Here is a 242728-nt window from a genome sequence, read left to right as displayed (position 1 = left end):
ACTTAACAATTTACCAAATATATCTTTTTAGCAATAAACACACAGTGATCAGCTCTCTGCTGTAGTTACCAAATATATCTTTTTAGCAATAAACACACAGTGATCAGCTCTCTGCTGTAGTTACCTGTTGGTGAAGATAGATAGATAGATAGATAGATAGATAGATAGATAGATAGATAGATAGATAGATAGATAGATAGATAGGAGAGAGATAAATAGATAGATAGATAGATAGATAGATAGATAGATAGATAGATAGATAGATAGGAGAGAGATAAATAGATAGATAGACAGACAGACAGACAGACAGATATGAGATAGGTAGATAGATAGATAGATAGATAGATAGATAGATAGATAGATAGATAGATAGATAGATAGAAGGAAAGGACTTGTGGAATTACATATAGTAGAAAATAGCTCTTTGCTAAATTCTGAATATATTTTTTATTTTGTATTATTTGGGGATAGATTTAACAAAATTGTCCTTCAGACCCCCCCAATGCTTACTAGCCCTAGCCCTGTGTTCCTTTATGTGCACTGTCTGCATCATTCGTTTAGTTACCGCGATGTCCACCGCGCAGGATAACGCTGCGTTACGCTGGTGTACAGTGCTGTTGTCCTCCGCTGTAACTTCATCGATATCCAGTTTTTTTAATGTGTCATTTTATTGTTGTATTTTTGTGGTGGCGTGATCCTGTGCGTGATCCTGTGCGTGATCCTGTGCGTGATCCTGTGCATCCCAGTAACCGTCACTGTCTCTCTGTTTTACCTAAATTCAGCTTCTAATGATTTATTAGATTTCTTAAGTTTTGTTGCGGAATTTGGCTTCAGTGTTCCTATTGCTGCCTTAGTCACGCTATATACAAATGACTTGTTTACCCGTATTCTGTTTAGAGATGTGCAGTTTTTGGCAAAACCACCCTCAGGTGTTTTGGTTTGGATTCGTTTCGGTTAAAAATCAATAAAAAAATTGATAATCATTGATAAAAATCAAAGTAAAAGTGATAAAAACAGCTAAAATCATTATTTTTGCAATCCCAAACCCGAAATTCAGATTAAAATCCAAATTCTGAACAGCGGGTAGATCCGGACTGAGTCCTGGGAGGATCCGGATTTCTGGAGAACCGACCCGCTCATCTCTGCTTCTGTTCCCCCTATTCTGGTAGAATACTAAATATTACTCTTGTTGCCAGCAGATGGAGTATAGATACTGGATATTACTCTGCTCTAAAGTACTAAATATACAGCACATCCGTGTACAGTTCTCTATAAAAATATATGTATGTGTTGGTATAAGAAGACATTGGGGGTCATTCCGAGTTGCTCGCTAGCTGCATTTGTTCGCAGCGCAGCGATGAGGCAAAAAAAGGCAGTTCTGCGCATGCGTATGCGGCGCACGCGCGATGTACTATTACAACAGTAGTTTCACACAGGGTCTAGCGAAGCTTTTCAGTCGCGCTGGTTGCCGCAGAGTGATTGACATGAAGTGGGCGTTTCTGGGTGTCAACTGACCGTTTTCAGGGAGTGTTTGGAAAAATGCAGGCGTGCCAGGAAAAACGCAGGCGTGCCAGGAAAAACCTAGGTGTGGCTGGGTGAACGCAGGGCGTATTTGTGACGTCAAAACAGGAACTGAACAGTCTGAAGTGATCGCAAGCGCTGAGTAGGTTTTGAGCTACTCTAAAACTGCACAAAAAAAATTTGCAGCCGCTCTGCGATCCTTGCGTTTGCCCTTAGCGGCGGCTTAGCGTTTGCACGGCTGTTAAAAACTGCTAGCGAGCGATCAACTCGGAATGACCACCATTGTCTGTTCCTCAACGGGATTTGTCTCCCTGAAATACTTACTAAGGGCCTAATTCAGACCTGATCACTAGCAAGCGATTTTCTTAAGCCCTGTGATCAGATAGTCGCCGCCTACAGGGGGAGTGCATTTTAGCTGTGTAAGTGTGTGATCGCATGTGTAGCAGAGCGGTACAAACAGATATTGTGCAGTCTCTGCGCAGCCCAGAACTTACTCAGCCGCTGCGATCACATCAGCCTGTCCGGGACCGGAACTGACGTCAGGATCCCTCCCTGCAAACGCTTGGACACGCCTGCATTTTTCCAGACACTCCCTGAAAACGGTCTGTTGTCACCCACAAACGCCTTCTTCCTGTTACACTCCTTGCAATCCTTCGCACAAACCCATCGCTGAGCGGCGACCCGCTTTGTACCCATGTGATGCGCCTGTGCAGTGCGTGCATACGCATGCGCAGTTTAGACCTGATCGCCCGCTGTGTGAAAACGCAGTCTAGTGATCAGGTCTGAATTACCCACTAAATACATCGCTTTATCTATTTTGGGTGACTTTTATGTTTTTTTTTTTTTTTAAACTGATGTAAAGTTGTGGCGGAGGCATCGCGTTCATACCTGAAATGATGTAAATCAACATCTTGACTTTTTACTTTTAAAAACATCCCTTATTCTGTATGTATTAACCTGTGGTTCCACAGTTCGCAGGAAACCCTGGGGCGGCAGACATCTGTTTCCCTGGTGCATCTCTGGATCTGCGGACAGGATAATGGAGTCCAACCTAAGGCTCCTGGTGGTGAAGCCGCAGAGGTTTCGCATATCCGGCGCTTTCCAAGGATATTTTCTGGCCTCATAGATTGTAACTCAAACTATATAAAGAAAGAAAGAAAAAATGGGTAACCTGTTTTTTTTTTTTTATAAAAAAAGATGGAGGCGACACACTTACAGTATGTGTGGATCGCTCACCTTGATAATGTTTCATCTGCGCGCTGGACAGTATTGCTCCGCTGTCCTCCGGTGGTTGCGCTGGAAACTGATGGTCTGATGGTCGTGGTGCGCTCCTCAGAGATTCTTCACAAAGTTCTGTATGTGCAGCTAATGTGAGGAGAGGCAGGTATCCCACAGAACGGCTGGCCATGTATATGTCAGGACCCTGCCCTGGAGATCTCCCTGCGTTACAGTCCTGAGCCAGTTCCTGTGTATCAGATGGTCCTTGTGCTGTAATCTGACCTGGGAGCCATAGACCAGACATAATGTATTTCCCTGCCCCTATGTGAGGTCCAGTGCCGTAACTAGGCATTTTAGCGCTGTGTGCAAGAAACGGCATTGGCACCCCTCCCCCTATGAAAGATAGGGGTAGTGCGCGCCGCAGGCGAGTGAAAAATATATAGGGGCGTGGCTTCATGGGGAAGGGGAGTGGCCACAAAATAACACCAATTCATACTACGGTGCACAGTAGTCTCCATTATTCAAATGATGCCGCACAGTAGCGCCACTACACCAGGTAGAGCTCCTTTTACACATTACGGCAGACAGCGCCCCCTTTTTACACATTACGGCAGACAGTGACCCCTTTTTTTTACACATGACGGCAAAGAGAGAGAGAGAGAGAGATACTCACCATCTCTCCCCGCTGGCAGTCAGGCTCCTCGTGCAGGCAGATCCATTCCCGGGCAGCGGAGAAGGAGGAGGAGGAGGAGGGAGGGGGACTGGAGCCGCAGCAGCGCTATGTAATTGGTAGAGGCTCCGCTGCAGCAGTTCCCTCTCCTTCCGCATTGGCTGCCCGCCGCTGTGAATGGTGGGATCAGGGAAGCGCATCCCAGCATTCACAGCAGCGCCGGGCAGCCAATACGGAAGGAGAGGGGACTGCTGCAGCGGCGCTACTACCAATGACATAGCGCTGCTGCGGCTCCTGTCCCCATCCCTCCTCCTCCTTCCCCTGCCTCCAGCGCGGCGCACAGAACAGGTGGCTTGTAATGAGTCAATTTGACTCATTACAAGCCGCTGGCCGTGCACCCTCATGGCAAATGCGCTGTGTGCCAGGCACACCTGGCACACAGGTAGTTACGGCGCTGGTGAGGTCACACATATATGCACAGAGTGAGCCGCTGGAGGCAGCACATGTTGCATCCTCTAGGCTGCTCCACTTCCTGCTCCACTGGCTGCCACTGGCTGGTGACAAGGGCCCCACATACCCCAGTGACTCTGAAGAATATGAGTGACCCACTACAAAGTTCTCTGATGGCCCGTCGCATTCAGACGCACACAGAGTAGCAGGATAACAATTGCAGTTGCTGATGGGGAAAGTGTTCAGGGGCACTGAGGGGCGAGCCGGTACTAATTACCCAGGCCAAGGCCTCCTGGAGGGGCCTAGTGGGAACCTGGGCCCCTCTTTACAGCGCACGGCACCACTTTCCTGCGCCGCGCAGAATATTTGCTATCTGTATTTCCAGAAGGGGCATCGGAAACCTCTTGGTTTGGCCATGCCCTTCCTGTGACCGGGCCCCCGCGGCTGTCTCAATGGCCCTGTGTTAGCAGTAATTCTTAGGCCGCTGATGCAAAGCAGTCATGGGGCCTTTCTGTGCAGCTTCCGCCGGTGCGATGGGAATGAGGAGAGACAACAGAGGCGGAGTCACAAAACATGGACTAATCATAATACAGCCAGCTGCTGCCAACCATGAGGAAACCACAGTCAAAGTTATTGTGCAGTGACTGGATAATTGCACTGCAGACCCATTACTCTATAGTGCTAAACTGCTAATGGTATTAGATTACTCTGGTTCGTGAGTTCTGATTGGCTCACAGCAGGCTCCAAATTTAAAAAGCCGCTGGCACTGTCACCTCAAGGTTGCCTGCTCCGAACTCCTTCTCTGTGCTTCTGCAGCTGTGGTCCAGTCACACCACGGCCGTGCCTAGGGGTGCCACATGTTGTACCGTGGCATTCTCCCAGGACCCTCAAGTGATGCCTAGAACGGTAAGTTGTGGGGACTGCAGGGAGAGCAGATGGTGGGGGGCCCTGCCTATTCTTGCAGCTCCGGGCCCCACAATTTCTGATGACAGCCCTGAGTATCTCTACACACGTTTATCTGGAGCACTTGACACTATTACATGTTCTGCTGTAATACAGACTCATCTGTTGACTTTTTTGGGGGTTGAATACTTTGCACGCCACTGTATGTCAAATCCACCTGATACATCATATGTGCACCGGTGCGTCATGCAGACACGTTTATAACGGCACAATAAGGTACAGTCACACCTACACACATCCTCCGCCACAACTAAATTGCTGCTGTCACCTGTTTTATCTCCCTACAAAACCACACAGCTTCTAGATTGTATCACCTAGTCGTTGTAAGACAGTTACCTGGAAAAGCTTTGTGGTGAGCGTATGTGATAATACAGCTGTAATATGTCACAGTTAACCCATAAGTGGCATTGAAAACAAAGGGGGTAATTCATAGCTGATCGCAGCAGCAAATTTGTTAGCAGTTGGGCAAAACCATGTGCAGTGCAGGTGGGGAGATGTAACATGTGCAGAGAGAGTTAGATTTGGGTGGGTTATATTGTTTCTGTGCAGGGTAAATACTGGCTGCTTTATTCTTACACTGCAATTTAGACTTCAGTTTGAACACTCCCCACCCAAATCTAACTCTCTCTGCACGTGTTATATCTGCCCCTCCTGCACTGCACATGGGGGGTCATTCAGACCTGATAGCACGCTAGGTTTTGTCGCTGCGCTACGATCAGGTCAGAACTGCGCATGCATATGCACCGCAATGCGCAGGGGTGTCGCACGGGTACAAAGCGGATTGTTGCTGACCGATGGATTTAACGAAGAATCCATTCGCACAGCCAATCGCAGGGAGATTGACAGGAAGAAGGCGTTTGTGGGTGGCAACTGTGGAAAAATGCAGGTGTGTCCAAGCATTTGCAGGGCGGTTGTCTGATGTCAATTCCGGGCCCGGACAGGCTGAAGTGATCGCAGCGGCTGAGTAAGTTCTGGGCAACTCAGAAACTGCCCAAAACTTTTTTGTACCGCTCGGCTGCACATGCGATCGCACACTTACAAAGTGAAAATACACTCCCCTACAGGCGGCGACTATCTGATCGCAGCGCTGCAAAAAATAGCTAGCGTGCGATCAGGTTGGAATGACCCCCATGGTTTTGCCCAACTGCTAACAAATTTGCTGCTGCAATCAACTCTTAATTAGTCCCAAAATGTAATAGCAAATCAATATAGACAAATAGCAACACAGAAATATGAATACACAGCGACATATTTTTAAAGACTTTCAATGAGATGAGTTTAGCATTTATCATGTATGTTTTCGTCAATAACCTGAGGTTCGTAACTTCATGTACTGTAAGGCTCTGTAACATCATGTAGGTATCTGTAACATCGTGTAAGGGTCCATAACATCATGTAGGGGTCCGTAACAAAGTATAAGGCTTTGTAACATCATATAGGGGTCTGTAACATCATGTAGCGGTACATAACACAGCGTATGGATCCGTAACAATGTGCAGGGGTCCGTTACATTGTGTAGGGGTCAGTAACGGCATGTACAGGTCCATAACACAGAGTAGGGGTCCATGACATTGTGTATGAGTCTGCAATAGCATGTTGGGATTTGTAGCGTCATGTAGGGGTTCATATCTTCATGTAGCATCTGTATAATCATGTAGGGATCTATAACCTAATGTAGGGGTAACCTGCACTCATGTTACATGAACACTGCTCCCCGGGATTTGTATGTATACAGAGTAGAATAGCTGCATTCCCAGTGGATCATGTGATTCCACGTTAAGCCTTCACTGAAGCCTGGTGTGGCACAACCAAAGAAAATGACCTAAATACAGTGTGTGGCAGACATCCACTGTGATCCAGGGTGGATCGGCCGTAGAATTAACCGGGAAATGTCCTCGTGGGGGCTTCTGGTACAGCAGTTTTGCAATTTGCAAATCTTCTACAGCTTAAAACTGTGCTGTATCTATTACTACCACTGTGCCGCGTGCAGCTGTAGTAAGCATAGCCGCTGATTCCTTGGAAGTAATGCAGCAGGAGACATCTGGTGAAGTTGCAGCTCCATCGCTGAGGCCAGGAAATTTCTTACAGAAGATGGAGACCTTGGCCTCTGGTACTCCCACATAGCGGAGGCGACATGCCTCCGTTCTGTGCAATAGCTGCCGTCGCCACCCCCACCCCCAAATGGCTGCAGACTGTTAGTCACCTGACATTTGCAGCCGCTTAGCGAGGGACGACACAGGAGCCATACTGCACAATGGTTACTACGGAGCCGGCACATTCGCAGTGTACTGAACAGCTGTACATTGTGACATTTAGTGAGCGCCCATGAACCAGGCCCAGCGTCCCTTACATTACTAGTATAGAAACCCCTGATTTACTAAGCAGCGCTTTCAGAAACCACCGTAAAACTGCAGCCAAATCTGCACCAACAGGCGACCTGCCGCAGGCGGATTGTGTTTTAAAGCAATAAAATAGAAGCAGCTAAAGAACCTGAAGAAAGAGATTGCAATTAAAGATTGCAACTCAATCAATAAATATAATATAAATTACTTATTAACAAAGTTTATGTTACATTCCACTTATATTTAGTTATACAGGGGCAGATGTATTAAGCCTGGAGAAGTAATAAAGCAGTGATAAGTGCAGGGTGATAACGCACCAGCCAATCAATACAGGTTTGAAAAATGACAGTTAAGAGTATGATTGGCTGGTCCACTATCACCTTCCACTTATCACTTCTTTATCACTTCTTCAGGCTTAATACATCTCATCTAATACACAGTTCCCAAACTCCACGAAAAATGCGATTAATTCCTCTGCAACCTCCTATATGTTTATTAGGGAGGTATAGCGGGATATTCAATAACTGCAGAGTTTTCTGACCTTTCGGAAAATCGGCACTAATTTGACTGTTTGGTATTCAATAGCGGGCGTTTTTGACAGTTTTTTGCTCCCTTTTCGCCATGCCTTTTCGATTTTTTTTGGGGGGTGTCGAATCGGCATGGGCGAAAAATGGACCAAAAAAATGTCAAAAACACCCACAAATTCGACAAAACACGTGGATCGGCGGCAGAAAATTCGGAAAGGGCTTTGAATAGGTCGAATGTGAATTCGACCTACAAACGTCCGAAAAGTGCAATTTTTTCGACCAGTTGAAAAAACTGCACTTTCCGCCCGTTTGTTTGTTGAATTCACGACATACAAAGCCACCATTTTTTGACTTGACGACAAATCCGGCTGGGCGAAAACCACGTGGATTGGCGAATTGAATACCCCCCATAGAGCGATACATTACTGCTGCTGAAGAGGAACTGCTATATAACAGGAGGTGGCGGCCCATCTGTGCTGTACCCACTGAAATTAGTATGGGGGGGAGGGATTCATAGACGCAAGGAAAGCTCAGCTCGTGCATCCGCAATCCAATAACACCCTGAATTTAATACTTAGAATCCCGGGTATTTACAGGACCACAAATTATCCTGGGATGCCAATACTGCAGTCAATATATGTAACTGATGAGGGTTTGAGCATGTCAGACATAAGGTGCAATATATATTAGCCTGTCAGATGCAGGCTGTTCGGGAATTACTGTCAGCCTGTCCGGATATTAAAGCGGCAATCATATTGCTGTTTTAAAAATGTGAAGCATTCTGGAGATTGGACCTCACCGCTACTGCCTTTTGAAGATATCGGTAGGCCGTTGTAGCTTATGGGTTACACATCACAGATGTGATGGAGTTCTAGAGCAGGCCTGGCCAACCTGTGGCTCTCCAGCTGTTGTGAAACTACACATCCCAACATGTTCTGCCACAGCTTTAGCATTTCCTAATAGCAAAAGTGTAGAAGGGCATGCTGGGACTTGTAGTTTCACAACAGCTGGAGAGCCACAGGTTGGCAAGGCCTGTTCTAGAGGATTCCCCGGTAATCCTCCACCAGCGGTCAGCAAGAATGCGCAAGTCCGCCTGCACAGAATCTCTTATAGCACATCGCAGGCACCGGCTCCTGTCGGAGCACCTGTCCTTGCGGGTGCATGTCAGTATATTTACCGGAAGTAATTGCATAGTGTAATGGTCAGAAAGTAGGAGGATAGTAGCTGCTTTGTAATGGATTCCATTGTTAGGATTACAGCGCTGAGGGTGAGAGCCGGTGCTGGGGGCGTGTTTATGCAGCAATGGTGTAAGTACAAATTACAGTGAAAATAAATAAATAAAAAAATAAAAAAATATGAAAATAATAATAAATAAAAATAAAATAAACCTTAAAATATATTGTGAGGAACTGAGGTCTGTGACAATTAATATAGCTATGCCTCATTTCCCATGTCACATGTACTTTTTATATCCATATTCATCCTATTCGTCTGTTTGTTCATTCTCCATAACATGTCCATTGCTGCTCACCCAATACTGTGTTTACATCAACCTAAATATTGTTAATATATGCAATTGTGTTGTGTTATCTGTTACCCTTTAGATAATGTATTTATGTTAGACCTAGTTTCCTATTGTTTTCATACACCACAGTGCACACTCAGAGGGTGTCATATGAGGTACCATTGTCCATGTTTGTTTACTCCCTATTGTCCAAAAGTGAGCTGACCAGACAGGGTGGCTCTCTGGCTGATGTAATCACTTTGATTAGAATATGTATTGTATTCCAATGCTGTAAGATCCTAAGACACAGAGGTCACACACACCCCAGCAATATGAAGCTTCTGGAGGTATAAGTAGAGCTACCCAGAGAGCTGAAGGGAGATTCTTTGATCCCAGGCTAAGAAGTAATGTTCTGCTAGGGATCTGCTTGGGGACCCATTATATTGGATTTATCTGGGTCTCTGTATTGCTAGAAGAGACTCTCTGCTCCCAGACTAAAAAGTAATGTTCTGTCAGGAGATTGTGGTGGGAATTGTCGTGTGGAATTGGATTACAGCGGTGTGCTGAGCTGTTTATAACCCATTCTGTTCAATAAACCACTGTTGGTTTTTCATCTACCACCATGACTGAGTGATTTGGAACCCGGTATCTTCAGATATATAAACATTAAAAAATGAGGATAAAATAAAATGACATAAAAATAAATGTTAAGGAAGGGTATTGAGAAAGGTACAGTAATAGGAAGCCAGTGAGAAATACAATAAAAACAATGAATGGTGTAAACGTTTAAAGCCTCTTTGGACAATTTGGGAGCCGGTGATGCCATAGAGATAAAACAGGGTGCTGTCCCTGACTTACCCTAAAAAATGCAGGAGGGTCAACTTGACATGCCTCCCGCTGGTGGGGGTTACAACCGCGGCACGTACTCAACCGTAAGTCTGCGCACCCGCTTCCTGTGACGCCAGACGCCGGCACTCTTCGGCTTATTCCCATATTGTAATGTGATCCTGGGTGCTAATATCGCGCACAGATCACATCGAATATGAGATTAATGATAAATGGGCCCCCCTGCCTTTATATGTGGCGGTCACTAATAATAATTAGTCTTCTCTGTGGGGGGTATCCAATTAGCCGCGACAACGCAATCCACAATCGCGGCTAATGTTATCGCACCTGAATCCCGAAAAATTGGCTTATTGCAGCCTGCATGCTCCCGTTTATCGCACCTATCCTATTCCAAAACGGCGATAATAGGAATCGCGCTATAATTCTATCCGGGAAAAGCTGAGATAAGTATAGGAGAAAGTGGGGAAATCTGATTCTATCCCCAGAAAAGCCAAAGTAATATAGGAAAACATTATAGAAGTTTGGCCATAATAAAACTATTTGGTGTTATATGCATTTTTTTTTAAAATATGGAAAAATGATAGTTTTTTTTTCCAGCAAAATAAGTGCTCTCATTAAATTCGAGGTATATAAAAATGAATATAAGTATATATTTGGGTCATTTTAGGGGACTAAGGTGGAAACGGACTGATTACTCCCACCTGCAAGTCTAAAACCACTTGTCCCACTCATAACGCACCCCAATATACCTATCCCATACCTTGTTGCCCAATTTCCATCACTTTGCATTTTTTTACCCCACTGACAATTTATTATTGGCTAATTAAAAAATTATTAAAAACTCTAAGTGTCTAATTAGTCATTCAGGGGGTGTCCCATGGGGTTCAGAACCAAATCCCCACAGTTTTACCTTAAAATAGGGATTTTGCACGACTTATCCCCAGCACAAAGATGGTAATTTATCGCCGATTACTTATTGCTGCTAATAGGATACCGAATTATCACATTTGTGGAATAATTTATTGCGAAACCGTGATATTGCGGCTGATACCCCCCTGTGTGTGTCAGTCAGTACTAACGTCGTGGTACACTGAGGATTACATCGCAGAGTGACTGGCAGTAACTGGCCGTTTGTAGGTGTCAACGGGGAGTTTGCTGGAGGCGGTTGGCACAATGCAGGCGTGTCATGGCCATTATTGGGGAGGAAGGGGGGATCTGCCGGCAGCTGTGAGCTCGTACATACAAACACATGGCTCCTGCATGGTTACTGCCGTGTCCGGCCTGCATAACCGTAGGGCTGCGCTTAGCTTGTGATGGTGGGCGTCACCTGCTGACATGAGCAGCTCCGTAGCAGAGAGAATCGCAGGTGCTTTGCGTACAGCCATGAATTAGGCCCAATATCAGATTTCAATAGAAATGTTATTGATACAAACCAAGCACGAGGAGATTGGTGCGGATGTAACATGCCACGTACCACCGCCCGGTAACCGAGCACTGGGAGGAGGGAGGGGGAGGCAGGGTACAATAGAGTCTGCCCTTACCCTGGCACACCCCGAAATCACAGAGCATAATGGTATCTCCCCGTAATCTGATATTTCTAATCCTCTCACACCAGAATGTAGATTCAGATTACAGACAATTACCCTGCAGGTTACAGCCTGTATTCTAGGGTGGGGGCGGGAGCGGTTCTTGGTGCGGGCAAGCAGTGCCTGCGCCCGTGGCGCTGAGGCCTGGGGGCGCGGCTACAGTGACCCCGCAGGCACCGCCGCCTACCCGCACCCCGCTCCACGACTGCAGCGGATGCCGTGGGCTGTGTGGGCGTCCGCTGCAGCCGGCGCACCTGTCAGACGCTAGAGGTCATTATTGACCTCTAGTGTCTGTGCGGCACTGCTATGGGAGAGACGTCATGACGCCTCTCCCATAGAGAGGAGCCGCCGGAGGCCAGACGGAGCAGCAGCAGCGGCGGTCGGGAAGCAGGAGCGGGCAGTGGTAAGTATTGTGTTTTTATTTGTGTGTGTGTTTGTAAGCGGCTACTAAGGGGCACAGCGACAGGGGGCACAACTACTGGCGGCACAGCGACAGGGGACTAAACTACTGGGGGCACAACTACTGGGGGCAAAGCAAAAAGGGGCACAACTACTGGGGCAAATCTACTGGGGGTATAGCTATAGGGGGCACAACTACTGGGGCAAATCTACTGGGGGGCACAACTACTTGGGGCAAATCTGGTGGCACAGCTACTGGAGGCATAACTGTGGCCACGCCCCTCCCATATGAGGCCACACCCCTATGTTTTGCCGTGCGTCTCCGGCGCGCACTAACTGTTTTGCCGCAGGGTGGGGGGGGGGGTTCGGGGCGCGCAAGGGAAAACTTTCACACTGGGCGCCACAAGGTGTAGAACTGGCCCTGGGTGGGGGCCATCAGCCCTGTTACCCCACACCTGTATACCCTCTTCCCTGAGGTGGTCCGCTCTGTGTAGCTCCTGCATTTACACACAGTCCCAGCATGAATAGTAGGACAGGGGATGTAGTGTAGCACAGACAGGATCTGGACAAGACAGGGTGCAGCACACATGGGGTTAATGGTGCAGGATATGCGTTCCAGCTAAAGTACAAGGAGGAGGGGGGGGGGGGAGTTACCGCCAATGGCTGCAAGCTGTGGGGTGGTTACTGTCTGGAATGGCCCTGGCCCCTAGGATAATGGGGCTCTTGGGAAAATGGCCATTAAGCCCGTATAAGAGACAGCCCTGGGGTGGTGCGGCTGTGTCCCATAGGGGAACTCCCAGTTGAAGGTGTGTGTCGCTGATGGGGCGTGGCTGTGTCATGTGTGAGGCGTTACACCTCTCCTGCGCTCTCCGGGCCCCCACAGCGACACGGGACATGTACTTTGTAACCCCCCCAAGCAATAAATGAGTGTATCTGCACCTCCTGCAATGCAACATGGTGTTTATAAATCACACGCGGTTCATGTCCCTGTATTTATCTCGTTTTCTCTACTGAGTACAGATGCAGCGGATTCACTTTATCTTGTTTATTACAACAATTTACATTTCAGCAATACAATTATCAATAAAAACACGAAACATCTAAATGCTACAATGTCTTTTATTTATATATATATATATATATATATATATCAGTATGAAAAAAAATACACAGGAAATAATCTCTAAATCTAATACATTTTCTAAAGCATGATAAATAACCAAAATAATCCAAAGATCAAGTTCTATCCTCCCAGCGGCTAAACTGCTGCTCTGCTGTAGTAACAGTCTCTACCCTGCATGAAGATGGCGTAGGTGGGCTCCGCAGGTAGCAGTCAGTGAGTACGGGAGTGGACGGGAGTCTGTACGCTGCATGCAGATGGTGTAGGTGGGCTCCGCAGGTAGCAGTCAGTGAGTACGGGAGTGGACAGGAGTCTGTACCCTGCATGCAGACGGCGTAGGTGGGCTCCGCAGGTAGCAGTCAGCGAGTACTGGAGTGGACGGGAGTCTGTACGCTGCATGCAGATGGTGTAGGTGGGCTCCGCAGGTAGCAGTCAGTGAGTACTGGAGTGGACGGGAGTCTGTACCCTGCATGCAGATGGTGTAGGTGGGCTCCGCAGGTAGCAGTCAGTGAGTACGGGAGTGGACGGGAGTCTGTACCCTGCATGCAGAAGGCGTAGGTGGGCTCCGCAGGTAGCAGTCAGCGAGTACTGGAGTGGACGGGAGTCTGTACGCTGCATGCAGATGGTGTAGGTGGGCTCCGCAGGTAGCAGTCAGTGAGTACTGGAGTGGACGGGAGTCTGTACCCTGCATGCAGAAGGCGTAGGTGGGCTCCGCAGGTAGCAGTCAGCGAGTACTGGAGTGGACGGGAGTCTGTACGCTGCATGCAGATGGTGTAGGTGGGCTCCGCAGGTAGCAGTCAGTGAGTACTGGAGTGGACGGGAGTCTGTACCCTGCATGCAGATGGTGTAGGTGGGCTCCGCAGGTAGCAGTCAGTGAGTACGGGAGTGGACGGGAGTCTGTACCCTGCATGCAGACGGCGTAGGTGGGCTCCGCAGGTAGCAGTCAGTGAGTACGGGAGTGGACGGGAGTCTGTACGCTGCATGCAGATGGTGTAGGTGGGCTCCGCAGGTAGCAGCCAGTGAGTACGGGAGTGGACGGGAGTCTGTACCCTGCATGCAGACAGCGTAGGTGGGCTCCGCAGGTAGCAGTCAGTGAGTACGGGAGTGGACGGGAGTCTGTACGCTGCATGCAGATGGTGTAGGTGGGCTCCGCAGGTAGCAGTCAGCTAGTACGGGAGTGGACGGGAGTCTGTACGCTGCATGCAGATGGTGTAGGTGGGCTCCGCAGGTAGCAGTCAGTGAGTACGGGAGTGGACGGGAGTCTGTACCCTGCATGCAGACGGCGTAGGTGGGCTCCGCAGGTAGCAGTCAGCTAGTACGGGAGTGGACGGGAGTCTGTACGCTGCATGCAGATGGTGTAGGTGGGCTCCGCAGGTAGCAGTCAGTGAGTACGGGAGTGGACGGGAGTCTGTACCCTGCATGCAGACGGCGTAGGTGGGCTCCGCAGGTAGCAGTCAGTGAGTACGGGAGTGGACGGGAGTCTGTACCCTGCATGCAGATGGTGTAGGTGGGCTCCGCAGGTAGCAGTCAGTATGGGAGTGGACGGGAGTCTGTACCCTGCATGCAGACGGCGTAGGTGGGCTCCGCAGGTAGCAGTCAGCTAGTATGGGAGTGGACGGGAGTCTGTACGCTGCATGTAGATGGCGTAGGTGGGCTCCGCAGGTAGCAGTCAGTGAGTACGGGAGTGGACGGGAGTCTGTACGCTGCATGCAGATGGTGTAGGTGGGCTCCGCAGGTAGCAGTCAGTGAGTACGGGAGTGGACGGGAGTCTGTACCCTGCATGTAGATGGCGTAGGTTGGCTCCGCAGGTAGCAGTCAGTGAGTACGGGAGTGGACGGGAGTCTGTACGCTGCATGCAGACGGCGTAGGTGGGCTCCGCAGGTAGCAGTCAGCGAGTACGGGAGTGGACGGGAGTCTGTACCCTGCATGCAGATGGTGTAGGTGGGCTCCGCAGGTAGCAGTCAGTGAGTACTGGAGTGGACGGGAGTCTGTACCCTGCATGCAGACGGCGTAGGTGGGCTCCGCAGGTAGCAGTCAGTAAGTACGGGAGTGGACGGGAGTCTGTACCCTGCATGAAGATGGCGTAGGTGGGCTCCGCAGGTAGCAGTCAGTGAGTACGGGAGTGGACGGGAGTCTGTACCCTGCATGAAGATGGCGTAGGTAGGCTCCGCAGGTAGCAGTCAGCGAGTACGGGAGTGGACGGGAGTCTGTACGCTGCATGCAGATGGTGTAGGTGGGCTCCGCAGGTAGCAGTCAGTATGGGAGTGGACGGGAGTCTGTACCCTGCATGCAGATGGCGTAGGTGGGCTCCGCAGGTAGCAGTCAGTGAATACGGGAGTGGACTGGAGTCTGTACGCTGCATGCAGATGGTGTAGGTGGGCTCCGCAGGTAGCAGTCAGTATGGGAGTGGACTGGAGTCTGTACCCTGCATGCAGAAGGCGTAGGTGGGCTCCGCAGGTAGCAGTCAGCTAGTACGGGAGTGGACGGGAGTCTGTACGCTGCATGTAGATGGCGTAGGTGGGCTCCGCAGGTAGCAGTCAGTGAGTACGGGAGTGGACGGGAGTCTGTACGCTGCATGCAGATGGTGTAGGTGGGCTCCGCAGGTAGCAGTCAGCGAGTACTGGAGTGGACGGGAGTCTGTACGCTGCATGCAGATGGTGTAGGTGGGCTCCGCAGGTAGCAGTCAGTGAGTACTGGAGTGGACGGGAGTCTGTACGCTGCATGCAGATGGTGCAGGTGGGCTCCGCAGGTAGCAGTCAGTGAATACAGGAGTGGACGGGAGTCTGTACCCTGCATGCAGATGGCGTAGGTGGGCTCCGCAGGTAGCAGTCAGTGAATACGGGAGTGGACTGGAGTCTGTACCCTGCATGCAGAAGGCGTAGGTAGGCTCCGCAGGTAGCAGTCAGTCAGTACGGGAGTGGACGGGAGTCTGTACCCTGCATGCAGATGGCGTAGGTGGGCTCCGCAGGTAGCAGTCAGTGAATACTGGAGTGGACTGGAGTCTGTACCCTGCATGCAGAAGGCGTAGGTGGGCTCCGCAGGTAGCAGTCAGCTAGTACGGGAGTGGACGGGAGTCTGTACCCTGCATGCAGAAGGCGTAGGTGGGCTCCGCAGGTAGCAGTCAGCGAGTACGGGAGTGGACGGGAGTCTGTACGCTGCATGCAGATGGTGTAGGTGGGCTCCGCAGGTAGCAGTCAGTATGGGAGTGGACGGGAGTCTGTACCCTGCATGCAGACGGCGTAGGTGGGCTCCGCAGGTAGCAGTCAGTGAGTACGGGAGTGGACGGGAGTCTGTACCCTGCATGTAGATGGCGTAGGTGGGCTCCGCAGGTAGCAGTCAGTGAATACGGGAGTGGACTGGAGTCTGTACCCTGCATGCAGAAGGCGTAGGTAGGCTCCGCAGGTAGCAGTCAGTCAGTACGGGAGTGGACGGGAGTCTGTACCCTGCATGCAGATGGCGTAGGTGGGCTCCGCAGGTAGCAGTCAGTGAATACGGGAGTGGACTGGAGTCTGTACCCTGCATGCAGAAGGCGTAGGTGGGCTCCGCAGGTAGCAGTCAGCTAGTACTGGAGTGGACGGGAGTCTGTACCCTGCATGCAGATGGCGTAGGTGGGCTCCGCAGGTAGCAGTCAGTGAGTACTGGAGTGGACGGGAGTCTGTACCCTGCATGCAGATGGTGTAGGTGGACTCCGCAGGCAGCAGTCAGTGAGTACGGGAGTGGACGGGAGTCTGTACCCTGCATGCAGACGGCGTAGGTGGGCTCCGCAGGTAGCAGTCAGTGAGTACTGGAGTGGACGGGAGTCTGTACGCTGCATGCAGATGGTGTAGGTGGGCTCCGCCGGTAGCAGTCAGCGAGTACTGGAGTGGACGGGAGTCTGTACGCTGCATGCAGATGGTGTAGGTGGGCTCCGCAGGTAGCAGTCAGTGAGTACGGGAGTGGACGGGAGTCTGTACCCTGCATGCAGATGGCGTAGGTGGGCTCCGCAGGCAGCAGTCAGTGAGTACGGGAGTGGACGGGAGTCTGTACCCTGCATGCAGACGGCGTAGGTGGGCTCCGCAGGTAGCAGTCAGCTAGTACGGGAGTGGACGGGAGTCTGTACCCTGCATGCAGACGGCGTAGGTGGGCTCCGCAGGCAGCAGTCAGTGAGTACGGGAGTGGACGGGAGTCTGTACCCTGCATGAAGATGGCGTAGGTAGGCTCCGCAGGTAGCAGTCAGTGAATACAGGAGTGGACTGGAGTCTGTACCCTGCATGCAGAAGGCGTAGGTAGGCTCCGCAGGTAGCAGTCAGTGAGTACGGGAGTGGACGGGAGTCTGTACCCTGCATGAAGATGGCGTAGGTAGGCTCCGCAGGTAGCAGTCAGCGAGTACGGGAGTGGACGGGAGTCTGTACGCTGCATGCAGATGGTGTAGGTGGGCTCCGCAGGTAGCAGTCAGTATGGGAGTGGACGGGAGTCTGTACCCTGCATGCAGATGGCGTAGGTGGGCTCCGCAGGTAGCAGTCAGTGAATACGGGAGTGGACTGGAGTCTGTACGCTGCATGCAGATGGTGTAGGTGGGCTCCGCAGGTAGCAGTCAGTATGGGAGTGGACTGGAGTCTGTACCCTGCATGCAGAAGGCGTAGGTGGGCTCCGCAGGTAGCAGTCAGCTAGTACGGGAGTGGACGGGAGTCTGTACGCTGCATGTAGATGGCGTAGGTGGGCTCCGCAGGTAGCAGTCAGTGAGTACGGGAGTGGACGGGAGTCTGTACGCTGCATGCAGATGGTGTAGGTGGGCTCCGCAGGTAGCAGTCAGCGAGTACTGGAGTGGACGGGAGTCTGTACGCTGCATGCAGATGGTGTAGGTGGGCTCCGCAGGTAGCAGTCAGTGAGTACTGGAGTGGACGGGAGTCTGTACGCTGCATGCAGATGGTGTAGGTGGGCTCCGCAGGTAGCAGTCAGTATGGGAGTGGACGGGAGTCTGTACCCTGCATGCAGATGGCGTAGGTGGGCTCCGCAGGTAGCAGTCAGTGAATACGGGAGTGGACTGGAGTCTGTACCCTGCATGCAGAAGGCGTAGGTAGGCTCCGCAGGTAGCAGTCAGTGAGTACGGGAGTGGACGGGAGTCTGTACCCTGCATGCAGACGGCGTAGGTGGGCTCCGCAGGTAGCAGTCAGCGAGTATGGGAGTGGACTGGAGTCTGTACCCTGCATGCAGACGGTGTAGGTGGGCTCCGCAGGTAGCAGTCAGTGAGTACGGGAGTGGACGGGAGTCTGTACCCTGCATGAAGATGGCGTAGGTAGGCTCCGCAGGTAGCAGTCAGTGAATACGGGAGTGGACTGGAGTCTGTACCCTGCATGCAGAAGGCGTAGGTAGGCTCCGCAGGTAGCAGTCAGTCAGTACGGGAGTGGACGGGAGTCTGTACCCTGCATGCAGATGGCGTAGGTGGGCTCCGCAGGTAGCAGTCAGTGAATACGGGAGTGGACTGGAGTCTGTACCCTGCATGCAGAAGGCGTAGGTGGGCTCCGCAGGTAGCAGTCAGCTAGTACGGGAGTGGACGGGAGTCTGTACCCTGCATGCAGAAGGCGTAGGTGGGCTCCGCAGGTAGCAGTCAGCGAGTACGGGAGTGGACGGGAGTCTGTACGCTGCATGCAGATGGTGTAGGTGGGCTCCGCAGGTAGCAGTCAGTATGGGAGTGGACGGGAGTCTGTACGCTGCATGCAGATGGTGTAGGCGGCCTCCGCAGGTAGCAGTCAGTGAGTACGGGAGTGGACGGGAGTCTGTACGCTGCATGCAGATGGCGTGGGTGGGCTCCGCAGGTAGCAGTCAGCGAGTACGGGAATGGACAGGAGTCATAGCATAGGGTACATAAGGCTTATGGTTCTTTGGCCGTCGGGGAACAACATTGATATATTCACTCTGTTGGATTCTCATTCTTCTTCCTTTTCTCTGTGAAATCAATGCAGTATTATTATTATTATTATTATTATTATTACTACAGTATTATTATTATTATTATTATTATTATTATTATTATTACTATTATTACTACAGTATTATTATTACTCAGCATGGAAACATGGTAACAATAGTATTTTGTATGTTTAAAAAGTTGTAACAGATGGTTTTTGGCTGTTTGGCTCCTATGGTCATTCCGAGTTGTTCGCTCGTTGCCGATTTTCGCTATGTGCGATTTGCTGCTAAATGCGGATGCGCTAAGTTATTTAACACAAAACTTAGTAGATTTGCTGTGGATCCTGCGGCGCTTTTCAGTCGCACTGCTGATCGGTGAGTGATTGACAGGAAAGGGGCGTTTCTGGGTGATAACTGAGCGTTTTCCGGGAGTGTGCTAAAAAATGCAGGCGTGTCAGGGAAAAACGCAGGAGTGTCTGGAGAAACAGGGGAGTGGTTGGCCGAACGCAGGGCGTGTTTGTGACGTCAAACCAGGAACTAAACGGACTGAGCTGATCGCAGTCTAGGAGTAGGTCTGGAGCTACTCAGAAACTACAAAGAATTATTTAGTAGCAGCTCTGCTAATCTTTCGTTCGCAATTCTGCTAAGCTAAGATACACTCCCAGAGGGCGGCGGCCTAGCGTGTGCAATGCTGCAAAAATCAGCTAGCAAGCGAACAACTCGGAATGACCACCCATGTGTGCATACCTCCCAACTGTCCCGATTTTCGCGGGACAGTCCCGTTTTTTGGGGACTGTCCCGCTGTCCCACCCGCGGGCCACAGTGTTCTGCAGTGGGGGGGGGGGCAGTTGGGAGGCTCTGTCACCCGCTGCCCTGCTTAGCAGAGCAGCGGTGAATAGATGAATAGAAGTCAGAGGGAGAGGGGGCATGCCAGCGGCTCACAGAGCGCTGGTCATGCCCCCTCAGTGACGAAAACGGGGGCGTGACTCGCGATCGCCGGTCCTCCCGCAAAGCCACGCCCCTTTTCTTAGGACACACCCCTTTTCTGGACCGCACGCGGCTTAGCCGCGCGTGTGTCCCGCTTTGTAAAGAAGAAATGTTGGGAGGTTCTCATCTCCAGTCCTCAGGTACCACCAACAGGTCATGTTTTCTGTATGTCTTTGATCATGCACAGGTGAGATGCTGGGTCAGTAATTGCCCCACCTGCTTCCACAGGCAGAATCCTCTGCGCTCCACTTGCTGTGATTACTGGGGGGCTGACGCTGGGAACCCCTGTACTACAGCATAAAGTATCTTCATCCAGCTGACAATTGCATCACACCTAAGGCTGCCGTGACTCCTGAATTTCCAAATGTTTCCATCACATTGTCTATGTAGCCCAATTAACATGATAACTAGGGATAGCTAGGAATAAATTTACATTTATGTTTTCAGAAATATCTAATAAATACCTGTATATAATAATATCATATTAATAATAATCTCCTATATAATAGCCCAGATCTGTGACTTTGTGATTCATTTGCTAACGCTGGGCGGAGTCACAACAGTGGGCGGAGTTAGTCAAATGAGTCACAGATCTGGGCAAATCTATAGGAGACCAGGAACAGCAGAAGCAGATGGTATGGGAATTGCACAGGCAGGGGTGCATACCTCCCAGCTTTCTTCAGGCAGAGGGCACACACACACACACACACACACACACACACACACACACACACGCGGCGAAAAGGGGGCGTGGTCACCTAAAAGGGGGCGTGGATTCACGGGAGGGCCCCCGTTTTCGTCAGTGAGGGGTCATGCCCAGCGCTCTGTGAGCTGCTGGCATGCCCCCAGGGGCTGATTATGAGTCCGGGGGGACCAGGGCACTTGATACAGGGTAGCCATTGCTCATGGCTGTGTCTGCTGTGGGGCTGGGGGCGTGGCCTAATCGCGGGACGCGTGGCCACGCCCCTTGTTCAAATTCCGGGATTTTTTTTTTTTTGGATGGAATTTTGGCCCCTCAGCTAAGGCTAAATCCAGAGGCGGTGGTTGCTCCCCCCTACACACCCGCACAGGCAGAAGAAAGCAGGGAGACTGCTGCCTCCCTGCACCACCACAGACCTGCCAATATGCAGCAGCGTGTGCTGACTGTAGCACAATGCTGCCGCTGTTACTGGCAGGACGGGGGAGCTTCAGAGGTGGGACAAAGCTACTCCAGCCAGGGGCCCACTAAAACTGTGGGGCCCGTGGTACGTACCCCCTGCCCCCCCCCCCCCCCCCCATATCCGGCTCTGCTGTCGAAACCCCGGGACAGTTGGGAGGTATGGGGGTGTGTGAGGGGGTATGCCGGACAGACAGACAGGCACCGGCTCACTGTGTGCTTGACCCCCCACATCGGCATACTCAGCAGGGTCTCTCTGGCGCGGAGGAGCATCACTTTCTAGCACACTCCACACTTCTTAGCTGCAGTTTTGTGGGGCACCTGCTGCTGTGCAGGTTCCGTACTTTAGCCAGCGGGTAGCGCTGCAGAAGTCCGAGCTCCTTGCAGGCTCCGACCCCCTCCTCCCTCCAGCCGCAGCGTCTCCTGGGGGCTAACCAGTCTCCCCTTACCACAGTGCCCGGCAGCTGCGCGAGGTCCGCGGTGTGTGACTGAGGAGTGGGGGGAGGGATGCGGACGGGCAGAGGAAGCAGGACTCCAGCCTGAGAGAGTCAGCCATGCCAAGTCTCCACCAGCAGCAGATCCCAACAGGTTGGAGTGGAACAGCAGCAGCCAGCAGCAGTGACTCCGGTAAGACACATCTGTCTGTCACCACTGTTCTGTCCCTAATACCAATCTCTCCCGTGCCCTGTGTTCTGTCATGTCCCTGTCACCCCTGGCCTTGCCCCGTCACCCTTATCCTGGCCCTTTCACCCTTATGCTGACCCTGTCACTCCTGTCCTGGCCCTGTTACTGCATGCCCTCCAACTACCTTTTTGGCAGGTACAGTACCCGCAGCGCCTCCAGACGCCTCCTCAATGCACCACACCTCCGCACCTTCCCCTCCACCACATGCGGCACTCCACCCCTCCCCCACATGCTGTGCCTCCAGAACCCCTACACCACCCGTGGCTCCCACTCCCCCACAGCACCTCCAGAACCCCTCCACCCCCCATATATGTCTTCCCCCACACCTGCCCCCCTCCACCCGCAGCATCTGCAGACACCCTCCTCCATCTGCGGTCCCCCCCCCTCACCCACCCCTCCCCCACCCATGGCACCCCCACACCTACCCCTCCACCACCTGCAGCGCCTCCAGACCCCCTTCCCCATCCGCCGCACCACCCGTACCTGCCCCTCCCCTACCCACGGCTCCTTTAGACCCCCTACTGTTCAAGGGGCTGTGCCTCCTTCACCATCGCACGCCCTTTCATTGTGCAATATTTAACCACTAACAAAGGAATGCAGGTAATACTCCATATAATACAAATATTGAACCCCAGAAAGGCATGCAAGGGTTAAGGGGGCGTAGCCCCTTGCGACGGTGTGAAGAGCGCCCGTAGGGCGCGATGAAGCACCTAGTAATAATAATAACAATACAATTTTATTTTTATGAATCCAGTTCTACTATGAATTCTGTATATCTGTATATAAACATTTTGTGATTCCATCTGGTCTTTTTTTTATATTATTCTGATACATTATTTACAGATTTATATAGTTATAAACCGATTTGTAAACTGTATCACTTTTTACTGTATGTTAGCGCATCACTCACCCTCCCAAATGCTCCCGTTGTATATTTTAGTTGCACATGGGGGGGATAATACAGACCTTATTGTAGCAGTACATTTGTTAGCAGTTGGGCAAAACCATGGGGGTCATTCCGACCTGATCGCACGCTAGCTTTTTTTTGCAGCGCTGCGATCAGGTCAAAATCAAAACTCGGCAAAACTGCGCAATGCAGGCGCATCGTACATGCACAAAGCGGATCGTTGCCGGGCGATGGATTTAATGAAGAATCCATTTGCACAGCCGATCGAAAGGAGATTGACAGGAAAGAGGCATTTGTGGGTGTCAACTGACCGTTTTCAGGGAGTGTTTGGAAAAATGCAGGCGTGTCCAAACGTTTGCAGGGCGGGTGTTTGACGTCAATTCCGGCCCCGGACAGGCTGAAGTATTCGCAGCAGCTGCGTAAGTTCTGACCTACTCAGAAACTGCACAAAATGTTTTTGTACCGCTTGGCTGCACATGCGATCGCACACTTGAAAAACGAAAATACACTCCCCCATAGGCGGCGACTATCTGATCACAGCGCTGCAAAAAATAGCTAGCGAGCAATCAACTCGGAATGACCACCCATGTGCAGTGCGGGTGGGGCAGATGTAACATGTGCAGAGAGAGTAAGATTTGGCTGAGGTGTGTTCAAACAGAAATATAGATTGCAGTGTAAAAATAAAGCAAATATTGGGGGGCTCACATTACACGGTGTGACCGGACGGTCTTGTACGAAAGCACTCACCGCTTTCGTGTCCCGTCCCCCAGTACACAGATTGGATGTTCAGATCACACGGGACCTGGCCACATAGGGGATTCCCGCTTACCGTCAGTAACCGCCTGTTACTGACTCCACCCACTGCGCTGTGGGCGGGTTTATGCTGCCACCACCAAACTCCTAACCTGCCGTGGCGTTTGGAACCACGGTTCTGCTCTGTATGTTCACAATTCAATATTTTTATATATATATTACATTAAAACCAATGTTTTTGTTTTTAAATACTGTGCCAAGTGCTCAGCGCTGGGCTCCCCTAGCCCTGCAGCCTGGCTGCTAGGGCTCTCTCAGTGCTGGAGGTATGGGGCTGGCTTCCCCCATCCTCCAGCCTGCCTGTCTGCCACTGGGGTCCAGGGAGCTGGCTCTCCCTGTCCCCCCAGTGTGGCACTCATTTTGTGGCCTCGCCGTACGGTGCGGCGCAACCCCCCTGATCTAAAGCCCAGCGGCTCAGGACGCTTGTCCCAGCCACCGCAGCTCTTCGTCTCTGGAGCGCTGAGGCGCCGGGAGCATAGCTCCCGGTCCCCAGTGTACAGTGCCCTACACACACCCCCGCCGCTAGTGAGCCGGCTACCCGGACCCCCCTGAGCGGCGCACTGTGGTGCCCTCGCCGCGCAGGGAGTCGGCTAGCCCAGTCCCCTGTGTGCGGCGCTGAACATTGTGGCCTCGCCGCAGCGTCCGGCAGGGATCCGGGCTGCGGCGCACCCCCACCCTGCCGCTTAGCAGCCCGGGACGTTCGTCCCGGCTGCCGCGGCTGGCCACCTCCGCTGGTGATGAGGTGCCGGGAGCAGAGCTCCCGGCCCCCATCGGCGGCACGCACAGAGAGCACTGCGGCGGGAGCGGCTCTCCCGCCTGCAGCGGCTCTCCCTCCATAGCGCTGAGGTGCCGGGAGCGTAGCTCCCGGACCTCAGCACACACACAGCGGCTCTCCTCTCCCCCGGCGCGCACACACACAGGTCAGCGCGCCGGGGGGCTCCCTCACTGCCGCGGTCGCCGGAGAGGTCCGGGACCGCGGCACAGATTTAAAATACATTAATAAATCACACGGCGCCTAGTGCCCAATACATTTTAAAAGTGGCGCCAAGTGCCCAGGGTCCTTTAATATGGCGCCGGGCACTGAGGGTTAACACCTTCAGTGCTGCGGCCGCCATTGTCCACGTGGGGGGGTCTCTCCGGCCACACAAGGATAGGCTACAAACATTCCTGCACTGTTCCGATAGCACATCGCCTAAATCGCAAATAACAGAATTGCCCCATAGAGAAACAGAGTAGAGATGAGCGGGTCCGGTTCCTCGGAATCCGAACCCCCCCGAACTTCAGCCTTTTTACACGGGTCCGAGGCAGACTCGGATCTTCCCGCCTTGCTCGGCTAACCCGAGCGCGCCCGAACGTCATCATCCCGCTGTCGGATTCTCGCGAGGCTCGTATTCTATCGCGAGACTCGGATTCTATATAAGGAGCCGCGCGTCGCCGGCATTTTCACACGTGCATTGAGATTGATAGGGAGAGGACGTGGCTGGCGTCCTCTCCGTTTAGATAGAGAGTGAGACACTTGATTTACTAGTAATTTAATTTTAGTAATTTTGGGGAGCATTAGGAGTACTCAGAGAGTGCAGAGTTTTGCTGATAGTTATACTAGTGACCACCAGTTTTATTTATTATTTAAAATCCGTTCTCTGCCTGAAAAAAAACGATACACAGTCACATACCATATCTGTGCTCAGCCTCAGTGTGCTGCATGATAATATCATCTATGTATATCTGACTGTGCTGAGTGCTCACTGCTCACACAGCTTAATTGTGGGGGAGACTGGGGAGCAGTTATAGCAGGAGTACATAACAGTGCACACTTTTGCTGCCAGTGTGACTGACCAGTGACCACCAGTATATTGTCTGCCTGAAAAAGTTAAACACTCGTGTGGTGTTTTTTTTTTTAATTCTATAAACGCATTCTGCTGACAGACAGTGTCCAGCAGGTCCGTCATTCATTATATTATAATATATACCTGCAGTAGTGATATATATATATTTTTTATATCATTATCATCCAGTCTATACTAGCAGACGCAGTACGGTAGTCCACGGCTGTAGCTACCTCTGTGTCGGAACAAGGGGGGGCTTACAGAGAAGACAAAAGATGACCCTGGTAGGGAGCACTCTTATCTGAGGTAACACAAGGATTTATTTTTTCATAGAACAATCATAAAATAACAATTTTTATTGGTATGCCTTAAAAATACTAATTCATTAATAAATATGTGATCATGAGCGAAAATATTTTCGGAGAGTGTGTGTATTCTTTAATAAATGGCCTCAGCCAAAATCATAGAATATATTAAGGTCCGTCTGTATAGTAGTTCCCTTAACACAATGTGTTGGGAATCGAAGTATTTAAAAATTGAATAGTGTGACCATCATCTAATCAGTTATATAGCCCATACATAAGTTTCACAGGGCAATTGGTTTGAATCATGGGTCACTGGTTGGTTACTTCGATTGGGTCACCTGTACAACAGTACAGGTCCTGAAAGTCAGCAAGAAGTATCTGTGGAGCTGTAAGTGGTGGACATAAACATGTTATCCACCCACCTGGTGATACTGCTGTATCATGTGCAATTGTAGCAGGATTAACATTATCAGCTAACTGCTATTTGGTCGCTGATAGGTGTATCTGCACAAGATCACATTGTATCATGTACAATTGATGTATCTGCACAAGAGGGAACAGCTGTTTATGATTATCAGTGAGCCCCAACAGGGGTTGTGTTCTAATTATCACATCATGATTTCAGCAATTGTAAATGTCTGCTCAATGTTAAATTTGTGAGTTTTACACCTTTGCTGGAGCACGACCCCCTTTAATCCTAAATTGAGGTTGTGAATTAAGCACCTACAAGTGTTTGACAATTATTGAGAAAATTGATGTATTTTGTGTGCCATATACCACTGTGACAAAGAAAAGTAACTATATAGAAGTGTACTGCTAGAGAGATTAAGTGCAAGTTCAAAGAGTTACATGTGCTCTATTTTGCTGGCACAAATACAACAAGAAAAGCAGTCTGTCATGAGCATATCAATTTTTTTTAAAATAGACACAGTTCTTTGAGAAATTGAAAGATACATATGCTCCATACAAGTATCTGACAGTACAATAAGGAACTTTCAGGAGTGTACCGCACTAGAGACCGAAATGCAGGTTAAACATTCTCTGCACAGCTTGTTAAAAGGGCATCAGGGAGCACCTGCCGCAGGTCACTCTGCTTGATACCTCCTCTTTCTTTCTTCTGGCCAAGTTGGGTGCACTTACCCTCTCTCATTCCTCGTCCTATACCATTTGGCAAGACGGGAGAACAGCAGAAGGGTAGTCATACCTGTATCTTGGCCACTGTATATATCTCTATCTAGTGCTTAAAGATTTGGTATTAAAACTGTCTGACAACCTGTGAATAATTGAGGTATATGTGCCTCATATCTCACAATTGATTATATCAAATCTTCTAAAGCCCAGTACTCACGGGCCGATCAAGGAGAGATGCGTGCTGAGCGAACCGCTCAGCACACATCTCTCCTGCCGCTCAGCACAGCGCGATCTGTGCTGAGCGTGCGGGGGGAGACGGGGGGCCGCTCACTTCACCCAGCGGGTGAAGTGAGCGACCCGCTAGATTGGCCTGCATGCAGGCCAATCTAGCAGCGGCGATAGCGATGTGCGGGGCCGCGCATCGCTATCGCCGAGGGGGCTACACACGGAGCGATCCTGCCGATATTCTAAGCAATCTAGTCAGATTGCTTAGAATATCGCTCCGTGAGTACCCCCCTTAACAATCATGTCAATTTGTATTCCTGTGGTATATGTGTTTATATTTTAGCCATAAGCACGACTAGGAAATTATCCTCCATGAGGTGTGCCTCACATTACTGTTAAAGCACAATAATCACAGTATTTGTACAGGAATATGCTGCATTGGAGATTGTGTACAGTCTAAAGAGATATATTGAGAGATTATTGTACATTGCAGATTCACAGGCTCCGCCCCTGTCCTTTGTGAATAATCTACATTGAGCAAATGTGCTGCTTTTGAGTCTCTGTACAAGCATTAGGGTTGCAAACCCCTGCTTTCAGTACACATGTGAATAACAACTATATATATATTTTTTCACAGAGGTGGCAGTATCACCAGGTGGGTGGATAACATGTTTATGTCCACCACTTACAGCTCCACAGATACTTCTTGCTGACTTTCAGGACCTGTACTGTTGTACAGGTGACCCAATCGAAGTAACCAACCAGTGACCCATGATTCAAACCAATTGCCCTGTGAAACTTATGTATGGGCTATATAACTGATTAGATGATGGTCACACTATTCAATTTTTAAATACTTCGATTCCCAACACATTGTGTTAAGGGAACTACTATACAGACGGACCTTAATACATTCTATGATTTTGGCTGAGGCCATTTATTAAAGAATACACACACTCTCCGAAAATATTTTCGCTCATGATCACATATTTATTAATGAATTAGTATTTTTAAGGCATACCAATAAAAATTGTTATTTTATGATTGTTCTATGAAAAAATAAATCCTTGTGTTACCTCAGATAAGAGTGCTCCCTACCAGGGTCATCTTTTGTCTTCTCTGTAAGCCCCCCCTTGTTCCGATACATGTTTCTATACCCTTGGGAGCACCACTGACCGTCAAAATCCTTGTTACCAACATACCAATTCGGTGTAGGTATACCATTGACCAATTAAGGGAAAGAATATCCCGAGAGTGTCAGTTTTTTCTGAGGTAACTATATAATGTACAGTTTTTTCCTGTGCGGCCGTCCTCAAACTTCTTCTTTTTTTACCGCTACCTCTGTGTCGGCAGTGCTCGTCCATAATTGTATACCTACCTGTGGTGGGTTTTTTTTTTCTATCTTCTTCATACTAGTAGTTTAGGAGTCTGCTGCTGACAGTGTCCAGCAGGTCCATCATTATATAATATATACCTGTCCTGCAGTAGTAATATATATATATTTTTTATATCATTATCATCCAGTCTATACTAGCAGACGCAGTACGGTAGTCCACGGCTGTAGCTACCTCTGTGTCGGCAGTGCTCGTCCATAATTGTATACCTACCTGTGGTGGGTTTTTTTTTTTCTATCTTCTTCATACTAGTAGTTTAGGAGTCTGCTGCTGACAGTGTCCAGCAGGTCCGTCATTATATAATATATACCTGTCCTGCAGTAGTGATATATATATATTTTTTTTATATCATTATCATCCAGTCTATACTAGCAGACGCAGTACGGTAGTCCACGGCTGTAGCTACCTCTGTGTCGGCAGTGCTCGTCCATAATTGTATACCTACCTGTGGTGGGTTTTTTTTTTTCTATCTTCTTCATACTAGTAGTTTAGGAGTCTGCTGCTGACAGTGTCCATCAGGTCCGTCATTATATAATATATACCTGTCCTGCAGTAGTGATATATATATATTTTTTATATCATTATCATCCAGTCTATACTAGCAGACGCAGTACGGTAGTCCACGGCTGTAGCTACCTCTGTGTCGGCAGTGCTCGTCCATAATTGTATACCTACCTGTGGTGGGTTTTTTTTTCTATCTTCTTCATACTAGTAGTTTAGGAGTCTGCTGCTGACAGTGTCCAGCAGGTCCGTCATTATATAATATATACCTGTCCTGCAGTAGTGATATATATATATTTTTTATATCATTATCATCCAGTCTATACTAGCAGACGCAGTACGGTAGTCCACGGCTGTAGCTACCTCTGTGTCGGCAGTGCTCGTCCATAATTGTATACCTACCTGTGGTGGGTTTTTTTTTCTATCTTCTTCATACTAGTAGTTTAGGAGTCTGCTGCTGACAGTGTCCAGCAGGTCCGTCATTATATAATATATACCTGTCCTGCAATAGTGATATATATATATTTTTTATATCATTATCATCCAGTCTATACTAGCAGACGCAGTACGGTAGTCCACGGCTGTAGCTACCTCTGTGTCGGCAGTCACTCGTCATCCATAAGTATACTAGTATCCATCCATCTCCATTGTTTACCTGAGGTGCCTTTTAGTTGTGCCTATTAAAATATGGAGAACAAAAATGTTGAGGTTCCAAAAATAGGGAAAGATCAAGATCGACTTCCACCTCGTGCTGAAGCTGCTGCCACTAGTCATGGCCGAGACGATGAAATGCCATCAACGTCGTCTGCCAAGGCCGATGCCCAATGTCATAGTACAGAGCATGTAAAATCCAAAACACCAAAAACAGTAAAAAAAGGACTCAAAAATCTAAAATAAAATCGTCGGAGGAGAAGCGTAAACTTGCCAATATGCCATTTACCACACGGAGTGGCAAGGAACGGCTGAGGCCCTGGCCTATGTTCATGGCTAGTGGTTCAGCTTCACATGAGGATGGAAGCACTCAGCCTCTCGCTAGAAAAATGAAAAGACTTAAGCTGGCAAAAGCACAGCAAAGAACTGTGCGTTCTTCGAAATCACAAATCCACAAGGAGAGTCCAATTTTGTCGGTTGCGATGCCTGACCTTCCCAACACTGGACGTGAAGAGCATGCGCCTTCCACCATTTGCACGCCCCCTGCAAGTGCTGGAAGGAGCACCCGCAGTCCAGTTCCTGATAGTCAGATTGAAGATGTCAGTGTTGAAGTACACCAGGATGAGGAGGATATGGGTGTTGCTGGCGCTGGGGAGGAAATTGACCAGGAGGATTCTGATGGTGAGGTGGTTTGTTTAAGTCAGGCACCCGGGGAGACACCTGTTGTCCGTGGGAGGAATATGGCCATTGACATGCCTGGTGAAAATACCAAAAAAATCAGCTCTTCGGTGTGGAAGTATTTCAACAGAAATGCGGACGACATTTGTCAAGCCGTGTGTTGCCTTTGTCAAGCTGTAATAAGTAGGGGTAAGGACGTTAACCACCTCGGAACATCCTCCCTTATACGTCACCTGCAGCGCATTCATCATAAGTCAGTGACAAGTTCAAAAACTTTGGGCGACAGCGGAAGCAGTCCACTGACCAGTAAATCCCTTCCTCTTGTAACCAAGCTCACGCAAACCACCCCACCAACTCCCTCAGTGTCAATTTCCTCCTTCCCCAGGAATGCCAATAGTCCTGCAGGCCATGTCACTGGCAATTCTGACGAGTCCTCTCCTGCCTGGGATTCATCCGATGCATCCTTGCGTGTAACGCCTACTGCTGCTGGCGCTGCTGTTGTTGCTGCTGGGAGTCGATGGTCATCCCAGAGGGGAAGTCGTAAGACCACTTTTACTACTTCCACCAAGCAATTGACTGTCCAACAGTCCTTTGCGAGGAAGATGAAATATCACAGCAGTCATCCTGCTGCAAAGCGGATAACTGAGGCCTTGGCATCCTGGGCGGTGAGAAACGTTGTTCCGGTATCCATCATTACTGCAGAGCCAACTATAGACTTGTTTGAGGTACTGTGTCCCCGGTACCAAATACCATCTAGGTTCCATTTCTCTAGGCAGGCGATACCGAAAATGTACACAGACCTCAGAAAAAGACTCACCAGTGTCCTAAAAAATGCAGTTGTACCCAATGTCCACTTAACCACGGACATGTGGACAAGTGGAGCAGGGCAGACTCAGGACTATATGACTGTGACAGTCCACTGGGTAGATGTATGGACTCCCGCCGCAAGAACAGCAGCGGCGGCACCAGTAGCAGCATCTCGCAAACGCCAACTCTTTCCTAGGCAGGCTACGCTTTGTATCACCGCTTTCCAGAATACGCACACAGCTAAAAACCTCTTACGGCAACTGAGGAAGATCATCGCAGAATGGCTGACCCCAATTGGACTCTCCTGTGGATTTGTGGCATCGGACAACGCCAGCAATACTGTGTGTGCATTAAATATGGGCAAATTCCAGCACGTCCCATGTTTTGCACATACCTTGAATTTGGTGGTGCAGAATTATTTAAAAAACGAGAGGGGCGTGCAAGAGATGCTGTCGGTGGCCAGAAGAATTGCGGGACACTTTCGGCGTACAGGCACCACGTACAGAAGACTGGAGCACCACCAAAAACGCCTGAACCTGCCCTGCCATCATCTGAAGCAAGAAGTAGTAAGTAACGAGGTGGAATTCAACCCTCTATATGCTTCAGAGGTTGGAGGAGCAGCAAAGGCCATTCAAGCCTATACAACTGAGCACGATATAGGAGGTGGAATGCACCTGTCTCAAGCGCAGTGGAGAATGATTTCAACGTTGTGCAAGGTTCTGCAACCTTTTGAACTTGCCACACGTGAAGTCAGTTCAGACACTGCCAGCCTGAGTCAGGTCATTCCCCTCATCAGGCTTTTGCAGAAGAAGCTGGAGACATTGAAGGAGGAGCTAACACAGAGCGATTCCGCTAGGCATGTGGGACTTGTGGATGGAGCCCTTAATTCGCTTAACAAGGATTCACGGGTGGTCAATCTGTTGAAATCAGAGCACTATATTTTGGCCACCGTGCTCGATCCTAGATTTAAAACCTACCTTGGATCTCTCTTTCCGGCAGACACAAGTCTGCAGGGGTTCAAAGAACTGCTGGTGAGAAAATTGTCAAGTCAAGCGGAACGCGACCTGTCAACATCTCCTCCTTCACATTCTCCCGCAACTGGGGGTGCGAGGAAAAGGCTCAGAATTCCGAGCCCACCCGCTGGCGGTGATGCAGGGCAGTCTGGAGCGACTGCTGATGCTGACATCTGGTCCGGACTGAAGGACCTGCCAACGATTACGGACATGTCGTCTACTGTCACTGCATATGATTCTCTCCCCATTGAAAGAATGGTGGAGGATTATATGAGTGACCGCATCCAAGTAGGCACGTCAGACAGTCCGTACGTATACTGGCAGGAAAAAGAGGCAATTTGGAGGCCCTTGCACAAACTGGCTTTATTCTACCTAAGTTGCCCTCCCACAAGTGTGTACTCCGAAAGAGTGTTTAGTGCCGCCGCTCACCTTGTCAGCAATCGGCGTACGAGGTTACTTCCAGAAAATGTGGAGAAGATGATGTTCATTAAAATGAATTATAATCAATTCCTCCATGGAGACATTCACCAGCAGCAATTGCCTCCACAAAGTACACAGGGAGCTGTGATGGTGGATTCCAGTGGGGACGAATTGATAATCTGTGAGGAGGGGGATGTACACGGTGATGAATCGGAGGATGATGATGAGGTGGACATCTTGCCTCTGTAGAGCCAGTTTGTGCAAGGAGAGATTAATTGCTTCTTTTTTGGTGGGGGTCCAAACCAACCCGTCATTTCAGTCACAGTCGTGTGGCAGACCCTGTCACTGAAATGATGGGTTGGTTAAAGTGTGCATGTCCTGTTTATACAACATAAGGGTGGGTGGGAGGGCCCAAGGACAAGTCCATCTTGCACCTCTTTTTTCTTTCATTTTTCTTTGCGTCATGTGCTGTTTGGGGAGTGTTTTTTGGAAGGGCCAGCCTGCGTGACACTGCAGTGCCACTCCTAGATGGGCCCGGTGTTTGTGTCGGCCACTAGGGTCGCTTAGCTTACTCACACAGCTACCTCATTGCGCCTCTTTTTTTCTTTGCGTCATGTGCTGTTTGGGGAGTGTTTTTTTGAAGGGCCATCCTACGTGACACTGCAGTGCCACTCCTAGATGGGCCTGGTGTTTGTGTCGGCCACTAGGGTCGCTGAGCTTACTCACACAGCTACCTCATTGCGCCTCTTTTTTTCTTTGCGTCATGTGCTGTTTGGGGAGTGTTTTTTGGAAGGGCCATCCTGCCTGACACTGCAGTGCCACTCCTAGATGGGCCAGGTGTTTGTGTCGGCCACTTGGGTCGCTGAGCTTAGTCACACAGCTACCTCATTGCGCCTCTTTTTTTCTTTGCGTCATGTGCTGTTTGGGGAGTATTTTTTTGAAGGGCCATCCTGCGTGACACTGCAGTGCCACTCCTAGATGGGCCAGGTGTTTGTGTCGGCCACTAGGGTCGCTTAGCTTACTCACACAGCTACCTCATTGCGCCTCTTTTTTTCTTTGCGTCATGTGCTGTTTGGGGAGTGTTTTTTTGAAGGGCCATCCTGCGTGACACTGCAGTGCCACTCCTAGATGGGCCAGGTGTTTGTGTCGGCCACTAGGGTCGCTGAGCTTACTCACACAGCTACCTCATTGCGCCTGTTTTTTTCTTTGCGTCATGTGCTGTTTGGGGAGTGTTTTTTGGAAGGGCCATCCTGCCTGACACTGCAGTGCCACTCCTAGATGGGCCAGGTGTTTGTGTCGGCCACTTGGGTCGCTGAGCTTAGTCACACAGCTACCTCATTGCGCCTGTTTTTTTCTTTGCGTCATGTGCTGTTTGGGGAGTATTTTTTTGAAGGGCCATCCTGCGTGACACTGCAGTGCCACTCCTAGATGGGCCAGGTGTTTGTGTCGGCCACTAGGGTCGCTTAGCTTACTCACACAGCTACCTCATTGCGCCTCTTTTTTTCTTTGCGTCATGTGCTGTTTGGGGAGTGTTTTTTTGAAGGGCCATCCTGCGTGACACTGCAGTGCCACTCCTAGATGGGCCAGGTGTTTGTGTCGGCCACTAGGGTCGCTGAGCTTAGTCACACAGCTACCTCATTGCGCCTCTTTTTTTTCTTCTTTGCGTCATGTGCTGTTTGGGGAGTATTTTTTGGAAGGGCCATCCTGCCTGACACTGCAGTGCCACTCCTAGATGGGCCAGGTGTTTGTGTCGGCCACTTGGGTCGCTGAGCTTAGTCACACAGCTACCTCATTGCGCCTCTTTTTTTCTTTGCGTCATGTGCTGTTTGGGGAGTGTTTTTTGGAAGGGCCATCCTGCGTGACACTGCAGTGCCACTCCTAGATGGGCCAGGTGTTTGTGTCGGCCACTTGGGTCGCTGAGCTTAGTCATCCAGCGACCTCGGTGCAAATTTTAGGACTAAAAATAATATTGTGAGGTGTGAGGTGTTCAGAATAGACTGAAAACGAGTGGAAATTATGGTTATTGAGGTTAATAATACTTTGGGATCAAAATGACCCCAAAATTCTATGATTTAAGCTGTTTTTTAGGGTTTTTTGAAAAAAACACCCGAATCCAAAACACACCCGAATCCGACAAAAAAAATTCGGTGAGGTTTTGCCAAAACGCGTTCGAACCCAAAACACGGCCGCGGAACCGAACCCAAAACCAAAACACAAAAGCCGAAAAATTTCCGGTGCACATCTCTAAAACAGAGTAACTTTCTTACCAATATATATAGAAACGCTGTAGTGATAATGATGATGTACAGTCCGCAGACTCCCAGCGCCACCCACAGGCTCAGCGGAAAAGTCTTCGGAATCTCTTCTCTCTCTGCTGTTTTGCATACAGGATATTCTGTCAAGCGAAACGTAAAACAGATTATAATGAGGAATAAGATTACTAATTATAGTGATTAGAACACTGCCCACTGTTATAGGAAATGTCACTAAAACAGACCTAATGGTAAAATGTAGACGGCTGTGATGAGAAATAATCCCACAATGCAGCTGGTGAAGCCGAGGGTATCAGACTGCCGCACTAATTGCCTGGACATTCATTTACACTGCATGTGGAGCTATTTATCAATACATGACAACGGGGCTAGCTTCATACCGCCCCTTATTGCAGCAATGCAAATCTACCTAGCCTATCAGTATTCAGCTGTCTCAATAATAATATTGTTCCCGAGCGGATCAGGCGCAGGGGATGCAGATGCGCAGAGGAATAGTAATCGCAGGCGTTGGCTTTCAGTTCCACTTTAAAAAAAAAAAAAAACATTACAATTGTTACAAATATATATTTTTTAAAAACATTTTTTTTTTTTTTAAACCACAGCCATTGAAATAATGCTTATAAGGCTGAGACGGCAACAGCAGAAGGATTGAGGAGGCACAGTACTGCCAAGATCACTAGCAAATGGGTGTATGGCAGCTTTCACTGGCGAGACCCTTCGGATATTACCAATAGCGGGATCTAACACTAGGATTAGCCCATTGTCTTACATTCAAATATTTATTAAAAAGCAGCTTGGTAATGTGTTATCACTGGCATTTATGATTGCAGGAGCACAGCTGGCATAGTGGTTAGCATCACTGCCTCATAATAACAAGTTCATGAAGTTAATTCCCAAACATGGCACCTATTGGTGTGGAGTTTGTAATGTTCTTCTCATGCTTTGTGGGTTTGCAGTGGGTGCTCCACTGAAATGGCCTACACAAGTGCATCTGAAGGTTTGTGCATTGAGCCTGAGGGTAATTAAACCCCGAGGCCTCATCAGGGGACATGAACATGTTTTTTGCTGTTTCAGTCAGGGGTGGTTAGGTTGGGGTTCAATCTAGAGATGAGCGGGTTCCCTGAGAAACGAAACCCCCGAACTTCACGCTCCGAGCTGGTATCCAAGCCCGGCTCGGGACTTCCCGCCAGACTTGGAATCCAGAACGAGGGAAAACGTCATCATCCTGCTGTCTGGCTTGCCAGGCTGAGGCATGCTGTGGGCACAGAGGTTAGCATTGCTTCCTCCCACAGTCCTACTTATAGTATGAAATGAGTTTAGACTGCAGAGTCGTAAGCTCCACTAGGGCAGGGCTCAATAACAGAAACATTTACTGCACAGTCGTGCTTAGTCCTTTACCGAACCCACCCGAACTCAACTTGCCCCATCCGGGGCTGCTGTGGGGGCTCAGGAGGGGCTGCTTTATTTAAAAATAAAATATGAATAAAATAAACAAGTCACACAGGTATGCTCACATGCGTATAACTGGGACACACAGGTATGCTCACATGCGTATAACTGGGACACACAGGTATGCTCACATGCGTGTACCTGGGAACTGTGAAAAACAAAAACAAGGCATCTGCCACAAAATATGTAAATAAAAATGCAATTAAAAAATGGGGGGGGGGAAGAAACCCATGAGATTTTCACAAAATAAATCTCCAGACTCCGTAGAGGAAAAAATATCCAATCTTGATCCTGTGGTATACACCATCTTATTTGCATCCCAGCATTAAATTTGAGATTATCTTAATCCCTGAAAATGGAGAAGGGGGTACAAATTTGGAGGCTTTGTCCCCTAGTTTTTCAGTTTGTCCAGTAATGTGGTAATTAATAATTATATATTTGCTTGGTTGAAGTCCTTTACGTTCAACACCAATATAGGAGTGGAGGTGAAAGCCTGTGTGTTGTTCCTGATTGCGTGTGCCTCTCTAATTTTTAATCACCTTCTTGACACTGTCCTCTTCTCTCTTCTCATAATGTGAAAAGTCATCAAATATGGAGGTGGTATGTTTGTAGCTAACTATGATTCAGAGAACTTGGTGTGCTTTTTCCAGGGGGACCACCTGTCGCTGAAATGATGGGTTTATTAAACTGTGCATGTCCTGTTTAAACAACATAAGGGTGGGTGGGAGGGTCTCAGGACAATTCCATCTTGGACCTCTTTTTTTCTTTGCGTTATGTGCTCTTTGGGACCTAGTTTTTAAAACGGTCATCCTGTCTGCCACTGCAGTGCCACTCCTAGATGGGCCAGGTGTTTGTGCCGAACACTTGTGTCGCTTAGCTTGGTCATACAGCTACCTCATTGCACCTCTTTTTCTTCTTTGCATCATGTGCTGTTTGGGGCCTATTTTTTAAATCTGCCATCCTGTCTGCCACTGCAGTGCCACTCCTAGATAGGCCAGGTGTTTGTGCCGCACACTTGTGTCGCTAGCTTGGTAATACAGCTACCTCATTGCACCTCTTTTTCTTCTTTGCATCATGTGCTGTTTGGGGCCTATTTTTTAAATCTGCCATCCTGTCTGCCACTGCAGTGCCACTCCTAGATGGGCCAGGTGTTTGTGTTGTCCACTTGTGTCGCTTAGCTTAGCTATCCAGCAACCTTGGTGCACCTCTTTTTCTTCTTTGCATCATGTGCTCTTTGGGGCCTAGTTTTTAAAACTGTCATCCTGTCTGCCACTGCAGTGCCACTCCTAGATGGGCCAGGTGTTTTTGCCGCACACTTGTGTCGCTTAGTTTAGTCATCCAGCTATGATGGAGCCATCTTCATCTTTGCCTTTAATAGGATTATCTGAGCCAGGGCAGTCGGACTTAATCCCTTGCTGTGATGACTTAATCCCCTGCTGTATTGTTCTCTCTGTATTGTATTGCAGCTGAGAACAATAGATTAAAGGTTTATGCTAATAAACCATGGTGCACCTAGGCGCAGCAGAGAAGCCAAGATGAGCGTGGCGTGCAACCTTTCAGTTTCAGTTAGGGATAGCTTTTCTCTTACATTCCCTGGCTAGTTATGGGTGGCTTTTCTCTTACATTCCCGGGTTGAGTTATGAGTGACTTTTCTCTTACATTCCTGGGTTCAGTTATAGGTGGCTTTTCTCCTACATTCCCGAGCTAGTTATGGGTGGCTTTTCATCTACATTCCCGGATTAATTATGGATGGTTTCTCTCTTACATTCCCTGGCTAGTTATGGGTGGCTTTTCTCTTACATTCCTTGGCTAGTTATTGGTGGCTTTTCTCTTACATTCCTTGGCTAGTTATGGGTGGCTCTTGTCCTTCATTCCCAGGTTCAGTTAGGGATAGCTTTTCTCTTACATTCCCTGGCTAGTTATGGGTGGCTTTTCTCTTATATTCCCGGGTTGAGTTATCTGTGACTTTTCTCTTACATTCCCTGGCTAGTTATGAGTGGCTTTTCTCCTACATTCCCGGGTTAGTAATGGGTGGCTTTTCTCTTACATTCCTGGGTTGAGTTATAGGTGAATTTTCTCCTACATTCTTGGATTAGTAATGGGTGGCTTTTCTCCTACATTCCCTGGCTAGTTATGGGTGGCTTTTCTATAACATTACTGGGTTGAGTTACACTATGGGTGGCTTTTCCCTTACATTCCCGGGTTGAGATATGGGTGGCTTTTTCCTACATTCCCGGGTTAGTAATGGGTGGCTTTTCTCTTACATTCCTGGGTTCAGTTATGGGTGGCTTTTCTCCTACATTCCCAAGCTAGTTATGAGTGGCTTTTCGTCTACATTCCCGGATTAATTATGGATGGTTTCTCTCTTACATTCCCTGGCTAGTTATGGGTGGCTTTTCTCTTACATTCCCATGTTCAGTTATCGGTGACTTTCTCTTACATTCCCTGGCTAGTTATGGGTGGCTTTTCGCTTACATTCCCTGGCTAGTTATGGGTGGCTTTTCTCTTACATTCCCTGGCTAGTTATGGGTGGCTTTTCTCTAACATTCCCTGGCTAGTTATGGGTGGCTTTTCTCTTACATTCCCGGCTTGAGTTGTGGGCGGCTTTTCTCTTACATTCCCTGGCTAGTTATGGGTGGCTTTTCTCTTACATTCCCGGGTTGAGTTATCTGTGACTTTTCTCTTACATTCCCTGGCTAGTTATGAGTGGCTTTTCTCCTACATTCCCGGGTTAGTAATGGGTGGCTTTTCTCTTACATTCCTGGGTTGAGTTATAGGTGGATTTTCTCCTACATTTCCGGATTAGTAATGGGTGGCTTTTCTCCTACATTCCCTGACTAGTTATGGGTGGCTTTTCTTTAACATTACTGGGTTGAGTTACACTATGGGTTGCTTTTTCCTTACATTCCCGGGTTGAGATATGGGTGGCTTTTTTCCTACATTCCCGGGTTAGTAATGGGTGGCTTTTCTCTTACATTCCTGGGTTGAGTTATAGGTGGATTTTCTCCTACATTTCCGGATTAGTAATGGGTGGCTTTTCTCCTACATTCCCTGACTAGTTATGGGTGGCTTTTCTTTAACATTACTGGGTTGAGTTACACTATGGGTGGCTTTTTCCTTACATTCCCGGGTTGAGATATGGGTGGCTTTTTTCCTACATTCCTGGGTTAGTAATGGGTGGCTTTTCTCTTACATTCCTGGGTTCAGTTATGGGTGGCTTTTCTCCTACATTCCCAAGCTAGTTATGAGTGGCTTTTCGTCTACATTCCCGGATTAATTATGGATGGTTTTTCTCTTACATTCCCTGGCTAGTTATGGGTGGCTTTTCTCTTACATTCCCATGTTCAGTTATCGGTGACTTTCTCTTACATTCCCTGGCTAGTTATGGGTGGCTTTTCTCTTACATTCCCTGGCTAGTTATGGGTGGCTTTTCTCTTACATTCCCTGGCTAGTTATGGGTGGCTTTTCTCTTACATTCCCGGCTTGAGTTGTGGGCGGCTTTTCTCTTACATTCCCTGGCTAGTTATGGGTGGCTTTTCTCTTACATTCCCGGGTTGAGTTATCTGTGACTGTTCTCTTACATTCCCTGGCTAGTTATGAGTGGCTTTTCTCCTACATTCCCGGGTTAGTAATGGGTGGCTTTTCTCTTACATTCCTGGGTTGAGTTATAGGTGGATTTTCTCCTACATTCCCGGATTAGTAATGGGTGGCTTTTCTCCTACATTCCCTGACTAGTTATGGGTGGCTTTTCTATAACATTACTGGGTTGAGTTACACTGTGGGTGGCTTTTTCCTTACATTCCCGGGTTGAGATACGGGTGGCTTTTTTCCTACATTCCCGGGTTAGTAATGGGTGGCTTTTCTCTTACATTCCTGGGTTCAGTTATGGGTGGCTTTTCTCCTACATTCCCAAGCTAGTTATGAGTGGCTTTTCGTCTACATTCCCGGATTAATTATGGATGGTTTCTCTCTTACATTCCCTGGCTAGTTATGGGTGGCTTTTCTCTTACATTCCCATGTTCAGTTATCGGTGACTTTCTCTTACATTCCCTGGCTAGTTATGGGTGGCTTTTCTCTTACATTCCCTGGCTAGTTATGGGTGGCTTTTCTCTTACATTCCCTGGCTAGTTATGGGTGGCTTTTCTCTTACATTCCCGGCTTGAGTTGTGGGCGGCTTTTCTCTTACATTCCCTGGCTAGTTATGGGTGGCTTTTCTCTTACATTCCCGGGTTGAGTTATCTGTGACTTTTCTCTTACATTCCCTGGCTAGTTATGAGTGGCTTTTCTCCTACATTCCCGGGTTAGTAATGGGTGGCTTTTCTCTTACATTCCTGGGTTGAGTTATAGGTGAATTTTCTCCTACATTCTTGGATTAGTAATGGGTGGCTTTTCTCCTACATTCCCTGGCTAGTTATGGGTGGCTTTTCTATAACATTACTGGGTTGAGTTACACTATGGGTGGCTTTTCCCTTACATTCCCGGGTTGAGATATGGGTGGCTTTTTTCCTACATTCCCGGGTTAGTAATGGGTGGCTTTTCTCTTACATTCCTGGGTTCAGTTATGGGTGGCTTTTCTCCTACATTCCCAAGCTAGTTATGAGTGGCTTTTCGTCTACATTCCCGGATTAATTATGGATGGTTTCTCTCTTACATTCCCTGGCTAGTTATGGGTGGCTTTTCTCTTACATTCCCATGTTCAGTTATCGGTGACTTTCTCTTACATTCCCTGGCTAGTTATGGGTGGCTTTTCGCTTACATTCCCTGGCTAGTTATGGGTGGCTTTTCTCTTACATTCCCTGGCTAGTTATGGGTGGCTTTTCTCTAACATTCCCTGGCTAGTTATGGGTGGCTTTTCTCTTACATTCCCGGCTTGAGTTGTGGGCGGCTTTTCTCTTACATTCCCTGGCTAGTTATGGGTGGCTTTTCTCTTACATTCCCGGGTTGAGTTATCTGTGACTTTTCTCTTACATTCCCTGGCTAGTTATGAGTGGCTTTTCTCCTACATTCCCGGGTTAGTAATGGGTGGCTTTTCTCTTACATTCCTGGGTTGAGTTATAGGTGGATTTTCTCCTACATTTCCGGATTAGTAATGGGTGGCTTTTCTCCTACATTCCCTGACTAGTTATGGGTGGCTTTTCTTTAACATTACTGGGTTGAGTTACACTATGGGTTGCTTTTTCCTTACATTCCCGGGTTGAGATATGGGTGGCTTTTTTCCTACATTCCCGGGTTAGTAATGGGTGGCTTTTCTCTTACATTCCTGGGTTGAGTTATAGGTGGATTTTCTCCTACATTTCCGGATTAGTAATGGGTGGCTTTTCTCCTACATTCCCTGACTAGTTATGGGTGGCTTTTCTTTAACATTACTGGGTTGAGTTACACTATGGGTGGCTTTTTCCTTACATTCCCGGGTTGAGATATGGGTGGCTTTTTTCCTACATTCCTGGGTTAGTAATGGGTGGCTTTTCTCTTACATTCCTGGGTTCAGTTATGGGTGGCTTTTCTCCTACATTCCCAAGCTAGTTATGAGTGGCTTTTCGTCTACATTCCCGGATTAATTATGGATGGTTTTTCTCTTACATTCCCTGGCTAGTTATGGGTGGCTTTTCTCTTACATTCCCATGTTCAGTTATCGGTGACTTTCTCTTACATTCCCTGGCTAGTTATGGGTGGCTTTTCTCTTACATTCCCTGGCTAGTTATGGGTGGCTTTTCTCTTACATTCCCTGGCTAGTTATGGGTGGCTTTTCTCTTACATTCCCGGCTTGAGTTGTGGGCGGCTTTTCTCTTACATTCCCTGGCTAGTTATGGGTGGCTTTTCTCTTACATTCCCGGGTTGAGTTATCTGTGACTGTTCTCTTACATTCCCTGGCTAGTTATGAGTGGCTTTTCTCCTACATTCCCGGGTTAGTAATGGGTGGCTTTTCTCTTACATTCCTGGGTTGAGTTATAGGTGGATTTTCTCCTACATTCCCGGATTAGTAATGGGTGGCTTTTCTCCTACATTCCCTGACTAGTTATGGGTGGCTTTTCTATAACATTACTGGGTTGAGTTACACTGTGGGTGGCTTTTTCCTTACATTCCCGGGTTGAGATACGGGTGGCTTTTTTCCTACATTCCCGGGTTAGTAATGGGTGGCTTTTCTCTTACATTCCTGGGTTCAGTTATGGGTGGCTTTTCTCCTACATTCCCAAGCTAGTTATGAGTGGCTTTTCGTCTACATTCCCGGATTAATTATGGATGGTTTCTCTCTTACATTCCCTGGCTAGTTATGGGTGGCTTTTCTCTTACATTCCCATGTTCAGTTATCGGTGACTTTCTCTTACATTCCCTGGCTAGTTATGGGTGGCTTTTCTCTTACATTCCCTGGCTAGTTATGGGTGGCTTTTCTCTTACATTCCCTGGCTAGTTATGGGTGGCTTTTCTCTTACATTCCCGGCTTGAGTTGTGGGCGGCTTTTCTCTTACATTCCCTGGCTAGTTATGGGTGGCTTTTCTCTTACATTCCCGGGTTGAGTTATCTGTGACTTTTCTCTTACATTCCCTGGCTAGTTATGAGTGGCTTTTCTCCTACATTCCCGGGTTAGTAATGGGTGGCTTTTCTCTTACATTCCTGGGTTGAGTTATAGGTGGATTTTCTCCTACATTCCCGGATTAGTAATGGGTGGCTTTTCTCCTACATTCCCTGGCTAGTTATGGGTGGCTTTTCTATAACATTACTGGGTTGAGTTACACTACGGGTGGCTTTTCCCTTACATTCCCGGGTTGAGATATGGGTGGCTTTTTTCCTACATTCCCGGGTTAGTAATGGGTGGCTTTTCTCTTACATTCCTGGGTTCAGTTATGGGTGGCTTTTCTCCTACATTCCCAAGCTAGTTATGAGTGGCTGTTCGTCTACATTCCCGGATTAATTATGGATGGTTTCTCTCTTACATTCCCTGGCTAGTTATGGGTGGCTTTTCTCTTACATTCCCATGTTCAGTTATCGGTGACTTTCTCTTACATTCCCTGGCTAGTTATGGGTGGCTTTTCTCTTACATTCCCTGGCTAGTTATGGGTGGCTTTTCTCTTACATTCCCATGCTAGTATTGGGTGGCTTTTCTCTTACATTCCCGGCTTGAGTTGTGGGCGGCTTTTCCTTTACATTCCCTGGCTAGTTATGGGTGGCTTTTCTCTTACATTCCCGGGTTGAGTTATCTGTGACTTTTCTCTTACATTCCCTGGCTAGTTATGAGTGGCTTTTCTCCTACATTCCCGGGTTAGTAATGGGTGGCTTTTCTCTTACATTCATGGGTTGAGTTATAGGTGGATTTTCTCCTACATTCCCGGATTAGTAATGGGTGGCTTTTCTCCTACATTCCCTGGCTAGTTATGGGTGGCTTTTCTATAACATTACTGGGTTGAGTTACACTATGGGTGGCTTTTCCCTTACATTCCCGGGTTTAGATATGGGTGGCTTTTTTTCCTACATTCCCGGGTTAGTAATGGGTGGCTTTTCTCTTACATTCCTGGGTTCAGTTATGGGTGGCTTTTCTCCTACATTCCCAAGCTAGTTATGAGTGGCTTTTCGTCTACATTCCCGGATTAATTATGGATGGTTTCTCTCTTACATTCCCTAGCTAGTTATGGGTGGCTTTTCTCTTACATTCCCATGTTCAGTTATCGGTGACTTTCTCTTACATTCCCTGGCTAGTTATGGGTGGCTTTTCTATTACATTCCCTGGCTAGTTATGGGTGGCTTTTCTCTTACATTCCCTGGCTAGTTATGGGTGGCTTTTCTCTTACATTCCCGGCTTGAGTTGTGGGCGGCTTTTCTCTTACATTCCCTGGCTAGTTATGGGTGGCTTTTCTCTTACATTCCCGGGTTGAGTTATCTGTGACTGTTCTCTTACATTCCCTGGCTAGTTATGAGTGGCTTTTCTCCTACATTCCCGGGTTAGTAATGGGTGGCTTTTCTCTTACATTCCTGGGTTGAGTTATAGGTGGATTTTCTCCTACATTCCCGGATTAGTAATGGGTGGCTTTTCTCCTACATTCCCTGACTAGTTATGGGTGGCTTTTCTATAACATTACTGGGTTGAGTTACACTATGGGTGGCTTTTTCCTTACATTCCCGGGTTGAGATACGGGTGGCTTTTTTCCTACATTCCCGGGTTAGTAATGGGTGGCTTTTCTCTTACATTCCTGGGTTCAGTTATGGGTGGCTTTTCTCCTACATTCCCAAGCTAGTTATGAGTGGCTTTTCGTCTACATTCCCGGATTAATTATGGATGGTTTCTCTCTTACATTCCCTGGCTAGTTATGGGTGGCTTTTCTCTTACATTCCCATGTTCAGTTATCGGTGACTTTCTCTTACATTCCCTGGCTAGTTATGGGTGGCTTTTCTCTTACATTCCCTGGCTAGTTATGGGTGGCTTTTCTCTTACATTCCCTGGCTAGTTATGGGTGGCTTTTCTCTTACATTCCCGGCTTGAGTTGTGGGCGGCTTTTCTCTTACATTCCCTGGCTAGTTATGGGTGGCTTTTCTCTTACATTCCCGGGTTGAGTTATCTGTGACTTTTCTCTTACATTCCCTGGCTAGTTATGAGTGGCTTTTCTCCTACATTCCCGGGTTAGTAATGGGTGGCTTTTCTCTTACATTCCTGGGTTGAGTTATAGGTGGATTTTCTCCTACATTCCCGGATTAGTAATGGGTGGCTTTTCTCCTACATTCCCTGACTAGTTATGGGTGGCTTTTCTATAACATTACTGGGTTGAGTTACACTATGGGTGGCTTTTTCCTTACATTCCCGGGTTGAGATACGGGTGGCTTTTTTCCTACATTCCCGGGTTAGTAATGGGTGGCTTTTCTCTTACATTCCTGGGTTCAGTTATGGGTGGCTTTTCTCCTACATTCCCAAGCTAGTTATGAGTGGCTTTTCGTCTACATTCCCGGATTAATTATGGATGGTTTCTCTCTTACATTCCCTGGCTAGTTATGGGTGGCTTTTCTCTTACATTCCCATGTTCAGTTATCGGTGACTTTCTCTTACATTCCCTGGCTAGTTATGGGTGGCTTTTCTCTTACATTCCCTGGCTAGTTATGGGTGGCTTTTCTCTTACATTCCCTGGCTAGTTATGGGTGGCTTTTCTCTTACATTCCCGGCTTGAGTTGTGGGCGGCTTTTCTCTTACATTCCCTGGCTAGTTATGGGTGGCTTTTCTCTTACATTCCCGGGTTGAGTTATCTGTGACTTTTCTCTTACATTCCCTGGCTAGTTATGAGTGGCTTTTCTCCTACATTCCCGGGTTAGTAATGGGTGGCTTTTCTCTTACATTCCTGGGTTGAGTTATAGGTGGATTTTCTCCTACATTCCCGGATTAGTAATGGGTGGCTTTTCTCCTACATTCCCTGGCTAGTTATGGGTGGCTTTTCTATAACATTACTGGGTTGAGTTACACTATGGGTGGCTTTTCCCTTACATTCCCGGGTTGAGATATGGGTGGCTTTTTTCCTACATTCACGGGTTAGTAATGGGTGGCTTTTCTCATACATTCCTGGGTTCAGTTATGGGTGGCTTTTCTCCTACTTTCCCAAGCTAGTTATGAGTGGCTTTTCGTCTACATTCCCGGATTAATTATGGATGGTTTTTCTCTTACATTCCCTGGCTAGTTATGGGTGGCTTTTCTCTTACATTCCCATGTTCAGTTATCGGTGACTTTCTCTTACATTCCCTGGCTAGTTATGGGTGGCTTTTCTCTTACATTCCCTGGCTAGTTATGGGTGGCTTTTCTCTTACATTCCCATGCTAGTATTGGGTGGCTTTTCTCTTACATTCCCGGCTTGAGTTGTGGGCAGCTTTTCTCTTACATTCCCTGGCTAGTTATGGGTGGCTTTTCTCTTACATTCCCGGGTTGAGTTATCTGTGACTTTTCTCTTACATTCCCTGGCTAGTTATGAGTGGATTTTCTCCTACATTCCCGGGTTAGTAATGGGTGGCTTTTCTCTTACATTCCTGGGTTGAGTTATAGGTGGATTTTCTCCTACATTCCCGGATTAGTAATGGGTGGCTTTTCTCCTACATTCCCTGGCTAGTTATGGGTGGCTTTTCTATAACATTACTGGGTTGAGTTACACTATGGGTGGCTTTTCCCTTACATTCCCGGGTTGAGATATGGGTGGCTTTTTTCCTACATTCCCGGGTTAGTAATGGGTGGCTTTTCTCTTACATTCCTGGGTTCAGTTATGGGTGGCTTTTCTCCTACATTCCCAAGCTAGTTATGAGTGGCTTTTCGTCTACATTCCCGGATTAATTATGGATGGTTTCTCTCTTACATTCCCTGGCTAGTTATGGGTGGCTTTTCTCTTACATTCCCATGTTCAGTTATCGGTGACTTTCTCTTACATTCCCTGGCTAGTTATGGGTGGCTTTTCTCTTACATTCCCTGGCTAGTTATGGGTGGCTTTTCTCTTACATTCCCTGGCTAGTTATGGGTGGCTTTTCTCTTACATTCCCGGCTTGAGTTGTGGGCGGCTTTTCTCTTACATTCCCTGGCTAGTTATGGGTGGCTTTTCTCTTACATTCCCGGGTTGAGTTATCTGTGACTTTTCTCTTACATTCCCTGGCTAGTTATGAGTGGCTTTTCTCCTACATTCCCGGGTTAGTAATGAGTGGCTTTTCTCTTACATTCCTGGGTTGAGTTATAGGTGGATTTTCTCCTACATTCCCGGATTAGTAATGTGTGGCTTTTCTCCTACATTCCCTGGCTAGTTATGGGTGGCTTTTCTATAACATTACTGGGTTGAGTTACACTATGGGTGGCTTTTCCCTTACATTCCCGGGTTTAGATATGGGTGGCTTTTTTTCCTACATTCCCGGGTTAGTAATGGGTGGCTTTTCTCTTACATTCCTGGGTTCAGTTATGGGTGGCTTTTCTCCTACATTCCCAAGCTAGTTATGAGTGGCTTTTCGTCTACATTCCCGGATTAATTATGGATGGTTTCTCTCTTACATTCCCTAGCTAGTTATGGGTGGCTTTTCTCTTACATTCCCATGTTCAGTTATCGGTGACTTTCTCTTACATTCCCTGGCTAGTTATGGGTGGCTTTTCTATTACATTCCCTGGCTAGTTATGGGTGGCTTTTCTCTTACATTCCCTGGCTAGTTATGGGTGGCTTTTCTCTTACATTCCCGGCTTGAGTTGTGGGCGGCTTTTCTCTTACATTCCCTGGCTAGTTATGGGTGGCTTTTCTCTTACATTCCCGGGTTGAGTTATCTGTGACTGTTCTCTTACATTCCCTGGCTAGTTATGAGTGGCTTTTCTCCTACATTCCCGGGTTAGTAATGGGTGGCTTTTCTCTTACATTCCTGGGTTGAGTTATAGGTGGATTTTCTCCTACATTCCCGGATTAGTAATGGGTGGCTTTTCTCCTACATTCCCTGACTAGTTATGGGTGGCTTTTCTATAACATTACTGGGTTGAGTTACACTATGGGTGGCTTTTTCCTTACATTCCCGGGTTGAGATACGGGTGGCTTTTTTCCTACATTCCCGGGTTAGTAATGGGTGGCTTTTCTCTTACATTCCTGGGTTCAGTTATGGGTGGCTTTTCTCCTACATTCCCAAGCTAGTTATGAGTGGCTTTTCGTCTACATTCCCGGATTAATTATGGATGGTTTCTCTCTTACATTCCCTGGCTAGTTATGGGTGGCTTTTCTCTTACATTCCCATGTTCAGTTATCGGTGACTTTCTCTTACATTCCCTGGCTAGTTATGGGTGGCTTTTCTCTTACATTCCCTGGCTAGTTATGGGTGGCTTTTCTCTTACATTCCCGGGTTGAGTTATCTGTGACTTTTCTCTTACATTCCCTGGCTAGTTATGAGTGGATTTTCTCCTACATTCCCGGGTTAGTAATGGGTGGCTTTTCTCTTACATTCCTGGGTTGAGTTATAGGTGGATTTTCTCCTACATTCCCGGATTAGTAATGGGTGGCTTTTCTCCTACATTCCCTGGCTAGTTATGGGTGGCTTTTCTATAACATTACTGGGTTGAGTTACACTATGGGTGGCTTTTCCCTTACATTCCCGGGTTGAGATATGGGTGGCTTTTTTCCTACATTCACGGGTTAGTAATGGGTGGCTTTTCTCATACATTCCTGGGTTCAGTTATGGGTGGCTTTTCTCCTACTTTCCCAAGCTAGTTATGAGTGGCTTTTCGTCTACATTCCCGGATTAATTATGGATGGTTTTTCTCTTACATTCCCTGGCTAGTTATGGGTGGCTTTTCTCTTACATTCCCATGTTCAGTTATCGGTGACTTTCTCTTACATTCCCTGGCTAGTTATGGGTGGCTTTTCTCTTACATTCCCTGGCTAGTTATGGGTGGCTTTTCTCTTACATTCCCATGCTAGTATTGGGTGGCTTTTCTCTTACATTCCCGGCTTGAGTTGTGGGCAGCTTTTCTCTTACATTCCCTGGCTAGTTATGGGTGGCTTTTCTCTTACATTCCCGGGTTGAGTTATCTGTGACTTTTCTCTTACATTCCCTGGCTAGTTATGAGTGGATTTTCTCCTACATTCCCGGGTTAGTAATGGGTGGCTTTTCTCTTACATTCCTGGGTTGAGTTATAGGTGGATTTTCTCCTACATTCCCGGATTAGTAATGGGTGGCTTTTCTCCTACATTCCCTGGCTAGTTATGGGTGGCTTTTCTATAACATTACTGGGTTGAGTTACACTATGGGTGGCTTTTCCCTTACATTCCCGGGTTGAGATATGGGTGGCTTTTTTCCTACATTCCCGGGTTAGTAATGGGTGGCTTTTCTCTTACATTCCTGGGTTCAGTTATGGGTGGCTTTTCTCCTACATTCCCAAGCTAGTTATGAGTGGCTTTTCGTCTACATTCCCGGATTAATTATGGATGGTTTCTCTCTTACATTCCCTGGCTAGTTATGGGTGGCTTTTCTCTTACATTCCCATGTTCAGTTATCGGTGACTTTCTCTTACATTCCCTGGCTAGTTATGGGTGGCTTTTCTCTTACATTCCCTGGCTAGTTATGGGTGGCTTTTCTCTTACATTCCCTGGCTAGTTATGGGTGGCTTTTCTCTTACATTCCCGGCTTGAGTTGTGGGCGGCTTTTCTCTTACATTCCCTGGCTAGTTATGGGTGGCTTTTCTCTTACATTCCCGGGTTGAGTTATCTGTGACTTTTCTCTTACATTCCCTGGCTAGTTATGAGTGGCTTTTCTCCTACATTCCCGGGTTAGTAATGGGTGGCTTTTCTCTTACATTCCTGGGTTGAGTTATAGGTGGATTTTCTCCTACATTCCCGGATTAGTAATGTGTGGCTTTTCTCCTACATTCCCTGGCTAGTTATGGGTGGCTTTTCTATAACATTACTGGGTTGAGTTACACTATGGGTGGCTTTTCCCTTACATTCCCGGGTTGAGATATGGGTGGCTTTTTTCCTACATTCCCGGGTTAGTAATGGGTGGCTTTTCTCATACATTCCTGGGTTCAGTTATGGGTGGCTTTTCTCCTACTTTCCCAAGCTAGTTATGAGTGGCTTTTCGTCTACATTCCCGGATTAATTATGGATGGTTTTTCTCTTACATTCCCTGGCTAGTTATGGGTGGCTTTTCGCTTACATTCCCATGTTCAGTTATCGGTGACTTTCTCTTACATTCCCTGGCTAGTTATGGGTGGCTTTTCTCTTACATTCCCTGGCTAGTTATGGGTGGCTTTTCTCTAACATTCCCTGGCTAGTTATGGGTGGCTTTTCTCTTACATTCCCATGCTAGTATTGGGTGGCTTTTCTCTTACATTCCCGGCTTGAGTTGTGGGCAGCTTTTCTCTTACATTCCCTGGCTAGTTATGGGTGGCTTTTCTCTTACATTCCCGGGTTGAGTTATCTGTGACTTTTCTCTTACATTCCCTGGCTAGTTATGAGTGGATTTTCTCCTACATTCCCGGGTTAGTAATGGGTGGCTTTTCTCTTACATTCCTGGGTTGAGTTATAGGTGGATTTTCTCCTACATTCCCGGATTAGTAATGTGTGGCTTTTCTCCTACATTCCCTGGCTAGTTATGGGTGGCTTTTCTATAACATTACTGGGTTGAGTTACACTATGGGTGGCTTTTCCCTTACATTCCCGGGTTTAGATATGGGTGGCTTTTTTTCCTACATTCCCGGGTTAGTAATGGGTGGCTTTTCTCTTACATTCCTGGGTTCAGTTATGGGTGGCTTTTCTCCTACATTCCCAAGCTAGTTATGAGTGGCTTTTCGTCTACATTCCCGGATTAATTATGGATGGTTTCTCTCTTACATTCCCTAGCTAGTTATGGGTGGCTTTTCTCTTACATTCCCATGTTCAGTTATCGGTGACTTTCTCTTACATTCCCTGGCTAGTTATGGGTGGCTTTTCTATTACATTCCCTGGCTAGTTATGGGTGGCTTTTCTCTTACATTCCCTGGCTAGTTATGGGTGGCTTTTCTCTTACATTCCCGGCTTGAGTTGTGGGCGGCTTTTCTCTTACATTCCCTGGCTAGTTATGGGTGGCTTTTCTCTTACATTCCCGGGTTGAGTTATCTGTGACTGTTCTCTTACATTCCCTGGCTAGTTATGAGTGGCTTTTCTCCTACATTCCCGGGTTAGTAATGGGTGGCTTTTCTCTTACATTCCTGGGTTGAGTTATAGGTGGATTTTCTCCTACATTCCCGGATTAGTAATGGGTGGCTTTTCTCCTACATTCCCTGACTAGTTATGGGTGGCTTTTCTATAACATTACTGGGTTGAGTTACACTATGGGTGGCTTTTTCCTTACATTCCCGGGTTGAGATACGGGTGGCTTTTTTCCTACATTCCCGGGTTAGTAATGGGTGGCTTTTCTCTTACATTCCTGGGTTCAGTTATGGGTGGCTTTTCTCCTACATTCCCAAGCTAGTTATGAGTGGCTTTTCGTCTACATTCCCGGATTAATTATGGATGGTTTCTCTCTTACATTCCCTGGCTAGTTATGGGTGGCTTTTCTCTTACATTCCCATGTTCAGTTATCGGTGACTTTCTCTTACATTCCCTGGCTAGTTATGGGTGGCTTTTCTCTTACATTCCCTGGCTAGTTATGGGTGGCTTTTCTCTTACATTCCCTGGCTAGTTATGGGTGGCTTTTCTCTTACATTCCCGGCTTGAGTTGTGGGCGGCTTTTCTCTTACATTCCCTGGCTAGTTATGGGTGGCTTTTCTCTTACATTCCCGGGTTTAGTTATCTGTGACTTTTCTCTTACATTCCCTGGCTAGTTATGAGTGGCTTTTCTCCTACATTCCCGGGTTAGTAATGGGTGGCTTTTCTCTTACATTCCTGGGTTGAGTTATAGGTGGATTTTCTCCTACATTCCCGGATTAGTAATGGGTGGCTTTTCTCCTACATTCCCTGGCTAGTTATGGGTGGCTTTTCTATAACATTACTGGGTTGAGTTACACTATGGGTGGCTTTTCCCTTACATTCCCGGGTTGAGATATGGGTGGCTTTTTTCCTACATTCCCGGGTTAGTAATGGGTGGCTTTTCTCTTACATTCCTGGGTTCAGTTATGGGTGGCTTTTCTCCTACATTCCCAAGCTAGTTATGAGTGGCTTTTCGTCTACATTCCCGGATTAATTATGGATGGTTTCTCTCTTACATTCCCTGGCTAGTTATGGGTGGCTTTTCTCTTACATTCCCATGTTCAGTTATCGGTGACTTTCTCTTACATTCCCTGGCTAGTTATGGGTGGCTTTTCTCTTACATTCCCTGGCTAGTTATGGGTGGCTTTTCTCTTACATTCCCTGGCTAGTTATGGGTGGCTTTTCTCTTACATTCCCGGCTTGAGTTGTGGGCGGCTTTTCTCTTACATTCCCTGGCTAGTTATGGGTGGCTTTTCTCTTACATTCCCGGGTTGAGTTATCTGTGACTTTTCTCTTACATTCCCTGGCTAGTTATGAGTGGCTTTTCTCCTACATTCCCGGGTTAGTAATGGGTGGCTTTTCTCTTACATTCCTGGGTTGAGTTATAGGTGGATTTTCTCCTACATTCCCGGATTAGTAATGTGTGGCTTTTCTCCTACATTCCCTGGCTAGTTATGGGTGGCTTTTCTATAACATTACTGGGTTGAGTTACACTATGGGTGGCTTTTCCCTTACATTCCCGGGTTTAGATATGGGTGGCTTTTTTTCCTACATTCCCGGGTTAGTAATGGGTGGCTTTTCTCTTACATTCCTGGGTTCAGTTATGGGTGGCTTTTCTCCTACATTCCCAAGCTAGTTATGAGTGGCTTTTCGTCTACATTCCCGGATTAATTATGGATGGTTTCTCTCTTACATTCCCTAGCTAGTTATGGGTGGCTTTTCTCTTACATTCCCATGTTCAGTTATCGGTGACTTTCTCTTACATTCCCTGGCTAGTTATGGGTGGCTTTTCTATTACATTCCCTGGCTAGTTATGGGTGGCTTTTCTCTTACATTCCCTGGCTAGTTATGGGTGGCTTTTCTCTTACATTCCCGGCTTGAGTTGTGGGCGGCTTTTCTCTTACATTCCCTGGCTAGTTATGGGTGGCTTTTCTCTTACATTCCCGGGTTGAGTTATCTGTGACTGTTCTCTTACATTCCCTGGCTAGTTATGAGTGGCTTTTCTCCTACATTCCCGGGTTAGTAATGGGTGGCTTTTCTCTTACATTCCTGGGTTGAGTTATAGGTGGATTTTCTCCTACATTCCCGGATTAGTAATGGGTGGCTTTTCTCCTACATTCCCTGACTAGTTATGGGTGGCTTTTCTATAACATTACTGGGTTGAGTTACACTATGGGTGGCTTTTTCCTTACATTCCCGGGTTGAGATACGGGTGGCTTTTTTCCTACATTCCCGGGTTAGTAATGGGTGGCTTTTCTCTTACATTCCTGGGTTCAGTTATGGGTGGCTTTTCTCCTACATTCCCAAGCTAGTTATGAGTGGCTTTTCGTCTACATTCCCGGATTAATTATGGATGGTTTCTCTCTTACATTCCCTGGCTAGTTATGGGTGGCTTTTCTCTTACATTCCCATGTTCAGTTATCGGTGACTTTCTCTTACATTCCCTGGCTAGTTATGGGTGGCTTTTCTCTTACATTCCCTGGCTAGTTATGGGTGGCTTTTCTCTTACATTCCCTGGCTAGTTATGGGTGGCTTTTCTCTTACATTCCCGGCTTGAGTTGTGGGCGGCTTTTCTCTTACATTCCCTGGCTAGTTATGGGTGGCTTTTCTCTTACATTCCCGGGTTTAGTTATCTGTGACTTTTCTCTTACATTCCCTGGCTAGTTATGAGTGGCTTTTCTCCTACATTCCCGGGTTAGTAATGGGTGGCTTTTCTCTTACATTCCTGGGTTGAGTTATAGGTGGATTTTCTCCTACATTCCCGGATTAGTAATGGGTGGCTTTTCTCCTACATTCCCTGGCTAGTTATGGGTGGCTTTTCTATAACATTACTGGGTTGAGTTACACTATGGGTGGCTTTTCCCTTACATTCCCGGGTTGAGATATGGGTGGCTTTTTTCCTACATTCACGGGTTAGTAATGGGTGGCTTTTCTCATACATTCCTGGGTTCAGTTATGGGTGGCTTTTCTCCTACTTTCCCAAGCTAGTTATGAGTGGCTTTTCGTCTACATTCCCGGATGAATTATGGATGGTTTTTCTCTTACATTCCCTGGCTAGTTATGGGTGGCTTTTCTCTTACATTCCCATGTTCAGTTATCGGTGACTTTCTCTTACATTCCCTGGCTAGTTATGGGTGGCTTTTCTCTTACATTCCCTGGCTAGTTATGGGTGGCTTTTCTCTTACATTCCCATGCTAGTATTGGGTGGCTTTTCTCTTACATTCCCGGCTTGAGTTGTGGGCAGCTTTTCTCTTACATTCCCTGGCTAGTTATGGGTGGCTTTTCTCTTACATTCCCGGGTTGAGTTATCTGTGACTTTTCTCTTACATTCCCTGGCTAGTTATGAGTGGATTTTCTCCTACATTCCCGGGTTAGTAATGGGTGGCTTTTCTCTTACATTCCTGGGTTGAGTTATAGGTGGATTTTCTCCTACATTCCCGGATTAGTAATGGGTGGCTTTTCTCCTACATTCCCTGGCTAGTTATGGGTGGCTTTTCTATAACATTACTGGGTTGAGTTACACTATGGGTGGCTTTTCCCTTACATTCCCGGGTTGAGATATGGGTGGCTTTTTTCCTACATTCCCGGGTTAGTAATGGGTGGCTTTTCTCTTACATTCCTGGGTTCAGTTATGGGTGGCTTTTCTCCTACATTCCCAAGCTAGTTATGAGTGGCTTTTCGTCTACATTCCCGGATTAATTATGGATGGTTTCTCTCTTACATTCCCTGGCTAGTTATGGGTGGCTTTTCTCTTACATTCCCATGTTCAGTTATCGGTGACTTTCTCTTACATTCCCTGGCTAGTTATGGGTGGCTTTTCTCTTACATTCCCTGGCTAGTTATGGGTGGCTTTTCTCTTACATTCCCTGGCTAGTTATGGGTGGCTTTTCTCTTACATTCCCGGCTTGAGTTGTGGGCGGCTTTTCTCTTACATTCCCTGGCTAGTTATGGGTGGCTTTTCTCTTACATTCCCGGGTTGAGTTATCTGTGACTTTTCTCTTACATTCCCTGGCTAGTTATGAGTGGCTTTTCTCCTACATTCCCGGGTTAGTAATGGGTGGCTTTTCTCTTACATTCCTGGGTTGAGTTATAGGTGGATTTTCTCCTACATTCCCGGATTAGTAATGTGTGGCTTTTCTCCTACATTCCCTGGCTAGTTATGGGTGGCTTTTCTATAACATTACTGGGTTGAGTTACACTATGGGTGGCTTTTCCCTTACATTCCCGGGTTGAGATATGGGTGGCTTTTTTCCTACATTCCCGGGTTAGTAATGGGTGGCTTTTCTCATACATTCCTGGGTTCAGTTATGGGTGGCTTTTCTCCTACTTTCCCAAGCTAGTTATGAGTGGCTTTTCGTCTACATTCCCGGATTAATTATGGATGGTTTTTCTCTTACATTCCCTGGCTAGTTATGGGTGGCTTTTCGCTTACATTCCCATGTTCAGTTATCGGTGACTTTCTCTTACATTCCCTGGCTAGTTATGGGTGGCTTTTCTCTTACATTCCCTGGCTAGTTATGGGTGGCTTTTCTCTAACATTCCCTGGCTAGTTATGGGTGGCTTTTCTCTTACATTCCCATGCTAGTATTGGGTGGCTTTTCTCTTACATTCCCGGCTTGAGTTGTGGGCAGCTTTTCTCTTACATTCCCTGGCTAGTTATGGGTGGCTTTTCTCTTACATTCCCGGGTTGAGTTATCTGTGACTTTTCTCTTACATTCCCTGGCTAGTTATGAGTGGATTTTCTCCTACATTCCCGGGTTAGTAATGGGTGGCTTTTCTCTTACATTCCTGGGTTGAGTTATAGGTGGATTTTCTCCTACATTCCCGGATTAGTAATGGGTGGCTTTTCTCCTACATTCCCTGGCTAGTTATGGGTGGCTTTTCTATAACATTACTGGGTTGAGTTACACTATGGGTGGCTTTTCCCTTACATTCCCGGGTTGAGATATGGGTGGCTTTTTTCCTACATTCCCGGGTTAGTAATGGGTGGCTTTTCTCTTACATTCCTGGGTTCAGTTATGGGTGGCTTTTCTCCTACATTCCCAAGCTAGTTATGAGTGGCTTTTCGTCTACATTCCCGGATGAATTATGGATGGTTTTTCTCTTACATTCCCTGGCTAGTTATGGGTGGCTTTTCTCTTACATTCCCATGTTCAGTTATCGGTGACTTTCTCTTACATTCCCTGGCTAGTTATGGGTGGCTTTTCTCTTACATTCCCTGGCTAGTTATGGGTGGCTTTTCTCTTACATTCCCTGGCTAGTTATGGGTGGCTTTTCTCTTACATTCCCGGCTTGAGTTGTGGGCGGCTTTTCTCTTACATTCCCTGGCTAGTTATGGGGGGCTTTTCTCTTACATTCCCGGGTTGAGTTATCTGTGACTGTTCTCTTACATTCCCTGGCTAGTTATGAGTGGCTTTTCTCCTACATTCCCGGGTTAGTAATGGGTGGCTTTTCTCTTACATTCCTGGGTTGAGTTATAGGTGGATTTTCTCCTACATTCCCGGATTAGTAATGGGTGGCTTTTCTCCTACATTCCCTGACTAGTTATGGGTGGCTTTTCTATAACATTACTGGGTTGAGTTACACTGTGGGTGGCTTTTTCCTTACATTCCCGGGTTGAGATACGGGTGGCTTTTTTCCTACATTCCCGGGTTAGTAATGGGTGGCTTTTCTCTTACATTCCTGGGTTCAGTTATGGGTGGCTTTTCTCCTACATTCCCAAGCTAGTTATGAGTGGCTTTTCGTCTACATTCCCGGATTAATTATGGATGGTTTCTCTCTTACATTCCCTGGCTAGTTATGGGTGGCTTTTCGCTTACATTCCCATGTTCAGTTATCGGTGACTTTCTCTTACATTCCCTGGCTAGTTATGGGTGGCTTTTCTCTTACATTCCCTGGCTAGTTATGGGTGGCTTTTCTCTTACATTCCCTGGCTAGTTATGGGTGGCTTTTCTCTTACATTCCCGGCTTGAGTTGTGGGCGGCTTTTCTCTTACATTCCCTGGCTAGTTATGGGTGGCTTTTCTCTTACATTCCCGGGTTGAGTTATCTGTGACTTTTCTCTTACATTCCCTGGCTAGTTATGAGTGGCTTTTCTCCTACATTCCCGGGTTAGTAATGGGTGGCTTTTCTCTTACATTCCTGGGTTGAGTTATAGGTGGATTTTCTCCTACATTCCCGGATTAGTAATGGGTGGCTTTTCTCCTACATTCCCTGGCTAGTTATGGGTGGCTTTTCTATAACATTACTGGGTTGAGTTACACTATGGGTGGCTTTTCCCTTACATTCCCGGGTTGAGATATGGGTGGCTTTTTTCCTACATTCACGGGTTAGTAATGGGTGGCTTTTCTCATACATTCCTGGGTTCAGTTATGGGTGGCTTTTCTCCTACTTTCCCAAGCTAGTTATGAGTGGCTTTTCGTCTACATTCCCGGATTAATTATGGATGGTTTTTCTCTTACATTCCCTGGCTAGTTATGGGTGGCTTTTCTCTTACATTCCCATGTTCAGTTATCGGTGACTTTCTCTTACATTCCCTGGCTAGTTATGGGTGGCTTTTCTCTTACATTCCCTGGCTAGTTATGGGTGGCTTTTCTCTTACATTTCCATGCTAGTATTGGGTGGCTTTTCTCTTACATTCCCGGCTTGAGTTGTGGGCAGCTTTTCTCTTACATTCCCTGGCTAGTTATGGGTGGCTTTTCTCTTACATTCCCGGGTTGAGTTATCTGTGACTTTTCTCTTACATTCCCTGGCTAGTTATGAGTGGATTTTCTCCTACATTCCCGGGTTAGTAATGGGTGGCTTTTCTCTTACATTCCTGGGTTGAGTTATAGGTGGATTTTCTCCTACATTCCCGGATTAGTAATGGGTGGCTTTTCTCCTACATTCCCTGGCTAGTTATGGGTGGCTTTTCTATAACATTACTGGGTTGAGTTACACTATGGGTGGCTTTTCCCTTACATTCCCGGGTTGAGATATGGGTGGCTTTTTTCCTACATTCCCGGGTTAGTAATGGGTGGCTTTTCTCTTACATTCCTGGGTTCAGTTATGGGTGGCTTTTCTCCTACATTCCCAAGCTAGTTATGAGTGGCTTTTCGTCTACATTCCCGGATTAATTATGGATGGTTTCTCTCTTACATTCCCTGGCTAGTTATGGGTGGCTTTTCTCTTACATTCCCATGTTCAGTTATCGGTGACTTTCTCTTACATTCCCTGGCTAGTTATGGGTGGCTTTTCTCTTACATTCCCTGGCTAGTTATGGGTGGCTTTTCTCTTACATTCCCTGGCTAGTTATGGGTGGCTTTTCTCTTACATTCCCGGCTTGAGTTGTGGGCGGCTTTTCTCTTACATTCCCTGGCTAGTTATGGGTGGCTTTTCTCTTACATTCCCGGGTTGAGTTATCTGTGACTTTTCTCTTACATTCCCTGGCTAGTTATGAGTGGCTTTTCTCCTACATTCCCGGGTTAGTAATGGGTGGCTTTTCTCTTACATTCCTGGGTTGAGTTATAGGTGGATTTTCTCCTACATTCCCGGATTAGTAATGTGTGGCTTTTCTCCTACATTCCCTGGCTAGTTATGGGTGGCTTTTCTATAACATTACTGGGTTGAGTTACACTATGGGTGGCTTTTCCCTTACATTCCCGGGTTGAGATATGGGTGGCTTTTTTCCTACATTCCCGGGTTAGTAATGGGTGGCTTTTCTCATACATTCCTGGGTTCAGTTATGGGTGGCTTTTCTCCTACTTTCCCAAGCTAGTTATGAGTGGCTTTTCGTCTACATTCCCGGATTAATTATGGATGGTTTTTCTCTAACATTCCCTGGCTAGTTATGGGTGGCTTTTCTCTTACATTCCCATGTTCAGTTATCGGTGACTTTCTCTTACATTCCCTGGCTAGTTATGGGTGGCTTTTCTCTAACATTCCCTGGCTAGTTATGGGTGGCTTTTCTCTTACATTCCCTGGCTAGTTATGGGTGGCTTTTCTCTTACATTCCCGGCTTGAGTTGTGGGCGGCTTTTCTCTTACATTCCCTGGCTAGTTATGGGTGGCTTTTCTCTTACATTCCCGGGTTGAGTTATCTGTGACTTTTCTCTTACATTCCCTGGCTAGTTATGAGTGGCTTTTCTCCTACATTCCCGGGTTAGTAATGGGTGGCTTTTCTCTTACATTCCTGGGTTGAGTTATAGGTGGATTTTCTCCTACATTGCCGGATTAGTAATGGGTGGCTTTTCTCCTACATTCCCTGGCTAGTTATGGGTGGCTTTTCTATAACATTACTGGGTTGAGTTACACTATGGGTGGCTTTTCCCTTACATTCCCGGGTTGAGATATGGGTGGCTTTTTTCCTACATTCCCGGGTTAGTAATGGGTGGCTTTTCTCTTACATTCCTGGGTTCAGTTATGGGTGGCTTTTCTCCTACATTCCCAAGCTAGTTATGAGTGGCTGTTCGTCTACATTCCCGGATTAATTATGGATGGTTTCTCTCTTACATTCCCTGGCTAGTTATGGGTGGCTTTTCTCTTACATTCCCATGTTCAGTTATCGGTGACTTTCTCTTACATTCCCTGGCTAGTTATGGGTGGCTTTTCTCTTACATTCCCTGGCTAGTTATGGGTGGCTTTTCTCTTACATTCCCATGCTAGTATTGGGTGGCTTTTCTCTTACATTCCCGGCTTGAGTTGTGGGCGGCTTTTCCTTTACATTCCCTGGCTAGTTATGGGTGGCTTTTCTCTTACATTCCCGGGTTGAGTTATCTGTGACTTTTCTCTTACATTCCCTGGCTAGTTATGAGTGGCTTTTCTCCTACATTCCCGGGTTAGTAATGGGTGGCTTTTCTCTTACATTCATGGGTTGAGTTATAGGTGGATTTTCTCCTACATTCCCGGATTAGTAATGGGTGGCTTTTCTCCTACATTCCCTGGCTAGTTATGGGTGGCTTTTCTATAACATTACTGGGTTGAGTTACACTATGGGTGGCTTTTCCCTTACATTCCCGGGTTTAGATATGGGTTGCTTTTTTTCCTACATTCCCGGGTTAGTAATGGGTGGCTTTTCTCTTACATTCCTGGGTTCAGTTATGGGTGGCTTTTCTCCTACATTCCCAAGCTAGTTATGAGTGGCTTTTCGTCTACATTCCCGGATTAATTATGGATGGTTTCTCTCTTACATTCCCTAGCTAGTTATGGGTGGCTTTTCTCTTACATTCCCATGTTCAGTTATCGGTGACTTTCTCTTACATTCCCTGGCTAGTTATGGGTGGCTTTTCTATTACATTCCCTGGCTAGTTATGGGTGGCTTTTCTCTTACATTCCCTGGCTAGTTATGGGTGGCTTTTCTCTTACATTCCCGGCTTGAGTTGTGGGCGGCTTTTCTCTTACATTCCCTGGCTAGTTATGGGTGGCTTTTCTCTTACATTCCCGGGTTGAGTTATCTGTGACTGTTCTCTTACATTCCCTGGCTAGTTATGAGTGGCTTTTCTCCTACATTCCCGGGTTAGTAATGGGTGGCTTTTCTCTTACATTCCTGGGTTGAGTTATAGGTGGATTTTCTCCTACATTCCCGGATTAGTAATGGGTGGCTTTTCTCCTACATTCCCTGACTAGTTATGGGTGGCTTTTCTATAACATTACTGGGTTGAGTTACACTATGGGTGGCTTTTTCCTTACATTCCCGGGTTGAGATACGGGTGGCTTTTTTCCTACATTCCCGGGTTAGTAATGGGTGGCTTTTCTCTTACATTCCTGGGTTCAGTTATGGGTGGCTTTTCTCCTACATTCCCAAGCTAGTTATGAGTGGCTTTTCGTCTACATTCCCTGATTAATTATGGATGGTTTCTCTCTTACATTCCCTGGCTAGTTATGGGTGGCTTTTCTCTTACATTCCCATGTTCAGTTATCGGTGACTTTCTCTTACATTCCCTGGCTAGTTATGGGTGGCTTTTCTCTTACATTCCCTGGCTAGTTATGGGTGGCTTTTCTCTTACATTCCCTGGCTAGTTATGGGTGGCTTTTCTCTTACATTCCCGGCTTGAGTTGTGGGCGGCTTTTCTCTTACATTCCCTGGCTAGTTATGGGTGGCTTTTCTCTTACATTCCCGGGTTGAGTTATCTGTGACTTTTCTCTTACATTCCCTGGCTAGTTATGAGTGGCTTTTCTCCTACATTCCCGGGTTAGTAATGGGTGGCTTTTCTCTTACATTCCTGGGTTGAGTTATAGGTGGATTTTCTCCTACATTCCCGGATTAGTAATGGGTGGCTTTTCTCCTACATTCCCTGGCTAGTTATGGGTGGCTTTTCTATAACATTACTGGGTTGAGTTACACTATGGGTGGCTTTTCCCTTACATTCCCGGGTTGAGATATGGGTGGCTTTTTTCCTACATTCACGGGTTAGTAATGGGTGGCTTTTCTCATACATTCCTGGGTTCAGTTATGGGTGGCTTTTCTCCTACTTTCCCAAGCTAGTTATGAGTGGCTTTTCGTCTACATTCCCGGATTAATTATGGATGGTTTTTCTCTTACATTCCCTGGCTAGTTATGGGTGGCTTTTCTCTTACATTCCCATGTTCAGTTATCGGTGACTTTCTCTTACATTCCCTGGCTAGTTATGGGTGGCTTTTCTCTTACATTCCCTGGCTAGTTATGGGTGGCTTTTCTCTTACATTCCCATGCTAGTATTGGGTGGCTTTTCTCTTACATTCCCGGCTTGAGTTGTGGGCAGCTTTTCTCTTACATTCCCTGGCTAGTTATGGGTGGCTTTTCTCTTACATTCCCGGGTTGAGTTATCTGTGACTTTTCTCTTACATTCCCTGGCTAGTTATGAGTGGATTTTCTCCTACATTCCCGGGTTAGTAATGGGTGGCTTTTCTCTTACATTCCTGGGTTGAGTTATAGGTGGATTTTCTCCTACATTCCCGGATTAGTAATGGGTGGCTTTTCTCCTACATTCCCTGGCTAGTTATGGGTGGCTTTTCTATAACATTACTGGGTTGAGTTACACTATGGGTGGCTTTTCCCTTACATTCCCGAGTTGAGATATGGGTGGCTTTTTTCCTACATTCCCGGGTTAGTAATGGGTGGCTTTTCTCTTACATTCCTGGGTTCAGTTATGGGTGGCTTTTCTCCTACATTCCCAAGCTAGTTATGAGTGGCTTTTCGTCTACATTCCCGGATTAATTATGGATGGTTTCTCTCTTACATTCCCTGGCTAGTTATGGGTGGCTTTTCTCTTACATTCCCATGTTCAGTTATCGGTGACTTTCTCTTACATTCCCTGGCTAGTTATGGGTGGCTTTTCTCTTACATTCCCTGGCTAGTTATGGGTGGCTTTTCTCTTACATTCCCTGGCTAGTTATGGGTGGCTTTTCTCTTACATTCCCGGCTTGAGTTGTGGGCGGCTTTTCTCTTACATTCCCTGGCTAGTTATGGGTGGCTTTTCTCTTACATTCCCGGGTTGAGTTATCTGTGACTTTTCTCTTACATTCCCTGGCTAGTTATGAGTGGCTTTTCTCCTACATTCCCGGGTTAGTAATGGGTGGCTTTTCTCTTACATTCCTGGGTTGAGTTATAGGTGGATTTTCTCCTACATTCCCGGATTAGTAATGTGTGGCTTTTCTCCTACATTCCCTGGCTAGTTATGGGTGGCTTTTCTATAACATTACTGGGTTGAGTTACACTATGGGTGGCTTTTCCCTTACATTCCCGGGTTGAGATATGGGTGGCTTTTTTCCTACATTCCCGGGTTAGTAATGGGTGGCTTTTCTCATACATTCCTGGGTTCAGTTATGGGTGGCTTTTCTCCTACTTTCCCAAGCTAGTTATGAGTGGCTTTTCGTCTACATTCCCGGATTAATTATGGATGGTTTTTCTCTTACATTCCCTGGCTAGTTATGGGTGGCTTTTCTCTTACATTCCCATGTTCAGTTATCGGTGACTTTCTCTTACATTCCCTGGCTAGTTATGGGTGGCTTTTCTCTAACATTCCCTGGCTAGTTATGGGTGGCTTTTCTCTTACATTCCCATGCTAGTATTGGGTGGCTTTTCTCTTACATTCCCGGCTTGAGTTGTGGGCAGCTTTTCTCTTACATTCCCTGGCTAGTTATGGGTGGCTTTTCTCTTACATTCCCGGGTTGAGTTATCTGTGACTTTTCTCTTACATTCCCTGGCTAGTTATGAGTGGATTTTCTCCTACATTCCCGGGTTAGTAATGGGTGGCTTTTCTCTTACATTCCTGGGTTGAGTTATAGGTGGATTTTCTCCTACATTCCCGGATTAGTAATGGGTGGCTTTTCTCCTACATTCCCTGGCTAGTTATGGGTGGCTTTTCTATAACATTACTGGGTTGAGTTACACTATGGGTGGCTTTTCCCTTACATTCCCGGGTTGAGATATGGGTGGCTTTTTTCCTACATTCCCGGGTTAGTAATGGGTGGCTTTTCTCTTACATTCCTGGGTTCAGTTATGGGTGGCTTTTCTCCTACATTCCCAAGCTAGTTATGAGTGGCTTTTCGTCTACATTCCCGGATTAATTATGGATGGTTTCTCTCTTACATTCCCTAGCTAGTTATGGGTGGCTTTTCTCTTACATTCCCATGTTCAGTTATCGGTGACTTTCTCTTACATTCCCTGGCTAGTTATGGGTGGCTTTTCTCTTACATTCCCTGGCTAGTTATGGGTGGCTTTTCTCTTACATTCCCTGGCTAGTTATGGGTGGCTTTTCTCTTACATTCCCGGCTTGAGTTGTGGGCGGCTTTTCTCTTACATTCCCTGGCTAGTTATGGGTGGCTTTTCTCTTACATTCCCGGGTTTAGTTATCTGTGACTTTTCTCTTACATTCCCTGGCTAGTTATGAGTGGCTTTTCTCCTACATTCCCGGGTTAGTAATGGGTGGCTTTTCTCTTACATTCCTGGGTTGAGTTATAGGTGGATTTTCTCCTACATTCCCGGATTAGTAATGGGTGGCTTTTCTCCTACATTCCCTGGCTAGTTATGGGTGGCTTTTCTATAACATTACTGGGTTGAGTTACACTATGGGTGGCTTTTCCCTTACATTCCCGGGTTGAGATATGGGTGGCTTTTTTCCTACATTCACGGGTTAGTAATGGGTGGCTTTTCTCATACATTCCTGGGTTCAGTTATGGGTGGCTTTTCTCCTACTTTCCCAAGCTAGTTATGAGTGGCTTTTCGTCTACATTCCCGGATTAATTATGGATGGTTTTTCTCTTACATTCCCTGGCTAGTTATGGGTGGCTTTTCTCTTACATTCCCATGTTCAGTTATCGGTGACTTTCTCTTACATTCCCTGGCTAGTTATGGGTGGCTTTTCTCTTACATTCCCTGGCTAGTTATGGGTGGCTTTTCTCTTACATTCCCATGCTAGTATTGGGTGGCTTTTCTCTTACATTCCCGGCTTGAGTTGTGGGCAGCTTTTCTCTTACATTCCCTGGCTAGTTATGGGTGGCTTTTCTCTTACATTCCCGGGTTGAGTTATCTGTGACTTTTCTCTTACATTCCCTGGCTAGTTATGAGTGGATTTTCTCCTACATTCCCGGGTTAGTAATGGGTGGCTTTTCTCTTACATTCCTGGGTTGAGTTATAGGTGGATTTTCTCCTACATTCCCGGATTAGTAATGGGTGGCTTTTCTCCTACATTCCCTGGCTAGTTATGGGTGGCTTTTCTATAACATTACTGGGTTGAGTTACACTATGGGTGGCTTTTCCCTTACATTCCCGAGTTGAGATATGGGTGGCTTTTTTCCTACATTCCCGGGTTAGTAATGGGTGGCTTTTCTCTTACATTCCTGGGTTCAGTTATGGGTGGCTTTTCTCCTACATTCCCAAGCTAGTTGTGAGTGGCTTTTCGTCTACATTCCCGGATTAATTATGGATGGTTTCTCTCTTACATTCCCTGGCTAGTTATGGGTGGCTTTTCTCTTACATTCCCATGTTCAGTTATCGGTGACTTTCTCTTACATTCCCTGGCTAGTTATGGGTGGCTTTTCTCTTACATTCCCTGGCTAGTTATGGGTGGCTTTTCTCTTACATTCCCTGGCTAGTTATGGGTGGCTTTTCTCTTACATTCCCGGCTTGAGTTGTGGGCGGCTTTTCTCTTACATTCCCTGGCTAGTTATGGGTGGCTTTTCTCTTACATTCCCGGGTTGAGTTATCTGTGACTTTTCTCTTACATTCCCTGGCTAGTTATGAGTGGCTTTTCTCCTACATTCCCGGGTTAGTAATGGGTGGCTTTTCTCTTACATTCCTGGGTTGAGTTATAGGTGGATTTTCTCCTACATTCCCGGATTAGTAATGTGTGGCTTTTCTCCTACATTCCCTGGCTAGTTATGGGTGGCTTTTCTATAACATTACTGGGTTGAGTTACACTATGGGTGGCTTTTCCCTTACATTCCCGGGTTGAGATATGGGTGGCTTTTTTCCTACATTCCCGGGTTAGTAATGGGTGGCTTTTCTCATACATTCCTGGGTTCAGTTATGGGTGGCTTTTCTCCTACTTTCCCAAGCTAGTTATGAGTTGCTTTTCGTCTACATTCCCGGATTAATTATGGATGGTTTTTCTCTTACATTCCCTGGCTAGTTATGGGTGGCTTTTCTCTTACATTCCCATGTTCAGTTATCGGTGACTTTCTCTTACATTCCCTGGCTAGTTATGGGTGGCTTTTCTCTAACATTCCCTGGCTAGTTATGGGTGGCTTTTCTCTTACATTCCCATGCTAGTATTGGGTGGCTTTTCTCTTACATTCCCGGCTTGAGTTGTGGGCAGCTTTTCTCTTACATTCCCTGGCTAGTTATGGGTGGCTTTTCTCTTACATTCCCGGGTTGAGTTATCTGTGACTTTTCTCTTACATTCCCTGGCTAGTTATGAGTGGATTTTCTCCTACATTCCCGGGTTAGTAATGGGTGGCTTTTCTCTTACATTCCTGGGTTGAGTTATAGGTGGATTTTCTCCTACATTCCCGGATTAGTAATGGGTGGCTTTTCTCCTACATTCCCTGGCTAGTTATGGGTGGCTTTTCTATAACATTACTGGGTTGAGTTACACTATGGGTGGCTTTTCCCTTACATTCCCGGGTTGAGATATGGGTGGCTTTTTTCCTACATTCCCGGGTTAGTAATGGGTGGCTTTTCTCTTACATTCCTGGGTTCAGTTATGGGTGGCTTTTCTCCTACATTCCCAAGCTAGTTATGGGTGGCTTTTCTCTTACATTCCCATGTTCAGTTATCAGTGACTTTCTCTTACCTTCCCTGGCTAGTTATGGGTGGCTTTTCTCTTACATTCCCTGGCTAGTTATGGGTGGCTTTTCTCTTACATTCCCTGGCTAGTTATGGGTGGCTTTTCTCTTACATTCCCGGCTTGAGTTGTGGGCGGCTTTTCTCCTACATTCCCTGGCTAGTTATGGGTGGCTTTTCTCTTACATTCCCGGGTTGAGTTATCTGTGACTGTTCTCTTACATTCCCTGGCTAGTTATGAGTGGCTTTTCTCCTACATTCCCGGGTTAGTAATAGGTGGCTTTTCTCTTACATTCCTGGGTTGAGTTATAGGTGGATTTTCTCCTACATTCCCGGATTAGTAATGGGTGGCTTTTCTCCTACATTCCCTGACTAGTTATGGGTGGCTTTTCTATAACATTACTGGGTTGAGTTACACTATGGGTGGCTTTTTCCTTACATTCCCGGGTTGAGATACGGGTGGCTTTTTTCCTACATTCCCGGGTTAGTAATGGGTGGCTTTTCTCTTACATTCCTGGGTTCAGTTATGGGTGGCTTTTCTCCTACATTCCCAAGCTAATTATGAGTGGCTTTTCGTCTACATTCCCGGATTAATTATGGATGGTTTCTCTCTTACATTCCCTGGCTAGTTATGGGTGGCTTTTCTCTTACATTCCCTGGCTAGTTATGGGTGGCTTTTCTCTTACATTCCCTGGCTAGTTATGGGTGGCTTTTCTCTTACATTCCCGGCTTGAGTTGTGGGCGGCTTTTCTCTTACATTCCCTGGCTAGTTATGGGTGGCTTTTCTCTTACATTCCCGGGTTGAGTTATCTGTGACTTTTCTCTTACATTCCCTGGCTAGTTATGAGTGGCTTTTCTCCTACATTCCCGGGTTAGTAATGGGTGGCTTTTCTCTTACATTCCTGGGTTGAGTTATAGGTGGATTTTCTCCTACATTCCCGGATTAGTAATGGGTGGCTTTTCTCCTACATTCCCTGGCTAGTTATGGGTGGCTTTTCTATAACATTACTGGGTTGAGTTACACTATGGGTGGCTTTTCCCTTACATTCCCGGGTTGAGATATGGGTGGCTTTTTTCCTACATTCCCGGGTTAGTAATGGGTGGCTTTTCTCATACATTCCTGGGTTCAGTTATGGGTGGCTTTTCTCCTACTTTCCCAAGCTAGTTATGAGTGGCTTTTCGTCTACATTCCCGGATTAATTATGGATGGTTTTTCTCTTACATTCCCTTGCTAGTTATGGGTGGCTTTTCTCTTACATTCCCATGTTCAGTTATCGGTGACTTTCTCTTACATTCCCTGGCTAGTTATGGGTGGCTTTTCTCTTACATTCCCTGGCTAGTTATGGGTGGCTTTTCTCTTACATTCCCATGCTAGTATTGGGTGGCTTTTCTCTTACATTCCCGGCTTGAGTTGTGGGCGGCTTTTCCTTTACATTCCCTGGCTAGTTATGGGTGGCTTTTCTCTTACATTCCCGGGTTGAGTTATCTGTGACTTTTCTATTACATTCCCTGGCTAGTTATGAGTGGCTTTTCTCCTACATTCCCGGGTTAGTAATGGGTGGCTTTTCTCTTACATTCCTGGGTTGAGTTATAGGTGGATTTTCTCCTACATTCCCGGATTAGTAATGGGTGGCTTTTCTCCTACATTCCCTGGCTAGTTATGGGTGGCTTTTCTATAACATTACTGGGTTGAGTTACACTATGGGTGGCTTTTCCCTTACATTCCCGGGTTTAGATATGGGTGGCTTTTTTCCTACATTCCCGGGTTAGTAATGGGTGGCTTTTCTCTTACATTCCTGGGTTCAGTTATGGGTGGCTTTTCTCCTACATTCCCAAGCTAGTTATGAGTGGCTTTTCGTCTACATTCCCGGATTAATTATGGATGGTTTCTCTCTTACATTCCCTAGCTAGTTATGGGTGGCTTTTCTCTTACATTCCCATGTTCAGTTATCGGTGACTTTCTCTTACATTCCCTGGCTAGTTATGGGTGGCTTTTCTATTACATTCCCTGGCTAGTTATGGGTGGCTTTTCTCTTACATTCCCGGCTTGAGTTGTGGGCAGCTTTTCTCTTACATTCCCTGGCTAGTTATGGGTGGCTTTTCTCTTACATTCCCTGGCTAGTTATGGGTGGCTTTTCTCTTACATTCCCATGCTAGTATTGGGTGGCTTTTCTCTTACATTCCCGGCTTGAGTTGTGGGCAGCTTTTCTCTTACATTCCCTGGCTAGTTATGGGTGGCTTTTCTCTTACATTCCCGGGTTGAGTTATCTGTGACTTTTCTCTTACATTCCCTGGCTAGTTATGAGTGGATTTTCTCCTACATTCCCGGGTTAGTAATGGGTGGCTTTTCTCTTACATTCCTGGGTTGAGTTATAGGTGGATTTTCTCCTACATTCCCGGATTAGTAATGGGTGGCTTTTCTCCTACATTCCCTGGCTAGTTATGGGTGGCTTTTCTATAACATTACTGGGTTGAGTTACACTATGGGTGGCTTTTCCCTTACATTCCCGGGTTGAGATATGGGTGGCTTTTTTCCTACATTCCCGGGTTAGTAATGGGTGGCTTTTCTCTTACATTCCTGGGTTCAGTTATGGGTGGCTTTTCTCCTACATTCCCAAGCTAGTTATGAGTGGCTTTTCGTCTACATTCCCGGATTAATTATGGATGGTTTCTCTCTTACATTCCCTGGCTAGTTATGGGTGGCTTTTCTCTTACATTCCCATGTTTAGTTATCGGTGACTTTCTCTTACATTCCCTGGCTAGTTATGGGTGGCTTTTCTCTTACATTCCCTGGCTAGTTATGGGTGGCTTTTCTCTTACATTCCCTGGCTAGTTATGGGTGGCTTTTCTCTTACATTCCCGGCTTGAGTTGTGGGCGGCTTTTCTCTTACATTCCCTGGCTAGTTATGGGTGGCTTTTCTCTTACATTCCCGGCTTGAGTTGTGGGCGGCTTTTCTCTTACATTCCCTGGCTAGTTATGGGTGGCTTTTCTCCTACATTCTCGGATTAGTAATGGGTGGCTTTTCTCCTACATTCCCTGGCTAGTTATGGGTGGCTTTTCCATAACATTACAGGGTTGAGTTACATTATGGGTGGCTTTTCCCTTACATTCCCGGGTTGAGATATGGGTGGCTTTTTTCCTACATTCCCGGGTCAGTAATGGGTGGCTTTTCTCTTACATTCCTGGGTTGAGCTATGGGTGGCTTTTCTCCTACATTCCTGGGTTAGTTATGGATGGCTTTTCTCCTACATTCCCGGGTTAGTAATGGGTGGCTTTTCTCCTACATTCCTGGGTTGAGGTATGTGTGGCTTTTCTCTTACATTCCTGGGTTGAGGTATGAGTGGCTTTTCTCTTACATTCCTGGGTTGAGATATGGGTGGCGTCTCTCTTACATTCCCTGGTTGAGGTATAGGTGGCTTTTCTCTTACATTCCTGGGTTGAGCTATAGGTGGCTTTTCTCTTACATTCCTGGGTTGAGTTATGTGTGGCTTTTTTCCTACATTCCTGGGTTGAGTTATGGGTGGCTTTTCTCTTACATTCCTAGGTTGAGTTATGTGTGGCTTTTCTCCTACATTCCCGGGTTAGTAATGGGTGGCTTTTCTCCTACATTCCTGGGTTGAGGTATGTGTGGCTTTTCTCTTACATTCCTGGGTTGAGCTATGGGTGGCTTTTCTCCTACATTCCTGGGTTGAGGTATGGGTGGCTTTTCTCTTACATTCCCGGGATGAGGTATGAGTGGCTTTTCTCTTACTTTCCTGGGTTGAGATGTGGGTGGCTTTTCTCTTACATTCCAGGGTTGAGAGTTATGGGTGGCTTTTCTCCTACATTTCCAGGTTGAGGTATGGGTGGCTTGTCTCTTACATTCCTGGGTTGAGATATGGGTGGCTTTTCTCTAACATTCCCTGGTTGAGGTATGTGTGGCTTTTTTCCTACATTCCTGGGTTGAGTTATGGGTGGCTTTTCTCTTACATTCCTAGGTTGAGTTATGTGTGGCTTTTCGCCTACATTTCTGGGTTGAGTTACACTGTGGGTGGCTTTTCTCTTACATTCCCATGTTCAGTTATCGGTGACTTTCTCTTACATTCCCTGGCTAGTTATCGGTGGCTTTTCTCTTACATTCCCTGGCTAGTTATGGGTGGCTTTTCTCTTACATTCCCTGGCTAGTTATGGGTGGCTTTTCTCTTACATTCCCGGCTTGAGTTGTGGGCGGCTTTTCTCTTACATTCCCTGGCTAGTTATGGGTGGCTTTTCTCTTACATTCCCGGCTTGAGTTGTGGGCGGCTTTTCTCTTACATTCCCTGGCTAGTTATGGGTGGCTTTTCTCTTACATTCCCGGGTTGAGTTATCTGTGACTGTTCTCTTACATTCCCTGGCTAGTTATGAGTGGCTTTTCTCCTACATTCCCGGGTTAGTAATGGGTGGCTTTTCTCTTACATTCCTGGGTTGAGTTATAGGTGGATTTTCTCCTACATTCCCGGATTAGTAATGGGTGGCTTTTCTCCTACATTCCCTGACTAGTTATGGGTGGCTTTTCTATAACATTACTGGGTTGAGTTACACTATGGGTGGCTTTTTCCTTACATTCCCGGGTTGAGATACGGGTGGCTTTTTTCCTACATTCCCGGGTTAGTAATGGGTGGCTTTTCTCTTACATTCCTGGGTTCAGTTATGGGTGGCTTTTCTCCTACATTCCCAAGCTAGTTATGAGTGGCTTTTCGTCTACATTCCCTGATTAATTATGGATGGTTTCTCTCTTACATTCCCTGGCTAGTTATGGGTGGCTTTTCTCTTACATTCCCATGTTCAGTTATCGGTGACTTTCTCTTACATTCCCTGGCTAGTTATGGGTGGCTTTTCTCTTACATTCCCTGGCTAGTTATGGGTGGCTTTTCTCTTACATTCCCTGGCTAGTTATGGGTGGCTTTTCTCTTACATTCCCGGCTTGAGTTGTGGGCGGCTTTTCTCTTACATTCCCTGGCTAGTTATGGGTGGCTTTTCTCTTACATTCCCGGGTTGAGTTATCTGTGACTTTTCTCTTACATTCCCTGGCTAGTTATGAGTGGCTTTTCTCCTACATTCCCGGGTTAGTAATGGGTGGCTTTTCTCTTACATTCCTGGGTTGAGTTATAGGTGGATTTTCTCCTACATTCCCGGATTAGTAATGGGTGGCTTTTCTCCTACATTCCCTGGCTAGTTATGGGTGGCTTTTCTATAACATTACTGGGTTGAGTTACACTATGGGTGGCTTTTCCCTTACATTCCCGGGTTGAGATATGGGTGGCTTTTTTCCTACATTCACGGGTTAGTAATGGGTGGCTTTTCTCATACATTCCTGGGTTCAGTTATGGGTGGCTTTTCTCCTACTTTCCCAAGCTAGTTATGAGTGGCTTTTCGTCTACATTCCCGGATTAATTATGGATGGTTTTTCTCTTACATTCCCTGGCTAGTTATGGGTGGCTTTTCTCTTACATTCCCATGTTCAGTTATCGGTGACTTTCTCTTACATTCCCTGGCTAGTTATGGGTGGCTTTTCTCTTACATTCCCTGGCTAGTTATGGGTGGCTTTTCTCTTACATTCCCATGCTAGTATTGGGTGGCTTTTCTCTTACATTCCCGGCTTGAGTTGTGGGCAGCTTTTCTCTTACATTCCCTGGCTAGTTATGGGTGGCTTTTCTCTTACATTCCCGGGTTGAGTTATCTGTGACTTTTCTCTTACATTCCCTGGCTAGTTATGAGTGGATTTTCTCCTACATTCCCGGGTTAGTAATGGGTGGCTTTTCTCTTACATTCCTGGGTTGAGTTATAGGTGGATTTTCTCCTACATTCCCGGATTAGTAATGGGTGGCTTTTCTCCTACATTCCCTGGCTAGTTATGGGTGGCTTTTCTATAACATTACTGGGTTGAGTTACACTATGGGTGGCTTTTCCCTTACATTCCCGAGTTGAGATATGGGTGGCTTTTTTCCTACATTCCCGGGTTAGTAATGGGTGGCTTTTCTCTTACATTCCTGGGTTCAGTTATGGGTGGCTTTTCTCCTACATTCCCAAGCTAGTTATGAGTGGCTTTTCGTCTACATTCCCGGATTAATTATGGATGGTTTCTCTCTTACATTCCCTGGCTAGTTATGGGTGGCTTTTCTCTTACATTCCCATGTTCAGTTATCGGTGACTTTCTCTTACATTCCCTGGCTAGTTATGGGTGGCTTTTCTCTTACATTCCCTGGCTAGTTATGGGTGGCTTTTCTCTTACATTCCCTGGCTAGTTATGGGTGGCTTTTCTCTTACATTCCCGGCTTGAGTTGTGGGCGGCTTTTCTCTTACATTCCCTGGCTAGTTATGGGTGGCTTTTCTCTTACATTCCCGGGTTGAGTTATCTGTGACTTTTCTCTTACATTCCCTGGCTAGTTATGAGTGGCTTTTCTCCTACATTCCCGGGTTAGTAATGGGTGGCTTTTCTCTTACATTCCTGGGTTGAGTTATAGGTGGATTTTCTCCTACATTCCCGGATTAGTAATGTGTGGCTTTTCTCCTACATTCCCTGGCTAGTTATGGGTGGCTTTTCTATAACATTACTGGGTTGAGTTACACTATGGGTGGCTTTTCCCTTACATTCCCGGGTTGAGATATGGGTGGCTTTTTTCCTACATTCCCGGGTTAGTAATGGGTGGCTTTTCTCATACATTCCTGGGTTCAGTTATGGGTGGCTTTTCTCCTACTTTCCCAAGCTAGTTATGAGTGGCTTTTCGTCTACATTCCCGGATTAATTATGGATGGTTTTTCTCTTACATTCCCTGGCTAGTTATGGGTGGCTTTTCTCTTACATTCCCATGTTCAGTTATCGGTGACTTTCTCTTACATTCCCTGGCTAGTTATGGGTGGCTTTTCTCTAACATTCCCTGGCTAGTTATGGGTGGCTTTTCTCTTACATTCCCATGCTAGTATTGGGTGGCTTTTCTCTTACATTCCCGGCTTGAGTTGTGGGCAGCTTTTCTCTTACATTCCCTGGCTAGTTATGGGTGGCTTTTCTCTTACATTCCCGGGTTGAGTTATCTGTGACTTTTCTCTTACATTCCCTGGCTAGTTATGAGTGGATTTTCTCCTACATTCCCGGGTTAGTAATGGGTGGCTTTTCTCTTACATTCCTGGGTTGAGTTATAGGTGGATTTTCTCCTACATTCCCGGATTAGTAATGGGTGGCTTTTCTCCTACATTCCCTGGCTAGTTATGGGTGGCTTTTCTATAACATTACTGGGTTGAGTTACACTATGGGTGGCTTTTCCCTTACATTCCCGGGTTGAGATATGGGTGGCTTTTTTCCTACATTCCCGGGTTAGTAATGGGTGGCTTTTCTCTTACATTCCTGGGTTCAGTTATGGGTGGCTTTTCTCCTACATTCCCAAGCTAGTTATGAGTGGCTTTTCGTCTACATTCCCGGATTAATTATGGATGGTTTCTCTCTTACATTCCCTAGCTAGTTATGGGTGGCTTTTCTCTTACATTCCCATGTTCAGTTATCGGTGACTTTCTCTTACATTCCCTGGCTAGTTATGGGTGGCTTTTCTCTTACATTCCCTGGCTAGTTATGGGTGGCTTTTCTCTTACATTCCCTGGCTAGTTATGGGTGGCTTTTCTCTTACATTCCCGGCTTGAGTTGTGGGCGGCTTTTCTCTTACATTCCCTGGCTAGTTATGGGTGGCTTTTCTCTTACATTCCCGGGTTTAGTTATCTGTGACTTTTCTCTTACATTCCCTGGCTAGTTATGAGTGGCTTTTCTCCTACATTCCCGGGTTAGTAATGGGTGGCTTTTCTCTTACATTCCTGGGTTGAGTTATAGGTGGATTTTCTCCTACATTCCCGGATTAGTAATGGGTGGCTTTTCTCCTACATTCCCTGGCTAGTTATGGGTGGCTTTTCTATAACATTACTGGGTTGAGTTACACTATGGGTGGCTTTTCCCTTACATTCCCGGGTTGAGATATGGGTGGCTTTTTTCCTACATTCACGGGTTAGTAATGGGTGGCTTTTCTCATACATTCCTGGGTTCAGTTATGGGTGGCTTTTCTCCTACTTTCCCAAGCTAGTTATGAGTGGCTTTTCGTCTACATTCCCGGATTAATTATGGATGGTTTTTCTCTTACATTCCCTGGCTAGTTATGGGTGGCTTTTCTCTTACATTCCCATGTTCAGTTATCGGTGACTTTCTCTTACATTCCCTGGCTAGTTATGGGTGGCTTTTCTCTTACATTCCCTGGCTAGTTATGGGTGGCTTTTCTCTTACATTCCCATGCTAGTATTGGGTGGCTTTTCTCTTACATTCCCGGCTTGAGTTGTGGGCAGCTTTTCTCTTACATTCCCTGGCTAGTTATGGGTGGCTTTTCTCTTACATTCCCGGGTTGAGTTATCTGTGACTTTTCTCTTACATTCCCTGGCTAGTTATGAGTGGATTTTCTCCTACATTCCCGGGTTAGTAATGGGTGGCTTTTCTCTTACATTCCTGGGTTGAGTTATAGGTGGATTTTCTCCTACATTCCCGGATTAGTAATGGGTGGCTTTTCTCCTACATTCCCTGGCTAGTTATGGGTGGCTTTTCTATAACATTACTGGGTTGAGTTACACTATGGGTGGCTTTTCCCTTACATTCCCGAGTTGAGATATGGGTGGCTTTTTTCCTACATTCCCGGGTTAGTAATGGGTGGCTTTTCTCTTACATTCCTGGGTTCAGTTATGGGTGGCTTTTCTCCTACATTCCCAAGCTAGTTGTGAGTGGCTTTTCGTCTACATTCCCGGATTAATTATGGATGGTTTCTCTCTTACATTCCCTGGCTAGTTATGGGTGGCTTTTCTCTTACATTCCCATGTTCAGTTATCGGTGACTTTCTCTTACATTCCCTGGCTAGTTATGGGTGGCTTTTCTCTTACATTCCCTGGCTAGTTATGGGTGGCTTTTCTCTTACATTCCCTGGCTAGTTATGGGTGGCTTTTCTCTTACATTCCCGGCTTGAGTTGTGGGCGGCTTTTCTCTTACATTCCCTGGCTAGTTATGGGTGGCTTTTCTCTTACATTCCCGGGTTGAGTTATCTGTGACTTTTCTCTTACATTCCCTGGCTAGTTATGAGTGGCTTTTCTCCTACATTCCCGGGTTAGTAATGGGTGGCTTTTCTCTTACATTCCTGGGTTGAGTTATAGGTGGATTTTCTCCTACATTCCCGGATTAGTAATGTGTGGCTTTTCTCCTACATTCCCTGGCTAGTTATGGGTGGCTTTTCTATAACATTACTGGGTTGAGTTACACTATGGGTGGCTTTTCCCTTACATTCCCGGGTTGAGATATGGGTGGCTTTTTTCCTACATTCCCGGGTTAGTAATGGGTGGCTTTTCTCATACATTCCTGGGTTCAGTTATGGGTGGCTTTTCTCCTACTTTCCCAAGCTAGTTATGAGTGGCTTTTCGTCTACATTCCCGGATTAATTATGGATGGTTTTTCTCTTACATTCCCTGGCTAGTTATGGGTGGCTTTTCTCTTACATTCCCATGTTCAGTTATCGGTGACTTTCTCTTACATTCCCTGGCTAGTTATGGGTGGCTTTTCTCTAACATTCCCTGGCTAGTTATGGGTGGCTTTTCTCTTACATTCCCATGCTAGTATTGGGTGGCTTTTCTCTTACATTCCCGGCTTGAGTTGTGGGCAGCTTTTCTCTTACATTCCCTGGCTAGTTATGGGTGGCTTTTCTCTTACATTCCCGGGTTGAGTTATCTGTGACTTTTCTCTTACATTCCCTGGCTAGTTATGAGTGGATTTTCTCCTACATTCCCGGGTTAGTAATGGGTGGCTTTTCTCTTACATTCCTGGGTTGAGTTATAGGTGGATTTTCTCCTACATTCCCGGATTAGTAATGGGTGGCTTTTCTCCTACATTCCCTGGCTAGTTATGGGTGGCTTTTCTATAACATTACTGGGTTGAGTTACACTATGGGTGGCTTTTCCCTTACATTCCCGGGTTGAGATATGGGTGGCTTTTTTCCTACATTCCCGGGTTAGTAATGGGTGGCTTTTCTCTTACATTCCTGGGTTCAGTTATGGGTGGCTTTTCTCCTACATTCCCAAGCTAGTTATGGGTGGCTTTTCTCTTACATTCCCATGTTCAGTTATCAGTGACTTTCTCTTACCTTCCCTGGCTAGTTATGGGTGGCTTTTCTCTTACATTCCCTGGCTAGTTATGGGTGGCTTTTCTCTTACATTCCCTGGCTAGTTATGGGTGGCTTTTCTCTTACATTCCCGGCTTGAGTTGTGGGCGGCTTTTCTCCTACATTCCCTGGCTAGTTATGGGTGGCTTTTCTCTTACATTCCCGGGTTGAGTTATCTGTGACTGTTCTCTTACATTCCCTGGCTAGTTATGAGTGGCTTTTCTCCTACATTCCCGGGTTAGTAATAGGTGGCTTTTCTCTTACATTCCTGGGTTGAGTTATAGGTGGATTTTCTCCTACATTCCCGGATTAGTAATGGGTGGCTTTTCTCCTACATTCCCTGACTAGTTATGGGTGGCTTTTCTATAACATTACTGGGTTGAGTTACACTATGGGTGGCTTTTTCCTTACATTCCCGGGTTGAGATACGGGTGGCTTTTTTCCTACATTCCCGGGTTAGTAATGGGTGGCTTTTCTCTTACATTCCTGGGTTCAGTTATGGGTGGCTTTTCTCCTACATTCCCAAGCTAATTATGAGTGGCTTTTCGTCTACATTCCCGGATTAATTATGGATGGTTTCTCTCTTACATTCCCTGGCTAGTTATGGGTGGCTTTTCTCTTACATTCCCTGGCTAGTTATGGGTGGCTTTTCTCTTACATTCCCTGGCTAGTTATGGGTGGCTTTTCTCTTACATTCCCGGCTTGAGTTGTGGGCGGCTTTTCTCTTACATTCCCTGGCTAGTTATGGGTGGCTTTTCTCTTACATTCCCGGGTTGAGTTATCTGTGACTTTTCTCTTACATTCCCTGGCTAGTTATGAGTGGCTTTTCTCCTACATTCCCGGGTTAGTAATGGGTGGCTTTTCTCTTACATTCCTGGGTTGAGTTATAGGTGGATTTTCTCCTACATTCCCGGATTAGTAATGGGTGGCTTTTCTCCTACATTCCCTGGCTAGTTATGGGTGGCTTTTCTATAACATTACTGGGTTGAGTTACACTATGGGTGGCTTTTCCCTTACATTCCCGGGTTGAGATATGGGTGGCTTTTTTCCTACATTCCCGGGTTAGTAATGGGTGGCTTTTCTCATACATTCCTGGGTTCAGTTATGGGTGGCTTTTCTCCTACTTTCCCAAGCTAGTTATGAGTGGCTTTTCGTCTACATTCCCGGATTAATTATGGATGGTTTTTCTCTTACATTCCCTTGCTAGTTATGGGTGGCTTTTCTCTTACATTCCCATGTTCAGTTATCGGTGACTTTCTCTTACATTCCCTGGCTAGTTATGGGTGGCTTTTCTCTTACATTCCCTGGCTAGTTATGGGTGGCTTTTCTCTTACATTCCCATGCTAGTATTGGGTGGCTTTTCTCTTACATTCCCGGCTTGAGTTGTGGGCGGCTTTTCCTTTACATTCCCTGGCTAGTTATGGGTGGCTTTTCTCTTACATTCCCGGGTTGAGTTATCTGTGACTTTTCTATTACATTCCCTGGCTAGTTATGAGTGGCTTTTCTCCTACATTCCCGGGTTAGTAATGGGTGGCTTTTCTCTTACATTCCTGGGTTGAGTTATAGGTGGATTTTCTCCTACATTCCCGGATTAGTAATGGGTGGCTTTTCTCCTACATTCCCTGGCTAGTTATGGGTGGCTTTTCTATAACATTACTGGGTTGAGTTACACTATGGGTGGCTTTTCCCTTACATTCCCGGGTTTAGATATGGGTGGCTTTTTTCCTACATTCCCGGGTTAGTAATGGGTGGCTTTTCTCTTACATTCCTGGGTTCAGTTATGGGTGGCTTTTCTCCTACATTCCCAAGCTAGTTATGAGTGGCTTTTCGTCTACATTCCCGGATTAATTATGGATGGTTTCTCTCTTACATTCCCTAGCTAGTTATGGGTGGCTTTTCTCTTACATTCCCATGTTCAGTTATCGGTGACTTTCTCTTACATTCCCTGGCTAGTTATGGGTGGCTTTTCTATTACATTCCCTGGCTAGTTATGGGTGGCTTTTCTCTTACATTCCCGGCTTGAGTTGTGGGCAGCTTTTCTCTTACATTCCCTGGCTAGTTATGGGTGGCTTTTCTCTTACATTCCCTGGCTAGTTATGGGTGGCTTTTCTCTTACATTCCCATGCTAGTATTGGGTGGCTTTTCTCTTACATTCCCGGCTTGAGTTGTGGGCAGCTTTTCTCTTACATTCCCTGGCTAGTTATGGGTGGCTTTTCTCTTACATTCCCGGGTTGAGTTATCTGTGACTTTTCTCTTACATTCCCTGGCTAGTTATGAGTGGATTTTCTCCTACATTCCCGGGTTAGTAATGGGTGGCTTTTCTCTTACATTCCTGGGTTGAGTTATAGGTGGATTTTCTCCTACATTCCCGGATTAGTAATGGGTGGCTTTTCTCCTACATTCCCTGGCTAGTTATGGGTGGCTTTTCTATAACATTACTGGGTTGAGTTACACTATGGGTGGCTTTTCCCTTACATTCCCGGGTTGAGATATGGGTGGCTTTTTTCCTACATTCCCGGGTTAGTAATGGGTGGCTTTTCTCTTACATTCCTGGGTTCAGTTATGGGTGGCTTTTCTCCTACATTCCCAAGCTAGTTATGAGTGGCTTTTCGTCTACATTCCCGGATTAATTATGGATGGTTTCTCTCTTACATTCCCTGGCTAGTTATGGGTGGCTTTTCTCTTACATTCCCATGTTTAGTTATCGGTGACTTTCTCTTACATTCCCTGGCTAGTTATGGGTGGCTTTTCTCTTACATTCCCTGGCTAGTTATGGGTGGCTTTTCTCTTACATTCCCTGGCTAGTTATGGGTGGCTTTTCTCTTACATTCCCGGCTTGAGTTGTGGGCGGCTTTTCTCTTACATTCCCTGGCTAGTTATGGGTGGCTTTTCTCTTACATTCCCGGCTTGAGTTGTGGGCGGCTTTTCTCTTACATTCCCTGGCTAGTTATGGGTGGCTTTTCTCCTACATTCTCGGATTAGTAATGGGTGGCTTTTCTCCTACATTCCCTGGCTAGTTATGGGTGGCTTTTCCATAACATTACAGGGTTGAGTTACATTATGGGTGGCTTTTCCCTTACATTCCCGGGTTGAGATATGGGTGGCTTTTTTCCTACATTCCCGGGTCAGTAATGGGTGGCTTTTCTCTTACATTCCTGGGTTGAGCTATGGGTGGCTTTTCTCCTACATTCCTGGGTTAGTTATGGATGGCTTTTCTCCTACATTCCCGGGTTAGTAATGGGTGGCTTTTCTCCTACATTCCTGGGTTGAGGTATGTGTGGCTTTTCTCTTACATTCCTGGGTTGAGGTATGAGTGGCTTTTCTCTTACATTCCTGGGTTGAGATATGGGTGGCGTCTCTCTTACATTCCCTGGTTGAGGTATAGGTGGCTTTTCTCTTACATTCCTGGGTTGAGCTATAGGTGGCTTTTCTCTTACATTCCTGGGTTGAGTTATGTGTGGCTTTTTTCCTACATTCCTGGGTTGAGTTATGGGTGGCTTTTCTCTTACATTCCTAGGTTGAGTTATGTGTGGCTTTTCTCCTACATTCCCGGGTTAGTAATGGGTGGCTTTTCTCCTACATTCCTGGGTTGAGGTATGTGTGGCTTTTCTCTTACATTCCTGGGTTGAGCTATGGGTGGCTTTTCTCCTACATTCCTGGGTTGAGGTATGGGTGGCTTTTCTCTTACATTCCCGGGATGAGGTATGAGTGGCTTTTCTCTTACTTTCCTGGGTTGAGATGTGGGTGGCTTTTCTCTTACATTCCAGGGTTGAGAGTTATGGGTGGCTTTTCTCCTACATTTCCAGGTTGAGGTATGGGTGGCTTGTCTCTTACATTCCTGGGTTGAGATATGGGTGGCTTTTCTCTAACATTCCCTGGTTGAGGTATGTGTGGCTTTTTTCCTACATTCCTGGGTTGAGTTATGGGTGGCTTTTCTCTTACATTCCTAGGTTGAGTTATGTGTGGCTTTTCGCCTACATTTCTGGGTTGAGTTACACTGTGGGTGGCTTTTCTCTTACATTCCCATGTTCAGTTATCGGTGACTTTCTCTTACATTCCCTGGCTAGTTATCGGTGGCTTTTCTCTTACATTCCCTGGCTAGTTATGGGTGGCTTTTCTCTTACATTCCCTGGCTAGTTATGGGTGGCTTTTCTCTTACATTCCCGGCTTGAGTTGTGGGCGGCTTTTCTCTTACATTCCCTGGCTAGTTATGGGTGGCTTTTCTCTTACATTCCCGGCTTGAGTTGTGGGCGGCTTTTCTCTTACATTCCCTGGCTAGTTATGGGTGGCTTTTCTCTTACATTCCCGGGTTGAGTTATCTGTGACTTTTCTCTTACATTCCCTGGCTAGTTATGAGTGGCTTTTCTCCTACATTCCCGGGTTAGTAATGGGTGGCTTTTCTCTTACATTCCTGGGTTGAGTTATAGGTGGATTTTCTCCTACATTCCCGGATTAGTAATGGGTGGCTTTTCTCCTACATTCCCTGGCTAGTTATGGGTGGCTTTTCTATAACATTACTGGGTTGAGTTACACTATGGGTGGCTTTTCCCTTACATTCCCGGGTTGAGATATGGGTGGCTTTTATCCTACATTCACGGGTTAGTAATGGGTGGCTTTTCTCATACATTCCTGGGTTCAGTTATGGGTGGCTTTTCTCCTACTTTCCCAAGCTAGTTATGAGTGGCTTTTCGTCTACATTCCCGGATTAATTATGGATGGTTTTTCTCTTACATTCCCTGGCTAGTTATGGGTGGCTTTTCTCTTACATTCCCATGTTCAGTTATCGGTGACTTTCTCTTACATTCCCTGGCTAGTTATGGGTGGCTTTTCTCTTACATTCCCTGGCTAGTTATGGGTGGCTTTTCTCTTACATTTCCATGCTAGTATTGGGTGGCTTTTCTCTTACATTCCCGGCTTGAGTTGTGGGCAGCTTTTCTCTTACATTCCCTGGCTAGTTATGGGTGGCTTTTCTCTTACATTCCCGGGTTGAGTTATCTGTGACTTTTCTCTTACATTCCCTGGCTAGTTATGAGTGGATTTTCTCCTACATTCCCGGGTTAGTAATGGGTGGCTTTTCTCTTACATTCCTGGGTTGAGTTATAGGTGGATTTTCTCCTACATTCCCGGATTAGTAATGGGTGGCTTTTCTCCTACATTCCCTGGCTAGTTATGGGTGGCTTTTCTATAACATTACTTGGTTGAGTTACACTATGGGTGGCTTTTCCCTTACATTCCCGGGTTGAGATATGGGTGGCTTTTTTCCTACATTCCCGGGTTAGTAATGGGTGGCTTTTCTCTTACATTCCTGGGTTCAGTTATGGGTGGCTTTTCTCCTACATTCCCAAGCTAGTTATGAGTGGCTTTTCGTCTACATTCCCGGATTAATTATGGATGGTTTCTCTCTTACATTCCCTGGCTAGTTATGGGTGGCTTTTCTCTTACATTCCCATGTTCAGTTATCGGTGACTTTCTCTTACATTCCCTGGCTAGTTATGGGTGGCTTTTCTCTTACATTCCCTGGCTAGTTATGGGTGGCTTTTCTCTTACATTCCCTGGCTAGTTATGGGTGGCTTTTCTCTTACATTCCCGGCTTGAGTTGTGGGCGGCTTTTCTCTTACATTCCCTGGCTAGTTATGGGTGGCTTTTCTCTTACATTCCCGGGTTGAGTTATCTGTGACTTTTCTCTTACATTCCCTGGCTAGTTATGAGTGGCTTTTCTCCTACATTCCCGGGTTAGTAATGGGTGGCTTTTCTCTTACATTCCTGGGTTGAGTTATAGGTGGATTTTCTCCTACATTCCCGGATTAGTAATGTGTGGCTTTTCTCCTACATTCCCTGGCTAGTTATGGGTGGCTTTTCTATAACATTACTGGGTTGAGTTACACTATGGGTGGCTTTTCCCTTACATTCCCGGGTTGAGATATGGGTGGCTTTTTTCCTACATTCCCGGGTTAGTAATGGGTGGCTTTTCTCATACATTCCTGGGTTCGGTTATGGGTGGCTTTTCTCCTACTTTCCCAAGCTAGTTATGAGTGGCTTTTCGTCTACATTCCCGGATTAATTATGGATGGTTTTTCTCTTACATTCCCTGGCTAGTTATGGGTGGCTTTTCTCTTACATTCCCATGTTCAGTTATCGGTGACTTTCTCTTACATTCCCTGGCTAGTTATGGGTGGCTTTTCTCTAACATTCCCTGGCTAGTTATGGGTGGCTTTTCTCTTACATTCCCTGGCTAGTTATGGGTGGCTTTTCTCTTACATTCCCGGCTTGAGTTGTGGGCGGCTTTTCTCTTACATTCCCTGGCTAGTTATGGGTGGCTTTTCTCTTACATTCCCGGGTTGAGTTATCTGTGACTTTTCTCTTACATTCCCTGGCTAGTTATGAGTGGCTTTTCTCCTACATTCCCGGGTTAGTAATGGGTGGCTTTTCTCTTACATTCCTGGGTTGAGTTATAGGTGGATTTTCTCCTACATTCCCGGATTAGTAATGGGTGGCTTTTCTCCTACATTCCCTGGCTAGTTATGGGTGGCTTTTCTCTTACATTCCCATGCTAGTATTGGGTGGCTTTTCTCTTACATTCCCGGCTTGAGTTGTGGGCGGCTTTTCCTTTACATTCCCTGGCTAGTTATGGGTGGCTTTTCTCTTACATTCCCGGGTTGAGTTATCTGTGACTTTTCTCTTACATTCCCTGGCTAGTTATGAGTGGCTTTTCTCCTACATTCCCGGGTTAGTAATGGGTGGCTTTTCTCTTACATTCATGGGTTGAGTTATAGGTGGATTTTCTCCTACATTCCCGGATTAGTAATGGGTGGCTTTTCTCCTACATTCCCTGGCTAGTTATGGGTGGCTTTTCTATAACATTACTGGGTTGAGTTACACTATGGGTGGCTTTTCCCTTACATTCCCAGGTTTAGATATGGGTGGCTTTTTTTCCTACATTCCCGGGTTAGTAATGGGTGGCTTTTCTCTTACATTCCTGGGTTCAGTTATGGGTGGCTTTTCTCCTACATTCCCAAGCTAGTTATGAGTGGCTTTTCGTCTACATTCCCGGATTAATTATGGATGGTTTCTCTCTTACATTCCCTAGCTAGTTATGGGTGGCTTTTCTCTTACATTCCCATGTTCAGTTATCGGTGACTTTCTCTTACATTCCCTGGCTAGTTATGGGTGGCTTTTCTATTACATTCCCTGGCTAGTTATGGGTGGCTTTTCTCTTACATTCCCTGGCTAGTTATGGGTGGCTTTTCTCTTACATTCCCGGCTTGAGTTGTGGGCGGCTTTTCTCTTACATTCCCTGGCTAGTTATGGGTGGCTTTTCTCTTACATTCCCGGGTTGAGTTATCTGTGACTGTTCTCTTACATTCCCTGGCTAGTTATGAGTGGCTTTTCTCCTACATTCCCGGGTTAGTAATGGGTGGCTTTTCTCTTACATTCCTGGGTTGAGTTATAGGTGGATTTTCTCCTACATTCCCGGATTAGTAATGGGTGGCTTTTCTCCTACATTCCCTGACTAGTTATGGGTGGCTTTTCTATAACATTACTGGGTTGAGTTACACTATGGGTGGCTTTTTCCTTACATTCCCGGGTTGAGATACGGGTGGCTTTTTTCCTACATTCCCGGGTTAGTAATGGATGGCTTTTCTCTTACATTCCTGGGTTCAGTTATGGGTGGCTTTTCTCCTACATTCCCAAGCTAGTTATGAGTGGCTTTTCGTCTACATTCCCTGATTAATTATGGATGGTTTCTCTCTTACATTCCCTGGCTAGTTATGGGTGGCTTTTCTCTTACATTCCCATGTTCAGTTATCGGTGACTTTCTCTTACATTCCCTGGCTAGTTATGGGTGGCTTTTCTCTTACATTCCCTGGCTAGTTATGGGTGGCTTTTCTCTTACATTCCCTGGCTAGTTATGGGTGGCTTTTCTCTTACATTCCCGGCTTGAGTTGTGGGCGGCTTTTCTCTTACATTCCCTGGCTAGTTATGGGTGGCTTTTCTCTTACATTCCCGGGTTGAGTTATCTGTGACTTTTCTCTTACATTCCCTGGCTAGTTATGAGTGGCTTTTCTCCTACATTCCCGGGTTAGTAATGGGTGGCTTTTCTCTTACATTCCTGGGTTGAGTTATAGGTGGATTTTCTCCTACATTCCCGGATTAGTAATGGGTGGCTTTTCTCCTACATTCCCTGGCTAGTTATGGGTGGCTTTTCTATAACATTACTGGGTTGAGTTACACTATGGGTGGCTTTTCCCTTACATTCCCGGGTTGAGATATGGGTGGCTTTTTTCCTACATTCACGGGTTAGTAATGGGTGGCTTTTCTCATACATTCCTGGGTTCAGTTATGGGTGGCTTTTCTCCTACTTTCCCAAGCTAGTTATGAGTGGCTTTTCGTCTACATTCCCGGATTAATTATGGATGGTTTTTCTCTTACATTCCCTGGCTAGTTATGGGTGGCTTTTCTCTTACATTCCCATGTTCAGTTATCGGTGACTTTCTCTTACATTCCCTGGCTAGTTATGGGTGGCTTTTCTCTTACATTCCCTGGCTAGTTATGCGTGGCTTTTCTCTTACATTCCCATGCTAGTATTGGGTGGCTTTTCTCTTACATTCCCGGCTTGAGATGTGGGCAGCTTTTCTCTTACATTCCCTGGCTAGTTATGGGTGGCTTTTCTCTTACATTCCCGGGTTGAGTTATCTGTGACTTTTCTCTTACATTCCCTGGCTAGTTATGAGTGGATTTTCTCCTACATTCCCGGGTTAGTAATGGGTGGCTTTTCTCTTACATTCCTGGGTTGAGTTATAGGTGGATTTTCTCCTACATTCCCGGATTAGTAATGGGTGGCTTTTCTCCTACATTCCCTGGCTAGTTATGGGTGGCTTTTCTATAACATTACTGGGTTGAGTTACACTATGGGTGGCTTTTCCCTTACATTCCCGAGTTGAGATATGGGTGGCTTTTTTCCTACATTCCCGGGTTAGTAATGGGTGGCTTTTCTCTTACATTCCTGGGTTCAGTTATGGGTGGCTTTTCTCCTACATTCCCAAGCTAGTTATGAGTGGCTTTTCGTCTACATTCCCGGATTAATTATGGATGGTTTCTCTCTTACATTCCCTGGCTAGTTATGGGTGGCTTTTCTCTTACATTCCCATGTTCAGTTATCGGTGACTTTCTCTTACATTCCCTGGCTAGTTATGGGTGGCTTTTCTCTTACATTCCCTGGCTAGTTATGGGTGGCTTTTCTCTTACATTCCCTGGCTAGATGTGGGTGGCTTTTCTCTTACATTCCCGGCTTGAGTTGTGGGCGGCTTTTCTCTTACATTCCCTGGCTAGTTATGGGTGGCTTTTCTCTTACATTCCCGGGTTGAGTTATCTGTGACTTTTCTCTTACATTCCCTGGCTAGTTATGAGTGGCTTTTCTCCTACATTCCCGGGTTAGTAATGGGTGGCTTTTCTCTTACATTCCTTGGTTGAGTTATAGGTGGATTTTCTCCTACATTCCCGGATTAGTAATGTGTGGCTTTTCTCCTACATTCCCTGGCTAGTTATGGGTGGCTTTTCTATAACATTACTGGGTTGAGTTACACTATGGGTGGCTTTTCCCTTACATTCCCGGGTTGAGATATGGGTGGCTTTTTTCCTACATTCCCGGGTTAGTAATGGGTGGCTTTTCTCATACATTCCTGGGTTCAGTTATGGGTGGCTTTTCTCCTACTTTCCCAAGCTAGTTATGAGTGGCTTTTCGTCTACATTCCCGGATTAATTATGGATGGTTTTTCTCTTACATTCCCTGGCTAGTTATGGGTGGCTTTTCTCTTACATTCCCATGTTCAGTTATCGGTGACTTTCTCTTACATTCCCTGGCTAGTTATGGGTGGCTTTTCTCTAACATTCCCTGGCTAGTTATGGGTGGCTTTTCTCTTACATTCCCATGCTAGTATTGGGTGGCTTTTCTCTTACATTCCCGGCTTGAGTTGTGGGCAGCTTTTCTCTTACATTCCCTGGCTAGTTATGGGTGGCTTTTCTCTTACATTCCCGGGTTGAGTTATCTGTGACTTTTCTCTTACATTCCCTGGCTAGTTATGAGTGGATTTTCTCCTACATTCCCGGGTTAGTAATGGGTGGCTTTTCTCTTACATTCCTGGGTTGAGTTATAGGTGGATTTTCTCCTACATTCCCGGATTAGTAATGGGTGGCTTTTCTCCTACATTCCCTGGCTAGTTATGGGTGGCTTTTCTATAACATTACTGGGTTGAGTTACACTATGGGTGGCTTTTCCCTTACATTCCCGGGTTGAGATATGGGTGGCTTTTTTCCTACATTCCCGGGTTAGTAATGGGTGGCTTTTCTCTTACATTCCTGGGTTCAGTTATGGGTGGCTTTTCTCCTACATTCCCAAGCTAGTTATGAGTGGCTTTTCGTCTACATTCCCGGATTAATTATGGATGGTTTCTCTCTTACATTCCCTAGCTAGTTATGGGTGGCTTTTCTCTTACATTCCCATGTTCAGTTATCGGTGACTTTCTCTTACATTCCCTGGCTAGTTATGGGTGGCTTTTCTCTTACATTCCCTGGCTAGTTATGGGTGGCTTTTCTCTTACATTCCCTGGCTAGTTATGGGTGGCTTTTCTCTTACATTCCCGGCTTGAGTTGTGGGCGGCTTTTCTCTTACATTCCCTGGCTAGTTATGGGTGGCTTTTCTCTTACATTCCCGGGTTGAGTTATCTGTGACTTTTCTCTTACATTCCCTGGCTAGTTATGAGTGGCTTTTCTCCTACGTTCCCGGGTTAGTAATGGGTGGCTTTTCTCTTACATTCCTGGGTTGAGTTATAGGTGGATTTTCTCCTACATTCCCGGATTAGTAATGGGTGGCTTTTCTCCTACATTCCCTGGCTAGTTATGGGTGGCTTTTCTATAACATTACTGGGTTGAGTTACACTATGGGTGGCTTTTCCCTTACATTCCCGGGTTGAGATATGGGTGGCTTTTTTCCTACATTCACGGGTTAGTAATGGGTGGCTTTTCTCATACATTCCTGGGTTCAGTTATGGGTGGCTTTTCTCCTACTTTCCCAAGCTAGTTATGAGTGGCTTTTCGTCTACATTCCCGGATTAATTATGGATGGTTTTTCTCTTACATTCCCTGGCTAGTTATGGGTGGCTTTTCTCTTACATTCCCATGTTCAGTTATCGGTGACTTTCTCTTACATTCCCTGGCTAGTTATGGGTGGCTTTTCTCTAACATTCCCTGGCTAGTTATGGGTGGCTTTTCTCTTACATTCCCTGGCTAGTTATGGGTGGCTTTTCTCTTACATTCCCGGCTTGAGTTGTGGGCGGCTTTTCTCTTACATTCCCTGGCTAGTTATGGGTGGCTTTTCTCTTACATTCCCGGGTTGAGTTATCTGTGACTTTTCTCTTACATTCCCTGGCTAGTTATGAGTGGCTTTTCTCCTACATTCCCGGGTTAGTAATGGGTGGCTTTTCTCTTACATTCCTGGGTTGAGTTATAGGTGGATTTTCTCCTACATTCCCGGATTAGTAATGGGTGGCTTTTCTCCTACATTCCCTGGCTAGTTATGGGTGGCTTTTCTATAACATTACTGGGTTGAGTTACACTATGGGTGGCTTTTCCCTTACATTCCCGGGTTGAGATATGGGTGGCTTTTTTCCTACATTCCCGGGTTAGTAATGGGTGGCTTTTCTCTTACATTCCTGGGTTCAGTTATGGGTGGCTTTTCTCCTACATTCCCAAGCTAGTTATGAGTGGCTGTTCGTCTACATTCCCGGATTAATTATGGATGGTTTCTCTCTTACATTCCCTGGCTAGTTATGGGTGGCTTTTCTCTTACATTCCCATGTTCAGTTATCGGTGACTTTCTCTTACATTCCCTGGCTAGTTATGGGTGGCTTTTCTCTTACATTCCCTGGCTAGTTATGGGTGGCTTTTCTCTTACATTCCCATGCTAGTATTGGGTGGCTTTTCTCTTACATTCCCGGCTTGAGTTGTGGGCGGCTTTTCCTTTACATTCCCTGGCTAGTTATGGGTGGCTTTTCTCTTACATTCCCGGGTTGAGTTATCTGTGACTTTTCTCTTACATTCCCTGGCTAGTTATGAGTGGCTTTTCTCCTACATTCCCGGGTTAGTAATGGGTGGCTTTTCTCTTACATTCATGGGTTGAGTTATAGGTGGATTTTCTCCTACATTCCCGGATTAGTAATGGGTGGCTTTTCTCCTACATTCCCTGGCTAGTTATGGGTGGCTTTTCTATAACATTACTGGGTTGAGTTACACTATGGGTGGCTTTTCCCTTACATTCCCGGGTTTAGATATGGGTGGCTTTTTTTCCTACATTCCCGGGTTAGTAATGGGTGGCTTTTCTCTTACATTCCTGGGTTCAGTTATGGGTGGCTTTTCTCCTACATTCCCAAGCTAGTTATGAGTGGCTTTTCGTCTACATTCCCGGATTAATTATGGATGGTTTCTCTCTTACATTCCCTAGCTAGTTATGGGTGGCTTTTCTCTTACATTCCCATGTTCAGTTATCGGTGACTTTCTCTTACATTCCCTGGCTAGTTATGGGTGGCTTTTCTATTACATTCCCTGGCTAGTTATGGGTGGCTTTTCTCTTACATTCCCTGGCTAGTTATGGGTGGCTTTTCTCTTACATTCCCGGCTTGAGTTGTGGGCGGCTTTTCTCTTACATTCCCTGGCTAGTTATGGGTGGCTTTTCTCTTACATTCCCGGGTTGAGTTATCTGTGACTGTTCTCTTACATTCCCTGGCTAGTTATGAGTGGCTTTTCTCCTACATTCCCGGGTTAGTAATGGGTGGCTTTTCTCTTACATTCCTGGGTTGAGTTATAGGTGGATTTTCTCCTACATTCCCGGATTAGTAATGGGTGGCTTTTCTCCTACATTCCCTGACTAGTTATGGGTGGCTTTTCTATAACATTACTGGGTTGAGTTACACTATGGGTGGCTTTTTCCTTACATTCCCGGGTTGAGATACGGGTGGCTTTTTTCCTACATTCCCGGGTTAGTAATGGGTGGCTTTTCTCTTACATTCCTGGGTTCAGTTATGGGTGGCTTTTCTCCTACATTCCCAAGCTAGTTATGAGTGGCTTTTCGTCTACATTCCCTGATTAATTATGGATGGTTTCTCTCTTACATTCCCTGGCTAGTTATGGGTGGCTTTTCTCTTACATTCCCATGTTCAGTTATCGGTGACTTTCTCTTACATTCCCTGGCTAGTTATGGGTGGCTTTTCTCTTACATTCCCTGGCTAGTTATGGGTGGCTTTTCTCTTACATTCCCTGGCTAGTTATGGGTGGCTTTTCTCTTACATTCCCGGCTTGAGTTGTGGGCGGCTTTTCTCTTACATTCCCTGGCTAGTTATGGGTGGCTTTTCTCTTACATTCCCGGGTTGAGTTATCTGTGACTTTTCTCTTACATTCCCTGGCTAGTTATGAGTGGCTTTTCTCCTACATTCCCGGGTTAGTAATGGGTGGCTTTTCTCTTACATTCCTGGGTTGAGTTATAGGTGGATTTTCTCCTACATTCCCGGATTAGTAATGGGTGGCTTTTCTCCTACATTCCCTGGCTAGTTATGGGTGGCTTTTCTATAACATTACTGGGTTGAGTTACACTATGGGTGGCTTTTCCCTTACATTCCCGGGTTGAGATATGGGTGGCTTTTTTCCTACATTCACGGGTTAGTAATGGGTGGCTTTTCTCATACATTCCTGGGTTCAGTTATGGGTGGCTTTTCTCCTACTTTCCCAAGCTAGTTATGAGTGGCTTTTCGTCTACATTCCCGGATTAATTATGGATGGTTTTTCTCTTACATTCCCTGGCTAGTTATGGGTGGCTTTTCTCTTACATTCCCATGTTCAGTTATCGGTGACTTTCTCTTACATTCCCTGGCTAGTTATGGGTGGCTTTTCTCTTACATTCCCTGGCTAGTTATGCGTGGCTTTTCTCTTACATTCCCATGCTAGTATTGGGTGGCTTTTCTCTTACATTCCCGGCTTGAGTTGTGGGCAGCTTTTCTCTTACATTCCCTGGCTAGTTATGGGTGGCTTTTCTCTTACATTCCCGGGTTGAGTTATCTGTGACTTTTCTCTTACATTCCCTGGCTAGTTATGAGTGGATTTTCTCCTACATTCCCGGGTTAGTAATGGGTGGCTTTTCTCTTACATTCCTGGGTTGAGTTATAGGTGGATTTTCTCCTACATTCCCGGATTAGTAATGGGTGGCTTTTCTCCTACATTCCCTGGCTAGTTATGGGTGGCTTTTCTATAACATTACTGGGTTGAGTTACACTATGGGTGGCTTTTCCCTTACATTCCCGAGTTGAGATATGGGTGGCTTTTTTCCTACATTCCCGGGTTAGTAATGGGTGGCTTTTCTCTTACATTCCTGGGTTCAGTTATGGGTGGCTTTTCTCCTACATTCCCAAGCTAGTTATGAGTGGCTTTTCGTCTACATTCCCGGATTAATTATGGATGGTTTCTCTCTTACATTCCCTGGCTAGTTATGGGTGGCTTTTCTCTTACATTCCCATGTTCAGTTATCGGTGACTTTCTCTTACATTCCCTGGCTAGTTATGGGTGGCTTTTCTCTTACATTCCCTGGCTAGTTATGGGTGGCTTTTCTCTTACATTCCCTGGCTAGATGTGGGTGGCTTTTCTCTTACATTCCCGGCTTGAGTTGTGGGCGGCTTTTCTCTTACATTCCCTGGCTAGTTATGGGTGGCTTTTCTCTTACATTCCCGGGTTGAGTTATCTGTGACTTTTCTCTTACATTCCCTGGCTAGTTATGAGTGGCTTTTCTCCTACATTCCCGGGTTAGTAATGGGTGGCTTTTCTCTTACATTCCTGGGTTGAGTTATAGGTGGATTTTCTCCTACATTCCCGGATTAGTAATGTGTGGCTTTTCTCCTACATTCCCTGGCTAGTTATGGGTGGCTTTTCTATAACATTACTGGGTTGAGTTACACTATGGGTGGCTTTTCCCTTACATTCCCGGGTTGAGATATGGGTGGCTTTTTTCCTACATTCCCGGGTTAGTAATGGGTGGCTTTTCTCATACATTCCTGGGTTCAGTTATGGGTGGCTTTTCTCCTACTTTCCCAAGCTAGTTATGAGTGGCTTTTCGTCTACATTCCCGGATTAATTATGGATGGTTTTTCTCTTACATTCCCTGGCTAGTTATGGGTGGCTTTTCTCTTACATTCCCATGTTCAGTTATCGGTGACTTTCTCTTACATTCCCTGGCTAGTTATGGGTGGCTTTTCTCTAACATTCCCTGGCTAGTTATGGGTGGCTTTTCTCTTACATTCCCATGCTAGTATTGGGTGGCTTTTCTCTTACATTCCCGGCTTGAGTTGTGGGCAGCTTTTCTCTTACATTCCCTGGCTAGTTATGGGTGGCTTTTCTCTTACATTCCCGGGTTGAGTTATCTGTGACTTTTCTCTTACATTCCCTGGCTAGTTATGAGTGGATTTTCTCCTACATTCCCGGGTTAGTAATGGGTGGCTTTTCTCTTACATTCCTGGGTTGAGTTATAGGTGGATTTTCTCCTACATTCCCGGATTAGTAATGGGTGGCTTTTCTCCTACATTCCCTGGCTAGTTATGGGTGGCTTTTCTATAACATTACTGGGTTGAGTTACACTATGGGTGGCTTTTCCCTTACATTCCCGGGTTGAGATATGGGTGGCTTTTTTCCTACATTCCCGGGTTAGTAATGGGTGGCTTTTCTCTTACATTCCTGGGTTCAGTTATGGGTGGCTTTTCTCCTACATTCCCAAGCTAGTTATGAGTGGCTTTTCGTCTACATTCCCGGATTAATTATGGATGGTTTCTCTCTTACATTCCCTAGCTAGTTATGGGTGGCTTTTCTCTTACATTCCCATGTTCAGTTATCGGTGACTTTCTCTTACATTCCCTGGCTAGTTATGGGTGGCTTTTCTCTTACATTCCCTGGCTAGTTATGGGTGGCTTTTCTCTTACATTCCCTGGCTAGTTATGGGTGGCTTTTCTCTTACATTCCCGGCTTGAGTTGTGGGCGGCTTTTCTCTTACATTCCCTGGCTAGTTATGGGTGGCTTTTCTCTTACATTCCCGGGTTGAGTTATCTGTGACTTTTCTCTTACATTCCCTGGCTAGTTATGAGTGGCTTTTCTCCTACATTCCCGGGTTAGTAATGGGTGGCTTTTCTCTTACATTCCTGGGTTGAGTTATAGGTGGATTTTCTCCTACATTCCCGGATTAGTAATGGGTGGCTTTTCTCCTACATTCCCTGGCTAGTTATGGGTGGCTTTTCTATAACATTACTGGGTTGAGTTACACTATGGGTGGCTTTTCCCTTACATTCCCGGGTTGAGATATGGGTGGCTTTTTTCCTACATTCACGGGTTAGTAATGGGTGGCTTTTCTCATACATTCCTGGGTTCAGTTATGGGTGGCTTTTCTCCTACTTTCCCAAGCTAGTTATGAGTGGCTTTTCGTCTACATTCCCGGATTAATTATGGATGGTTTTTCTCTTACATTCCCTGGCTAGTTATGGGTGGCTTTTCTCTTACATTCCCATGTTCAGTTATCGGTGACTTTCTCTTACATTCCCTGGCTAGTTATGGGTGGCTTTTCTCTAACATTCCCTGGCTAGTTATGGGTGGCTTTTCTCTTACATTCCCTGGCTAGTTATGGGTGGCTTTTCTCTTACATTCCCGGCTTGAGTTGTGGGCGGCTTTTCTCTTACATTCCCTGGCTAGTTATGGGTGGCTTTTCTCTTACATTCCCGGGTTGAGTTATCTGTGACTTTTCTCTTACATTCCCTGGCTAGTTATGAGTGGCTTTTCTCCTACATTCCCGGGTTAGTAATGGGTGGCTTTTCTCTTACATTCCTGGGTTGAGTTATAGGTGGATTTTCTCCTACATTCCCGGATTAGTAATGGGTGGCTTTTCTCCTACATTCCCTGGCTAGTTATGGGTGGCTTTTCTATAACATTACTGGGTTGAGTTACACTATGGGTGGCTTTTCCCTTACATTCCCGGGTTGAGATATGGGTGGCTTTTTTCCTACATTCCCGGGTTAGTAATGGGTGGCTTTTCTCTTACATTCCTGGGTTCAGTTATGGGTGGCTTTTCTCCTACATTCCCAAGCTAGTTATGAGTGGCTGTTCGTCTACATTCCCGGATTAATTATGGATGGTTTCTCTCTTACATTCCCTGGCTAGTTATGGGTGGCTTTTCTCTTACATTCCCATGTTCAGTTATCGGTGACTTTCTCTTACATTCCCTGGCTAGTTATGGGTGGCTTTTCTCTTACATTCCCTGGCTAGTTATGGGTGGCTTTTCTCTTACATTCCCATGCTAGTATTGGGTGGCTTTTCTCTTACATTCCCGGCTTGAGTTGTGGGCGGCTTTTCCTTTACATTCCCTGGCTAGTTATGGGTGGCTTTTCTCTTACATTCCCGGGTTGAGTTATCTGTGACTTTTCTCTTACATTCCCTGGCTAGTTATGAGTGGCTTTTCTCCTACATTCCCGGGTTAGTAATGGGTGGCTTTTCTCTTACATTCATGGGTTGAGTTATAGGTGGATTTTCTCCTACATTCCCGGATTAGTAATGGGTGGCTTTTCTCCTACATTCCCTGGCTAGTTATGGGTGGCTTTTCTATAACATTACTGGGTTGAGTTACACTATGGGTGGCTTTTCCCTTACATTCCCGGGTTTAGATATGGGTGGCTTTTTTTCCTACATTCCCGGGTTAGTAATGGGTGGCTTTTCTCTTACATTCCTGGGTTCAGTTATGGGTGGCTTTTCTCCTACATTCCCAAGCTAGTTATGAGTGGCTTTTCGTCTACATTCCCGGATTAATTATGGATGGTTTCTCTCTTACATTCCCTAGCTAGTTATGGGTGGCTTTTCTCTTACATTCCCATGTTCAGTTATCGGTGACTTTCTCTTACATTCCCTGGCTAGTTATGGGTGGCTTTTCTATTACATTCCCTGGCTAGTTATGGGTGGCTTTTCTCTTACATTCCCTGGCTAGTTATGGGTGGCTTTTCTCTTACATTCCCGGCTTGAGTTGTGGGCGGCTTTTCTCTTACATTTCCTGGCTAGTTATGGGTGGCTTTTCTCTTACATTCCCGGGTTGAGTTATCTGTGACTGTTCTCTTACATTCCCTGGCTAGTTATGAGTGGCTTTTCTCCTACATTCCCGGGTTAGTAATGGGTGGCTTTTCTCTTACATTCCTGGGTTGAGTTATAGGTGGATTTTCTCCTACATTCCCGGATTAGTAATGGGTGGCTTTTCTCCTACATTCCCTGACTAGTTATGGGTGGCTTTTCTATAACATTACTGGGTTGAGTTACACTATGGGTGGCTTTTTCCTTACATTCCCGGGTTGAGATACGGGTGGCTTTTTTCCTACATTCCCGGGTTAGTAATGGGTGGCTTTTCTCTTACATTCCTGGGTTCAGTTATGGGTGGCTTTTCTCCTACATTCCCAAGCTAGTTATGAGTGGCTTTTCGTCTACATTCCCTGATTAATTATGGATGGTTTCTCTCTTACATTCCCTGGCTAGTTATGGGTGGCTTTTCTCTTACATTCCCATGTTCAGTTATCGGTGACTTTCTCTTACATTCCCTGGCTAGTTATGGGTGGCTTTTCTCTTACATTCCCTGGCTAGTTATGGGTGGCTTTTCTCTTACATTCCCTGGCTAGTTATGGGTGGCTTTTCTCTTACATTCCCGGCTTGAGTTGTGGGCGGCTTTTCTCTTACATTCCCTGGCTAGTTATGGGTGGCTTTTCTCTTACATTCCCGGGTTGAGTTATCTGTGACTTTTCTCTTACATTCCCTGGCTAGTTATGAGTGGCTTTTCTCCTACATTCCCGGGTTAGTAATGGGTGGCTTTTCTCTTACATTCCTGGGTTGAGTTATAGGTGGATTTTCTCCTACATTCCCGGATTAGTAATGGGTGGCTTTTCTCCTACATTCCCTGGCTAGTTATGGGTGGCTTTTCTATAACATTACTGGGTTGAGTTACACTATGGGTGGCTTTTCCCTTACATTCCCGGGTTGAGATATGGGTGGCTTTTTTCCTACATTCACGGGTTAGTAATGGGTGGCTTTTCTCATACATTCCTGGGTTCAGTTATGGGTGGCTTTTCTCCTACTTTCCCAAGCTAGTTATGAGTGGCTTTTCGTCTACATTCCCGGATTAATTATGGATGGTTTTTCTCTTACATTCCCTGGCTAGTTATGGGTGGCTTTTCTCTTACATTCCCATGTTCAGTTATCGGTGACTTTCTCTTACATTCCCTGGCTAGTTATGGGTGGCTTTTCTCTTACATTCCCTGGCTAGTTATGCGTGGCTTTTCTCTTACATTCCCATGCTAGTATTGGGTGGCTTTTCTCTTACATTCCCGGCTTGAGTTGTGGGCAGCTTTTCTCTTACATTCCCTGGCTAGTTATGGGTGGCTTTTCTCTTACATTCCCGGGTTGAGTTATCTGTGACTTTTCTCTTACATTCCCTGGCTAGTTATGAGTGGATTTTCTCCTACATTCCCGGGTTAGTAATGGGTGGCTTTTCTCTTACATTCCTGGGTTGAGTTATAGGTGGATTTTCTCCTACATTCCCGGATTAGTAATGGGTGGCTTTTCTCCTACATTCCCTGGCTAGTTATGGGTGGCTTTTCTATAACATTACTGGGTTGAGTTACACTATGGGTGGCTTTTCCCTTACATTCCCGAGTTGAGATATGGGTGGCTTTTTTCCTACATTCCCGGGTTAGTAATGGGTGGCTTTTCTCTTACATTCCTGGGTTCAGTTATGGGTGGCTTTTCTCCTACATTCCCAAGCTAGTTATGAGTGGCTTTTCGTCTACATTCCCGGATTAATTATGGATGGTTTCTCTCTTACATTCCCTGGCTAGTTATGGGTGGCTTTTCTCTTACATTCCCATGTTCAGTTATCGGTGACTTTCTCTTACATTCCCTGGCTAGTTATGGGTGGCTTTTCTCTTACATTCCCTGGCTAGTTATGGGTGGCTTTTCTCTTACATTCCCTGGCTAGATGTGGGTGGCTTTTCTCTTACATTCCCGGCTTGAGTTGTGGGCGGCTTTTCTCTTACATTCCCTGGCTAGTTATGGGTGGCTTTTCTCTTACATTCCCGGGTTGAGTTATCTGTGACTTTTCTCTTACATTCCCTGGCTAGTTATGAGTGGCTTTTCTCCTACATTCCCGGGTTAGTAATGGGTGGCTTTTCTCTTACATTCCTGGGTTGAGTTATAGGTGGATTTTCTCCTACATTCCCGGATTAGTAATGTGTGGCTTTTCTCCTACATTCCCTGGCTAGTTATGGGTGGCTTTTCTATAACATTACTGGGTTGAGTTACACTATGGGTGGCTTTTCCCTTACATTCCCGGGTTGAGATATGGGTGGCTTTTTTCCTACATTCCCGGGTTAGTAATGGGTGGCTTTTCTCATACATTCCTGGGTTCAGTTATGGGTGGCTTTTCTCCTACTTTCCCAAGCTAGTTATGAGTGGCTTTTCGTCTACATTCCCGGATTAATTATGGATGGTTTTTCTCTTACATTCCCTGGCTAGTTATGGGTGGCTTTTCTCTTACATTCCCATGTTCAGTTATCGGTGACTTTCTCTTACATTCCCTGGCTAGTTATGGGTGGCTTTTCTCTAACATTCCCTGGCTAGTTATGGGTGGCTTTTCTCTTACATTCCCATGCTAGTATTGGGTGGCTTTTCTCTTACATTCCCGGCTTGAGTTGTGGGCAGCTTTTCTCTTACATTCCCTGGCTAGTTATGGGTGGCTTTTCTCTTACATTCCCGGGTTGAGTTATCTGTGACTTTTCTCTTACATTCCCTGGCTAGTTATGAGTGGATTTTCTCCTACATTCCCGGGTTAGTAATGGGTGGCTTTTCTCTTACATTCCTGGGTTGAGTTATAGGTGGATTTTCTCCTACATTCCCGGATTAGTAATGGGTGGCTTTTCTCCTACATTCCCTGGCTAGTTATGGGTGGCTTTTCTATAACATTACTGGGTTGAGTTACACTATGGGTGGCTTTTCCCTTACATTCCCGGGTTGAGATATGGGTGGCTTTTTTCCTACATTCCCGGGTTAGTAATGGGTGGCTTTTCTCTTACATTCCTGGGTTCAGTTATGGGTGGCTTTTCTCCTACATTCCCAAGCTAGTTATGAGTGGCTTTTCGTCTACATTCCCGGATTAATTATGGATGGTTTCTCTCTTACATTCCCTAGCTAGTTATGGGTGGCTTTTCTCTTACATTCCCATGTTCAGTTATCGGTGACTTTCTCTTACATTCCCTGGCTAGTTATGGGTGGCTTTTCTCTTACATTCCCTGGCTAGTTATGGGTGGCTTTTCTCTTACATTCCCTGGCTAGTTATGGGTGGCTTTTCTCTTACATTCCCGGCTTGAGTTGTGGGCGGCTTTTCTCTTACATTCCCTGGCTAGTTATGGGTGGCTTTTCTCTTACATTCCCGGGTTGAGTTATCTGTGACTTTTCTCTTACATTCCCTGGCTAGTTATGAGTGGCTTTTCTCCTACATTCCCGGGTTAGTAATGGGTGGCTTTTCTCTTACATTCCTGGGTTGAGTTATAGGTGGATTTTCTCCTACATTCCCGGATTAGTAATGGGTGGCTTTTCTCCTACATTCCCTGGCTAGTTATGGGTGGCTTTTCTATAACATTACTGGGTTGAGTTACACTATGGGTGGCTTTTCCCTTACATTCCCGGGTTGAGATATGGGTGGCTTTTTTCCTACATTCACGGGTTAGTAATGGGTGGCTTTTCTCATACATTCCTGGGTTCAGTTATGGGTGGCTTTTCTCCTACTTTCCCAAGCTAATTATGAGTGGCTTTTCGTCTACATTCCCGGATTAATTATGGATGGTTTTTCTCTTACATTCCCTGGCTAGTTATGGGTGGCTTTTCTCTTACATTCCCATGTTCAGTTATCGGTGACTTTCTCTTACATTCCCTGGCTAGTTATGGGTGGCTTTTCTCTTACATTCCCTGGCTAGTTATGGGTGGCTTTTCTCTTACATTCCCATGCTAGTATTGGGTGGCTTTTCTCTTACATTCCCGGCTTGAGTTGTGGGCAGCTTTTCTCTTACATTCCCTGGCTAGTTATGGGTGGCTTTTCTCTTACATTCCCGGGTTGAGTTATCTGTGACTTTTCTCTTACATTCCCTGGCTAGTTATGAGTGGATTTTCTCCTACATTCCCGGGTTAGTAATGGGTGGCTTTTCTCTTACATTCCTGGGTTGAGTTATAGGTGGATTTTCTCCTACATTCCCGGATTAGTAATGGGTGGCTTTTCTCCTACATTCCCTGGCTAGTTATGGGTGGCTTTTCTATAACATTACTGGGTTGAGTTACACTATGGGTGGCTTTTCCCTTACATTCCCGAGTTGAGATATGGGTGGCTTTTTTCCTACATTCCCGGGTTAGTAATGGGTGGCTTTTCTCTTACATTCCTGGGTTCAGTTATGGGTGGCTTTTCTCCTACATTCCCAAGCTAGTTATGAGTGGCTTTTCGTCTACATTCCCGGATTAATTATGGATGGTTTCTCTCTTACATTCCCTGGCTAGTTATGGGTGGCTTTTCTCTTACATTCCCTGGCTAGTTATGGGTGGCTTTTCTCTTACATTCCCTGGCTAGTTATGGGTGGCTTTTCTCTTACATTCCCGGCTTGAGTTGTGGGCGGCTTTTCTCTTACATTCCCTGGCTAGTTATGGGTGGCTTTTCTCTTACATTCCCGGGTTGAGTTATCTGTGACTTTTCTCTTACATTCCCTGGCTAGTTATGAGTGGCTTTTCTCCTACATTCCCGGGTTAGTAATGGGTGGCTTTTCTCTTACATTCCTGGGTTGAGTTATAGGTGGATTTTCTCCTACATTCCCGGATTAGTAATGTGTGGCTTTTCTCCTACATTCCCTGGCTAGTTATGGGTGGCTTTTCTATAACATTACTGGGTTGAGTTACACTATGGGTGGCTTTTCCCTTACATTCCCGGGTTGAGATATGGGTGGCTTTTTTCCTACATTCCCGGGTTAGTAATGGGTGGCTTTTCTCATACATTCCTGGGTTCAGTTATGGGTGGCTTTTCTCCTACTTTCCCAAGCTAGTTATGAGTGGCTTTTCGTCTACATTCCCGGATTAATTATGGATGGTTTTTCTCTTACATTCCCTGGCTAGTTATGGGTGGCTTTTCTCTTACATTCCCATGTTCAGTTATCGGTGACTTTCTCTTACATTCCCTGGCTAGTTATGGGTGGCTTTTCTCTAACATTCCCTGGCTAGTTATGGGTGGCTTTTCTCTTACATTCCCATGCTAGTATTGGGTGGCTTTTCTCTTACATTCCCGGCTTGAGTTGTGGGCAGCTTTTCTCTTACATTCCCTGGCTAGTTATGGGTGGCTTTTCTCTTACATTCCCGGGTTGAGTTATCTGTGACTTTTCTCTTACATTCCCTGGCTAGTTATGAGTGGATTTTCTCCTACATTCCCGGGTTAGTAATGGGTGGCTTTTCTCTTACATTCCTGGGTTGAGTTATAGGTGGATTTTCTCCTACATTCCCGGATTAGTAATGGGTGGCTTTTCTCCTACATTCCCTGGCTAGTTATGGGTGGCTTTTCTATAACATTACTGGGTTGAGTTACACTATGGGTGGCTTTTCCCTTACATTCCCGGGTTGAGATATGGGTGGCTTTTTTCCTACATTCCCGGGTTAGTAATGGGTGGCTTTTCTCTTACATTCCTGGGTTCAGTTATGGGTGGCTTTTCTCCTACATTCCCAAGCTAGTTATGAGTGGCTTTTCGTCTACATTCCCGGATGAATTATGGATGGTTTTTCTCTTACATTCCCTGGCTAGTTATGGGTGGCTTTTCTCTTACATTCCCATGTTCAGTTATCAGTGACTTTCTCTTACATTCCCTGGCTAGTTATGGGTGGCTTTTCTCTTACATTCCCTGGCTAGTTATGGGTGGCTTTTCTCTTACATTCCCTGGCTAGTTATGGGTGGCTTTTCTCTTACATTCCCGGCTTGAGTTGTGGGCGGCTTTTCTCCTACATTCCCTGGCTAGTTATGGGTGGCTTTTCTCTTACATTCCCGGGTTGAGTTATCTGTGACTGTTCTCTTACATTCCCTGGCTAGTTATGAGTGGCTTTTCTCCTACATTCCCGGGTTAGTAATAGGTGGCTTTTCTCTTACATTCCTGGGTTGAGTTATAGGTGGATTTTCTCCTACATTCCCGGATTAGTAATGGGTGGCTTTTCTCCTACATTCCCTGACTAGTTATGGGTGGCTTTTCTATAACATTACTGGGTTGAGTTACACTATGGGTGGCTTTTTCCTTACATTCCCGGGTTGAGATACGGGTGGCTTTTTTCCTACATTCCCGGGTTAGTAATGGGTGGCTTTTCTCTTACATTCCTGGGTTCAGTTATGGGTGGCTTTTCTCCTACATTCCCAAGCTAGTTATGAGTGGCTTTTCGTCTACATTCCCGGATTAATTATGGATGGTTTCTCTCTTACATTCCCTGGCTAGTTATGGGTGGCTTTTCTCTTACATTCCCTGGCTAGTTATGGGTGGCTTTTCTCTTACATTCCCTGGCTAGTTATGGGTGGCTTTTCTCTTACATTCCCGGCTTGAGTTGTGGGCGGCTTTTCTCTTACATTCCCTGGCTAGTTATGGGTGGCTTTTCTCTTACATTCCCGGGTTGAGTTATCTGTGACTTTTCTCTTACATTCCCTGGCTAGTTATGAGTGGCTTTTCTCCTACATTCCCGGGTTAGTAATGGGTGGCTTTTCTCTTACATTCCTGGGTTGAGTTATAGGTGGATTTTCTCCTACATTCCCGGATTAGTAATGGGTGGCTTTTCTCCTACATTCCCTGGCTAGTTATGGGTGGCTTTTCTATAACATTACTGGGTTGAGTTACACTATGGGTGGCTTTTCCCTTACATTCCCGGGTTGAGATATGGGTGGCTTTTTTCCTACATTCCCGGGTTAGTAATGGGTGGCTTTTCTCATACATTCCTGGGTTCAGTTATGGGTGGCTTTTCTCCTACTTTCCCAAGCTAGTTATGAGTGGCTTTTCGTCTACATTCCCGGATTAATTATGGATGGTTTTTCTCTTACATTCCCTTGCTAGTTATGGGTGGCTTTTCTCTTACATTCCCATGTTCAGTTATCGGTGACTTTCTCTTACATTCCCTGGCTAGTTATGGGTGGCTTTTCTCTTACATTCCCTGGCTAGTTATGGGTGGCTTTTCTCTTACATTCCCATGCTAGTATTGGGTGGCTTTTCTCTTACATTCCCGGCTTGAGTTGTGGGCGGCTTTTCCTTTACATTCCCTGGCTAGTTATGGGTGGCTTTTCTCTTACATTCCCGGGTTGAGTTATCTGTGACTTTTCTATTACATTCCCTGGCTAGTTATGAGTGGCTTTTCTCCTACATTCCCGGGTTAGTAATGGGTGGCTTTTCTCTTACATTCCTGGGTTGAGTTATAGGTGGATTTTCTCCTACATTCCCGGATTAGTAATGGGTGGCTTTTCTCCTACATTCCCTGGCTAGTTATGGGTGGCTTTTCTATAACATTACTGGGTTGAGTTACACTATGGGTGGCTTTTCCCTTACATTCCCGGGTTTAGATATGGGTGGCTTTTTTCCTACATTCCCGGGTTAGTAATGGGTGGCTTTTCTCTTACATTCCTGGGTTCAGTTATGGGTGGCTTTTCTCCTACATTCCCAAGCTAGTTATGAGTGGCTTTTCGTCTACATTCCCGGATTAATTATGGATGGTTTCTCTCTTACATTCCCTAGCTAGTTATGGGTGGCTTTTCTCTTACATTCCCATGTTCAGTTATCGGTGACTTTCTCTTACATTCCCTGGCTAGTTATGGGTGGCTTTTCTATTACATTCCCTGGCTAGTTATGGGTGGCTTTTCTCTTACATTCCCGGCTTGAGTTGTGGGCAGCTTTTCTCTTACATTCCCTGGCTAGTTATGGGTGGCTTTTCTCTAACATTCCCTGGCTAGTTATGGGTGGCTTTTCTCTTACATTCCCATGCTAGTATTGGGTGGCTTTTCTCTTACATTCCCGGCTTGAGTTGTGGGCAGCTTTTCTCTTACATTCCCTGGCTAGTTATGGGTGGCTTTTCTCTTACATTCCCGGGTTGAGTTATCTGTGACTTTTCTCTTACATTCCCTGGCTAGTTATGAGTGGATTTTCTCCTACATTCCCGGGTTAGTAATGGGTGGCTTTTCTCTTACATTCCTGGGTTGAGTTATAGGTGGATTTTCTCCTACATTCCCGGATTAGTAATGGGTGGCTTTTCTCCTACATTCCCTGGCTAGTTATGGGTGGCTTTTCTATAACATTACTGGGTTGAGTTACACTATGGGTGGCTTTTCCCTTACATTCCCGGGTTGAGATATGGGTGGCTTTTTTCCTACATTCCCGGGTTAGTAATGGGTGGCTTTTCTCTTACATTCCTGGGTTCAGTTATGGGTGGCTTTTCTCCTACATTCCCAAGCTAGTTATGAGTGGCTTTTCGTCTACATTCCCGGATTAATTATGGATGGTTTCTCTCTTACATTCCCTGGCTAGTTATGGGTGGCTTTTCTCTTACATTCCCATGTTTAGTTATCGGTGACTTTCTCTTACATTCCCTGGCTAGTTATGGGTGGCTTTTCTCTTACATTCCCTGGCTAGTTATGGGTGGCTTTTCTCTTACATTCCCTGGCTAGTTATGGGTGGCTTTTCTCTTACATTCCCGGCTTGAGTTGTGGGCGGCTTTTCTCTTACATTCCCTGGCTAGTTATGGGTGGCTTTTCTCTTACATTCCCGGCTTGAGTTGTGGGCGGCTTTTCTCTTACATTCCCTGGCTAGTTATGGGTGGCTTTTCTCCTACATTCTCGGATTAGTAATGGGTGGCTTTTCTCCTACATTCCCTGGCTAGTTATGGGTGGCTTTTCCATAACATTACTGGGTTGAGTTACATTATGGGTGGCTTTTCCCTTACATTCCCGGGTTGAGATATGGGTGGCTTTTTTCCTACATTCCCGGGTCAGTAATGGGTGGCTTTTCTCTTACATTCCTGGGTTGAGCTATGGGTGGCTTTTCTCCTACATTCCTGGGTTAGTTATGGATGGCTTTTCTCCTACATTCCCGGGTTAGTAATGGGTGGCTTTTCTCCTACATTCCTGGGTTGAGGTATGTGTGGCTTTTCTCTTACATTCCTGGGTTGAGGTATGAGTGGCTTTTCTCTTACATTCCTGGGTTGAGATATGGGTGGCGTCTCTCTTACATTCCCTGGTTGAGGTATAGGTGGCTTTTCTCTTACATTCCTGGGTTGAGCTATAGGTGGCTTTTCTCTTACATTCCTGGGTTGAGTTATGTGTGGCTTTTTTCCTACATTCCTGGGTTGAGTTATGGGTGGCTTTTCTCTTACATTCCTAGGTTGAGTTATGTGTGGCTTTTCTCCTACATTCCCGGGTTAGTAATGGGTGGCTTTTCTCCTACATTCCTGGGTTGAGGTATGTGTGGCTTTTCTCTTACATTCCTGGGTTGAGCTATGGGTGGCTTTTCTCCTACATTCCTGGGTTGAGGTATGGGTGGCTTTTCTCTTACATTCCCGGGATGAGGTATGAGTGGCTTTTCTCTTACATTCCTGGGTTGAGATGTGGGTGGCTTTTCTCTTACATTCCAGGGTTGAGAGTTATGGGTGGCTTTTCTCCTACATTTCCAGGTTGAGGTATGGGTGGCTTGTCTCTTACATTCCTGGGTTGAGATATGGGTGGCTTTTCTCTAACATTCCCTGGTTGAGGTATGTGTGGCTTTTTTCCTACATTCCTGGGTTGAGTTATGGGTGGCTTTTCTCTTACATTCCTAGGTTGAGTTATGTGTGGCTTTTCGCCTACATTTCTGGGTTGAGTTACACTGTGGGTGGCTTTTCTCTTACATTCCCATGTTCAGTTATCGGTGACTTTCTCTTACATTCCCTGGCTAGTTATCGGTGGCTTTTCTCTTACATTCCCTGGCTAGTTATGGGTGGCTTTTCTCTTACATTCCCTGGCTAGTTATGGGTGGCTTTTCTCTTACATTCCCGGCTTGAGTTGTGGGCGGCTTTTCTCTTACATTCCCTGGCTAGTTATGGGTGGCTTTTCTCTTACATTCCTGGGTTAGTAATGGGTGGCTTTTCTCTTACATTCCTGGGTTGAGTTATAGGTGGATTTTCTCCTACATTCTCGGATTAGTAATGGGTGGCTTTTCTCCTACATTCCCTGGCTAGTTATGGGTGGCTTTTCCATAACATTACTGGGTTGAGTTACATTATGGGTGGCTTTTCCCTTACATTCCCGGGTTGAGATATGGGTGGCTTTTTTCCTACATTCCCGGGTCAGTAATGGGTGGCTTTTCTCTTACTGTTATGCACACCAGTGCCTGCAGGAAAGTACTAGTGTCAGAACTGTTATGCACTCCAGTGTCTGCAGGAATGTACTGGTGTTTGAACTGTTATGCAAAACAAATGGACTCACAGACAAACTGGGGAATATGACATAACGTACACAGAAGGTGATAGGGTAACAAAATACACACACAGTGAACAGAGAAGCCCAGAGGCTAAGGAACTGGGTATCTCCCTTGTATTAGAACTGCTCAGATGTAAAAAGCAAGATGTTGTGTTTTAATACGTAGAGAACCCGAAATGCTGTTGCTAAGGGCAACAGCAAAACCCTAAAGGGTTACCAACGGGTGTGGCAGTAAACTCCTTGGTCAGAGATGGAATGATAGACACAAGGAGAGCCTCCACAATCCTGATTCTCACTTGCAGTGCACAGGTTTAAGCTTACTGCCACTAAACTAACCCCTGACACCTAGCACAGTGAGACAGGATTAGACAGGCAAGTGTTAGAATACAGCCGCAAACTTGCTAAGTTCACAGAGTAATAACAGAACCCCAGCAAGCTAAACGACTGACTCCAGTCTTACTGCTAGGTCTGGATTGGCAGAGTGTAATACCAAATCCCCAGGCCTATTTGCAGTAAGCAACAAACAAATACAAAGCTACACAGTACTGGCTAACTTTCATGAACTGACTAACCAACAGAGATTCAGCAGCATCTGCTTACCCTGAAAAGAGGCCTTATAAAGCAGGTGCTGTCCACGCCCCACTCAGACCTCACAGACTGTGAGCACAAAAACCAGCACCGGATCCCCTGCCGTGCACAGAGCCTATAACCACTGCACAGCAAAAGACCCGAACCGGAGTATCAGCTGCGCTCAGGTTACTCCACTAGCACTTGTCTCCCGGTTGCCATGACGACGTGGCAGCACAGGGCAGGAGACCCTAACAGTACCCCCCCTCTGACGAGGGGTCAAAGAACCCCTACCACCGGGTTTATCGGGGAACTGCGAGAAGAAAGAGCGTATCAGTCTGGGGGCATGAAGATCACAACTGCGCACCCACGACCGCTCCTCCGGGCCATACCCCTTCCAGTGCACCAAAAATGACAGCCAACCCCGAACCACCTTGGAGTCAAGAATCCTTTCAACAACAAACTCCCTCTGGCCACGTATCAGAAGAGGGGAAGGTCTTCCACTGGAAGAAGGATTACTAATCGCCCGTTTTAAAAGGGAACAATGAAATGTTTTATTGATACCCAAAGAACGGGGCAGATCTAACTGAAATGCCACCGGATTGATAACCCTGGTGATCTTATAAGGGCCGATGAACCGGGGCCCTAACTTATGAGATGGCTGTCTCAACTTCAAATTCTTGGTAGACAACCAGACGAAGTCTCCTAATTTGAAGCTGCAGGGTCTTTTCCGCTTATCAAAAACCCTTTTGGTCACTAATGACACAGACACAAGGGCTTTCTTCACTTTCCGCCAAATACCTCTAAGGACCGAAACCACAGAGGAACCACCAGGCGTGGAGTCCAGGGGGTCAAAAGAATTGGCCTTAGGATGATGCCCATACACACAAAGGAAGGGAGAGATCCCTGTAGCAGAGTGAGCCGCGTTGTTATAGGCAAACTCCGCCATGGACAGATGAGCAACCCAGTCAGTCTGACACTTGGAGACATAACACCTGAGGAACTGCTCCAAGGACTGGTTCACCCTTTCAGTCTGCCCATTAGACTGCGGATGGTAGCCTGACGACAAGCTGACAGAAATCTGGAGATCGGAACAAAATGCCCTCCAGAATTTGGCCACAAACTGGGATCCGCGGTCAGAGACCACATCAAGTGGCAACCCGTGGAGACGCACAACATGCAGCATAAATAATTCAGACAGGCGTCTGGCTGATGGCAGCCCAACCAGTGGAACGAAGTGCGCCATCTTCGAAAACCTGTCAACGACAACCCAGATGGCTGTCATCCCCGAGGATTTGGGCAAGTCCACCACAAAATCCATTGAAATGTGGGTCCATGGCTTAGATGGGATAGAGAGTGGATGTAATGGGCCAACAGGAACCCCTCTAGGAGTCTTATTTCGGGCACAGATGTCACATGCCCGAACCCACTGATCCACATCCTTAGCCACCGAGGGCCACCACACCGCCCTAGATAGCAACTCCCGAGTTCTGGCAATACCCGGGTGACCTGCAGACTTCTTGGCATGGAATTCCAGGAACACTCGCTGTCTTAACCTAGGAGGCACAAACAAAAGACCTACCGGAAGGTCTGGAGGAGCCTGCTCCTGTGCTCTAAGGACTAATGATAAGAGGTCCTGGGTAATGCCCACTTTAATACATGATGGGGAAACAATGGGCAACGGCTCCTCGGTGGTCTCCTGGATTGGAGCAAAACTCCGCGAGAGCGCATCAGCCTTGATGTTTTTTGACCCAGGGCGATATGTTATCAAAAAATTAAAGCGAGCAAAAAACAAAGCCCATCGTGCCTGCCTGGCATTGAGACGCTTCGCTGACTCTAAATATGCCAGATTCTTATGGTCAGTGAGAATTGAGACCACAAACTTAGCCCCCTCAAGCCAGTGTCTCCACTCCTCGAGTGCATCCTTAATAGCCAACAATTCCCGGTTACCCACGTCATAATTCATCTCGGCAGGCGAAAATTTACGGGAAAAGTAAGCACAGGGATGAAGGCGATTATCAGACACTCCCATCTGAGAAAGCACTGCCCCAATACCCATCTCAGAGGCATCCACCTCCACCACAAAAGGACGCTCTGGATCTGGGTGTCGCAGCACCTTGGCCGAAACAAATGCCCTTTTGAGACGGGCAAAAGCCGCTTTAGCCTCACAAGACCAGTGAGCAACATCCGCCCCTTTCTTAGTGAGTGCCACCAAGGGCGCCACTATAGACGAAAATCCAGCGATAAATCGTCTATAAAAATTCGCAAAGCCCAGGAAACGCTGAAGCGCCTTCAAACTAGTGGGCTGCACCCAATCCAGGACTGCCTGTACCTTGGAACCCTCCATTTGGAAACCTTCTGGGGAGATAATATATCCTAGAAATGCGATTTGCTGAACTTCAAATTCGCACTTCTCCAGCTTCGCCCCAAGCCGGTGGTCTCTGAGTTTCTGGAGGACTAAGCGTACATGCTTCCGATGTTCCTCCAGGGAATGGGAGAAGATTAGGATGTCATCTAAGTATACAACTAAGAATCTATCCAAATATTCCCTGAGCACATCATTCATGAAATCCTGGAAGACTGCCGGGGCATTACAGAGCCCAAAAGGCATCACCAAATATTCATAATGCCCTGAGTGGGTATTAAAGGCAGTCTTCCATTCATCCCCCTCTCTTATTCGGATTAGATTGTACGCACCGCGTAGGTCAATCTTAGAAAAAATGGTGGCAGTACGAAGCTGGTCAAACAAGACCGAAATGAGAGGCAGTGGGTATGAGTTTTTAATCGTGATACGGTTCAATTCCCTGAAGTCGATGCAGGGTCGCAACGAACCGTCCTTTTTACCCACGAAGAAGAACCCCGACCCAACTGGAGACTGTGAAGGTCTGATAAATCCCTTAGCCAAGTTCTCCTGAATGTACTCTGCCATAGCCTGAGTCTCAGGACGTGACAGGGAGTACAACCTGCTCTTGGGAAGCTTAGCATTTGGCAACAAATCAATGGCACAGTCATAGGGGCGATGGGGAGGTAGTACCTCTGCAACTTTTTTGGAGAACACGTCCGCAAAATCTGCATAACACCCTGGCAATCCTGGCAAACTTAGCTGCGAGAGCCTGACTGGAAGGCTCAAGCAACTCCTGAAACAATCAGTACCCCAACTAAGAATCTCCCCAGAGACCCAGTCAAATTGAGGATTGTGGGCCCTTAACCAGGGTAACCCCAACACCAATGGGGCAAAAGTACAGACAGTCACATAAAAGGACAATTTTTCAGAGTGTGTGGCTCCAATAAACAAAGAAATCTGGCTAGTGCAAGAGGTAATTTTACCTTGGGATAATGGTTCCCCGTTTAACCCACAAATCTCAATTTCCGATGCCAAGGGTACTAAGGGAACAGAGTGTTTTAGGGCGAATTGGCGGTCCATAAAAACCCCGTCGGCCCCACTGTCCACAAAGGCCTCAGTCTTGACAGTTTGACCCAGGATCTTCAAGGTCACCGGAATGATAAAAGTCTTCTTGGGAAATTCTGACTTCTGGCCTGACAGGATATTTCCCATCACCCTCAGGCCCTGAAGTTTTCCGGCTTTTCTGGGCATGATACTACCACATGACCTTTATTCCCACAGTACAAACACAACCCCTGCTGTCTCCTCCGCGTCTTCTCACGCGAGGAGAGGCGGGTAGCCCCAATCTGCATAGGCTCCTCAGAAAATTCCTCAGAGTCTGAGGTTCCCTTGGGAAGGAAGGAAATCTCAGTCTCCCTTTCAAGCCTACGCTCTCTCAGCCGTCTATCCACCCGGATGGATAACTGCATGAGCTGATCCAAGCTATCAGGCAAGGGATATTGTACCAGTTGGTCCTTTATCTGGTTAGAAAGACCTCTTCGGTACTGGTGTCTCAGGGCTGGGTCATTCCACTGGGTATCATGGGCCAACCTCCGAAACTCCGTACAGTAAACCTCAACTGGCCTTCGCCCTTGCTTAAGGATCGAAATCTGAGCCTCGGCTGAGGCCGTCTTGTCAGGGTCATCATACAACATGCCCAGTGCCGTAAAAAACGCATCAACACTTTTAAGCGACGGACAGTCAGGCTGCAACCCATATGCCCAGACCTGTGGGTCTCCTTGTAGCAAGGAAATCACTATGCCCACCCGCTGAATCTCCGACCCAGAAGACTGAGGCCTAAGCCGGAAGTATAGCTTGCAGCTCTCCTTGAAACAAAAGAACTGCGAGCGATCTCCAGAAAAACGATCCGGGAGATTTACTTTCGGCTCCTTAACCCCTGCAGGTGCTGCTGCTGCGGGAGCTCCGCCAGCAGCCTGGGAGGTGTGCATTTTAATGGACAAATCATTAAATTGCCGAGTCAGGACCTGCACCTGATCGACCACCTGTTGCAACGTATTTTGAGGGGTATGCTCCATATTCCCACAAAATTTCAACAGGAGTATTAGGCTGCTGAATATGTTATGCACACCAGTGCCTGCAGGAAAGTACTAGTGTCAGAACTGTTATGCACTCCAGTGTCTGCAGGAATGTACTGGTGTTTGAACTGTTATGCAAAACAAATGGACTCACAGACAAACTGGGGAATATGACATAACGTACACAGAAGGTGATAGGGTAACAAAATACACACACAGTGAACAGAGAAGCCCAGAGGCTAAGGAACTGGGTATCTCCCTTGTATTAGAACTGCTCAGATGTAAAAAGCAAGATGTTGTGTTTTAATACGTAGAGAACCCGAAATGCTGTTGCTAAGGGCAACAGCAAAACCCTAAAGGGTTACCAACGGGTGTGGCAGTAAACTCCTTGGTCAGAGATGGAATGATAGACACAAGGAGAGCCTCCACAATCCTGATTCTCACTTGCAGTGCACAGGTTTAAGCTTACTGCCACTAAACTAACCCCTGACACCTAGCACAGTGAGACAGGATTAGACAGGCAAGTGTTAGAATACAGCCGCAAACTTGCTAAGTTCACAGAGTAATAACAGAACCCCAGCAAGCTAAACGACTGACTCCAGTCTTACTGCTAGGTCTGGATTGGCAGAGTGTAATACCAAATCCCCAGGCCTATTTGCAGTAAGCAACAAACAAATACAAAGCTACACAGTACTGGCTAACTTTCATGAACTGACTAACCAACAGAGATTCAGCAGCATCTGCTTACCCTGAAAAGAGGCCTTATAAAGCAGGTGCTGTCCACGCCCCACTCAGACCTCACAGACTGTGAGCACAAAAACCAGCACCGGATCCCCTGCCGTGCACAGAGCCTATAACCACTGCACAGCAAAAGACCCGAACCGGAGTATCAGCTGCGCTCAGGTTACTCCACTAGCACTTGTCTCCCGGTTGCCATGACGACGTGGCAGCACAGGGCAGGAGACCCTAACACTTACATTACTGGGTTGAGATATGGGTGGCAATTCTCCTACATTCCTAGGTTAGTTATGGATGGCTTTTCTCCTACATTCCCGGGTTAGTAATGGGTGGCTTTTCTCCTACATTCCTGGGTTGAGGTATGTGTGGCTTTTCTCTTACATTCCTGGGTTGAGCTATGGGTGGCTTTTCTCCTACATTCCTGGGTTGAGGTATGGGTGGCTTTTCTCTTACATTCCCGGGATGAGGTATGAGTGGCTTTTCTCTTACATTCCTGGGTTGAGATATGGGTGGCTTCCCTCTTACATTCCCTGGTTGAGGTATAGGTGGCTTTTCTCTTACATTCCTGGGTTGAGCTATAGGTGGCTTTTCTCTTACATTCCTGGGTTGAGTTATGTGTGGCTTTTTTCCTACATTCCTGGGTTGAGTTATGGGTGGCTTTTCTCTTACATTCCTAGGTTGAGTTATGTGTGGCTTTTCTCCTACATTCCCGGGTTAGTAATGGGTGGCTTTTCTCCTACATTCCTGGGTTGAGGTATGTGTGGCTTTTCTCTTACATTCCTGGGTTGAGCTATGGGTGGCTTTTCTCCTACATTCCTGGGTTGAGGTATGGGTGGCTTTTCTCTTACATTCCCGGGATGAGGTATGAGTGGCTTTTCTCTTACATTCCTGGGTTGAGATGTGGGTGGCTTTTCTCTTACATTCCAGGGTTGAGAGTTATGGGTGGCTTTTCTCCTACATTTCCAGGTTGAGGTATGGGTGGCTTGTCTCTTACATTCCTGGGTTGAGATATGGGTGGCTTTTCTCTTACATTCCCTGGTTGAGGTATGTGTGGCTTTTTTCCTACATTCCTGGGTTGAGTTACACTGTGGGTGGCTTTTCTCCTACATTCCTGGGTTGACGTATGGGTGGCTATTCTCTTACATTCCTGGGTTGAGTTATGAGTGGCTTTTCTCTTACATTCCCTGGTTGAGGTATGGGTGGCTTTTCTCCTACATTCCTGGGTTGAGGTATGGGTGGCTTTTCTCTTACATTCCCTGGTTGAGGTATGGGTGGCTTTTCTCTTACATTCCTGGGTTGAGTTATGAGTGGCTTTTCTCTTACATTCCTGGGTTGAGTTATGAGTGGCTTTTCTCTTACATTCCCTGGTTGAGGTATTGGTGGCTTTTCTCCTACATTCCTGGGTTGAGGTATGGGTGGTTTTTCTCTTACATTCCCTGGTTGAGGTATGGGTGGCTATTCTCTTACATTCCTGGGTTGAGTTATGGGTGGCTTTTCTCTTACATTCCCTGGTTGAGGTATGGGTGGCTTTTCTCCTACATTCCTGGGTTGAGGTATGGGTGGCCTTTCTCCTACATTCCTGGGTTGAGTTACAGTATGGGTGGCTTTTTTCTTACAGTCCTGGGTTGAGTTAGGGGTGGCATTTCTCCTACACTCCCGAGTTGATTTATGGGTATCTCTTCTTACATTTTTGTTGAGGCAGTTTATATGGCTGTGTTGTAAGGTAGTTGTTAGTACGTTTTTTTGTGGTTGCTAATGGATCAGCTGCACTATTTGTCTGTGTCGATCCAACATAAGTAGTTCTAAGGCTGGGTACACATCAGGACGATGTGTGTCCAAGCCAACCTGAGGACTGATGGAAAGATATAAGTCGAACAATATATCGCCTAACGTATAATCTCCTTAGGGAGGGTAGTTCACCAGTGATCTTGTTGATTGTTTTTTTAGATTTGTTTTTTTTTGCGAGTTGGTGAAATTACTATGAAACACTACAGAGCAGCTGCTTGGTACCTGCAATAACTTCTGAACAAGCTACTTGTGTTACCTTTTTGAATGACCGTCCCTTCATCTTCAGAGGTGTACGGAGGGGGATACATCACCTCTCTGCGGAAGAAGTAAATGTCCGTGCTGTTCTCATTCAGGCCCCACAGGTTGAAAGTGACGTTGTTCGCTGCAGGAATCACTGTGCAGTTATTGTACTCAAAGGGAATCTGGGATTCGTTGAAGGATCCTTTACAGACAATCCCTGTTTTATTGATCCCTCTAATCAAGGACACCTTGAATTCCTTGTTTGTGTAGTTAAAATTGCGGTAAAACGTTAAGTTGATGCTGTTGTGCGCAAAGCGCAGGAGTCGGGTTTTCCCTGGCGAAGCCCCTGGAACCGGAAAGAGAACAAGGTTAGAACTCAGGCATTTGGTTTGTAAATATGGGGAAAGGCTGTGTTATCAGGTCCACAATGCAGTAATGACATGTATATGGTATGCATTTGGCCTGTATATGGTTTGTATATGGCATGTATAGTATACGGCATGTATATGGCATGTATACGGCATGTATACGCTATGTATATGGCATGTATATGGTATGCATATGGCATGTATATTGTATGCATATGGCATGTATATATGGCATGTATATGGTTTGTATGTATATAGTATGTATATGTTATGTATATGGTATGTATAGTATATGGCATGTATATGGTATGTATATGGCATGTATATGGCATGTATACAGTATGTATATGCTATGTATATGGCATGTATATGGTATGCATATGGTATGTATATATGGCATGTATATGGTATGTATATAGGCCCTCATTCCGAGTTGATCGCTCGCAAGGCGATTTTAGCAGAGTTACACACGCTAAGCCGCCGCCTACTGGGAGTGAATCTTAGCTTCTTAAAATTGCGACCGATGTATTCGCAATATTGCGATTACTAACTACTTAGCAGTTTCAGAGTAGCTTCAGACTTACTCGGCATCTGCGATCAGTTCAGTGCTTGTCGTTCCTGTTTTGACGTCACAAACACACCCAGCGTTCGCCCAGACACTCCCCCGTTTCCCCGGCCACTCCTGCGTTTTTTCCGGAAACGGTAGCGTTTTTTCCCGCACGCCCATAAAACGGCCTGTTTCCGCCCAGTAACACCCATTTCCTGTCAATCACATTACGATCGCCGGAGCGATGAAAAAGCCGTGAGTAAAAATACTATCTCCATTGTAAAATTACTTGGCGCAGTCGCAGTGCGAATATTGCGCATGCGTACTAAGCGGAATTTCACTGCGATGCGATGAAAAATACCGAGCGATCAACTCGGAATGAGGGCCCTAGTATGTATATGGTATGTATAGTATATGGCATGTATATGGCATGTATACGGTATGTATATGCTATGTATATGGCATGTATATGGTATGCATATGGTATGCATATATGGCATGTATATGGTATGTATATAGCATGTATATGGTATGTATAGTATATGGCATGTATATGGTATGTATATAGTATGTATATGGTATGCATATGGTATTACATTTTATACTTGTACACAGGATTATAATCAGCAGTCTAATGGAATGTGCATAGTACATGAGTAGATTTACTCTGCCTGTATTTCACTCTGAGGAGAATGCTCAGATACCGCAACTCACAGCGACATTGGTTACATTCACACAACGTGGCCGACGCCAAGCTGGACATGAACTTACAGAGCCGGATCTAGCCCCCAACACACACTCACTCGCACTCACTCACTCACTACCTCCATAGCTTCACACAAACGCTGCCCCCTCCTGACCATTCTGTGCCTCTCCTCACCTGCCTGACCTGTCACTTTCCTCACCAGTCTGTGCCTCATATGAACCTCCTCACCAGTCTGTGCCTCGTCACACCTGCCTGACCCCACATGCCACTTTCCTCACCAGTCTGTGCCTCACATGCCCCCTCACCAGTCTGTGTCTCTCCTCGCCTGCCTGTCCCCACATGCCACTTTCTACACCAGTGTGTGCCTCACATGCACTTCCTCACCAGTCTGTGCCTCTCCTCACCTGCCTGTCTCCACATGCCACTTTCTACACCAGTGTGTGCCTCACATGCTCCTTCCTCACCAGTCTGTGCCTCTCCTCGCCTGTCTGTCCACACATGCCACTTTCCACACCAGTGTGTGCCTCACATGCCCCTTCCTCACCAGTCTGTGCCTCTCCTCGCCTGCCTGTCCCCACATGCCACTTTTCTCACCAGTCTGTGCCTCAAATGCCCCATCCTCACCAGTCTGTGCCTCTCCTCACCTGCCTGTCCCCACATGCCACTTTTCTCACCAGTCTGTGCCTCAAATGCCCTCGCCTCACCAGTCTGTGCCTTTCCTCACCTGCCTGACCCCACATGCCACTTTTCTCACCAGTCTGTGCCTCAAATGCCCCCGCCTCACCAGTCTGAGTCTCGCCACACCTGCCTGACCCCACGTGCCACTTTCCTCGTCAGTCTGTACCTCACATGCTCGTTCCTCACCAGTCTGAGCCTCGCCACACCTGCCTGACCCCACATGCCACTTTTCCCACCAGTTTGTGCCTCTCATGCCCCTCCTCATCAGTCTGTGCCTCATATGAACCTCCTCCCCAGTCTGTGCCTCAACTCACCTGCTTGACCCCACATGACACTATGCTCACCAGTCTGTGACTCACGTGCCCCCTTCTCACCAGTCTGTGCCTCACATCTTGCCCCTGTTCTCACCTGCTATATACCCTTCTCAGACTGCCCCACTTGCCCCCTACACTAATTATGTTATTTTAATATAAATTTTCTGGAACGTATGTTTTTGGACTCAGAGTAAAGGACTAGGATACATCAGATGGTCCCGGGTACTGGGCGTTTTTGGCCACTGAAGGGCGTACAGCTATACCCTGTTAATTTGTACCTACTGCAAAATGGTGACTCAGAAGCGGAACTGGGAGATTGTATCGCCAGATCTCTGCAAAATGACTACTTGTGTCGCTAAAACATGGGAGCAATTCTGCTCTATGGCTTCTCCTCGTCTAGCAGAAAGCTGAAGAAAGGTGGCCATTGAGGGGCCACCTCTTACAGACTGGGGCCCCTGATCCTGCTACATGACACATATAATATTGGTGGATAGGAAAGACTTTAATAAGCAATAATACAATTCAGCTTTATTATAATAGTGATGTATCAGTGTGCCCCATCTTGTAGTAATAATCTCTCCTGTTACTGTAAGAAATGATTTAGCTGTGCGCGCGGCGCTCTTCCTCCGGTCCGCGCATTTAATCTCATGGTTACTTCCTGTGACCGCCGCCGATTTTAGCACACAGACAAAGATGGATTCTGTCACTCACATCCTCTGTGTAACCGCTGTTCATTCTGTGACCTCTCCTGCCAGGTCTCAGACATTTTGGCGAGATTTACCAACATACATTTTTTCACAAGCTGCAGCACATCACCAGTGATTTTACCCGTCATGGCACCAGATGTACTATACGGCGGTTTGGAGGGTAAAACCTAAAACCACTGGCGTTGTGTGTTGACGAGAGACAGTTCTGAAACCCCTAAATCACGGTCGGGGAACCATTATTGCACCTTAGGATGGTCGGTCCGATGCCTGGTAGCACTGGGCACCTCCTGGTACTCTGTGGACACCAGTGAATGATGGTAATGTCAGCGCCCACTTAGATCTTCTTCTTAAAAATACTGCCCCCACATGAGTCACAGACAGCTCCTGATTTTCTGACCATCTACTGTATACTAGCCGGGCATATCGGCAAATTGGTGTACCAACCGATGTGAAGGACGATCCGAGGGCCGGCATATCGATGGCCATACACACAGAACGATCCGGTGCATGACCGTCCACTATGCCAAACCCCCCACCCATAGTGCTTTATGGGATCATCAGCCACTTCCCCTGATATTTTGAACATGCAGAAAGATCAGGGGAAGCGACAGACGACCCTACGGGAGCGTGCCATGTACAATATCGTGCAAACACACGGAATGATTGTTCGTCCGATCGATCAGGAAAGCCCACATCATGTGACAAATTGTGTCTGTGCCCATAATGCCCCTTATAGCCGTATACTCCTTTGTCACCCACGTGACCTGACCGGCAGATGACTGTATAATAACTGCATCGGCGGGCAGACCCCTGTGCCCATACTGCCCCTTATAGCCATATACTCCTCTGTCACCCATGTGACCTGACCGGCAGATGACTGTATAATAACTGCATCAGCGGGCAGACCCCTGTGCCCATACTGCCCCTTATAGCCGTACACTCCTCTGTCACCCATGTGACCTGACCGGCAGATGACTGTATAATAACTACATCAGCGGGCAGACCCCTGTGCCCATACTGCCCCTTATAGCCATATACTCCTCTGTCACCCATGTGACCTGACCGGCAGATGACTGTACAATAACTACATCAGCGGGCAGACCCCTGTGCCCATACTGCCCCTTAAAGCCGTATACTCCTCTGTCACCCATGTGACCTGACCGGCAGATGACTGCATAATAACAGACCCTCCAACATGACCCGCCCCACTAGGTACAAAATGCTCTGTTTCTGGACTTCCCTCTTAATTTATGATTTCCATCACCTGTGTTGAACTAGTTAAATGATAAGAAAGCTGTTTCTTCACAGGTGATGGCAATAACAAATTAAGAGGGAAGTCCAGAAATAGAGCATTTTGTACCTAGTGGGGCGGGTCATGTTGGAGGGTATGTAATAACTGCATCAGCGTGCAGACCCCTGTGCACATACTGCCCCTTATAGCCGTACACTCCTCTGTCACCCATGTGACCTGACCGGCAGATGACTGTACAATAACTACATCAGCGGGCAGACCCCTGTGCCCATACTGCCCCTTATAGCCGTATACTCCTCTGTCACCCATGTGACCTGACCGGCAGATGACGGTATAATAACTACATCCCTACTAAACTGGTGCCCAACATGGCTGCCTCACCTTTTGCATGCTCCTGATCATCTCCATAAAACAGCTTAAATTCACCACAACTGACCTATGAATCATCATAAATATCCAAGGACTTACCTTTAACTTGTACTACTCCATGCGGATCTCTCATCAAAACCAACGGATTGCATTCCTGCGCTGAGATACAAAGATTGAATCCTGGATTGAATCCTCTGCATACCTCCACTGAGAAGTCCTTCAGTTTAGCAGCTGCTGTACTCTGCATTGGACATCCCAGACAAAGTACTGTGGACTACAACCTATCTTTGGCTCCATCCAGCCCCTCACTTAGACATCATCCACCTCTGTTCTCTGAGCAACAAATAACTGACTTATTGCATTATTCAACTAATATCAGTATATTCAGGCTCTGAATTGCTGAAGGCTCACTGTTTCAAATCAGGATCCATTCCCCAGGACACATTATCACTACCCCCACAAGCAATCTACTTCAAAGGCCTCTCACACTGAGACTTTTCACACCAACACAGTAGGAATTGGCTTCTAACACCTTTCCACAAGACTGCCAATCCTAGGATTATTGACTAAATCAGCAGTTATTTTATTTATCACTTGCTTCAAATATACCCAATAGGTTATAGCAATAACTCTGTTCATAAACCAATTATAATTTTGGATCACATACCGAATTGAGGGAAAGCAAAACACAAAAAAAAAAACCAAACACTGCTTTCTGTCCCTCTTTCATCATCATATGCAGCTCATACTTATAGTAATCTGTCATTGATGACCAAATGTATACGTATTCCTCCAGCTTCATTCTTTCACTCCGCCCACCACGTTCCGCAGTTCCTATCATGCCATCACAGGCTTCTATTCTTCAATCCCTTGGCATTTTAAAAAGAAAACACAGGCGCATTCGTAGGAAACGAGCAGGCCGGAAATTTATTTCCCCCGGTAACCACCTAAGTCCTGTGCCCACTTGCTCACCCCCATATTCAAAGAACAATTAAATAGAAGTGATACCCAAAAGACGGCACTGTGTTTGGAAGAACAGAACTGTCAACTCTCGCTTTGTGACCCCCATACCCAGAGCTCCTGCACTTAACATAAAGAAAACTGAAGGCCCTCTGGTATGCCCAATCAGGTCAGTCCTTTGTAATGCCAGATCTATAAGAAACAAGACTGCAACAATTGCTGACCTTATTGAATCTGCAGATCTAGCCTGTATTACAGAGACCTGGCTAGATGAAAATGCAGCACCTATATTGGAGGCTGCAGTCCCAACAAACTACTCTGTCATCCACAACCCAAGACTTTACCGTAGGGGTGGCGAGGTGGCTATCTGCTTCAGAAAAGACCTTAAACTTAGGGTCCACCCTATTGAAATTACTCGTTCATTCGAGTGCATTGCTGCCCGGAGTTCGACAGGATTAGGTTTTAGAGTACTTCTCATTTACCGGCCACCTGAAGATGGAAAGATATTTCTACAAGAAATTGCAGACACTGTTGCTGGCCTGGTTCTGGAACATCAAAGATGGATCATCCTCTGGGATTTCATTGCATGGGTGGATGATGAGCTCTCACGCCTTGGCCAAGACCTCCTGTGCACAATGAATGGTCTGGGCTTCACACAGGTCATTCCCTCTGCCACACATAAAAGTGGTCACACTCTTGACCTTGTCTTTCAGATTGGATTAGAAGTCACTGACCTAAAAATAAACCCAGTCATCTGGTCAGACCACTACTCCCTTTGGTTCTCAGTTGCAACCCCTCAAATAAGATCTCTGCCCGTGGAGTTGACCAGGTATCATCCAAGGAGGGGTATGACTCCCCAGGCTCTAACAGCAAATCTGGATCTTTCTGCTATACTGGGTGCCTGTGAAGATCCCTGTTCCCTAGTCCATTATTATAATAGGGATGTTATGGCTGCAATTGATATTATCACCCCTGTGCGTATAAGATCCCGTAAACCACAACGTCAAGCTCCATGGTTCGACAACAGTGTTAGTGAGCTCATGAAAAGGGGGCGTAGACTGGAAAGACGATGGAGGAAGACTAACCTAGTGGATGACAAAATAAAACTAATAAAGCATAACGAAGAATATCAATCGACAATCACTCGTAAGAAATCATAGTTCCTGTCAAATGAGATCACAGCAGCAAACATTAGGCCAGCTCAACTTTTCCGCACAGTGGAGATGCTTTGCAAGCCAGCATGCCTGCAGACTGATGAAACCCTCTCCCAGGCAAGATGCAACGAGTTTGTAAACTTCTTTGCAGATAAAATATCCACCATCCGGGCTGGAATCTCCACAGTGCCATCAAAGGAGTGCCAAACTACAAAGCCTGCCAATATAAGCTACCTGCCTTCATGGACCAGCTTTGACCCAGTGGATGTAAAGGACGCTGCTGAAATTGCTTGGATTTTACGTCCCACCACCTGTGATCTGGACCCGGCCTCAACCAAGCTTCTAATAGGTTGTATGGATATAATTGGTCCTGTCGTTGCAAAAATTGTTCAGTGCTCTTTGCAGACAGGCATATTTCCTGGACCCCTAAAGAAAGCAATTGTTAGACCGCTTCTTAAAAAACCTAATTTAGATCCCGACTGCATGACTAACTACAGACCGGTGTCAAACCTTCCTTTCCTAGGAAAGGTTATTGAGAAAGTGGTTGCAAATCAACTGGAAACCCGCCTGACAACCTATGACATTTATGATCCATTTCAATCAGGATTCAGGAGAAGACATAGCACTGAAACAGCCCTGGTGTGTGTGTTAAATGATTGTCACGATCCGGGTATCTGGACGCCATTACTTACCCTTCAGATGCCTCCTAAGGCGGGCTCAGCGTTCCAGGACCGGATTCCGCTGTTCCTGAGTTTCCACATGCAGAGTGGTCTTTTCATCAGCCGCGGCCTCCGCTGTGCCCGCGTGGTTAAATGTGCATCTATCAGCCTGGCGTCTCCTGTCTCCGGTGGCCGGCGCCGCCATTACTGTTTCCCAGACCACATGGATTACAAACCAAACTTCCCTCCAAGTGTCTGCATGGGCGCAGCCATCTTGGATTCTGTCATCTGATCATTTCCACCAATCTGCTGTCTGTGTTGTTGATTTGCATAATTGCCTAGCCAACCCCTTCCTTGCTGCAGGTATAAGTAAGCTGTACCTGAGCAAGGAAGACGTCAGTGCTTTGGTTGTCAAACCTAGTTCCTGTTTGTCTCTCTTCTATGATTGTCTTCCAGGTTCCAGCTCCTGTCTCAAGACTTCCACCATAGAGACCCGCACCAGCATTCCACCTGCGGTGTAGCCTGACTCTCCAATCCATTGTGGATTCATCTGTTTCCAGCTACAACACTACCTGCTTCCAGCCTCAGCTTCCAGCAGAGTACAGCTTCCCTTAAAGGGCCGGTGTCCTTTCTACACTTTACCACTCTCCACCGGAATTATTATTTCTCCGCTCTCAAGTTCTACATTTCAGTTCACATTTCATCGCTCCCAAAGTTCATTTATTATTTAACTGGTTCCAGCCAGTATCCACTCCGTGCTAACAACAGTCTGGTTCCAGACAGTATCCACAGCAGCTGTTTTACCTTCAGCAACCCAGCTCTTCCTGGAACACCAGCTGGTACAATCCTGGGTTATCTCCATTGCTACAGCCGGGCCTGGTAAGGACTTTCCATCTAGAAGATCATAAGAACTATCTCACACTACCAGTGCCCTGTGGCTCCTGCCATGCTGTAGTACTCAGGAACTGTATTTATTCTTTGCTGACTTTTACGTTTTCTTTTATTGCTGCTGTGATGCGGAGTTGTCATAATAAACATCATTGACTTTTATCTAAGTTGTCGTGGTCACGCCTTCGGGCAGTTATTATTCATGTTACTTACATGTCCAGGGGTCTGATACAACCTCCCAGGTTCCGGTACATCTCAGCCCCTACAACTGAGGCTGCCTCCCGTCAGCTCAGGCCCTCAGTTGTGACAGTAAGCACTGACCTAATGAATCCAGCCGGAGACCAGGATCAAGCGGCCAGGCCGATGCAAGAACTGGCAGCCCGACTAGAACATCAGGAGGCTGCACAGGGCCACATCATCCGCTGTCTCCAGGATCTCTCTACTCGGCTGGATGGGATTCAGACAACTTTCCGTGGATCAGGCGCGTCTGGTGCGTCAACCACAGTGACTCCAGCTATAACCCCACCCACCTTACCCATTTCTGCTCCACGTCTTCATCTTCCAACGCCAGCAAAATTTGACGGATCTCCAAGATTCTGCAGGGGATTTCTCAACCAGTGTGAGATTCAGTTTGAGCTACAACCTGGCAATTTTCCCAGTGACCGTACAAAAATTGCCTACATTATTTCTCTTCTCAGTGGCTCAGCCCTTGATTGGGCATCACCGTTATGGGAGAGGTCCGACACCCTGCTATCTTCTTACACTGCATTTGTGTCAACATTCAGGCGCATCTTCGACGAGCCAGGCCGGGTAACTTCAGCTTCGTCTGAGATTCTCCGTTTACGCCAGGAATCACGTACTGTAGGACAATATCTTATACAGTTCCAGATCCTGGCATCCGAACTGGCATGGAACGACGAGGCGCTGTATGCTGCATTCTGGCATGGTTTATCCGAGCGTATTAAAGATGAGTTAGCTACCAGAGACTTACCTTCCAAGTTAGATGAGCTAATCTCACTTTGTACGAAAGTTGACTTACGTTTCAGAGAGAGAGCAACTGAGCGTGGAAGATCATCTGCTCCAAAATCTTCTACTCCTCCTCCTCGCCAACTGTCACCAACTACAGATGAACCCATGCAAATTGGCCGTTCCCGTTTAACTCCTGCTGAGCGCCGAAGACGTCTCTCCGAGTTTCTCTGTCTGTATTGTGCAGCTCCGTCTCACACCATTAATGCCTGTCCCAAACGTCCGGGAAACTCCAAATCCTAGCTCGCCAAGGAGAGGGCCGGCTAGGAGTAATGATCTCCTCTCCATCTCCTCAAGATTGTAACCTCCCAGTCTCGCTTCAAGTTGCTCAACGTTATCAGAACGTCATTGCCCTCCTGGATTCCGGAGCAGCTGGGAACTTTATTACTGAAGCCTATGTTAAACGGTGGTCCCTACCCACCGAGAGACTTCCTTCGTCCTTTTCCTTAACTGCTGTGGATGGCAGTAAAATTTTTGATACAGTTATTTCTCTAAGGACTCTACCAGTTCGTCTGAGAGTGGGAGTTCTTCATTCCGAACTTATTTCATTTTTAGTGATTCCAAGAGCCACACATCCTGTGGTCCTGGGCCTTCCATGGCTCCGTCTTCACAATCCTACAATTGATTGGACGACTACGCAAATCCTGGCATGGGGTTCCTCCTGTACTAAGACATGTTTGTTTAAAGTGTTGCCTGTCTGTTCTTCCTCCCCCAGGTCGTCTGATGTTCCACCTCCTCCATATCAAGATTTCACGGATGTGTTCAGTAAAGCTTCTGCTGATATCCTTCCTCCTCATAGAGAATGGGACTGCCCGATTGATCTCGTTCCAGGGAAGGTTCCACCTCGAGGCCGAACTTATCCGTTGTCTCTCCCCGAGACACATTCTATGGAGGAATACATTAAAGAGAACCTAGCAAAGGGGTTCATTCGACCTTCTTCTTCTCCAGCCGGCGCAGGCTTCTTTTTTGTAAAGAAGAAAGATGGTGGTCTGCGGCCGTGCATCGACTACAGAGGTTTGAACGACATTACCATCAAGAACCGCTATCCTTTACCCTTGATTACTGAGCTCTTTGACAGAGTTAGCGGAGCTACCATCTTTACAAAGCTGGACCTGAGAGGTGCATACAATCTCATCCGGATCCGTGAGGGTGACGAGTGGAAGACCGCATTTAACACCCGTGACGGACATTATGAGTACCTCGTCATGCCCTTCGGATTGAGCAATGCTCCAGCTGTCTTCCAGCATTTCGTCAATGAGATCTTCAGAGACATTCTATACCGTCATGTCGTGGTCTATCTAGATGATATCCTCATTTTTGCCAACAATTTAGAGGAACATCGTTTCTGGGTAAAGGAGGTTCTGTCCCGTCTCCGTGTCAATCATCTCTACTGCAAATTAGAGAAATGCGTCTTTGAAGTCAAGTCCATTCCGTTTCTAGGGTACATTGTGTCCGGTTCCGGACTAGAGATGGATCCTGAGAAACTACAAGCAATCCAGAATTGGCCGGTACCCTTAACCCTCAAAGGGGTCCAGAGGTTCTTAGGGTTCGCCAATTATTACCGAAAGTTTATACGAGACTTTTCCACCATTGTGGCGCCTATTACTGCTTTCACCAAGAAGGGTGCTAACCCGTCCAAGTGGTCTGAAGAAGCCATGCAAGCTTTTCATCTTTTAAAACAGAGGTTCATCTCTGCACCTGTCCTGAAACAGCCTGACATCGACTCTCCTTTCATCTTAGAGGTGAATGCCTCCTCCGTTGGAGTAGGAGCGGTGTTATCTCAGAGGGCTAAAGATGGTCATTTACATCCTTGCAGTTTCTTCTCACGGAAGTTCTCCCCAGCGGAGCGCAACTATGCCATTGGCGACCAGGAGTTGCTAGCCATCAAGCTCGCTCTAGAGGAGTGGAGATATCTGTTGGAGGGAGCTTCTCATTCAATCACCATCCTTACAGACCACAAGAACCTTCTATATCTAAAAGGCGCACAATGTCTCAACCCTCGTCAGGCCAGATGGGCACTTTTCTTTTCCAGGTTCGACTTTAAACTCCAGTTCTGTCCGGGCTCTCAGAATCGCAAGGCCGATGCCCTTTCCCGCTCAGGGGAGCAAGAAAATGAGTCAGAGTCTTCAGACAAGCATCCTATTATAAATCCGTTGGCATTCTCCACGGTAGGGATGGACTCTACGCCCCCATCAGGGAAAAGTTTTGTGAAGCCGACACTAAGGAAGAAGCTCATGCATTGGGCCCATGCTTCCCGTTTTGCCGGACATACAGGTATCCAAAAAACCCTGGAGTTTATCTCTAGGTCCTATTGGTGGCCAACTCTGAAAAAGGACGTTTTGGAGTTTATTGCATCTTGCCCAAAGTGTGCTCAACATAAAGTATCCCGCCAGTCGCCTGCGGGGCAACTGGTTCCACTATCTGTTCCCCGTCGACCATGGACCCATTTGTCGATGGATTTTATTACAGATTTGCCCATGTGCAACAAGTTCAATACCATCTGGGTGGTAGTTGACCGGTTCACCAAGATGGCACACTTCATTCCTCTCACCGGTCTTCCGTCAGCTTCCAAGTTGGCTCAAGTATTCATACAAGAGATCTTCCGACTCCACGGTCTTCCAGAAGAAATTATCTCAGATCGAGGAGTTCAATTCACAGCCAAATTCTGGCGAAGTTTATGTCAAGTCCTCCAAGTCAAGTTAAAGTTTTCCACGGCTTACCATCCTCAGACCAATGGTCAAACTGAGAGGGTGAATCAGGACTTGGAGGCCTTCCTCCGCATCTATGTGTCCTCCTCTCAAGATGACTGGGTTCAATTACTTCCCTGGGCCGAGTTCTGTCATAACAACCAGTATCATTCTTCATCTTCCTCAACACCATTCTTCACCAACTTTGGATTCCACCCTAAAGTCCCTGAGTTCCAACCGCTTCCAGCAACTTCTGTTCCCGCAGTGGATATCACCTTGCATCAGTTTGCCAATATCTGGAAGAGCGTACGATCAGCTCTGCTCAAGGCATCGTTCAGGTACAAGAAGTTTGCGGATAAGAAGCGTCGAGCAGTTCCTGCTCTCAAGGTGGGTGATCGGGTATGGTTATCCACGAAGAATTTGAGGTTAAGAGTTCCCAGTATGAAGTTTGCACCTCGCTACATCGGTCCTTTTAAAATTGATCAAGTCATCAATCCTGTTGCTTACAGACTCCAGTTACCTCCCTTCTTAAAAATACCCAGGACATTCCATGTTTCCCTGTTGAAACCGCTAATCTTGAATCGGTTTCATTCCTCACTTCCACCAACTCCGAAAGTCCAAACTCAACGAGGCGTTGAGTATGAAGTGGCCAAGATCCTGGACTCACGTCACCGTTACGGTCAACTTCAGTATCTCATTGACTGGAAGGGCTATGGTCCTGAAGAACGCTCTTGGACCAATGCCTCTGACGTCCATGCTCCTGCCTTGGTCCGAAATTTCCACGCAAAGTTTCCTTTAAAGCCTAAGAAGTGTCCTGGGGCCACTCCTAAAGGGGGGGGTGCTGTCACGATCCGGGTATCTGGACGCCATTACTTACCCTTCAGATGCCTCCTAAGGCGGGCTCAGCGTTCCAGGACCGGATTCCGCTGTTCCTGAGTTTCCACATGCAGAGTGGTCTTTTCATCAGCCGCGGCCTCCGCTGTGCCCGCGTGGTTAAATGTGCATCTATCAGCCTGGCGTCTCCTGTCTCCGGTGGCCGGCGCCGCCATTACTGTTTCCCAGACCACATGGATTACAAACCAAACTTCCCTCCAAGTGTCTGCATGGGCGCAGCCATCTTGGATTCTGTCATCTGATCATTTCCACCAATCTGCTGTCTGTGTTGTTGATTTGCATAATTGCCTAGCCAACCCCTTCCTTGCTGCAGGTATAAGTAAGCTGTACCTGAGCAAGGAAGACGTCAGTGCTTTGGTTGTCAAACCTAGTTCCTGTTTGTCTCTCTTCTATGATTGTCTTCCAGGTTCCAGCTCCTGTCTCAAGACTTCCACCATAGAGACCCGCACCAGCATTCCACCTGCGGTGTAGCCTGACTCTCCAATCCATTGTGGATTCATCTGTTTCCAGCTACAACACTACCTGCTTCCAGCCTCAGCTTCCAGCAGAGTACAGCTTCCCTTAAAGGGCCGGTGTCCTTTCTACACTTTACCACTCTCCACCGGAATTATTATTTCTCCGCTCTCAAGTTCTACATTTCAGTTCACATTTCATCGCTCCCAAAGTTCATTTATTATTTAACTGGTTCCAGCCAGTATCCACTCCGTGCTAACAACAGTCTGGTTCCAGCCAGTATCCACAGCAGCTGTTTTACCTTCAGCAACCCAGCTCTTCCTGGAACACCAGCTGGTACAATCCTGGGTTATCTCCATTGCTACAGCCGGGCCTGGTAAGGACTTTCCATCTAGAAGATCATAAGAACTATCTCACACTACCAGTGCCCTGTGGCTCCTGCCATGCTGTAGTACTCAGGAACTGTATTTATTCTTTGCTGACTTTTACGTTTTCTTTTATTGCTGCTGTGATGCGGAGTTGTCATAATAAACATCATTGACTTTTATCTAAGTTGTCGTGGTCACGCCTTCGGGCAGTTATTATTCATGTTACTTACATGTCCAGGGGTCTGATACAACCTCCCAGGTTCCGGTACATCTCAGCCCCTACAACTGAGGCTGCCTCCCGTCAGCTCAGGCCCTCAGTTGTGACAATGATCTTCTGATGGCAAGAGACAGAGGGGACTGTTCAATATTAATCCTTCTGGATCTCTCGGCAGCATTTGATACCATGGACCATGGGCTTCTGATTGAGCGACTGATACATTTCTGTGGTCTGGATGGCACAGTCCTAAATTGGTTCAAATAATTTCTCACAGGCAGGTCACAGAGAGTATCGTCTGGATTATACTCATCACCACCAGTGCCATTGCCATGTAGTGTCCCACAAGGTTCTATACTATCCCCCATGCTTTTTGCAGTATACATGCTCCCATTGGGCGAAATAATCAGACGCCATGGCCTGGTCTACCACTGCTATGCAGATGATACACAACTGTACTTGTCCTTTGCTCCGGGCACTGATAACCCAATAGCAACCCTAAATGGCTGTCTAGCTGAACTACAGGAGTGGATGAGCGCCAGTTGGCTGCGACTGAACCCGGATAAAACAGAGGTCCTTATGATACGACCGCAACATCAAAGGACAAGATTGCAGCATAGCCAACCAACTGGTCTTACACTCGGGGATTCAGAATTACAGACCAGTGATCGTGTGTGGAATCTTGGCGTTGTCCTGGATGGTGGCTTGACACTTAAACATCAGATATCAGCCACAATCAAATCCTCATTCTTTCACCTGAGGAACATAGCCAGAATCAAGCACTTAATTCCCTCAGATGATCTGCCAAAAGTCATACATGCATTTGTATCATCTCATTTAGACTACTGTAATGCCCTCTACCTTGGTCTACCAGCAAAAGAATTGCAACGCTTACAGCTGGTGCAAAACACAGCTGCCAGGCTATTAACCAACCAGCCCCGTTCTAGCCACATAACACCCATCCTCTACTCCCTTCACTGGCTGCCTGTACGATGGCGAATCATCTTCAAGATTGGCTTACTGAGTTTCAAAGCATTACATGACCAGGGCTCAAGGTACCTGAAACAGATTCTGACCCCATACTGCCCCACTCGATTACTGCGATCTGTAGATGAAGGACTTTTAGCAGTACCTAGAATCTCCCGTAATTCATCTGGGGGTGGAGCTTTTAGTCATGCGGCTCCGACTCTATGGAACTCACTTCCCCGCACAGTGCGAGAGGCCCCAACTATAGAATCCTTCAAAAGTAGACTCAAGACTTTCCTGTTTACTCAGCATTTCCATCAATGTCCCTTTAATTATCTTCATGCTTCTGTAGTTTAGGAAAATGTACTTCATTATTTTCTGTACTATATTATGCTATGTATCTGTTACGCGCCTTGAGTCCTATTGGAGAAAGAGCGCTATATAAATAAAATTATTACTATTATTATATTATTACATCAGCAGGCAGACCCCTGTGCCCATACTGCCCCTTATAGCCGTATACTCCTCTGTCACCCATGTGGCCTGACCGGCAGATGACTGTACAATAACTACATCAGCGGGCAGACCCCTGTGCCCATACTGCCCCTTATAGCTATATACTCCTCTGTCACCCATGTGACCTGACCGGCAGATGACTGTATAATAACTACATCAGCGGGCAGACCCCTGTGCCCATACTGCCCCTTACAGCCGTATACTCCTCTGTCACCCATGTGACCTGACCGGCAGATGACTGTATAATAACTACATCAGCGGGCAGACCCCTGTGCCCATACTGCCCCTTATAGCCGTATACTCCTCTGTCACCCATGTGACCTGACCGGCAGATGACTGTACAATAACTACATCAGCGTGCAGACCCCTGTGCCCATACTGCTCCTTATAGCCGTATACTCCTCTGTCACCCATGTGACCTGACCGGCAGATGACTGTATAATAACTACATCAGCGGGCAGACCCCTGTGCCCATACTGCCCCTTATAGCCCTATACTCCTCTGTCACCCATGTGACCTGACCGGCAGATGACGGTATAATAACTGCCTCAGCGGGCAGACCCCTGTGCCCATACTGCCCCTTATAGCCATATACTCCTCTGTCACCCATGTGACCTGACCGGCAGATGACTGTACAATAACTACATCAGCGGGCAGACCCCTGTGCCCATACTGCCCCTTATAGCCGTATACTCCTCTGTCACCCATGTGACCTGACCGGCAGATGACTGTACAATAACTACATCAGCGGGCAGACTCCTGTGCCCATACTGCCCCTTATAGCCGTATACTCCTCTGTCACCCATGTGACCTGACCGGCAGATGACTGTACAATAACTACATCAGCGTGCAGACCCCTGTGCCCATACTGCCCCTTATAGCCGTATACTCCTCTGTCACCCATGTGACCTGACCGGCAGATGACTGTACAATAACTACATCAGCGGGCAGACCCCTGTGCCCATACTGCCCCTTATAGCCGTATACTCCTCTGTCACCCATGTGACCTGACCGGCAGATGACTGTATAATAACTACATCAGCCGGCAGACCCCTGTGCCCATACTGCCCCTTATAGCCGTACACTCCTCTGTCACCCATGTGACCTGACCGGCAGATGACTGTATAATAACTACATCAGCGGGCAGACCCCTGTGCCCATACTGCCCCTTATAGCCGTACACTCCTCTGTCACCCATGTGACCTGACCGGCAGATGACTGTATAATAACTACATCAGCGGGCAGACCCCTGTGCCCATACTGCCCCTTATAGCCGTATACTCCTCTGTCACCCATGTGACCTGACCGGCAGATGACTGTACAATAACTACATCAGCGTGCAGACCCCTGTGCCCATACTGCTCCTTATAGCCGTATACTCCTCTGTCACCCATGTGACCTGACCGGCAGATGACTGTATAATAACTACATCAGCGGGCAGACACCTGTGCCCATACTGCCCCTTATAGCCCTATACTCCTCTGTCACCCATGTCACCTGACCGGCAGATGACTGTATAATAACTACATCAGCCGGCAGACCCCTGTGCCCATACTGCCCCTTATAGCCATACACTCCTCTGTCACCCATGTGACCTGACCGGCAGATGACTGTATAATAACTACATCAGCCGGTAGACCCCTGTGCCCATACTGCCCCTTATAGCCATATACTCCTCTGTCACCCATGTGACCTGACCGGCAGATGACGGTATAATGACTGCCTCAACGGGAAGACCCCTGTGCCCATACTGCCCCTTATAGCCGTACACTCCTCTGTCACCCATGTGACCTGACCGGCAGATGACGGTATAATAACTACATCAGCGGGCAGACCCCTGTGCCCATACTGCCCCTTATAGCCGTATACTCCTCTGTCACCCATGTGGCCTGACCGGCAGATGACTGTATAATAACTACATCAGCGGGCAGACCCCTGTGCCCATACTGCCCCTTATAGCCGTATACTCCTCTGTCACCCATGTGACCTGACCGTCAGATGACTGTATAATAACTGCATCGGCGGGCAGACCCCTGTGCCCATACTGCCCCTTATAGCCGTATACTCCTCTGTCACCCATGTGGCCTGACCGGCAGATGACTGTATAATAACTACATCAGCGGGCAGACCCCTGTGCCCATACTGCCCCTTTGAGCCGTACACTCCTCTGTCACCCATGTGACCTGACCGGCAGATGACTGTACAATAACTACATCAGCGGGCAGACCCCTGTGCCCATACTGCCCCTTATAGCCATACACTCCTCTGTCACCCATGTGACCTGACCGGCAGATGACGGTATAATAACTACATCAGCGGGCAGACCCCTGTGCCCATACTGCCCCTTATAGCCGTACACTCCTCTGTCACCCATGTGAGCTGACCGGCAGATGACGGTATAATAACTACATCAGCGGGCAGACCCCTGTGCCCATACTGCCCCTTATAGCCGTATACTCCTCTGTCACCCATGTGAGCTGACCGGCAGATGACTGTATAATAACTACATCAGCGGGCAGACCCCTGTGCACATACTGCCCCTTATAGCCGTATACTCCTCTGTCACCCATGTGACCTGACTGGCAGATGACTGTATAATAACTACATCAGCAGGCAGACCCCTGTGCCCATACTGCTCCTTATAGCCGTATACTCCTCTGTCACCCATGTGACCTGACCGGCAGATGACTGTATAATAACTACATCAGCGGGCAGACCCCTGTGCCCATACTGCCCCTTATAGCCGTACACTCCTCTGTCACCCATGTGAGCTGACCGGCAGATGACTGTACAATAACTACATCAGCGGGCAGACCCCTGTGCCCATACTGCTCCTTATAGCCATACACTCCTCTGTCACCCATGTGGCCTGACCGGCAGATGACGGTATAATAACTACATCAGCGGGCAGACCCCTGTGCCCATACTGCCCCTTATAGCCGTATACTCCTCTGTCACCCATGTGGCCTGACTGGCAGATGACTGTACAATAACTACATCAGCGGGCAGACCCCAGTGCCCATACTGCCCCTTATAGCCGTATACTCCTCTGTGACCCATGTGGCCAGACCGGCAGATGACTGTATAATAACTACATCAGCGGGCAGACCCCTGTGCCCATACTGCCCCTTATAGCCGTATACTCCTCTGTCACCCATGTGACCTGACCGGCAGTTGACTGTATAATAACTACATCAGCCGGCAGACCCCTGTGCCCATACTGCCCCTTATAGCCCTATACTCCTCTGTCACCCATGTGACCTGACCGGCAGATGACTGTATAATAACTACATCAGCAGGCAGACCCCTGTGCCCATACTGCCCCTTATAGCCGTACACTCCTCTGTCACCCATGTGACCTGACCGGCAGATGACTGTATAATAACTACATCAGCGGGCAGACCCCTGTGCCCATACTGCCCCTTATAGCCGTACACTCCTCTGTCACCCATGTGACCTGACCGGCAGATGACGGTATAATAACTGCCTTAGCGGGAAGACCCCTGTGCCCATACTGCCCCTTATAGCCGTACACTCCTCTGTCACCCATGTGACCTGACCGGCAGATGACGGTATAATAACTACATCAGCGGGCAGACCCCTGTGCCCATACTGCCCCTTATAGCCGTATACTCCTCTGTCACCCATGTGGCCTGACCGGCAGATGACTGTATAATAACTACATCAGCGGGCAGACCCCTGTGCCCATACTGCCCCTTATAGCCGTATACTCCTCTGTCACCCATGTGACCTGACCGTCAGATGACTGTATAATAACTGCATCAGCGGGCAGACCCCTGTGCCCATACTGCCCCTTATAGCCGTATACTCCTCTGTCACCCATGTGGCCTGACCGGCAGATGACTGTATAATAACTACATCAGCGGGCAGACCCCTGTGCCCATACTGCCCCTTATAGCCGTACACTCCTCTGTCACCCATGTGACCTGACCGGCAGATGACTGTACAATAACTACATCAGCGGGCAGACCCCTGTGCCCATACTGCCCCTTATAGCCATACACTCCTCTGTCACCCATGTGACCTGACCGGCAGATGACGGTATAATAACTACATCAGCAGGCAGACCCCTGTGCCCATACAGCCCCTTATAGCCGTATACTCCTCTGTCACCCATGTGACCTGACCGGCAGATGACTGTATAATAACTACATCAGCAGGCAGACCCCTGTGCCCATACTGCCCCTTATAGCCGTATACTCCTCTGTCACCCATGTGACCTGACCGGCAGATGACTGTATAATAACTACATCAGCGGGCAGACCCCTGTGCCCATACTGCTCCTTATAGCCGTATACTCCTCTGTCACCCATGTGACCTGACCGGCAGATGACTGTATAATAACTACATCAGCGGGCAGACCCCTGTGCCCATACTGCCCCTTATAGCCGTATACTCCTCTGTCACCCATGTGACCTGACCGGCAGATGACTGTATAATAACTACATCAGCGGGCAGACCCCTGTGCACATACTGCCCCTTATAGCCGTACACTCCTCTGTCACCCATGTGACCTGACCGGCAGATGACTGTATAATAACTACATCAGCGGGCAGACCCCTGTGCCCATACTGCCCCTTATAGCCGTATACTCCTCTGTCACCCATGTGACCTGACTGGCAGATGACTGTATAATAACTACATCAGCAGGCAGACCCCTGTGCACATACTGCCCCTTATAGCCGTATACTCCTCTGTCACCCATGTGACCTGACCGGCAGATGACGGTATAATAACTACATCAGCGTGCAGACCCCTGTGCCCATACTGCCCCTTATAGCCGTACACTCCTCTGTCACCCATGTGAGCTGTCCGGCAGATGACTGTACAATAACTACATCAGCGGGCAGACCCCTGTGCCCATACTGCCCCTTATAGCCGTATACTCCTCTGTCACCCATGTGACCTGACCGGCAGATGACTGTATAATAACTACATCAGCAGGCAGACCCCTGTGCCCATACTGCCCCTTATAGCCGTATACTCCTCTGCCACCCATGTGACCTGACCGGCAGATGACGGTATAATAACTACATCAGCGGGCAGACCCCTGTGCACATACTGCCCCTTATAGCCATATACTCCTCTGTCACCCATGTGGCCTGACCGGCAGATGACGGTATAATAACTACATCAGCGGGCAGACCCCTGTGCCCATACTGCCCCTTATAGCCGTATACTCCTCTGTCACCCATGTGGCCTGACCGGCAGATGACGGTATAATAACTACATCAGCGGGCAGACCCCTGTGCCCATACTGCCCCTTATAGCCGTACACTCCTCTGTCACCCATGTGACCTGACTGGCAGATGACTGTATAAGAACTACATCGGCGGGCAGACCCCTGTGCCCATACTGCCCCTTATAGCCATATACTCCTCTGTCACCCATGTGACCTGACCGGCAGATGACTGTATAATAACTACATCAGCGGGCAGACCCCTGTGCCCATACTGCCCCTTATAGCCATACACTCCTCTGTCACCCATGTGGCCTGACCGGCAGATGACGGTATAATAACTACATCAGCGGGCAGACCCCTGTGCCCATACTGCCCCTTATAGCCGTATACTCCTCTGTCACCCATGTGACCTGACCGGCAGATGACGGTATAATAACTGCCTCAGCGGGCAGACCCCTGTGCCCATACTGCCCCTTATAGCCATACACTCCTCTGTCACCCATGTGACCTGACCGGCAGATGACGGTATAATAACTACATCAGCGGGCAGAGCCCTGTGCCCATACTGCCCCTTATAGCCGTACACTCCTCTGTCACCCATGTGACCTGACCGGCAGATGACGGTATAATAACTACATCAGCGGGCAGACCCCTGTGCCCATACTGCCCCTTATAGCCGTATACTCCTCTGTCACCCATGTGGCCTGACCGGCAGATGACTGTATAATAACTACATCAGCGGGCAGACCCCTGTGCCCATACTGCCCCTTATAGCCGTATACTCCTCTGTCACCCATGTGACCTGACCGTCAGATGACTGTATAATAACTGCATCAGCGGGCAGACCCCTGTGCCCATACTGCCCCTTATAGCCGTATACTCCTCTGTCACCCATGTGGCCTGACCGGCAGATGACTGTATAATAACTACATCAGCGGGCAGACCCCTGTGCCCATACTGCCCCTTATAGCCGTACACTCCTCTGTCACCCATGTGACCTGACCGGCAGATGACTGTACAATAACTACATCAGCGGGCAGACCCCTGTGCCCATACTGCCCCTTATAGCCATACACTCCTCTGTCACCCATGTGACCTGACCGGCAGATGACGGTATAATAACTACATCAGCAGGCAGACCCCTGTGCCCATACAGCCCCTTATAGCCGTATACTCCTCTGTCACCCATGTGACCTGACCGGCAGATGACTGTATAATAACTACATCAGCAGGCAGACCCCTGTGCCCATACTGCCCCTTATAGCCGTATACTCCTCTGTCACCCATGTGACCTGACCGGCAGATGACTGTATAATAACTACATCAGCGGGCAGACCCCTGTGCCCATACTGCTCCTTATAGCCGTATACTCCTCTGTCACCCATGTGACCTGACCGGCAGATGACTGTATAATAACTACATCAGCGGGCAGACCCCTGTGCCCATACTGCCCCTTATAGCCGTATACTCCTCTGTCACCCATGTGACCTGACCGGCAGATGACTGTATAATAACTACATCAGCGGGCAGACCCCTGTGCACATACTGCCCCTTATAGCCGTACACTCCTCTGTCACCCATGTGACCTGACCGGCAGATGACTGTATAATAACTACATCAGCGGGCAGACCCCTGTGCCCATACTGCCCCTTATAGCCGTATACTCCTCTGTCACCCATGTGACCTGACTGGCAGATGACTGTATAATAACTACATCAGCAGGCAGACCCCTGTGCACATACTGCCCCTTATAGCCGTATACTCCTCTGTCACCCATGTGACCTGACCGGCAGATGACGGTATAATAACTACATCAGCGTGCAGACCCCTGTGCCCATACTGCCCCTTATAGCCGTACACTCCTCTGTCACCCATGTGAGCTGTCCGGCAGATGACTGTACAATAACTACATCAGCGGGCAGACCCCTGTGCCCATACTGCCCCTTATAGCCGTATACTCCTCTGTCACCCATGTGACCTGACCGGCAGATGACTGTATAATAACTACATCAGCAGGCAGACCCCTGTGCCCATACTGCCCCTTATAGCCGTATACTCCTCTGCCACCCATGTGACCTGACCGGCAGATGACGGTATAATAACTACATCAGCGGGCAGACCCCTGTGCACATACTGCCCCTTATAGCCATATACTCCTCTGTCACCCATGTGGCCTGACCGGCAGATGACGGTATAATAACTACATCAGCGGGCAGACCCCTGTGCCCATACTGCCCCTTATAGCCGTATACTCCTCTGTCACCCATGTGGCCTGACCGGCAGATGACGGTATAATAACTACATCAGCGGGCAGACCCCTGTGCCCATACTGCCCCTTATAGCCGTACACTCCTCTGTCACCCATGTGACCTGACTGGCAGATGACTGTATAAGAACTACATCGGCGGGCAGACCCCTGTGCCCATACTGCCCCTTATAGCCATATACTCCTCTGTCACCCATGTGACCTGACCGGCAGATGACTGTATAATAACTACATCAGCGGGCAGACCCCTGTGCCCATACTGCCCCTTATAGCCATACACTCCTCTGTCACCCATGTGGCCTGACCGGCAGATGACGGTATAATAACTACATCAGCGGGCAGACCCCTGTGCCCATACTGCCCCTTATAGCCGTATACTCCTCTGTCACCCATGTGACCTGACCGGCAGATGACGGTATAATAACTGCCTCAGCGGGCAGACCCCTGTGCCCATACTGCCCCTTATAGCCATACACTCCTCTGTCACCCATGTGACCTGACCGGCAGATGACGGTATAATAACTACATCAGCGGGCAGAGCCCTGTGCCCATACTGCCCCTTATAGCCGTATACTCCTCTGTCACCCATGTGGCCTGACCGGCAGATGACTGTATAATAACTACATCAGCGGGCAGACCCCTGTGCCCATACTGCCCCTTATAGCCATATACTCCTCTGTCACCCATGTGACCTGACCGTCAGATGACTGTATAATAACTGCATCAGCGGGCAGACCCCTGTGCCCATACTGCCCCTTATAGCCGTATACTCCTCTGTCACCCATGTGGCCTGACCGGCAGATGACTGTATAATAACTACATCAGCGGGCAGACCCCTGTGCCCATACTGCCCCTTATAGCCGTACACTCCTCTGTCACCCATGTGACCTGACCGGCAGATGACTGTACAATAACTACATCAGCGGGCAGACCCCTGTGCCCATACTGCCCCTTATAGCCATACACTCCTCTGTCACCCATGTGACCTGACCGGCAGATGACGGTATAATAACTACATCAGCAGGCAGACCCCTGTGCCCATACTGCCCCTTATAGCCGTATACTCCTCTGTCACCCATGTGACCTGACCGGCTGATGACTGTATAATAACTACATCAGCAGGCAGACCCCTGTGCCCATACTGCCCCTTATAGCCGTATACTCCTCTGTCACCCATGTGACCTGACCGGCAGATGACTGTATAATAACTACATCAGCGGGCAGACCCCTGTGCCCATACTGCTCCTTATAGCCGTATACTCCTCTGTCACCCATGTGACCTGACCGGCAGATGACTGTATAATAACTAGAGATGAGCGGGTTCGGTTTCTCTGAAACCGAACCCGCACGAACTTCATGTTTTTTTCACGGGTCCGAGCAGACTCGGATCCTCCCGCCTTGCTCGGTTAACCCGAGCGCGCCCGAACGTCATCATGACGCTGTCGGATTCTCGCGAGACTCGGATTCTATATAAGGAGCCGCGCGTCGCCGCCATTTTCACACGTGCATTGAGATTGATAGGGAGAGGACGTGGCTGGCGTCCTCTCCATTAGAAATTAGATTAGAAGAGAGAGAGAGATTGTGCAGAGTCAGACAGAGTTTACCACAGTGACCAGTGCAGTTGTTGTTAGTTAACTTTTATTTATTTTAATATAATATATCCGTTCTCTGCTATATCCGTTCTCTGCCTGAAAAAAAACGATACACAGCAGCAGCCAGTCACACAGTGTGACTCAGTCTGTGTGCACTCAGCTCAGCCCAGTGTGCTGCACATCAATGTATAAAAGGCAAAGCTTATAATAATTGTGGGGGAGACTGGGGAGCACTGCAGGTTGTTATAGCAGGAGCCCCCAGGAGTACATAATATTATATTAATTTAAAATTAAACAGTGCACACTTTTGCTGCAGGAGTGCCACTGCCAGTGTGACTAGTGGTGACCAGTGCCTGACCACCAGTATAGTAGTATATTGTTGTATGTATTGTATACTATCTCTTTATCAACCAGTCTATATTAGCAGCAGACACAGTACAGTGCGGTAGTTCACGGCTGTGGCTACCTCTGTGTCGGCAGTCGGAACTCGGCAGGCAGTCCGTCCATCCATAATTGTATTACAATATATACCACCTAACCGTGGTATTTTTTTTTCTTTCTTTATACCGTCGTCATAGTGTCATACTAGTTGTTACGAGTATACTACTATCTCTTTATCAACCAGTGTACAGTGCGGTAGTTCACGGCTGTGGCTACCTCTGTGTCGGCAGTCGGCAGGCAGTCCGTCCATCCATAATTGTATTATTATTATAATATATACCACCTAACCGTGGTTTTTTTTTCATTCTTTATACCGTCATAGTGTCATACTAGTTGTTACGAGTATACTACTATCTCTTTATCAACCAGTGTACAGTGCGGTAGTTCACGGCTGTGGCTACCTCTGTGTCGGCAGTCGGCAGGCAGTCCGTCCATCCATAATTGTATTATTATTATAATATATACCACCTAACCGTGGTTTTTTTTTCATTCTTTATACCGTCGTCATAGTGTCATACTAGTTGTTACGAGTATACTACTATCTCTTTATCAACCAGTGTACAGTGCGGTAGTTCACGGCTGTGGCTACCTCTGTGTCGGCAGTCGGCAGGCAGTCCGTCCATCCATAATTGTATTATTATTATAATATATACCACCTAACCGTGGTTTTTTTTTCATTCTTTATACCGTCGTCATAGTGTCATACTAGTTGTTACGAGTATACTACTATCTCTTTATCAACCAGTGTACAGTGCGGTAGTTCACGGCTGTGGCTACCTCTGTGTCGGCAGTCGGCAGGCAGTCCGTCCATCCATAATTGTATTATTATTATAATATATACCACCTAACCGTGGTTTTTTTTTCATTCTTTATACCGTCATAGTGTCATACTAGTTGTTACGAGTATACTACTATCTCTTTATCAACCAGTGTACAGTGCGGTAGTTCACGGCTGTGGCTACCTCTGTGTCGGCAGTCGGCAGGCAGTCCGTCCATCCATAATTGTATTATTATTATAATATATACCACCTAACCGTGGTTTTTTTTTCATTCTTTATACCGTCGTCATAGTGTCATACTAGTTGTTACGAGTATACTACTATCTCTTTATCAACCAGTGTACAGTGCGGTAGTTCACGGCTGTGGCTACCTCTGTGTCGGCAGTCGGCAGGCAGTCCGTCCATCCATAATTGTATTATTATTATAATATATACCACCTAACCGTGGTTTTTTTTTCATTCTTTATACCGTCGTCATAGTGTCATACTAGTTGTTACGAGTATACTACTATCTCTTTATCAACCAGTGTACAGTGCGGTAGTTCACGGCTGTGGCTACCTCTGTGTCGGCAGTCGGCAGGCAGTCCGTCCATCCATAATTGTATTATTATTATAATATATACCACCTAACTGTGGTATTTTTTTTTCTTTCTTTATACCGTCGTCATAGTGTCATACTAGTTGTTACGAGTATACTACTATCTCTTTATCAACCAGTGTACAGTGCGGTAGTTCACAGCTGTGGCTACCTCTGTGTCGGCAGTCGGCAGGCAGTCCGTCCATCCATAATTGTATTATTATTATAATATATACCACCTAACCGTGGTTTTTTTTTTCATTCTTTATACCGTCGTCATAGTGTCATACTAGTTGTTACGAGTATACTACTATCTCTTTATCAACCAGTGTACAGTGCGGTAGTTCACGGCTGTGGCTACCTCTGTGTCGGCAGTCGGCAGGCAGTCCGTCCATCCATAATTGTATTATTATTATAATATATACCACCTAACCGTGGTTTTTTTTTCATTCTTTATACCGTCGTCATAGTGTCATACTAGTTGTTACGAGTATACTACTATCTCTTTATCAACCAGTGTACAGTGCGGTAGTTCACGGCTGTGGCTACCTCTGTGTCGGCACTCGGCAGCCCGTCCATAATTGTATATACCACCTAACCGTGGTTTTTTTTTCTTTCTTTATACATACATACTAGTTACGAGTATACTATCTCTTTATCAACCAGTCTATATATTAGCAGCAGACACAGTACAGTGCGGTAGTTCACGGCTGTGGCTACCTCTGTGTCGGCACTCGGCAGCCCGTCCATAATTGTATACTAGTATCCAATCCATCCATCTCCATTGTTTACCTGAGGTGCCTTTTAGTTGTGCCTATTAAAATATGGAGAACAAAAATGTTGAGGTTCCAAAATTAGGGAAAGATCAAGATCCACTTCCACCTCGTGCTGAAGCTGCTGCCACTAGTCATGGCCGAGACGATGAAATGCCAGCAACGTCGTCTGCCAAGGCCGATGCCCAATGTCATAGTACAGAGCATGTCAAATCCAAAACACCAAATATCAGTAAAAAGCCTCTTTTTTTCTTTGCGTCATGTGCTGTTTGGGGAGGGTTTTTTGGAAGGGACATCCTGCGTGACACTGCAGTGCCACTCCTAGATGGGCCCGGTGTTTGTGTCGGCCACTAGGGTCGCTAATCTTACTCACACAGCTACCTCATTGCGCCTCTTTTTTTCTTTGCGTCATGTGCTGTTTGGGGAGGGTTTTTTGGAAGGGCCATCCTGCGTGACACTGCAGTGCCACTCCTAGATGGGCCCGGTGTTTGTGTCGGCCACTAGGGTCGCTAATCTTACTCACACAGCTACCTCATTGCGCCTCTTTTTTTCTTTGCGTCATGTGCTGTTTGGGGAGGGTTTTTTGGAAGGGACATCCTGCGTGACACTGCAGTGCCACTCCTAGATGGGCCCGGTGTTTGTGTCGGCCACTAGGGTCGCTAATCTTACTCACACAACTACCTCATTGCGCCTCTTTTTTTCTTTGCGTCATGTGCTGTTTGGGGAGGGTTTTTTGGAAGGGCCATCCTGCGTGACACTGCAGTGCCACTCCTAGATGGGCCCGGTGTTTGTGTCGGCCACTAGGGTCGCTAATCTTACTCACACAGCTACCTCATTGCGCCTCTTTTTTTCTTTGCGTCATGTGCTGTTTGGGGAGGGTTTTTTGGAAGGGACATCCTGCGTGACACTGCAGTGCCACTCCTAGATGGGCCCGGTGTTTGTGTCGGCCACTAGGGTCGCTTATCTTACTCACACAGCGACCTCGGTGCAAATTTTAGGACTAAAAATAATATTGTGAGGTGTGAGGTATTCAGAATAGACTGAAAATGAGTGTAAATTATGGTTTTTGAGGTTAATAATACTTTGGGATCAAAATGACCCCCAAATTCTATGATTTAAGCTGTTTTTTAGTGTTTTTGGAAAAAAACACCCGAATCCAAAACACACCCGAATCCGACAAAAAAAATTCGGTGAGGTTTTGCCAAAACGCGTTCGAACCCAAAACACGGCCGCGGAACCGAACCCAAAACCAAAACACAAAACCCGAAAAATTTCAGGCGCTCATCTCTAATAATAACTACATCAGCGGGCAGACCCCTGTGCCCATACTGCCCCTTATAGCCGTATACTCCTCTGTCACCCATGTGACCTGACCGGCAGATGACTGTATAATAACTACATCAGCGGGCAGACCCCTGTGCACATACTGCCCCTTATAGCCGTACACTCCTCTGTCACCCATGTGACCTGACCGGCAGATGACTGTATAATAACTACATCAGCGGGCAGACCCCTGTGCCCATACTGCCCCTTATAGCCATATACTCCTCTGTCACCCATGTGACCTGACCGGCAGATGACTGTATAAGAACTACATCAGCGGGCAGACCCCTGTGCACATACTGCCCCTTATAGCCGTATACTCCTCTGTCACCCATGTGACCTGACTGGCAGATGACTGTATAATAACTACATCAGCAGGCAGACCCCTGTGCACATACTGCCCCTTATAGCCGTATACTCCTCTGTCACCCATGTGACCTGACCGGCAGATTACGTTATAATAACTACATCAGCGTGCAGACCCCTGTGCCCGTACTGCCCCTTATAGCCGTACATTCCTCTGTCACCCATGTGAGCTGACCGGCAGATGACTGTACAATAACTACATCAGCGGGCAGACCCCTGTGCCCATACTGCCCCTTATAGCCGTATACTCCTCTGTCACCCATGTGACCTGACCGGCAGATGACTGTATAATAACTACATCAGCAGGCAGACCCCTGTGCCCATACTGCCCCTTATAGCCGTATACTCCTCTGCCACCCATGTGACCTGACCGGCAGATGACGGTATAATAACTACATCAGCGGGCAGACCCCTGTGCACATACTGCCCCTTATAGCCATATACTCCTCTGTCACCCATGTGGCCTGACCGGCAGATGACGGTATAATAACTACATCAGCGGGCAGACCCCTGTGCCCATACTGCCCCTTATAGCCGTATACTCCTCTGTCACCCATGTGGCCTGACCGGCAGATGACGGTATAATAACTACATCAGCGGGCAGACCCCTGTGCCCTTACTGCCCCTTATAGCCGTACACTCCTCTGTCACCCATGTGACCTGACTGGCAGATGACTGTATAAGAACTACATCGGCGGGCAGACCCCTGTGCCCATACTGCCCCTTATAGCCATATACTCCTCTGTCACCCATGTGACCTGACCGGCAGATGACTGTATAATAACTACATCAGCGGGCAGACCCCTGTGCCCATACTGCCCCTTATAGCCATACACTCCTCTGTCACCCATGTGGCTTGACCGGCAGATGACGGTATAATAACTACATCAGCGGGCAGACCCCTGTGCCCATACTGCCCCTTATAGCCGTATACTCCTCTGTCACCCATGTGACCTGACCGGCAGATGACGGTATAATAACTGCCTCAGCGGGCAGACCCCTGTGCCCATACTGCCCCTTATAGCCGTATACTCCTCTGTCACCCATGTGACCTGACTGGCAGATGACGGTATAATAACTGCCTCAGCGGGCAGACCCCTGTGCCCATACTGCCCCTTATAGCCATACACTCCTCTGTCACCCATGTGACCTGACCGGCAGATGACTGTACAATAACTACATCAGCGGGCAGACCCCTTTGCCCATACTGCCCCTTATAGCCGTATACTCCTCTGTCACCCATGTGACCTGACCGGCAGATGACGGTATAATAACTGCCTCAGCGGGCAGACCCCTGTGCCCATACTGCTCCTTATAGCCATATACTCCTCTGTCACCCACGTTAGCGGAGATTATCAGACAGATGTGCAGCTCAGGAACTTGTGCAGAAAATAAAAGTAACAATCTTATAGGGAAGTTAGTTTTTCCTATGTGGTTTTGTGGCGACGTGTAAAGTTGAACTGTAAACAAGAGAACGATGTGAGATGTTTTGTAAAAGTAGAGATAAGACATTTGCAACTTTTTAAATGAAAATAAATTTCAGCATTGAAAGGTTTCAAACTTTTATGGTTTGGTATTTTTTTTTCTTCCTGTAAATATTCTATTCCCTGCTGGGATTCCCATTGATCCAAAGCAACGATTCAGAGAAGAGGCTCCAGGGTCCAGAAGAAGAGAAGATATAAGACAGAAGCACCAGGAAAACAATTGTGAAGTGTGAGTTCTGGCGGCAAGGGGCAAATTAACTTACACTCGCATCCTTATAGTCCAGGTGAAAGGGACCTGCATCTCCTCATTTAGGCTGTTCCACAACAGGATGGGACATAATTATAATCACTTTGTGTTTTCGCAACGGATTTTTGGATTCGGTCATAGCAATGGGGGTCATTCCGAGTTGTTCGCTCGTTGACGATTTTCGCAACGGAGCGATTAAGGCGAAAATGCGCATGCGCATGGTACGCAGTGCGCATGTGCTAAGTAATTTAGCACAAAACTTAATAGATTTACTCACGTCCGAAAGAAGAATTTTCATCGTTGAAGTGATCGGAGTGTGATTGACAGGAAGTGGGTATTTCTGGGCGGAAACTGACCATTTTCTGGGAGTGTGCGAAAAAACGCTGGCGTGTCTGGAGAAACGGGGGAGTGGCTGGCCGAACGCAGGGCGTGTTTGTGACGTCAAAGCAGGAACGAAACGGACTGGGCTGATCGCAGTCTAGGAGTAGGTCTGGAGCTACTCAGAAACTGCAAAGAATTATTTAGTAGCAGTTCTGCTAATCTTTCGTTCGCACTTCTGCTAAGCTAAGATACACTCCCAGAGGGCGGCGGCCTAGCGTGTGCAATGCTGCTAAAATCTGCTAGCGAGCGAACAACTCGGAATGACCCCCAATAAGCGGGTATTCTGTATCCCAGCAGTGGGCACCTGGCTCTTCCTCTGTGGATTCCTGTCTCTCTCATTATAAAGTCAGTGTCTTACTCGTACGTTACCCTGAATGTACAGGATGTTATGGGATCAGGTCTCTAGGTCGACAGTAATTAGGTCGACAGGGCTTCTAGGTTGCCGCTATTGGTCAACAGTAATTAGGTCGACAGGGTCTCTAGGTCAACAGGTCGAAAGGTCGACATGAGTTTTTCACGATTTTTTTCTTTATTTAACCTTTTCATATTTAACAATCCACGTGGACTACGATTGGAATGGTAATCTGTGCCGAGCGAAGCGGTAGCAGATCGAGGCACCTTGCCCGAAGCTCCACAGTGCACTAATTGAGGTTCCCGGTCACTCTACGAAGAAAACAACACCAAAAATACATAAAACAACTCATGTCGACCTTTTGACCTGTCGACCTAGACCATGTCGGCCTAAAGACCCTGTCCACCTAGTTACTGTCGACCAATAGTGGTCGACCTAGACACTGTCGACTTAGTTACTATCCACCTTCCATACCACACCCGGATGTTATCGGAGTTAAACACACAAGCAGATACACTGACCGTTCATCGCCGGGGCCCATTTCTCAATAATCACATATGCAATGTGATCTGGCCACGATATTACTGCCCACAATCACTTTGCAGGATGCGATTGCACTGCCGACACGTATGAAGCAGCAAACACAGGTGCTCTGAAAGGAGCCCGTCCCTGCAATGTGTTCACAGTGCCAGACTACTGAGCACGCACGGCAGCCATTGCAGAGTACTGCCGGCCAGGTTTGAGAAGTGTGGCCCATAGATGGCAGTAGCTGTGGGGGCCTAGATCGGGAACGCTTCACATTCCGGAGCTTGGAAAATTTGACAGCATCGCATCCCCCCTAAGAACCTACGGTGGCCGCAGCTGGAATGGGGGAATCGCAGCAAATATCCTTCATCCGAGGACTCAGCCACCAGCTTTGTAACCCCATGTTTCCTGGCTAGTGCATATTACAGAGTCTGTTCTGTTGGGTAGTACAGATGGGCACATAGGTTTGGCCGATACTGAAAATCGCTGTCGGAGAAGTAAAGGGCCCCATACACTAGAGAGATAATGCCCGATTTCATCTGACGTGTCTTCTCCCTCACGCGGCTCTTCCCCCTGACACGTCTTCTCCCTCACGCGGCTCTTCCCCCTGACACGTCTTCTCCCTCACGCGGCTCTTCCCCCTGACACGTCTTCTCCCTCACGCGGCTCTTCCCCCTGACACGTCTTCTCCCTCACGCGGCTCTTCCCCCTGACACGTCTTCTCCCTCACGCGGCTCTTCCCCCTGACACGTCTTCTCCCTCACGCGGCTCTTCCCCCTGACACGTCTTCTCCCTCACGCGGCTCTTCCCCCTGACACGTCTTCTCCCTCACGCGGCTCTTCCCCCTGACACGTCTTCTCCCTCACGCGGCTCTTCCCCCTGACACGTCTTCTCCCTCACGCGGCTCTTCCCCCTGACACGTCTTCTCCCTCACGCGGCTCTTCCCCCTGACACGTCTTCTCCCTCACGCGGCTCTTCCCCCTGACACGTCTTCTCCCTCACGCGGCTCTTCCCCCTGACACGTCTTCTCCCTCACGCGGCTCTTCCCCCTGACACGTCTTCTCCCTCACGCGGCTCTTCCCCCTGACACGTCTTCTCCCTCACGCGGCTCTTCCCCCTGACACGTCTTCTCCCTCACGCGGCTCTTCCCCCTGACACGTCTTCTCCCTCACGCGGCTCTTCCCCCTGACACGTCTTCTCCCTCACGCGGCTCTTCCCCCTGACACGTCTTCTCCCTCACGCGGCTCTTCCCCCTGACACGTCTTCTCCCTCACGCGGCTCTTCCCCCTGACACGTCTTCTCACTCACGCAGCTCTTCACCCTGACACGTCTTCTCCCTCACGCAGCTCTTCCCCCTGACACGTCTTCTCCCTCACGCAGCTCTTCCCCCTGACACGTCTTCTCCCTCACGCAGCTCTTCCCCCTGACACGTCTTCTCCCTCACGCAGCTCTTCCCCCTGACACGTCTTCTCCCTCACGCAGCTCTTCCCCCTGACACGTCTTCTACCTCACGCAGCTCTTCCCCCTGACACGTCTTCTCCCTCACGCAACTCTTCCCCCTGACACGTCTTCTCCCTCACGCAGCTTTTCCCCCTGACACGTCTTCTCCCTCACGCAGCTCTTCCCCCCGACACATCTTCTACCTCACGCAGCTCTTCCCCCTGACACGTCTTCTCACTCACGCAGCTCTTCCCCCTGGCACGTCTTCTACCTCATGCAGCTCTTCCCTGACACGTCTTCTCCCTCACGCAGCTCTTCCCCCCCCCCGACACATCTTCTACCTTACGCAGCTCTTCCCCCTGACACGTCTTCTCCCTCACGCAGCTCTTCCCCCTGACAAGTCTTCTCCCTCACACAGCTCTTCCCCCTGACACGTCTTCTACCTCACGCAGCTCTTCCCCCTGACACGTCTTCTCCCTCACGCAGCTCTTCCCCCTGACACGTCTTCTCACTCACGCAGCTCTTCCCCCTCACGCAGCTCTTCCCCCTCACGCAGCTCTTCACCCTGACACGTCTTCTCCCTCACGCAGCTCTTCCCCCTGACACGTCTTCTCACTCACGCAGCTCTTCCCCCTGACACGTCTTCTCCCTTACACAGCTTATCACTAGAGTCACTAAAGCGCACGTTATGCCACAAGTTTGACACTGAGCCAAACACTCTCCCAATCCTCGGTACCTGCCTGCAGTAATCTTCTGTAGTGCTGGCAGGTGTGGTATGGAAGGTAGATAGTAACTAGGTCGACAGTGTCTAGGTCCACCACTATTGGTTGACAGTAACTAGGTCGACAGGACAAAAGGTCGACATGAGTTTTTTTGGTGTCGTTTTCTTCGTAGAGCGACTGGGAACCCCAATTAGTGCACCGCGGAGCTTCAGGCAAGGTGCCTTGCTCTGCTACCGATTCACTCGGCACAGATTACCGTTCCAATCATAGTCCACATGGATCGTTAAGTATGAAAAGGTTCAAAAAAAGAATAAACGTGAAAAACTTGTGTCGACCTTTTGACCTGTCGACCTAGAACATGTCGACCTAGAGACCCTGTTGACCTAGAAACCCTGTTGACCTAGTTACTGTCGACCAATAGTGGTCGACCTAGTTACTGTCGACTTAGAGACCGGATCCCAGTGCTGGCTTCCCGCATAGCTCCCTGCCTCACTGCTGGCTCTGTTCTCTGGCTTCGGATGATCCTCTCTTCCTGTCGCCAGCTTATACAGGTCCGCAGAGCTGCACGTCGACCTGGGATTCCCCGTCAGTATTCTCCTTGTACCTTTTCCAGGCTTCCGGGTACTGCTGCTGCAGCAATGCCGCCTGACGAGCACCAACTAACCGTCAGACCCGCCACCGCATACAAGACGGCTGCTCCCTAACCCGCACTGTGTTCTAACTTCTGGCTCCTCAGTGTCGCAAATCTGGATGACGCATTATTCCAGCGACCAGTCACTAGAGCGGGCGCCGCTGATGGCGCTCCACGGCCACCCAGGCACAGGTCAGCACTGAAAGTTATGCGACTGCCTCCACGGGGACTGAGGGAGGCAGGGGAGTCTGTTTTGCACTGCCCGCTCGACACTTCTTGTGATGTGAGAGATGTGGCGGCGGGCGGCTGCTGCGGACCTGACGTGTGCGGGGGTGCCGGACATTAGAGGGTGCCTGTGCACACCAGGCAACCCCCGTGCACACGCCTATGGCTTCTTGCCACTATGGAGGAGCCGGCATTTTTGTGTCACACCTTTGCACCCTCTGCATCCCCCTAGTGGTGCCTCTGGTCTGATATGACTGTGGTGCCTCTTGTCTGATATGACTGTGGTGCCTCTGGTCTGATATGACTGTGGTGCCTCTTGTCTGATATGACTGTGGTGCCTCTGGTCTGATATGACTGTGGTGCGCCATGCATCCCACCACACTACACCGTGCAAATTCCCACTGTCACTATAGCAAGAAAAGTTCAAACCGTGACCCCCCAGTACACTACAATTCCGATTTTGTTCGCCTGCGATGCGAAAAAAGACGCTATGAGGTGCGATAAGGACGTTTAAAAGTCCATAACTAACTATCTGTCGTGCAGCGCAAGTCTCACCATGACTCAAGAATGAATGCTCACCTTTTATCCTACAGGAGTGTTGTTTTATTTTATTATTTTTTAAAAAGTATAATCTTCAAAACATATGGGTCAAATTACTGGCACCCCTAGAGAATATTATACATAGAACCAAAGTAATTTCCTGGGGTCCTGTACATGCGCAGTGGAGAAGTCTTCGTGGAACATAGCATGGGCGCCATGTTCCTGTGGTCCTGCACATGCGCAGGACCACAGGAACATTGTCCTTGCATGGAACCAGCCGAAGGGGATGGCCTCGTATGATGCCACCATCCTTCCCAGGACTCGAGTGCAGTGATGCACTGACACCTGTTTTGTTTTTCAATAGATTCCTGACCAGTGTCACTAGCTCCTGAGCTCTCTCTATCGGGAGATAAACCCTTTTCTGGTCTGTGTCTAGGATCATGCCTAGGCGAGGCAGATGAGCTGTAGGAACCAACTGCGACTTTGGAATATATAGAATCCAGTCGTGTTGCCGTTTCACTTCCAGAGAAGGTGATACGCTGTCCAGCAACTGCTCTCTTGATCTCGCTTTTATGAGGAGATCATCCAAGTATGTGATAATCTCCATGGTCCTTACGGAGTTCCCAGCATCCACTAGGACGTCAGAGAAAATAAGAATTTACTCACCGGTAATTCTATTTCTCGTAGTCCGTAGTGGATGCTGGGAGCCCGTCCCAAGTGCGGACTCTCTGCAATACATGTATATAGTTATTGCTTAACTTAAGGGTTATTGTTATGAGCCATCTTTTAAATGAGGCTCAGTTTTTTGTTCATACTGTTAACTGGGTATAGTTATCACAAGTTGTACAGTGTAATTGGTGTGGCTGGTATGAGTCTTACCCTGGATTCCAAATCCTTTCCTTGTAATGTCAGCTCTTCCGGGCACAGTTTCCTTAACTGAGGTCTGGAGGAGGGGCATAGAGGGAGGAGCCAGTGCACACCAGATAGTACCTAATCTTTCTTTTAGTGTGCCCAGTCTCCTGCGGAGCCCGTCTATTCCCCATGGTCTTACGGAGTTCCCAGCATCCACTACGGACTACGAGAAATAGAATTACCGGTGAGTAAATTCTTATTTTTCCTTACCATATACTATATGAATTTATAACTTTTACCATTAACCCTATAATATAAACCTTGGGGTATTACACATATATATATACTGTATATATATATATATATAACAAGAAGGGTGTAGCAGGCACTCACTCATATATCAGCCACCGGGGTACCATCCCATGAATGCATACATAGAAACAGTCCACTGGTGTAGGATAACCAAATACTTCCCCCAGGCAGGAACCAGGCGGCACTCCACGGATTTTTGAAAATAGCAGCTTATTTATTTAAAGTGCAAAACAGTGCATCATAGTGAGCATAATTCCATCCCGGCGTTTCAACGCCCGTAGGCGTTTTTTTCAAGGTGCTCAGAACAAGTGTAAAACACTTTGTGTTTTTACACTTGTTCTGAGCACCTTGAAAAAAACGCCTACGGGCGTTGAAACGTCGGGATGGAATTATGCTCACTATGATGCACTGTTTTGCACTTTAAATAAATAAGCTGCTATTTTCAAAAATCCGTGGAGTGCCGCCTGGTTCCTGCCTGGGGGAAGTATTTGGTTATCCTACACCAGTGGACTGTTTCTATGTATATATATATATAGAGAGAGAGAGAGAGAGAGAGAGAGAACGCACAACATAGATAGACATTATAAATGTATGTAGCGTGGTGTTGTGCATTTTAGTTGTTTTTAATTATCATATATGTTGTCACCACGGTTACAGACTGAATTCCAATGTTACACTATTGACCCAGCTTCCCCAATAAGCTTTGTCACATGTGCGAGTGTTCAGTAATGGATCCTAAATCAGTGACATTCAGGGAAAGCAAGCGCTACCCGACATACTGTAAGTAACAAGCATGAACCAAAACCTCAGCGGCGCAGCACGGTCAGCTATACGGGGGAACAGACAACCGCACATTTCTCTTCTCACTGGGTATGTGTGTAAGTATATTTGTGGGTGATATTTAGTCATATAGCTGGTGAGATATAAAGAGCAGAGGACACAGGCTGAAGGTTTGATAGTTCAGTGAGTCATTTAGTGCAAAGGTTTTGTATTTATTAAAAATATATATATTTATTGTCAAATATGAGGTTTTAAAGTATGGGACTATGGGGGGTCATTCCGAGTTGATCGTTCGCTTGCCAATTTTCGCAGCGCAGCGATCAGGTGAAAAAACAGCATTTTTGTGCATGCGTATGCCCCACAATGCGCACACGCGACGTACGGGTACAAAGCTCTTTGTGGTTGTGCTCAGGTTCTAGTGAAGTTTTGAGTCGCACTGGCGGCCGCAAGAAGATTGACAGGAAGGGGGCGTTTCTGGGTGTCAACTGACCGTTTTCAGGGAGTGTTTGCAAAAACGCAGGCGTGCCAGGGAAAACACAGGCGTGGCTGGGAAAACGCAGGCGTGGCTGGGCATTCGCTGGGCGGGTGTATGACGTCAAAACCGGACGCGAATAGGCTGAAGTGATCGCAAGCGCTGAGTAGGTTCAGAGCTACTCAGAAACTGCACAAACTGTTTTTGCAGAGCTCGGCTGCACACGCGTTCGCACTTCTGCTAAGCTAAAATACACTCCCCAGTGGGCGGCGGCATAGCGTTTACACGACTGCTAAAAACTGCTAGCGAGCGATCAACTCGAAATGACCCCCATTGTGCCAGAGTATCAGCTCATGGACAGCCAAACTGAGGCTCCCCCAGGTCACATGGGTGCTCCAGCGTCATGTGACCGCTGCAGGGAGTGGTGGAGAGAGGGGGATGCGGATACGGCGCTGCCCCGGCCTCTCTGCCAGGGGTCACCGCGCCGAGGGATGCTTCCGGCCCACGGCGTCAAATCCCCAGAAACAGCCCCGGTTTCATGCGAAAGCGGGTTTGTTTCTACCGAAAACACACAGGTTTCACTGAACCTGTGTGTTTTCGGAAGAAAGGGCATTTTTATTTTTTACAGGCAATCAATCTGGATAGCCTGTAAAAAAAAAATTGTTGGAACATCTGGAAAAATCGCGAAAAACGTACGTTTTCCGCACCCAATGTTTTACTGGGGCTAATAGGATATTCCCCACAGAGGAGGAACACATAACTATCTCCGACGCCGTATAAAGTGATTGAAGAACATTGAAGTCTCGTTGGTGGATTTATTGCAGGTGAAGTTCACATGAGCTCACGATAAAAGAATATCATGAACTGTACATTGACACATTGATTTTATCTTATATACATTCATTTATCAGAATGTATCATTAATTCATATACTCCCCTTGGGGGGGATTTACAATAAATTAGCTCAACATCTTGTGATTATCACTGTTTAATGTCAAAATATATTTTACATCTCACCCACTTTTATTCTCTTTATTCTGCAAAGATACAATCCCCTATTCTGCAGGACACTAGCTGACCGCAGTCTCATGACGCACTGCGCAGCCGGCTTTTACGTCTTTGTTTTGACTAAAAATCACAGTTTCTGCAAACATATAAAAATCCCGTTTAACGCAACAGTTCATTTTCTGAACAAGAGACAAACGGGCATCCAGCTTCCATTTTGTGTATTCACGTATCTATATCATATATACTGTATCAGGAGGAAAGAAGCGTTTGAATAGACATTTTATACAGTATATAACATTCATCTGGCTGGCTGTTTGTCTGGTTATGCATTCGGACACCCCTGCACCGATTGGGATGAAACCAACGTGAAGTGTTCCACCTGGACCCTGAGCATGTTTTAGGAGGGATAGGCAGAGCCGGCCCTAAGTAATATGATGCCCTAGGCAAGATTTTGGCTGGTGCCCCTAGCACCGCCACTAGTTACGCCTCTGACCCTGCACCCCTTTCTCAACACCATCACCCTCACCCATAGCATTCCTAATTTTTTTGTCCCTACCCCCTACAGTATATTTTAAATAGGAACAGGGCACACAGCGCAAAAAGGGGTGTGCTCTTGCTTGGAAGTGGCATGGCAACACAATAGTACCCCTAATTCAAATTACGCCACACAGTAGTGCAACTTTATTCCCATTTTATCATGCGATAGTGTCCCTTATTCACGTTACATCACACAGTAGTATCACTTTACCTTATAAACATTACTCCTCATAGAAGTGCCCCTCATTCACATTACACCACACCATATTGCTCCTCATTCACATTACACCACACCATATTGCTCCTTATTCACATTACACCACACCATATTGCTCCTTATTCACATTACATCACACAGTAGTACCACTTTACCTTATAAACATTACTCCTCATAGAAGTGCCCCTCATTCACATTACATCACACCATATTGCTCCTTATTCACATTACACCACACCATATTGCTCCTTATTCACATTACACCACACCATATTGCTCCTTATTCACATTACACCACACCATATTGCTCCTTATTCACATTACATCACAAAGTAGTACCACTTTACCTTATATACGTTACTAATCACAGTAGTGCCCCTTATTCACATTACACCACACCATATTGCTCCTTATTCACATTACAGCACACCATATTGCTCTTTCTTCACATTAGATCACATAGTAGTGCCTTTCTATACATTACGCCACACAGTAGAGCACCTTATACACATAATGACACACATAAGTAATGCATTTATACACATAGGCCCTCATTCCGAGTTGTTCGCTTGCTAGCTGCTTTTAGCAGCATTGCACACGCTAGGCCGCCACCCTCTGGGAGTGTATCTTAGCTTAGCAGAAGTGCGAACGAAAGGATCGCAGCGCTGCTACAACAAAAGATTGTGCAGTTTCTGAGCAGCTCCAGACCTACTCCTAGCTTGCGATCACTTCAGACTGTTTAGTTCCTGTTTTGACGTCACAAACACGCCCTGCGTTCGGCCAGCCACGCCTACATTTCCCCAGCCACTCCTGCGATTTTATTCGACACGCCTGCGTTTTTACACACACTCCCCGAAAACGGTCAGTTACCACCCAGAAACACCCACTTCCTGTCAATCACTCTGTGGCCAGCAGTGCGACTGAAAAGCGTCGCTAGACCTTGTGTGAAACTGCATCGGATTTTGTGAAAGTACGTCGCGCGTGCGCGCTGCGCCCCATACGCATGCGCAGAAATGCCGCTTTTTTACCTAATCGCCGCGCTGCGAACGAAAGCAGCTAGCGATCAACTCGGAATGAGGGCCATAATACAACACAGTAATGCCCCTTACACATATGACACACATTATTAAATGTCCTTATAAACATAATGTGCCTCACATATTATGGCAACCTTTATTAATGCCCTTATACACATAATGTCCCTTACACACATGCCGCACATTATTAATGCCCTTATACACATTGTCACACACCAGAGGCGGCGTTCGCCGCGCTTACCCCTGCGTGCCTGCTGGTCAGTGTTGCGGCCTCTGCCTTTGGTGGGCCACGGGCTCCGGCGTCTGGTTGGCGCGGCTCCCGGCGGTTCTCCGGGGCATGGGCGCCGCCATGACACCCGGCATCACGTGGACGGGGGGCAGGTGACGTCATCAGACTGCTCCGCCAATCCAGCGCTGGCGGGAGATTCAAACTCAGACGCCGGACAGAGCTTCAGTGCCTGAGTATCGTCTTTCCCTGACGTAGATGCCAGTGCTCTTGTTCCCGGCAAGGATCTCTGCAGTTGTACTCCAGTGTCTCCGGCATTTCCAGCTGCCAGTTCGCTGCACCGGTTTCAGTGTATTTAGCGGCCGGAATATCTCTCTGCGTTCAGTCACCCGTGCTCCTAGGAATCAACGTGACTGCGGGCCTGAATCACCGTTCTCAAGTTCTACAAATCAACAGCGTCTAAAACCCCTGCACTTCAGTTCTTCACATCATCAGCGTCTCAGTCACCGTTCTCAAGTTCTACAAATCAACAGCGTCTAAAACCCCTGCACTTCAGTTCCTCACATCATCAGCGTCTCAGTCACCGTTCTCAAGTTCTACAAATCAACAGCGTCTAAAACCCCTGCACTTCAGTTCCTCACATCATCAGCGTCTCAGTCACCGTTCTCAAGTTCTACAAATCAACAGCGTCTAAAACCCCTGCACTTCAGTTCTTCACATCATCAGCGTCTCAGTCACCGTTCTCAAGTTCTACAAATCAACAGCGTCTTAAACCCCTGCACTTCAGTTCCTCACATCATCAGCGTTTCTGTCACCGCTCACAAGTTCTTTATCCATCTGTGCCTTCAATCATCATTTATAAGTTCCTCAAGTTATCAGTGACTTTTAAACATCATCCACAGTTTCTTCAGTTACCAGCATCTCTAATACTGCTCACAAAACCCTTCAGTGGGTCTGGACATTTTCCTCATTTATCCCTTTTTGGCATTTGACTTTAAGTTGTTTTTCCCTGCAATAAAGCTATTCAATATTTCATCAAACTCCACTGTCAGCATCCTGTATGAGGAAGTCCTATATCAGGCCTTCCCTTTTCCAGACCAGCTGTGGTTCCTCTTCCCAACCATCGGAAGAATCCCCGAGTTCACAACACCCTCAGTCTAGGCCAGTGACAGTATACTCAGGCCACATGGACCCGGGGAATCGGAACCCAGAGGCAAGCGCCATGCAGGACCTGGTTTCCCGAGTACAGAGTCGGGAAGCAGCACAGAATCAGGTGATGCATTATCTCCAGGAGTTATCTGGCCGGCTGGATCAAATCCAGACTTCGCTGGCTTCAGCGGTTCCAGCTTCACTTCCAGTATCCGCTCCAGTGGTTGTCTCTGGCAATGTTCCCTCCTTGTCTGGAAACAGGTCACGCCTTCAGCTTCCCACTCCTCCTCGTTATAACGGGAATCCGAAAAATTGCCGTGGATTCTACAATCAGTGTGAGGTACATTTCGAACTCCTCTCACATAACTTCCCTACTGATCGGTCTAAAGTGGCATACATTATCTCTTTGCTTGAGGGTTCAGCGTTGGAGTGGGTGTCACCGCTGTGGGAGCGTTCCGATCCGTTAGTTTCTAGTTATACCAACTTCATCACGTCGTTCCGAAGGATCTTTGATGAGCCTGGCCGGACGACTGCTGCCTCAGCTGACTTGCTCCGAGTTCGACAAGGCTCTCGTACAGTGGGACAGTATGTAATTCACTTTCAAACTATAGCTTCTGAACTGAGCTGGAATAATGATGCCCTTCGGGCTGCTTTTTGGAACGGGCTCTCGGATCGTTTAAAAGATGAATTGATTACTAGAGATCTGCCAGATTCCTTGGAACAGTTGATCTCACTCTGTGTAAAGGTGGATCTTCGTATGCAGGAACGAGGTGTTGAACGTAGTCGGTTAGACCGGTTGAGACTCCGATCTCTTCCTTCTAAGCAAACAGTTAATTCCAGTCCAGACGAACCCATGCAGATTAATCGGTCTCGGCTGTCCCCAGAAGAGCGTCAGCGTCGGCGTGAGGGTGGGCTTTGCCTCTACTGTGGAGCCGCGGATCATTTCCTCAAGTCTTGCAAGTCTCGCCCAGGAAACGGGCAGTCCTAGCTTGTTCTGAAGAAGTCAAGCTAGGGGTTGTTTCTCAATCTTCTCCGGCAGTGGACTGTCTACTTTCTGTATCTCTGTTCTCTGAGTCCGAAGTCAAAACCGTTAAGGCACTGTTGGACTCAGGAGCTGCGGGGAATTTTATTTCCCTTTCCTGCGCCCAGAATCTGGGTTTGAAGTTACAGTCGGTCAAACGACCTATTACGATAACTGCTATTAATGGTACCCAAATTCCTAATGCTCTGATTACAAGTCGTACTGTGCCAATCAAGCTGCAAGTGGGAGCTTTGCACCAAGAACATCTGGAGTTCCTTGTGATTCAGGAGATGTCACACGACCTCGTCCTTGGTCTTCCCTGGCTCAAGCTTCACAATCCTCATGTCGACTGGAGGTCGACACAGATAATTTCTTGGAGTCCATTCTGTCACTCGAATTGTCTTACTCCTGTCTACCCGCTTCGTGCATCGTCCAAGTCGGACGTAGAGCTTATTCCAGAGACTTATCAGGAATTTACAGATGTCTTCTCGGAACAGGCGGCCGATAAGTTACCACCGCATAGACCCTGGGACTGTCCTATTGAGCTCATTCCGGGGAAAATGCCACCTCGAGGTCGTACCTATCCTTTGTCAGTACCTGAGACTCAAGCCATGTCAGAATATATCAGGTCTAATCTGCAGAAGGGATTCATCCGCCCCTCCACTTCCCCAGCGGGAGCAGGCTTCTTCTTTGTGAAGAAAAAAGATGGAGGCCTGAGGCCATGTGTCGATTATCGTGGTCTAAATGAAGTCACCATTAAGAATAAGTATCCTCTGCCGCTCAACACGGAGCTTTTTGATAGAGTTCGCGGAGCTCGAGTCTTCACTAAGCTCGATTTAAGGGGAGCTTATAACTTAATATGTATCCGACAAGGGGACGAATGGAAGACGGCCATCAATACTAGGGACGGGCATTATGAGTACCTGGTAATGCCGTTTGGCCTCAGCAACGCCCCCGCCGTTTTCCAGGGATTCATTAATGAAGTCTTTCGGGACATGTTATACCTAAATGTGGTGGTATATTTGGATGACATCCTGATATTTTCGAAGAATCTCACTGAGCACAGAATACAAGTTAAGGAGGTACTCCTTCGGTTGCGAGAGAACCATCTTTACGGCAAGATTTCAAAGTGCACCTTTGAGGTCCCCTCTATTCCATTTCTAGGCTACATTATTTCAGGTACAGAGTTGCGTATGGATCCAGAGAAACTTTCTGCCATTCGGGACTGGACTCAGCCTCTTTCCTTGAAAGCAGTGCAACGATTTCTAGGGTTCGCAAATTACTACCGGAAATTCATAAGGGGTTTCTCTACTATTGTGGCGCCTATTACTGCCCTTACCAAGAAAGGGGCCGACCCAAGCCATTGGTCCTCTGAAGCTGTAGCAGCGTTCGCCCAGTTGAAGGCAGCCTTTATGTCCGCTTCGGTACTTCAGCAACCAGACTTTCTAAAACCATTCTTTCTGGAGGTTGATGCTTCTACGGTAAGCATAGGTGCCGTACTTTAGCAGTACGCTCCAGATGGGAAGTTACATCCATGTGGTTTCCATTCTCGCAAGTTCTCCCCTGCTGAATTAAATTACACCATTGGAGATAAAGAGCTGTTGGCAATAAAATCTGCCTTAGAAGAATGGAGATATCTTTTGGAAGGTGCTAAACACCTACTTACGATCTTCACGGATCACAAGAATTTACTGTATCTCAAGACGGCCCAGTGCTTGAATCCCCGTCAAGCAAGATGGGCGCTCTTCTTTGCCCGATTTTCGTTTGTCATTAAGTACCGGGCTGGAACTCTTAACACCAAGGCGGATGCCCTATCCCGTTCCTTAATGGCTTCGGATGAGGAGAATTCCGTTGAAAAGGCGTTGATCCTCAGTCCTGTCTCTATTTCTGCGGCTCCCACTGCGTTGGGTCCTCCTCCTGGAAGAATGTCTGTGCCAGCTAAATTTCGACCAAGATTGTTGCAGGGGCTCACATTTCCAAGTTTTCTGGCCATCCGGGAGTTCAAAAGATGTGGGAATTTCTACGAAGATCCTACTGGTGGGACACTATGAAGAAGGATGTTCAAGAGTATGTCAACTCGTGTCCTCAATGTGCTCAGCACAAAATTCTTCGTCTGCCTCCTGCGGGATTGTTGCACCCATTGTCCATTCCTAAGAGGCCTTGGACTCATATCTCTATGGACTTTGTTACTGAACTACCTCTCTCTAAGGGTCATAACACCGTCTGGGTGATTATTGACCGGTACTCTAAGATGGCACATTTTGTTCCGTTGACCGGATAACCATCAGCTTCTAAGTTGGCTTTGCTATTCATTCGGGAACACTTCTGCCTGCACGGGTTACCTCTGGAAATAGTCTCGGATCGAGGGGTACAGTTTACGGCAAGATTCTGGAGAGCCCTCTGCACGGCTCTACAAATAAAACTCAAGCTTTCATCTGCTTACCATCCACAGACCAATGGGCAAACTGAACGCGTCAATCAAGATTTAGAGACTTTTCTCCGTGTTTACCTCTCCCCTTCACAAGATAATTGGGTGGAGTTGTTGCCTTGGGCCGAGTTCGCCCATAACCATCTATATCACTCCTCGACTGGTGAGTCTCCATTTTTCATTTAATTACGGATTTCATCCCCAAGTTCCGGAATTACCCATTTGTCCTCCAGAAGAAGTTCCTGCTGCAGCCTCTTCTCTCCGGCATTTCAGTCAAATCTGGAGTCGAGTTCATGCCAACCTCAAGAGAGTTTCCGGTTGCTATAAGTTCTTTGCGGATAGGAAGCGACGGGCAGCTCCTCAATACAAGGTTGGTGACAGGGTATGGCTCTCTACCCGCAATCTCCGTTTAAAGGTGCCCACTATGAAGTTCGCTCCAAGGTTCATTGGTCCTTATCCCGTGTTACAAGTCTTGAATCCGGTTGCCTGCAAATTGGGATTGCCTTCCCATCTCCGGATACCAAGTTCCTTCCATGTCTCTCTTCTTCGTCCTCTTGTTTTGAACCGGTTTCATTCCAAGTCCCCAAGGCCAACCTCTGCAGAGGCTGAAGAGGGTACGGACTTTGAGATCAAAGCTATTCTTGATTCTCGCTATCTTCACAAGAATCTACAGTATTTGGTGGAATGGAAAGGTTTTGGCCCCGAGGAAAGGAGCTGGGTCAAGGCTACTGAAGTTACGGCTCCCCGACTGGTGCAGATGTTTCATTCCAGACATCCAACAAAACCTGGAAAGTGTCCAGGGGCCACTCCTGGAGGAGGGGGTACTGTCACACACCAGAGGCGGCGTTCGCCGCGCTTACCCCTGCGTGCCTGCTGGTCGGTGTTGCGGCCTCTGCCTTTGGTGGGCCACGGGCTCCGGCGTCTGGTTGGCGCGGCTCCCGGCGGTTCTCCGAGGCATGGGCGCCGCCATGACACCCGGCATCACGTGGACGGGGGGCAGGTGACGTCATCAGACTGCTCCGCCAATCCAGCGCTGGCGGGAGATTCAAAGTCAGACGCCGGACAGAGCTTCAGTGCCTGAGTATCGTCTTTCCCTGACGTAGATGCCAGTGCTCTTGTTCCCGGCAAGGATCTCTGCAGTTGTACTCCAGTGTCTCCGGCATTTCCAGCTGCCAGTTCGCTGCACCGGTTTCAGTGTATTCAGCGGCCGGAATATCTCTCTGCGTTCAGTCACCCGTGCTCCTAGCAATCAGCGTGACTGCGGGCCTGAATCACCGTTCTCAAGTTCTACAAATCAACAGCGTCTAAAACCCCTGCACTTCAGTTCCTCACATCATCAGCGTCTCAGTCACCGTTCTCAAGTTCTACAAATCAACAGCGTCTAAAACCCCTGCACTTCAGTTCTTCACATCATCAGCGTCTCAGTCACCGTTCTCAAGTTCTACAAATCAACAGCGTCTAAAACCCCTGCACTTTAGTTCTTCACATCATCAGCCTCTCAGTCTCCGCTCACAAGTTCTTTATCCATCTGTGCCTTCAATCATCATTTATAAGTTCCTCAAGTTATCAGTGACTTTTAAACATCATCCACAGTTTCTTCAGTTACCAGCATCTCTAATACTGCTCACAAAACCCTTCAGTGGGTCTGGACATTTTCCTCATTTATCCCTTTTTGGCATTTGACTTTAAGTTGTTTTTCCCTGCAATAAAGCTATTCAATATTTTATCAAACTCCACTGTCAGCATCCTGTATGAGGAAGTCCTATATCAGGCCTTCCCTTTTCCAGCCCAGTTGTGGTTCCTCTTCCCAACCATCGGAAGAATCCCCGAGTTCACAACACCCTCAGTCTAGGCCAGTGACACACATAATGACACACATAATGTCCCTTACACATATGCCGCACATTATTAATGCATTTATACACATGACACACATAGTGTCCCTTACACATATGCCGCACATTATTAATGCATTTATACACATGACACACATAGTGTCCCTTACACATATGCCGCACATTATTAGTGCATTTATACACATGACACACATAGTGTCCCTTACACATATGCCGCACATTATTAGTGCACTTATACACATGACACACATAGTGTCCCTTACACATATGCCGATCACTACTGCACAACCAACCCACCCGCACTCAGCACTCACATGGCCGCTAACACTGTGACCTCTGCCTCTGCTTGGACACAGTTGTGTCCTCATACATCTTGCCTCAATATGCCATACACTAGGAGATGCCTGGCGTGAGTCAGCTGGCAGCTCTGCTAACGTCGGGCGCCTTTATTTGATGAAAATACGTCTTATTTGCATTACTATGTGCCTAGCTTCTGCTGATTAAAATGATTTGCGGCATGCTTTCCAGGAATACACTGTAACATAGCATTTCATATGCAGATACAGCCACAGTCACACACAGAATATAGGCATGCCGCATATCATTTCAATCAGGAGAACCTGCTTGTGCCCCTGGGCATACCAAATGCCCTAGGCATTTTGGCTAGTTTGCCTATGCCTAGGGCTGGCTCTGGGGATAGGGTACCTTGCGGCGTAATATGCGGGACAGAACACTGACCCAGGGAGCCAGTTTAAAAACTTCACAGAGTAGTAATATTGTCTCCCAGAAGACATACTAGGGGGATTGGGGTCCTGGTTGGATCTCCTGTTAGTGTTCACCAGGCAGAACGTTGATCCAGGGAGCCTGTTCTGGGCCTTCCACTAGATGGATTTGGATGAAAACTTCAGAGTGATAACACTGCGTCCAAGAAGATATATTAAAGGGTTGAGGTCCTGGTCGGACCCCCGGTTGGTGTGTACTGGGCAGAAGGTTGTCACAGGGAGCCTGTTCTGGGCTTTACACTGGATGGATTTAACTTTAATTACCTGAAATAACTGACTGATAACAGAAGGAAAACGTTACACCCATCTCACAATATAAAAGTGATTATAAATCTGAACAGGAAGGAAAGCTGGGGATTAGGGCTACTGGTGACTCCCCCCACACACACACCGTGTACTCAGCTAGAACTATATAAAGTATTGTGTGAAGAAATTCTGCTCATATACAGATGGAGCCCTGCTCATCTATCCCTTTAATAGGAGTAAGTGGGACTGGGCAGTCGGACTGTGGTGGTCATTCCGAGTTGATCGCAGCCAGCAACTTTTAGCTGCTGCTGCGATCAATAGTCCACTCCTATGGGGGGTGTATGTTAGCTTAGCAGGGTTGCGATCGCTTGTGCAGTCCTGCTAAGCTAAAAAAATTTCAAGCACAACTTGACCAGCCCTGTACCTACTTACCCTGTGCGACGCTCCCTGCGATGCTGAAGCTGCTTCTGACGTCAGACATCCGCCCTCCATTGGTCTGGACACGCCTGCGTTTTTCGATCCACTCCCTGAAAACGGCTGCCAACGCTGTGGAGACGCCCAGGACCGCCTCCTTCCTGTCAATCTTCTTAGCGGTCCGCTCTGCGACCGCTTTGTTCTTTGGACGCATCGTAACCCGGCGAACCCTGTCGCCGCGCAGCGTCACGCATGCGCAATGCGGCCACCGCGCATGCGCATTCCGCGCCCGTTCGCACCGCAGCGAGAAACCGCTGCATGCGAACGGGTCAGAATGACCCCCTTAATCCCCTGCTGTAATGATTTACTCCCCTGCTGTATTGTTCTCTCTGTATTGTATTGCAGCTGAGAACAATAGATGAAAGGCTTATGCTAATAAACCTTGGTGCACCTAGGTGCAGCATAGAAGGCTAGATGAGCGAGGATCCATCTGTAGCTAATCAGAATGGTCTGAAAAGAAAGCTATATTTCATAGTAACGTTAAGAACAGATAAGACAATAGACCGCTCCCATACAGCCAGAGGCGTAGCTAGGGTTTTCGGAGCCCAGGGCAAGATGGAAAATGGCGCCCCCCCCCAAAAAAACACACACACAAAAAGAAGCATGTGCGCGTGCCGAAGGGGTGTGGCCACGCTCCAGAAGGGGTGTGGCCACTGAAAATGGGCCACAGTGCCAGTTACATTGCCCCACAGTGCCAGATACAATGCCCCACAGTGCCAGATACATTGCCCCACAGTGCCAGATACATGCCCCACAGTGCCAGTTACATTGCCCCACAGTGCCGGATACATACCCACAGTGCCGGATACATGCCTCACGGTGCCGGATACATTGCCCCACAGTGCCGGATACATTGCCCCACAGTGCCAGTTACATTGCCCCACAGTGCCAGTTACATTGCCTCACAGTGCCAGTTGCATTGCCCCACAGTGCCAGATACATTGCCCCACTGTGCAAGATACATGCCCCACAGTGCCAGTTACATTCCCCCACAGTGCCAGTTACATTGCCCAACAGTGCCAGTTATATGCCCCACAGTGCCAGTTACATGCCCCACAGTGCCAGTTACATTGCCCCACAGTGCCAGTTACATTGCCCCACAGTGCCAGTTACATTGCCCCACAGTGCCAGATACATTGCCCCGCTGTGCAAGATACATGCCCCACAGTGCCAGTTACATTGCCCAACAGTGCCAGTTACATGCCCCACAGTGCCAGATACATGCCCCACAGTGCCAGTTACATGCCCCACAGTGCCAGGCCCCACTCAGTGCCAGTTACATGCCCCATTTGGTGCCAGATACATGCCCCACTGTGCCGCCGCCCCCCCCCCCCCCCCCGGTCACTTCCCGGCCGCTTGTTGTTATGTGAGGGGAGGAGAGCGCAGCGCCTCTCCCTCCCCTCACCGCTCCAGGTCTCCGGCGGCTGTCTGGTGCCGGTTCGCTAGCCAATCAGAGCTCGCAGACCGGCAGCCAATCAGGAGCCGGTCCGCAAGCTCTGATTGGCTAACGCCAGAGACCGGACACAGCAGCGCTGCTGGCAGCGGCAGTGAGGGGTGGGAGAGACGCTGCGCTCTCCTCCCCTCACATTTCGGGTTGACGGGGGCGAGTGGGGCATGATGCCCTGGCCGCCGGCAGCGCCACCCTCTCCTGGGCCTGCCAAGGCGCCTAGGGCACGTGCCCCACTCGCCCTACCCTAGATACGCCTCTGCATACAGCACAGAATTCTCACCACTAGATTGATGGTTCCGATGATTTGCAACGTATAATACAGCAATTACTTTCCTCTACTTGTCATCTGAAACCTGCAGCTCATATGTATCAGCTCAGGAGACTACAGATACCCCCGAGCCCTGCAAACAGCACGCCTCAGGGGGCAGCCATGTTGTTCTGTCACTATTTTGCAGCATTCTTGCAGATGTGAATTGCCCTTGTGCTAGAGAGAAGCTGCTGAGAAGCCTGATGCAGCAGGACAATAGGGATGTTACTGCCGATTCACTTATTGTAAATTCACAGACGTCTTCTTTTAAACCTAATCATTATTATAGTTTATCTGTGTGAAGTAAGCCTCAGAATGAAAACTCAAAATTTTCAGATTATTAATTAAACATAAAATAATTACCCACAAAATTTACACAGGCTAAAAAAGCCCCAATTCCATCAAGACGGTTTTTATTAAATATCTGCAGCAGATAATTTGGACAAGAATGACACACCACATAGCCACCAGAAAGGTAGGGAGGCACCAAAAATCCACCAGCTAGATAAGGAGGCACCACATAGCCACTAGCTAGGTAGGGAGGCACCACAAAGCCACCAGAAAGGTAGGGAGGCACCAAAAAGCCACCAGCTAGATAGGGGGGCACCAAAAAGCCACCAGCTTTGTAGGGGGCACCACATAGCTACCAGCTAGGTAGGAAGGCACCAAAAAGCCACCAGCTCGGCAAGGAGGCACCACAAAGCCACCAGCTAGATAGGGAGGCAACACAAAGTCTCCAGCTAGGCAAGGAGGCACCACAAAGCCACCAGCTAGACAGGGAGGCACCAGAAAAGCCACTAGCTAGGTGAGGAAGTACCACATAGCCCCAGCTAGGTAGGGAGGCACCACACAGTCTCCAGCTAGGTAGGGAGGCATCACAAAGCCACCAGCTAGGTAGGGAGTCACCACATAGACACCAGCTATGTAGGGAGAGACCACATAGCCACCAGCTAGGTAGGGAGACACCACATAGCCACCAGCTAGGTAGGGAGGCACCACAAAGCTACCAGCTAGGTAGGGAGGTACCAAAAAGCCATCAGCTGGGTAGGGAGGCACCAAAAAGCCAGCTAGGTAGGGAGGCACCAAAAAGCCACCATTTAGGTAGGGAAACACCACAAAGCCACCATCTAGGTAGGGAGGCAGGCACCATAAAGCCACCAGCTAGGTGAGGAAGTACCACATAGCCCCAGCTAGGTAGGGAGGCACCACAAAGTCTCCAGCTAGGTAGGGAGGCATCACAAAGCCACCAGCTAGGTGAGGAAGTACCACATAGCCAGCCCCCAGCTAGGTAGGGAGGCACCACAAAGTCTCCAGCTAGGTAGGGAGGCATCACAAAGCCACCAGCTAGGTAGGGAGTCGCCACATAGCCACCAGCTATGTAGGGAGACACCACATAGCCACCAGCTTGGTAGGGAGGCACCACAAAACCACCAGCTAGGTAGGGAGGCACCACAAAGCCACCAGCTAGGTAGAGAGGTACCAAAAAGCCATCAGCTAGGTAGGGAGGCACCAAAAAGCCAGCTAGGTAGGGAGGCACCAAATAGCCACCAGCTAGGTAGGGAGACATCACAAAGCCACCAGCTAGGTAGGGAGGCAGGCACCATAAAGCCACCAGCTAGGTAAGGAGGCACTAAAAAGCCACCAGCTAGGTAGGGAGGTACCACAAAGCCATCATCTAGGTAAGGACGCACCACAAAGCCACCAGCTAGGTAAGGAGTGACCACATAGCCACTAGCTAGGTAGGGAGGCACAAAATAGCCACCAGCTAGGAAGGGAGACACCACAAAGCCACAAGCAAGGTAGAGAGGCACCATAAAGCCACCAGCTAGGTAAGGAGGCATCAAAAAGCCAACTGCTAGGTAGGGAGGCACCATAAAGCCACCAGCTAGGTAGGGAGGCACCACAAAGCCACAAGTATGGTAGGTAGGCACGGAAAAACTACTAGCAAGGTAGGGAGGCACCACAAAGCCACTGCTAGGTAGGGAGTCACTACATAGCCACCAGCTAGGTAGGGAGACACCACAAAGCCACCAGCTACGTAGGGAGGCACCATAAAGCCACTAGCTAGGCAGGGAGGCACCACAAAAGCACTTGCTACATAGAGAGGCACCACAAAGCCACCAGCTAGGTAGGGAGGCACCACAAAGACACCTGCTACATAGGGAGGCACCACAAAGGCACCTGCTATATAGGGAGGCACCACAAAGCACCTGCTACATAGGGAGGCAACACAAAAGCACCTGCTATATAGGGAGGCACCACAAAGGCACCTGCTATATAGGGAGGCACCACAAAGGCACCTGCTATATAGGGAGGCACCACAAAGGCACCTGCTATATAGGGAGGCACCACAAAGGCACCTGCTAGACAGCACATATTAGAACAGAGTAAGTTACAGTACTAGCTGTAGCTACAGATACCATTCATAGTAAAATAATCCAATCCATGTTTTATATCTACCAGTCAACCCAAACATGAAAGAACCGTGCATACAATTTTCTCATTTGTATTGTAAATTAATCACGTTTTGATATTTTTGCTGTACAGTGGTAAGTGGTAACTACTAAACAAACATTTACTATTATTGGCCTTACCTATGCATTCAATGAGCATGATGAGACCTACAGACAGGATCATCCACTGAGCCATGGCTGCATTAAGCAGAAGGATGTAACGCAAAATGCCTGTGAAAATTCTGGAAAGAGTCCAAATCTACACTTTATTCAAACGGACTCAAGTCTTCATTTATTCATCATTTGTGCAGAAGGACAACGGGCGACGGCAGGAAGCATGTTTCACCCTTACTTTCAGACCCCAATGTGACTTTAAGATGTGGTTCCCTCATTGTTTCCTATACCTGCCTCCGCCTCTGTCTTCACCCGAGCAGTTACTATAGGTGTTCATTCAGCCCTTCCCCGTACCAGGCAGGAAGCCAGACTGATGAGTTCATGTTTTCTACTCAACATTAAGCAAAAACAGCACTTTGTGAAACATCTAACGAGTGTTGTCTTTACTGCTCGCTTTTTGTATTTTCTGTTATCAACAATTAGTGTTTTCTAGACAGGAAAAAATGGGCAAATTTGCAGATGTGTCCTAGGGCCTAATTCAGTATGGAAAGCATCTACAATGCATTCGGATGCTGAAGCCCTTCTGGAGTGTGCGCACGCACAGAAGCCGCACTGCGCATGCACATATAGGAAGTAATTCAGACCTGATCGCTGCTGGGCGTTTTCACACAGCGGGCGCTCAGGTCCAAACTGCACATGCGTATGCACCACAATGCACCGGCACGTCGCACGGGTACAAAGTGGATCGCCGCTCAGCGATGGGTTTGTGCGACGAATCCGTTCGCATGGGCAATCGCAAGGAGATTGACAGGAAGAGGGCATTTGTGGGTATCAACTGAACATTTCAGGGAGTGTCTGTAAAAACGCAGGCGTGTCCAAGCGTTTGCAGGGCGGGTGTCTGACGTCAGTTCCGGTCCCGGACAGGCTGATGTGATCGCAGCGGCTGAGTAAGTCCTGGGCTGCGCAGAGACTGCACAGGATCTGTTTGTACAGCTCGGCTACACATGTGATCACACACTTGCACAGCTAAAATACACTCCCCCTGTAGGCGGCGACTATCTGATCGCAGCGCTGCAAAAATCGCCTGCTAGCGATCAGGTCTGAATTAGGCCCACAATGAGATGCAATGGCATCTCACATATGCAAACGCTTCTGCCTAGTTGATAGGCTTAGGCGTTCGCGGGTGGGAGAGGTCGTCAACACAGCATTTAGGGAGCGGTGTTGTGGTGTTTGGGGGGCACAGTATGAACAACGCATTCATGTCCAGACCGTTTGCGTGACGGACCATGGTGGCGCAACATCATATGCAACAGCTGTGAACCAAAACATAGCGGGTAGCCATCTGCCTTTGCATGTTGGGGGGGGGGGGGGGGGGCAGGCATGCGGGGCAGACTTGACCTTTGCTGGGCATCCCCTCGCATGTTAGAGAAAATGGTTGTACAACCCATGCTGAATTAGGACCCTTATTCACTGTTCATATTTGCATCATATGGCAGAAGACGCATGGTGAAACTAATGCTGGCCACACATTAGGACATTAGATGCGAGTCATCTCCCGACCCCTACCTTTCACCCAAACCCCCCCCCCCCCCCCCCCCGACAGCTCTCCAGCGTACGATAGATCTAAATGTGCTTTTGCACCTCACGATCTAGCTATCGTACGATCCGCAATGGACCCCTTCCTGGACTGACTGATCATATTTGCAGCGCAGTTCTTCTACCGCTCCCAGAAAATGGTCAGTTGACACCCATAAGCGCCCTCTTTCTGTCAATCCCTTGCGAACGGCTGTGCGAATGGAATCGTCACTAGAAGCATTGCACAGCAACAATGCTGTTTGTACCCGTACAACGTGCGTGCGCATTGCGGTGCATACGCATGCGCAGTAGTAACCTGATCGCTGTGATGCGAAAATCGTCAGCGTGTGATCAACTTGGAATGACCCCCAATGTTCAGCGACACAAAGTATATACAATCAGCAATAGTAGTTTCACACACACACACACATATATATATATATATATATATATATATTTATTGGCTACATAATAACGCTTACAGAGAAACTACTATAATGCAAAATCGCTTTCTCGCATGGAAAATATAACATATACAAAAAGGCACCCTATAAGTAGATCTTTGTCATCTATTTCTTACGTCTATTTTGAATATTGAAAGAGAAAGGGGTATTAGACGCAGAGAGTGTATGTCATCACAGTTACAGTTGTATATACACGTGATGAGAACCCTGGGACCATAGAAGCCGATTTGATAATGGGCATTAACCAGTGACTAATGCCCATTACACATTATACAACACACTGTAATGCCCATTACACATTATACAACACACTGTAATGCCCATTACACATTATAAAACACACTGTAATGCCCATTACACATTATACAACACACTGTAATGCCCATTACACATTATACAACACACTGTAATGCCCATTACACATTATACAACACACTGTAATGCCCATTACACATTATACAACACACTGTAATGCCCATTACACATTATAAAACACACTGTAATGCCCATTACACATTATACAACACACTGTAATGCCCATTACACATTATACAACACACTGTAATGCCCATTACACATTATACAACACACTGTAATGCCCATTACACATTATACAACACACTGTAATGCCCATTACACATTATACAACACACTGTAATGCCCATTACACATTATAAAACACACTGTAATGCCCATTACACATTATACAACACACTGTAATGCCCATTACACATTATACAACACACTGTAATGCCCATTACACATTATACAACACACTGTAATGCCCATTACACATTATACAACACACTGTAATGCCCATTACACATTATAAAACACACTGTAATGCCCATTACACATTATACAACACACTGTAATGCCCATTACACATTATACAACACACTGTAATGCCCATTACACATTATAAAACACACTGTAATGCCCATTACACATTATACAACACACTGTAATGCCCATTACACATTATACAACACACTGTAATGCCCATTACACATTATACAACACACTGTAATGCCCATTACACATTATACAACACACTGTAATGCCCATTACACATTATACAACACACTGTAATGCCCATTACACATTATACAACACACTGTAATGCCCATTACACATTATACAACACACTGTAATGCCCATTACACATTATACAACACACTGTAATGCCCATTACACATTATACAACACACTGTAATGCCCATTACACATTATACAACACACTGTAATGCCCATTACACATTATACAACACACTGTAATGCCCATTACACATTATACAACACACTGTAATGCCCATTACACATTATACAACACACTGTAATGCCCATTACACATTATACAACACACTGTAATGCCCATTACACATTATACAACACACTGTAATGCCCATCACACATTATACAACACACTGTAATGCCCATCACACATTATACAACACACTGTAATGCCCATTACACATTATAAAACACACTGTAATGCCCATTACACATTATGCAACACACTGTAATGCCCATTACACATTATAAAACACACTGTAATGCCCATTACACATTATACAACACACTGTAATGCCCATCACACATTATACAACACACTGTAATGCCCATTACACATTATAAAACACACTGTAATGCCCATTACACATTATACAACACACTGTAATGCCCATCACACATTATACAACACACTGTAATGCCCATTACACATTATACAACACACTGTAATGCCCATCACACATTATACAACACACTGTAATGCCCATTACACATTATACAACACACTGTAATGCCCATTACACATTATACAACACACTGTAATGCCCATTACACATTATACAACACACTGTAATGCCCATTACACATTATACAACACACTGTAATGCCCATTACACATTATACAACACACTGTAATGCCCATTACACATTATACAACACACTGTAATGCCCATTACACATTATACAACACACTGTAATGCCCATTACACATTATACAACACACTGTAATGCCCATTACACATTATACAACACACTGTAATGCCCATTACACATTATACAACACACTGTAATGCCCATTACACATTATACAACACACTGTAATGCCCATTACACATTATACAACACACTGTAATGCCCATCACACATTATACAACACACTGTAATGCCCATTACACATTATAAAACACACTGTAATGCCCATTACACATTATACAACACACTGTAATGCCCATCACACATTATACAACACACTGTAATGCCCATTACACATTATAAAACACACTGTAATGCCCATTACACATTATGCAACACACTGTAATGCCCATTACACATTATAAAACACACTGTAATGCCCATTACACACTATACAACACACTGTAATGCCCATCACACATTATACAACACACTGTAATGCCCATTACACATTATAAAACACACTGTAATGCCCATTACACATTATACAACACACTGTAATGCCCATCACACATTATACAACACACTGTAATGCCCATTACACATTATAAAACACACTGTAATGCCCATTACACATTATGCAACACACTGTAATGCCCATTACACATTATACAACACACTGTAATGCCCATTACACATTATGCAACACACTGTAATGCCCATTACACATTATGCAACACACTGTAATGCCCATTACACATTATGCAGCACACCGTAAGGCCCATTACACATTATGCAACACACTAAAATGCCCATTACACATTATGCAACACACCGTAATGCCCATTAAACATTATGCAACACACTGTAATGCCCATTACACATTATGCAACACACTGTAATGCCCATTACACATTATACAACACACTGTAATGCCCATTACACATTATACAACACACTGTAATGCCCATTACACATTATACAACACACTGTAATGCCCATTACACATTATACAACACACTGTAATGCCCATCACACATTATACAACACACTGTAATGCCCATTACACATTATAAAACACACTGTAATGCCCATTACACATTATGCAACACACTGTAATGCCCATTACACATTATACAACACACTGTAATGCCCATTACACATTATGCAACACACTGTAATGCCCATTACACATTATGCAACACACTGTAATGCCCATTACACATTATGCAGCACACCGTAAGGCCCATTACACATTATGCAACACACTAAAATGCCCATTACACATTATGCAACACACCGTAATGCCCATTAAACATTATGCAACACACTGTAATGCCCATTACACATTATGCAACACACCGTAATGCCCATTAAATATTATACAACACACTGTAATGCCCATTACACATTATGAAACACACCGTAATGCCCATTACACATTATACAACAAACTGTAATGCCCATTACACAATTTGCAACACACTGTAATGCCCATTACACATTATACAACACACTGTAATGCCCATTACGCAATATGCCACACCCAGTAATGCCTATTACACATTATGCAACACACTGTAATGCCAATTACACACTATGCCATACACGATAATGTCTATTACACGTTATGCTACACACCGTAATGTCTATTACACATTATGCTACACACCGTAACACCCATTATGTGTTATGCCACACACTGTAACGTCAATTACATATTACACCACTCACAGTTATGGCCCTGACACCATTTTATGCCCCACACACAATAATGCCCCTTTACAAATGATGCCACACAGTAAGGCTTCTAATTACTTTTAAATTACCTGCCTGTTGTCAGGGGTCTCATACTCGTTGCCAAGGGTTTCATGCACGTTGTCAGGGGTTTCATGCTCTGGGTTCCATACTTACCGGGGTCTCCTGCGCGTTGTCAGGGGTCTCCAGCACGTTGCCAGGTGTTTCATGCACGTTGCCAGGGGTTTCACGTGCGTTTTCAGGGGAAGGAAGGGGGGGCGACTTTTAGGAGAAAGATGTTATAAAAGGAAAGGGGGGGGCAACCAAATATTGCACAAGAGCTATAGCTAATAAGCTCCAGGTTGTTTGGATGGATGACGCATCTACTGGGCTGACAGAGATCATCCTCACCTCAGTAATGCCAGGTTTACATTGCCAGTGGGAATTTCCCACATAACTGATCCAGCGGAACTCCTCTTACTGATTTATGGCTCCGTCAGCCGCAGAACACTTCTTCTGCACATGTGTTGATGGGCCGCGAGCAGGAGGACGCAGGAGGACAGCGCAGTGTGGGCTGCCATGAGGGAGCGCGGTGTGATGTCTACATGTCCCATCACGAGCCGGCCGGTGCTGGATGAACCTAGTGGGTGCTTAACATTTTCCATGGTTGCTCGGGCCCGGGAGCACCCACGGAATCGGCGCCCATGCCTGGGACATAAAAGCATCCATACATAAATGCAGTGGCGTAAGTTCGTCCCAGTCGCCCGGAGGCAAGATAAATGCTGGTGCCCCCCCTAGAAGTATATATATATATATACACACAGAGAGATACATATAGAGACACACACATACACACACACACACACACACACACACACACACACAGTAACACCCAGCCTGTATCTCGGGACTGGGTGTCTGTGATGGGCGCTGACAGAGAGAGGGGTCTGAGGAGGGACAGGCGGCAGCAGGAAACACTGAGGAGACTTAGGACCCAGAAGCCACCCTCAGAGACCCCCATCTTCCTGCACAGCTGCGGCCACTGGCCAGGACCAGGAGACTGCAGTACTTGTTGGAGGAGGGGACGGAGTTACAGAGAAGAGTGACACAGCCTACACCACTCAGGTATGCCGGCTGTTAGGCGCTGGGGTCCGCGATGTCCTCGCGGCCCGGCGCCTAGCAACTAGGGACGCCGTGCGTGCGTAGCCGCCGGCTCCCTAGCAACACAGGGACGCCGAGCGGCTGAGCCGCCTGGACCCTGGCAACGGGGACGCCATGGACGGACCGCGTTCCCCGTTGCGGGGTCAGATTTCAACATACACGCTGGTCTTGTGGGCGTGCAGCAGGGCAGCTGCACAGCATTTGGGGCAATTAGACTGGGGGCATCTGATTGGAGGACTCTTTGTTAAATGCTTCTCAGTGCTTCACACAGACGCCGGTAATAGCTTCCTGCATGCTGTTTTGGTTTGCTGAACGTCTGTTCCAGTCCTGCTGTGTCCGGTCATTCCTGTCCTCAGAAGTCCTGTATCTTGGAGTTGTCATCTCATCCCAAGAAGTCGTTTGGTCCCCTGTAGTCCTCAACGATCACCAGAGAATATCGAGTGGTGTTCGTGAGTTGCGGCTCTGCCGTGTGTTGCGGCTCAGCCGCTTTATCTTTATATTCTGTTTCTGAGCATTTGCGGAGGGATCCGCTTCCACAAGTCCTCTCCAGAACTCGGCGGTGCCGGGTAGGAGAGTGGACAAGTGGATATTTTGGTTGTCCTTTTCCCTGGCGGTTTTTCCGCACATATTCTAGTTTCCAGTTAGCTTGTAGCCCCTGGCCTGGTTGTTTAGTCAGAGGGCCCCTTGTTATCACCCTGTCTCGGATTTCCCTTTGTCTCCCATTAAGACCTGAGGGGGCATCGGAGTTGGGCAGACATAATCCGCCCTTCAAACGCGGCTGCCATGGGCTCAAGCAACCATAGTCTCGCAGGGGATTTCTGACAGCACGGGCGAGACAACGGAGTTAGGGCGCAAGGGGCTATTTTCCATTCCCGCTCCCTTCCCCAGCATTACGTTCCAGTGCTCCGGTCCTTGCAATAAGATCTCCTCAGACCAGAGTGCTGGAATCATAACATTATTACCGGCCATACCAAAAACTAAACTTAAACAGGGTTTAATTTTTTCTCATTCAATTTTTGTTAAAGTTTTTTGGCCTCATGAATCCGACAGGTTTAGGGCCAAATCCTCGCCAGCTCTTAGTCAATCAGATTCAAGAACTTACTCAGATGGTTCAGGATCTTTCTCTTCGGGTGAGGTCGCAGGAAGATCTTTTGCGAGCCTCCCCAAAGGTAGTCCCTGAACCAAAGATGCATTTGCCTGACCGTTTTTCTGGTGATAGAAAATAATTTTTTAATTTTAAAGAATCCTGTAAACTTTATTTTCGTTTAAGACCTACTTCCTCTGGTACTGAATCTCAGCGGGTTGGGATTATTATTTCTTTACTCCAGGGGGATCCTCAGACCTGGGCATTTGGTTTAAGAGCAGAGGATCCTGCGTTGTTGTCAGTAGACGCTTTCTTTAAGTCTTTAGGGCTCTTGTATGATGACCCAGATAGAGAGGCGTCCGCTGAAAGTCAGCTGCGCGCTCTCAAACAAGGTAGAAATCCTGCAGAGGTTTATTGTACCAAGTTTCGCCGTTGGTCGAACGACTGTGGCTGGAATGACCCAGCCCTGCGCAGTCAGTTTCGCCTCGGTTTATCAGAGTTTATTAAAGACAGTCTCCTCCAGTACCCCGCTCCCGAGACTCTCGATAAACTCATGGAGCTTTCTATAAAGATTGATCGTCGTCTCAGAGAGCGGAGGGCTGAAAGAGGAACATCTGTAAGGTCTGGTCCCTGTGTTTATTCCATTCCAGAGGACGTCGAGGAGCCCATGCAGATGGGTCTCTCCCGGCTGTCTCCTGAGGAAAAAGCCAGAAGGCAAAATTCCGGTCTTTGTTTGTACTGTGGTGGTAAGGGACATTTTGCTCGTAATTGTCCGAACAAGTCGGGAAACGCTTTGACCAGGTGAATTGTGAGGGGGTTCACCTAGGTCTGCAGCTTATCTCCTCGAATAACTCTCTTTTAGTCCCAGTTAAGGTTTCCTTTGGCAGCCTCAGTTCTTTGGTGTCGGCTTTTGTTGACAGTTGAGCTGCAGGAAACTTTATGGATTTAATTTGGGCTAAGGCCTTAGGCATTCCACAGTTATCATTGGATAGGTGTATCACCATGCACGGCTTAGATGGGAGTCCGCTTTCCAATGGGGTAATTACTCACCGTACACCTCCCGTAGTACTTACAGTAGGAGCCTTACATTCCGAAAATATTGAATTCTACCTAACACATTGCCCAGCAGTTCCAGTTGTTCTGGGTCACCCTTGGCTGGCCTTTCATAATCCCACCATTGATTGGCGGCCCGGGGAGATTTCCCAATGGGGTACATTTTGTGCTAAGGAATGTATTTCGTATCCAGTCAGAGTAGCAGCTATCATTCCAGAGCTCATTCCTGTGGAATACCAGGAGTTTGCCGATGTATTCTCCAAAGGCAATGCGGACATTCTGCCTCCCCATCGGCCTTATGATTGTGCTATTGAGCTAGTTCCAGGTGCCGCATTGCCAAAGGGGAGATTATATGCATTGTCCGGGCCAGAAACTTCGGCCATGAATGATTATGTTCAGGAGAGCTTAGAGAAAGGATTTATTAGACCATCAAAATCTCCTTTACGTGCAGGTTTTTTCTTTGTGGAGAAAAAGGATGGCTCGCTTAGACCATGCATTGATTTTAGAGCCCTGAATAAGATCTCAGTAAAAAACACCTATCCTTTGCCGTTAATTTCTGTACTTTTTGATCAGTTACGTTCTGCTGTGATTTTTTCTAAAATTGACCTTAGAGGAGCTTACAACCTCATCCGAATTAAATCTGGAGATGAGTGGAAGACGGCTTTCAGCACTCAGTCGGGTCACTACGAATACCTGGTGATGCGGTTCGGCCTGTCTAATGTTCCAGCAGTTTTTCAAGACCTCATTAATGATGTGCTCCGTGACTTCCTAGGGAAATTTATGGTCGTTTATTTAGACGACATCTTGATTTATTCTGAATCGATGGAACAACATGTTACCCAGGTGCGTCTGGTTCTTCAAAAGTTACGCGAGAATCATTTATATGCCAAGCTGGAGAAGTGTGATTTTCACGTCACGGAAGTATCTTTTTTAGGGTACATAATTTCCCCTCAGGGATTTTCCATGGAACCAAAGAAGCTCCAGGCCATCCTTAATTGGGCGCAACCCACCAATTTAAAAGCAATTCAGCGCTTTTTAGGGTTTGCGAATTATTATAGGAGGTTCATCCATTCTTTTTCTGACCTGGTTGCTACCATAGTGGCTCTGACAAAGAAAGGAGCGAATCCTACCAACTGGTCGCATGAAGCTGAGTTGTCCTTCCGGGCCTTGAAACAAGCCTTTGTCTCGGCTCCAGTCCTCAGACATCCTAATCCGGAATTGCCCTTTGTTGTGGAGGTTGATGCCTCAGAGGTTGGAGTGGGGGCTGTCCTTTCTCAAAAGGATCCGGAGTCTCTGGAGTTACATCCTTGTGCCTTTATGTCCAGGAAATTCTCCTCCGCTGAATCCAACTATGACGTTGGTAATCGGGAGTTACTGGCGGTAAAGTGGGCTTTCGAGGAGTGGATGCATTGGCTGGAGGGAGCAAAACATACTATTTCGGTTTTGACTGATCATAAGAACCTGCAATACATTTAATCAGCTAAACGGCTTAATGCCCGGCAAGCACGTTGGGCATTATTTTTTACTTGTTTCAAATTTATAATCACTTTCAGGCCTGGTTCCAAGAATACTAAAGCTGATGCCCTGTCACGTAGCTTTCTTCCGGTTCACAATAGCAATCCTGTTGTTACCCCCATACTTCCATCTTCGGTCATCCGGGCAGGCCTCACACAGGATTTATTTACCCAGTTAAACCAGCTTCAACACCAAGCTCCTAGATTTACTCCTGCTGGTCGTCTTTACGTCCCTGAATTTTTGAGAGCCACTGTTTTAACTGAATTTCATGACAACAAAGTTTCAGGGCATCCGGGAGTCACTAAGACATTGGAGTTAGTCTCTCGCTCAGTATGGTGGCCTAGTCTTTCTAAAGACGTTAAGGAATTTGTTTATTCATGTCAGGTTTGTGCACAGCATAAGGTTCCCCGTTCCTTGCCTATCGGGCAACTTATGCCCTTAACTGTTCCTCTCAGGCCATGGTCTCAGATTTCCATGGATTTTGTGGTTGACCTTCCCCTTTCAGCCGGATTCCGAGTCATATGGGTGGTAGTGGACCGTTTTAGTAAAATGGCTCATTTTATTGCTCTTCCTCGATTGCCTTCTGCTCAAGGGTTGGCAGTTTTGTTCCTCCGCCATGTGTTCAGGCTTCATGGGTTGCCCACTGATATTGTTTCCGATCGGGGTCCACAATTCATCGCACAATTCTGGAAATGTTTTTGTGCTTCATTAAAGATGAACCTGTCGTTAACAACCGGTTACCACCCACAATCCAACGGGCAAACCGAACGAGTCAACCAGTCATTAAAACAATATTTGCGCTTGTATTCAGCCAAACTCCAGAATGATTGTGTCACGATCCAGGTAATTCCTTATCAGTATTTACCTTCCAAATGCCTCCTGAGACTGTCCCAGTGTTCCAAGCCTGGATTCCATCTGCACTGTCTGTGTGCAGGACGCTGCATCTCATTGTCTCTAATCTCCTTACTGTGATTCTGGCAGCATCAGGGTTAAAGCTCACATGCAAGTTACAAACAGTCTTTCCCTCCAAGTTCAAACATGGGCGCAGCCATGTTTGTTTTCATCACATGTTACTTTTCAGCCAATCAGCTGCACTCTGGTTTCTACCTAATTACCCAGCAGCTGCACTCTGGTCTCTGGTTAATCAGCCAGCCAATCCCTGCTTCCCAGCAGGTATAAATATCTTGTTCCTGGGGTGGAAAGAGGTCAGTGCTTCAATTGTCTACAGTGATTCCAGTGTGCAGTTCTTCCATGGACTTTCTCTGCAGTACAGCCTGACTCTGCAGTGTCTACATTGCTCCCTGTGACTGGCAGTTACCTGAGACCGGCTTCCAGCTTCTAGCTTCTAGCGGTGCTCTGCCCTGCCAGTAACCATCGGTGTTCCGCCATCGATCCCAAGTCTCCATCGGTGTTCCGCCATCGATCCCAAGTCTCCATCGGTGTTCCACCATCGATCCCAAGTCTCCATCGGTGTTCCGCCATCGATCCCCAGTAACCATCGGTGTTCCGCCATCGATCCCCAGTAACCATCGGTGTTCCGCCATCGATCCCAAGTCTCCATCGGTGTTCCGCCATCGATCTCAAGTCTCCATCGGTGTTCCGCCATCGATCCCAAGTCTCCATCGGTGTTCCGCCATCGATCCCAAGTCTCCATCGGTGTTCCGCCATCGATCCCAAGTCTCCATCGGTGTTCCGCCATCGATCCCAAGTCTCCATCGGTGTTCCGCCATCGATCCCAAGTCACCATCGGTGTTCCACCATCGATCCCAAGTCACCAACGGTGTTCCGTCATCGATCCCAAGTATTTATCTGAACTGTGATTCCTGTTACCTGTACCAAGTCATCAGTATTCCTCTGAACTGTGTTTAATAAACCTTTGAACTTTCCTTCGTTGTCTTGGTCACGCCTTCGGGCATTTGTTCTAAAGGTTCCCTGCATGTCTAAGAACCCTGTACTGCCTCCCAGGTACACATATACCTCAGCCCCTACAACTGAGGCTTCCCCCTGGTCAGCACCAGCCCTCAGTTGTGACAGTAAGCACTGACCTAATGGATCCGTCCGGAGACCAGGTCCAAGCGACCAGGCCGATGCAAGAACTTGCAGCCTGCCTTGAACGTCAGGAGACTGCACAGGGCCATGTGATTCGCTGTCTCCAGGACCTCTCCTCTCGGCTGGATGGAATACAAGTAACCCTCCGTGGTTCAGGGGCGTCCAGTGTGCCGACTGCAGTACCTTTGGTGGTATCCCCACCCACCATTCCTGTTTCTGCTCCTTGTCTCCATTTACCGACACCTGCCAAGTTTGATGGTTCCCCAAAAGCCTGTCGGGGTTTCCTAAAGCAGTGTGAGATATATTTCGAGTTACAACCTGGCAGTTTCCCAACTGACCGCACCAAGGTTGCTTACATCATCTCCCTCCTCAGTGGCTCCGCCCTCGATTGGGTATCACCTCTATGGGAGAAGTCTGATGCCCTGCTCTCTTCATATGCAGACTTTGTGGCAACCTTCAGGTGCATCTTTGATGAACCAGGTCGTGTGACCTCAGCCTCCTCTGATATCCTCCGGCTACGTCAGGGGACACAAACAGTCAGTAAATATCTGGTACAGTACCAGATCCTAGTGTCCAAACTTTCCTCAGCCCAAGATGGGGCGTCTGTGTCTACAGCCCAAGATGGGGCGTCTGTGTCTACAGCCCAAGATGGGGCATCTGTTTCTGCAGCCCAAGAAGGGGCGTCTGTTTCTGCAACCCCAGGAGGGGTATCCATTGTTCAAGCTCTAGTAGGGGCATATGAGTTTTCTCAAAAAGGAGTTTCTGATCTGTCAACCCCAGGAGGGGTGCTGGAGAAAACAACCCTGAGAGAGGTGTCTGATTCGTCAACCCCAGGAGGGGTCACCAAAGTTTCAGCCCCAAGGGAAGTATCCAGAGCCAAGTTCCCAGATGGAAATTTTTGTGCTACAGATGCAGTTATGAACTCCTGTTTGCCGTCTTCAGAGAGCACCACCCTGTTGGCATCCAGCATGGACCATGTCCAGGATGGTCTAACTGAACACTCGGATACCACTCATTCCGGTTCTAACCGGATTCAGACTCCTTCAGTTCCAGCTGATTCGAATGTCAATCCAAAGACTCCTCCGGTCCCAGCCGGTTCAAGCTTTTCTGGACCCAATCCGGTTCCATCCGTAGGTCCAAAGACTACTTCAGTTCCAGCTGATTCAACGGTCTCCAAACTCAATCCTGTCCTATCCGTCGGCCCAAAGTCTCCGCCGGTCTCAGCCGGTTCAAGTTTGTCTGGACTCAATCTGGTCTCGTCCATAGGTCCAGTACAGTCTCATCTGGTTCCAGCCAGTTCAAGTTCATCAGGATTCAATCTAGATCCTTCCGTTTGTTCAGGTAAAGAATTTATAAGAAGTGTCCTGGGGCCACTCCTAATGGAGGGGGTGCTGTCACGATCCAGGTAATTCCTTATCAGTATTTACCTTCCAAATGCCTCCTGAGACTGTCCCAGTGTTCCAAGCCTGGATTCCATCTGCACTGTCTGTGTGCAGGACGCTGCATCTCATTGTCTCTAATCTCCTTACTGTGATTCTGGTAGCATCAGGGTTAAAGCTCACATGCAAGTTACAAACAGTCTTTCCCTCCAAGTTCAAACATGGGCGCAGCCATGTTTGTTTTCATCACATGTTACTTTTCAGCCAATCAGCTGCACTCTGGTTTCTACCTAATTACCCAGCAGCTGCACTCTGGTCTCTGGTTAATCAGCCAGCCAATCCCTGCTTCCCAGCAGGTATAAATATCTTGTTCCTGGGGTGGAAAGAGGTCAGTGCTTCAATTGTCTACAGTGATTCCAGTGTGCAGTTCTTCCATGGACTTTCTCTGCAGTACAGCCTGACTCTGCAGTGTCTACATTGCTCCCTGTGACTGGCAGTTACCTGAGACCGGCTTCCAGCTTCTAGCTTCTAGCGGTGCTCTGCCCTGCCAGTAACCATCGGTATTCCGCCATCGATCCCAAGTCTCCATCGGTGTTCCGCCATCGATCCCAAGTCTCCATCGGTGTTCCACCATCGATCCCAAGTCTCCATCGGTGTTCCGCCATCGATCCCCAGTAACCATCGGTGTTCCGCCATCGATCCCCAGTAACCATCGGTGTTCCGCCATCGATCCCAAGTCTCCATCGGTGTTCCGCCATCGATCCCAAGTCTCCATCGGTGTTCCGCCATCGATCCCAAGTCTCCATCGGTGTTCCGCCATCGATCCCAAGTCTCCATCGGTGTTCCGCCATCGATCCCAAGTCACCATCGGTGTTCCGCCATCGATACCAAGTCACCATCGGTGTTCCGTCATCGATCCCAAGTATTTATCTGAACTGTGATTCCTGTTACCTGTACCAAGTCATCAGTATTCCTCTGAACTGTGTTTAATAAACCTTTGAACTTTCCTTCGTTGTCTTGGTCACGCCTTCGGGCATTTGTTCTAAAGGTTCCCTGCATATCTAAGAACCCTGTACTGCCTCCCAGGTACACATATACCTCAGCCCCTACAACTGAGGCTTCCCCCTGGTCAGCACCAGCCCTCAGTTGTGACAGATTGGTCCGAGTTTCTCCCTTTGGCTGAATTTGCTTACAATAATTCTTGTCATTCCTCCACTAAAGAGTCTCCATTCTTTTCAGTTTTTGGTTTTCACCCCAGAGCCAATTCTTTTTTTCATCATTCTCCAGTCTCCTCGCTAACCTTAACTTCCCATCTCAGAGCAATTTGGAAAAAAGTGCACCTTGCTCTCAGAAAAGCAGCCTTCCGAGAGAAGAAATTTTCTGACAGGCTCCGACGTCCTTGCACTTTTAAGGTGGGAGATAAGGTGTGGTTGTCAACTCGCAACATCAGGCTTCGACAATCCTCGGCTAGACTGGGACCCAAATTTATTGGACCGTTTCTTATTATTAAGAAGGTCAACCCAGTTGCCTTTCGGCTACGTTTACCAAGATCCCTTAAGATTGGAAATACTTTTCATTGTTCCCTGTTGAAACAATACGTTTCTTCCAGTAAATTTCCTCGGAGGATCTCTCAGGGTAGATCTCCAGTGGATGTACAGGGACAACAGGAATTCTTGGTAGAGAAAGTTCTTGACTCTAAATTGTCCCGGGGTCGGCTTTATTTTTTAGTGCACTGGAAAGGCTATGGTCCGGAGGAAAGGTCTTGGGTCCTGGATAAGGATCTTCATGCCCCTAGGCTCAAGAGGGCATTTTTTCGAGAATTTCCTCAGAAACCTGGCTTTAGGGGTTCCTTGACCCCTCCTCGAGGGGGGGGTACTGTTAGGCGCCGGGGTCCGCGATGTCCTCGCGGCCCGGCGCCTAGCAACTAGGGACGCCGTGCGTGCGTAGCCGCCGGCTCCCTAGCAACACAGGGACGCCGAGCGGCTGAGCCGCCTGGACCCTGGCAACGGGGACGCCATGGACGGACCGCGTTCCCCGTTGCGGGGTCAGATTTCAACATACACGCTGGTCTTGTGGGCGTGCAGCAGGGCAGCTGCACAGCATTTGGGGCAATTAGACTGGGGGCATCTGATTGGAGGACTCTTTGTTAAATGCTTCTCAGTGCTTCACACAGACGCCGGTAATAGCTTCCTGCATGCTGTTTTGGTTTGCTGAACGTCTGTTCCAGTCCTGCTGTGTCCGGTCATTCCTGTCCTCAGAAGTCCTGTATCTTGGAGTTGTCATCTCATCCCAAGAAGTCGTTTGGTCCCCTGTAGTCCTCAACGATCACCAGAGAATAAGGTCAGATCCCCAAAGGGAGGGGAAAGAAAAAAGAAATCAGTTATTTGTGCGGTGCACACAACCCAATATCCACTGTATTAAAATTAATTTCTTTATTGATAATTCGTTAAAATCCCTATATTATTCGCACATATAGGCAGAAATGCCACATTTAATGTTTATTAATTTTATATATAATTGAAGTAATTTTTTCAGACTTGTATTGTCCTTTATTTAGAATCAAGCGAAGTAATAAAAGATAGTAAGGAAAGTGAAAAAGAATGAAAATAGGTGAATAAAGATTAAAAACAAAGCTGGTGTGTCGAGTGCATTTTGTATTAGTATTATTAGATAATCATGATATGCGTAAACCGTACTAACTCCTGCTATGTTGTACTGAGATTAAACGGTCTCACTGGGAGATCTGTGGATAATTGAATCCAATAAGATTCATTAATGGAATATATTCCAAAAGTACAGTATAATGTATTCATAAGTGTGATAATAAATATATATCAATTTATAGATAACTTCAACAGAAGACAAATACTGTATTTTAATAATTATTGGAGATTCCACAAGATCCTACCCATGGGATGTTGCATATTATGCCTGCATAATTCGATTACTGAAAATGATTTTTTTGTGTGTTTTATTATTGTACAACAAATATATATAAGGTAAAATCCAAATCACTTAATGTGACAACTAGAGTTTTTACACTGCCCACACCTCGTGTTATATCGACACAGTTGCCTTGGTAGTACTGGCAACATAGACTGTGAATCTGCTGTAGGATACTATTGATATAATATCATATGTTGTTAAACCACCATATTATATTTTCCGTATGATCTGCAGCTCAAAAAGACCTAAGTGTGGTCAATTACTTCAATAATTGGGGCTAGCAAGAGCACCTATATGATCATATGATGCCCCACTTAATATGATATGCACAATATATACGTATCAATGTGCGATCTGCAGTTATAAATGGTGCCTCTGTAATCAAATTATTGCTTTCTGCTGCTAATATTGCGCAGTTCACAGTATCATTATTGAGATCTCCCATATGTTTATACACTTAGCATTAAACAAATAGGATTATTGATTGCTGCAGCTGCTACCACATACTTCAGAGCAGGCATGTCAAACTCCTGGCCATCCGGCTGTTGTGAAACTACATGTCCCAGCATGCTTTACAAGCTGATCAGTGGAAGGTATGCTGGCAAAGCATGCTGGGACTTGAAGTTTCACAACAGCTGGAGGGCCATGAGTTTGACATGCCTGCTTCAGAGTATCATCACGGATATTTCATATATGATAACCTCATACGTTATACAGCTGAATCAGCATATTTAATATACCATTAAGTATTCACTCTAATGGTTCCTATATAATACAACACGTCAGTGGGATTTCAGCAAAGGAAGTTCTTAATTCCTATAGCTACTGCCGTGAGATTGGCAGTGCCGTCATTAATTTCTTATTTCTAAAAATCACATATGTTTTACAGCCAGACGGGCAGTTGCACCGCTCGTCTCGAACGCTGTCTACAGGCTAATTATAGCACTCCCCTAAGTATGGTACACACATACATATGTATTAGTAGGACATTATTTCTAACATTTATATTATGCACATCAGACACACTAGCTTAAAGCCAATGCACATTTCGCTCATAGGCTTCCTCAGGGCACTATAGAATATCGAGTGGTGTTCGTGAGTTGCAGCTCTGCCGTGTGTTGCGGTTCAGCCGCTTTATCTTTATATTCTGTTTCGGAGCATTTGCGGAGGGTTCCGCTTCCACAAGTCCTCTCCGGAACTCGGCGGTGCCGGGTAGGAGAGTGGACAAGTGGATATTTTGGTTGTCCTTATCCCTGGCGGTTTTTCCGCACATATTCTAGTTTCCAGTTAGCTTGTAGCCCCTGGCCTGGTTGTTTAGTCAGAGGGCCCCTTGTTATCACCCTGTCTCGGATTTCCCTTTGTCTCCCATTAAGACCTGAGGGGGCATCGGAGTTGGGCAGACATAATCCGCCCTTCAAACGCGGCTGCCATGGGCTCAAGCAACCATAGTCTCGCAAGGGATTTCTGACAGCACGGGCGAGACAACGTAGTTAGGGCGCCAGGGGCTATTTTCCATTCCCGCTCCCTTCCCCAGCATTACGTTCCAGTGCTCCGGTCCTTGCAATAAGATCTCCTCAGACCAGAGTGCTGGAATCATAACACCGGCAGCTCTATCTCTCCATGGCTGCGGCTGCCTGCTGGGACTCCAGTCCCCACTGATGGTAATGGAATCCTTGAGTAGTGCCCCCTTCAGGGCAGGAGCCCGGCGGCAGCCGACTCCATTGCCTCCCAGAGTTCCACCTCTGCATAAATGCATACATTCATATAAAGACGCAAAGAATTAGCCATCGATGATAAGATATGGTGAGAGCTGCCTAAGCGCAAAATCATATAAGAGGCTTGAATTTTTGTGATTAGTTCAGTATAGGTCATCTGTTGCTAGGCAGACTAGTATTGGTTAGTGTGATATAATTGGTTAGGGCCAGCCTATCATTAGGATAATGGGCGGATACTAGGTGGTAGGGTATTTAGAGAGAGTCCGAGCAGAGCTGTTTCTCATACCGGGTTGGAAGGTTGTGGGGTACTCAGCCTTTTCGAAGGATGGCGAGTGTGTCTTGCCCTTGTGGGGGGACAATGGGCACTTCTACGAGAAGCGGCCTTACTGTGCTATAGTAAAGGGTTTTGAGACCTTCATGACACAAGTTATGCTTATAGGCCCTCATTCCGAGTTGTTCGCTCGCTAGCTACTTTTAGCAGAAATGCAAACACAAAGCCGCCGCCCTCTGGGAGTGTATTTTAGCATAGCAGAATTGCTAACGAAAGATTAGCAATTGCTAACGAAAGATTAGCAATTCTGCTAATATTAGCAGAATTGATAACGAAAGCAATTTCCTTGCAGTTTCTGAGTAGCTCCAGACCTACTCCTACCTTGCGATCACCTCAGTCCGTTTAGCTCCTGGTTTGACGTCACAAACACGCCCAGCGTCCGAACAGCCACTCCTCCGTTTCTCCAGACACTCCTGCGTTTTTACCTGGCACGCCTGCGTTTTTTAGCACACTCCCTGAAAACGGCCAGTTTCCGCCCAGAAACTCCCACTTTCTGTCAATCAGCAGAGCGATTGAAAAGCTTTGTTCGCCTGTGAGTAAAATAGCATAGTTTTGTGTAAGCAAAAATTAGCAGCGAGCGAACAACTCGGAATGAGGGCCATAGGGTGGTAATCAAATGATATATCACGCCCAATCTCCTTTCTAAAATGATCCCCATTACATTTTTTGTAGAGATTAAAAACCCCTTTACCTTTAATCTTGTGCGTTTTCACCTTGTATGTTTTCTCTTCCTCTTTTTGATGATTCCAGCGACGGAGGTCCTGGAATTGACGTCAGATACCCGCCCTGAAAACGCCTGGTCACGCCTGCGTTTTCCCGACCACGCGCAGAAAACAGTCAGTTGACACCCATAAACGCCCTCTTCCTGTCAATCTCCTTGCGATCGGCTGTGCGAATTGATTAGTTGCTAGAAGCATTGCGCAGCAACGATGCTGTTTGTACCCGTACACTGCGCGGGCGCATTACAGTGCATACGCATTCGCAGTTTTGAATTTTTTTTTACCTGATCGCTGTGCTGCGAAAATCGGCAGCATGCGATCAACTGGGAATGACCCCCTTTGTTTGTTCTGATAATTGTTCCTGTTGGGAAATCGATGTCGCTGTGGTGATTTCTTTATTTGGATGGATAACTGTATTTCCTGTTTTTGTTTTTGAAACCTGAACGGAAGTTGTTGATATCTCTATTTCCCCTTGTAATCGTGTACGTACTCTTTCTCAGTCCTGTAACGCTCTGTCCATCTTATGTTCCTTACGTGAAATCACAACCTGTTCAAAACATACTTGCCGACTTTTTGGCTGCTCTCTCCGGGAGAAGGCAGCCAGGTCGGCTCAGCAGGGGGGCGGGCTCCGACGAGCAGTGCAGAGGTGGGCGGGCCAGAGGCGTGGCAGGGGCAGAGCGGGGGCGTGGTGGCGGGACGCGTCATGTAAACCACACCCCCACCCCGCGCTGTGGCAGGGGGCGTGGCTATGATGACACGATTCAACAAGAATCGCGTCATTGCCTGCCCGGATCGCCTGCTTTACTCTCTAAGTGGGCGGCTGGGCAGGTGGGGACCCCCGAAATCGGGAGATATGCCTGTTCTTCCGGGGGGCCGGGAGGGTCACACAATTTTTCGGGAGCCTCCCGGCCATTCCGGGAGAGTAGGTAAGTATGGTTCAAAATCCTCGACGTTCTTATTTACCTTGCTCTCCCTTTCTTTACACTCACTGTTATTTTCATAGGGGGTCATTCCGAGTTGTTCGCTCGCAAGCTGCTTTTAGCAGCTTTACACACGCTAAGCCGCCGCCTACTGGGAGTGAATCTTAGCTTATCAAAATTGCGAACGAAAGATTAGCAGAATTGCGAATAGACCCTTCTTAGCAGTTCCAGAGTAGCTCCAGACTTACTCTGCATCTGCGATCAGTTCAGTCAGTTTCGTTCCTGGTTTGACGTCACAAACACACCCAGCGTTCGCCCAGACACTCCTCCGTTTCTCCAGCCACTCCCGCGTTTTTCCCAGAAACGGTAGCGTTTTTTCACACACACCCATAAAACGGCCAGTTTCCGCCCAGAAACACCCACTTCCTGTCAATCACATTACGATCACCAGAACGAAGAAAAAATAAGAATTTACTCACCGGTAAATCTATTTCTCATAGTCCGTAGTGGATGCTGGGGACTCCGTAAGGACCATGGGGATTAGCGGCTCCGCAGGAGACTGGGCACAACTACAAAGAAAGCTTTTAGACTACTGGTGTGCACTGGCTCCTCCCACTAAGACCCTCCTCCAGACCTCAGTTAGGATACTGTGCCCGGAAGAGCTGACACAATTAGGAAGGATTTTGAATCCCGGGTAAGACTCATACCAGCCACACCAATCACACCGTATAACTCGTGATACTATACCCAGTTAACAGTATGAAATATAACTGAGCCTCTCAACAGATGGCTCAACAATAACCCTTTAGTTAGGCAATAACTATATACAAGTATTGCAGACAATCCGCACTTGGGATGGGCGCCCAGCATCCACTACGGACTATGAGAAATAGAATTACCGGTGAGTAAATTCTTATTTTCTCTAACGTCCTAAGTGGATGCTGGGGACTCCGTAAGGACCATGGGGATTATACCAAAGCTCCCAAACGGGCGGGAGAGTGCGGATGACTCTGCAGCACCGAATGAGAGAACTCAAGGTCCTCCTCAGCCAGGGTATCAAATTTGTAGAATTTAGCAAACGTGTTTGCCCCTGACCAAGTAGCAGCTCGGCAAAGTTGAAGAGCCGAGACCCCTCGGGCAGCCACCCAAGCAGAGCCCACTTTCCTCGTGGAATGGGCTTTTACTGATTTAGGATGCGGCAGTCCAGCCGCAGAATGTGCAAGCTGAATCGTACTACAGATCCAGCGAGCAATAGTCTGCTTAGAAGCAGGTGCACCCAACTTGTTGGTCGCATACAGGATAAGAAGCGAGTCAGTCTTCCTGACTCCAGCTGTCCTGGAAACATAAATTTTTAGGGCCCTGACTACATCCAACAACTTGGAAGCCTTAAAGTCATTCGTAGCCGCAGGCACCACGATAGGTTGGTTCAGATGAAAAGCTGATACCACTTTGGGGAGAAACTGGGGACGAGTCCTCAATTCTGCCCTATCCATATGGAAAATCAGATAAGGGCTTTTACATGACAAAGCCGCCAATTCTGAAACCCGCCTGGCCGAAGCCAAGGCCAACAACATGACCACTTTCCACGTGAGATATTTTAAATCCACGGTTTTCAGTGGCTCAAACCAATGTGACTTTAGGAAATCCAACACCACGTTGAGATCCCAAGGTGCCACTGGAGGCACAAAAGGGGGCTGAATATGCAGCACTCCCTTAACAAAAGTCTGAACTTCAGGTAGTGAAGCCAATTCTCTCTGGAAGAAAATCGATAGAGCCGAAATCTGGACCTTAATGGAACCCAATTTAAGGCCCATAGTCACCCCTGACTGTAGGAAGTGCAGGAACCGGCCCAGCTGAAATTCTTCCGTTGGGGCCTTCCTGGCCTCACACCACGCAACATATTTTCGCCATATGCGGTGATAATGGTTCACGGTTACTTCTTTCCTAGCTTTTATCAGCGTAGGAATGACTTCCTCCGGAATGCCCTTTTCCTTCAGGATCCGGTGTTCAACCGCCATGCCGTCAAACGCAGCCGCGGTAAGTCTTGGAACAGACAGGGCCCCTGCTGCAGCAGGTCCTGTCTGAGCGGTAGAGGCCATGGGTCCTCTGACATCATTTCTTGAAGTTCCGGATACCACGCTCTTCTTGGCCAATCCGGAACAATGAGTATAGTTCTTACTCCTCTTCTTCTTATTATCCTCAGTACCTTTGGTATGAGAGGAAGAGGAGGGAACACATAAACCGATCGGTACACCCACGGTGTTACCAGAGCGTCCACAGCTATCGCCTGCGGGTCTCTTGACCTGGCGCAATATTTTTCTAGCTTTTTGTTTAGGCGGGACACCATCATGTCCACCTGTGGTTTTTCCCACTGGTTTACAATCATTTGATAGACTTCTGGATGAAGTCCCCACTCTCCCGGGTGGAGGTCGTGCCTGCTGAGGAAGTCTGCTTCCCAGTTGTCCACTCCCGGAATGAACACTGCTGACAGTGCTAACACGTGATTTTCCGCCCATCGGAGAATCCTTGTGGCTTCTGCCATCGCCGTCCTGCTTCTCGTGCCGCCCTGTCGATTTACATGGGCGACTGCCGTGATGTTGTCTGACTGGATCAGTACCGGATGGTTTTGAAGCAGGGGTTTTTCCTGACTTAGGGCATTGTAAATGGCCCTTAGTTCCAGAATATTTATGTGCAGGGAAGTCTCCTGACTTGACCATAGTCCTTGGAAGTTTCTTCCCTGTGTGACTGCTCCCCAGCCTCGAAGGCTGGCATCCGTGGTCACCAGGACCCAGTCCTGTATGCCGAATCTGCGGCCCTCTTGAAGATGAGCACTCTGCAGCCACCACAGCAGAGACACCCTTGTCCTTGGAGACAGGGTTATCAGACGATGTATCTGAAGATGCGATCCGGACTACTTGTCCAACAGGTCCCACTGAAAGGTTCTTGCATGAAACCTGCCGAATGGAATCGCTTCGTAGGAAGCTACCATTTTTCCCAGGATCCGCGTGCAGTGATGCACCGACACCTGTTTTTGTTTTAGGAGGCCTCTGACTAGAGATGACAGCTCCTTGGCCTTCTCCTCCGGGAGAAACACTTTTCTCTGTTCTGTGTCCAGAACCATCCCTAGGAACAGTAGGCGTGTGGTAGGAACCAGCTGTGACTTTGGAATGTATAGAATCCATCCGTGCTGTTGTAGCACTTCCCGAGATAGTGCTACCCCTACCAACAACTGCTCTCTGGACCTCGCCTTTATCAGGAGATCGTCCAAGTACGGGATAATTAAAACTCCCTTCCTTCGAAGGAGTATCATCATTTCCGCCATTACCTTGGTAAAGACCCTCGGAGCCGTGGAGAGACCGAACGGCAACGTCTGGAATTGGTAATGACAATCTTGTACCACAAACCTGAGGTACTCCTGGTGAGGATGGTAAATGGGGACATGTAGGTAAGCATCCTTGATGTCCAGCGATACCATGTAATCTCCCTCGTCCAGGCTCGCAATAACCGCCCTGAGCGATTCCATCTTGAACTTGAATTTTTTGATATATGTGTTCAAGGATTTCAAATTAAAAATGGGTCTCACCGAACCGTCCGGTTTCGGTACCACAAACATTGTGGAATAGTAACCCCTTCCTTGTTGAAGTAGGGGCACCTTTACTATCACTTGTTGTGAATACAGCTTTTGAATTGCCTGTAACACTGCCTCCCTGCCTGAGGGAGTGGTTGGCAAGGCAGATTTGAGGAAACGGCGGGGGGGAGATGTCTCGAATTCCAGTTTGTACCCCTGAGATACTATTTGAAGGATCCAGGGATCCACCCGTGAGCGAGCCCACTGTTTGCTGAAATGCTTGAGACGGGCCCCCACCGTACCTGGCTCTGCCTGTGGAGCCCCAGCGTCATGCTGTGGACTTAGAGGAAGCGGGGGAGGACTTTTGCTCCTGGGAACTGGCTGTATGCTGCAGCTTTTTCCCTCTACCTCTGGGCAGAAAGGACGCGCCTTTAACCCGCTTGCCCCTATTGGGCCGAAAGGACTGTACCTGATAATACGGTGCTTTCTTTGGTTGTGAGGGAACATGGGGCAAAAATGTAGACTTCCCAGCTGTTGCTGTGGAAACGAGGTCCGAGAGACCATCCCCGAACAATTCCTCACCCTTATAAGGCAGAACTTCCATGTGTCGTTTGGAATCTGCATCACCTGTCCACTGCCGAGTCCATAACCCTCTCCTGGCAGAAATGGACATTGCACTAATTTTGGATGCCAGCCGGGAAATATCCCTCTGTGCATCCCTCATGTATAAAAGTGCTTCTTTTATATGCTCTACGTTCAGCAAAATAGTGTCCCTGTCTAGGGTATCTATATTTTGTGACAGGGAATCTGACCACGCAGCAGCAGCGCTGCACATCCAGGCTGAAGCTATAGCCGGTCTCAGTATCACACCTGTGTGTGTATATATAGATTTCAGGATAGCCTCCTGCTTTCTATCAGCAGATTCCTTCAGGGCGGCCGTATCCGGAGACGGTAGTGCCACCTTCTTCGACAAGCGTGTGAGCGCTTTATCCACCCTAGGGGATGTTTCCCAGAGTGACCTATCGTCTGGCGGGAAAGGGTACGCCATTAGTAACCTCTTAGAAATTACCATCTTTTTATCAGGGGAAGCCCACGCTTCTTCACACACTTCATTTAACTCTTCAGATGGAGGAAAAGCTACTGGTAGTTTTTTCTCTCCAAACATTATACCCTTTTTTGTGGTACCGGGGGTAACATCAGAAATGTGCAACACATTTTTCATTGCCTCAATCATGTAACGTGTGGCCCTACTGGAAGTTACATTAGTCTCTTCGTCGTCGACACTGGAGTCAGTATCCGTATCGACATCTGTGTCAACCATCTGAGGTAGCGGGCGTTTTAGAGCCCCTGATGGTTTTTGAGACGCCTGGGCAGGCACAGGCTGAGAAGCCGGCTGTCCCACATTAGGTATGTCGTCAAACCTTTTATGTAAGGAGTCGACACTATCACGTAATTCCTTCCACAGCACCATCCACTCAGGTGTCGACCCCGCAGGGGGTGACATCACATTTACAGGCATCTGCTCCGCCTCCACATAAGCCTCCTCATCAAACATGTCGACACAGCCGTACCGACACACCGCAAACACACAGGGAATGCTCTGACAGAGGACAGGACCCCACAAAGCCCTTTGGGGAGACAGAGAGAGAGTATGCCAGCACACACCAGAGCGCTATATAACACTGGGATCCCACTATCAATGAGTGTTTTCCCTATAGCTGCTTTTTTATATATATTACATATATATATATCTATACTGCGCCTAAATTTAGTGCCCCCCCTCTCTTTTTTACCCTTCTGTAGTTTTCTCAGACTGCAGGGGAGAGCCAGGGAGCTTCCTTCCAGCGGAACTGTGAGGGAAAAATGGCGCCAGTGTGCTGAGGGAGAAGCCCCGCCCCCTTTTCGGCGGACTTTCTCCCGCTTTTTCTGTAATACTGGCAGGGGTAATTTTACATCTATATAGCCTCTGGGACTATATATGATGTATATTTTGCCAGCCAAGGTGTTATCTATTGCCCTCAGGGCGCCCCCCCCCCCCCCCCCCAGCGCCCTGCACCCATCAGTGACCGAAGTATGAGGTGTACATGAGGAGCAATGGCGCACAGCTGCAGTGCTGTGCGCTACCTTGGTGAAGACTGAAGTCTTCTGCCGCCGATTTTCCGGACCTTCTTCGTGCTTCTGGCTCTGTAAGGTGGACAGCGGCACGGCTCTGGGAACGAACACCAAGGTCGGGTCCTGCGGTCGATCCCTCTGGAGCTAATGGTGTCCAGTAGCCTAAGAAGCCCAAACTACCACCTGTTAGGTAGGTTCGCTTCTTCTCCCCTTAGTCCCTCGCTGCAGTGAGTCTGTTGCCAGCAGATCTCACTGTAAAATAAAAAACCTAAATATACTTTCTTTCTAGGAGCTCAGGAGAGCCCCTAGTGTGCATCCAGCTCAGCCGGGCACAAGATTCTAACTGAGGTCTGGAGGAGGGTCTTAGTGGGAGGAGCCAGTGCACACCAGTAGTCTAAAAGCTTTCTTTGTAGTTGTGCCCAGTCTCCTGCGGAGCCGCTAATCCCCATGGTCCTTACGGAGTCCCCAGCATCCACTTAGGACGTTAGAGAAAACCTTGTGAGTAAAATACCTAACTGCATAGCAAATTTACTTGGCGCAGTCGCACTGCGGCCATTGCGCATGCGCATAAGCGACTAATCGCTCCGTTGCGAGAGAAAAATACAGAGCGAACAACTCGGAATGACCCCCATAGTTTTTTAAATCCTTTCTCTGTACCTGATGAGGAGCCTCATGAGATTTTTGGAACCTGAATCTAATAAACAATTCTAATCATCGGTGCAGTTTTTTATCCTCATTAAATGTTGAGGTCTTTAGTACCATTAGACCCCTCAGGATGAGGCCACCATCCAAAATTAACCCAGGATATTGGCGCAGGGCGTTGCCAGATACTACACTGTGTATGTACAATGGGTCTTATTCAGCTTCAGTTGCAATACTGCAAAATCGCAAATCAGGTGATTATCAGCAGACTGCGCATTATGCGTGCGCTGTGGCTAAATAGCGATAGCAATTTAGTAAAATACAATCGCAATTTGATTGACAGGGAGTGACTGTTCATCGGTGTTAACACGGCGTATGTGGGGAGTGGTTGGAAAAACGCAAGCGGATCATGGCCTTTTTCGGGGCGTGTATCTGATGTCAGTTGCAATGGATTGTGACTAAGAACATGGCGCCTGTACAACCGCATTCTCATTATTCTGAGCAGCCCTGGATCAACCACAATTGTCGATGGTACCTTATTTCTACGTATGCATTGCAATTTACCTTTCTGGGCGGCTCTTCACATGCAATTTTTAGCAGGATTGAGAAAATTGCAATTTCTGTCGCAATAGTGATCCAACTTGAATGAGGTCCGGGATCTTCAGTATCCAGTGTCTGGTACTAGCCAGTGCCTTCCCAGCAATTTACCTCACCGTTTGTCCCTTGGACGCAGTATGGCTATCAGGCAGAGGCGATCACAGGGCTGAGATGGCCGTCGGCTGTCTGGCATGTGCCGGCGCACTGCGGCGCCGGTGCAGTTCAGACCTGATCAGCTGCTCTGCGAAAAGGCCCCATATCATAAAACTTCATTACTGCACTACATTCCCCTATCCACTGCACTACATCAGTATACTACATCCCCTACACCAGGCATGTCCAAACTGCGGCCCTCCAGCTGTTGAGAAACTACACATCCCAGCATGCCCTGACACAGCTTTAGCATTCCCTGACAGCAAAACTGTGTCAGGGCATGCTGGGATATGTAGTTTCACAACAGCTGGAGGGCCGCAGTTTGGACATGCCTGCCCTACACACTGAACTACATCACTACACTACATACCCCTATACACTACACTACATACCCTATATACTACACTACATCCCCTCATATGCTACACCACATCAGTACACTACATGTCCCTACATACTGCAATACACTACTACACTACCTACATACCCTATATGGTACACTACATCACTACACTACATCCCCTTATATGCTACACCACATCAGTGCACTACATGTCCCTACATACTGCAATACACTACTACACAACATACCCTATATGGTACACTACATCACTACACTACATCCCCCTGTAGGCTACACCAAATCCCCCCATCTGGGAGGTAAAGCGGAGGTTGATACTGGTAACTGGGAGCACAGTGCCGATAATAAAGTCTGTCTTTACACTCACCACGAAGCTGCTGCAGTGATACTCAGCGAGATGTGATGGTTGTCTAGGATCTTAGTTTCCACTGTCAAGTGGATAGTTAGCTAAGTGAGCCTTTTATTTCTGTAACATCGGTGACTGCACCTGTTAACAAGCATAAGCCTGGGGCAGGATGTCCTCTCAGTGGTGTGTAGGCAGCAGCTTGTTACCGGTTGGTGCCGTGCAGGCAGCCTGGACCATAGCCTGCTGAAACACACAGCACCAACAGCTCGCTTCTCTAGCTTGCACGGTGCACTGCACACTAGTCACAGCACTGCATGGCACAGAAGAGAGTTTAAGACAGTAGCCGGTATAGGAGAGATCCCAGGTACTGGAGATCACCCGCACAGCGTCGGAGATAGCTGCGGGCAGACCGGTGGGTCAGAGACACAGCCTGGGAGCCGTCTGCTGTCTCACTGTAGCAGCACAGCACTGCCGGTAAAAAACAAACCACGCTCCTCTGTAACTCCTCTGCACCCCCCCCCCCCCCCAAAAAAAAAAAAAATCCTGCATCCGGGCACATGCCCCCTTAGCCCCCCCCCCCCCCTCCTAGTTGCGGCTGCCTTGACCTCAGGACATTACCTAAGGGCATTACAAAATCGCAATTCAGGTGATTATCGACAGACTGCGCATGCGCTGCTTACGCATTGCGTGGTGGCTACATAATAATAGCAAATTAGTGAAATTGCCTGAGCGCATTAACGCAGGACATTACCTCAGGACATTACCTCAAGACATTACCCCAGGACATCACCTCATGACATTACCCCATGACATTACCCCAGGACATTACCTCATGACATTACCTCAGGACATTAACACAGGACATTACCGCATGGCATTACCCCAGGACATTACCGCATGGTATTACCCCAGGACATCACCCCAGAACATTACCTCATGCCATTACCCCAGGACATTACCTCATGACATCACCCCAGGACATAAACACAGGACATCACCCAAGGACATTACCGCATGGCATTACCTCAGGACATTACCTAATGACATCACCCCAGGACATTACCGCATCGCATTGCCAGATACTACACTGTGTATATACAAAGGGCCTTATTCAGCTTCAGTTGCAAAATCACAAATCAGGTGATTATTGTCAGACTGCGCATGCGCTGCAAACGTATTGCCCGGTGGCTAAATAGCTATAGCAATTTAGTGAAATGCAATCGTAATTTGATTGACAGGAAGTGACCGTTCGTAGGTGTTAACATGGCATTTGTTGGGAGTGGCTGGAAAAACGCAGGCGGATCATGGCCGTTTTTGGGGTCTGTATCTGTGTCAGTTGCAATGGATTGTGACTAAAAACATGGCGCTGGTGCATTCTCATTATTCTGAGTAGCCCTGGGTCAACCGCAATTGTTGATGGAACTCGGTTCCTTTGTATGCATCGCAATTCTGCAATTACATCGGTGGCCATTTTTACCTTTCTGGGCGGCTCTTCACATGCAATTTTTAGCAGACGCAGGATTGAGAAAATGGCAATTCATGTCTCAGTAGAAGTCCAACCTGAAAAAGGTCCGGGATCTCCAGACTTGTCATATTTACCAAAGAAATGTTTTCCATTATGCTGAATAGTTATATATTACTTACAAGTTATTAGTAAAATAAACATTACCTGGTTAGTAAAAATTTTATTTGGGTGTGGTATGATATGTCGGCAGTTATAATACTGACATCATGTCAACATGGTCATAATGTAGACACTGATGAAATGTTGACATATTAGAATGTCAAAGGCTCCAGCGCAGCTTTCAGGTCCCCGCAATCATGTGACTGTCACTTCTGCAGTCACGTGACTGTCACGTGACCGTTCCTGCTGACAACAATGACAATTCACACATCGACATTCTGAGAACATCAACACTATGAACGACAACCCGATGACTACATGCCGTTGTAGATAATATGATATCCAAGATGGGCTTAGAGCAAGTAACAAGAGCGATCGCCATCTTTTACAAGCAGCCGTAAAGGAATCCAGTATGTGTAGGAAACGGAAGCATGGAACAATAGCCGGTGCGTCCACTCACTCAGGATTCGTGTCGGCAGATAGATGCTGTGGCCGGAGAGCCCCAGCCACGAGGCAAATGGCCGCCCTGGCACTGAAGGGGTTAATCCCTAGTGCCCGGCGCCATTTGCAAGGACCATGGGCGCTTGGCGCCATATTTGAAAAATGTATTGTGGGCGCTAGGCGCCGTGTTTTATTAATGCAACACATGTATTTTTAAACTGTGCCGTGGTCCCGGACCCCTCCGGAGACCACGGCAGGGAGGACAGCCCCCCGGCGCGCTCAGCAGAGTGTGCACGCCGGGGGAGAGGGCAGCCGCCGACCGCCGGAGTCCGGGAGCTCCGCTCCCGGCAGCGGTCGATGCAGCCCCGGGCGCACTGGAGTGTGCGCGCCGGGGAGAAGGGTGAGCGCTGCGGCTGGGAGCTCGGCTCCCGCTGCAGTGCTCTCTGTGAGAGCCGCCGCTGGGGGCCGGGAGCTCTGCTCCCAGCGCCTCAGCCCAGCACGGGTGGCCAGCCGCAGCAGCCGGGATGGACGTCCCGGGCTGCTAGCCGGCAAGGGGGGTGCGCTGCAGCCCGGCTCCCCGCCGGACGCTGCAGCGAGGCTACCAGTCAGGCGCCGCGCATGGGGGACCGGGCTAGCCGGCTCCCTAGCGGCGTGGGTGAATTAGGCGGGCGAGCAGGCTGATGAACGCTGGGGTCCGGGAGCTACGCTCCCGGCGCCCCAGCGCCACAACAAAGCCAGAGTCACGGCGGCCGGGACAAGTGTCCCGGGCCGCCGGGCTTAGGTACAGGGGGGTGCGCCGCTGCGTGCGGCGAGGCCACTGGTTAGTGCCACACTGGGGGGACAGGGAGAGCCAGCTCCCTGGAACCCCAGAGGCAGGAAGGCAGGCTGGAGGATGGGGGAAGCCAGCCCCATACCTCCAGCACTGAGAGGGAGAGCCCTAGCAGCCAGGCTGCAGGGCTAGGGAAGGCACTGCAGTGCCTGAGTATGTAGAGTCTGTGCAAGGCACAGGCTCAGTGTATAGTTACAGGGAAATGTACAGTGTGATTTAAAATGTAATGTATTTAAAGAGAAATTGCACTTACTTGATTGTGTGTCCCAGGAGGGGGGAATCCATGGCTGTGCAGGCTGATGGATTCTCCCAGACCTTTTCCCCAAAAACTGAATGTTTTCCCATCCAGCCTCATAGTTCCAAGGGGTACAGGAAGAGAGAGGAGCAGCTTAGCTGTGAAGCAAGCTGAGTGGTTTCTTGGAGCTCCATGGAGATCAGCCGTAGTGGACCAGAGACCTGGACCGGGGAGCCAAGCTGCCCAGCTCTGGAGCCCAAATCCAGGCTGCAGGCAGTGAGAGGGGTCCCGGGCAGGTTTCTGGAAGTCAGTTTAGGAGGGAAAACCTCCCCCCAGCCAGACTGAACGGCACCGTGGGAGTACCCTGCTCTCCCAGATGGGAGAGACAAAGGAGACCGACCACTCCCCACTGTCCATAGGGAACAATGTTAGGTGTGCATGAGACCAGAGCATGCACAGCTCATGGGTAAACATTGATTGGTTGTGCACCACAGGGCGGGCTTACCCCCTGTGGTAAGGGGTCTTGGAGAGGGATAAAAGAAGGGCAGTTGGCCCATAAGAGTGTGTATTGTAACATCTTCTTCTGCTGAAACATCTTAATTGTATGCTGTTGCCCCTAGCAATAGGGAGGAGCCTTTTTAAAGGTTATTTGAGCAATAAACACCTTTGCCTCAAGAAGACTGCTTCATCTTGTGACCAACAGGGTTAGGCCAAACCTAGCCCCGTCCTCCGGCTGTCCAGGGAAGCACCTGACGTCTCCAAGCTCCGCCTTCCGCCAGCTACCGGTAGAGGCCTAGCAAGTGGCTAGTGGGGATTCGTCGACACCACACAGGTGTGGTAAAGCAGTGCGTCGGCACATACAGAGCAGAACCGTGGCTCCAAACGCCACGGCAGGTTAGGAGTTTGGTGGTGGCAGCGAGAACCCGCCCACAGCGCAGTGGGTGGAGTCAGTAACAGGCGGTTACTGACGGTAAGCAGGGAATCCCCTATGTGGTCAGGCCTCGTGCGGCTTGACCTTCCATTCTGTGCGCAGTCAACGGGACGCGGAAGCTGCGAGTGCTTCCGTACGGTATCGTCCTGTCACAGAAATTGGTGGCATAGTGGTGGGATAATCCCAGGCGGCTTTTCATCACCTGATTGGAGAAGCCGAGTTACTCAGGAGAGGAGTAACTGCAGCGCAGGAGAACGCACAAGATGGCGGAATTCAGCGGAATGTCCAAGGAGGATCTGGAGATCGTATGCCAGGGGAAGGGTGTGGAAATCCCTTCCAACGCGTCCAGGAGCGTCATGCAGGCGGCGCTCAGGAGCTGGGAGGAGTCTCATCGGGCGGAGGTGGAAAGCACTGACGGCGTCAGCATCGCAGAGGACGGCCCAACAGTGGACCTTCGTAAGGAACCGGTGAGAACCACAAGCCCCGCCCTCTCTCACAGCAGCAATGTTTCCCAGCAATCCCTAGCAGGGCCAGGATCCCAACGTCCCAGGGGGGGCGGCCCGGATACCCTAGCAGATCGGCTAGCGGAATTGGGGGAAAGGGCAACGGAGCAAGAGCGCTTGATCATCATCCAGATGTGGCGTGATGAGTGGGCACCACAGGCCGTGGTACCCCGGGAGCCGTTGTCAGCTGTTGTACACAGATCAGGACGTATACAGTTTGCCAAGTTTGCAGACAGTGATGGGGACATTGATGGACATTTACAAGTTTTTGAAAGGACTTGCAAACTACACGATCTACCCAAGTCAGAGTGGGTGAGACACCTTGTGCCCACTCTGCATGGAGAGGCCTTGGAGGCCTATCGAGGAGTGGCCACGGAGGACTGTGGGAACTACGACGAAGTCGCGAAGGCCCTCCTCCAGCGATTCTTCATCACTCCAGAGTCTTACAGGAAGAAGTTCAGAGACTTGCCCAAGAATCCTAGCAGCACCCATGAGCAGTTCGCCACCCAGCTGCGGCAGTACGTGGTGAAGTGGGTGAAGGATTCGGAAGCCACTACATGGGACGCACTGATCGACCTGATCTGCAGGGAGCAGTTCTACCGCAGGTGCGCCCAAGAAGTGAAGGAGTGGGTGCTAGATCGGGAGCCACCCAGCTTAAAAATGGCTGCCCAATTAGCCGACAAATATGTGGCAATTCGGCCACGGGGGCAGAAGCGCCCCGCCAGCAGCCAGCTCCAACAGACTGTACCACCAAGGGGACCACCCTCTTCAGCTCATCACCCCCAAAGACAAGCATTGTCCAACCCGGGTGCTCTTGGCCAACAACCGCACCGCAGCGTCCCTGCAACTGATCAGAGAACATCGGTGCCACGACTGGAGAAGAAGTGCTACGGCTGTGGGAAAATCGGACATCTGAGGATGAACTGTCCTGCATCCCAAGCACCCCAGACTCGTGCCCCAAATCTGAGTGCTGGAGCCCGGATCGCTTGTTTGACGAGAGGAGATGAGCCTACAGAGACTGTTCCCCCTCCAGTTAGTCCGATGGAGTGTGGCGAGAGACAGGTGCACTCTGCGGAGAGAGTCACCTGCATGGCCAAACAGCCCCTACACAACATGTGGAGGCACCTGCAGCCGGTCCACGTGGGACCCCTGCAGGGGGAAGGCCTAAGAGACTCTGGGGCCTCAATCACTGTGGTGAGCCCCCACCTTATAGATCCTGCTGCAGTATTGCAGGGTCGCACTGCCACGGTCACCCTGGCAGAAGGAACAGAAAAAGCGGTTCCCATGGCAAGAGTCTACCTGGACTGGGGAGCTGGACCAGAGTTGCGAGAAGTTGCCGTCATGGATGGTCTCCCGACTGATGTGGTCCTAGGAAATGACCTGGGTGGTGGGATCGTCACTATGTTTGTTGGCGCCATTCCCCGGAGTCAAGTTCCAAAACCACCGTTGACATCAGCTACTCCAGCACAGCCCAGCCCAGAGGAAAAGACTACAGCTGCTAGACAACTGCCAGCACAGCCAACCACAGCATCAACCAGCCCAGAGGAAAAGATTACAGCGGCTAGATCAGTACATCGACCCCGCATGCCTTTTGCCTCTGGTATGCCTACGTCCCGTAGCAACGCAGAGGATGTCGGTTCCAGCTTGTTTGATCTTGTGGGGGTGCCCAATGATGCTCCTGACCCAAGTGGTTTGCCAACTCCGGCGGTGAGTATGAGAAACCACACTGATTTTTCCATGACTGACCCCTACCAGACTGACCCTAGTAGTCCCCACCTAGATCCCCCTGTAGAGTGTCCCAATTTAGGAGAGATTGAGGGCCACAGGCAGGAGTTTAGGGAGGCTCAACTCTCTGACCCATCCCCAAAAGGCATGAGGCGCCACTCTGGCAGCGGCCTTGACAGGGTTGGGGCAGGAAGTTTGACCTGGCGGGAAGGGTTAAGGTACAGGGTAGCCAGGAAAGTGGGAGGGGATAGACCAGATAGGGAATGTGTCCAACTGGTCCCCTCAGGGAACGTTCCTGCGCAACCGGTGTCGGTTGCCAGCGAAACCCCTTTGGACAGCAACCCGGAGACAGACCGTACCCTGAAGTGCCTGACACAGAGCTTACCCTGGTCTGGAATGTCGGATGACGCCCAGACCACATATAAGGCTGGTGCCATGCGTTGGCAGCCGGGGCACTCCAGCGGTTGTGTTGTCTCTGGGCCTCTGCCCATAGGAGAACCCTCGCAGCAAGTTGCTGTGGACATAGCAGGTCCCCTGCCTGTGCACAGTAGATCGGGGAAGACACGCAGCCTTCCTGCAGTGGATGCCACACAGGATCCAGAGGCTGGTGGTCTGGCCGCCATCACTGTGGCCCAGGTAGCGGATGAGGAGGAAGGAGTAGGCCTAGGTGACAGGGTAGGTTTCCCGAGTCATAGGTCGACGGAGGAGGATTGGAGGGCAGGTCTGACAGTTCGGGCAGACAGTTGCCAGATAGGTATGACGGAGGTGCAGTGCCTGGGGCACCATGTGGGAGGAGACATGGGTAGGCCCAAACCAGAGGGGGTGGAGGCAACCAGAGGCTGTCCCCGACCCACATCACCCAGACAGGTACTGACCTTAGAACCTGTAAGGCCCTACGGACATGTTGTCATTGACTTTAGTCCTGTAGTGAACCCCTTGACAGAGATGGCTAGGAAGGGCATTCCCAAGTCAGTGGACTTTGCACCCGCTTGCGAGTTGGCATTCCAGTCATTGAAGGAGGCTCTGGTACCCACTCCAGTGCTGATGGAGCACATTCTTGACCAGGACTGTGTGTTACGAACTATTGCGCCACTGCACGGACTGGGAGCTGTACAGAGCCAGAAAGAGCCTTATGGGCAGGAGCACCCTGTGGCCTGTTTGAGCAGGAAACTGCTATTGTGCGAGGTGGGGTATGCCACAGTTGGGACACCGTGGGTGGCACTTGTTTGTAACCGGCCCCCCACCGTGGTGACTTACCACCTACCTGTTAGGTGGCTGCAACCTACCTTGGGGGAATTGGACAGACTTTTGTGGTGGAGCCTTGAACTTGGACTTCAGGTGGACTATTTGAACATTGTGCACCCACGAAGAGAGGCCCACTACACTATGGATGAACTGTCTAGGCCAGAGCCTACACCCCCCAGGTAGCATCCCCTTCACCCCAACGGACTGCGGGACCAGGACCCAAATCGTTGGGACATGGGTCCCTGGTTGACCCGCTTGAATGGGGGGGGGGGGGGAGTGTGGCCGGAGAGCCCCAGCCACGAGGCAAATGGCCGCCCTGGCACTGAAGGGGTTAATCCCTAGTGCCCGGCGCCATTTGCAAGGACCATGGGCGCTTGGCGCCATATTTGAAAAATGTATTGTGGGCGCTAGGCGCCGTGTTTTATTAATGCAACACATGTATTTTTAAACTGTGCCGTGGTCCCGGACCCCTCCGGAGACCACGGCAGGGAGGACAGCCCCCCGGCGCGCTCAGCAGAGTGTGCACGCCGGGGGAGAGGGCAGCCGCCGACCGCCGGAGTCCGGGAGCTCCGCTCCCGGCAGCGGTCGATGCAGCCCCGGGCGCACTGGAGTGTGCGCGCCGGGGAGAAGGGTGAGCGCTGCGGCTGGGAGCTCGGCTCCCGCTGCAGTGCTCTCTGTGAGAGCCGCCGCTGGGGGCCGGGAGCTCTGCTCCCAGCGCCTCAGCCCAGCACGGGTGGCCAGCCGCAGCAGCCGGGATGGACGTCCCGGGCTGCTAGCCGGCAAGGGGGGTGCGCTGCAGCCCGGCTCCCCGCCGGACGCTGCAGCGAGGCTACCAGTCAGGCGCCGCGCATGGGGGACCGGGCTAGCCGGCTCCCTAGCGGCGTGGGTGAATTAGGCGGGCGAGCAGGCTGATGAACGCTGGGGTCCGGGAGCTACGCTCCCGGCGCCCCAGCGCCACAACAAAGCCAGAGTCACGGCGGCCGGGACAAGTGTCCCGGGCCGCCGGGCTTAGGTACAGGGGGGTGCGCCGCTGCGTGCGGCGAGGCCACTGGTTAGTGCCACACTGGGGGGACAGGGAGAGCCAGCTCCCTGGAACCCCAGAGGCAGGAAGGCAGGCTGGAGGATGGGGGAAGCCAGCCCCATACCTCCAGCACTGAGAGGGAGAGCCCTAGCAGCCAGGCTGCAGGGCTAGGGAAGGCACTGCAGTGCCTGAGTATGTAGAGTCTGTGCAAGGCACAGGCTCAGTGTATAGTTACAGGGAAATGTACAGTGTGATTTAAAATGTAATGTATTTAAAGAGAAATTGCACTTACTTGATTGTGTGTCCCAGGAGGGGGGAATCCATGGCTGTGCAGGCTGATGGATTCTCCCAGACCTTTTCCCCAAAAACGGAATGTTTTCCCATCCAGCCTCATAGTTCCAAGGGGTACAGGAAGAGAGAGGAGCAGCTTAGCTGTGAAGCAAGCTGAGTGGTTTCTTGGAGCTCCATGGAGATCAGCCGTAGTGGACCAGAGACCTGGACCGGGGAGCCAAGCTGCCCAGCTCTGGAGCCCAAATCCAGGCTGCAGGCAGTGAGAGGGGTCCCGGGCAGGTTTCTGGAAGTCAGTTTAGGAGGGAAAACCTCCCCCCAGCCAGACTGAACGGCACCGTGGGAGTACCCTGCTCTCCCAGATGGGAGAGACAAAGGAGACCGACCACTCCCCACTGTCCATAGGGAACAATGTTAGGTGTGCATGAGACCAGAGCATGCACAGCTCATGGGTAAACATTGATTGGTTGTGCACCACAGGGCGGGCTTACCCCCTGTGGTAAGGGGTCTTGGAGAGGGATAAAAGAAGGGCAGTTGGCCCATAAGAGTGTGTATTGTAACATCTTCTTCTGCTGAAACATCTTAATTGTATGCTGTTGCCCCTAGCAATAGGGAGGAGCCTTTTTAAAGGTTATTTGAGCAATAAACACCTTTGCCTCAAGAAGACTGCTTCATCTTGTGACCAACAGGGTTAGGCCAAACCTAGCCCCGTCCTCCGGCTGTCCAGAGAAGCACCTGACGTCTCCAAGCTCCGCCTTCCGCCAGCTACCGGTAGAGGCCTAGCAAGTGGCTAGTGGGGATTCGTCGACACCACACAGGTGTGGTAAAGCAGTGCGTCGGCACATACAGAGCAGAACCGTGGCTCCAAACGCCACGGCAGGTTAGGAGTTTGGTGGTGGCAGCGAGAACCCGCCCACAGCGCAGTGGGTGGAGTCAGTAACAGGCGGTTACTGACGGTAAGCAGGGAATCCCCTATGTGGTCAGGCCTCGTGCGGCTTGACCTTCCATTCTGTGCGCAGTCAACGGGACGCGGAAGCTGCGAGTGCTTCCGTACGGTATCGTCCTGTCACAGATGCCGTCTATTATCATCACATCTCCAGCAATGGCCGCTGCCTCCCTCCTGCAGAATAACACGTAGCGTCCATTAACCCTCTCACACCCTGCTGTGACTGGCAGAACACAACGCTACATAATATGTCACCCCACGCCAGGTGCAGCTTCTCTGAATATGGCCTCCTCTGTGAGCTGGTCAGCGACACACCCATAAGACGGATCATTTCCGTGTGTGCACTAAGCCTCCGCCCCTGTCAGCGCCCCAGAACGCCCCGTACATTTCCAAATAATGAGATCGCGCCTCAGTCACACCTCCGACTCTGCGCTCGCAGTATCTGGAGGCATGCGCAGTGCGAGGAGACAAAAATCGCTCCACTCAGAAGCCGGACTGGGGTTTTGTTTTCTACTGTCACGGCTATGACCATCTCAGAAATGTACAGAGCCCCTTTTCTTGTGACCATCACACTCTCATTACCATGTATTGTTTGTGTAATAAACTACGGCTGTAGCCGCGCTCATTTACTGCGATGCGGCGTGCTGCACGGCGTGCCAGACTGTGTCTATTCACAACCAGCGATCACTCCATTTATTCCATGAATGAATGGAGTGATTGCCGGCTACATATAGGCGCAGCCTGGCACGCCTTGCAGCAAGCCGTGTCGCAACATACGAGATCTCGGTGCCCGATATGCCGCCTGTCAGTATACCCAGAGCTAAAAATCCTGACAGTCCCCCAAACGGTAAGCAAACCCTGATCCAAAAACCTGACACTAACACCCCCTCCCCCGTAGCCTAATCCTAACCCTCCATCCCCCACAGGCTAGCCCTCCCCGGGGGCGCCTAACCCTATCCTCCCTACCCGCAGGCTAACCTTCCCTCTGCAGCCTACACCTAAGGGCAGAGGCGTAACTAGGGTTTTTGGAGCCCAGCGCAAGATGTAAAATGGCGCCCCCCCCCCCCCCCCCCCCAAAAAAAAAACACACAAAAAGAGGCATGTGCGCGCGCCAATGGGCGTGGTCACACACCAGAAGGGGTGTGGCCACGCTCCAGAAGGGGTGTGGCCACTGAAAATGGCCCACAGTGCCAGTTACATTGCCCCACAGTGCCAGATACAATGCCCCACAGTGCCAATTACATTGCCCCACAGTGCCAGTTACATTGCCCCACAGTGCCAGATACAATGACCCACAGTGCCGGATACATGCCCCACAGTGCCACATGCCCCACAGTGCCAGATACATGCCCCACAGTGCCAGATACATGCCCCACTGTGCCAGTTACATTGCCCCACTGTGCCAGATACATGCCCCACAGTGCCAGTTACATGCCCCACAGTGCCAGATACATGCCCCACAGTGCCAGGCCCCACTCAGTGCCAGTTACATGCCCCATTTGGTGCCAGTTACATTGCCCCACAGTACCAGTTACATTGCCCCACAGTGCCAGATACATGCCCCACAGTGCCAGTTACATTGCCCCACTGTGCCAGATACATTGCCCCACAGTGCCAGATACATGCCCCACAGTGCCAGTTACATTGCCCCACTGTGCCAGATACATGCCCCACAGTGCCGGATACATGCCCCACAGTGCCAGATACATTGCCCCACTGTGCCAGATACATGCCACACAGTGCCAGGCCCCACTCAGTGCCAGTTACATGCCCCATTTGGTGCCAGTTACATTTCCCCACAGTACCAGTTACATTGCCCCACAGTGCCAGATACATGCCCCACAGTGCCAGTTACATTGCCCCACAGTACCAGATACATTGCCCCACAGTGCCAGATACATGCCCCACAGTGCCAGTTACATTGCCCCACTGTGCCAGATACATGCCCCACAGTGCCGGATACATGCCCCACAGTGCCAGATACATTGCCCCACTGTGCCAGATACATGCCCCACAGTGCCAGATACATGCCACACAGTGCCAGGCCCCACTCAGTGCCAGTTACATGCCCCATTTGGTGCCAGTTACATTGCCCCACAGTACCAGTTACATTGCCCCACAGTGCCAGATACATGCCCCACAGTGCCAGTTACATTGCCCCACAGTACCAGATACATTGCCCCACAGTGCCAGATACATGCCCCACAGTGCCAGTTACATTGCCCCACTGTGCCAGATACATGCCCCACAGTGCCGGATACATGCCCCACAGTGCCAGATACAATGCCCCACTGTGCCAGATACATGCCCCACAGTGCCAGATACATGCCACACAGTGCCAGGCCCCACTCAGTGCCAGTTACATGCCCCATTTGGTGCCAGTTACATGCCCCACAGTGCCAGTTACATGCCCCACAGTGCCAGATACATGCCCCACAGTGCCAGTTACATGCCCCACAGTGCCAGATACATGCCCCACAGTGCCAGTTACATGCCCCACAATGCCAGATACATGCCCCACAGTGCCAGATACATGCCCCACAGTGCCAGTTACATTGCCCCACAGTGCCAGATACATGCCCCACAGTGCCAGATACATTGCCCCACAGTGCCAGATACATGCCCCACAGTGCCAGTTACATTGCCCCACAGTGCCAGGCCCCACTCAGTGCCAGTTACATGCCCCATATGGTGCCAGATACATGCCCCACTGTGCCCGTGCCCCCCCCCCCCATTCACTCACCGGCCGCTTATGTGAGGGGAGGAGAGCGCAGCGCAGCGCCTCTTCTTCCCCTCACCGCCTCTCCTTCCCCTCACCGCTCCGTCCAGGTCTCCCGTCCCGTCTCCGGCGGCTGTGTCTGGCGCCGGTTCGCTAGCCAATCAGGAGCCGGTCCGCAAGCTCTGATTGGCTAACGCCGGAGACCGGACACAGCAGCGCTGCTGGCAGCGCTGCTAGTGCTGGCAGCGGCGGTGAGGGGAGGGAGAGACGCTGCGCTCTCCTCCCCTCACATTTAGGGTTGACGGGGGCGAGTGGGGCATGATGCCCTGGCTGCCGGCGGCGCCCCCCTCTCCTGGGCCTTCCAAGGCGCCCAGGGCATGTGCACCACTCGCCCTACCCTAGATACGCCTCTGCCTAAGGGGGTTATTCAGAGTTGATCGCTGGAATCACTGGAGCAAGTTTGTTTGCAGTTGTGCAAAACCATGTGCACTGCAGGTGGGGCAGATGTAACATGTGCAGAGAGACCTGGGTAACACCATGCTGCACTGCAGGTGGGGCAGATGTAACATGTGCAGAGAGAGATAGATCTGGGTGGGGTGTGTTCATACCGAAGTCTAAATTGCAGTGTAAAAATAAAGCAGCCAGTATTTACCCTGCACAGAAACAATATAACCCACCCAAATCTAACTCTCTCTGCACATGTTACATCTGCCCCACCTGCACTGCACATGGGTGGTCATTCCGAGTTGTTCGCTCGTTGCCAATTTTCGCTATGCTGTGATTTGTTGCAGCATGCGCTTAGTTATTTAACTAAAACAGAATAGTCGATTTGCTGCAGATTCTGAGGCGCTTTTCAGTCGCTCTGCTGATCGGTGAATGATTGACAGGAAAGGGGCGTGTCTGGGTGATAACTGAGCGTTTTCCGGGAGTGTGCTAAAAAAACGCAGGCGTCAGGTAAAAACGCACGAGTGTCTGGAGAAACGTGGGAGTGGCTGGCCGAACGCAGGGCGTGTTTGTGACGTCAAACCAGGAACTAAACGGACTGAGCTGATCGCAATCTGTGAGTAGGTCTAGAGGTACTCAGAAACTGCAGGAAAATATTTAGTAGCAGTTCTGCTAATCTTTCCTTCGCTATTCTGCTAAGCTAAGATACACTCCCAGAGGGCGGCGGCCTAGCGTGTGCAATGCTGCTAAAAGCAGCTAGCGAGCGAACAACTCGGAATGACCCCCATGGTTTTGCCCAACTGCTAACAAAATTGCTGCTACGATCAGGTCTGAATTTCCCCCTAAGAGGAGGAAGGTCGCACAAGTCTTCTGTTATTTTGAAATAACCCCCTTAGGTATTTTCTGTTTTATTCATATAAATAGTCTTTATTGGGGGGTGCTACCACAGGCAAGGTAAGATAATATGTATACAGGAAGAAAACAAGATTGCCATATAGTGGTGCACGTTATTACTCATAATAAAATTTAACTTTTAATTCATATTATTAAAAAGAACATTGCGAAATATAGGATAAAATAAAGAAGTGAAAGAATAGAAAAAGTGTTTAAAATATGTGACTTCCCACACACAGGGCGTCCGCAAGCTATAGTTCTGTATGCCTATTATAGTATGTGTATATCCTTGTATTTTCTTGTGCTTATTAATAAATATTATTCAATTATCAGCAATTGCTGATAATTGAATAATATTTATTAATAAGCACAAGAAAATACAAGGATATACACATACTACAGGTTGAGTATCCCTTATCCAAAATGCTTGGGACCAGAGGTATTTTGGATATCGGATTTTTCCGTATTTTGGAATAATTGCATACCATAATGAGATATCATGGTGATGGGACCTAAATCTAATCAAAGAATGCATTTACGTTTTATATGCACCTTATACACACAGCCTGAAGGTAATTTTAGCCAATATTTTTTATAACTTTGTGCATTAAACAAAGTGTGTCTACATTCACACAATTCATTTATGTTTCATATACACCTTATATACACAGTCTGAAGGTCATTTAATACAATATTTTTAATAACTGTGTGTATTAAACAAAGTTTGTGTACATTGAGCCATCAGAAAACAAAAGTTTCACTATCTCACTCTCGCTCAAAAAAGTCCGTATTTCGGAATATTCCGTATTTCGGATATTTGGATATGGGATACTCAACCTGTATAATAGGCATACAGAACTATAGCTTGCGGACGCCCTGTGTGTGGGAAGTAGTGATTGCACCGGACATTTTTCGGGTTTTGTGTTTTGGTTTTGGATTCGGCTCCGCGGCCGTGTTTTGGATTCGGACGCGTTTTAGCAAAACCTCACCGAAATTTTTTTGTCGGATTCAGGTGTGTTTTGGATTCGGGTGTTTTTTTCAAAAAACCCTAAAAAACAGCTTAAATCATAGAATTTGGGGGTCATTTTGATCCCATAGTATTATTAACCTCAATTACCATAATTTCCACTCATTTCCATTTTCCAGTCTATTCTGAACACCTCACACCTCACAATATTATTTTTAGTCCTACAATTTGCACCGAGGTCGCTGGATGGCTAAGCTAAGTGACACAAGTGGCCGACACAAACACCTGGCCCATCTAGGAGTGGCACTGCAGTGTCAATCAAGACAGGATGGCACTTCCAAAAAATTGTCCCCAAACAGCACATGATGCAAAGAAAAAAAGAGGCGCACCAAGGTGGCTGTTTGACTAAGCTAAGCGACACAAGTGGCCGACACAAACACCTGGCCCATCTAGGAGTGGAACTGCAGTGTCAATCAAGACAGGATGGCGCTTCCAAAAAATTGTCCCCAAACAGCACATGATGCAAAGAAAAAAAGAGGCGCACCAAGGTGGCTGTTTGACTAAGCTAAGCGACACAAGTGGCCGACACAAACACCTGGCCCATCTAGGAGTGGCATTGCAGTGTCAGACAGGATGGCACTTCAAAAAAATAGTCCCCAAACAGCACATGATGCAAAGAATAAAAGAGGCGCACCAAGGTCGCTGTGTGACTAAGCTAAGCGACACAAGTGGCCGACACAAACACCTGGCCCATATAGGAGTGGCACTGCAGTGTCAATCAAGACAGGATGGCACTTCCAAAAAATTGTCCCCAAACAGCACATGATGCAAAGAAAAATGAAAGAAAAAAGAGGTGCAAGATGGAATTGTCCTTGGGCCCTCCCACCCACCCTTATGTTGTATAAACAGGACATGCACACTTTAACGAACCCATCATTTCAGCGACAGGGTCTGCCACACGACTGTGACTGAAATGACTGGTTGGTTTGTGCCCCCACCAAAAAAGAAGCAATCAATCTCTCCTTGCACAAACTGGCTCTACAGAGACAAGATGTCCACCTCATCATCATCCTCCGATTCCTCACCCCTTTCACTGTGTACATCCCCCTCCTCACAGATTATTAATTCGTCCCCACTGGAATCCACCATCTCAGGTCCCCGTGTACTTTCTGGAGGCAATTGCTGCTGGTGAATGTCTCCATGGAGGAATTGATTATAATTCATTTTGATGAACATCATCTTCTCCACATTTTCTGGAAGTAACCTCGTACGCCGATTGCTGACAAGGTGAGCGGCTGCACTAAACACTCTTTCGGAGTACACACTGGAGGGAGGGCAACTTAGGTAGAATAAAGCCAGTTTGTGCAAGGGCCTCCAAATTGCCTCTTTTTCCTGCCAGTATACGTACGGACTGTCTGACGTGCCTACTTGGATGCGGTCACTCATATAATCCTCCACCATTCTTTCCATGGTGAGAGAATCATATACAGTGACAGTAGACGACATGTCAGTAATCTTTGGCAGGTCCTTCAGTCCGGACCAGATGTCAGCACTCGCTCCAGACTGCCCTGCATCACCGCCAGCGGGTGGGCTAGGAATTCTTAGCCTTTTCCTCGCACCCCCAGTTGCTGGAGAATGTGAAGGAGGAGATGTTGACGGGTCACGTTCCGCTTGACTTGACAATTTTCTCACCAGCAGGTCTTTGAACCTCTAAAGACTTGTGTCTGCCGGAAAGAAAGATACAACGTAGGTTTTAAATCTAGGATCGAGCACGGTGGCCAAAATGTAGTGCTCTGATTTCAACAGATTGACCACCCGTGAATCCTGGTTAAGCGAATTAAGGGCTCCATCCACAAGTCCCACATGCCTAGCGGAATCGCTCTGTTTTAGCTCCTCCTTCAATGTCTCCAGCTTCTTCTGCAAAAGCCTGATGAGGGGAATGACCTGACTCAGGCTGGCAGTGTCTGAACTGACTTCACGTGTGGCAAGTTCAAAGGGTTGCAGAACCTTGCACAACGTTGAAATCATTCTCCACTGCACTTGAGTCAGGTGCATTCCCCCTCCTTTGCCTATATCGTGGGCAGATGTATAGGCTTGAATGGCCTTTTGCTGCTCCTCCATCCTCTGAAGCATATAGAGGGTTGAATTCCACCTCGTTACCACCTCTTGCTTCAGATGATGGCAGGGCAGGTTCAGGAATGTTTGGTGGTGCTCCAGTCTTCTGTACGTGGTGCCTGAATGCCGAAAGTGGCCTGCAATTCTTCGGGCCACCGACAGCATCTCTTGCACGCCCCTGTCGTTTTTTAAATAATTCTGCACCACCAAATTCAATGTATGTGCAAAACATGGGACGTGCTGGAATTTGCCCAGATGTAATGCACGCACAATATTGCTGGCGTTGTCCGATGTCACAAATCCCCAGGAGAGTCCAATTGGGGTAAGCCATTCTGCGATGATCTTCCTCAGTTCCCGTAAGAGGTTGTCAGCTGTGTGCCTCTTATGGAATGCGGTGATACAAAGCGTAGCCTGCCTAGGAACGACTTGGCGTTTGCGAGATGCTGCTACTGGTGCCGCCGCTGCTGTTCTTGCTGCGGGAGCAGGGCCGGATTAACAATGGGGCGGATGGAGCTGCAGCTCCAATCCTCCCATTGAAAATAGGCCCACAGATCCTCTGCAGTGCAGCCAGCGCTGACAGGAGAAAAAAGATCCTGTCATCACCAGCATCTCACTCACCTCCACCCCTGATCGGCTGGCCAAAGTCCGACTCCCGACAAGCGACAACCCCAGGGATTGTCCAGAAGGGGCTGCTTCCCCTGTCTGTATCTGCCTGAGGCTCCGCCCCCTGTCCCATCCGAGGCTCCGCCCCCATTCCGCCCGAAGCTCCGCCCCCACACTCGATGTGTCACTGGCAGCACATAGGAAGCCTCTTCAGTTTGCCCTGTCTGGTGTGCGGCTGCTGCACATAATAAGTAGAACAGTAGGACAGCAGAAGAGCAAGGTAGGTGGTGGGGTGTCATAACTTCAGTACATATATTAGAGAACAGGGGGCATAAGTTAAATAGTTATATTGTAATAAAGGGGGGGGGCAGGAAGTTCAAGTTACAAAAATATATAAAAGGGGGGTTAGTGGGCATAAGTTAAATATAAGGAGGAACAGGGCCACAATTTTAATATAAAGGGAGTCACTCAGGAAGCACAACTTAAATATAAAAGGGCGTATATGGGTACAAAGTAAATATATATCGCGAGGCAAGTGACAATATAAATACTGTATGTAAGGGGGCATGTGGCATAAATTAATAAAATCATATCTTAATATATTATTTAAGATGAGGTAGCGACATAAGTTAAATATATAAGAGGAGGATGGGCACAAGTTACATTTATATAATATTGGGGACAGAAGGCACAACTTAAAAATAAATGGGGGGGGGACTCAGGTGGCAGAACAATATTATCTAACAATGGGACAGTGGCATAAGTTAACTATTACCCCTTTTCCACTAGAAGTCTTGGGTCTGACCCGGGATCTGGAACACGTTTACACTGCACCCGGGGACAGTGTCGTCTGGCCGGTGCTTGGAGATGACGTCATCTCCAAGCGCCTGGAAAACCAGCAGATCGAGACCCTCGGTGCATGGCCCCGGTCCCATTAGGCCACGCCCCCAATGTAATGCTGCCCACTGTCACGCTGCTCCCAGCCAGCGCTGCTGTCTGCATAGCAGGACAGACAGCAGCACTGATAGCATACTCTTCCCCCCCAACCGCCTGTGGGACACTGCAGTCAGGGAGGAATGGGCTCAACATGCTGTAAACGGGTCCTCGGTCGGATGATCCGGGTAACCCGTTTACACTATACCCTTACCCGGGTCATTCCCGAGTCACTTGATCCGGGTTTTTTCAGAGGGAGACGTTTTTACTACCAAAACACCCAGATCAATGTGTGCCCCCATGCAAAAACCTGTTTTTTTTGAGCTAGTGGAAAAGGGGTATAAATAAGAGAGAACTGGAAGCTCACAATAAAAATATATGGGTGTGCAGGGGACATAAATTGAATATGTAACAGGAGACCGGGGCTACAACTTAAATATATATATATATATATATATATATATATATATATATATACACTGCTCAAAAAAATAAAGGGAACACTAAAATTACACATCCTAGATCTGAATGAATGAAATATTCTTATTAAATACATTGTTCTTTACATAGTTGAATGTGCTGACAATAAAATCACACAAAAATGATCCATGGAAATCAAATTTATTAACCCATGGAGGTCTGGATTTGGAGTCACCCTCAAAATTAAAGTGGAAAAACACACTACAGGCTGATCCAACTTTGATGTAATGTCCTTAAAACAAGTCAAAATGAGGCTCAGTAGTGTGTGTGGCCTCCACATGCCTGTATGACCTCCCTACAACGCCTGGGCATGCTCCTGATGAGGTGGCGGATGGTCTCCTGAGGGATCTCCTCCCAGACCTGGACTAAAGCATCCGCCAACTCCTGGACAGTCTGTGGTGCAACGTGGCGTTGGTGGATGGAGCGAGACATGATGTCCCAGATGTGCTCAATTGGATTCAGGTCTGGGGAACGGGCGGGCCAGTCCATAGCATCAATGCCTTCGTCTTGCAGGAACTGCTGACACACTCCAGCCACATGAGGTCTAGCATTGTCTTGCATTAGGAGGAACCCAGGGCCAACCGCACCAGCATATGGTCTCACAAGGGGTCTGAGGATCTCATCTCGGTACCTAATGGCAGTCAGGCTACCTCTGGCGAGCACATGGAGGGCTGTGCGGCCCCCCAAAGAAATGCCACCCCACACCATTACTGACCCACTCCAAACCGGTCATGCTGGAGGATGTTGCAGGCAGCAGAACGTTCTCCTTGGCGTCTCCAGACTCTGTCATGTCTGTCACATGTGCTCAGTGAGAACCTGCTTTCATCTGTGAAGAGCACAGGGCGCCAGTGGCAAATTTGCCAATCTTGGTGTTCTCTGGCAAATGCCAAACGTCCTGCACGCTGTTGGGCTGTAAGCACAACCCCCACCTGTGGACGTCGGGCCCTCATACCACCCTCATGGAGTCTGTTTCTGATCGTTTGAGTAGACACATGCACATTTGTGGCTTGCTGGAGGTCATTTTGCAGGGCTGTGGCAGTGCTCCTCCTGTTCCTCCTTGCACAAAGGCAGAGGTAGCGGTCCTGCTGCTGGGTTGTTGCCCTCCTACGGCCTCCTCCACGTCTCCTGATGTACTGGCCTGTCTCCTGGTAGCGCCTCCATGTTCTGGACATTACGCTGACAGACACAGCAAACCTTATTGCCACAGCTCGCATTGATGTGCCATCCTGGATGAGCTGCACTACCTGAGCCACTTGTGTGGGTTGTAGGGAGGTCATACAGGTACGTGGAGGCCACACACACTACTGAGCCTCATTTTGACTTGTTTTAAGGACATTACATCAAAGTTGGATCAGCCTGTGGTGTGTTTTTCTACTTTCATTTTGAGTGTGACTCCAAATCCAGACCTCCATGGGTTAATACATTTGATTTCCATTGATAATTTTTGTGTGATTTTGCTGTCAGCACATTCAGCTATGTAAAGAACAAAGTATTTAATAAGAATATTTCATTCATTCAGATCTAGGATGTGTTATTTTAGTGTTCCCTTTATTTTTTTGAGCAGTGTGTGTATATATATATTAGAGATGAGCGGGTTCGGTTTCTCTGAATCCGAACCCGCCAGAACTTCATGTTTTTTTTCACGGGTCCGAGCGACTCGGATCTTCCCGCCTTGCTCGGTTAACCCGAGCGCGCCCGAACGTCATCATGACGCTGTCGGATTCTCGCGAGGCTCGGATTCTATCGCGAGACTCGGATTCTATATAAGGAGCCGCGCGTCGCCGCCATTTTCACACGTGCATTGAGATTGATAGGGAGAGGACGTGGCTGGCGTCCTCTCCGTTTAGAATTAGAATAGATTAGAGAGACACTTGATTTACTAATTTTGGGGAGCATTAGGAGTACTCAGTAGTGTACAGTGCAGAGTTTTGCTGATAGTGACCAGTGACCACCACTTTTATTTATAATCCGTTCTCTGCCTGAAAAAAGCGATACACAGCACACAGTGACTCAGTCACATACCATATCTGTGTGCACTGCTCAGGCTCAGGCCAGTGTGCTGCATCATCTATTATCTATATATAATATTATATATATCTGTCTGACTGCTCAGCTCACACAGCTTATAATTGTGGGGGAGACTGGGGAGCACTACTGCAGTGCCAGTTATAGGTTATAGCAGGAGCCAGGAGTACATAATATATTATATAGTGAGTGACCACCAGACACACAGTGCAGTTTATTTAATATATCCGTTCTCTGCCTGAAAAAAGCGATACACACAGTGACTCAGTCAGTCACATACCATATCTGTGTGCACTGCTCAGGCTCAGGCCAGTGTGCTGCATCATCTATATATATTATATATCTGTCTGACTGCTCAGCTCACACAGCTTATAATTGTGGGGGAGACTGGGGAGCACTACTGCAGTGCCAGTTATAGGTTATAGCAGGAGCCAGGAGTACATAATATTATATTAAAATTAAACAGTGCACACTTTTGCTGCAGGAGTGCCACTGCCAGTGTGACTAGTGACCTGACCACCAGTATATAATATTAGTAGTATACTATCTCTTTATCAACCAGTCTATATATTAGCAGCAGACACAGTACAGTGCGGTAGTTCACGGCTGTGGCTACCTCTGTGTCGGCACTCGGCAGCCCGTCCATAATTGTATATACCACCTAACCGTGGTTTTTTTTTCTTTCTTTATACATACATACTAGTTACGAGTATACTATCTCTTTATCAACCAGTCTATATATTAGCAGCAGACACAGTACAGTGCGGTAGTTCACGGCTGTGGCTACCTCTGTGTCGGCACTCGGCAGCCCGTCCATAATTGTATATACCACCTAACCGTGGTTTTTTTTTCTTTCTTTATACATACATACTAGTTACGAGTATACTATCTCTTTATCAACCAGTCTATATATTAGCAGCAGACACAGTACAGTGCGGTAGTTCACGGCTGTGGCTACCTCTGTGTCGGCACTCGGCAGCCCGTCCATAATTGTATATACCACCTAACCGTGGTTTTTTTTTCTTTCTTTATACATACATACTAGTTACGAGTATACTATCTCTTTATCAACCAGTCTATATTAGCAGCAGACACAGTACAGTGCGGTAGTTCACGGCTGTGGCTACCTCTGTGTCGGCACTCGGCAGCCCGTCCATAATTGTATATACCACCTAACCGTGGGTTTTTTTTCTTTCTTTATACATACATACTAGTTACGAGTATACTATCTCTTTATCAACCAGTCTATATATTAGCAGCAGACACAGTACAGTGCGGTAGTTCACGGCTGTGGCTACCTCTGTGTCGGCACTCGGCAGCCCGTCCATAATTGTATATACCACCTAACCGTGGTTTTTTTTTCTTTCTTTATACATACATACTAGTTACGAGTATACTATCTCTTTATCAACCAGTCTATATATTAGCAGCAGACACAGTACAGTGCGGTAGTTCACGGCTGTGGCTACCTCTGTGTCGGCACTCGGCAGCCCGTCCATAATTGTATATACCACCTAACCGTGGGTTTTTTTTCTTTCTTTATACATACATACTAGTTACGAGTATACTATCTCTTTATCAACCAGTCTATATATTAGCAGCAGACACAGTACAGTGCGGTAGTTCACGGCTGTGGCTACCTCTGTGTCGGCACTCGGCAGCCCGTCCATAATTGTATATACCACCTAACCGTGGTTTTTTTTTCTTTCTTTATACATACATACTAGTTACGAGTATACTATCTCTTTATCAACCAGTCTATATATTAGCAGCAGACACAGTACAGTGCGGTAGTTCACGGCTGTGGCTACCTCTGTGTCGGCACTCGGCAGCCCGTCCATAATTGTATATACCACCTAACCGTGGTTTTTTTTTCTTTCTTTATACATACATACTAGTTACGAGTATACTATCTCTTTATCAACCAGTCTATATTAGCAGCAGACACAGTACAGTGCGGTAGTTCACGGCTGTGGCTACCTCTGTGTCGGCACTCGGCAGCCCGTCCATAATTGTATATACCACCTAACCGTGGTTTTTTTTTCTTTCTTTATACATACATACTAGTTACGAGTATACTATCTCTTTATCAACCAGTCTATATTAGCAGCAGACACAGTACAGTGCGGTAGTTCACGGCTGTGGCTACCTCTGTGTCGGCACTCGGCAGCCCGTCCATAATTGTATATACCACCTAACCGTGGGTTTTTTTTCTTTCTTTATACATACATACTAGTTACGAGTATACTATCTCTTTATCAACCAGTCTATATATTAGCAGCAGACACAGTACAGTGCGGTAGTTCACGGCTGTGGCTACCTCTGTGTCGGCACTCGGCAGCCCGTCCATAATTGTATATACCACCTAACCGTGGTTTTTTTTTCTTTCTTTATACATACATACTAGTTACGAGTATACTATCTCTTTATCAACCAGTCTATATATTAGCAGCAGACACAGTACAGTGCGGTAGTTCACGGCTGTGGCTACCTCTGTGTCGGCACTCGGCAGCCCGTCCATAATTGTATATACCACCTAACCGTGGTTTTTTTTTCTTTCTTTATACATACATACTAGTTACGAGTATACTATCTCTTTATCAACCAGTCTATATATTAGCAGCAGACACAGTACAGTGCGGTAGTTCACGGCTGTGGCTACCTCTGTGTCGGCACTCGGCAGCCCGTCCATAATTGTATATACCACCTAACCGTGGTTTTTTTTTCTTTCTTTATACATACATACTAGTTACGAGTATACTATCTCTTTATCAACCAGTCTATATATTAGCAGCAGACACAGTACAGTGCGGTAGTTCACGGCTGTGGCTACCTCTGTGTCGGCACTCGGCAGCCCGTCCATAATTGTATATACCACCTAACCGTGGTTTTTTTTTCTTTCTTTATACATACATACTAGTTACGAGTATACTATCTCTTTATCAACCAGTCTATATTAGCAGCAGACACAGTACAGTGCGGTAGTTCACGGCTGTGGCTACCTCTGTGTCGGCACTCGGCAGCCCGTCCATAATTGTATATACCACCTAACCGTGGTTTTTTTTTCTTTCTTTATACATACATACTAGTTACGAGTATACTATCTCTTTATCAACCAGTCTATATATTAGCAGCAGACACAGTACAGTGCGGTAGTTCACGGCTGTGGCTACCTCTGTGTCGGCACTCGGCAGCCCGTCCATAATTGTATATACCACCTAACCGTGGTTTTTTTTTCTTTCTTTATACATACATACTAGTTACGAGTATACTATCTCTTTATCAACCAGTCTATATTAGCAGCAGACACAGTACAGTGCGGTAGTTCACGGCTGTGGCTACCTCTGTGTCGGCACTCGGCAGCCCGTCCATAATTGTATACTAGTATCCAATCCATCCATCTCCATTGTTTACCTGAGGTGCCTTTTAGTTGTGCCTATTAAAATATGGAGAACAAAAATGTTGAGGTTCCAAAATTAGGGAAAGATCAAGATCCACTTCCACCTCGTGCTGAAGCTGCTGCCACTAGTCATGGCCGAGACGATGAAATGCCAGCAACGTCGTCTGCCAAGGCCGATGCCCAATGGCATAGTACAGAGCATGTCAAAACCAAAACACCAAATATCAGTAAAAAAAGGACTCCAAAACCTAAAATAAAATTGTCGGAGGAGAAGCGTAAACTTGCCAATATGCCATTTACCACACGGAGTGGCAAGGAACGGCTGAGGCCCTGGCCTATGTTCATGGCTAGTGGTTCAGCTTCACATGAAGATGGAGGCACTCAGCCTCTCGCTAGAAAACTGAAAAGACTCAAGCTGGCAAAAGCACCGCAAAGAACTGTGCGTTCTTTGAAATCCCAAATCCACAAGGAGAGTCCAATTGTGTCGGTTGCGATGCCTGACCTTCCCAACACTGGACGTGAAGAGCATGCGCCTTCCACCATTTGCACGCCCCCTGCAAGTGCTGGAAGGAGCACCCGCAGTCCAGTTCCTGATAGTCAGATTGAAGATGTCAGTGTTGAAGTACACCAGGATGAGGAGGATATGGGTGTTGCTGGCGCTGGGGAGGAAATTGACCAGGAGGATTCTGATGGTGAGGTGGTTTGTTTAAGTCAGGCACCCGGGGAGACACCTGTTGTCCGTGGGAGGAATATGGCCGTTGACATGCCAGGTGAAAATACCAAAAAAATCAGCTCTTCGGTGTGGAGGTATTTCACCAGAAATGCGGACAACAGGTGTCAAGCCGTGTGTTCCCTTTGTCAAGCTGTAATAAGTAGGGGTAAGGACGTTAACCACCTCGGAACATCCTCCCTTATACGTCACCTGCAGCGCATTCATAATAAGTCAGTGACAAGTTCAAAAACTTTGGGTGACAGCGGAAGCAGTCCACTGACCAGTAAATCCCTTCCTCTTGTAACCAAGCTCACGCAAACCACCCCACCAACTCCCTCAGTGTCAATTTCCTCCTTCCCCAGGAATGCCAATAGTCCTGCAGGCCATGTCACTGGCAATTCTGACGAGTCCTCTCCTGCCTGGGATTCCTCCGATGCATCCTTGCGTGTAACGCCTACTGCTGCTGGCGCTGCTGTTGTTGCCGCTGGGAGTCGATGGTCATCCCAGAGGGGAAGTCGTAAGCCCACTTGTACTACTTCCAGTAAGCAATTGACTGTTCAACAGTCCTTTGCGAGGAAGATGAAATATCACAGCAGTCATCCTACTGCAAAGCGGATAACTGAGGCCTTGGCATCCTGGGTGGTGAGAAACGTGGTTCCGGTATCCATCATTACTGCAGAGCCAACTAGAGACTTGTTGGAGGTACTGTGTCCCCGGTACCAAATACCATCTAGGTTCCATTTCTCTAGGCAGGCGATACCGAAAATGTACACAGACCTCAGAAAAAGAGTCACCAGTGTCCTAAAAAATGCAGCTGTACCCAATGTCCACTTAACCACGGACATGTGGACAAGTGGAGCAGGGCAGGGTCAGGACTATATGACTGTGACAGCCCACTGGGTAGATGTATGGACTCCCGCCGCAAGAACAGCAGCGGCGGCACCAGTAGCAGCATCTCGCAAACGCCAACTCTTTCCTAGGCAGGCTACGCTTTGTATCACCGCTTTCCAGAATACGCACACAGCTGAAAACCTCTTACGGCAACTGAGGAAGATCATCGCGGAATGGCTTACCCCAATTGGACTCTCCTGTGGATTTGTGGCATCGGACAACGCCAGCAATATTGTGTGTGCATTAAATCTGGGCCAATTCCAGCACGTCCCATGTTTTGCACATACCTTGAATTTGGTGGTGCAGAATTTTTTAAAAAACGACAGGGGCGTGCAAGAGATGCTGTCGGTGGCCAGAAGAATAGCGGGACACTTTCGGCGTACAGGCACCACGTACAGAAAACTGGAGCACCACCAAAAACTACTGAACCTGCCCTGCCATCATCTGAAGCAAGAAGTGGTAACGAGGTGGAATTCAACCCTCTATATGCTTCAGAGGTTGGAGGAGCAGCAAAAGGCCATTCAAGCCTATACAATTGAGCACGATATAGTAGGTGGAATGCACCTGTCTCAAGTGCAGTGGAGAATGATTTCAACGTTGTGCAAGGTTCTGATGCCCTTTGAACTTGCCACACGTGAAGTCAGTTCAGACACTGCCAGCCTGAGTCAGGTCATTCCCCTCATCAGGCTTTTGCAGAAGAAGCTGGAGGCATTGAAGAAGGAGCTAAAAGGGAGCGATTCCGCTAGGCATGTGGGACTTGTGGATGCAGCCCTTAATTCGCTTAACAAGGATTCACGGGTGGTCAATCTGTTGAAATCAGAGCACTACATTTTGGCCACCGTGCTCGATCCTAGATTTAAAGCCTACCTTGGATCTCTCTTTCCGGCAGACACAGGTCTGCTGGGGTTGAAAGACCTGCTGGTGACAAAATTGTCAAGTCAAGCGGAACGCGACCTGTCAACATCTCCTCCTTCACATTCTCCCGCAACTGGGGGTGCGAGGAAAAGGCTCAGAATTCCGAGCCCACCCGCTGGCGGTGATGCAGGGCAGTCTGGAGCGACTGCTGATGCTGACATCTGGTCCGGACTGAAGGACCTGACAACGATTACGGACATGTCGTCTACTGTCACTGCATATGATTCTCTCAACATTGATAGAATGGTGGAGGATTATATGAGTGACCGCATCCAAGTAGGCACGTCACACAGTCCGTACTTATACTGGCAGGAAAAAGAGGCAATTTGGAGGCCCTTGCACAAACTGGCTTTATTCTACCTAAGTTGCCCTCCCACAAGTGTGTACTCCGAAAGAGTGTTTAGTGCCGCCGCTCACCTTGTCAGCAATCGGCGTACGAGGTTACATCCAGAAAATGTGGAGAAGATGATGTTCATTAAAATGAATTATAATCAATTCCTCCGCGGAGACATTGACCAGCAGCAATTGCCTCCACAAAGTACACAGGGAGCTGAGATGGTGGATTCCAGTGGGGACGAATTGATAATCTGTGAGGAGGGGGATGTACACGGTGATATATCGGAGGGTGAAGATGAGGTGGACATCTTGCCTCTGTAGAGCCAGTTTGTGCAAGGAGAGATTAATTGCTTCTTTTTTGGGGGGGGTCCAAACCAACCCGTCATATCAGTCACAGTCGTGAGGCAGACCCTGTCACTGAAATGATGGGTTGGTTAAAGTGTGCATGTCCTGTTTTGTTTATACAACATAAGGGTGGGTGGGAGGGCCCAAGGACAATTCCATCTTGCACCTCTTTTTTCTTTTCTTTTTCTTTGCATCATGTGCTGATTGGGGAGGGTTTTTTGGAAGGGACATCCTGCGTGACACTGCAGTGCCACTCCTAGATGGGCCCGGTGTTTGTGTCGGCCACTAGGGTCGCTAATCTTACTCACACAGTCAGCTACCTCATTGCGCCTTTTTTTTTCTTTGCGTCATGTGCTGTTTGGGGAGGGTTTTTTGGAAGGGACATCCTGCGTGACACTGCAGTGCCACTCCTAGATGGGCCCGGTGTTTGTGTCGGCCACTAGGGTCGCTAATCTTACTCACACAGCTACCTCATTGCGCCTCTTTTTTTCTTTGCGTCATGTGCTGTTTGGGGAGGGTTTTTTGGAAGGGACATCCTGCGTGACACTGCAGTGCCACTCCTAGATGGGCCCGGTGTTTGTGTCGGCCACTAGGGTCGCTAATCTTACTCACACAGCTACCTCATTGCGCCTCTTTTTTTCTTTGCGTCATGTGCTGTTTGGGGAGGGTTTTTTGGAAGGGCCATCCTGCGTGACACTGCAGTGCCACTCCTAGATGGGCCCGGTGTTTGTGTCGGCCACTAGGGTCGCTAATCTTACTCACACAGCTACCTCATTGCGCCTCTTTTTTTCTTTGCGTCATGTGCTGTTTGGGGAGGGTTTTTTGGAAGGGCCATCCTGCGTGACACTGCAGTGCCACTCCTAGATGGGCCCGGTGTTTGTGTCGGCCACTAGGGTCGCTAATCTTACTCACACAGCTACCTCATTGCGCCTCTTTTTTTCTTTGCGTCATGTGCTGTTTGGGGAGGGTTTTTTGGAAGGGACATCCTGCGTGACTCTGCAGTGCCACTCCTAGATGGGCCCGGTGTTTGTGTCGGCCACTAGGGTCGCTTATCTTACTCACACAGCGACCTCGGTGCAAATTTTAGGACTAAAAATAATATTGTGAGGTGTGAGGTATTCAGAATAGACTGAAAATGAGTGTAAATTATGGTTTTTGAGGTTAATAATACTTTGGGATCAAAATGACCCCCAAATTCTATGATTTAAGCTGTTTTTTTAGTGTTTTTTGAAAAAAACACCCGAATCCAAAACACACCCGAATCCGACAAAAAAAATTCGGTGAGGTTTTGCCAAAACGCGTTCGAACCCAAAACACGGCCGCGGAACCGAACCCAAAACCAAAACACAAAACCCGAAAAATTTCAGGCGCTCATCTCTAATATATATATATATATATATATATATATACACTGCTCAAAAAAATAAAGGGAACACTGAAATAACACATCCTAGATCTGAATGAATGAAATATTCTTATTAAATACTTTGTTCTTTACATAGTTGAATGTGCTGACAACAAAATCACACAAAAATGATCAATGGAAATCAAATGTATTAACCCATGGAGGTCTGGATTTGAAGTCACCCTCAAAACTAAAGTGGAAAAACACACTACAGGCTAATTCAAGTTTGATGTAATGTCCTTAAAACAAGTCAAAATGAGGCTCAGTAGTGTGTGTGTCCTCCACGTGCCTGTATGACCTCCCTACAACCCACACAAGTGGCTCAGGTAGTGTAGCTCATCCAGGATGACACATCAATGCGAGCTGTGGCATGAAGGTTTGCTGTGTCTGTCAGTGTAGTGTCCAGAGCATGGAGGCGCTACCAGGAGACAGGCCAGTACATCAGGAGACGTGGAGGAGGCCGTAGGAGGGAAACAACCCAGCAGCAGGACCGCTACCTCCGCCTATGTGCAAAGAGGAACAGGAGGAGCCCTGCCAGAGCCCTGCAAAATGACCTCCAGCAAGCCACAAATGTGCATGTGTCTGCTCAAACGATCAGAAACAGACTCCATGAGGGTGGTATGAGGGCCCGACGTCCACAGGTGGGGGTTGTGCTTACAGCCCAACACCGTGCAGGACATTTGGTATTTGACAGAGAACACCAAGATTGGCAAATTCGCCACTGGCGCCCTGTGCTCTTCACAGATGAAAGCAGGTTCTCACTGAGCACATGTGACAGACGTGACAGAGTCTGGAGACGCCAAGGAGAACGTTCTGCTGCCAGCAACATCCTCCAGCATGACCAGTTTGGCTGTGGGTCAGTAATGGTGTGGGGTGGCATTTCTTTGGGGGGCCGCACAGCCCTCCATGTGCTCGCCAGAGGTAGCCTGGCTGCCATTTGGTACCGAGATGAGATCCTCAGACCCCTTGTGAGACCATATGCTGGTGCGGTTGGCCCTGGGTTCCTCCTAATGCAAGACAATGCTAGACCTCATGTGGCTGGAGTGTGTCAGCAGTTTCTGCAAGACGAAGGCATTGATGCTATGGAATGGCCCACCCGTTCCCCAGACCTGAATCCAATTGAGCACATCTCCGACATCATGTCTCGCTCCATCCATTGCACCACAGACTGTTCAGGAGTTGGCGGATGCTTTAGTCCAGGTCTGGGAGGAGATCCCTCAGGAGACCATCCGCCACCTCATCAGGAGCATGCCCAGGCATTGTAGGGAGGTCATACAGGCACGTGGAGGACACACACACTACTGAGCCTCATTTTGACTTTTTTTAAGGACATTACATCAAAGTTGAATTAGCCTGTAGTGTGTTTTTCCACTTTAATTTTGAGGGTGACTTCAAATCCAGACCTCCATGGGTTAATAAATTTGATTTCCATTGATAATTTTTGTGTGATTTTGTTGTCAGCACATTCAACTATGTAAAGAACAAAGTATTTAATAAGAATATTTTATTCATTCAGATCTAGGATGTGTTATTTTAGTGTTCCCTTTATTTTTTTGAGCAGTGTATATATATATATATATATATATATATAAAAATATGTAAGGGGAGGGCATGTGACATAAATAAAGTACACATTAATTAAGCATAAAAGGGAACAGGTTGCACACATTAATGAGACATTATGGGCCTGATTAAGTATCATTAGCAGAAGTGCGGAAATCGCTATTTGGCGATTTCCGCACTTCTGAGAATGCACATCGCTGTGGGCATGCGTGAGGAGTTAGATTGCGATCGTACGCAATCTAAGTCCTGGTGTGGGCGGCGTTTTGGGGTCGGCGATGCAGGGGTGCAGTGCGGACAACGGAGGTGGGTCCGAACCGTTTGTGGGGCAGGCTGTGGTGGCTGCGTAATGTTAAATGCAGCCACTGCGATCCAAAACATGGTGGCCCGGAAACTGGCAAGGGGCTTCCCTTAAAATGCGATTAGCGAAGGACCCGGCATGCGGGGCGGCCTTGCCATGTGCTGGTCGGCCCAACGCATGCTAGAGAAAATTTTAATTTTGCGATTTTTCGCAAGACTACAGCACAAGCTGAATCCATGCCTATATAAGGAGTGAAGGCAGGTGGCATAGAAGAATTAAATACTGTATAAATATTTATTTATAGGGAAATTACACAAAAATGAAAATGGTTCATGTTATTTAACCCCAGGTATTGGCAGAGTTTTGGTATGAGTCTAACTTAATGTAGGATGTGCTTGAGGGGGGTATTCAGTTTGCCGGCTGTTGGGATCCTGGCGCTCAGTATACCGGCACTGGAATCCCGACACCCGGCATATCGACAACTATTCTCCCTCTTGGGGGTCCACGACCCCCCTGAAGGGAGAATAAATAGTGTGGCGCGTGTGCCCGCAGCGTGGCGAGCCTGCAAGGGGTTCATTTGCGCCCGCCCAGCTGTCGGTATGCCGCCGTTCAGGATCCCGGCGCCAGTATGCTGGCTGCCTGGATCCCGCCCGCCGGCATACCATACTACACCTGTGCTTGGTATTGCTCTCATAGAACGGAACTTGTGTCAATAATCTGAAAATGTTTTATAGAGGGGTGGAGTTCTCTCATATCAAAGGTCATTTATGTATAATAAAGTTACAGATGACTCAACTTATTCACAGCACTGAGGTTGTGGGTTTGATTTCTACAATGGTTCTGTGTGGAGTTTGTATATTCTCCCCATACTTGTGTGTATTTCCTTTGGTCGCAATGTTCATCTGTGACTGCAGGCTAGTAAGCTTGAGTTTACCCAGACTAGCAGACGCTGTGCGGCTTGCGTGGCCAAGGAAACTGCGTCTGGGACATAGCCCTTGGCCTCGCCACTCCCTCTGAATGCCCCTGCCTGTCAATCATGCAGCGACGTTAGCATCCCTGCAAACACACCAGGCACGGGGGTCTCCTCTCCCATATTTAAGTGGTGTCTGTGTCAGTAAGTTTATCTGTGTTTTTTGTGTCAGTAAGTGGTATCTGAGTAAGTATGTGTGTGTCAGTAAGGGGTATCGATCATTTAGTGGCGTCTGTCTCAGTAAATGGTATCTGTGTCAGTAAGTGATGTCTGTCATGTGTGTCAGTAAGGGGTATGTGTGTCAGTAAGGGGTATCTGCGTCAATAAGTGTGTGCATCAGTGTGTCAGTAAGTTTGACTGTTAGTATGTTTGTCAGTAGCTGGAATCTGTGTCAGTAAGGGGTGTCTGTGTTAGTAAGTGGTATCCATAAGGGGTGTTTGTGTCAGTAAGTGTGTTTGTCAGTAAGTGTGTATGTATCAGTGTACCATGTCAGTAAGTGGAATCTGTTTTATTAAGGGGTGTCTGTGTCAGTAAGTGGAATCTGTTTTAGTAATGGGTATCTGTGTCAGTAAGTGGAATCTGTTTTAGTAAGGGGTGTCTGTGTCAGTAAGTGGAATCTGTTTTTGTAAAGGGGTGTCTGTGTCAGTAAGTGGAATCTGTTTTAGTAAGGAGTGTCTGTGTCAGTAAGTGGAATCTGTTTTAGTAAGGAGTGTCTGTGTCAGTAAGTGGAATCTGTTTTAGTAAGGGGTGTCTGTGTCAGTAAGTGGCATCTGACAGTAAGGTGCGTTTGTGTCAGTAAGTTGTATCTGTGTCAGTAAAGGGTGTCTGTCATTAAGTATGTGCCAATAAGTGATGTCTGTGTCCACAATGGGTACAGTATCTGTCAGTAAGTGGTGTCTGTATCAATACATGTGTGTATCAGTACGTGTTTGTCAGTAATGTACTGTATGTCAGTATGTGTCAGTGGTGTGTGTGTGTCTATATCAGTGTGTTTGTGTCAGTAGAGGGTGTATGTCAGTAAGTGTTGTCTGTGTCGGTAAGTGTGTTACAGTAGCCCTCAGTTCCCTGTCTACTCTGTATTGCCCCCATCTTTTCTAATCTTTCCACATCTGCTCTGTTTTGCCCCATCATTGCCCTTCATCCTTCTTTGCATGTTATATGGCGGTCACTGTGATGCTCCATGCTTGATATTGTGGTCACGGAAGTTCTGTATTATATGGTGGTCACAAACTTTTTCTTGTTATAGTTAACTATGAAGTGGTAATAGGTAAACACTAGCTATGATCTTCATGGAGATAGCCACACTCATGGCACAGGCCACACCCCCTATTTAGACCACACCACACTTCAAAGGTACACAATAGGCCCTTCATAAATTTCAGCTCCAGGCCCATGCGGACCTTAATCTGGCACTGTGCGGGAGGCAATACATCTACCCAGTGGGCTGTCACAGTCATATAGTCCTGAGTCTGCCCTGCTCCACTTGTCCACATGTCCGTGGTTAAGTGGACATTGGGTACAACTGCATTTTTTAGGACACTGGTGAGTCTTTTTCTGAGGTCTGTGTACATTTTCGGTATCGCCAGCCTAGAGAAATGGAACCTAGATGGTATTTGGTACCGGGGACACAGTACCTCAATCAAGTCTATAGTTGCCTCTGAATTAACGATGGATACCGGAACCACGTTTCTCACCGCCCAGGCTGCCAAGGCCTGAGTTATCTGCTTTGCAGCAGGATGACTGCTGTGATATTTCATCTTCCTCGCAAAGGACTGTTGGACAGTCAATTGCTTACTGGAAGTAGTACAAGTGGTCTTCCGACTTCCCCTCTTGGATGACGATCGACTCCCAGCAGCAACAACAGCAGCGCCAGCAGCAGTAGGCGTTACACTCAAGGATGCATCAGAGGAATCCCAGGCAGGAGAGGACTCGTCAGACTTGACAGTGACATGGCCTGCAGGACTATTGGCATTCCTGGGTAAGGAGGAAATTGACACTGAGGGAGTTGGTGGTGTGGTTTGCAGGAGCTTGGTTACAAGAGGAAGGGATTTAGTGGTCAGTGGACTGCTTCCGCTGTCACCCAAAGTTTTTGAACTTGTCACTGACTTATGATGAATGCGCTGCAGGTGACGTATAAGGGAGGATGTTCCGAGGTGGTTAACGTCCTTACCCCTACTTATTACAGCTTGACAAAGGCAACACACGGCTTGACACCTGTTGTCCGCATTTGTGTTGAAATAATTCCACACCGAAGAGCTGATTTTTTTTGTATTTTGACCAGGCATGTCAATGGCCATATTCCTCCCACGGACAACAGGTGTCTCCCCAGGTGCCTGACTTAAACAAAACACCTCACCATCAGAATCCTCCTTGTCAATTTCCTCCCCAGCGCCAGCAACACCCATATCCTCATCCTGGTGTACTTCAACAGTGACATCTTCAATTTGACTATCAGGAACTGGACTGCGGGTGCTCCTTCCAGCACTTGCAGGGGGCGTGCAAATGGTGGAAGGCGCAAGCTCTTCCCGTCCAGTGTTGGGAAGGTCAGGCATCGCAACCGACACAATTGGACTCTCCTTGGGGATTTGTGATTTAGAAGAACGTAGAGATGAGCGCCTGAAATTTTTCGGGTTTTGTGTTTTGGTTTTGGGTTCGGTTCCGCGGCCGTGTTTTGGGTTCGACCGCGTTTTGGCAAAACCTCACCGAATTTTTTTTGTCGGATTCGGGTGTGTTTTGGATTCGGGTGTTTTTTTCAAAAAACCCTAAAAAACAGCTTAAATCATAGAATTTGGGGGTCATTTTGATCCCAAAGTATTATTAACCTCAAAAACCATAATTTCCACTCATTTTCAGTCTATTCTGAATACCTCACACCTCACAATATTATTTTTAGTCCTAAAATTTGCACCGAGGTCGCTGTGTGAGTAAGATAAGCGACCCTAGTGGCCGACACAAACACCGGGCCCATCTAGGAGTGGCACTGCAGTGTCACGCAGGATGTCCCTTCCAAAAAACCCTCCCCAAACAGCACATGACGCAAAGAAAAAAAGAGGCGCAATGAGGTAGCTGTGTGAGTAAGATTAGCGACCCTAGTGGCCGACACAAACACCGGGCCCATCTAGGAGTGGCACTGCAGTGTCACGCAGGATGTCCCTTCCAAAAAACCCTCCCCAAACAGCACATGACGCAAAGAAAAAAAGAGGCGCAATAAGGTAGCTGACTGTGTGAGTAAGATAAGCGACCCTAGTGGCCGACACAAACACCGGGCCCATCTAGGAGTGGCACTGCAGTGTCACGCAGGATGGCCCTTCCAAAAAACCCTCCCCAAACAGCACATGACGCAAAGAAAAAAAGAGGCGCAATGAGGTAGCTGACTGTGTGAGTAAGATAAGCGACCCTAGTGGCCGACACAAACACCGGGCCCATCTAGGAGTGGCACTGCAGTGTCACGCAGGATGGCCCTTCCAAAAAACCCTCCCCAAACAGCACATGACGCAAAGAAAAAAAGAGGCGCAATGAGGTAGCTGACTGTGTGAGTAAGATAAGCGACCCTAGTGGCCGACACAAACACCGGGCCCATCTAGGAGTGGCACTGCAGTGTCACGCAGGATGTCCCTTCCAAAAAACCCTCCCCAAACAGCACATGACGCAAAGAAAAAAAGAGGCGCAATGAGGTAGCTGACTGTGTGAGTAAGATAAGCGACCCTAGTGGCCGACACAAACACCGGGCCCATCTAGGAGTGGCACTGCAGTGTCACGCAGGATGGCCCTTCCAAAAAACCCTCCCCAAACAGCACATGACGCAAAGAAAAAAAGAGGCGCAATGAGGTAGCTGACTGTGTGAGTAAGATAAGCGACCCTAGTGGCCGACACAAACACCGGGCCCATCTAGGAGTGGCACTGCAGTGTCACGCAGGATGGCCCTTCCAAAAAACCCTCCCCAAACAGCACATGACGCAAAGAAAAAAAGAGGCGCAATGAGGTAGCTGACTGTGTGAGTAAGATAAGCGACCCTAGTGGCCGACACAAACACCGGGCCCATCTAGGAGTGGCACTGCAGTGTCACGCAGGATGGCCCTTCCAAAAAACCCTCCCCAAACAGCACATGACGCAAAGAAAAATAAAAGAAAAAAGAGGTGCAAGATGGAATTGTCCTTGGGCCCTCCCACCCACCCTTATGTTGTATAAACAAAACAGGACATGCACACTTTAACCAACCCATCATTTCAGTGACAGGGTCTGCCACACGACTGTGACTGATATGACGGGTTGGTTTGGACCCCCCCCAAAAAAGAAGCAATTAATCTCTCCTTGCACAAACTGGCTCTACAGAGGCAAGATGTCCACCTCATCATCATCCTCCGATATATCACCGTGTACATCCCCCTCCTCACAGATTATCAATTCGTCCCCACTGGAATCCACCATCTCAGCTCCCTGTGTACTTTGTGGAGGCAATTGCTGCTGGTCAATGTCTCCGCGGAGGAATTGATTATAATTCATTTTAATGAACATCATCTTCTCCACATTTTCTGGATGTAACCTCGTACGCCGATTGCTGACAAGGTGAGCGGCGGCACTAAACACTCTTTCGGAGTACACACTTGTGGGAGGGCAACTTAGGTAGAATAAAGCCAGTTTGTGCTAGAGATGAGCGCCTGAAATTTTTCGGGTTTTGTGTTTTGGTTTTGGGTTCGGTTCCGCGGCCGTGTTTTGGGTTCGACCGCGTTTTGGCAAAACCTCACCGAATTTTTTTTGTCGGATTCGGGTGTGTTTTGGATTCGGGTGTTTTTTTCAAAAAACCCTAAAAAACAGCTTAAATCATAGAATTTGGGGGTCATTTTGATCCCAAAGTATTATTAACCTCAAAAACCATAATTTCCACTCATTTTCAGTCTATTCTGAATACCTCACACCTCACAATATTATTTTTAGTCCTAAAATTTGCACCGAGGTCGCTGTGTGAGTAAGATAAGCGACCCTAGTGGCCGACACAAACACCGGGCCCATCTAGGAGTGGCACTGCAGTGTCACGCAGGATGTCCCTTCCAAAAAACCCTCCCCAAACAGCACATGACGCAAAGAAAAAAAGAGGCGCAATGAGGTAGCTGTGTGAGTAAGATTAGCGACCCTAGTGGCCGACACAAACACCGGGCCCATCTAGGAGTGGCACTGCAGTGTCACGCAGGATGTCCCTTCCAAAAAACCCTCCCCAAACAGCACATGACGCAAAGAAAAAAAGAGGCGCAATGAGGTAGCTGACTGTGTGAGTAAGATAAGCGACCCTAGTGGCCGACACAAACACCGGGCCCATCTAGGAGTGTCACTGCAGTGTCACGCAGGATGTCCCTTCCAAAAAACCCTCCCCAAACAGCACATGACGCAAAGAAAAAAAGAGGCGCAATGAGGTAGCTGACTGTGTGAGTAAGATAAGCGACCCTAGTGGCCGACACAAACACCGGGCCCATCTAGGAGTGGCACTGCAGTGTCACGCAGGATGTCCCTTCCAAAAAACCCTCCCCAAACAGCACATGACGCAAAGAAAAAAAGAGGCGCAATGAGGTAGCTGACTGTGTGAGTAAGATAAGCGACCCTAGTGGCCGACACAAACACCGGGCCCATCTAGTAGTGGCACTGCAGTGTCACGCAGGATGGCCCTTCCAAAAAACCCTCCCCAAACAGCACATGACGCAAAGAAAAAAAGAGGCGCAATGAGGTAGCTGACTGTGTGAGTAAGATAAGCGACCCTAGTGGCCGACACAAACACCGGGCCCATCTAGGAGTGGCACTGCAGTGTCACGCAGGATGGCCCTTCCAAAAAACCCTCCCCAAACAGCACATGACGCAAAGAAAAAAAGAGGCGCAATGAGGTAGCTGACTGTGTGAGTAAGATAAGCGACCCTAGTGGCCGACACAAACACCGGGCCCATCTAGGAGTGGCACTGCAGTGTCACGCAGGATGTCCCTTCCAAAAAAACCTCCCCAAACAGCACATGACGCAAAGAAAAAAAGAGGCGCAATGAGGTAGCTGACTGTGTGAGTAAGATAAGCGACCCTAGTGGCCGACACAAACACCGGGCCCATCTAGGAGTGTCACTGCAGTGTCACGCAGGATGTCCCTTCCAAAAAACCCTCCCCAAACAGCACATGACGCAAAGAAAAAAAGAGGCGCAATGAGGTAGCTGACTGTGTGAGTAAGATAAGCGACCCTAGTGGCCGACACAAACACCGGGCCCATCTAGGAGTGGCACTGCAGTGTCACGCAGGATGTCCCTTCCAAAAAACCCTCCCCAAACAGCACATGACGCAAAGAAAAAAAGAGGCGCAATGAGGTAGCTGACTGTGTGAGTAAGATAAGCGACCCTAGTGGCCGACACAAACACCGGGCCCATCTAGGAGTGTCACTGCAGTGTCACGCAGGATGTCCCTTCCAAAAAACCCTCCCCAAACAGCACATGACGCAAAGAAAAAAAGAGGCGCAATGAGGTAGCTGTGTGAGTAAGATAAGCGACCCTAGTGGCCGACACAAACACCGGGCCCATCTAGGAGTGGCACTGCAGTGTCACGCAGGATGTCCCTTCCAAAAAACCCTCCCCAAACAGCACATGACGCAAAGAAAAAAAGAGGCGCAATGAGGTAGCTGACTGTGTGAGTAAGATAAGCGACCCTAGTGGCCGACACAAACACCGGGCCCATCTAGGAGTGGCACTGCAGTGTCACGCAGGATGGCCCTTCCAAAAAACCCTCCCCAAACAGCACATGACGCAAAGAAAAATAAAAGAAAAAAGAGGTGCAAGATGGAATTGTCCTTGGGCCCTCCCACCCACCCTTATGTTGTATAAACAGGACATGCACACTTTAACCAACCCATCATTTCAGTGACAGGGTCTGCCACACGACTGTGACTGAAATGACGGGTTGGTTTGGACCCCCCCCAAAAAAGAAGCAATTAATCTCTCCTTGCACAAACTGGCTCTACAGAGGCAAGATGTCCACCTCATCATCATCCTCCGATATATCACCGTGTACATCCCCCTCCTCACAGATTATCAATTCGTCCCCACTGGAATCCACCATCTCAGCTCCCTGTGTACTTTGTGGAGGCAATTGCTGCTGGTCAATGTCTCCGCGGAGGAATTGATTATAATTCATTTTAATGAACATCATCTTCTCCACATTTTCTGGATGTAACCTCGTACGCCGATTGCTGACAAGGTGAGCGGCGGCACTAAACACTCTTTCGGAGTACACACTTGTGGGAGGGCAACTTAGGTAGAATAAAGCCAGTTTGTGCAAGGGCCTCCAAATTGCCTCTTTTTCCTGCCAGTATAAGTACGGACTGTGTGACGTGCCTACTTGGATGCGGTCACTCATATAATCCTCCACCATTCTTTCAATGTTGAGAGAATCATATGCAGTGACAGTAGACGACATGTCCGTAATCGTTGTCAGGTCCTTCAGTCCGGACCAGATGTCAGCATCAGCAGTCGCTCCAGACTGCCCTGCATCACCGCCAGCGGGTGGGCTCGGAATTCTGAGCCTTTTCCTCGCACCCCCAGTTGCGGGAGAATGTGAAGGAGGAGATGTTGACAGGTCGCGTTCCGCTTGACTTGACAATTTTCTCACCAGCAGGTCTTTCAACCCCAGCAGACTTGTGTCTGCCGGAAAGAGAGATCCAAGGTAGGCTTTAAATCTAGGATCAAGCACGGTGGCCAAAATTTAGTGCTCTGATTTCAACAGATTGACCACCCGTGAATCCTTGTTAAGCGAATTAAGGGCTCCATCCACAAGTCCCACATGCCTAGCGGAATCGCTCCGTGTTAGCTCCTCCTTCAATGTCTCCAGCTTCTTCCGCAAAAGCCTGATGAGGGGAATGACCTGACTCAGGCTGGCAGTGTCTGAACTGACTTCACGTGTGGCAAGTTCAAAGGGCATCAGAACCTTGCACAACGTTGAAATCATTCTCCACTGCGCTTGAGACAGGTGCATTCCACCTCCTATATCGTGCTCAATTGTATAGGCTTGAATGGCCTTTTGCTGCTCCTCCAACCTCTGAAGCATATAGAGGGTTGAATTCCACCTCGTTACCACTTCTTGCTTCAGATGATGGCAGGGCAGGTTCAGTAGTTTTTGGTGGTGCTCCAGTCTTCTGTACGTGGTGCCTGTACGCCGAAAGTGTCCCGCAATTCTTCTGGCCACCGACAGCATCTCTTGCACGCCCCTGTCGTTTTTTAAAAAATTCTGCACCACCAAATTCAAGGTATGTGCAAAACATGGGACGTGCTGGAATTTGCCCATATTTAATGCACACACAATATTGCTGGCGTTGTCCGATGCCACAAATCCACAGGAGAGTCCAATTGGGGTAAGCCATTCCGCGATGATCTTCCTCAGTTGCCGTAAGAGGTTTTCAGCTGTGTGCGTATTCTGGAAAGCGGTGATACAAAGCGTAGCCTGCCTAGGAAAGAGTTGGCGTTTGCGAGATGCTGCTACTGGTGCCGCCGCTGCTGTTCTTGCGGCGGGAGTCCATACATCTACCCAGTGGGCTGTCACAGTCATATAGTCCTGACCCTGCCCTGCTCCACTTGTCCACATGTCCGTGGTTAAGTGGACATTGGGTCCAGCTGCATTTTTTAGGACACTGGTGAGTCTTTTTCTGAGGTCCGTGTACATTTTCGGTATCGCCTGCCTAGAGAAGTGGAACCTAGATGGTATTTGGTAACGGGGGCACAATGCCTCAATAAATTGTCTAGTTCCCTGTGAACTAACGGCGGATACCGGACGCACGTCTAACACCAACATAGTTGTCAAGGCCTCAGTTATCCGCTTTGCAGCAGGATGACTGCTGTGATATTTCATCTTCCTCGCAAAGGACTGTTGAACAGTCAATTGCTTACTGGAAGTAGTACAAGTGGGCTTACGACTTCCCCTCTGGGATGACCATCGACTCCCAGCAGCAACAACAGCAGCGCCAGCAGCAGTAGGCGTTACACGCAAGGATGCATCGGAGGAATCCCAGGCAGGAGAGGACTCGTCAGAATTGCCAGTGACATGGCCTGCAGGACTATTGGCATTCCTGGGGAAGGAGGAAATTGACACTGAGGGAGTTGGTGGGGTGGTTTGCGTGAGCTTGGTTACAAGAGGAAGGGATTTACTGGTCAGTGGACTGCTTCCGCTGTCACCCAAAGTTTTTGAACTTGTCACTGACTTATTATGAATGCGCTGCAGGTGACGTATAAGGGAGGATGTTCCGAGGTGGTTAACGTCCTTACCCCTACTTATTACAGCTTGACAAAGGGAACACACGGCTTGACACCTGTTGTCCGCATTTCTGTTGAAATAGTTCCACACCGAAGAGCTGATTTTTTTGGTATTTTCACCAGGCATGTCAACGGCCATATTCCTCCCACGGACAACAGGTGTCTCCCCGGGTGCCTGACTTAAACAAACCACCTCACCATCAGAATCCTCCTGGTCAATTTCCTCCCCAGCGCCAGCAACACCCATATCCTCCTCATCCTGGTGTACTTCAACACTGACATCTTCAATCTGACTATCAGGAACTGGACTGCGGGTGCTCCTTCCAGCACTTGCAGGGGGCGTGCAAATGGTGGAAGGCGCATGCTCTTCACGTCCAGTGTTGGGAAGGTCAGGCATCGCAACCGACACAATTGGACTCTCCTTGTGGATTTGGGATTTCGAAGAACGCACAGTTCTTTGCGGTGCTACTGCTTTTGCCAGCTTGAGTCTTTTCATTTTTCTAGCGAGAGGCTGAGTGCCTCCATCCTCATGTGAAGCTGAACCACTAGCCATGAACATAGGCCAGGGCCTCAGCCGTTCCTTGCCACTCCGTGTGGTAAATGGCATATTGGTAAGTTTACGCTTCTCCTCCGACAATTTTATTTTAGGTTTTGGAGTCCTTTTTTTACTGATATTTGGTGTTTTGGATTTGACATGCTCTGTACTATGACATTGGGCATCGGCCTTGGCAGACGACGTTGCTGGCATTTCATCGTCTCGGCCATGACTAGTGGCAGCAGCTTCAGCACGAGGTGGAAGTGGATCTTGATCTTTCCCTAATTTTGGAACCTCAACATTTTTGTTCTCCATATTTTAATAGGCACAACTAAAAGGCACCTCAGGTAAACAATGGAGATGGATGGATACTAGTATACAATTATGAATGGACTGCCGAGTGCCGACACAGAGGTAGCTACAGCCGTGGACTACCGTACTGTACTGTGTCTGCTGCTAATATAGACTGGATGATAATGAGATGTAGTATGTATAAAGAAGAAAGAAAAAAAAACCACGGGTAGGTGGTATACAATTATGGATGGACTGCCGAGTGCCGACACAGAGGTAGCTACAGCCGTGGACTACCGTACTGTACTGTGTCTGCTGCTAATATAGACTGGTTGATAATGAGATGTAGTATGTATGTATAAAGAAGAAAGAAAAAAAAAAACACGGGTAGGTGGTATACAATTATGGACGGACTGCCGAGTGCCGACACAGAGGTAGCTACAGCCGTGGACTACCGTACTGTACTGTGTCTGCTGCTAATATAGACTGGATGATAATGAGATGTAGTATGTATGTATAAAGAAGAAAGAAAAAAAAACCACGGGTAGGTGGTATACAATTATGGACGGACTGCCGAGTGCCGACACAGAGGTAGCTACAGCCGTGGACTACCGTACTGTACTGTGTCTGCTGCTAATATAGACTGGATGATAATGAGATGTAGTATGTATAAAGAAGAAAGAAAAAAAAACCACGGGTAGGTGGTATACAATTATGGATGGACTGCCGAGTGCCGACACAGAGGTAGCTACAGCCGTGGACTACCGTACTGTACTGTGTCTGCTGCTAATATAGACTGGATGATAATGAGATGTAGTATGTATAAAGAAGAAAGAAAAAAAAACCACGGGTAGGTGGTATACAATTATGGATGGACTGCCGAGTGCCGACACAGAGGTAGCTACAGCCGTGGACTACCGTACTGTACTGTGTCTGCTGCTAATATAGACTGGATGATAATGAGATGTAGTATGTATGTATAAAGAAGAAAGAAAAAAAAACCACGGGTAGGTGGTATACAATTATGGACGGACTGCCGAGTGCCGACACAGAGGTAGCTACAGCCGTGGACTACCGTACTGTACTGTGTCTGCTGCTAATATAGACTGGATGATAATGAGATGTAGTATGTATAAAGAAGAAAGAAAAAAAAAACACGGGTAGGTGGTATACAATTATGGATGGACTGCCGAGTGCCGACACAGAGGTAGCTACAGCCGTGGACTACCGTACTGTACTGTGTCTGCTGCTAATATAGACTGGATGATAATGAGATGTAGTATGTATAAAGAAGAAAGAAAAAAAAACCACGGGTAGGTGGTATACAATTATGGACGGACTGCCGAGTGCCGACACAGAGGTAGCTACAGCCGTGGACTACCGTACTGTACTGTGTCTGCTGCTAATATAGACTGGATGATAATGAGATGTAGTATGTATAAAGAAGAAAGAAAAAAAAACCACGGGTAGGTGGTATACAATTATGGACGGACTGCCGAGTGCCGACACAGAGGTAGCTACAGCCGTGGACTACCGTACTGTACTGTGTCTGCTGCTAATATAGACTGGATGATAATGAGATGTAGTATGTATAAAGAAGAAAGAAAAAAAAACCACGGGTAGGTGGTATACAATTATGGATGGACTGCCGAGTGCCGACACAGAGGTAGCTACAGCCGTGAACTACCGTACTGTGTCTGCTGCGACTGGATGATAAATAATGATATAAAAAATATATATATATCACTACTGCAGCCGGACAGGTATATATTATATAATGACGGACCTGCTGGACACTGTCTGTCAGCAGAATGAGTTTTTTATAGAATAAAAAAAAAAACACCACACAAGTCACACGACGAGTGTTTAACTTTTTCAGGCAATCACAATATAGTATACTATACTGGTGGTCAGTGTGGTCAGGTCACTGGTCAGTCACACTGGCAGTGGCACTCCTGCCTGCAGCAAAAGTGTGCACTGTTTAATTTTAATAATATGTACTCCTGGCTCCTGCTATAACCTATAACTGCTCCCCAGTCTCCCCCACAATTAAGCTGTGTGAGCACAGTCAGATATTATACATAGATGATGCAGCACACTGGGCTGAGCACAGATATGGTATGTGACTGAGTCACTGTGTATCGTTTTTTTCAGGCAGAGAACGGATTATATTAAATAAAACTGCACTGGTGGTCACTGGTCAGTGGTCAGTCACTAGTAAACTCTGCACTCTCTAGTACTCCTAAGCTCCAGTAAATCAAGTGTCTGTCTCAATCTCACTCTCTCTCTTCTAATCTAAATGGAGAGGACGCCAGCCACGTCCTCTCCCTATCAATCTCAATGCACGTGTGAAAATGGCGGCGACGCGCGGCTCCTTATATAGAATCCGAGTCTCGCGATAGAATCCGAGCCTCGCGAGAATCCGACAGCGTCATGATGACGTTCGGGCGCGCTCGGGTTAACCGAGCAAGGCGGGAAGATCCGAGTCGCTCGGATCCGTGTAAAAAAAGCTGAAGTTCGGGCGGGTTCGGATTCCGAGGAACCAAACCCGCCCATCTCTAGAAGAACGCACAGTTCTTTGCTGTGCTTTTGCCAGCTTAAGTCTTTTCTTTTTTCTAGCGAGAGGATGAGTGCTTCCATCCTCATGTGAAGCTGAACCACTAGCCATGAACATAGGCCAGGGCCTCAGCCGTTCCTTGCCACTCCGTGTCGTAAATGGCATATTGGCAAGTTTACGCTTCTCCTCAGACGCTTTTAATTTTGATTTTTGGGTCATTTTACTGAACTTTTGTGTTTTGGATTTTACATGCTCTCTACTATGACATTGGGCATCGGCCTTGGCAGACGACGTTGATGGCATTTCATCGTCTCGGCCATGACTGGTGGCAGCAGCTTCAGCACGAGGTGGAAGTGGATCTTGATCTTTCCCTATTTTAACCTCCACATTTTTGTTCTCCATTTTTTAATGTGTGGAATTATATGCCAGTATCAATAGCAATGGCCTACTACTATATTTACTGCGCACAACTGAAATGCACCACAGGTATGGATGGATAGTATACTTTGACGACACAGAGGTAGGTACAGCAGTGGCCTACCGTACTGCTACATATAGTATACTGGTGGACACTGTCAGCAAACTGCAAAACTAAAATGCACCACAGGTATAGAATGTAGATGGATAGTATACTTAATGGATGATGACACAGAGGTATGTACAGCAGTGGCCTACCGTACTGCTATATAGAGTATACTGGCAGGGCCGGTTCTTGGCCTTGTGGCGCCCCGGGCAAAATATAGGGGCGTGGCTTCAAATGGGGGCGTGGTCACAACACTGAAAGAAAAAAATAAATTAAAAAAAAGTATACTTACCATCCCCGTTCCTGATCCAGACCGCTGCAGACCCCCTCCGCCGGCGGCGCCGCTCTTCTCCTCTCCTCTCTTCGATCGATGGGAGAGACGTTATTACGTCTCTCCCATAGAACAGCATAGACACTAGAGGTCAATTATGACCCCTAGTGTCTGTGCCACTATGCTGTGCGGTGCGCGATGACGCACATCGCACAGCAAAGGTCCTCTACATGAAGGGAAACTAGACGCGTAGCGTCTAGTTTCCCTTCATGGAGAGGACCTTTGCTGTGCGGTGCGCGATGACGTCATCGCGCACCGCACAACTAAGGTCCTCTCAATGAAGGGAAACTAGACGCTACGCGTCTGGTTCCCTTCAAAGCGTGGGGGGCACAACAGGGCACTGCGGGGGGCACAGTGGCGGATCTTGCCCTGGTGCGGCGCCCTCCGGATGGCGCCGGCGCCCCGGGCAAAAGTACCGCTTGCCCGTGGCAAGAACCGCCACTGTATACTGGTGGACACTGTCAGCAAACTGCAAAACTAAAATGCACCACAGGTATAGAATGTAGATGGATAGTATACTTAATGGATTACGACACAGAGGTAGGTACAGTAGTGGCCTACCGTACTGCTATATATAGTATACTGGTGGACACTGTCAGCAAACTGCAAAACTAAAATGCACCACAGGTATAGAATGTAGATGGATAGTATACTTAATGGATGATGACACAGAGGTAGGTACAGCAGTGGCCTACCGTACTGCTATATATAGTATACTGGTGGACACTGTGTCAGCAAACTGCAAAACTAAAATGCACCACAGGTATAGAATGCAGATGGATAGTATACTTAATGGACGACGACACAGAGGTAGGTACAGCAGTGCACTCCGCACTGTACTCCTCCTATATAATATTAATTATACTGGTGGACCCCAGTCCCCACAATAAAGCAGCACACTGAGCACAGATATGGAGTGTTTTTCAGGCAGACAACGTATACTGGTGGTCACTGTCAGCAAAACTCTGCACTGTACTCCTGCTACAGCTGCTCCCCAGTCCCCACAATTAAGCAGTGTGAGCATTTAGCACAGATATATTATGCAGCACACTGAGCACAGATATGGTATGGAGCGTTTTTTTCAGGCAGAGAACGGATAAAAACTGGTGGTCACTTATCAGCAAAACTCTGCACTGTACTCCTCCTAACAGCTGCTCCCCAGTCCTCCCCACAATTAAGCAATAAAGCAATCAACTTCAACAATAAACGGAGAGGACGCCAGCCACGTCCTCTCCCTATCATCTCCAATGCACGAGTGAAAATGGCGGCGACGCGCGGCTGCTTATATAGAATCCGAATCTCGCGAGAATCCGACAGCGGGATGATGACGTTCGGGCGTGCTCGGGTTAGCCGAGCAAGGCGGGAAGGTTCGAACCTGCCTCGGACCCGTGTAAAATGGGTGAAGTTCGGGGGGGTTCGGTTTCCGAGAAACCGGACCCGCTCATCTCTAGTGGGAAGTCACATATTTTAAACACTTTTTCTATTCTTTCACTTCTTTATTTTATCCTATATTTCGCAATGTTCTTTTTAATAATATGAATTAAAAGTTAAATTTTATTATGAGTAATAACGTGCACCACTATATGGCAATCTTGTTTTCTTGCTGTATACATAGTATGGAAATCCATTGGCGGTGCAAACAGGATTCCAGCGCTTGGCACCCTGACGCCATAATTTCAATTGATGCTGGGATGCCGGTGTCGACATTCTGATCAGTGTCGGGATTCCAGCGGCGTCATCCCGACTGCCGGTATCTTAACCGCATCCCTGAGCCAGACAGCATCTGCTGCTACTGTAGATGGAGGAACTTCTCTACAGTAACACATATAAACTCCATCTCCTACATCACTGCCCAGATCTGTCACTCTGTGACTGTGTGTATAACGCTGGGAGGAGTCACAGCGCCCAGCGTGAGTCACAGCGTCAGTGGCTGGATGCAGGGCAAGATGTGACAGGCGGGCGCCGGGAGCGCGCACTGTATGCTGTATGAAGATGATGGGGGTGCGGGGATTCCCTATTCTGCCGCCCCAGCCTCCGCTCTCCCCACCCCAGGGAAATGATGCACGGACGGTGCCTCCCCCGGACCCACCCGTATCACTTACCTACCCGCTGTATGGCGGCAGCCCGTCCCCAGCGCACCGCCCGCTCTGGCCCCGCAGTCACCACCTCCTCAGTCCTCCCCCACCTCACGCCCAGCGGCCTTGAACCCGCTGCTGCTGCTGGTCTCGCCAAATCTCCCCGGGTAACTCTCACGAGGTCTGGGGGCGGCCCTTGGGTCTACTTAAAGGGGACAAGCAGCAGCGGCAGCTCCAGCACCAGGCTGAGGAGGCTCCCCTGACACTGCATGCATGTATAGGGCTACTGCTATCAATAGATTTATAATAAATATATGCACCCCCGCAAACCGCCCCTCCCCCACCCGCAGCACCCCCGCACCCACCCCTCCCCCACCGTCGGCACCCCCGCACCTGACCCTCCCCCACCCGCGACACCCCCGCAAATCGCCCCTCCCCCACCCGCGGCACTTCTGCAACCACCCGTCACCCATCCGCTGCACCCCCCGCAACTGACCCTCCCCCACAGGCGGCACCCCCGCACCCACCCCTCCACCACCCGCAAGACCACGCCCCTCCCACACTCGCGGCACCCCCACACTCGCTCCTACCCCTCCCGCAGCACCCCTGCACCCGCCTCTCCCCCACCCACGACACCCCCGCATTCACCCCTCCCCCACCCATGGAAACACCGCATCAACCCATCCCCCACCTGCGGCATCCTCGCACCCGCCCCTCCCCAACTTGTGCCAACACCGCACGCGCACCACCCCACGACACCCCTGCCCCTCCCCCACCAGCGGCACCCCCGCACCCAAGGCCAATGGTGTGAAGAGCACCCATATACGCCTGCCGCCACCCGCTATTGAAAACAAGTGTGGTGGGGACCGGGGATGGTCACATGCTTACAGAGCTGACATCCCCGGCCACACACTCGCGGTAACCCATGGAGTTCCCCCACCACCGCCAGCACTACAGGGATGCTGGTGCCACCCAGTAGTGCCTGTAAAATAACAAACAAAATAAATGCAGAAAACTCTTCAGGAGCGTCCCTA

The 242728-nt window shown here is 47.8% G+C and overlaps 1 protein-coding gene across 1 annotated transcript; it reads right to left on the bottom strand.

Moving 5' to 3' along the window:
* Window positions 1-17065: 17065 nt before the first annotated feature.
* Window positions 17066-166273, bottom strand: CD28 (CD28 molecule). The gene is made up of 4 exons (XM_063932651.1): window positions 165994-166273; window positions 112669-112998; window positions 34798-34925; window positions 17066-19071 (listed from the first exon to the last, which is right to left on the bottom strand). Exons 1-4 carry the CDS (start codon window positions 166046-166048, stop codon window positions 18949-18951), a joined length of 636 nt encoding a protein of 211 aa, XP_063788721.1. The 5' UTR covers window positions 166049-166273; the 3' UTR covers window positions 17066-18948.
* Between the last annotated feature and the right edge of the window lie 76455 nt (window positions 166274-242728).

The sequence above is a fragment of the Pseudophryne corroboree genome, chromosome 7, assembly GCF_028390025.1.
Source record: "Pseudophryne corroboree isolate aPseCor3 chromosome 7, aPseCor3.hap2, whole genome shotgun sequence".
NCBI lineage: Eukaryota > Metazoa > Chordata > Amphibia > Anura > Myobatrachidae > Pseudophryne > Pseudophryne corroboree.
The sequence above is the reverse complement of the archived record's forward strand: the minus strand, read 5'-3'. Positions and strand labels throughout refer to the sequence as shown.

What these genes read in the sequence shown, in the direction of transcription:
- CD28 (XM_063932651.1), bottom strand. Translation starts at nt 166,048, where the DNA reads ATGGCTCAGTGGATGATCCTGTCTGTAGGTCTCATCATGCTCATTGAA. An exon ending in CATGCTCATTGAATGCATAG is followed by an intron (nt 112,999 to 165,993) that starts GTAAGGCCAATA and finishes TTCCGGTTCCAG; the next exon opens with GGGCTTCGCCAGGGAAAACC. An exon ending in AGGGACGGTCATTCAAAAAG is followed by an intron (nt 34,926 to 112,668) that starts GTAACACAAGTA and finishes TTCGCTTGACAG; the next exon opens with AATATCCTGTATGCAAAACA.